Source organism: Notolabrus celidotus, chromosome 1, assembly GCF_009762535.1.
Source record: "Notolabrus celidotus isolate fNotCel1 chromosome 1, fNotCel1.pri, whole genome shotgun sequence".
In the NCBI taxonomy this organism is placed as follows: domain Eukaryota; kingdom Metazoa; phylum Chordata; class Actinopteri; order Labriformes; family Labridae; genus Notolabrus; species Notolabrus celidotus.
Window position 1 is genome coordinate 13720729 of NC_048272.1, and position 288358 is coordinate 14009086.

Here is a 288358-nt window from a genome sequence, read left to right on the forward strand (position 1 = left end):
TGAATGTCTTTAGAGACATGGTGGCTGGAAATATTATATCTCAATCTAAAGGTTGGTGGTTTGACCCCAGCTCCTGCAGTCATGTGGAAGTGTCCTTGGTTATAGGGACCTCAATATCATCCAAACAACCAAAACAAATGTGTGTAAAATGTTGATATATCTTATGTTATATACAGCTAAAACAGCCTGGGGTCAAATTGACCCCAGGGAACACTGATACGTAAAACATTTTTTACAGGAAATTGGAACATATCAACATTTTAATTTTACGTCTTCCCAGTTGTCCCCATTAAATTAGGAAAAGTCATGAAATATGAAGCCTAAAAATTATGTTTGTCATTAATTTAGAGACTTTAAACATTGAATGGGGTCCAATTGACCCCAAGGATAATAGGAGGGTTAAAGGAAGTTTGTCCCTGCCATTAAGGTCCATCACTACTGTCTCCACTTTAAAACAAAACTGGAAACATATTTATTTTTCAAAGTGTATGAAGGATAGAATGACTGTTGTGACTGGCTGCATGTGCAGCAACACTTGCCGTTTGTTTGATTGCTGTATGCTGTGTTTGACGTATGTTGGATGTAATTATTGTTTTTCTATGTTTTTATTGTTTTTTTTAAATGTTTTATGTTTTTAATTCTCCATGTAAAGCACATTGAGCTTTCTTGTAATGAAATGTGCTTTATAAATACAATTGCTATTGCAATTCTTGTCATAGTGTTTGTTTATTCAATAATGTGATTTTTTTTTTGCAAAATAATTCAAGTACAGCCAATACAGTAAAATAGTTCACAGAATTTTCTGTTTTTAAACAAACACACACATCTGCCCTCCTAACAACCCACTCCCTCAAACCCCAACCCAAGTTACTATTGCTAGTGTTACTCTCTAAACGCTTCCAAAGGGGCTCAGACAAGATGAATTGGGTCTTAATAATAGAACAAAAAGTATGCTCTAGATTTTTTTTAAGATTATTACCTGTCTTCATATGTTCCTGCTCATGCTTTTCATGCTTTTATTTATTTATTTGATAATTTTACAAAATTTGCTCTTCACATGGGACATATATTTAGGTAGAAACCTTTGTGAAAATGTATATCATAATAAATTATTATTTAAAAACCAGCAAGAGAAATGATTTGCTTGTTCATGAGTAAGAGCCCATGTCTGAACACCTTTTAGTAGCTGTGGGTCTGAATGCATTACAATGCAGCCCATCCTTTGTACACTGTGTCATTATGTGAACCGAGTGCTTGTCAGCAGCTGCTTAATGCAGTACCGCTTCCTGCTGCTAGTCTGCAGTGTTGCCTCGAGCCTTCTTGTCTCAAAGTCAATCATCCTCTCTCTCCGTCTGTGGACTCCAGACACCATCACACACACACACACACACACACACACACACACACACACACACACACTTCTCCTTCACTCTCCCTCACCGCTCAGCATCCCAATTATTGTGACCATGGCAACTATCTTGGAAATATTGCCTGTGAATACATTCACCATTACCAGGTCACTGCCTTCCAGCCTATCTGTCCCCCTCCTGACACACACACACACACACACACTCCCAGGCTCTTTCTAGCCGCTGTCGGCTCTAATCATCGGCCTCAGAGGAGGCACAAAGCTTAAAAAAGAGAAGAAAAAAATAACCATGGCAACAAATTTGAGCCAATTTCAGTAATAATATGAATTAGACGTCAGCTGAATAACATTGAGCACAGAAGAAGAAAAAGCTCTCAGGTCTGCTTCTAAAGAGGCAGGAGTAAGAAATACTCCTGAGCTCCTGTTTGTGTTTGAAGCTTATTAGACTTATTTGATTCTGAAGACGACACTGTCTCTGTTTTTTAAAGTCTGAAGATGACACTGTCTCTGTTTTTTAAAGTCTGGACTCTACATCACTCTGGCCAAAACAAGACACACACACTCGTGGTCACTCACACAAAACAAATGTCTGAGCGTAAGTGGCAGCTGGCAAAACAGGTCCATCCGAGCATGAAAATCAACATGAATTCCCACTCGGCTGAAGCTTGATGCCCTGATGCCGCTCCGCCTGTGACCTGGGTCCTCGTCCCCAGACAGCCCTTCACCCAGAGGAGAGCTGTGAAGCAGCTATATGAGGCGGAAATAATCTCAGAGAGAACAGGACGGTTCAGATGATCTGCAGAGCAGGACTGTGGTGAACCAGATACACTGAGATCATCTCAGGTGCCACTGTACACTTAGTCCTACCTGAGCATCCTTTTCTATTTCTCTAACAATACTGGAGAGGTGGCTCCAGACTTTTCCCACAAGAACTGAGCTCTTTCATTTGCTTTACTTGAAACTCTTTCAGTTATGTCCTTCACTTTCATATGGACACAATCCAAAACTCAGTCAAAACACACCTTTTAAGAAATGTCACCCATATAGTTAAAATGTGTAAATAAGATCAACCTGCCCTCTTAATGGATAGCATGTCATATAACGCATTCACATTTCCTTTCCCTCTGTTGCTGATTGATGCAGGTGAGAAAATGTGTCCTTTCAAATACTCTCAGGAGTTACAGAAATCAAAGAGATTTAAAAAAATCTCTTCCTATTTCATGTCCACAGAAAATGACAACAAGTCAGTGCAGGTTATAGCCTGGATCAGTTTTGTCCCTCTCTCTCTAGTTTGGGCCAAAGCAAAGTGTTTTTGTTCCCTCTGCCAGAGTGCCATTTACACAGAGCGCTGTAAACCACTGCTCCCCCTGTGCCATTTAAATCATGCTGTGGGATGCCTTGAGGACAAAATTGTCCTTTTTGTAATTGAAAGAGCAAACGGTTCTTTTTTTAATAACACCTCTCCTCCATCAGCCTCTATGAAACCGGCCTCCGTAGGCAGCAGTGTCTGTATGTAGACAAATGTCTTAAGGTAGTTTTATGTTAAAGATCAGAAAAAGTTATCCCCTAAAATCCATTTTAAGTCCAAATAGTGATATGAAAGTTAAACAATTAAAAAGGGAGAGTTCTCTATTATTAAACCTGCAGCATCACTAACGCAATCTTCTCTTACCAAACCAGCTGATATCTTACAGCTGCTGCTCAAAATGGTGCATTCAAATGGAGCTGGGTCTTTTCAGCCTTTAGGGATCACCAGCTGTAGGAGACAGCTTTGACAGAAAACTGGAGGAAAAGAGAAAAAGAGAAAAAGAGAGAGAGAGAGAGAGAGAGAGAGAGAGAGAGAGAGAGAGAGAGAGAGAGAGAGGGGGGGAGCTGCTATTAATCTCCCCCCTTCATTCAGGATTCTACAATGAATTGCAGCTGTGGCTGCAGATTAAAACTGAGCTTTTATTTTTCTTCTTTCTTCTCGGGCGATTATCTGCAGTCAGGTGCCCGGGTGGAGGTATGATCACAACAGAGCAGAGTGGGAAAAGGACACAGCCAGGAAGGGAGAGAAGAGCAGGGGAGAGAGAGAGGAAGATGAGGAGGAAGATGAGAGAACTGGAGAAGAAGTGTGAGCATTTAAAAAGAAGGACAATGAAAGAAGGGGAAAAGAATAGATAGTTGGGAGGAAAAGGGAGGTATGAAGGACACAAGAGTAAAAAGGCAAGGGCACGTGAGGTAGATTTGTAAATGACTGGAGGTAATAGTAAAGAAACAAGAGAAGCATCAAATTATTGAAAGGAAAAGGGGATCAGTGAATACTGAATTTCTGAATATTTCTAAAATTATTATTATTATTTTTTTTAACCTTTATTTAACCAGGTAAAACCCATTGAGATCAGGATCTCTTTCACAAGGGTGACCTGGCCAAGAGGTCAGTAGCACATGTCACAAAACAGTCACACGAAAATGACAGCACAAATTAAAACATACACTTTATAAATACATAGTGTTTTACAGTATGAATAAGAGGAGTGGAAGCTGTAACAAAACAACAAACAATAATTTAAGGTTTAAAACACAGGCACTGTTCAGTGCTCTCACGCTGTCTGTCCCTCAGGATAGAAAGGAAGGCTCCAAGAGTCATAAGTTCAGAGAGTTTCAATGAAGTCTGTAGAGCGTTCCATGCCATAGGGGCAGCAAAGCTGAAAGCTCTTTTTCCGAATTCAGTCCTTACCCGAGGAACAGATAAAACAAGAGTAGTGTTGGAACGCAGGGTATAGGAACTGATTTTTCTCTGCACTAAAGCGCACAAATATTGAGGAATCAAGCCTAAAAGCCTTAAAAAACTAAACAATGTATCCATCCTCAGATAATGCCCCATGGCTTCAAACAAAGCTAGAACCTGGCGACCCCTGTAAACACACACTGAGAAACTACACTAAGGGTTGCTGGGTTATACCACCACACAGAGACAAGGGGGGACGGGGGTTTATAGGAGAGTACAGAGAGCTGTGAGATTGAAATGCAATAATGCACCAGAGAGTGAGAAGTGGATTGTGTAAGGAGAGAGGAGGTGCAGATACAGAGGTGTTTAATATTGTTTATCTCAGCTAAACACAAGCGCACAATAGAGATGTTATCTGGCTCTCCAAAGGGAGAGGAACATTTCAGATCAGGGTGGAGAGGTGATAAGCTACATTCAAGATTGAATTAGAGGGAGGTGTAATCTGATAGCTTGACTTCTGTTACTGCAGATATGACCAACAAATTATTTATGTGCATCTGCTGGAATTCCTCAACATGGACTTAGAGCTATGTTTTTCTGAATTAGACAGTAACAGGTTTTTTAAAATCAAAGTCTGAACGTATACACAAAGGAGAGTGACAGACACACTGAGTTGTGACTGCTGCTTATTCTGTAATGGGACTGTGAATAGAGTCCTAAAACTGGGACCGATATTAAGAAACACCAAATCAATGCACTTTGTAACAGGTAGCCACTTATTTGAGTTTTTCAGTAACACTTCTAAATATTCAATATCTTTATGACGTGTTATATAGAAGAGGAAATTTTCCTCTTATAACATTTTTCCCTCAATATACACGGATGTTTGCAATTCTTTGTCTGTGCATTTAAGTTCCAACAGTAAACTCATACACACAAGACTTGGGAATTATTGGTCAAAATCTGCTTAAATAAACATATTTACTAACTAACTAACAAACAAACAAGAACAAAAATAAGGAAACAAATAATAACTATATCATTTTAGGGAGTTTATTTTTAAGACGTGGGATTAAAGGATTTTAGTTCTGGAGATATTTTCAAATTTCAAACACTTTGGTTGCAGCATCATGATGAGATGGTGTAAAGAATTGAGTATACTATGGATATATTACATTAAAATATTAGATATTATCCTCAATTTTCAACATTTTTTATACTAATAAACCTATATTGGTATCACCCAAAACCAATGGCAATCTGAATTTTAAAAAATAGTTTGCTATTGGTTAACATGTCACAGTTGTTTAGTATAAGTGTGTTAACTCTGTTGTTAATTATTGTGTTAATGGGCTAAAATCTGCACACCCACTTGGATGGTCCTTTATATTTTGTCAAATTCAGCCCTGGACTCGCATATTTAAACAAAACCATGTTTCCTTCAACACCACTTTCAAGGGGAAATATTGGTGCATGCAGCTTTGTTTAATATAAGTGTTCACTGGAGACCATAAACAAGTGTCTGTGGTCAGACAGGACCTGATTTGTGTTGCTGTCAAAACAGAAACAGATAATGGAGGAGAAGAAAAATGAGTCTGGAAATGGAGATGTCCTGCTTTGCATATTGCTGCTTGCAGTTATTTTGAGCCTTTGATTTAAAGTTACATCCAGCATATTTCTCTGCGTGTTAACATATCCTGACATCACTGCATTGTTTTCAGTTCAGCTGGGTGTGGCTGCCGTACTTTATATTACATATTCAGAGAGGTGAACATAGAAAACTTTGCTATAATAATCTACTGAACATAAAGGGTTCTTTATATAGCCAGTAAAGCTAAATTTACCCCAAAATATTAATTAATTTCATAAAGGCTGAATCATGCATGTAGTCTGTTCTTGCCTAATTTGCATTAAAAGTTTCATTAAAGCACACAAAAGTCATCAATCAGCATTGTCTGCAAAACTGATATTTCAATAGCAATCATAAATATGCAAAGTTAAAAATTCAAAGGACCTTTCTGTGATGTAAAAAGCCCCAGAATACTGCTGTGTTTCCTGTGTGTCCATCTCGCCCTCTGCAGCATCCGTGCACGTGTTCCTCAGTGTTCTGCTTAAACCGTACAAGAGGGAGATCGGAAAGCAATCAGAGCTGAGATGTAGAAACACACAGGGAGACAGCCCGAGGGCCGCTGTCCAGACGAGTGAGAGAAGTTGAGTTTATTGACAGGTTGGTATGAGATGTGTTACAGAGGTCCCCCTCAGGGACACAGCTCACTGTGGCACAAGTCAGGCAGAAAACAGGAGGCTGGATTAGCCTCCAGTCTGTCAGTGAAACTGAATGAAAGAAGTGTTTGAGGGAATGATAAAGACATACAGTACACTGCAAAAACTGAAATCTTACTGAGTGTATTTGTCTCATTACAAATCAAATTATCTCATTACACTTAAAATAAGCTGCATTTGCCTGACAAATCCAGCTAAATCTCATTTATATCTCAAATATCTATCTCTTTTTCAAATATTATAATCTAAAAATGACTTGGTTGAGTGTAATGAGTTACAATGACTGCCGATGAAGCAAGCAACATTTTCTTGATAAGTTCCTTGAAATAAGTATTAATCTGGTTTCAAGATTAATCTAGAACATTTTGCTGGCTACCTTGGCAGCCATTTTTACTCATTACAATCAATTAAATATTTATTTTTGGCTTGTCATCATGAAACAGAATTTATATCCGGACTTGCTAGGTATAGGTGGCTTATATTAAGTGTAATGAGATATTTTAGTTGATGCTGAGACTAATGCACTCAGTGAGATTTGAGGTTTTTGCAGTGCTAGTACAGTATAGCCTAGCAATATTACAACAAAGGCCTTGAAATCCAAATTATTGTGTGTTTGTTTCTGATATGTGAATCTAAGTAGTTTGTTGTCACTGAAATGTAATGAAACTGAACCCAAACTGTCCTAATGGAGCAGAGCAACTAAGTGTAGACTGAATATTTACATGGCTATTTAGTAATTACATTGAATGTTTCCATTTATTTGAAGCTTGGAACCAAGAATTCACAGATTTTAAAAACATGTGCTTTTTTTTTCAATTTCCATGAATGTTTTATTGTCCCCAGAGATTCTATACTCTACTTTTTTCAGGTTGAATGTATAATAAATGTGTATCATGCACAAGTCAAGAAGAATATTTATTGTACCGTTGTGGTACCATCTGTGAGAGTGGGACAGTTTGTGGTTACTGTCAACAAATCCAACAAATTCTAAGACACAGACAATTCATCAATACTTTCTCCATTACCCATTCCCAAGTCCATTGCTTCCCAGGTAAAGGTTGCAATTATCTACATTCAATTTACTAAAAGGGCTCAGTGATCTTTTAAAACAGCAGGTTACTGAAGGCCTTAGCTAACTTTATTCAAACTGGAGTAAGTATCGTATTTGTTGGGGACTATTTTCGGCTGCAGAATGAATCCAGTTGACACATAACTAGGGTTTAAATAATCTTTAGAAATGATACATTGATTGAAAGTCAAAATAAGTGACAATTGTTCCTTGAAATAAGTGTAAATGTACAAGTACAATGATTCAATGAGGGAATTTTCAATATTTTCAGGGGAACCACTACAGCCTATGGCTGAAAAAGAGGACTTAGGATGTATCTGTAAGGATTGATTCATTGATTGTTATTTTCCTTTAATTAATTTTGTTGAGAGCTGTTTTTCTAAGAGGGATTAAAGGTGTTCAAATATATTGAATTGTCAAATATTGGCATATTTTCATCGCCATCTGAGGGAGTGGGCTCTACAAGAGGTCTTTAAGGTAAGAGTGGATCAGAACAATCTGAAGATCAAAATGATGCCTGATTGTTCAGTAGGTGTATTGAACTGCAGTCTAAATATAGGGGAAGTCATCAGCCTGGTGTTGCCGAACAAATATAGCTCTTGAAAGACAAAAACACCTTTTGTTTCCAGGCTTCTGTATTTGTGCAGTCTCGCACATCAGCACAGAAATCAATGGTCACAACCATACTCCTGGTGTGCATGTCCCTGATGTGTGTGTGTGTGTGTGTGTGTGTGTGTGTGTGTGTGTGTGTGTGTGTGTGTGTGTGTGTGTGTGTGTGTGTGTGTGTGTGTGTGTGTGTGTGTGTGTGTCTGAGCTCATGATAAGTGCTAGAGTATTTTTTTCCTGCTCTTGATTGTACAGCTGACAATAGCAGTTAATGACAGCCCAGAGTGGCTGCACCACACGGTTGGACTGTGGTGGGGGATGGGCAGACGCAGAGGGGAAAAACCCATTTTCAAAAGCACACATGGTTTTTATTCACAAACCTGTATGCGACATGGCCAGCAGTTGGCTTTATTAAGCTCCGAGCACTCTCAATGAGCGCTGCGAGTTTCAATTAAATCAAAGCCGTTTGAAGGCCTGCCGACATCACAGGGCCTGAACAAAAAGCTTTCAGCAGGTTGTGAATGTAGTCAATTGCAAACAAGATGTGAATTTCAATGAATCATTCAGAGTGGATGGGGAGAGGAAATGGATGGGTTATACTAATAAAAACACAGGGATGCTTTAGAATAAACAAAGCAGCAATGCTAATTTCAAAAAAGGGATTCCCGGTGTCTCCTGTCTTTATTTGTTTCATCTCAGCTTTTGATCCAGCATCCAGGAAGAAAGAAAACAATTAATGCTCCTACAGGAAATGTGTTAATAAGTGCAATGTATTTGCTAAAACACATTAAGGGATTGAACGCAACTTCAGGATATTAAGTATGGGCTTTTGAAAGATATGAAAATAATTAATTCTTCAGTCAGCCTGCTGCTATTTTTTCTGTCTATGTCTCTTAATACCTCAAGAGGTACAGTTTCAACAGACTCAAACTCTTACAGATTCTATATAAAAAATGGAGAAACCGTACAAAGCAGGTGTTGTCTTAGATGAGAGATGCTCCGGTTTCCCTCTAGCGTGTTTGTGTAAGCAGTACTGACCAATCCTGTATCATCAGGAAAGACAGTTTGTATGGACATCAAAAGCAGGTGGGACCCCAATGTCATAATGACACTGCAGCTCCCTTTTGCATTAGCTTGACAATGATTTATTTAGATCTAAATCATAAATCAACATGAGCTACAAATCTGCTTGTCGCTGGGTCCAGAAAGGTAATCAGTGTTAAGATTTCCAAATTTCCTGGAATGCAACTGAGGTGATTTATTTCACCTTCATTTTTCTTTTGACATGAACACAGCCACCTCACAAGTTGCAAATTTGACTGTAAACGATTCAGTGCAGGGAAACTGAAGTCTTGGCTGGAAGTTGTTTGTGGAAAATTGCTGACAACACTCAGAAGTTGGCCATCGTTTGATTCCTGAAGCACATATTATCATCATATCAGACCTGTTCATTTTGAAAATACACTTTGCTGTTTTCTTCCTTTAGATGATAAGGTGGATACCAATCACTTGTATATGTGTGTTCTACACAAAATTATGCAGCAGCCGGATAGCTAAGCTTATCTTAAAGACTGAAAGCAAGGGGAAACCGCAAACTGTGTTGGTCCAAGCCTAAGGCCTGACTAAGTTAAATAGGGTAAGGTTGTTCCTTTTTTAAGAATTCCATATCCAACATTCAATCTTACATCTGTGCCTCAGGAAAGAGTGACTTTATTTCAACGCCTTGTGTATCTTTTTGGGTGCTGCAGTGTTGAATACCTTTCAAGGTGGACATTTTTTAAAAAAGGTCAGTATTTTTCTCAAGCATGCATTAAAAAAAAAGTCAAGTAGCAATACTTTCAACTTGTTTTTGAACCCATTGCTTGTGTAAACTTAGAGCCTACTTCTCTAAGCTTTTCATCTTCTTATTGATACTTATCAATACTGTCTGTAGAGTGAATGTTAGAATAATCCACTTCCATTCTGCAGCATTATAAAACACTGAACTTATCAGGCAGGTTTGTCCTGGTGGTAAACTACTTGTCACTGTGTGTGCTGAGTGTGTTGTGACTGTGTGAAGTGCTGCTGCAGGATGAAACACTGTGAACCTTTCAGCTCTGAGTCAAAGTGTCAGAGTGATTCAAACGTGAGGAATCCCTGTGAGAGCCAACAACATGTCGCTGCTCTCAAGACATCAAACTTTAATGAGAACAAAACTATTACACATCAGTTAACCACACGCTGAGCTCTGCTCTTTATTGACTGGGTGACAAGACCACACACAGAGAGCATAGTCACACATCAGTCATTTGCACTTGGACACATGTACACACTGTTCCAGGTGAAAAAAACACATCTGCAATTAAACATGCATTTGCACTTTTGCACACATACATCAATACAACCAATGGAAAGAGATCTTACTGTAAAATGGAGTGGATTAGGTGCGATACATATTGATTATTGTTAATCACTTTTAGTCCTGATCAATACAGTAGACATGCTCCATGTCTTTCAAAATAAAAGCAGCAGAGAAAAAAAGTGTTGTAGCTCATAAGAAGGTAATTTAAAACAATAATGAACCCGCTTATTCCATAATTTATGATATTCGCCCTAAGGCAGGTGTCAGATGTGCAGCATATCCTATACATCATCAACATACAAAACACACATGTCCAGGTCCTTGTTTGTTGATGTCTCAGATTTATTTTTTACTGATATTTTCACTGTCAGCAATGTGTGAGCGTGAAAAATCGATGGCATAGCTTTGTGCCAGCTCTAGCCTCCGGGCCGTGCAGGTCCCCGCGGACTGGCTCAGTTTATTGTGCTCAAAAAAAGGCAATTACAATGTTAATGTGTCGCAGCAGGAGAGGAGACCCGACCTGCACCAGGAAACAGCACGTCGAAGGTTTGATGGAGAGAGCGGAGTCACCGGAGGTTAACTGCAAAACAGCGTCTGGGGAGCTTTTGATATCAAACACACACGGAGGAGACGGAGAAATCCACATAAAGATGCAGTTTTGGACCCTTCCGAAGAATAAAATAGTCCCACACGTAGTGCTGTTTTAGAGATAGAAGTAGATAGCAACTTGGTTGGTTGGATGGATGGATGGATAGATAGATAGATAGATAGATAGATAGATAGATAGATAGATAGATAGATAGATAGATAGATAGATAGATAGATAGATAGATAGATAGTCTCGCGCTATAATCTGTCACTGTTGTTGACGGGCGGACGCCATCATGCAGGACTAATACAAACCCCTCTCAGAGGGAGTCTCTGGGGAGCCCATAATAAGCCATTAAACAGGCGCATTAGGAGTAATGAAAAGGCTCTTAGTGGTTTACCACTGTGGGCCACCTGGATTTTCTGTCTTCTGTGGAAGTGGGCGGTGGCTCCTGCAGCCCCACGGTTGATGTGGACATAATAAAAAAACTGTGCAGATCAATGTTTTGGTGTTTGTTTGCATGATGGCATGCCATGAAAAGGTCTGATCCACAAACATGATGCTCTTTTTTGTACATGGACAATGAGAGTCTGTGTATTGTTCTGTTAGTCTCTGTGTTTGTTCAACTTAAAAGCACTGTCGTCTGGTATAAACAGTTTAATATGGGATGAATTTGCTTGGACAGAAACATGTGACAAAGAAAATGTAAAAACTGTGTATGCTGTTTGCTTCTCGTTAGGGAACGCCACTTATTCCCTCGCCTGTCAGGTGATAACATCCTTTATATCATGTGGTTGAATATTTTATTGTGGTCCTTTAAAATGTGTTTATCAGCTAGTGTTAGTAAATACTCTAGTTGATTACGCCTTTTTGTATTTCAGCATAATGTCCCTTTTTCTTCTCGCTTTGATCGCCATGTCATCTTCCTGGGTCCATGAACGCCTCATGCTCCACCAGGTGTTGGCAATCTTGGATGTATCAAGTTACATTCAGGATGGGGGAGGCTGTACTGGTATTTCATTTTGAATTATTGTAAAACCAGTCAAGTAGGGTGGTTAGGGACCTCCTATTGAGTGAGTTTTCTTATGTTTTGTAATGTGCCATTTTTGAAATGCTAAATTAGAGCATCTAAGAGAAGCTTCTGGACTTCAGTGTTTTCCTTTTCTTCCTCCAAATCTAACTGAGCTGTTGGTTAACATCAGCAGGGTTAAAGGCATATTCTAACTCTTCTATGGAGTATCATTCAGTCTTACTATGCTATTAATGTGCCCCCTCCATTTAATTGTATCAAAGTTGAAAACTTAAAGGTCTCATTGTGCTGGATAAGTTAAACCTTTAATTGTGAGGTTTTTAAGAGATATGTGGTTGCTTGTTGTTTCATTGTGTGTGTTTTCATTGATCAGTGAAAACATTACGAGTTATTTTCAGGTGTTTTTGTTAACTTCAAATATTTCCTGGTTTCAGAGAATTCCAAATGTTATTGCTGTGATAAAGCAGGCTTAGCTCTAAAGCTTAATTTTGAAGCAGTATGTAGTAAAGACGAAAAACATGGAAAAACTTGGAAAAGGATTAGGTGACAAATGCATCATCTAAAAATAAATCTTAAAATCCTTATCAAGAAACACAAAATATAAACATAGAAGAGGTTTACGGGTTTTAACTTCCAGATTCACACACTTTGATTCACATATCCACAACATTCAGTTTAAAATCTCAAAAAGCATTGGCTCAAGTCGGTCTACTTTATTTGTTCTGTTATTTTAATTATTTACATTTTCATCTTTATTGACCTGAAAATCAGTCGCATCAAAGAAATTAATTAAGTTAAAAACATTGTGTAGGATTATGTTTTGATTTTCTATCAAACTAATGAGTCCAATGTTAATAGATCACGAAATAATACTTAGAACAAAACCACCAACATAAAAGCTTCCATGTGTGAATGTTTCCTTTTAAGACCCTGCATAAAACCAAACTCTGTCCGTGGTGCTGAAATCTGAACCGCATCACAAGAAGCCTGAGAATTCTCTCTCTGCTTTTTAAACCTATTTGCACAGACCTGCTCCACGCAGACGACACATAATCTAGTCGATAACACGGACAGCGTGCTACCTGTGATTGTGATGCAAATGTTAATGGACTCTGAGGTCCTCTGATTAGCCTGATGTGGGCTAATTTCCCCTCCTCTCAGTCCCTGGAGAGCCCAGAGAGCCTTTTCACTGTCTCTTATTAAGCGAGGAGTGTTAGTGGTGTTTTTCTGCCTCACTGGGCACACAGACGCAGCAGAAGCCGAACAATGAAGGGTTAAATGATAGATAACCTTGCAAAGGATGAACGCTTAGATATGAGGAAAGAAATATTTATCTGAATTCATTCTCTCTTACTCAGATACTCTCTTTCATCTCGGCTCAATCTGGGTCGTGCGTCAAACGAGTCTTGTAACACACTCCTATTTCCTTCCTTCTCTCTCTCTCTCTCTCTCTCTCTCTCTCTCTCTCTCTCTCTCTCTCTCTCTTCTCTCTCTCTCTCTCTCTCTCTCTCTCTCTCTCTCTCTCTCTCACACACACACACACACACGCGCACGCACGCACGCACGCACGCACACACACACACATACATACATGCATACATACATACACACACACACACACACACACACACACACACACACACACACACTACACAATCGTCATTACCTTGTCTCTAAAACATTTAATGGCTGAGGTAATGATAGCCTACAATGAAAGTCATTGTAGACCTACATAATTGCAGCCAGCGCCATGGAAACCTAAAACCCAGTTTGCCCTGCCTGGCACAGTTTGATGCCAACAAAAGACACATTGCAGGAGCCTCTAAATCATCAAAAAGCTTACTGTACGTGCAAGACAGGTCTTGTAGTAAATACTATGTTTATTATTTTTACCTGTTGTTTTTGTTTCCTAAAAAACAAAAACAAAATCAGGTTTGGATCAAGTTTTCACATTTCTTTGTTCCTTCAATGAGAGAAAATTTCCTCAATTATCGCGAATTGGGCTTTTATTTGTATGATTCAAGGAAAAAAAATATGGGGGTTGGGTGGGTGTCGGTAGAGAAGTGGGTAGGGGGGGGTTCAAGGAGCGTGTGCCAGCTCACCCATGTGTGTAATGTGAAAAAGGAGAGCCGGGGGTGAAATAGTGAAGAGTGAGAGGAGGAGGTGGAGGGAGTACGTGTGCATGGGGGGGTGGGTATACAATGGAAGAATGGAGGAAATGAATCTGAGGACACTGTGAGATCACAACGACCCTTTTGGATTTGACTTTCAATCACCAGGAGAATCAAAACAGAAAGAGCTTCGTGCAGGTTGAAGATAAGTGCAGTGATGCCGCACAAAGATAAAGAGCTCTGATTGGTCAAATCTGTATCGACAGACAGCAGGACCCCCCATGGGACGTGGCACCCTGACCCCCTGATGACTCTCATGATGGGTGATAAACTGAGAAAATCATTTTAAGGATAAATGATAACTACGCAGTTCCCAGAACATGGGTGGATGAATAGAGGACAAGGCCTATGAAGAACTTCACACTGTTTTGTGTATGTTTGTGCTTGAAAATATTTTGATTCCATCAGTTTGAGGCTCTTATTTTACTTACTATACTTAACTATATCAAATGTTGATTTTACACGGTGTGTCTCGGGGCCCTAAATAGATATGATTCGGTATAAAAACCTACAATCTTACTGTAACATCTGTTCAAATACATTCCTGACAAGCTGAGTTTGTCCTTTTATTATTGTTATTGTCATGTGTACAGCAGGTCGTGAGAGGGTCTGCAGTCTGCCGGTGTCACGGCTGCTCTTTTCATCCTGCAGCAGCCTCCATCAGACAGCACAGAGAGCAGATCAGAGCAGGGCTGCAGCGCGCTGATAACAGCCTCTGTCATTAACTCTTTCATTCAGGGCTGAAGGGGAGGGCATCCATTTTTTGTTCCCATAATTAAAATAAAAGGCGCACACAGAAAGTAGGAGCGCTTCAGAGTTAGTGATTTATGTGCCTCGTATTTAAGGCTTAAAATCCTGTAGTTTGAAGCAGGGTGCAAATGTGGCAGAGATACACAGGCCTGATACAGCTAGGCCTCCATCTGAGATGGGAATCATGTCGTGACGCTGCTTGGTTTCATAATTTGGATCAGTAAATTATAAAGAAAGCGGATTTTTACACATTTCTCTGTCTGGATTGAAGGACACATATCTTAGGGACAACAGGAGCAGAGGGGTTAATTATTCTCCTTTGAGAGTCCAGTGTTTATTTTTTTATATAAAGGATTTTATTTGGCTGTTCTTCTCCTTTAAATTACTGATAATAGAAATTAAAATAATAGAATTGTGATAGTTGATTCTTTCTAGCTGCTCTGATCAGGTTGCAGCTCAGTGAAAACACCGGATTCAGAGCCATGTTATTATTTTATCCTCAAGTTCAGAGCAAATAGCCGGGATGTTTGCAGCAGAGCAGGTCATAATACACTGTTGGTGTTGTAGTTCAGACTGTGATTGTAGGCCGCGGCTTTGGATCACATGATCCTGCAGTCTGCAGCCTGAGGAAACAGTGCACACGCTGGACACAAAGTACTACTGACAGGACAATGTCAACAAACTGTTTGGAGCGCGCTTAGGCTTACATTAATGGAAAACGAAATTACTGATATCACAGCCGTGCATGCCTATTTAGAAGGCAAAGAAAATAAAACAGAAACGTGCGTATAGAGAAAAGCAAGAGGCAACGTGTTCAGCAAATTTTTGAATTTATTTTTCAATCAGGATGGATTTTTGAAAGTGTTTTCTATTTTTACTTTTCAGACAGAAACTCTTGTTGCATATGTTACCTAAAAAAACAAGCGGAAATAGGCCCACTCTGGACTTCCAAATAATTAAAACAAAAGAAGTGCACATTATCACTCCAGACTACACAATGTCGTTTCACACATCACGGGTTGCTGACGTTTTTAATTACAAATGTCGTAGCATGCACATTTTTCTGAACGGAAACAGCGCCATGTCTCAGAAAGCATCTTCACACACACAGTCCGAGTCACTGAATGACTAAATGGATGAATGAGCGTCCTGAATGAAGACTCAACCAAAAACAGAGCCGGAGGAATAAAAAGCGAGCAAATTTTATGCTCCAGTTTGTGACAAAATTTTCATCACCTACTACTTATTACACTGAGAAAAAAAGTTAGTTTTTTATTATTTTTGTCTCAAGTTCAATATCTTACCATCATTTAGCAAAGACAAAATGCAGGAAAATGTTTTCCCTCAACAACAAACGCAACGCGGATTTTATGCTCGATCCCTGTAATCCCAGAGAAAACTTGGTTTACTATTTTGATGCTCCGCGTCCTCTCCTTTAATATAAATTCTTTAAAAAAAATAGTTTGGCATGTTATTTTTATTTGGTCCATAGAGTTTGGGTTTTCTTCGAATTCCAGCCTCCCTTTATACGCGTAAAGTTATGCAAGATTTGAGGCCCCCGGAATGTCATTGGATGTTAGGATGAGGTATTATAGATTATGGGTTGGGGAAGGGGTGGTGGGGGTACTACAAGCACCTCCCCTAGAAATGCAGCAAATCTCTCCCGTTTTCTCCTGGTGGGGCACTGGGAGGGCTGGAGACGTGCTTTGCATTGGCAGGCTGATGAGGACACGTGTCTCCTCCCTGCCTCCCCCCCCGGGCTCCACGGTACCGCATTGGCATCAGTTAAGGCACCTGAATGCCGACAACCGACTTCTAGAAACGCTGCCTGCCACCTTATAACCCGAAAGAAAGCGATCTTATAGGCCCTGTAGGAACCTGTGGCTCGCCTTTTTGTCGTGCGTAAAGCTTTTGCGCACACCGCCAAGCTGCCTCAGAGACTGAATAGGTGCGCTACTCGACGAGCATCAGAGCGCAGAGTCAAGATGCAGAAACGGAGCAGCGACGTCTGAAGGTGACATGAACCTCGGGATAATCAAGAGCAGCAGGCGTTCGCTAAGCAAGAAGTGGAGATAGCAACTGAAAACCGTCGGTGTCTTGAAACTAAACTAGTGCATTTTTCCTGCGTGACTTTATCTAATGCAGAGTACCAAGCTCTGCCACCCAAAGTAGCCTCGCGTTTTTACTGTCTAGAGGAGAAAAACACTAATTAACCTGCGGACAGACCCAACAGAGGAGCGAAAATGGCGACGTTAATCAAAAGCAAGCTTTCTAATAAACTGTCAAATGCAGCAACCGCTGTCAGCAACAAATCCCAGGCGAAGGTGAGCGGCATGTTTGCCAGGATGGGCTTCCAGGCCGCCACCGATGAGGAGGGTCTGGGCTTCGCCGCCTGCGATGACCTGGACTACGATCACCGGCAGGGAATGCAGATGGACATAATGACAAGCGAGGAGATGGGAGGAGAGGGCGCAGGAGACGGAGAAGGGCTGGATGGAGACAGCCACTACCAGAGGGACGGCACCGGTCCGCCGCACTCAACTTCAAAGGATGGTAGTGCAACGAGCGAGCTGTCAGAAGTCAAACCAAAAATCACCGCTTGGGAGGCGGGCTGGAACGTGACGAATGCGATCCAGGTAAAAGACGCACTTCACGGGCTGAGAACGGGCGGGTCCGGTGCGGGGTGCTAATTGGCTGTGCGCTTCAAGAAAAGCTGTGAAATTCGAGATAAACGCAAACCCAAGCTCAAATTAACTCTACAAATATTCTTCACAAAAACCACAAGGTTTATCCCTCAAAAACCTTCAAATTGCTTTTTTAAGAAATATTGAAATATGGATAACTCTTTTAAACACCTAACTGATTTTTATTCAAACAATTTCTCTTGAATGTAAAGATTTCAGAACAACTATAGGCAATGCAATGCGCTGAAATAGGGAGGTAGTTGATGCCCTGTGCCCCCTCCTCTTTTCCTCCTCCTCTTCTTCATCACACACAGTCTTTGTCTGCAGGTGTAAGTCCAATGTCATCGATGACCGTGCCAGATAACAGCTCAACTAAAATATGCATGGCAGTGAACAAATGACTAAAGAAAAACATCACGAAGTCACAGATTTTGAGTGTAGACAGAGTAAAAGCTTGCCAATTATTTTGGCACACTTTACGCGTATTTAGTCAAGTGATTAATTGTTAAAAGTGGACATGTGGACCTCAAATTTTCACGCAGCACCTTATTACATGAACTGATGTACCTAATACCTTTTACTCAAATGCTTCCGCAGAGAGAAATAGGTAACTGCAAAGATTTTTAGGCATTCAAAAATTAGGCACAGGAAGCCAAACTGAGCTCATTGATTTGGTCCAGAGTTGGTTATTTGCTGTAGTAAAAAACAAACAAAAAAAAACTAAAACTGAAAAAACAAACAAACATCGTTTTAAGTGCGAGGGTTTACTCGAGAGTGGAGTCCCTGGTGTGTGTAGGCTATGCGACAAAAATCCCCAGACGCAATCCTTTTCATGCCTTATCACGGCTGTGGTCACGGCAGTCACAGTGACGTAATAGTGTGTCTTCTCCAGCTTGTAGTGACGTCAGAGGCGGGCGGATGCGCTCAAAGCAAAGTGGAAAACCCACAACATGAAAACGGGAGTGACATCCTACTGAAGAGTCGAATCCAAACTTATATTATGATTACTATTTAAACTTACTTTTGGAATTTATTCATCAGATTAATTCATAACCACACTTACATTCTAACTCATTCATAATGTGTTTTAACCTCTTTTTAATGTTTTTAGGGGATGTTCGTTCTTGGATTGCCCTACGCCATCCTGCATGGAGGATATCTCGGACTCTTTCTCATTATTTTTGCCGCCGTGGTGTGCTGCTACACGGGAAAAATCCTCATTTCCTGCCTGTACGAGGAGGACGAAGACGGGCAGCTGGTCCGTGTGAGGGACTCCTATGTGGATATTGCCAACGCCTGCTGCCAGCCCAGGTTCCCGACTTTAGGTGGCCATATCGTGAATGTAGCCCAAATCATAGAGCTTGTGATGACTTGCATCCTGTATGTGGTGGTCAGTGGAAACCTCATGTACAACAGCTTCCCCAACATGCCCATCTCCCAGAAATCCTGGGCCATCATCGCCACCGCCGCTCTGCTCCCCTGCGCCTTCCTGAAGAACCTGAAAGCCGTCTCCAAGTTCAGTTTGCTGTGCACGATGGCCCACTTTGTCATCAACGTCCTAGTGATCGCGTACTGCCTCTCCAGAGCGCGGGACTGGGCCTGGGACAAGGTTAAGTTTTACATCGATGTCAAGAAGTTTCCCATCTCCATAGGAATTATCGTTTTCAGCTACACCTCGCAGATCTTCCTGCCGTCTCTGGAGGGGAACATGAATAAGCCGAGCGAGTTCCACTGCATGATGAACTGGACTCACATCGCTGCCTGCATCCTCAAAGGCCTGTTCGCCCTCGTGGCCTACCTGACCTGGGCTGACGAAACCAAGGAGGTCATCACAGACAACCTGCCCCCCGGTATCCGAGCCGTCGTCAACCTCTTCCTTGTGGCCAAAGCTTTACTGTCATATCCGCTCCCATTTTTCGCTGCCGTAGAGGTATTAGAGAAATCGTTTTTCTCGGAAGGGGGAAGCACACCCTTCCCAGACTGCTACGGAGTCGATGGACGTCTAAAATCCTGGGGACTCACTCTCCGTTGTACCCTTGTTGTGTTCACCTTGCTCATGGCTATCTATGTGCCACATTTCGCCCTCCTCATGGGTCTCACCGGCAGCTTGACTGGTGCAGGCCTGTGCTTTCTGCTTCCCAGTCTCTTCCACCTTAAGCTTCTATGGAGAAAGCTGCAATGGCACCAGGTTTTCTTTGATGTGTCCATCTTTGTAATAGGAGGTATATGCAGCATATCCGGTTTTATCCACTCCATGGAGGGGCTCATAGAGGCTTTCAGATATAACATAGAAGAGTAGATTCAAGCCATTGCCGGAAATAGATGTTAACTGCAACCCCATTTAGTGAAGAAAAAAAAGATAAATAAATAAAACTCACGACTTTGCAGCAATGCTGCCCCCCTTCTGCTTAATCCATGCGTAAAAGCGCACACAGACCACATCTACGCATACATACAGTCTGGCATCGGTTAAGAATAAACGCGCGCGTGCGCACACACCTACACACATACTTACACAGAAGAATAGAGACGTTGACAGCGAGGGAATCCAATGCATCCACAACACACTATATGGACAGTTCATGTTGTATAAATATGCGAACAGACGTACATAAACATATTTTCCAGTGGAGTGAACGTTTACAATATCAACCTTAAACTAAATTTGCAAGGACAGTTTGTCTTTTCGTCGCTCTTGTGGTGCTTCCCACATGAGACTTCACTTAATGTAACGCTTGAGCTTATAGGGTGGACGGATATTCGACGATATAACGTGATTTAATGAAGATGAAGGTTTATTTAAAATGAAAAAATAAAAACATTACGAAGCGCCACTCTCTTCTACTTTAGGTTATTTGCAACATGATTATGGCAGTGAATGTGGTGTTAAATCCAGACAAGAGTGGGAATAACACAATGGCAATAACCAGCAGTGAAAAAACATGAATGCATCTTGACATGTTCTAAAGGAAAGCGGAGATTTGTTAGAAATAAGGAATTTGGACCTTCCCCGAGCAGTTTAAAATACTGTTAATGCAAAATATCAAAGTACACAGCAGCTATACAAACTATGCATTGAATGTATGATGTTTCAGACACATTACGCAGCTTAAAACTGGGAAGTAGAAATACAGAAATCTTAATCATCTCGATTCTTCTGCGTGAAAGTGATACTTTGATATATTTTTTAGACATTTAAAAATCAATCTATTGAGCTCTTAAATCTGCAATAATGAAAGTCACTACCCCAAAACTCAGCCCCAACATCTTGGCCCAAATTATAGCCTTAGACGGGGACCCCAAATTGAGATCCTGTACACTCAATTCGTTATGCTTTTCTTCATATTAATGAAAACCTGGCCTGTTCTGAAATTAATTTGAGAGACTCAAGTGTCGCAAATTCGGTGTCTGAAAATCTGAAAAAAGAGATCATTTAAGAGGAAAATGTGCATACAGACATTTTTCATTCTGTGCAATGCAATGGGTCCTGTGGAAATGTTATAAAACCGTTTGTGTAGTGTGTTATTGTGGTTTCAAAAAGATGGAATGTATATCTCAAAGTCGTTATCATATATCGTGAAATTAATATTAAAGAATAAAGACATAAGTGAAATTATATTGTAAAAATGTGTGTGGTTTTATGTAAAACGACGAACGGTCAGAACATGTATTTTTTTTCTCTCTATAATAAAAGACAGAAAATGTTGGAGAAAATAGTGGTATTCACATTTATTTTTTAAAGTTGGAATCAAGTTAATCGATTCCCTGTAAATGCCTGGTGGCTTAATGGATAAAGATCATACCGTGTGTGTGTGTGTGTGTGTGTGTGTGTGTGTGTGTGCTTGGTGTCTGTGAGAAAGTGGTGGGGGCCGATACAGGCCTGTTGTCTCATCATAATCCCATTACAAATCCTACTCTATTTCTCTGCAACATATCTTTGCGTCTTGTTTATAGAGAATTTGAAAGCATGCATGTTCACAGTGGGGCCTTGTGTGTCAACATGCTCATATAAAGAGCATTTGGACAGATTTTCCGCTGCAGGCGTCAGGCCTTATGCTCGACCTGTTCATCCACTGTGTTGATTTTTTTCCTGCGCAACATCTGGGCGAACCATTTATTCTCGGGGTGGGTTCAACCTGCAGCTGTTAAAACGCCAATCTCTACCTGGTACACACGGATTGAGCAGACAGTACGGAGGTAAATTAGCAAAATCCCAAATGCCCCGAAAAAAGATTTAATATATTTCCAAGCGATCAAAGAATGAACAGGTAAAACGCCCAAACAGAAAATCGCAAAGCACGTGTGGATCTTCGATAGTGTGGTTGCAGAACCACCCACTTCAAAGCTTTGTTAAAAAGCTCATCTGAAATCATACCGGCATTTCACTGCTCTCATCTAAGAGTATTCAACCCACAAAGGCTCATCTTTATAGACAAAAACCGAGTACAAACAAAAAAGAAAATCTCTTTGAAAATATTTATGTGCTCATTGCAGGTGTTCTTCCATCGTTAAACATGTAAAAGACAAATTTCCTACAATCATCTCCATGACATTTTTACTATACATTATCATTCCTGGAGAGTCCCCTAGCGGACAGGAGAGCTACTGCAAAGAAACAGGAAAAAAAGAGCAATTTACCTACCTGCACTATGCAGTCAAAAAATCAACTAGTTTTCACTTTTTTCACCAAAGCATGTCAAACTTATGTTTTTCTTCATCGTTTCTAGCCTCGTAGGAAGCTCGAAACTCAGTGTTATCATCTCATACACTGATATTGTATAGCAGTTGTCGTTAGAACTGTGCAAATGTTAACATCAATCATTAATTGTGGTGAGAAAAGGTACCTTGTTTAAAGTATTACTTGAAATGCTACATATATCCAAACACGATCACAATAACTTTTAATAACTTATCTTGGTGAGTCCATTCCTTGGTCTGGTCGGAGTTTAAACTCAGTTGTTTTACTCACTTTCTTTAAGGCAAGTTCAGTGACTATTTCTTCTGGTACACCTGTGTAACTAATCCCACATTTCAACCTGTTATCCCTGTTAGCCTTGGGGTCAATTTGAGCCCTATTCAATGTTTTAAAAAATATGGTTAACATATTTGTTTTGCTTCATATTTCATGACTTTTCCTAATTCAAAGGGGATAACTGGGTAAACAGAAAAAGTAATATGATATGTTCCAATTTCCTCCACACATCTTATACACATCCGTGTTCCTTGGGGTCAATTTGACCCGTGGCTGTTTTAGCTGTTTAAAGCATAGGAAATATTTACTTTTTACACATATTTGTTTTGTTTTGGATGATACTGAGGTCCCTATAACATGCAATTGTATCATCTAGAAAAACCTCCCTCTGATTTAAGGCCCTAACCTGACATCACCATACCTGTTGTACTGTGAGAACTTCTGATAGGTCAAACAACATGGCACAGGGGGGAAGCTCTGTCCCATGAGAACATTGATATTTGCTGTACTGTGGGGTGGGAAATATTGTCCTGTGAAGACTTGTGGAGCTGACATAGAAGGATGCACAGCTCATTAAAATTTGAGGATAACAAGAGTATTAAAGGTTATGGGTACATTTTTTTTCTCAATAGTTTTAAGATTTAAGAGGCTATTTCTACTTTTTAGGCCTGTTATTGAGCAAGTGATGGGAGTTGGTGTCGTGCATTATAATGAAATCTGTTTCAAATATTTTGTCCCACTCATGTTCGTGACAGACTAAATATCAGGAGTATCTAAATTGAATGCTACCCCGTCAATCACCAACAGGAACTAAAACTTCATTAAAAAAGTTTATAAATTAGTAAAAGCTGATACCTTTGCAGCACAGCATTAGATCATACTAGAATTACATGTGTGCCTAATAATGAATGGTCAGAGAGTGTATACACATTTCACTTCAATTTCAATTCACTTGCTGTCAGGCAACATATTTACTTTCTATTTTTTATTGCAGCAGAAATTCAAACTCATGATATTGAACATAATTATAAACACAGGCAGCAGATATGATACTCCCTAAATTTTGTAACACTCAGTTCAGCTCCAGTGGTACTTTAGCTCCCTCTGCTGGCCACACAACACAGGAAGCACTCATGAAACAGTCATTATCTCACTCATTGGGCTTTAGTGCAAAGTCTTGAACACCAAGAAGTTGAGCGAATAAACCAAGAGCTTAAAATCTGCACACAATTCAGCATTAAATTATACATTAATATGACAGACACAAACTGTTTGTTTCCAAAGTGACAAACTCCATGAAAGATAATTTACTTTTTATTTCAAGTAATGGAATTTTTGAAAAGCTTGATAAAACTTTCAGAATTATATAAAAATAGTGACATATTTACAGGCAATAGTTGCAGATGGTAATGAGAGGAAATTCACAAAAAGACTGAACATAAAGAGAAAACCAAGTGGCTCAGGATACCCACAGAGAAGGACATCCTCATAAACATAGGTTATAGTCAGCAGAGTGTTATAAGCAGATACTGATAGCTTAGCTGCTCACTGATGTTATTTTTCAACGCCTTTGTGCAGCTATTGTTATTGTGCACAACTCCCCATGAAAGCTCTCTGATGATGCGTTGAGGGGAACAAGAGGGCTCATTGGCTGGGTTCATCATTGTTAACAGTAGTGGGCTTTTTGGTGGAGGTCTCTACCACCCAGGGGTGTGACAGGACCCCCTCAATGGGCAGTCTTTGCATGGGGTTGTGCTTCAGAAGCCTGGCAACCAAGTCTTTCGCTCCAGTGCTGATATTGAATTGTGCAGGGTAAGTGTACTCCACCTGTACGAAAAACAGAAAAATCAGTACAAGGTTCAGCTGGAGCGCAGACATTAGTGTGGAGTGAAGCAAAACAATAATTTCAGTCCGCGTTAAATAATGATAATAAATACACATTTATTTTTATATGCAGTTTGATGAGGTGGGTCGTAAACTTCTACCTACCCTTGATATCCTACGATAAGTCTCCTCGTGAGTTTTAGCCTCAAATGGAGGTTTTCCAACCAGGAACTCGTAGCAAAGGACACCCAGACTCCAAAGGTCCACCTTTTCATCATGAGTTTTCCCCTCAATCATCTCTGGAGGCAAGTAGTCGAGAGTTCCACACAATGTGGATCTCCTGAACCAAAAAAAGAAAAGAGAATGGATGAAATAACAAGACTATAGCGATGTAGAGAAGAAATAGAGGAGTGTGGAAAAGATTCACACAAGTAAAAAAATAATTCAGCGTCATTTATGATCGAGTGCAAACATCTAAACACAAAACCAGAGTTGCTAAAAGGCTCCACAGATACAGAACTTGATCAAATGAAAAATGAAGAATATCACATGTGCATACCTGGAGGATGGTGTGTGAACAGACCAGCCAAAATCTGCAATCTTCAGCTCGCCATTAGACCCCAATAAGAGGTTCTCTGGTTTGATGTCTCTGTGGATCACGTTCTTAGAGTGGCAGTAGTTGAGGGCATCTGCCAGCTCCATGATGTACTAGGAAAGAAAATGAAACTGTCAAGACAACATTCATCACATTTTGGTCAAGAGCATTCTCTTATATTCCTAAAACTCAAGAACAAACTCTTAGCATGGATTTGGGATTAGAATGTAGCCTACATGGACTCACATAATTACTTAAATACACATGTTATTAAGGGGACACAAAAAGTACATTTTAGAAAAGGTACATTAATTAGTAGACTTACTGTTGCACTCCTTTCCTCAGAAAAACTTCCACAGCGCTGCAGCTCACCGTACAGTTCACCCTTGGGCGCAAACTCAAGGATGAGATACACACGAGATGCATCATGGAAGTAGCCGTAGAGGCGGAGGATATTGGGGTGCCTGCAGGTTGCCAATGCAAAGATGTGGTCTGAGAAATGTTGTTCAAATCTCCGATACTTTAAACAAAACACTGGAAGCTAAATGAACACCGGCAGACAGTCAACAGACATGAATGGAGGAGGTTCATGCAGAGTACTGAGATAGTGTTTCAAACTTCAATCAGTTTCAAACAAAGACTGACATGAGCCAGTCAGATTTTAAACAAAGAGGAGAGGTGAAACCATTGAATGCTCAGTTTTGCATGATTGTAGTCATCCATGAATTGCTTGGTTTAACCAGTTACCATGAAAAATGGTTCTCCAGGCTTTACTACTGCACAATATGTGACACTTAAGCACTGCTTGATGGAGCTTAACTAGTGTTCACACTTGATTGTGAAAGGTTGTACACTTAAATCCCCTCTGTATTTCAGGTAGCTTGCATTAAATGCAGTTCAACCAGTGCTGCAGCAAACTGAGGAACCCATGTTTTTATTATTGTTCTTATCCAGAGTCTTTAGTGTAAAATTGAGTTTCAGTTTGACTTTTTTTTTTTTTTAGACAAAAACAAATGCCACCTGCTAAAGTGCTGTACTACAAACAGCACAAACATATCTCCCCCCTCTGTAGCCTTAACCTGACCGTCCATTTGAGCGTCTGTTATGTCTCAGTCAAACTAAGCAACCGTAACTTAGTATCTGCCTATAAAAATTATGAAGTCTTGTCATACAGTTAATATTTAGTGAAGATTTGGCAACAACTGATCCCGTCAGGACTTGTATTTGGTGCTGTGTATTTATAAACTGTTACCTTAAGTGAGACTGGATCTCCACTTCTCTTCTCAGCTGGTGCTCCACCCCAGCCTTCTCCAGCTGCTTCTTGAAGAGCACCTTCAGGGCCAAGATGAACTTACTCTGTCGCTCCCTGGCCAGGTACACGTTGCCAAATTTACCCTTCCCCAAAGGGCGGCCGATGTCAAAGTTTTCCAAGCTCCATCGTTTGCTGCGTGAGCAGAAACGTGTGTTGTTACAAACAACTTTAACATGCAAAATAAATGCATTACAATATAATGATATACAATCGTTAGACATACCTTGATGAAGATGATTTTACAGAATCAATCTTGGCAGTTTCGTCTGAAAAAGAGAACAGAATTAAGCCCCTGAAAACACAAACACACAGTGGATCTGTCTGCGGACTTTCTACTATGCTTACTCTGAGGCTTTTCCTGCTTTGCTGGTTCCGATGGTGATTTTGCTGGCTCTGGGTTCACCTTGGGCACATTTGTCTTTGGCTGGTTTGGCTGGGGACCATGTTTGGGCTGTGGCGTTGGATGTCCCTTCTGATTAGCAGGTTTCACATTCTGACTGGCAGGGTTGGATGGCTTGGAAATAACAGGGACATGAGAGGCTGGTTTCTGGTGGCTAGCAAGCCTTTGAATGCGCTGAGGTCCATTTGATACGCCTAGGACACGGTGTTGTGCAGTTGGTGTAACAACTGCCATCTTAGTCATCTGGGACTGTTGGGACACAGGAACTCGCTTTGGGCCATCAGTATTAGGCTGCAGTACAAGGAAAACAAACTCATCAATGACTTGGCTTTAACTTGGTTTACTTATAATCCTAGTAGGCCTGCACAATTAGAGATACAAGGTGCATTAGCATTTCTCTGTATTGTGATATAGACATGAACACTTTGCACATGTAATTGTTACATAAGGTATCTTTGGTTTTATTTTTATTCCAAAGGAGGGTTCTGTATGGATGCAAAAGTAATGTAAACAGCTTCTTACTGAGCTTTTGATTGTTAAGCAGACTAGAGTTTGGGATTGAGGCACTTATTTAAAATGAAGGGACGGTCAAATTGAAGATAGTTTAGTCAATTATACAATTAAATCTGGCTTGTTCAAAGATAGCGTAGCTAAGGCCTGAATGACATTAACAATTTCCATTGCAGTTGGTAATATAGAATGATTTGATGGATGGATTTGGGGGAATTAGTGAATAAGAAACAGAATCAACCCTGATTTTCTCAATCGATGCATCCCTAAACTTAAGGTCTCCCTGCATCTGCGCAACGATCACAAACCCTGGGGACAACAGTTGCCAAGAGACTCATTCTGAGAGAACAGCAGGCCTCCCTCCCCCCTTGCATTTACTTACCACTTTTTCTTTCCAATCTTTCTCTTACACTTAGCCTTTGGTTATTCATTTTTAATACCCATCTTTTTTCTGTCCTTGTTGTTTTATGTGTATAACGTTGCAAAAACTATTAGCAAAGTAAAAACAATCATTTGTGTTGACAGGGAAATATTGTACCTTGATGTCAGTCCTCAGAGGTTTTAGGTCTTTTGTCAGCTTGAGCCGGGCAGCAGAGTCCATATTCTGAAAGACAGGGGAAGGGGAAGCTGTCAGTTCATTTTTAATCAAAACTATAATATAGAATAAATGTGGAGTGTGGACAAAATTATCCTCAAGTCAGCAGTATATGCCACCATAGTAAGGCATCATGGCAATATTGTTTTATCGTTTATTGAGCTGAGAATTACGCCCTGTAAAGTGTTGTAATTTGCTATTGACGCCCCCTACTACTTTTAAAAAACCTTAATATAAAAAAGGTATTATTCCTCCATTAACACACAGCTAGCCTTCATAAAAGACGTCGTGTAGCTAACGTAAGAACGGTGAGTTCCGGGTTAACGTTAGCTCTTTGGTGTCCACGGCGGATAAAGATAATTAAAACAAGTATTTTCAGATTCTGTAACTTACCTTTGTATGTTAGCTTCGTTGCACAATCACCGAAAAGAAACCACTGAGCGACACTTCTCTAGAATACAAATCCACAACAGCTCTGAAGCAGGTAGCTAACGTTAGCTAGCAGCTACGTCGGTCAGTTGATATTTGTGTCTTACTCCATGAATATCCGTTTTACGTCGCAGCAAGACAATGCTATCGAAATATAACTCTTTTTGAATGTCGATCCGATGCTATGAAGAGATAACCACGGGTAAATATCAGACCAGATAGTTTAATCGTGATAATTCGACCTCAATGATAGCTGGCTCACACTTCCACTCGCTGCTTGTTTAATTTCAAACGTCCCTCCGTTTAAAACCTTTAAATACATCGAAGGCTCCCATTGGCTGAGGGAATGCTCGAGCTCACTCGCCATTGGATGTCGTAGGACCATGTGACCTCAGGGAAAATCCTCCGAAACAGCAGGGGGCAGTGTCAAGGCTGACTTATCTCAAAGATAAGATAAGGTAAGATATTTATTGATTTTTATTGATGTTATTGATCCCGGGGGGGATTTAGTTTTTGCAGCAACCCAGACACAAGTACAATCAAGAAATAGTTCCAATTAGTAAAATAAAATAAGTAAAAATAAAAATAGGTAAGTAAAGATAAAATACAATTCAGATATATACAGAAAATGGAATTTAGATTACAAATGATAAAAATTGATTAAATAGTGGTAATTACAGGCAGTATTAAAAATGTTTCAGTAGTAACAGGTTGACATGATGTGATTATGGTTGGTGACGACAGATTAAGCAATATAATAAATAAATATGGGTATATAATATGACTGTAAGTTCTAATAACAAAATAACAATGTAATATAACATAATATAATATAGCAAGATAATTATATAATATAATGTAATATGCATAATAATGTCATCAGTAATCAAAGAGTCAGTGCGAGATGAGGGAGTGTGACAGACAATGCAGGGATGGTATGGATCTGTTCATGGGGGGTGTCAGTGGTCAGCGGGGTGCAGTCTGTTGCCTCCGTTACTGTTTAACAGTCTGATGGCGTTGGGCACAAAGGAGTGCCTGAAGCGTTCAGTCTTGCACTGTGATGGAATGATGAGTTGACTGAACGAGCTCCCCATCAGTCACAGCTCATCATGGAGAGGGTGAGAGGGGTTGTCCAGGATGGCTCGCAGTTTGTCCATCAACCTCCTCTCATCCACTAAAAGATGAAATACAGAGATGCAATAACCAAACCAAGTAAACTAAACAATGTACTCATTCCATCCTGAATATATCCATCTTAGAATAATGGATACAGATAAGAGATATATTTTGTGCGTTGTAGTGCATACAGCAGATACAATATTTCAACTGAGTTGAGAAGTTTTCTTACAGTTTCAGGAAACAAGAACATGCTTGCACTGAAGGTTGGTGCTTTGCCCATCTCAAGTGTGCATGGAAAGTGTTATACCTCCATGGCTACAGTGTTTGTGTAGACTCCAAGGCTACAGTGTTATCCCTTCCTGGGTATGGACGTGAAACAGGGACATTAAATGAACTAGACATGACAGATTGAACAGATTTATGCAGACAGATAGTGTCCCAATTTTATCTTCCACATAGCTACAAAACCATGTTGGATTTATACACACACCCATTTATGCAAGTATTTGTCTTCTAATTATTTGATGAGTAGTGAAGCTTTTGTTTGTTTGTGAAACATCTTCAATCATTCTATTTTATGAAAAGCCAGTATTTTTTTAACTGTAGGTGAGCAAGAGTAAAGACAGGAAACAGGCAGAGGCACACTTGATTAAATGCACTTAATCTCAAGAGAGAAAAAAAATCAAATAACTTTAACGAAGATAATGTCCATACATTCTCTTCACACTTTTTTTGCAGACTATAATTTATGAACAGCATCAGTAATTTAATCCTTGCTAGAAACTTTAAACAAAAGGTGAGATTTGATCTTTTTTTAAAAACAGAATGATGTTTGTTGAACTCTTTAACCATCAATCCTTTTAGACAAAATCGCAGGCCAAGCATTTGGCCACAGTGTGGCAGCCTATGGCCCTGGTATTTAAACATTCATAATTTTTACTTTACAGACAGTAAGAATGCAGTTCAACAGGCCCACACCTTTTAAGAGAGGTGGAAGAAGTTCTCAGATACACAAGTAAAAGTAGCATAATGTCTCCATAATAAGTTAAAATATGACATTCAAGATGTTTTAGAAAAAAGTTACTAAAACAAAAGAATGACATTTTATTACAGTAGGAAGGAGGCAGAAATTCAGAGTTGTGTTTATCACCCTGATAATACAAGTGATGCAATCCAGTGTAAGATCTACTTTTATGTCTCGTATAAAAGAAGTCAATCTCATCTACTCTTCCTTAACTGATAGATAGCTTGATACAAAGTAATACATTGTAGTGAATAAACATTATGTCTATGTGAATAAATGTTAAAATCAACAGTGTAAATTGATGATATAATGGAGAAGAAGGAAACAGGAAGTGAGTTAAAATGTATAGGGAGTTTAAGAATAAAGAAACATAAAACTGAAATAGATCTGAACTTTAGTGAAGTTTAGAAGTTAATTTCAGCACCTGTGTTTTAACGTACAAGCTCCGACAATGTAAAGTCCCAGAGCTACCTTAGTGTCCTCTGGCTAGTTGAGACTTTTGCTAAGTGTTTATTTAACCAATATTTCAAACAAAGTTAGGGAAGCTATTACCATATTTTAGACAAATTATTTGTACTGGAGGTGTCCAATTTACATACAGGTTGTGTTGCTATTAAATCTAATAATTTGCATGAATATCCATGTTGCATGTTTCAACAGGAACCAAAAATAACAAATAATATAAATATATATTTTATATATAAATATAAAAATAATTTTAAATTTAATTCTGGTAGCAAACTCTTGAAGGTTTTGTGCCCGGCAGATTTTTTAGGCTTCCTGTAGTTGGCTATAGATTCTCTGACATATAAGTAATTGTGTTTTGAGCAGATTAAATATTCATATCCCTTTAAAAAAAGGTGACCAGCAGCGTTCAGTAAGGCAGGGAACTCTGTATGGTGACTGATGTGGACTGCAGCCTTCTATGTCAGTATCCTCTGATTCAGAAAGACAACACTCCCCTCCTCCTCTTCTGACTTTTCTATCCAATTGCAGCTGATTGGAGTACTATGAACACTTTAATTCTGACATGGCAAATCGAAAAATAATTGTCATGGACAAGGCTGCAGCAAGCAACCAAACTAGCTGGCAGAGCTTGGTGTTAATACTTTAAGTACAATAATGAAAGAGATCTTTTAGAAGTAGTTTAAAATACACAACTTTATTATCACATTCTGCAGTTAGTGAGACTTTTTTTAACATAGGCACAAAATTCACAAAATCACATTTATCAACTAAGCATCACATTTCTAAGTTGGTCAACCGAAGTCATAGCTTGACATTTCAAAACAAACAGTTTCTCTGAATAAATATTGCTGGTACACGTAAAAAAATAAATTAAAGAAACTAAACTTTCACCGTCACCACACTGTCGACTGTCACATGAAGACAGACCTTCTCAAATGCTCATTGTAACCACGTTTTAAACACTCAAACAGTATTATCAAAATATTCATATTGGCAACCTCAGCCAGTGTAGCAGCTTTTTTTTCGTTAGTTTAAAAATCTGTAAGTGCAAATAAAAAAAGTCAGCCTTTTCACAGAGAGGCTGAGAGGTCTTTGTTAGAACTGAGGATCTGTAGTCTTGTGTGTTTTGATAAAACTGTTTGAGTTTAGCGAACATGTTCAGGTACAGTTTCTAACTGACAGTTTTAGCTGGTTCAGTGTCAACACTTAGGATTGGTTCAAGGTAACAGCATTTGAGATGATCTGCTTCAGCAACAAACATGTTACATACCTTGATCCCTTCGTTTCACTTAAATACCTCAAAAGCATTATTATTATCACATTATTACAAAATACAGTGTACATTCAGGCTTCCACACTTCACCTGGTACAGAGTGTCTTGTTATTACTGAGGTCCCACAGGAGAACTCTGCTGAGGAGACGGCTCTCTAAAGTTACAGTGAAACATTTCATTAACTTGTCAGTGTCATTGGCTGTGCTAACCCAAGCTTATACTCTCTGTCACCCGACACCGCTTCCATGTGCCCTTCACACGCCTGACCCCTGTCTCAACAAAGCATTGTTGTTGTTACAAAAGGAGTGTTCCTCTCGCCACACCTGTTCCCCTTATAACTCTGCTGTTGTTGTCAGCACAGATTTAAAGCCAGATGAGACTTAGAGGTGTTCCCATGAGAACACGGCTGGCAAAGGTGCTTGAGAGGCGAGACAGAAAGGGGCGTGTCTGCTTTGGCACATTGTTTTGTTTTCAGTTCACCCAGTGCCTCTGCTGCCTTTTTGGCAATGCTACATGTTTCCAAACACACCGTTAACAGTGGTGTTAAAACTTGACCCTGAGCTTGCTACTTAAGTTTCTTCCCCCAAAGTCTCTTTATCGCTGCTGTCCTGCTGGGCAGCATCAACTGAGAACACTCCCCCAGAATCCTTTTATGTTACAGTCTGTCGTTGAAAAATATCTAATGTAGATAGTAAAGTATGAGATGAATGATTTATCCTCAATAATACAAACTCTCCAGAGCACCACAGCAGCATCACAAAGGATGCTGGATGTACTGGCATGCAGTTTCTCTCAGGCTCTGTTGGAAAAGAGAGGCAGGTGTCATTTCTCTGTGACTGCAGCAGCAGCCATGGGGGTGCGTATGGTCGTGCGTGCTGTGGCCGCAAGCTCCTCGATTTCTTCATTCAGTCGCCGGATCACCCACTCCATAGCTTCACGGCCCTGATTAAAAAAAAATACAATCAGCATGAGTCCAAAAGAAGGAATACACAAAGAGTTACATTCAGTTTCATACGATGGCAGGACTATAGTGTTCTAAGCTGCTGTTCCCGTGTTTGGAATCAGAACATTTCAGGGTACAGACAGTAGTTTGAGGAAATGATCAGGGGGTCAGTACACTTCAAACATAGTGTATGAAACTCCATCCCTCTCACAGCTTGTTAATGTCAGATTGATGACAGCCAAGTAGGAAAGACTCTCCAAAATTAGATCTGACCAGGACACCCACTTCATGCAGTGATTGTGCATGTGTGGAGCCACGAGAAACAGTCCAGTGAAGCCTCTCAACTACTTTTGTCAAGTTTTCGTACATGAAATCTGCTGCAACACGACAAACCCTTTTGAGATTTTTTTTATTCTTACGGTCTGTTCTATTGGTGACAACATAACACAGTTTAGATGCTAGCAAACCGAGGTCCAGAGAAAAGAACGTTGGGGGGATGGCTCTGACTGACACACAATCAGACAATCTTTTAGATTCTTTACGTGTGGTAGCCCATCTCAATAGTTATGTCTAATAATGTCTCAACCCCTTCTATACAGAGACATCCTAAAAGACTGCTTCAAAGTCTTTCATATTATATTTAAAAACATTTAATGACACCAGCTCCTTGAGTTTCAAGTTATCTGCAATAAATTCCAGGCTGAGGGTGCAGAATACTGAAAAGCCCTTCTCCCAATTTCTGTTTTAGGATATTGGGAATGTGGCTTTTGTCTATCAGCCTGGAATTTATTGCAGAATAAATTGAAACTCAAGGAGCTGGTGTCATTTAATGTTTTTGAATATAAAATGAAATACTTTGAAGCAGAATCTTTAGGATGAGGCTGTTTTTAGTGTACCTTGTTGAACAACTGCCTCCTAGATAATTTCTCTTTCATTGACAAATGCCGTGCTTGTAAAATTGTACTTGGGTTCTTTGTGTGTCTATGTCTGTAACTCTGTTTTTTTGCTGCTGACTGTCTTGGCCAGGTCTCCCTTGAAAAAGAGATTTCTTATCACAGTGGGACCAACTCTCCTTTCTTTTCTTTTTTTTGCCTTTTTCTTTCTTTTTCTTCTTTTAGATGGTACACCTGAGAAAGAGTCAGGAAGGGACGAGGGTCAAACTTGTTGCACAAACAGTGCAACAAGGACTAGTCCTTGTTCATGGGGCACCTGCTCTACCAACTGAGCCAAACCAGCAACCCAACTAACCAGTTTGTAACACTCAAACCTGAACTAAAATATGAATTATTTAAATAACAAAAAACATGTTTTTTTACTTTTTTTCTTTCTTTCTTTCTTTCTCTCTCTTTCACTTCCTTGCCGATTAAAACATTTTTTGAAAAAAGGATAATTAGCTCTTTGACTGGCGGAGCTCCTCACAACTAACACCAACATTAAAGGAGCACAAGTAGGTTTTTGTGAGAGATCACCAACGAAAAAAGTTAGGTTAAGAAAATAAAATTTGTAATTTTACTTTAATTTTGTATAGTAATCCGTTTCCATTTGCAGGACCCAAATGTTTAGATTAGCAATGACATCCTAAGTGACCTCTTACCTTTCCAGCGTTAGCAGAGATAGTGCTCGCCATAACTCCCTCCAGATAGCTGCTGAGACTGACTCCTTTCACCGAGATGATAGCTTCCTGAGTCAGTACTGTCCTAAAGATGAGGAGGTTTAAAAACATTCAGTGTCAACGTCAGCTTCAGAGAATAATGATTCAGTAAATCAAATATCCTCGATATGTAAACACTTACTTGTCTTTATCTTCAGGGTGCGGTTTGTATGTTAGCTTTTCATCCACCGACACCATGTTTGTGAAAGTGATCTATAGATGAAGACAGAAGACAAGAATGAGTTCATGTTAAGAGAAAGTCACAGTGAAAGTATGAAAACACAGCTGTATGAGTGTTCATTGTTTAACTGTGAGTGATGGACCTGTGGAACAAGAAAGACTTCATTCCAGAGATAGTTTAGCACACTGAGCTGTGTGTGTGTGTGTGTGGATACCGTAATACTTGATTTAGGTTGACACAAAATTTGATTTGTTTTGGGAACAGATTAAACGGTTTAATAAGATGTGTGCTGTGAGAAAAAAGTCAAAACTTGCGTGTTATGTCATAAGTACTCACATTTGTTGACTGAAGTTCAAAACTCTTCTCTTTGGGATCCACAACTGAATGTTCCTGAACGTATGTGTACGTCCGTGAGTTACCGATGATCTGAAGACAGAGACAGAAATTCACATTACTACAAAGTGAAATGAACGGCTGAACTTTTCACCTCTTTTTACATTGTAAAATCATTGGTGTATATTGTCCTTTCTGTGTTTTATCTACACCCAAAAAGTAATCAAAGGAAAAAGCTTCACAAAATGAACAAATCCCCTGATGTTAGCTTCATGTCCTGGTTTAAAACAAAGTATATTTATCAGGGTTTTAAGTGGAAACAGCACTATCAGCGGATGTTACAATGTGATAATGTGGAATAATCCTGATCTTGTTTTTTTGTTTATAATACAACCCCAACCCCAACTCAGTCGAGGCAGATGGCTGTCTAACATGAGTCTGGTTCTGCTGGAGGTTTCTGCCTGTTAAAAGGAAGTTTTTCCTCGCCACTGTAACTAGCTAAATACTGCAAGATGCAATGCTCATGGTGGATTAAGATGAGATAAGACTGAGTCTTATCCTGTCTTGGTATTGGGTCTCTGTTAATAATATCACAGAGTACGGTCTAGACCTGCTATGTTTGTAAAGGGTCTCGAGAAATTGTTGTTGTCATTTGGCGCTATACAAATAAAGATTGATTGATAATGAGCTCCTAGTTTTCCACGTTTGTATAATTTATTCATGGAAATAAAAAGGTAAACCCAAATACCTTTTTTACCCAATGTATTCAGAGAAATAACAACAGGAAGACAGCTTCATTATACATCCAGTTAATACTCATTCACCCAGAGCTCAGGATTGATTTCATTAGACACAATCTGATTAGCCGTTGACTTAATATGCTATCAGTTACTGGGGCATTCTGGGTCATAGACTGCCCTTGGAATTAAAGGGGCTATTCATAGGTGCTGCCACTGAGTGCAACCTCATACTTACTCTAAGCTAAGGTCAGTGTTAAAGAAGAGCTGCTGATTGGCTGGTGTGTACACAGGTTTAAAATATGACTGAGAAGCTGCAGGCATTCAGAAGCAAAGCAAGTCACCGCATGCATTCTGGTGACCTCTAGTTTAAACTCGAGACGACCACAATGCAAAGTTACATCACTTGCTGTCAGGGGTTACATCCCAGGTATGACAGAAATGGCACTACGGTGTCCCGTACAACACGAGCCGTGGAACAGGGCCATTAACTGACCCGAGCTCCAGTCAGCAAGCTGGTCTGCTGCCCGTCCCCCAGACAGAAATAGTCCTGCAGAGTTATGGGTATTGCTTAAGGGCTGGAAAGCATTAACCCTGTGTTTGGCGCATGACCGACTCAGGCTATAACTGGATTCGGGTATGACATTCATAGTAATGAGAACATGAGAAGTTCAGTTGGTTGTGTTCCGGTGCTTCTTGTGACAAGGGTCATACTACGCTCATCAAACAGTGTCAAAGGGAAGCACCCGGACAACAAACACAAACTTCCTGCTGCAGGTCATGGCTTTCTCTATCCAGTTGTGAGCATTTTCTGTGTTTTTAAACTGCAAGGTGACCACAGCGAAATATTTCACTAGCGTGAAGGACTGAAAGTTGGTATGGTTTGAAACTTACAGATTTGACTATTGATGGAAGACCCCACTCTGTGCTGAGCAGTCTTTTACTGTGGAGGCGTCCCTGTTTGTCAATGCCTCTGTCCAACACATCCACTCCAATCACACTGGGGTTCATGGGGTTGGGATATTTCTGCATAGCAGCTTTGGTCACCGTCTCCCAAGGATGGCTGTGGAAAGAAAGGTATAATTATATATATTTAACTTGTATTATGACACTGATTGACTATCTGATAGGGAGGTTACCTGTTTTCAAACTATATGTCCTCAGGTATTATATACAATTTTGATTAAAAACAAACAAAACTGTTTTGTTTGTTAACAGCACTGCATTGTATTTGTGTGATTTTACAACATATTAGCCCCTTCTAGTAAGCCATAGCAATTACCCTCCTATTATCCTTGGGGTCAATTGGACCCCATTCAACGTTTAGCGTCTCTAAATGAATGACTAACATAATTGTTTTTACTTCATATTTCATGACTTTTCCTAATATAATGGGGAAAACTGGGAAAACATAAAATTAAAATCTTGATATGTTCCAACGGTGTTCCTTGGGGTCAATTTGACCCCAGGCTGTTTTAGCTATATATAACATAAGATATATCAACATTTTACACACATTTGATTTGGTTGTTCTGGATGATATTGATGTCACTATAACCAAGGATGGACACTTCCGCATGTGACTGCAGTAGCTAGGATCAAACTGCCAACCTTTAGATTGAGATATAATATTTCCAGCCATCATGTCTCTAAAGACATTCAATGATGTGCCCTGTTTCATATGTTTTGATAACATAGAAACAAGGCAGGGCCGACGAGAGCATGACAAACTTGCAGCAGTTTGATGTTATTTTTTAAAAATAAAGTCCTTCTCAATGCTTTAAGTTGTGTTTATGCTTGCAATATATTTTATTTATAGGGCTATGTAGATAGTCAACAAAGAAACATAAAGTGCCTAACACATAAGCCTGGGTAACAATCAGTTTCTGGAGGTTTAAATTGCTGGGGTCAAATTGGCCTCAAGGATATAAGATGTTAGTAACAGGAGGGTTAAGCTGGAGCTGTTTTTATATTGAAAAAGGGCAAATTCAACAGAAAGCCATTCAATTTAGTCACTGTGGTGGTGAATTAATGTCAGTTCTTCATCAGGTTGACTTTCTGTAAGCTTCGAACTAAATGTAAAAATAAGTCTCTTTAATATCAGGGCATGTGAAACACTGAATGTAAAAGATACAGGTCTGTTTTTGGTTAAAAATGTTAAAATGCGTGTTGGTTGAACGTAGCGCCATCTTTGTTCTGTGACGTAAGCAGACACGGCGGCAAAATGTAGGGGAAAGGTCGCGTGCTGGGGGCTGGCCCTTTACCGGCGTATTATGCAATATGACCAATAAGACAGCTTTTTATCTGCAGCGAGATACTGAAGGTCTTTTATTCACCTTTGACACATTTAACGATTCATTTAATAAACTACAGACCTTAGTGATATTCCGTGTGTCTTTGTTCCGATGGGGTAATCATTAAAAAAAATGCAACATCTGACTTTCGTTGTACGTCTTGCAGTAAAAATATAGGCAACTAGCCAACAACGCACTTTATATAATTATACAAACAGACGCTCAATTTTGTTCATTTTTAGTCTTAAACTATCCTCACAATCAGCAGATTAAATACAAAGCCAGCTGGCGTTACTTAACAGCCCCTGACAGTGAACCTGCGGCAGGCGGCCCGTCCCTGAACATATCACGGGAGTAAAATTAAAACATGCATCAGACAAACTTACTTGAATACGTGCTCTGACGTCCAGATCTTCATGGTTAAAGTTGTTGGTTAACAGCTGTTGGTGATGCCGGGGGAGTCGAGGAGTGGATCAGCAGGTAGGCAGCCGCAGTCACACTGAATGAAATCTGTGAACCACGTTCAAAGACACCCTTCAGCCTCCTCCCACCGTACAGAGCAGGGGAGTCACATGAGGAGTATTAGTGACGCACTTCCGTATGTCAGTGAATGCCGCATGAGTCCCACTGGCAAAGAGCAGCACAGCAAAATATATTTTATTCATTGATTTACTGCATATAGACAATCTAAATATAATACCACATATAACCTAAGCATATAGAATACAGGGTAATTCATATAAAACTTTTAAACCCATTCAGAGATATTTCAATGTAACCTTCAATGTTACACAATTCAGCCCAGTGAAGGTTGACAGCTCTCTGCAACCTTGGCAGACTGAGAGAGAAAACCTAAGAGTAACATTTCAGTAACTGCAATTCTCGGTCCATATTGCACCAAAATTCCTGTTTCTATTTGACAGGCTTCTTTTTATTTATATCTATGCTATTAAAACGTGACAGTGGAGAGTATTATATTTATATGACATGTTACATAATCAAACCTGGATGACTTTCAAATGTGGTCAACTACAAGGAAGTTTGTGGATCTGAAAAGTTTTAAGATGTGTCCTGAAACAACAACATGTTTTAGTTGAAGAACAAATCATTTTATCTTTATATTTCTTTTAGTAATATCTTCTGTTTTACTGCATGGAAGTTAGAACTACTTCTGTACTCTTCATTAAAATATAATGTGAATTTTAACCCTGCACGCCCACCCCCCAAAGTTAAACTGTGTCAAGGTGTTGCAAGTAAAAAATGCTTAATTTGTAGGTTAACTTTTGTAACTACTGGCCCACTGTAATCTGCATGTTGAGTGAGTGCTTACCTCTTTACATCATATCAACCTTTGGAACTTGAAGCACATTGCCCTTTGTGAGGCAGTAGGCTACACCATACGCATATGTGTTACATGCATTATCTTCTCCATTTTCTCTGTTTATGAGTGTCTTCAACTTCACTGGAACAGTGCAGCTGAGGCAATGCCACGTCGGGTGCTTATCTCGGGGGGGCAGACACTGTGGCCGAGTTGTGTGTAATCTCTATGTCCCAGATACTTAAGAAGAGAAGGAAACTGTGACAGCCTTCAACTGTGTCACTGCCACTTTGCTGTCAGAGGCCTGTCCATCACTTCAGCTAAGTTTAGTTTTATTCCTGTGTAATTTTATGATAAAACTAGATGGAAAGGGAAATATTTAAAGGTGCAGTCAGTAGAATTTAGTGGCATTTAGCAGAACACATAATTTGTAGAAATGGAATATAGTATTCATAAGTATATTCAAATTAGTGTGAAATCACCTGAATTTAAAAGTCATTTTTGTTAACTTGGAATGAGCTTTTTGTACCTACATAGGAGTGGCTCCACTTCCACAGAGGCTGCCATCTTGCACCACCATGTTTTTACAGTAGCACAGAATTTATATACGCCATGCACATTTTTTAATTCAGACGATTGTAAGAGTAAGAAGAAGAAGAAGAAGAAGGGAGTGTTTATTGTGCTCCAAAAAACGTTGTATTGATACACCCCAAATGTTAAATCGCTTCGCCAAAAGGAAGGGTGAGCAAAATCGTTAAATATTCCCATTTCTACACACTGTACCTTTAAGTAATTCTTCTATTGTGATTTTATGCTCATTCTCATTCTTTTAGAGATTTCACTCTAAGGTTTAATGGTTCAATCATAATGAAACAGACAATGTGACATTTACTATACAAAATTAGATATCAGACAAAAAGTTTTATGATCAAAGTTTAATATCTATGGTTTTGAAATACATATAGTTTGTGCAACAGGACAGTCTTTTTATTTACATACATTCTTCAAATTCATATTAGAAAACACAAAATTTAAACCCTTCAGACAAATTTCAGGCCTACACATGGAAAAATACATACAAATAAAAATAAAAATAAAAAGCACCTTGGTTAATTGTAACATTACCTTCTTTTTAAGCTAAAGCTATCTATATCAAGTGATGGCATTTACTAAACAAGAAAAAAAACAGCATTCTACTTCAGACCGACAATGCCACATGCTTTCAGTATCCTTCAAAGACGTCTCAAACCTCCACATCACACCATACGCTGTCTTATTAATCTACAGTTTCTTTGCTTGTTTCGACCACTGTCTCTAATTTGACTTCCACCTGCGTTTTGGTTGTCGTTGTTGACGATGGTCCCTCCACTTCCTCATCCTCTGCATCCCAGTCTTGCTCAACTGTGGCGTCTTGGTACTGCTGGTACTCTGACACCAGGTCGTTGAGGTTGCTCTCAGCTTCAGTGAACTCCATTTCATCCATACCCTCCCCTGTGTACCAGTGGAGAAAAGCTTTGCGTCTGAACATCATTGCGAACTGCTCCCCTACACGACGGAATATCTCCTGAATGGCTGTGTTGTTGCCGATGAAGGTGGAGGCCATTTTCAGGCCTCGTGGTGGGATGTCACACACGGCAACCTTCACGTTATGAGGGATCCAGTCGACAAAGTGGTTGGTGTTTTTCTGCTGGATTGCGAGCATCTGTTCGTCCACCTCTTTGGTGGACATCCGGCCACGGAAGATGCCAGCTACAGTGAGGTAGCGCCCCCGCCTCGGGTCACACGCCGTCATCATGTTACGGGCATCAAACATCTGCTGGGTGAGCTCAGGCACTGTGAGGGATCTGTACTGTGAGCTTCCACGAGCCGTCAGGGGGGCAAAGCCTGGCATGAAGAAGTGGAGGCGAGGGAAAGGCACCATGTTGACCGCCAGTTTCCTTAGATCTGCGTTGAGCTGCCCGGGGAATCTCAGAGAGGTGGTGACCCCACTCATGGTCATGGAGACCAAGTGGTTGAGGTCCCCGTAAGTTGGCGTGGTCAGTTTGAGTGTGCGGAAACAGATGTCGTAGAGAGCCTCGTTATCAATACAGAAGGTCTCATCTGTGTTCTCCAGGAGCTGGTGGACTGACAGGGTGGCGTTGTACGGCTCTACCACAGTGTCAGAGACTTTAGGGGAGGGCATGATGCTGAAGGTGTTCATGATGCGGTCGGGGTACTCCTCCCTAATCTTGTTAATGAGGAGAGTTCCCATGCCTGAGCCGGTGCCACCCCCCAAGGAGTGAACAAGCTGGAAGCCCTGCAAGCAGTCACAGCTTTCACTCTCGTGCCTGACTCGGTCAATGACCTGCTCCACCAGCTCTGCTCCCTCTGTGTAGTGGCCCTTTGCCCAATTATTACCAGCACCCGAGTTTCCTGTAACACCCAAATAAAGGTTTGTAGGTTAATCCTGTTCTATCACTTGTCAGTTGAATTAGTGGAGCAGGGCATATAATCATGTTGTAGGGACAACATAAAGCACTTAAGTTCAGCCACTTCCTAATAAATGGAACAGCGGATTACATTAAGATTCTCTAATCTATGTGGCTGAATATGGATATTTTTACAAATATTTTTTGTTGAATATTTACAACTATGAATTAGATGATGTTTTAACATTTGTATACATTCAATTATTATCACTTGTCGCAGATCAATGAGATGGACAATATGTTTGTTTTTCTGTTGGAACTTTTTATACAAACTAATTTGTCCCTACCATTGAAATGTTTCAACTCCAATGAGAGATTCATTCCCACAGCTGTTGGACGCATTAGCATCCTAAGCAGCCGATATGTAGCCTTAAGACTAGACAAGACTGGAGCTCTTGTTTAAGTCTTACCAATCAAGTCTGGCTAATCACAACTGTTTTTCCAACATTGGACCTGTTTAAATGATGAATCTGTATCAGAATATTCTGAACAATGTGGGTGTAAACAAACAGGTAAATGGTAAGTATAAGCTACAAAATAATTCCATGTTTACGTCATCGTGTTAGGTTGAACTATAAGCCAGATGATTTGCATGTTAGAGCCAGTAACCTACAGCTTCATGTCTAGTTTCATTTCCTGATTGATTTAAGATGAATCTAAATGCTTCACAAGGTGTTTGGGTCTGCAGCTGTTGATAATGCCCTTTGGGAACTGAACCAAAGCAAAAGGTTCAACGCTTCTTTGCATTTTTGACTCGGTCTGGCGAACTTGGCTACAGCAGTACCAGGAATGTATACAGTTTAGAAGTGCCTTTCCTTTCTGCATACTAACATAAATGGCATTAAGCACACAGAAGCAGGAAAATCTTTACAATTATTTTTCAATCAGACTTTTATTATAACTGTCTCACCATGGATGAAGTTGTCCGGCCTGAAAAGGGCCCCAATGCGGCTTCCTCTCACGCTGTCCATGGTACCAGGCTCCAGGTCAACAAGCAGGGCCCTGGGGACATATTTCCCACCTGCACACAGAAAATGTACACACCATTGCTGCAATTAAAATGTCATCACTTTTTGGTGAGAGGTTTAAAAGAGTAATAATGATACAGAATTATTGCATAAAAATGAATTAGTAATTGAGCAGTTTGCAGTCTGTGTATCACCATGGGCCTCATTGAAGTAGACGTTGACCCTCTCCAGTTGAAGGTTGCAGTCTCCTTCATAGTTTCCTGTTGCATTGAGCCCATGTTCTTCAGAGATCACTTCCCAAAACTATAAAAAAAGAAAACATAAAGGCATGAATGAGATTGAAGCTGTATATTGAAAGACATGTTAGTCATAGTAAAAATGTTTAAAGTAAAGCTTTTTATAGTGGTATGAGAAATTGGAAATTCTGGATCATTCCCAGGTGTCAATATGTAATACCGAACCATTAATATTTAACTCGTCCTAACCAGGTTGTGAGTCAGGATCTTGTTCTGACCAGATTACAAATCTCTGCTTCTGAAGATAAACTGATAAAGCTTAATAACAGAGTAGTTATATAACTGCTTGGTTCTTTGACTGACATGTTCTCCAATTTCAAGAAGCAATATTTGGCTCTATTATCTTGAAGTTCCTGTCACTTTTTTGTGGTTGCCATGATAAAAAAGTCCCACCCATGCCAGTCTCGCGTTCAGCCCTTATCTTTTCTCTGAATACTTAACAGGGAACACCCTGTGTCACTCAAAACTGTCAGTGGCAAATAAACAGAATGGGCCAAACCTTGCATCATAAGTTAAAAAATAATGTTTCATAAGGGAGATTTATTTAAGTCAAAATTATGTCACTTAAATATATTAGTTTGAACATTTCTTCATTGAATGTCAGTGAGTGGGACAATTAATTTATAACAACAACCAGTCATTCAACAAAAATGCAGCCAGTTAATCATATTTCTATGAAGTCTCAAAAATACACTGTTGAGGCGATGCAGATAGACAAAACATTATATCACATAACTAATATTTTTTATAAACTTAGGTCCAAACACATTATAAAAGTATATGGTACAGAGGGATTACATTTTATTACCTTTGAGCCGATCTGGTTGCCACATTGTCCAATTTGCAGATGCACAATTTCACGCATGATGATCAGGCTACAGTACACAGAGCAGCTGGGGATCTCTGATAGGCTTTGGTGTCTCCCATGTCTTTTATACAGTACGGGAAATGATATCATCAGTGATGTCAGGAAGTCACACTAGGCCATGATGTACAGTACGAGGGGCCTAATGCACAATGAAAACTTGTAACAGAGCACAACAAAATATTACTTCACTTAGGGCTACTTTCTAAGTATGGTAAGAATACTTTGAAGACCATGTACTATGCTATGTACTTGTCCATGCAAATAACACGAGCAGTGTTTAACTGCTTTGAAAAGGAATGGTTAATAATGAAAAATTCAGGTAACAATCTGTTTTGTTCACCTCGGCAAACTTGGTGGAAGAGCAAATAGCAATATTTCATAAAATCTCCTTAAAATATTCAAATTAATCAAGTATACGGTTGAAGGAAACAGTTGGTGCAACAAGGTATTGCTGAGCGGCATTACCAATTCGCCCCACATCTTTGAGCTGAACTACCAACCAAAAACAGGAAAGGAAGTGAACGGAAGAATGGCAGAAAAAAGTATCTGTAGTGATAGATAACACATTGAATACCAAACATGTTACTGTGCCTGACGGGAAACATAAGATTCAGCTGCTAAAATTGCAGTTAAATTTATTTGAAAAGTTGTTATATAACAAAACATGATCAGATTTTAATTATCTTTTCTATACAACACAGAAGTTACAAAATACATTTTCTATTTACAGACACTTAGTCACTGTATCTGTGATAATAATAGTCATGTGCGCCAGTAGCAGGACTGCATGAGTGATGCTACCATCTAGAGGGCTCTCGTAGCTATAACAAGATACCACTGGAGAGGTTAGTCTTTATAGATCAGCAAGTTGATTAGACTTGTACAAAAATAATTATTCATCAGGCCTCATCTAGACATGTTTTTTCATAAAAACATTTTTTATGCCAACAAATCTGGCACTTAACGGAATAAAGCTTGAACATAAACAACAAAGTCAATGAAGGCTGAGTTCCAAAAGCTGCTACCTTACACCTTCTTAGTACTGCTTATATCAATAAGTTTAACTATGACAAAGTTTTCAATTAGTCTGATGACCTCAGAGAAAACCCAAATAGACCAAGGATCTCTAAAATTACATTTTGCATTTAAACACACAGTTGATTTGATCCACAAACTAGATAAATAATGATTGACTTTTTGGCTTAGCTGGAATGTGTTTTTGCCAAACACGTTCCTCTAGTGTGTGTGTGATGTGTAGTCAACTGTTCAATATCAGATTAATTTACAAGGACACCAGTCAAAGCCAGAGACTGACAATAACATAAAATGTACTGAGTGTATTTGTCTTACTTCTAGTAAAAATATCTCATTACACCTAATGTCAACCAAGTTTCTTGAAATAGGCATTACATCTTCAATATCAGAAAACCTTCCTGGAACATTTTGCTCACTGTATTGGCAGACATTTTAACACACTACAAGAAATCAAGTCCTTATTTGTTGTGTGTTATATCGTGAAATAAGATTTATATCTATACTTGTCAGGTCAGAGTAGGGAATTTTCAGTGTAATTAGATATTTTGACTCAAATCACATGGATGAATACACTTGGTAAGATTATTTTTTGAAGTGCAACACATTGTTGTTGACTCTATACAGACCTTTTGAAACATAAGAAAATCAGGATCTTATAAAAAAGATGATAAGAAATTTCAATACTACAATTTAAACATACTCTATAACATATAAAAGCTGTGCGTATCAGATCCCCATTTAGAGTCTCATCCAAATAGTTTTACTCTATCATTAACTGTAGAGATCCTCCCTCCTGCCTTATTTTCTTTATGTGCTGTGTTTGTGACGCTTCTTGGTTTTCAGGTTCGTAGCTTCAACCAATAACAGTGTAAAGACATGAAGGCATCTATAATAACATAGTGACCAATTAGAATGCCTTCTGTAATGGCAGCAAGGTTTGAAGCAAATTGTGTCTGACTTGACATACTGGCAGAACTTTGTAATTACAACTTCCTGGTCCGTCACCATCGGACTCACATCTGTAAATCAGCTAATAGCTCACTTTAACCCCTGGCCTGTTGCTATTTTCCTTCATGGTCATGTTCAGGGTGGGAAATGTGTTGGTATAAACAATGTTACAATTGTATTGCTTCTTTGCTGTTCAGCACTTGAAAAAAAAGTGATTGGTCATATTTGTTCATACAAGGTCAAATTTGTCTCATAACAGTTAGTGTCAAAATCCATCTAATTTCTGGCTAGCACTAGTATTAGTTAGCTAACATTTCTGTTAACATTACCAGTAGTTTGGGATTTTCCTTTCCTTTTGTGTTGTGGAATACTGTTAAAGAGGTAATTTTAACTTGGAAAGGCCACATGCTCATGTTAGCAGAATGTTAGGGGTAAAAGAAAAGTTATTTTATGATGCAACAATATTTGGAGTAGAAATATTTATTTTGTGGAACTTAAACTCTTTGGTAACAGGTCTCAACTATTTGGGATTATTGGAGGTCAATACTTTATCAGAGACAAATCTTTATTTTTAATTTAATAAAGGTAAAGATATTATTATATCTCAAATATTAAAATAAAAATAAATGGCCGCTGACAAATTAAAGACAGAAATTTAGGATACTTGGCTTTGAACTGTAATGAACCAGGGTACAAGAGGTAGTGTCTCAATATTTTATAATAACATACTCTAACATCCATCCACTAATCCATAATTGTATGCCAGGGTTACTGATTTGTCAAAAAGTATTGTCTTTAGAAAGAATTTGAACTTCTTTGTCTTATTCATAGACTATCGTCCTATTTAGAGAACAAACAGGATAGAGGAAGATTGCATAGTTATCTAAGGATATAGATATCATATACATTTAGATATTACCTTTAATTTTTTTCTTGTATTTAAGTCATTAAGTCATTGCTTCTTCTACTCCCTCAGTTGTCTGTTTGGGTTCATTAGAGAGTCACAGTAGCATTTAGTTGTCGTTGATGACCTTTATGTGTTTTGCCCTGAGCTTCTTCCCCCTGCCTTTTGACGTACTTGTGGAGGGAGGTATTTTCTTGTGTGTGTTGCGTGTGCATTGTTGTGTGCATGATTTTTCATGCAGTGTGTCTGTGCAGGCATGTAGCCAAAGGGGTAAAAACGCGGGGAGCTGTTTAAAAATTCAGATAACCATTAGGTGAGTCAAGCTTACAGAACATCAGGGTGGCATTGTAAACGTTTCTCAAACTGTATCCATCAATTTTAACACATCAGCAGCTCCTTGTTACCTGTATCATCAACATTTGTTGTGTGTAGTTCATTTCCCTCTTATTATTTGGTCTATCTCCCTAAATATACAATGTGTAACTAGTTTCTTTGTTGTCTGTTTCCCATATAATTCTAAAATAACTAAAGATACTACAGATTACATTTTTTCCACCCAAGCCACAGAGGTGTGACCCCAGTCAGACTCAAGTTATAATGTAGACTCACATCCCTCAGTCAACGTAATGATGATAAACAAATAAAATTCACTTAATTGAACCCAATTGAAATAAATAATTATTTACATTTAAATAAATTAAATACATTTGTAAAATGAGGCAAAGAGTGAACAATACACTACTTTAGGCTACTGGACTTGAAACACAAAGTTTAGGTCTTGACTTGGGACCTGTTGTCAGTCCTGATCTACGACAAAACAATGACTTTGTCCCACCTGTGTCTTGCCCTCATGACCTGCATGGAGCAACATGACCGAAGAGGTTCAGTGAACAAGGTATCCTTCACTTTTTAATGTCACTACTTGTGATTGTGTTAGTATCATTGCTACTAAATGAATGTCCATGTAGTGCTTTTACTGATGGTTAGTAAGTACCTTCATTTAGGTTTTAATCACTATTATTGATTCATACCTTTTCTGAAGATAGGTTGATAATCATTTCGCTTCAAAGAGGGCGCCTCTCCCCTTCTGTACCTCTGCTTCATGACGCTCCGGGCAATCATGTGATCTGAGCCTGCTTCAGCCCAGATTCGTCAAGCTACAACAAGGAGGAAACCGGAAGTATTGTGATTTTCACTTCAAAATAAAATCGCAGCATTCCTCCAGTGTTTCAAGTGGGAAGACTTTTGATTAATCTGATTCTTATGGATATTTGTAGATTCATACCTTGTTTATTTGATATTTGAAAATTCACACCATATTCAAATTATAAAAATATCTTGAACATAAGAGGTTATGCGCTTTATTACTCAAGAATTTATAAGACATTTAGTGAATTGGTATGTGTAATAATGTAATGTTCAGCATGGACTTCAATTAAAGAGGAAAAAAAGAGATAAATAGTACATATATCTAATTTTAGATAAATATTTTCTTTTGAAATATTCCATGAATTATATAAATTTGAATGACAATTAATAATGTATTATTATTATTATTATTATTATTATTATTATTATTATTATTATTATTATCAATGCACAATTTATCCAGAGGCCTACATGAATTTGTACAAATAAAATGACCCGCAGTTGGTTAGTTAAAAAAAAATAAAAAAATCAAACTTTAGTTAAAAGGAGAAGTACATTTTGAGGTATCCCTATAAAGTACTAACTTGTTAACTTCCAACGTTTACTAGTTACCAACACTTAATTCTGTTAGTTGATGGTAAACCAGTGGTTTATAATGTTTTAACATGTAACCCCTGAAAAGGAGCGATTTTAAATTAGGGCCCCTCGTCAGATCTTTGATTGTTAGTGTTGTTAGCAGATTCTCAAAGGGACATGTCCTATAAAATCACAGAGCTACAGCTACTTATAAGCAGGGTACAAAAATGCAACAACTGTAAATAAAGCTGAGGTGCCTTCTATGAGTGACTCCAGTTCATCTGTGTTCCTAGTTTTGTTTGTTCATAACCTTGTCAGGTTGTATATGAGTCTCCTATGAGTCGATTAGAAGTACATTTTTAGCATTGTTGCACAGTATCAACTAAATGTTAACAGGGGCATCCATGGGGAATCTAGGCCGCACCACTTATACAGCAAATGTCCTAACCCCCCACACTCCATTAGCTCATCCTGTACTGACTCTCTGGCTGACGATATACTATAACGCATATGACGTTATATAATATAATTATTATTATTATATTATACTATGTCATATTACATAATTATTGTTTACTTCAGCTGACAAAGGCACTATTATAAAGTACTTTTTACTATTCTCTTTATCTTCATAAAGTCATATTACATACCCATATTTATGTATTTATATTGCTTAATCTGTCGTAACCCAATAATCACACCATGTCAACCTGTCACTACCAAGTGGCAACCTCCGGTCTAAAAGTCGTCCCCCATCTGTTTCTGGCGAGCTGTTTTGAGGCCAATCGTCGGCTGCAGCCATATTGCTGCTGTCAAAAGGGATTGTGACGTACAGAGGAGGGCTTTGAGCCTCTTAGCCAAGTGGCAACCTCCGGTCTGAAAATATTGTCCATTGCGGAAGTGCTAAAAATTGCAGTTCATCGTGGATCCGCTTGAGGCTGGCTCCAAAAGTACCAGAAACCACATACACACTAATTAAAAGAAGCCGATCTTTACAGCAGAAATAAACATGTTTACAGCCTGGTACAAAAGACGAGTGTAGTCTGGATAGCTCCTTTCTCAATCGGCACACACTGTACGGGGCTGAATTTTTTTCCAATGCGGCAATTTTCGAAGATATTGAGATTACGAGTCTTCCAATGAGTGACACAGCTGACTTGATTGACAGGCAGTAACACTGTAGCTGTTGGCTAGGAGACTCAAAGCCCGCCTCTGTACGTCACAATCGCTCTCGACAGCAGCAATATGGCTGCGACCGACAATATGATACTACGTCCATATTTTATACAATCTATGGTAGTGACCATGGACTGTATAAAACATGGACGTAGTATCTGTGACGTCACCCATCTGTTTCTGATGAGCTGTTTTGAGACCAATCGTCAGCGGCAGCCATATTGCTTCTGTCAAGCCAGTGTGACGTAATGAGGTGGCCTTGAGCCTCCTAGCCAACAGCTGCAGTGTTCCTGCAGGCAGCTGTGCCTCTCATTGGAAAACTCGTAGTCTCAATATCTCCGAAAATGGCCGCGTTAGAAAAAAATTCACCCCCCTCACAGTGAGAGCACATCGAAAAATGAGCTATCCAGACTACACTCGTCTTTTGTACCAGGCTGTAAACATGTTTATTTCTGCTGTAAAGATCGTCTTTTTCCCATTCATGCGTATGTGACTTCCAGTACTTCCGGAGCCAGCCTCAAGCGGATCCTCGATGAACTGCAGCTTTTAACACTTCTGCATTGGACAATATTTTCAGACCGGAGGTTGCCACTTGGCTAGGAGGCTCAAAGCCCTCCTCTGTATGTCACAATCCCTTTTGACAGCAGCAATATGGCTGCAGCCGACGATTGGCCTCAAAACAGCTCGCCAGAAACAGATGGGGGACGTCACGGATACTACGTTCATATTTTATACAGTCTATGGTCACTACTGCATTTTTAAAAAAAATACTACTATTTACACCATTTGGGGCGGCAGTAGCTCAGTCCATAGGGACTTAACTTGGGAACCGAAGAGTCGCCGGCTCGAGTCCCAGTATGGACGAAGTTTGGCAAGTGGACTGGTGGCTGGAGAGGTGCTGGTTCACTTGCCTGGGCACTGCCGAGGTGCCCTTGAGCACCCCCAACTGCTTGGGGTGCGCTGGTTGATGGCAGCATCCTCACTCTGACATCTCTTCCTAAGTGCATGTCCACTGCAGTTGTGTGCATGATTGTATGTATATACCAAAAACTGTGCGTGTAGCATGACCGAAAAATAACACGAGTGAAAAAATTTAATTTCCCCGTGGGGAATAATAAAGTACGTTCTTCTTCTTCTTCTTCTCCTTCTTCTTCTTCTTCTTCTTCATTTGTAACATTTCTATATATATATCTTAAATTTTGATTCTATCTTTATTTATCTATTTTTATTTTTACTTATTTTACTTATTTAAACGTATTCTCGGTTGTACTTATGTCTGGGTTGCTGCAACAACCGAATTTCCCCCCAGGGATCAATGAAGTAATATCTTACCTTATTGTATGAAAGGCGCTTTATAAAGTCTGATTGATTGATTGATTGATTGATTGATTGATTGATTGATTGCTTGATTGCTTGATTAGGTTTTATTGTGAAAGTTCTAACCGGAAACTGGAAAATTCCGTCCCGTGGAGCTTGACCACCGTTCTTTCTCAGGGTTCCGTGAGAGCCGTTTGCCCCACCCCACCTCTTCAACGCTATCTATCTCAATGTACAATCCAGAGAGAAAAACGGGGGCACAAATAATTCAGAGTAACACCGCAAAGGAACGATTCTCATCCCCTCCGCCGGTCCTCCGGAGCTGACCCGGCCTGTCGGCGGCCACAAACAAAACGTCTCACCGCGGGATCAGTGACTGAAAACACCGCGGTATGTTCATGTATCATGCACATGTAACCATAATCTACGGATTCAAAGGGAATACAACAAACTGAGGGACTTGACAGCAGTCTGTAACGTTACCTGCACCAAAACCAGGGTGGAAATCACGGAGGAATTTCCACCCGTATCACCGGGATATCGCGTTTTATTCAAGGACATCAGACTGCCAAACACCAAGAGAAGCTTCCCGATGTGAGGAGAAATACAAATTAACGTAACACAGAGAAAAAGGACGGAGAAGGGGCCTTTCTTTGGGTCTGGACAAACCCTCTGAAAAAAGCAAAGAGCAGCATCTGTTGACGGGGAGAGGAAATAAAAACTGACATCGGTTTAAAGGAGGATATTAGTGATAACGACGACAACCCCTCCTTCCTTAAAAAACGGTGTATAATGAGACAGAGAGAAAGCCTGGTGATTCACATGCCGTCATTTTAAGAGGAGATATTTATTTTTTATTTTTCTCCACCTCTTTCTTCACGCTGGAAAGATTGCTAACAACCCCTTGAAGATTAACCCAAAATATAAATTCAAAGGTGGAGAGGAAAGAGAGGAAAACAGGGCTTTGGTTGTGAGTGGAAATGAATTGAAAGGCAGGGTGAGATATCTGCCGAACATGGGCTCCAGAGGAGACACTTGCTGAGAAATATTAGGCATAAAAGAGTGGAAATATATAGATTTTTTAAAAAGCAGTCGTGTAGATTGTAACACCAGGACCACTGACGGTGCTTTCACGTTCAATGCAAAGCTGGAAATCTCACATCCACTCTCATATCATTGATGACTTCATTGCGGATTTACAGTGAAAAACCACAAGAATCAAGCATCTGAGAGGGCGGCATCGGTGCTCTGAGGGATCCCTGGTTGATCAATCGCCAGTAAATAGCCACATCCATTTTACACATACGTTCCCAAAGCCTGGTGGAGCCTGACATCTTTTTTTGTACGACAGTTTCATCTGCATCTGGTGATGTAAATGACGCCCATTTTGAGCCGGGTGTTCCTGTGCAGGGCCAGTCTAGGAATTTTGGATTGATTGATTTTTCTTCTGATCAACACCCTCCCCTCCTTCCTCCTCCCTCCCTCCTTACACCCAGCCACCAAACATCCACCCACCTATAACTACCCCTGCCTGTCTGCCTGCCTGCTTGCCTGCCTCCCCCCTTGAACCTATCAGTGGGGTTTTGGGAAAAGATGGGCTGTCTTGGCAATAGTAAGACGGAAGACCAACGAAATGAGGAGAAGGCACAGAGGGAGGCCAACAAAAAGATAGAGAAGCAGCTCCAAAAAGACAAACAGATATACCGGGCCACTCACCGACTACTACTATTAGGTAGGTTTTCTTCAATCCACCCTTAACTTGTGTGACTGTGACATCCAAAACATTCATTTAGTGCTGATTTATCACACAAATTCAAACAGCACAAGTGTATTTTGAGCTAAGTCTGCTAATTGAGATACTGGATAAAGAAGCATAGTGTGATGTCACCATGCTACCAGGTTTTAAACAGGCCTGTCCCTGCTCTCATGGGTCATTATGGAGCATGACGACAGAACATGAGAGAGACACTGGGCAGACAGAAGGACCCTGTTTGTGTGAATTTTGGAGGCCATCAACTGGCTTTTTTTCTTGTTTTGTTTGCATGCTTGTTTCTTTACTCCACACATATGACAAAAAAAAATCTGGGACGTGTTCTGTGTTTGTCAAGATCTCAGGTGTTGCCTCCAGTTTTGTTTGATAAAGTAATTTCTAGCTTCATCACCCAGGCCTCCATGTCACGATCCAGTCTGAACGTCAAGGCCAGGGCTACTATCCTGCTAAGCCTCTTGGAGTACTGAGAGCAAATTAGGATTACTATTAGGATTACTAGCTAGCTTCCCTTGAATCACTGTCCCGTTCATTCTAATCTGAAATTGATCCTAGATTTGAACACTTACACTCGGGCGCTAAATAGCAGGCCTGTAGCATAGCTCCTTGTCTCCAGGTGAGGAGATACTATGGCCTGGTTTGTTTCATCAGACACATACAGGCACAGAATTATGGAGGATTAAATTCCCATGACTCTTAAATGTATTTATTAAGGCCTTTGTCTATGTGTCGTGAATGAAATTTACTTTAAAAATGCTAAAGCAATTTTCTGCACTGATCTTGACAAACACTTCCTGTGCTCCTCCATGATGCTGGGAGCTCTCTACACATCTGGCAGCTGGAGTAGAAGTAGATCATTTTTGGGACCCTGAAAACAGTTTAAAAACACCCCCTATATTCAGCCTCTCACCTTAGTAAGAGTGCAGACATGGTGTCTTATAAACATTATAAGGCACTGAAGCAAAGATACTCATTTTGCATACAATCTTGCTTATTGGATGAGATTGCCTGTTTTAATTTTAATTTTTTGGTCATTTTTCTTTTATTTTTTGAAAAATAACACATAATTTGACCTCTTCAGACGTCAAATAATTATTTTAAGGGAACCATGTGTTTGAATCTCTTTCTGATGGATCTTCTTACCACTAATAGACATCTTAAACATGTCACACATACTACCTTTTCTGTGAAGGATCCAGCTACAAGGGTTGGAAATTAAGATTTAGATCATCAAACTGCCTTTTAATTTGCAAAAATTAACTTTAGCCACAACTATAAATATGCCATGTTAATGTGAAACTTTCCTCTCTACTAAAAAAGAGTGGAACTTTTAAAGTAGAATAAAATGGAAATAATGATGTGAAGGTTAAACATGGACAAAATATACTCTGCGTATTTGAGAGGATCAGCTTTGCTACTCCCTAACACTGCAAACAACAAGCCAGATGGTAGCAGACTCACCTGGACCGTTTTGATCAGCACTTTTTTGTCCTGACATCTTGCTTGGTCCTCTATTTTCATGAAATATGGTATTATGTTGGAATGACAGGGGCAGTGCAGAGAAACAAAACCCAGAAGTTTGTGGAAATCAGTCGTCAATACTTCTTTCACCAAGACCATGAACACCCTTAAAGAAATAGTGCCACCCAAATCCCATATAATGAGCTTATAACCATTCTGCACCAGTCTCATGTGGATATCCATTCATGATATATGGATGTGGTAGTGGTGAAGCAGTTTTTCATCCTTATTGTCTGACTTCTTCTCTTTCTGTTTCAGGGGCCGGTGAATCCGGGAAAAGCACGATAGTGAAGCAGATGCGAATATTGCACGTAAATGGCTTCAACGCAGAGTAAGTGTTTGTTTCCTCCATGTTTAAATCTCTGTATCAGCTGTTACTCACACACCTATACAGCACATTTTATTAGTGAACCACCAAATTTTGATGCCTAGATTTGGTGTTTCTGATGGGATCAGATATCAAAATAATTGTTGACCTAATACCTGTATGACATGATGTTTTGGAGGAGATTACTGGAGCATTCATGAGACACAAATGGGAAAAATGACCTGAGTGGCTCTAATGTCATGCAGGTAGAAGGTTGCCGGACCATTTCACTCAGATGCAACAGCGGATGAGGCGATTGAGCGTTTATCTTGAACATTTTCTGGTTTTGTATCTTGCTTTTTTGGTGTTATTGTCATGATTATTGTTTTTAAATGTTGCCTGGGATTTTTTTATTATGTAAATTGCATGTGGATTGTAGAAATTTGCATGAGTGGACTCCAGAAAGAATAGTTGCTACCTTGGTAGTAGCTAAAGGGGATCCAAATAAATCAATACATTTAGGAAAATTATGAGAATATTAATAGGTGAATACAGCAAGACTTTTAAAGGGCAGTAATAAATAGAAATATGAGCAAAATAAGCTGGAATTAATATTTAATGTTTCAAAATCTGCAGGGAAAAGGCTAAACATGGAATTACTTCCAATAGTAATCAGTTTAAAAAGTGTTGTTCGGTTGAGGCAGATGGCTGTCCAGCATGAGTCTGGTTCTGCTTGAGGTTTCTGTCTGTTAAAAGGAAGCTGTAACTTGTTAAATACTGCAAGGTGCTCTGTTCATGGTGGATTAAGATGAGATCAGACTGAGTCCTGGCAGTAAGAGGGGACTGGATTGTATCGTGTCTTGATGTTGGGTCTCTGTTAATAATTTAACATAGAGTACTGTCTAAATCTGCTATGTTTGTAAAAGCATCTTGAGATCACGTTTGGTGTGATTTAGCGCAATATATATATAGTGATTGATTGATTGATTGATTGATTGATTGTCAATGGAGTGGAGATAAAGCTCAAATTATCAGTCATTTCTGAAGCAGAAATTCTATTTTTTTCTAGTTTCAGCTTCTGAAATGTCAAGATCTTCCATTTTTTGGGTGTTTTTAATCACGTTTGATTCAAGTGATTTCACAGTAAATTAAGCAGCATAGCTTTTGGAGTTTGAGAAAACAAGATGCTTGAGGAACCGCTGAAATTATTTTTTTCGTTGACCAAATGGTCTGATCCATGCATCCACAAAAGTATGACAAAGGTTGTCATGAGTGATGTTTAGCCTAAGCTCTAAACTATAATCAAATAATTGGCAGTGTTCTAGCTGTGTCTTTACAAATGATTTTGTCCATGAATGTAAAAAAAATCGGACTGTTCTTTTAGCTCAAAAATAAAGTGTGTGTAATTGCTCAATACATGTGTTCAATCTGTGGATGTTAGTATAACAAAGCAGAATATGAGCTCCTCTGTAGAAGAAGACTTTTCATGACTTTCTTGACATGAAGGGATCTGAACCGGTTGACAATGATTGCCTGGCTTGCATACATTCGTTCCCTTTTCATTGGTATGGAGCGTTCAACTCGTCATTGTAAAGTAAGACTATTGAAGCTTATCTTGTGAAGAAAATCTAGTGAAAGGTTTTGTGCATATTTGTTAAATCTCTTGGAGTAAATACTTTAAAGTCAGTGTGACACCAGAAGAAAGCTTGCATCTGTTTCAGGTCTTTCATGGAAACTTTGCCCTGGGTGTTTAGAAGCCACCCCGTCTTGTGAATGTCATAAAATTCAATCCCAAATTGATGCAATGGAAACTAAAGTCACATTTTTCTATTCTTAATCATGGGTTTCCTAGAAGAGGGATGTTGGGGTAGGAGTATCATCATGTGCTTATTTTTGGGTCAGGTCGAACAGATGCTCCTCACAGACACAGACGCTCTGCTGTCAGAACAAACAGACAGCCCACCGCCGAGTTGTGTTTGGATCTGAGAGCTTGTGTCTCTCTCTTTGGAGCAAAGGGATTCACCTCGCCGGGTCTCTCCTTGGGGTGCAGGGCAGTGTCAGTCAGTGCAGGGTGCTGGGGGGGAGAGGCGGTAAAATTGGAGGGGTCGAAAGGCAGATTGGGTGAGGAGAGATTGAAGTAGAAGTTTGTTGTAAAATAGATGCTTGTTTTGTTGTCTATCTTTTTGTGTTGTATCTATCGTTACTGTGCATCAAAGAAAGATTAAGAGTTGAAGGAAGCTCTCTGTAGCTCTTGAAAAGTAATCAGGTTGATGTGATTTGTCTCTTTCTTTCCCTGATATTTAGAGAAATCTAAGTTTCAGAAGTGGTAGCTCAAGTTTGAGATGTTTTTTTGGTAAAGTTAGTTTAAATGAAATTCCAAAAATGGTGACCCCAACCAAATAATAAACAGACTTTCTGTTCTTCTAGGAAAAATAAGATTTACTGTATCAATACACACACTAGCTTTTTAAAATAATAATCTATTGGTATGAAAAAATGTCAAAAAGCATTTAGTAATGTCCATCAGAGGTACCCGTAGTTTATTTTGACATCTTTAGACGACTCGTTCTGTCCAACCAGCAGCACCGTATCCAATACGCATTCACACTGATGTTAGAAACCAGAATATTTAAAGATTTAGACTTTAAAGATTACATCAATTTAAAAAAAAAATAAAGAAGATAATCTGTGCCTTTTTTAATTTTTGGTTACTTTTTAAAAACAGAACTTCTTGAATTACTACAAAAATCCACAATAGTAGTAATTTAGTTTTAACGCTGTATAAAATGACAGAAAAATTAACATTTTGTTCCCGCATCCTCACATTTATTGAACATTTCTGGACATTTTGATCAAGCGTTCATCGTTTTCCACATTTTTACATCATCTACTTTGAGGTTTTATGTTTAAGTATTGTGAAGGTCCACATTTAGACTATCAAGCCATAATAACAGACATTTAAAAAGTTAAGCAGAATTATTTTTAAGAAATATAAGTACCATTTTTAATGCAGCTGTTTTATTACACATCCTCAATCTCAGTTAATATTCTTTTACAGCAGCATGCAGGACGAGATGAAGCATTTTTATCAACAAGTTAACTTAAAAAAGAACACATTCCCTACCAAAAATACAAACATATGTGCTATACATTTCAAATACTCATCGTCTCATGAGTGCATGTCTTGATGTCATTGCATAATGTTTTATTTTTGTCTTTTTGGTGAATATCAATAGAAAAACAAAGTCTTATCATGTAAATAATGTATAAATATGAGAATGGATAAACCTCGAGTGCAGGGGTGGATCCAAGTGGTAGCCAGGGGGTGGCCTCTGCCCCCCTCAAAATCTGATTGGCAGGCTGCTAGTAGCTTTCTGAACATTCAGTGTAGCTCATTTCTGTTGGTTGGTTCTATAAATGAAAACTTTGGACAAAAATCTCCTTTAGGTTCTGACAGAAATGAGAAGATTGAACACTTCTGTCGTGATACTTTAAAGAGTTTAAATGTTGCACAGGAACGTCTTTTAGATGCTTGCATTTAAGGACTCAGAGTAGATATGAAGGGTTAATAAATGCTTTTCATTGGTGTGTGTGGGTTGACATCCTTACCCGAGGTGGGCCACCCCAGTGAAAAATGTGGACACGCCCCTCTTCTGGTGTAATTGGGACCTCTGCTGCTCTAACGTTAACTGAATATAGTACACAGTGCACTCAAACACGAAGCATGTGACTCCTCTAATAGCATTGTTCTGATACACAAAGATATTTTTCCACTGCTCATTCAGAAGAAATCACATGTGCAGGTTTCTGATTGTGTAAGCGGCTCTCAGGTTGATTCATTTGGGGAATTTCAGTATCAAATCTGACATTTGTTGAACTTTTGAATGAAGTTCATTCCTGCTTTAGGAGAGCTGCTTTCTGAAAGAGCTGTGACGTTGAGACTTTACTACTGGTATCAGTGACTCCTCCGGACTGAACAAACTGAGGGTTATGCTGAAATTTAATTCTGTACTCTGTTCTGTAGTAATTTTGGATTCTATTTTTTGTTAATGAAAGGGTTTGTTTTGAATTAAAGATAAAATACGCCTTTCAAAATGTACTGAAGATACCGTTTGTTTGGTTCTTTGTTTTCAATTACTTCATACGCCAAAATTAAGATGTTAGGCTGCGCTGTTTTCACTTTCTTTCACATAGTGAACAAACAGAGATTTCACACAGCTGTCTCATACCAAGACTTTCACACACTATACCAAGAAGCTAAACAGTGTTTGAACCCTTATTTTGAAATTTCTCCTATTTATTCAGTTCATCTTTTTAATTGCTCAGAAAATAAAATCTTTAACCAGCACAGCAACGTTTTCTAAATTTGAATCGAGCTTTTCTCGATTCCCCATTTAGCTCTGTTCTGGAAGTAAAGTTTTAAATTAGCATCTAAGCAGGGTTCATTTTCAAACTGTGTTACTGAAGTTGATCATGCTTTATTTTTGTGAAATATTTCTCTTATGTGTGGAAAAACTAACATGGACCCTCTTTTCTTCCTCACAGGGAGAAGAAACAGAAAATTCATGATATTAAAAACAACATTAAAGAAGCTATAGAGGTAAGAAGTTAACCTTTTTAATCTACTTTGATCCAAGTTAAGACCTGGGATGCTCAAACTAAATTGTTTTGTCACTATATTGCGAGCTCTCTTAAAAGTTTTACTATATTTTCTAAATCTGGTCAAAATGGAACTACAAAGTATTTCATGAAAGTCAAAGTCATAATAAATGATGTTATAGGCAATAAAAGATCTGAGGTTAACATCCTGCAGTAGCTTCCTTGTACTGAGGAAATAAACTCAAATCAACATTTTTTCCTTCATAATAATATTTAATTTCATGGATCTCACATTAACCCCTTTGTGCTTTCAGTAACGATCATTTCTTCTTCTGCTGTGTTCATTCAGACGATTGTTTCTGCCATGTCAACGCTTACACCACCATGCAAGTTAGCCAGTCCTGCAAACCAGTGCCGAATCGATTACGTCATGAACCAAATAAACCAGAAGGACTTTGAGTTTCCTCTGGTAAGTTTTGATTCACCTCAAAAAGTTTGTCCTCTTCTGTCAGCCATTTTTAAACCAGTGACCTCCAGTCTGATATCGGCTGTGGGTCATGTTTTTCTACAAGAGGCTTGTGAATGATGTAAAAGGAGTATATGCATGTACAAACAGTCAGCAGATAACTTATGCAGTTTAGATGCTAAAGAAAGGGGAGTCAGTGTGTGAAACTCTTTGTGCTTCTACGACATGGAGGTCACATTTTTTGTGTTTCTATCCATTTATCTGATCGTGTAACTTGTTACAAAAACATCTTGGTGACAACTTTTGCCATAACTCAAGTATTCCTACGCTAGGTATGAGGCAGCTTCACAAAAACTGTAATAAAAAGATGAAGTGATGTCATTTTTACCCCCAAAAAATCAAAGGTCAACTTCACTTTGACTCCATGGTGCCCTGGAAAATGTCCTTGCTGTCTAATATTCCGTCCCATTCTTTTGAAAGTGATACCTCAGGAACCTGTCGGGGAAATATCCTCAAATTTAGCAAAGACTTCAACTTGGGAGGACAAGACGACTAGATTTTGGTTGTCATAGCTGAAGTTTACTGTGACATAGCATCTGCTCCCTCCTGGTGAATGCAACACCTCAGCAGTGTCTAAAGGGACTTGTATTTGATCTGGATCAGTAACATGTTTTTGGTCAGAGAGAGGACGATACTTTCTGGGATCAATTAGTGGACAATCTTTTCTAGCTCAACGCTTCACGTAGCTGTTGGTTTGTCGGGCCAGTGTCCTCTTCAAATAATGCTGTAGCATCGTGTTAGCTTGTGATATACGATTATATTCTCTGTCAGAGCCACAGTTACAGAGTCACTCTATAGAAGCACTGAAGGATGGACGCTCCAGTTTTTCAAGTCAGCAGCGAGGCAGTAATACTAGTTTCATTCACCTCTATGAGAGCTAAAACATTCAGCTGATTAATTTAGAAGTTGAAAAACCTGAAAGCATTGAACAAATGTGCTGGTTTTCTTCTTTTATGGTGTTTTCATTTGCAGACGATCAGCTGATCGAACAAAACAAGACATTTAAACATGTTAACCTTCACTCTGAAGAACTGTGATCTGTATTTCCAACACTTAAGCGTTCATTACACATCCACAAACGAACAACGAGTGAAACAATTTGAATTATTTCTGAACGTCATAAAGGATCAGCTGTAGCGGCTGAACCCTGTAGATTCCCCGGTTAGGCGTGCTGGAGGTGAGTCAGACTCCTCACGCGGCAGCTCGCTGCGCTCGCTCGGTGATTGAGTAATTAGCAGGTGTGCTTCCGCTTGGGAGGCTGTGAATTGAATGAGCGTCTCACCTGAGAGATCCACACCACCTATTAGCGCTGATTGTCTGTAATAACCCTAAATGTGCCTGGAGGGACCGGTCCTCCACAAACACACACAGACTCTGGGGGGTTCCTACCTGAGCTGTAGTCTGATCCTGCCGGCCTGGTAGAGACTCACTGCAGGTCTCACTGCTCTAACAAATATGTATCTACTTCCACCTGTCCTCTGGATGTCTTTTTAAAATTTAAATCTACACACTAGTTTATCAGAACAAGCTTCTTTTATATTTTAAACTGCTACCCAGATGACATACAGTATACTTTTCATTCTGAACAGCCTTTTTTAAAGTTTATCTTTGAAATGTATGGAGAATTGCTTGCTGTTTTGTCTGTCCAGTTAAAACATATGAGATCCAGTTTAATAAACAGCAATAAAAATCAGGGTGTATGAGCGAGCACATACAGAGAAGATTCCAGATTCAAGAAAGCTTTATTGCCATGTGATGTCGCACACAAAAGGAATTTGACATGGTGAATGGAACACTGGTACTTAACAACAAGACAGTAAGGACACAACAAGACAGTAAGGACAATAAATATATAAACATAAACACAAATCCAAAAATTCTAAATAAAAATAAAAATACTATCTGTCCAAAGAAAGGTATAGAAGTACTTTTAAAGACATGAAATACGTTAACTTAGCCTAAGCCAGAGTGCACATTTAGCAGATGAATATAATAATAAAATATGTTATGGGATAAATTATAATATTGCACATGGTTATTGAGGTATTGCATCAGAAATCAAAGTAAAGTTAAAGCTTTTCTCGTGTACAACATTCATTCTGCATCCATTGTCAGAAATGTTCAAAGGCTTAGTCACATCTTATTGTAACAACGATATCAGTGTTCTATTTATCACAAAACTCTATTATTGTGTTGAAAAATATAGTTATTCAGGGACAAAAATAATATCATCATGTTGATAATTACTTCAGTAATTTTTTAAGTTAGTTTGATAAAGGTTCCTGCTCCTGGTTTCTTAAAAATGAATATAAGATATCAGTAAATTGAATATTTTGGAGCATTTTCACCACTGAAATGAGAGATATACACATATCAGTCTTAGTGTTATGACCACCAGTTGAATCTAATGCAGCATATCTTCTGTGAGGTCGACTCTCTGCTCAGAAATGGGATCATTTCACTGAGTTTTTATTCCTGAAGTCTTAGTGGGTGGTGGTGGTGGTAGCTGACTGGAGTGCACTATATTGAAATGTATTCCTAAAATTTGTCCTCTACATTAACTTACATGAGGAGAGCAAAATATAGGAACACCTTTCAGAGTAGTGCATCCAGCACACCACCACCCACTGTTACTGTAGTGATAAATACATGAGATACAGCTAAATTAAATATAATATTGTCAACTTAAGCTCATAAAATGTAAACAAGCAATTAGATGTTTATTTTTTTAATATTCTACTTTTTACTTTTTACTCAGTGATGGTCCAAAAGAAGATTTAAATGTTTTAAGAACTTGAACATTGATGAGTAGCTTTAATCTTGGAACAGAACAAACATTTAAAGGAAGTTGTCAAACTAAAATAAATGATTAAAGCTACAAAATCAAGAAGAAAACAAAGAAGCTGTCGTATGAATCAGCTGGTTAGATAGTGTTTGAGCTCTTCTCTAATAATGGAAAGGTTTCATGTTGAGAAAGAAGAACATCATGTCTTCCCTGTGTGTGTTTTTTTTGTTTTGTTTCCCAGCAGGATAGCTTCAGTGTTTATACTGGCTGTTTCCAGTGACGAGTGTGTGTATTTGTGTGTAAGCAAAAAGAAGTCTCCTGATAATGTCTCTGTTACTTCACGGCAAATGTATCATGCGGGCCGGTCTTGAGCTGACCCGTCCCTCGGGGTGTCGGTCAGTCTGGAGACTTCCACTGAAGACCTGCCGGGTCTCCACGGAGGATACTGATTAGTCTAATAGAGCATGAATGTAGGTTTAATACGTTCAAAGTCTTTAAAGCACATTTTTACTTTAAAAAGTGATTGAATTAAGTGTAAGACGATTCTTTATCTTGAATCAGACCGGTGTTTCTTCAGGAAGCAGAATACAGTTGAAAAGTATCTGAAGCTCGGCCTCTCCTCCACCTCCTCCTCCTCCTCCTCAGCTCACCCCCGCTCTGCTGCCCTCAGGGCCCACTGGAAACCAGTCGGACTGGTTGACTCTGCCTTTAGCAGAGGGGAAAGAGAGAGAGAGAGAGAGAGAGAGAGAGAGAGAGAGAGAGAGAGAGAGAGAGAGAGAGAGAGAGAGAGAGAGAGAGAGAGAGAGAGAGAGAGAGAGAGAGAGAGAGAGAGAGAGAGAGAGAGAGAGAGAGAGAGAGAGAGAGAGAGAGAGAGAGAGAGAGAGAGAGAGAGAGAGAGAGAGAGAGAGAGAGAGAGAGAGAGAGAATAAGCACAAGGCCTGAATTAAACCTCCTCAGCTTCATTCGCTTCTGATCAATAATCCTCGTAGTTATCTTTTGGATAAGCACAAATATTCTTCTCCAGTTTTATTCATGAAACGGACGATTTCTTCATGTGGCGTTTAATATTGTTACACAAGCTTTTAATTAATTTGCCCTACGCTGACACCTGTCCTGAGCCCCTTTGCTCCCAGCATGCAACAGTGCAGAGAGGAGTCATGGCAGTCAGGTTGGTTGAGTCAGTTTTATTTACTGTAAATATCTCAATCACAAATATGCCTCACAGCGCTTTAGGTTCTGACAACAAAAACAAAAACAGATTTTTGGAAATTTCCCTTTTAAAAAGCAGAAACTACAGATAAGTCTGTCAAAAAAAGAGAAGGCAAGGAAGAAGAGATTTATTTTGTTGGTTTTTTTTATCTCTTAAAGCACATTTTATTGAAGTTTTTAAAGTTTTGAGCAGTCAGTGGACTGTAGTGCGTTTAAGGGACATCCCTTAATCCACTTACACGTCCTGAAATGATAAATTCAGTTAAAATTGTTTAAAACCAGAGGAAAAAAAGTAATTTATTTTGAATTTCAACATCTAATAATAATAATATGATATTGTGCTTCTGACATGTCGCCTGGCTGATTTCTTAGTGTACCTTCTCCTTACTCCGATTTCATCAATGTACTTCAGCTCAAAGTTAGTCCATAATTCTGCCACATGTCTGTGGAGTGATGTCTCACAGTAGTTTTGAACTCACAGTTGTTCCTATTCTTAAACTTTCACTGAGCTGCTCGACCACAGCAAGAGGCATCATAAAGCAGCTTTCTCTTCTTCTTCTGTCAAACTTTCTGAATTATACAGCCGGCCACGAATAAACTTTGTGATGGAAAACGTTTCCTCTTTAATTGTAAAACTTTCAAAGAGACACAGATGGTAAAGAACTTGTTGACCTCATGATTCGGCTTCACTGACGGTATGTTTTTTCTGTTGTTGAGGAATTTATCTATTGGTCCAATGATATATTTGACGAGAGGATGGAAAAAAACAAGTCTGCAGGATGGTTACAGACCATTTTAAAGCAATGTAAAAAATTTAAACCCCTCACTTATTGGCTAACAAACCTGACTGCCATGTGTCCGATTACACATTTCTCATATTTTGTAGATTTAGATTTGACAGAAAGTTTATTTTAATGCTCCTCTCACATCTCTAGCTCATTTCTACTCTAAGAACATTTTTATTAGTCATCTTAGACAGTCCAAAACTGAAGAAACTGATTGAAATAAGCTCAGAAGATTTTTCCTTAGCTTTGTTGTTAATAGTTTAAAAAAAAAAGATACAACTAGAGCTGAAACAAAAATATCACTCAATCAATAAAATGTCAATCTCATGAATCATTCAAACATTTCAGCTCTAAATTTAACTAAAACTAAGAATGAGCATGTTTTATTTGTTCTGAGTGATCTGTAGCTTGGCAGGAACTGAAATCATTGACCGCTTTCAGCTTCAGTTGAGTTGATTTGCTGCTTTTTGTGCTTGAAGTGAAGCCTTCATAAGACTGTGGTCGGACAAAGAAAGCTTAAGGAAAGGCAGCTGGTGGGCCTTTTCCAATTTTTGGACACTTTGAGACAAAGTGATTTATGAATTGAAGAAAGAAATACGTTTTTTTTTTATTTATTATGGGGGGGATTGTGTGGGAATGACAGCAAAGGAATTGAAACCAGCCTCTGTTCATGCTGTGCACAATTTAACTGCTAAGTCAAACCAGTGCCCTAAATATCATAAAATAAATGTAAAGTTAAAATAATCATTGGTTGTAGCTCTACCTCAGGTCATGACTGTTTTAGCCATTTACTACCATACTACTAAAGTTTGGTTCAATTATGGTAATTTTTAATGACATCTTCTCTAATGCGAAAAACTCCGGTCTTGAAAAATTATTGAATGCGGAAGTGCTAAAAACTGAAATTCCTTGAGTGTCCACTTGGGGCTGGCTCCAAAAGCACAAGAAACCACATACACACCCATTCTAAAAAGCCGACCTTTACAGCAAAGATAAACACGTTTACAGCCTGGTTAAAAAAACTAGGAATGCACCGAAAATGGCCCAGAAGTGCATTTTCGGTTTTCGGCTGAAACACTTTTTTTCACCGAAACAACACAACCGAAACAGAATGTTGTGATGACGCAAGCAAAAATTGCTTTGTGCAAAAGCGAGTCCTGCAGCGCAGATCAAGAGTTTCCCCCGACATTTACTTTACACCAGTGGGTCTTAAAAGAGAACACTCCCTCTCTTCTTGCCCCCATTAAGCAGCTAACTAAAGACGTTATTCCTTTAATTGCAGCACTAAAGCGTCTTCTCAGCAAAGAGGTTGAGACGGACCACGGAGTGAAAACAATGAAAAGTACACTCTTAGAGTCTGTCAGCACACGTTTCACAGAGATCTATTCGGATCCTCTGCACTTCATTGCGACTGTACTTGATCCACGTTATAAAGATCATTACTTGGATGTGGGAATAAAGCAGCGCTCGAGAAATGATCGAGGCCGCGATGGATGCGGAGAACTCGCTTGGATATGGAGAAGAGCACAGCGCAGGAGAAGGAGAACAGGGCGGCCTAGGGGCAGGGGCGTGTCCAGAGCTTTTTGACCAGGGTGGCCCAACTGAGGCTCTCACATAGGCAGGGGTGGCCAGTGCATTTACAAATAAATAACATTTACCCTTTCTGTCTTCACAACCTACTTTCATTAAAGTATTAAAAAGTTGCTAATTCCTTTTGACTTAACAAATAAAAACATGACAAAGTGGCATACATCTTCTAAGCTTAATTCTTTAAGGACTTACATAAGATGTTTTTTCAAAGTCACATTTGAGGATAAAGAGCCTAGAAAATGCCTGTGGAACACAAACAGAAAATGCATGGCTTAATCTCAAATCCAAGGAGTGATATGTTAAAACTGTTCCTGGTCTCCCTACTAATAACTGGCATAATAATTTATTTCGGTGTTTCGGTTTTCGATCTTGGTTTCCTCATTTTCAGTTTTCGGTTTCGGCCAAGAATTTTCATTTCAGTGCATCCCTACAAAAAACGATTTGGTCTGAATAGATAATTTCTCTATTGGCACACACTCATTAAGTTTATGAGTTTTGCTTGATTAGGGGCACGGCAGACTTGACTAACCAGAGGGAACCCTGTAGCTGTTGGCATGGACGCTAAAGGCCCACCTCAACTCCACTACTTGCCTCTTGTTAGGTAGACCTAAAGTTAGCTTGAGTCAGCATTTCCAACATGGCGTCTGCCATTGATATGCTTCAAAACTCTGCCTCAGAAACCAATGGGTGACGTCACAGAGACTACATCAATGTATTATACAGTCTATGGTTTTTCCTATAGGCACTGTTTGAGGCAGTCCAGTTTGAGCTCAAAGCCAACGTAACTCTCATTTATCAGAGAAATGCTCAACAAATGACAACAGACAAACTCACAGATCAGCCTGCTTTACCATTACTTGTATGTCACTTATATGAGCTGCTTAAAGACAAGTCAAAGTCTTCTTCTCTATTTTATTCCTCATCAGTCTTGAGGTTTCTCTGGTCTCAAAAGACACTAACAGTAGGAAAAAAATACAAATGAATGTAATTCGCATTGCCTGTATTAATGAGGGATGGCCCCAGTACGAGTAGTATGAAAATATCAGACAATGCCAGATCTGAAGTGTCACCTTACCCACTGAATCCACAGCTTCTGAACGTCTGCCTCTGCTCACTCTTAATTCTTAAAGTGACATATTTGTAATTTTGCAGCGCTCTCCTCGGCTCATAAAGGCTTATTTGTGTTGACCATTGTGTATGTCACCAACTGAAGATCGTACTGAGGAGATAGGCCCCTGTGTGGTGACAGCCAGGCCTTGTGTCAGTACAAAGCTGTCCATTTCTTCATGAACTCTGTGAACTGCTCTCTTTCCGGCTTCACTCAGAGTCCTCTCATCTGCTGCTCCTGTGCAAGCTGGCCTTATTCTGCAAACTACAAACTACAGGCTGGAGAGTCCTCCTGCCTCCCCACCATCTGTCCTCCAACGTTTTCACAACTAGATGAGAAATCTGGTTTTTAAAGCAGGACACAGATTTCTTCAGACCTAAACTATCTCACTGAATTATCCATTAAATTGTGAACTCCATCTTTAGTTAAGAGCTTCATTCAGTAGCTTATGTCTAATCAGGAACAACTATAAATCAATTTATCTTCAGAGCTGCAACTCATCCTTACTTTTTTTGTTTTAATCTCCTTATTATTTTCCATGACTTATCTGTTTGTCCATAAAACAATATCTTTCATAAGTTCCCACAGCCGAAGATGAAGTCCCTAATTATTTTTTTTGGCCTAGTCGACGGTAAAATAGCAGATAAGATTCAGTTAACTATCAGAAAAGACGAATAAAAGCAACATATGCTAACATTTGAGAGGGTAAAACCAGAAAATATGTGGCACTTTTGCTGACCGAAAAACATGATTATTGAGTTTTCAGATTGGTTGCTGGTTAGTTTTCCCCCTTTGGACTATTTCATCAAACCCTCTGTAAAAGTCATTCCTCAATTTGGAGCCTCACTCGATGGTACGCTAGAGCCTCCTTGAAAAGCTTAGAAATTCCAACCCTAAAGATCGGCACATCATCCACATCATCATTCAGACAAATGCAATTTTTTATCGGAGGGTGGGTGGGAGGGATGTTGAGAGTCGATAGCAGGAAGGACATACAACAAAGGGTCGTCGTCACGTGTCGAACTAGTAACCACCGCGACAAGAACTGTAGCCTCTGTACAAAGAGTGTGCCCAAACCACTGGGACAACCCGTGCCCCTGACAAATGGATTTAAATATTACATTTATTACTTAATAGTTACACTACCAGTCAAACGTTTGGACACACCTTCTCATTCAATGGTTATTATTGATTCTTATTATTTTCAACATTGTAGATTAATACCGAAGACATCAAAACTATGTAATAATCTGGTTTTGCCATAATGTGGATTACAACAGTAGTCAAATAGGGATATCCATTGTGTACTAACTCTACCTCTGAACAACACAACTGATGGTCTCAAACACATTAAGAAGGCAAGTCATTCTACAAATGAACTCTTGACAAGGCTCATGTTAATTAGAAACCATTCCAGGAGACCACTTCATGAAGCAGACTGAGAGAATACCAAGAGTGTGCAAAGCTGTCATGAAGGAAAAAGGGGTCTTCTTTACAGAATCTAAAATATAAAACATATTCTGGTTTGTTTCACACTTTTTTGTTAATTGGATAATTTCATATGTGTTCTTTCATAGTTTTGATTTGGTATTAGTCAAATACCATGTATGTTTCAAATAATTAAAATAAATACAAACCCTTGAATGAGAAGGTGTTTCCAAACTTTTGACTGGTAGTTTATGTGAAAATGAACCTTCAGTATTTGAAAAGTAGTTTGCACCTGTGCTTAACGGAATACCATTGATGTGACATCAGTTCCAACAAGGGATGAGTCGTGATTTTCAAATATTTGGATAGTCTTTAATTTAGAAAAAACTTAAAAGTTCAAATGACTGTTTTCTCATCCTCAGAATGCATTTTAAAATTATTTTTACCCGGGGCTGGTTGTTATGCGGTACACATGGGGACCATAGCCCTTCTGAAAGCTGTTTGCAAACTGCCAATTTATAACAAAAGAAGAAGAAGAAAGCACTAATGCTAGGTAGCGGTGAAAAAAGTGTGGTTCTATGAGATTTGAGACCAGAGAAAGTGGCAAAGATTTTGTCAGTCATCAAAAAGTTCTGCGAATAACTTATTTTAAAAGATAAACACAAGTGAAGTCAAGTGCAAACTTTGCTTTGGTAGGGGGGTGACTATTAGATTGATCTGTGAATATTGTTTTTACGTGAAATGTCTATCCCTAGTTCCAACAAAATAGGAAGAAGGAAAAGAAGTGGAATAAATTAGCAAAAATAAAACAAAAGGTCAAAAAATTCAAGTCAAGTGGCAAGAAACAACATCGGCCCTGGCAAGCCAACAACATCAAGCCTCACATTGTGAGACTCGCATAAATAGCCTATATTAAATGGTATGATCATTGTATTAATATTATCATAATGAAAGGTAAGCTGGTCTTTTAAAGTTTTTTCTTGTTTATTTTTTATATTGTTGCGAAGTGCAGTGGGAGGTGGAGCCTGGGAAATGTAGTTCCTGTATGAGGTTGTAAATTGAAGCCTCTGTTCTGGATGTTAGCTTCTTTATAATTGTTACAGCAGCTTTTAAAACAGCCTTTAGCTAGCTGCTCTTCAGCAATCATCATATATTTCTGCTATTTGTAATTTTCAGATGATTTTCTTGAGATTTTGTCAAATTTGCCTCTGCCAGTTTGATTATAATTTAAAGCTTGCAGACTGGGGAAAAAAACATGTGGATCCCAAAAAATGAACTCATTTCATCCCAAGTTTCATAAAGTTGAACATTTCTCGAACACTACAAATCTTGTGTATCATAAAGAGCAAATAGAGGTGAAGTCTTGTTTTGTTCGTTGCTGTAACAGCTCTATTTTCTTCCTTTTATCTTCTCTGGAGAACTCAGACAACCATGAAAGATTAAAAGTGACATTGTTTTCAGGATGTCATTTTAGACTATGTCTGCTGTTTCCTGGAAAGATTCTTGTTTCACTCACACATCCACTTTTCCTCTGGCTCTGTTTGGGATATCATATCTGTATTTCAGGGAACCATAAACAGGAGTCTGACTTGCAGTTATTTCTAGTGGAGGTATGTTGTTAATCCAGACCCCTCTTTCTCTTTCCAGGAGTTTTACGACCATTCAAAGACCCTCTGGCAGGACGATGGCGTACGGGCCTGCTGGGAAAGATCCAACGAATATCAACTCATCGACTGCGCACAGTAGTAAGAATCTTTTTCATTTACATACACCTGCAACTAGATCTACAAACCTGTCATAAACACCATTCAGCCTCCACTCTGTGGGGTGTTAGAGTTTCTGGGTGTGTGGTTTATAGGTATTGAGGTCCATGAATTTACAGTGATGTTGTGCTTTTTTTTCTAACTAGTACACATGGGTAGATGGATGGTGGGATGTTGTTCTGATTGGAGCTTATCAGAATCCTCTTTTTCATCATTAGTTTACCAAATATCAGAAATAGCTGAAGCAACTGGAGTGGCTTTTTAGAGGATGATTTAGGTTTTGTCGATGTCAATGGATCCCAAGAAAACATGGCTACCAATGATGCTCTTTTTCGTTTCAGTGCTTGCTTTGCTCTCGTCTTCCTTCTGATGTGAATCTTTAAAAGAATCTTTGGTTTTCTTTGCTTTATCATATTTAACTTGGATTTAGTTCTTGTTGAAGCTTAAAGCTCTACTCTACCAGGTAGCAGCATCACAGAGCCACTAGCATGGCTCCAGACTCACAGATATGTTGGTTGCTCAAAGTAATCAGGCTTTTGGGCTATACTGCAACAGTTGGGAGGATACATTTATTGTTGTGTTTTTCTTTTGTTTTTGAGGGATTTGTTGATAACAGAAAAATTATAGACTTTATGGTGCTTGGATGTGGACTGCTCTGCTATTTAAGATTTAGCCTCAGTGTTGGCAGATGCTTAGACTTCAGTGCTATGTTGTTAGTTTGATGGTATGGTGTGTATTTATGTGAGAGTGTGTATGTCCATCAGTAGTTTGTGAATGTGACCAATATTGTGTCATTTTTCAAGAGTCATCATACCGTGAGATTCTGATGGTATGCTAACCTTAAGCAAGCATATCATGCTTTCACGATATTGCAGTATTACGATTACAGTTCTAAAATGGGTTATTTTGAATTGTCTGGGTAAAAAAACTAAAAACCTTTATCCCCTTTAAAACAATGTATCTAATTATAAAGCAACACATTGAATATCTGGAACACAAGTTAACCTGTATGCTAACTTAAATAATAAAACAAATAACAGAATAATGGATTAGATTAGTAATTATTACAATTTATAGGTTTAAAGCTGACTTTTACAAACTGCTACTTACTTTGAAACTGGTAAACGACCCATTCCAAACCAAAAGTATCAACAATACACTATCATCATCTCTCTCTATCTCACCCCGATTTACTTCTCCGGCATCCTCCCTTGAGTCTCTCTCTCTCTCTCTCTCTCTCTCTCTCTCTCTCTCTCTCTCTCTCTCTCTCTCTCTCTCTCTCTCTCTCTCTCTCTCTCTCTCTCTCTCTCTCTCTCTCTCTCTCTCTCTCTCTCTCTCTATACAGTATATATGTATATCTTCATCTCCTCTACCCCTCTTTCCAATCCCAACTCGGTTGAGGCAGATGGCTGTCTAACATGAGTCTGGTTCTGCTCAAGGTTTCTGTCTGTTAAAAGGACTTTTTTCTTTGCTGCTGTAACTTGCCAAATACTGCAAAGTGCTCTGCTCATGGTAGATTAAGACGAGATCATACAGAGTCCTATCTGTAAGATGGGACCGGATGTTAGCCTATATATTACCTCTGTGTGTAATATAAAAAAACTTTTTATTTTAAAACCATTTATTGTCAGTCACATAAAGCTGATAGAGCTGGCTGAGGTAGTTCAAACTACTGAAGATAAAGTTGTCAAGTAAAATCCAGTGGTTTCAAACAGCGGGCTCAAGTCTCTCAGAAGGGTTAAATAATTCAGGATGGTCTTGATCCTTGATCAGTTTACCCCATCCCCATGTTCAAAAAAATATACAGTAATCACTGAAGCATCAATCATTTTTATAAATTAATATTTTTTTTAACATTTTGAGTCCTGAACAAATAATTCAAATAAGCAGATACAATTTTACCACAAGAGTTCATCTTTAGTGAACCTGCCAACTCCTGCAAGGCATCTGGAATGACTTATAGCTTCTTTGTGACAAGTTTAAAGTCAACACATTTTTAAGAAATGTAGGTTAATCTCTAAAATATACAGAATTTGATTGTTTTACTGTTTTGTTCTAATGTCAAATATTAAGCTAATGACTAACTTGTGGCAACAGCTGGAAAATGAATGAACAGGAATACATCCTTTGAGAAATAGTAGAGTTGTAGTATGAAGTGTGAGAAAATATAGCACTTGTAAAGGTATTCATTTCTTGTACATGTGTTACTGGGGCTGTACATCTGGCCACAGGTGTTGTGTTGCCTTGATGCAGGTTACTCTATTATTATTTGTTCTGTCTTATTGTGGAAAGCAGAGTTCTGGAGATAATTTTTCGGTAGGATAATAAAATAATTAGTCTTTGAGCGAGCTGTGATTGTAGAAGTTGCAAACTAGCACAGAGACGGAAGGATTGAAAAAGAGAAAGGATTGAAGATACAGATGGAAATAGAGAAGAAGAGGGCTTCCCTGCATTGCGGGACCTCTCTTCTCCTCCTCCACTCCCTCTCCTCTCCTCTCCTCTCCTCTCCTCTCCTCTCCTCTCCTCTCCTCTCCTCTCCTCTCCTCTCCTCTCCTCTCCTCTCCTCTCCTCTCCTCTCCTCTCCTCTCCTCTCCTCTCCTCTCCTCCACCTCCTCCTTCTTCTCTCCTCCTCCTCCTCCTCTCTCCCACACCCAGCAGCTCCAGTGTTATGGATCAGATGCTGGGCCGGGTGGCCAGACCGGAAGTGCTCCCCTCCCCCCTCTATGTGCTTATGTAAACGGAGAAGCAGAGAAAGAGAGAGGGGAGAGCTATTTTTAACTCAGGCGGGCTGCAGAAGGAGAAAGAATGAGCGAGTGTGTTAGCAGAGAGACAACTTCAGCATTATTGATGAAGGTTGTTAGCATTAAATGAAAATGTCAGGCCTGGATCAGCGCGGGAAAAGTCAGGGCCACCCCACACATTCCCGCCTCTCCCTTTTCGTAGAACACCAATTATATCATCTGAATCGTGTCGTGCAAAAAATAAAGAAAGAGAAGAACAAGTTGACGGGGCGGTGATGCTTCTCTGTCTCCGTCTGATGAAGAGGAAGTCATTGGAGCTTCCCTTGCTGTGTTTATGCTCTGTCATGCTCTTCTGTGATGTGTTTGTTGTCGTTGTTTATTTATTAACCCTTCCTGGCTCCTTATATGGTCGTACACTTTATTTGTAGGGATGTTGTGGTTGCTGATTGAGTCAAGTTTGAAAGGCATCGGGTTAGTTATTTTGTATTTATGGTGCGACTGTGTCTCCTAACAGGACCGAGGTGAAGTGTTTGGTTGTGTCTCTGTATCTTCATCCACACAGACACACCTGAAATATGTGTGCACACTCTCCTGATTGGAAATCACACGCAGGAAAGATGTGGTTTCTATTAAAGGTGGCATTCATAATCTATGTGGAAATGAGTTGTAAAACATTAAAGCTGCAGTAAGGAATTTTTATCTGGTTATGAAACAGACTGAAATGAATACTGATGCCTCTGTACGACCTACAGAAGCAACCATCAGTGACACAGTTATTTCAGATTTAGTCTTTATCTTTAGATAAAAATGCATATTAATTTAAGTCTCAGTTCTGTCTTTTTTGCAATAATTGACAAAAAATTCTAGTCTAGTTTAAGTCAGTAAAATGTCATTGTCAGATCTGTAGAGCAACATTACACTCTCTTAACACTTTAACTTGCATAATATTCAGATTATTTTCCTTAGTTGGATATTTAGCTGAAACTCTTCCACAGACATGAAAGGGCTGTATTGCACTTTTGCAACGGTCCCTAACTGTTGACATATACCCACTCTATAAATTGAGATTGTAAGGAGGAGCTGTGGAAGGTAACGGTGGCAAAATGAGTCAACGTCAAATATATAAAATTACATCATGGTTGCTTCTTCTTTGACATGCATTGGGAAAAATGAGGGAGATGCGTGGAGGCAGAAGGAATTTTTACTCTTGTTGTAGATAAGTGACGGAGTTAATACTACACCCTTCAATTAATTTAGCCTGCCACAGGAATGCGTTGCTGTGTTTCGACAGCTAGATTGGATGCACAGTGAAGAAAAAATACTGTCAGACTGTCCAGCACTAACATTTCTCTCTACTCTCGTCTCGTTAACGAAAAACCAACATGTATTAGTTAGAGTTTTTATCATCAATGATGTATTTTTATTGTTAGTGTTTCGTCTTCATCGTGGAAAAACAGGTGGTTGACAAATGTTATCGACATCATTTTGGTTATCAAAATGAACACTGCAGTGACACGATTGATTATTATTCCATTGCAATTTCTTAATGCCAGTAACAGCTGCGGTGAGGTATTTGTCAGACGAAGTGAGCGACAGCATGCCACCAAAACAGCCTTTTTATTTTCCAACGTTTTCCACAGCAAAGATTTTCAAAAGATTGATATATCGGATTTTTAAATATCAGCAGGATGAGATTTTTTCCCAAAAAACGTATATGTTAAACCTACTTATGCATATACAGGTCAAAATCATAGACTGTATGAATAATAGATGTAGTATCCGTGACATCACCCATCTGTTTCTGAAGCGCTGTTTTGAGGCGATTCGGCGGCAGCAGCCATATTGCTGCTGTTGAGCGAGTGTGACGTAAGGAGGTGGGCTTTGAGCCTCCTAGCCAACAGCTACAGTGTTCCCGCCTGTCAACAAAGTCAGCTGTGCCTCTCATTGGAAGACTCGTAATTTCAATATCTTCGAAATTGCCGCCTTATGAAAAAATCCACCCCCCGTACAGTGTGTGCCGATTGAGAAATGAGCTGTTCAGACTACACTCATCTGTTGTAACATGTAAATAAACATGTTTATTTCTGCTGTAAAGATCGGCTTTTTGAATTGGTGTGTACGGGTTTTCCGCTACTTCCGGAGCCAGCCTCAAGCAGATCCTCAATGAACTGCAGTTTTTAGCACTTCCTCATTGGACTCATATTTTTAGACCAGAGGTTTCCGCTTTTTCAAAATCCGCAAAGAAATACATCTTTAATTCAGCTAAGCAGCATACATGAAGAGAGATGAACAATATAATGACTTATAGTAGAGTTCTTGCAAAATGAGTCATTAGTTGTCAGTAATTTGGGTAATATTTCTCTGTGATTGTGTGTTCCTACACACTGACTTTGTTACTGATAAACATGGTGCTCAGTTTAAGTTGGCTCACTGCTGACATGCTCTGACCTGTCAACTTAAGAGTTGCGGTGACATGGTGACCTCAAAGAAGGGTCGATAGATACTAGGGATGGGTATTTCAAGCAAAGACACCATTGGATAGCCACTGGGAATTATTTTCTGATTTATTGGATAGTCGTCCCCTCTCTTCGGCTGGGTGCCTGACTTATGGTTTTCTAATTTGACTCGGCAAAGTTGGCACTTTATGTCAGTTTTTTTTTTCCTCACAGAAGATTTTGACGGCTGTCTAAGGGCCCACTCACAATAGGCACAGTTACCCCGTATGCTGCTGAAGCACGAAACACTTTCCTTTAATTTATGTTTCGCAGGAAAATACAGAAATCAAAGCACATAGAAAAATATGAAAGGAGAAATGTGTTAGTGGCTTGTATAAAACCCCGCCCCAGAAGACACCCAAAAACCATCTGAAAGCTAATACGAAACTACGACAACAAGCTGTCTTAGCTATTAACTGTTGATTCTCTGAAGTCTTGTCACAGCGAGAATGTGCTGTCATGTGCCAGAGTCACCCCGATTTACTTCTCCGGCATCCTCCCTTGAGTTTCTCTCTCTCTTTCTCCCTCCTTTTTCCCTCTCTCTCTCTCTCTCTCTCTCTCTCTCTCTCTCTCTCTCGTATATATATATCAGTAGTGGTGTTTCTGCAGGGACAGAAAATGGCTCAGATTGAGACTCTGACTCATTGCAGATAGAGAGAGAGAGGGAAAGAGGGGGGAGAGAGTAAAAGACAAACTGATTTTTTGGGGGGAGGGGGTGTTTGTTTCATGTTAATAGTTTGAAGTGAGTCTGAATATGTTTAGATGTTGAATGTGCTCGCCATGCTGATAGCGCGACTCAGGTCCATTTGAAAGTTGCAGACGGCGCACAGAGACTGTAATCTGAGTGTATTGTGATTTTCTGAATGCTGTGTGTGTGTTCAGTGATTGTGTTGTTCTCAGTGTTCAGCTACTGAGAAACAGACCAGTTCTCCCAGTACGAGCTTCACTCCTCCTCTCCTACTCTTTTATCTTTCTTTAACTTTTTAATATTTATTTTATTTCTTCCAAAGATTAGTTCATTATTAATTACCTTTTGGTTTTTGTGTTTTTTAAGTTCCTTGTATTCTTTTTTTTTTCTTTATCTTTTGTTGAGTTTTCCTCCCATATTTTTTGTTCTTTTTCTTTTAAAATGTTAAGGCAATTTTAACTTTCAACTTTTGTATCTATTCAATTACTTTAAAACATTTTTTTTCTCTTTCATGTTGCTTTGTCTCTTTTTTGAATTTTCACAAATTTAATATAATTCAAAAACAATTCTTGACACCTCCATCACTCTTTTTGTTGTTCTTTTTCCCGTGGCTTTGCCTCTTTTCTTTTTATATAATTTAATTTTCTGTTCAGCCCTTTTTGTTTTTCTTTTATGTTTTTCTTTTTTGTGTATCTCTTTTTTGTCACTTTTTAATTAGGATTTTTTAATTTTTTAAAATGTTAATCTCTCTATCTCCTCCATCTTTTTGTGTTTTTAAAATTTCACATTTTTCTTGTTTTGTTTTCTCATTCATTTGTTTTCTCTGACTCTTCTTTTAATACCTTTTACTTTATGTTTTCCCTCTTGCGCTCTCATCTCTTCTCCACCCTTCTCTGATTCTTCTTTTGCTCTTCATTTCCTCCTCTTCATTTTTTTTTTCACATTTTCATTCTCTCTTGGACTCTTTCCTCTTCTTTCTCTCATTCCCACTTCATTCCCTGCATTTCTTCCTCTCTGTATCTCTTTGTTCTCTCTCTCTCTCTCTCTCTCTCTCTCTCTCTCTCTCTCTCTCTCTCTCTCTCTCTCTCTCTCTCTCTCAATCCTTCTTCCTATTTTTCTCTTCTGTCTGTCGCTCGTTCTTCCTTTCTTTCTCTCTCTCTTTTATTTTTTTTCTTCCCTCTCTCTCTCTCTGTCTGTCTGTCTCTCCCTCTTTCTGGCCTCACTCCAGTCGCACAAGATTTGGAGCCGATTGTCTATTTATAGTGCCTGTGGTTCTGTCGCCATGACAACCAAGCTGGAGGCCAGGGCGCCGGGGAGCTATTTTTGGAGCGGCGCTGTAATGTCAGACACACACAGCCTCCTCTCTCTTTTCTTTCCTCCTCTCTCTCTTCCTCTCTCTCTCTCTATATCTCTCATTTTGTGTGTGTGTGTGTGTGTGTGTGTGTGTGTGTGTGTGTGCGTGTGCGTGTGCGTGTGCATGCGTGCGCGCGTGTCTGTGTATGTGAGTTTTATTAAAGGGTCAGTGGGTGTAACTTTAGATTTGATCGGCTTGCAGAGTGAAAGTAAAAAGAAGCAGTAAAGCCTCGTCAATCGTCCCGTACGCAATCTTTCCCCTTTAAAGAAGGAAACAGAGATTGTTTTCTGACTCCTTGTTTTTTCGGCGATTGTAGCTTCACTTTTAGCATTGATAAATAAAGAAAATCTGGTTTGTCTCTCAATTTTGCGTGATTTGCTTTGAAGTTGGTCATGCAATTTTGTGCAAATGCCACGATTAGAAGTTCAGCTCAATGGTAAATAATGAACATGTTACTGAGAAGTTTCTACATCTAATTTGACACATAACAGTGACACAAATCTTTATTGCGCGTATTTTATGCAGAATTTTGTAAAAAAATATTACAAAATCTATTTTTTACATTTGACAAAAATCCACTTCAACACTCATTGAAAGGCAACAAAAGTTGTCTGAAATGATGTGCAATCAAACATAAGAAGGACAACAGGACAATACATAAGTGAAGGAAAATTCAAACACTGAAAGGCTTCTCATTTTCATACAAACATTTTTATTTTAGACTCCATAGGTCTTGTTTTTGATTTGCACATAAAGCCTTGTTACATTTTTTATCTGAACAGACTTCTCGCTAACAACCCTGACTTTAATTTTAAGAAAGAAAAAATCATGTTTTTTTATTTCTGGGGGCTTTATGTGACTTTTCCCCCTATTTTTGTCACATTGATAAAAGTCTTAAAAGGGTAAGAGCCTTATGAATTATCTGTATTATGCTCTCAGGTTTTACCTCCGTATTAAGAAGGTCCTAGCAACATGAGTAAACTATTTTTGATTAAGCGGTGAGTCATCACAGATTTATGTTGGAGATCCTCTTTTTAACCCTCCTACCTGTTGCCTGGTTTTATTTATGTAACACCAACAACTGCTGTGTTTCATTCAGAGCTTTCATTCTTCTGCCCTCCCTCTTTGAAAGAAATGTAAAATTAGTCTTCTTTCTGAATGAGAAAGACTTTTTTGGAAATAATTTTCATGCTCTTTTCAAAAGTAGATTAAGTAAACATGAAAATGAAAAGCTTGTTGAAGATCTGAAGGACGTACGAGGACTTTGGTAGATGCGTCAAGAGGCACTTTTTGACGTAACCCTGTGTGTTTGTGTGTGTGTGTGTGTGTGTGTGTGTGTGTGTGTGTGTGTGTGTGTGTGTGTGTGTGTGTGTGTGTGTGTGTGTGTGTGTGTGTGTGTGTGTGTGTGTGTGTGTGTGTGTGTGTGTGTCTGTGTCTGTGTCTGTGTGTCTGTGTCACTGCAGCAATCAGCAGAGTCGCTCAGATTCAGGGCAAAGGTCCCCAGATGTTGTTTGAGCATGTTTGATGTTTAAAACTTCTTCTCTGTTTAGATTTTTATTTTTCAACCTGAGTGAACAAAAACATCAATCGCTGTTCGTTTCCTTTAAACGGATGAAAGAATTTTAAGCATTTCCAACAGTTTTAAACATGTTTATTAATATCAAATCATGACACAAACGTTTAAAAATGAATCAAGTAAATGTAAATAAGGTCATTTTAAAATTTGTTGTAAACTCATTTTATGTAATTTAGTATGTTTCGACTCAAATAAATGGAGCTCATAATAATCTGTAATCCAGCTGTACTTGTGCTGATCAGACCAGACAAGTCCCAGCCCTTTGCAGCTCACAGTGACCTAATCCAATGTAGAGCTGAAGATGCACACAGTGCCAGATCCTAATCTGGGTAATCCTTTGTCTTTAATGCGGCCACTTTAGCAAGATGAATGCATTATGGGAGTGTCGACAGATTTAAATAGTCCAGATGTTAGTGCTGCTGCGGCATGTCGGCATGGAAAGAGCTCAGAACGATGGATAAATTTGGGGAAATGTTGCGAAGAAAACCTCATATTTTAAAATTGTTTGTGGGAGTACTAAGAATATTTTCACATCTGTTTATTTGAGGAAGAAGCTCTGGATTTGACTGGGAAAGAAAAATATGCAAAGCAGATTTGATAGCCTCAACTATTTTGAGGAGTTGTTAAATCAAAGTTTGAGATAGTTTTATTTTTTCTTTAGTGTGTATTTATGTAAAAATGTCCCAAAATGTTTTATATCTTTTAGTAGGAAAAAAAGAAGGAATTTCCCTTAAATTGTTTAAAATCTCACATTAAATTAATGACATTTTTTTGTTCGTCTTACATTGAACCAATCCACAGTTGTTGTATTTGCCGCCCAGCTAAAAAGATCCAAAATCAGACAAAAAAAATATGTTAAAAGTTAAAAATACACTTCATCTTTTCTTGTAAATACTGGGTTATTTTCACTCACCAGACAAGAGCTGTGTGTGTATTTCCAGAGTTGAAGTCAGCGTGTCTGCAGCCCCAGAATAACCCTGACAGGTTAAACATAACACGCAGCCCTCTCTGTTACTGGGGCAGCCACTATTATTTAGTTCAACTTACTCTGCAAGGTTATTATTGGCACTTCTCCTATTAATAGGGAGAACTGCTAAAAATTGAGCCGTGTGTTTGTCCTGGGCGTGTCGTCGCCTCAAACCAGCACTGAAGATAAACAAGAATTTGGCCTCGGCAGATGTCGGTGGCGGCCATGTTAACTCTGTCACTGTAGAGCTGCAGGTTTAGATTCTGTCACTTCAGGTTATTTATGAGGTCGGAGGCTCAGTGTGGGGATGATGTGAGACAATCATAGAGGGTCTGAGCTGTGGGTAGGGGGGCTGTACTTTTTGGCTGCTTAATTACCTCAGTGTGTGTGTGTTTTGTCAGATATGCACGTGGGCATCTCTTTGTTCCCCAAACTTTTCCCCTCTTTTAGTCTCACTTTCTCTCTCCTCTGACTCAGAGCCTTTTCTCTGTTAATTTCCCCGTCTGTCCGTCCAGTTATGTAGCTCCCACAGTCCCAGCCCACTGTTCCTCACTCTGTCTGTGTGTCTGTGTGTCTGTGTGCGTGTGTGCGTGTGTGCGTGTGTGCGTGTGTGCGTGTGTGTGTGTGTGTGTGTGTGTGTGTGTGTGTGTTACCTGCAGCCCTCTTGTCACATTTCACCCCTGCCTGCCAAATTCCTGGTTATCTCACAGGGGGTTACATACCTCTGCCCTGAGAAGTAGCTACCAGCAGGCATATTCTCTTTCTGCTTGTGAGTGTGGCGGGCAGACGATCAGTAATAACACACGGATATGCAGGGATCAAACAGGTGGTGGGGATCAGTACCAGGTCCACTTTAGCAGCTAACCTGTATCCCCAAAAAATGAGGGTTAAAAACCTGTTTTAAAATTATAAAATCAAATCACTTCACTCTCTAATACATGTATTTTTTCCCTTCAAATTACTGCTGTTGAACACTTCTGTTTAGCGCCCCTGAATCTGAATATTATATTACTATTATATATTTATTTTGTATTTTATTATCTGATATAAGAAGAAATTTTATTTTATTCCAGGTAATCTCCACTGTCACTGCTGATATGAATCGGCATTCATGATAACTCTTGCATGTTTACAATTTTTACACCAGTGTTTATAAATGGGATCAGTCCCTAAATGAACAGATAGATATATAGATCAATAATAAAAATGTGGCAAACATCACCTTTTCAGTAAAGCAATCCTTACATCTCTCTTCTTATTGGCTGCTTATATCTGCCTGTTGTTCCAGTGTGCGATAAAGAAAGTTTTATTGTTGGGAGAAAATATTTGACAATCTAGTATTTCACAGCACATAAGAGGCTTTTCTAAAAAACAAAGCATACATCATAGTGACACTTAAATGAGCTTTTTAAAATCATTTTCTGTTATGTTAGTCATGTTGAAACCACAAAGGACTTTGGAGTGATTTGTTTCAAAGGGAGCTGTTCTCTATTATTAGACTGATGAATCAATCAAAAAAAACTCAGATGAATGAGTACAAGAACAAAATCCACCCTGACCACCACCCTACTCTCGTGTACCGTCATTTAATTTTCTGTTAAATTGACTTAAGATTGAACTTCTGACCATGTTGGAATATAAAATAAAGTCTGTAGTAGTTTGCTCATTAATAACACCTGATTGTTTTTTTTGACCTCTTTATGTCCTGTGTCTTATTTTGTATTTATAAAAGTGTCCATCAACTCAAATCAAGGGAATCTTTTCAGAAAGGCTTCATACGAAATTTACTGCTGATGTGTTGTTGCTTCACCATGTTAGCAGATCGGTGAAACACTGTAGGTTTCACTGTGTGTTTGTGTGTTTGTGTGTGTGTGTGTGTGTGTGTGTGTGTGTGTGTGTGTGTGTGTGTGTGTGTGTGTGTGTGTGTGTGTGTGTGTGTGTGTGTGTGTGTGTGTGTGTGTGTGTGTGTGTGTGTGTGATCAATGCAGGCCACTAAAACACCAAATCTCCTTTTCCTCTCAGATTTAGAGAGCAGCATGAAGCACAGCCCAAACCTCTTTCCACTGTCAGAGCAGAACAGCTCCTGTTTCCTTTTCTACATAGAGTTTCATCTGTACATCAGAGAGTGCTGTGAGGATTCAGAGACGTTTAAAACTCCTGTAACATTGTCCGTGCCTGTCTGAGTCTGTGCACTCATCATATGAAATCAAGACCAGTGATTTTTCACTTTAATATATCTTTGATATGTGTCTGAAGTCTTTCTAGAAGCGTGACGTGAGTCCTGATTTGTTCCAGTACACACCTCCAGCAGGTGACCCTCGCACAGTCATCCTGAAAACATCAGAGCGGCTCACACACCTTAAAAAAAGCAGCAACAATGTAGGCCACCTCCTGGAACAATTAACATGCATTCAGGCCGGCGCCGTGCAAATCTGAACTCACTGTAGGCCTGCATACCCGCCCACGCATGCACACACACACACACACACACACACACACACACACACACACACACACACACACACACACACACACACACACACACACACACACACACACACACACACACACACACACACACACACTTCTCTTGTGCACAGTACTACTACAGCAGCTCCATTGACGAGGCTCCTCCGGTCTGACAGAGCAAACGACTGCTGGTGACTCAGACCGGCTGCCTCTGATCTCTCTGTGAAATAAAACACACGCCCCCTGGTGGATTACCAGAGAGCGACATCCTCCATCTTTACCCTGCTACCACTACTGAACTAGGATGTACCTGGAGTGAGTGAGTGAGTGAGTGAGTGAGTGAGTGAGTGAGTGAGTGAGTGAGTGAGTGAGTGAGTGAGTGAGTGCGTGAGTGCGTGAGTGCGTGAGTGCGTGTGTGCGTGTGTGTGAGGGGGGCTAGAACCACATATTATTTATCAGTACATTAGCCCAGTGTGAAAGTTTTGACAGTTTGGTGGGGTTGAGTGAAGTGACATTTGTTGAGTTGATCACGGGAGGTAGTCAGCAGAATGCTGACATGTATTATAAAATAAATATTTGTATATTGTTTTATATCGTGTTGCTTTTTTATTATTATTATGTAATTAAAATCTAACTTCTTGTATTTTGTGTTCTTTCTGCAGCTTCTTAGACAGGATCGAAACCGTCCGGCAGCACGACTACACACCCTCTGATCAGGTCAGTTTGAAAAAATCCCTCTGTTATATTGAAGCACTCTATCTGCAGCTATGCTAACACAATGATCCATTTTTTAACTTGGCCTAATGGTTAAGTTGCGCGCCCATGTAGCAAGTGGCTGGGGCTCGAATCCAGCCTGCTGCCTCCTTCCCGCATGTCATTTCCCCCACTCTCTCCCAGCTTCCTACACTATCCACTGTCCTCTCCTTTATGAAATAAATGTGTAAAAGCCCAAAAAACATAACTTTCATATATTAGATAAGTCATTTATTCTAAATGATGAATATTGTTTAGAATTGGTTAACCTTTTGTTTCATCAATCGAATCAATAGAAAATGCCCATCATATGTCTTTTTAATACATTTCACGACATACCAACCACAGTTACAAATCATTCATCCCCATCAAATCATTCCTGCAGTCAGAAAACTTTGAAAATGGTATCCTCTTATTGTTTCATCATTTTATTGCTGTATGGATTTATTTGCTGATTATTTAATTTAATTTTCAGTATTATAACTCCTTTTCCAGAAAAAGGTCTCACGCTGTATTAAATGTGAAGAGAAACAGTAAATGATGTTTGCAAAACATTGACACCACATTTCAATGAAAATAACACAAAGACAACATATCTATTGTTGAAACTGAAAGATGGAAAATTACACGTTTGTTTGAATATTTTCTGTTTCCAGTTAAGATATTTGAAAAGTCGTTTTATTTTGAATCCTACAAATGTTCCAAACTATTTTGTAGTTATAGAGCTCATTCCATATTTTGGCTCTTAAGTACAATTCAAGTGTTTAAATATGTTTTTTAGTTGTTTCTTTTTAAGTTATATTTTTGGGCTTTTGCACCTTTAAGTATAGAAGAGAGGAAAGTGGCTAGGGTAGGAAAAGGGAAGAGAGTTGGGGAATGACATGCAGGAAAAAGGGCTGCTGGCTGGAATCGAACCTGGGCCACCCGCTAGGGGCGCACAATTTAACCATAAGGCTAAATCTGTTGCTCCATTTCATGTTTTTGTCTACACACTGGCCACTTGTGGTTTTTTTAATTGAATAATTATGTTTAATAAAAATATAAAATAAGGCTGAATTGCATTTAGCTTATGTTTTTAAGGTTGTGGTGCAGCCTTTCTGGATGAAGTGGAGTCATTTTTTAAGTTTCCAATAACTCTGCTTTGGCCCAATATAACAAGGAAAAAAGCAACATATCTTTGTATTTTGAACATGTGATGCAAAACATTATGGGATTAAAAGGAAAATAGGAGCATCCATGCATGTACAATAGTTATTCTTAAAACATAACCTGTTTCTCTGTATTGTTTAAGTTAATTTTTCCACCCTATTAAGTTCACAATCCCATCCTTTATACATTGTCTTCTTCCTTTTTTAAGTTCTTCTGTCATCTTATTCCATCTCTTATTCTCTTTACATCTAACATGTCTGTATCCTTTTTGTTCCTGTTTCCTTTAAAGTTGTGGTTCATTGTCTGTTTTCAGGACCTGTTGAGATGCAGAGTACTGACGTCTGGGATCTTCGAGACAAGATTTCAAATAGACAAAGTCAATTTCCAGTGAGTAACCCTGTAGTATATTTAGTTCAGTGTCAGGTGTGAAGTAATCCGCAGATTAAGTAGTAAAAGACCTGAATGTTTCCGCCACATTTGCAAAATGGATAATAAATAGAAGTATAAAAAAGTTTTAAAGATAAATGAGCAGTTTGAGTTCCCTGGATTACATGTGTATTTGATATTCCATGATTGAAATAATAAATCCATCTGTTTTTGCCCTAATTGTGAAGTTAAATGTTTAACTGTCTTTGTGTCCCAGTATGTTTGATGTTGGAGGTCAGAGGGATGAACGTCGGAAATGGATCCAGTGTTTTAACGGTACGTGTTCAGCTCTGACTGCTGTGTTTTAAGACCACATTACTCACTGCTGATTATTTGAGTCCAGACATTTAGTCTTTAGTTTAGCCAGATGCATGTTTACAGTCAGTGTTTATTTTAATGATGAAGGTGAATTAGAGTGCACAAGTGTTTGGTAGCTTTTTCCATCACTGGTTTGTTAATCCTTGTCTCTGATGTGTGCATGTGTCTGTGTCACAGATGTTACAGCTATCATCTTTGTGGTGGCGAGTAGCAGCTACAACATGGTGATCAGAGAAGACAATCAGACCAACAGACTACAGGAAGCCCTCAACCTTTTCAAGAACATCTGGAACAACAGGTCACACAGTCACTCTACAGCAACAGAACAGCACCTGAAGGAAAGTCTGGAGAAGTCCAGTTCTGAACTTGTTCTTGATTTCTCCCTCACAGGTGGCTACGGACCATTTCGGTAATCCTCTTCCTGAACAAACAGGACCTGCTCGCTGAGAAGGTTTTGGCAGGAAAATCTAAAATTGAGGACTACTTCCCGGAGTTTGCTCGCTACACTACACCAGATGATGGTAGGAACCCCACACTGATATCCACTTATGTACTGAGATCATCCAATCAAATCACTCCTTGTCCTTGTTCTTTATGAGATGCTTTAAAAAATCTGTCAGACCTTTTCTTTGTATGATACTGTTGTGTTTATAAATGCTGGCCTTTCCTTTGGTGAATGCAGTGTCATTATGATAATATATTTCACTATGGTCAAATCTATGAAAGCTAACATCAAGACTATAACAACCAAGATAATTAGCTCTGACACCGACTTAAGACAAAAATAAACAAACAAATAGCTAACTAAGCTTGCTAACTAACTAAGCTAACTAACCAACTAGCGTACCAAGCTAGCTTACTAACTACCTATCTTACTATCTAACTAACTAAGCTAGCCAACTTACTAAGCTAGCTAACTAACTAACTAACTAACTAACTATCTTACTATCTAATTAACTTACTAAGCTAGCCAATTTACTCACTCACTCACTCACTCACTCACTCACTCACCCACTCACCCACTCACTCACTCACTCACTCACTCACTCACTCACTCACTCACTCAACCAATTGATAGATAGATAGGTTAAAAAATATACATAAATAACTGTTAAATTAAATTAAATGTTAAATTTAATTTTACTTTTATATACTAATCTAGACTTATTCTTAATAATGCCAACACTTGCTGTAACACCATTGTTTTCTTCTCCAACAGCAATACCGGAGCCAGGCGAGGATCCCCGCGTCACAAGGGCAAAGTACTTTATCAGAGATGAGTTTCTGGTACGTTCAAAGCTCAGTTTTTACTTATTTGTGTTCGACTGTATATGCCTTTTTACTTTCTTATTGATAAACTTCAGTATGATAAACAAAGACAGTTCCCTTCAGGGTTTGAAGTATTTCATCCTCATAGGGCTGTTCAACAGCTGATGAACATCTGGTTACACCGTCACACACTAAAAGAGTGACATACATTATATCAGCAGTTGGCAGTCAGTGAAATGTTACATTTGATCAACATTAGTAAACCTTTATGAAACGTGTGTGCAACAAATCTGTTTCAATCTCTTGATCATTATGGATGAGTCACATGCGAATGTCATCTTCAGTTGACCAAATCAAAGAAGAAATCTCAAAAAGTTTTCCTAATAGTTTGATAGATTGTCATATAACTAGATTTACATTTTTCTAACTGTAGCCAATAGATTATAATTTGTTTAGATGTGAATCATGTATGTCTAAATCTCCAGAAGCATCAGCAACAGTTAACAGAATTCCAAAGTAAAGACATCACACTTACATCCAAACTGTGTGACTGGCAAATGCTTTTCTTGGACGTTCTGTTCAAAACCTCACAAGTGACAGTTTAGCGCTGAGGATGTCACCCAGATCTAACTAAATCTTGCAGATGGTCACTTTTTTGTTTAGCTCAGTGTCTGTGTGATTAGGGTATTCCCTACAACATTTACTCTGTAGTCTCAGTATGTCCTATGTTCTTTGTTCCCACACATATTTACTTCCTACTGATTGGTATCTATGGATTAACTTTTAACACTTGCTGCTTAGGATAGATTGAAGCGGTTGATGCAGGCAGCTCGATGAATAGTTAGGCAAGATAGATGGATCAGATTGTTAGCCAAGAGCAGTGAAGAAAAGGTGAAATAGTAAACTAAACGTTTTAGATAAACGGTTGAATTACTAAGCAGAAGTTATGAATAAGTTGTATAATTAATACTACTTAAATGAGGGGTATAAATGAAAGCTTAAAATTATGTTAAGTTGGTTGAAAGGACAGCTTAAGTATTTGAGAATCATCCAAGAGTTACTTCAGAGTAACACATTTTTCTTTTATAGTTGAAATACTGAGTTTAAAGCTATGAATGAATGCAAAAGCATGTTTTTGTGTGTGTTTGAAGTAGTTAACTTAAAAATATTTATTATTTTAACGGTTGCAGTAGGAAAAAGGGATGAGTTATAACAGCAGTTAACAAAGAGAAGTAGTGGAAATAGTTAGCTTAAAGGTACAGTGTGTTGTAATTAGCCGCTTTAGGCAGAACAGACTTGGTGGAAATCAAATATACAGTAAAATTTACAAGTATGTTTAAGTTAGTGTATAATCACCCGAAAATATAAGTTTTGTTGAAAAAATTGTGTCTAATGGTTGAAATACCCAGCTTTGAGGAATGTATAAATTCATAATAGTGAGGTAAAAGTAATCAGCACATGTTTAAAACAGGGAGCCTAATGCTGCAGGTCAGTTATTGAATTGATCAGCCTTAGACACTAACTGTAATGTTCTTTTGGGGGGAATAAATCATTGAAATGAATCAGTGAAATCATTCATAGTGTTGGATTTGATATGGATCATAATGTTAGATGTTGATCAGGGGAAATAGTTACAGAGGTTGTGAATACGTACCACTAACTCATCTGTATTACTCTTCCTCTTTCAGAGGATCAGCACGGCCAGCGGGGACGGACGGCACTACTGTTACCCCCACTTCACCTGCGCAGTCGATACAGAAAACATCCGCCGCGTCTTCAACGACTGTCGGGACATCATACAGAGGATGCACCTACGGCAGTACGAGCTCTTGTGATGGGCAGCGTCGTCCAGCCTGCATATCTACCTACCAACCTACCTATCTACGACCCCACGACCAGTTAGCCAAACTACCCCTCCACTTCAACCCACCAAACACACTGACGGAGCGCCTGCCCTTCCCTGTCTAACCGATGAAACTCCTACATCTCCCAGTGTCACGATTTGAAAGAGATCTTTCTGTTTTTTAAAGGAGACCGTTAAGAATACAACATCATCGACTTTTAGCCTGGACTAACTGCTGTACTCGGCTACACTTCAACCCAGGAAAGACGGTCAGGACTGAAATCTCTCAGTGCAGGCTTTCCCACCTTTAAGAGATCTTTCTCTCTCAGATTTATGAACACAAACACACACTCCCAGGTACACACACACTACAAAATAAGACATTAAGAACCATTTTCAAGGTTTTATGTCTCATATCAAAGCCACACATACACACAGAGAGACACTTTTAGAAACCAAGTCCTGCTTCAAACAGAAGGCAGAGGCTGAATGAAATAATGCATTCTGAGAGAGAGGAGTTTATTCACCGCGTGCTGAAGATGGAGCCGAAGGAGGAGGAGGAAACGATGGACACGTAGGGCAGCAAACTGAAACAAAGGAGGGCTGTGAGCCTTTTTGTGCCCAAACAGACAAACCAATTGACTAACGGCTGCTTGTGGACGTGAGCGTGACTCGAACATTAGACCACACGGCTCACATGACCTGCTCGTCAAGAAACCAACCGAGTAGGAACGGCAGAAACCAACTTAAAAAAAAAAGAGGAAAAAAAACGAAGAAAAATATCATACAATGCATAAATTCATGCATACCAGTGAACTTCATGCAGTGCAAAAAAATCCAAGCTATATATATAGATATTTATATATGTGTGTATATAAATATGTATATATATATATAAATATAAATATTATATATTCCTGTAATAACACAATTCAACTTTTAAGTTTTTGTTAGTTTTTACCCCATGTTGTGTGTTGGTGTACACTGTGTGCGATCTGCCTTTGTGCACCATTTAAACCCTCCTATCTACAAACACAAACACACGCACATATCTATACACTCACACACACACACACACACACACACACACACACACACACACACTCACACCCACGCATACATTCTTGCCCCCCGCCCCTGCTGCTATTTGAAAACTATTCAACATATGAAAATTAAAGGAGAGGTTTTATTTAATGAGGAAAAAATACACAAAAGGAAAGCATGAAGTGAAAGAAATGACATAATCAAGACTGGACGCAACTTTTTTTTACCTGGGAACACACACACTCACACACACATGCACACACACACACAAGCTCAAGCCCTAATCTGTCCCCAACGTCCTTCCCATCCATATCTTTCGTCTTACTCTCACCTCTCCCAGTCCCACGGTCCTCCCCTCCTCCCGGCTTTAAGTACGTCTGTCTTTATTTTACTGCTGGACTATTATTCTTGTACAGACTGTAAAATGTATTATTTTGTACAACTTTATTGAAGAAAAAAAATAACTTGTAGAAGATCCCTGTGCCTTGATCACGACTGTACGTGTAAAAATGAGCTAATATGTAAGTTATGTTTCACTGCGCTGTACAGCTGGACGGGTCTGTCCCACCTCGTCCGTGCTAGCTCGCCCCCCCCACGCTGGAGGCTTCGGGGGGAGGGCATCGGATCGGGGCGGGGGCCTTTCGTCTGTTGCTTAGTTCCCGCCCCACCCCACATTTGTTTGTTCATTGATTCATTTGTTTTGCTTTGACTCTCCTCTTGTTTATATAACAGGATTTGGAAAAAATGAAGAAAAAAAAGATAATCAGACACACCACCTTAATGCTGTGTAGTAAAAGATACTGAACCCTAACACAATTTAATATATATAAAATATATTTCAGATTTTATATTTTATATATATGTACTGTACACTTATATCTATGTCCCTTTGTGAGCTGTCTCCCAGGTTTCCTTTGCTTTCTGTCAGTAACATCAGCGTACATTTCAGAAAGGTGGTGATTCTGGGATTGATGGGATGGGTATTCATTTCTTTCTTTTTTATTTTTAGCTTTAACTCTTTTTGAAGGAGAGGGAAATATCCAGTTGCAAAACATTGCTTGTTTCTACATAAACCAAATTCTTTTTGCTTAAAGAAGAAGAAACAGTTGTTCAAGTGTTTGGTTCATTCTTAGAATCCTCTGGTCTGAGGTCTACATGACGTGCTCTCAGTTCATCCGGTACACCTGTCATACAGTAATGCAGTCCTCTACAGCAGGGGTTCCCAAACTTTTCAGCCCGTGACCCCAAAAATATAGGTGCCAAAGACTTGCGACGCCCACTGTCCCTCAAAGTGATTAAATGTGGCTTCATTAAGCTAGTCTGCAGAAAATGACCCTACCAAATTGAGCATGTGGCTGTGTTTCAGGTGCTGTTCTGAATTAACCTGCTGCTAATGATGCTTTTGATAAGTAATTGTTCACTAACCCTAAACTTAGGAGTCATCTGGCAAAAAGAAAGGCAGAATACTCATTACATTTTCTATTTTCAAGGTTTTATTTCAAGTATAGCTTCTGTTTGTGTCAATATTTTTTTTTAAAGTAAAAAAATTATATATAATACAAAACCAACAAAGAAAAGAAAAAATAAATAAATACAAAAAATACAATAATAATAATAAACATTACAAACAAAAAGGAAGATAAACATAAGAAAACATGGTAAATAAACTAATAATAATAATAATAATAATAATTAGTATCTTTAGATAAGTTAAAAAAAAAAATTCTGGAAGACTTTCACGACCCCCGATTTGTGTCTAGAGACCCCCCAGGGGGTCCCAACCCACACTTTGGGAACCCCTGCTCTACAGTATACTGCCTTTCATCCTTCATGGAGGTTTTGATGTTGTGTGACTTGTTTTCTTACCCACATCCTTCATATAAGTAGGCTAAATATGAGACACACCCTGCAATACATTATATTACTATTGATAACAAGCAAGTGTGTAAAACTCATCTAAAACAACATTTTAAGCATTAAAATAAAGAGATCACATACACAACACAGGAAAAAATGATTTTAAAATGTACATCAAGTCTAGGAAACGTATAGAAAAAATCATGGTAGACGCACACATGCATATAATACATCTATGAGGCCTTTGAATTCACTTAAAGGAGTGATTTTAAACACAATATTATTAATCGAGACCACAAACTACAGCCTCTAAAATGACATTTGATTCAAAATCACATCTAAATCAAATTTTTGAACATCATTCTCATCATTCAAGAACAATTTATCTCAGTCTGGTTGTTAATCTACTAGTATTAACCGTATTAACTGGCAACTGAGTGAAACTTTAACATATTTCTGACATAAACTAGTCTGAAATCTTGATATCACATTTTTCTATGAGGAATTTTTGCCAGGGTCACATCCTGCCAACATGTGGTTTTAATTTTCTTGGATTGTGATGAAGTATAGGGGCAGACATTGATACATTTTCTATTGAATTCTGTTGATGCTGCTCCTATGTCAAAGATACAAATATGGGCTCCATTGTGGTCCTGCAGATGGATTTTACACTTGTAACTTAGTGTTCCTTACAGTCCGGGAGACAAATGATACTAATACAGTAAAAACAACAGTCAAGAAGTGAGGTCACAGAGTACTCATGAGATTGTAGGCCAGCTTTGTAAACAGCACAGGGCATCCAAAAGCCTACTAATAGATTTCTTGAATTTAACATCATAATATTCAGGTATCATTTTTTCATTATTTTATTTGACTCATTTAAGAGTAATTCAACCCCCAGATTTGCTTCTTCAGTTTAATCTCTCAGATGAGCAGCAGTAATAAAGTGAGAGGTGGAAATACATCCACACCCCCTCACCTTAAATATCAGAAACACCACACAGGCTGCAGTCATATGTTTGTTTCATTTTAGCTCCTAAAGGAGAAACCCTATCTAAAGTCTCTTTTTGAATCAGGTGTTTCAGTATTAGTTGTATGAATGTATATTTTGGTCCATAAAATTATATGAAAGGGTCAACCTGGTTGATAATTATCATGTAGCATTGAAAAAAAACAACCCTGAGACACCTAGGTGCATAAATAGGTCACAGGTTTATTGGGTACAGTGGGACTTAAAATACTTAAAGTATTATTGACTGAGGCTCATAAACTGGAAGATGGATTCAGAGTAAAGAAATAAAGTGTTGCATGTTTCTCATGCTGAAATTCCACACACTTCCTTGTTGGAGCAACACCACTATGAAGTGGAGCTGGTTAGTTCGGATAGATGGATAGTTTCAGTGCCAGCAGACTTGTGGCCTCAAATAACGTCAATTGTTTCACCTCACAGCGGTTTATTGTTGCTCTCAGAAAGAATGGAGAAGTTGGATTAAAGATGAAGATCAGTTGGGACTACACGTTAACAGATGATGCAGGGAGGATGAACTGTCTGTTGCAGCTGACAGTTAAACTAGTCAAGTATAACATACAGTCAAATGTATAAGTTCAAGCTGTTAGGTTTGCATTGTACCAGTTACTTCAACAAACTGAGTGATGCTTATTTGTCAAATTTCTTGATATGATGAAATGGAAATCCTTTGATATATATTTGTTTAAGGTTTTTAGAATAAGATGACAACTTTTAATCAAACTTGAAATGGTTTGTTCCACATAGGGTGAAAATGTAATCCAGTTTGCTCCTATTTTATATCAACTATATCAGGTAGGCCCAAGGAAGCCAGTAGTATCCGTGAGGATTATAATCTGAAAAATTGCGTAATGGCACTGACATGTTGGAGTTTGTCAGTTCTAAATTGTGCAATTAAAAATGGATATATGTTTATATACATCACAAGCTGCATTTACACTGTTCTAAAGAGTTTATAATTGAAAAACAAGGACTTAGATGTATCCCCCCCAAAAGTCCCTGCGCTTGAAGTGGTACTTTTTGAAAACACAGGGACTTTGGGGGTGGGCCTTGCAGCCCTGAACATTAAATGAAGAGTTCATTTGCAAAAACAGATATCTCTGTTTTTATAATTTTTCAAAAAACGTATTTCCTTTTAATATACATTTTTAATAAAGTTATATTTTTAAGATACATCTAAATAGTAATGTCATTTTGACTTAGTAAAAGCCACCCAACTTCAATTGATTGAAAATACCTAAAGCTAGTAATAGAAAAAATACGTTTTTGAAACAATTTTTACATTTTTTAAAAGTGAATTATCTGTTTTTGCAAATTAACTGTTTCTAATTTATCAAGCTCTCGCAGTATTCTGAAGACCAGCAGAGCAGGTCGTTTTTTTTAAGACAATCAGGATATATTGCTGAACCATGCATGAATATTGACAGGTCTCAAGCATCTGTAACATCCGACTAATCTTTATGGTGTTTGGATCAACTGCAGCTTGAAATGCAGACATCCATAATAATAATAATAATAATAATAATAATAATAATGATTATAATAATAATAATAAATTTTATTTATAAAAGGGCTTAAAAAGTTTCTCAGACACTTTACACACAAAATAATTTATACAACTGATAAGCAAAGGAAAGCAAAGGAAAAAAAGAAAAAATCAATCAATGATATGTTCAAAGCCTTTGTAAATAGGTGGGTTTTGAGTCAGGATTTGAATGTGGTGAGTGAGGGAGAGAGTCTGGGGAGAGAGTTCCAGAGGCTGGGGGCAGCGACAGAGAAGGCCCTGTCCCCCCAGGTTTGGTGATTGGGTTTGGTGAGAGGGGTGAGGAGGTTGGCATTGGTGTAACGGAGGTTGTGGGTGGGATTGTAAGGCTGCAGAAGGCTCCAATAGACAGGAGGAACCTTTTGGTCTATATGAGGAACTGCATACGGTGCCAGAAAGTTCTTGGTGCTTAGGTGGAAAAGCGTCCATACTGTGGTGTATATGGGTAAATTACACACAGGGATTAAAGGTCTCATTTCCCCCGCTCCACAAGAGGGAGACAGAGTCTAAAAACCAAAAACATAGAATGAAAAAACACGTGGGCAGGAACCGGACGACAAACTGTGCTTCCTCTCGGGAAACCCCGCCTCCACGTTTCCATGCATTGGCGCGCATCGCCTCTGCTCGCTGTGGATCTCTGCTCCTCCCCGGTTGGTGGTCGCTGGTGCTGGACTGAATCATTATCGGGCTGTGGGGTGCAAACACATCAGGCATGAGTGCGGCGGGTAGTGCTCGGTCCGGTTCGGCCGCCGGTCCGGTCCAGCAGGGACTAAAGGAGGCTCTGATCGAGACGCTGACGGCCATCCTTTCCCCGGTTCAAGAAGTGCGCACCGCTGCGGAGGAGCAGATCAAAGTGCTGGAAGTGACAGAGGGTAAGCCCGGTTTTTGAGTTTCAGGGGGTCCAGCTGCCCGGCCGGTGTACTCTCTTAACAAAACACGAGCCTCTGAGTGGACGAGCTGCATGTGGACAGCTGTCTGTTTCTCTTATCAGGGCTAATGTTGGCTGGAGAAGGAGCTAACTGTGTAAAGGTTAGCAGAATAAATGTCTTGGCTACCTGGAGCTAGCTTAAGGCCATCTTTCCAGAAGTTAGTGATAACCAGTTTAGATTAAAAGCTGCTGAAAACGTGCTTTCTGACCTCAGGGGGATGGGAGGATTTTCCTGGATTGTCAGTCTGGTGTGACAGGAGGACTCATCGATGCTAACTATGTCTGAACTAGAACCACTAACGCTAGCAAGTCTGCCCATGTGGACTATTCGGACCCCGGAGCACAGCAACAGGGTGGACACTGGGGTATCATTCTGTCTTTTTAAAAACGTGCAAAAACATCACGTTTAATTGTATTGAAGGTTATGAACGATAAGCTAGCTAACATTATGTTTTGAGGTAACAGGAGGTCTCACAGAGCCAGGACCCGGACCCTCTGCTGTTTAATGTGTATTTCCATGAGAAGCTGCGGCATGTAAAGAGTAAAGAGACTTTCTAAAGGGAGAAACTACCTCTACTTAACTTATTCACATCATTTTATTACTCTGTTGCTCTGTTAACAACAGAACCCACAGTGACAGACTTTCCCGCGAAGTTGTCTCCGAGGGGGCTTCTCCTCCCGCAGAGCCCGCCTCACATGAGTGATTCTATAATTAAGGGTACATTTCAGACCAACCAAAAAGTGAAAAAATCAGTATGCTTTTTGACTTGATATTCTATTTGTTTCCACAGTATACCCCTAGATTGTGCTAAATCCATTCATTGGCAAGCTTAAGCTCTAATGATTTCTTAAATATTCAAATCAAAATAAACACCAGGTTCATTATTTGCACAAAAGTTGTGTCGTGGAAGACATGAATGAGACATGAATGAGACATGAATGAGACATGAATGAGACATGAATGAGACATGAATGGGACATGAATGGGACATGAATGGGACATGAATGGGACATGTATGGGACATGTATGGGACATGAATGGGACATGTATGGGACATGTATGGGACATGTATGGGACATGTATGGGACATGAATGAAGTACTACGCATTTGATAAAACAATTGTCAACATCTTGGGTCTATTCATCCATGGTTATGTTGTTGTTTGTCTAACTGCTTTGAAAATAAGATTTTTGAGCTGACAATTGATATTCTGTGGGATATAACACAGTTGACAACAAAATAACAGTTGACAGGAGTAACACAGTTGACAGGACACTTTAGGAAAATAAGAGAGAAACCTTTCTTTGCAACAAAAAAAAAAAAAGATTTTTTATTTTCAATACATAATATATATATATGTATATACTATAACAACTGAATTTCCCCCCGGGGGATCAATAAAGTAATATCTTATCTTATCTTATTTTAATTATATTTATTTTTTGATGGGTAACACAGTTGACATGTAACACAGTTGACATTTCCTCCATTTTGGCCTTTGTGCTAGCTACAGACATTGAAGATGTCACCACATGACCATGATCAACTCATATTTCTGTGTGCTTTCTTTACATTTTTGTCATTAAAACATTAAATAACAACAACTCTAAATATTACCCTTTGTTTGTTTTAGTGCAAATAAGTACAAGTATATTATGACATTTTTTACATTTAATGAACCATCTTTTTAGAAATACAGCCATGATGAGTCTCATAGTGGGCTGAATATTTTACTCAATAAGCCCTGAAACCTGCTGCAAACACACCAAACACACAGGTTACCCATTCACCTGACACAGAGTGTAATGTTTACTGCAAAAGAACAGAGATTATAATAATGAAGAAGGTAAAGTTGACTAAATGGACCCCTCAGCTCAAGCATGAACAGTTTGCTTGCTGGACAGTATAAAAAGTCCCAGAGCGCGGTTCAGGTTTGCTCCGTCAGCAATATGATTGTATTTGACCCCCAGAGGGCAAATTTGAAATGGTGGTTACTTTTATTGAAAAGTTGCAGTAAATGTCTTTTCTGTAATTTTTTCACTTTGCAAAGTCGTTCCGTGGGCCTGATTGGAACCTCTGGCGGGCTGGTTTTGGCCCACAGGCTGCATGTTTGACACCCCTGATTTAGAGGATTGATTTGCTTAATTTTTCTTATCGCACTTTTTGTTTGGAGTAAAAAAAAAAAACAATTAAAAAAGCCATAAAAGAAAGCAAATCAACAGTTGAACAACACGTTTTCTTTCTTATATTCAGCAACAGATGTATTTTTAATCTAAGTTTAACCTTAGACGAAAACATGACACTATACTTAAAGCTGCTGTTGGTAGGAATGGTGTCAAATACGTTCCTTTATTTCTGCTGGGTTTAGAGAAAAGGTCATAATACCAATCGGTACTCATCGGTAAGTGGAGTAATTTGAGACTATTGCGAAATCTCTGCGTTTTCCAATGCCTTTGTATCAAACAATTTTATTATTCCCCTCATTCCTGTTATGATGGACCAATCATAGCTAATCTCCAATCCTCCGTCCTGATTGGTCGAGTGGCGGCCCCACTACATCGCCCTGATTCGCTGGGAAGCCACTACTTCCTCATAGAACGCGCACAACAATCTTTTGTGGGCGGGTTTAAGGGAGCAGATGGGAGGGATAGCGTTAACATTCGAAATCTCTCAGAACTGATGTTTATATCACGACTACCAACAGCAGCTTTAATATGCAATTTATATTCCTAATCAATTAATGTGATTGGATGACAAACATGCCATGCTAATTTCATGATAACTGATAAATAGTACAACACTATATATAGACCTTTAACCATATGTATCACTCCACTTCTGCTGACCTAAATACTGCTAATTGACATTATAATGTAAACATCACATGTCGACTGATATTGGTTTTTCAGGGCCGATACCAGTACCGATTGTTTTCTAGTTCATGAGACTGATAACTGATATGCACTTACAGTAAACATGCAAATATTTCCATTAAAATTGAGACCTTGAACATGTCATTCATAAAACTGTGCTACTTCATTACTAAATTATATGGATGAATGTGTGTTTGTGTATGTATTAACCAGTAGTGTAAGAAGCAGAAGTTGTAGGTGAGATAGGGTGGCGAGTAAACACAGATGTAGAGGGAAAGACACACCAGAAGGGGAGATAAAGTAGCCCATTCCAATCAGTAAAATGAAATACAGATGCAGATAATAGGCTATATGTAGAATATCTACCTATGATAATTGGTTACACTGATAATCAGTCATCCTCTAGTAAAAATTAGAGTAAACGGCTGTTTTCAACTTATTAGGAAACGTTACACTTCAAATAAGGGCACATGTCCCAAAATATTATTTGGATTAAGCTATTAATCTTGACAGAGTAGAGGAAGAGTGAGGAAAAGTTTGTGCTACTTAAGAACGGTTTAGTGCCTGTCAGATTGGAGAACTAGCTGTATTGATGAAGCCAAAAAGCATTGATCTGTAGTTGCTTCTTACGTTGCTCTGCTATATTAAGGTAGTAGATCTGTTTTGTGAAAGCGGTATCAAACTGGAGGTTGTGATGTTATATTGATTTTCAGCTCAGAGTTGATTATTTTCAGCACTCTGAATCTGAATCACAGCTGTGTTTTTAATAAGTATGACATCACTTTTGAAATAGTTTCATTATAATAGTTCATAGTTGAGATTATTTCCCCACCAAGCCCCCACGTTTGATTTCAATGTACAACTCAAAGGTAAAGACGGATACAGTCCACCGAGGATTAGCTGACTATCCGTCAGTCTTTCTATTGTCTGTTGCGCTGCGATCGTTTCACTCTGGTGAAAGGCTATTTGTGCAGGCGTGCCGTCCACTGTACTGCAGCGGCGCAGAGAGGCTGACCCTTTCCGCTGGCCCCCTCTGCCTCTCTGTAAGGCAGCCACTTTGTAGGATTGTCAGCACTAACATTGTCTTCTGGCGCCTGATGTCACCCTTAGTAAAACCCAGTGAGAGAGGGCTGGTTCAGAGCTGAGGCTGATCCTGAACTGTGTGTTAATCTCTGCATGCCTGTCGAGCCAGGTTCAAACCCCGCTCATTGAAACGTCTATATTGTTGTTTTTTATTTTACACAGTAGCTCCCTGATAGATCAGTAGTGATGGTATCATGCAGTCCCTTCTTTCAAGGTTGCTGCTGTATTTAGAAAGTTGTAGAGATTTGATACAAACAACAAACACCTGTTTATCGGTGTATAAAAGTAGTCGCTCATACCCAAAGTAATCTTGTTTTGAAATAAAAACATGCAACATTCGTATCAATCTTACTTCAATCAATCTTTATTTGTATAGCGCCAAATCACAACAAACATTATCTCAAGACCTTTTTACAAACAGAGCCGGTCTAGACCATACTCTATGTTAAATTATTAACAAAGACCCAACATCAAGACAGGGTAAAACTTAGTCTGATCTCATCTTAATCCACCATGAGCTGAGCACTTTGCAGGATTAAGCAAGTTACAGCAGCAAGGACAGACTTCCTGTAACAGGCAGAAACCTCAAGCAGAACCAGACTCATGTTAAACTGCCATCTGCCTCGACCAAGTTGGGGTTGGAAAGAGAGGTAGAAGGAGATAAAGAGAGAGAGATGATAGTTGTGAGATGGATTGTAGTAGTTGTAGCAGCTGGAGTCTGGAACATCCACAGCAGCAAGTGACTCAGAGGAACCTACGGGACAAGGGAGCTCAGGGACTCCAGAGAAGTCTATGGTTAGTAACTTTAATGGGACAGGGAGAGTAAAAGTAAGTGAAAGGCAGAGAGAGGAGAAAGATAGAGGATCCAAGTGTGTCAGTTCCCCAGGCAGTCTATAAGCCTATAGCAGCATAGTTAAGAGCTGGTACAAGCCTGAGCCAGCTCTAAATATAAGCTTATTTTTCAACTAGTAACCTGATGTGAGTATTTGCTTCAGCATCCTCATCCTGCTGTCGTTGATTGATGTAAATTCTGTGATCTGATTGGTCTGTTTGTTTCTCATGTTTTAGAGTTTGGTGTCCACCTGGCTGAACTCACAGTTGATCCCCAGGGAGCACTCGCAATCCGTCAGGTGAGCGTAAAGAAAAAAAAACACTAAAAGTAGAGTGGACATTTGTCAAGCAGTGAGCATGTTGTGTTATTCCCACACATTATTGATCATGATCCTGTCATGTGTTTGCAGTTAGCGTCTGTCATCCTGAAGCAGTATGTGGAGACTCACTGGTGTTCCCAGTCAGAGAAGTTCAGACCTCCTGAAACATCCGATCAGGTAACTCATTCTTCACATTCTTCTTGTATCCTCTATGTATTCGCTGAAATGTTTCCGAAGTATCCATGCAAAGCTTTATTCAAACTTTGCAGCTAAACTCTTGTTGTTCTCCTCCAGGCTAAAGCAGCCATCAGGGAGCTGCTGCCGAACGGTCTGCGGGAGGCGATCAGCAAAGTGCGCTCCAGTGTTGCGTACGCCGTGTCGGCCATCGCTCACTGGGACTGGCCCGAGGCTTGGCCGCAGCTTTTCACACTCTTGATGGAGATGCTGGTCAGCGGAGATGTTAATGCTGTACACGGGGCCATGAGGGTCCTCACAGGTACACACAAACAATGATGGACATCTCTTTAAATTCATACCAAGACACAAAAAGTGACCTAGATTTTAGTACAGGAGAACTTTAGTTATTTCCTGCTGGACAGCTCTGAGTTTTCATAGTTTGATTGTTTGTTTTGAAGTTGCATTTCTTTTACTTTGGTTAATCTAAAAACTATAATTTATGTTCAAACTACATTCTCCTGTATTCATTATTCACACACCTCTTGTCTGATGTAATTCCGACTGGTTTATACTACTGTGCAGCAGTGTTCTATGCGGACGTGAGCACTACATACTTGTGCCGATGTGTCAGTGTCGCGCAGCAATACTCGAGGCATAGATACATTTTGGAGGAGGTGCACGAGGGTTACGTGCATAGGCCTCTGCGTAGCTACAGAGTGCTATGCCGTCGATTCAACGCAGATGTATAACTCAAACTAAAGCTGCCTTTATAAACGTTGGTTATTTATTCTCCTGTTACAGTGAAGTGACTTGTTATTTATGATGCGCTGCACAAAGAAAAATGATCCATCAGTTCCACATTATCAACTTCTTACACTGAAGAGCGAAAAGGAACTATAGTGTTTGTTCCATTCTGACTTTTAGTGCACTCTTAGTATTGATCGCATTTATCTTTACACCTGTTCCTGTCCTGGGCTAGGGTTAGTTAAACACACAGAGCTGACAAGGAAATCTTTGTATTTCTCTCTTCTCACTTTTTGCATATTATGTAAAACTTAAGGAAACACTTGAGGTCGAGATATTTCCCTCTGAAGAACAAAAACCATTCATGTTTTAAATGTGATTTTCTTTATCTAACTTTATGTTGTCTGTCGTTTGCAGAGTTTACTCGAGAGGTGACAGATACTCAGATGCCGCTGGTGGCTCCTGTCATCCTGCCTGAGATGTACAAAATCTTCACCATGGCTGAGGTAATGAAAACACTCCTGAAATTATAATGAAAAACAAGGGCCTTTGAGACACAAAGAGGATTACATTTTCTCTATATTAGCATTGTTTTTTTTTATTGTGCACTGTATTGTGCAATGTTATCCTTCATCACTGGTTTGTCTGGTATGAATCTTGAGCTGCACTTTCTCTTCCTCGTTGCAGGTTTACAGTATTCGTACCCGATCTAGAGCAGTGGAGATTTTCACAACTTGTGCCAACCTCATCTGTGCAATCGAAGAGCTTGAAAAGGTAAGAGAGTCACCACAAGACGTTCAACTGATTGCATTAAGGAGTGTTGTGACCATGAAAACAGTTTCATTCTGTACTTCTGTGTCGTGTTTGTTCAGGGTGCAGCCAAAGCGTTGATCTTCCCCGTGGTGCAGCAGTTCACAGAGGCGTTTGTGCAGGCTCTGCAGATGCCTGATGGACCCTCGTCCGACAGTGGACTCAAGATGGAGGTCCTCAAGGTGAGAGAGACTCTGGAGACAGGAATAGTCGCTTCATGTCACCCTAAACTGTCCATGAATTGTACACTATATATATTTAAGTTTGAGTAGAAGACAAGAAAACGTGTGCAGACCTAGTCAGTTTGCAGACACGAGCTCCTTCTTTGTTACTGTTTGTGTATTGAATCAAGAAAAGACCTGATTTGAATTACTTGTATAGTATGTACAGGATTTAATATCGTATTTCTTTATCCCCATGTTCTCTCAGGCAGTCACAGCGTTGGTGAAGAACTTCCCCAAACCCATGGTGTCCTCTATGCAGCAGATTTTACCCATTGTTTGGAATACACTGACTGAAAGTGCAGCTTTATATCCTTTTCAAATTCCAACCGTGTGCGTAAGCTCATTTGTCCCTGGGAAACCCCAGCCCTGTGTGTTTTAACAGGAATGAGTAACTAAGTCTATGAAGGTCATGTCTATAGGTATCAAGACACGTTCAGTAGTATTTTTTAAACTGTTAATTAGTGTTTATGTTTTTGAATGAAGGTAAACAAGAAGGTTTTAAGGTTGGTAACCTCTAGGCTGAATTGATTACTGCATTTGAAAGGGGAATCTGGGTTACGTTGCAGATTTGAACTACCATCTTAGAGACCTGCTTCAATGCGTAATAAATGTTTTTAACTTGTCAGGGTTTAAAAGTCTATAATGTCTGACAAGTAAGGGATAGAGAGTGTGTGATATAGCGCAGAGCTGCTGACCAGAGGAGTTTGTAAATCGCACTTTTACCAAATCCTGTCAGCAGCACAGCAAACACATCTTTCGTACGAATGAACACTGGAAGTGCATTTGTTTGCTCGTGTTTTAATGAAAATACATCATTCAGTATGTTTAAACTCACACAATTTAACTGACCTCCCTGCTGCGGTTTTCATGTGACGTCATCTTATAGAACCCGCCCCAATTCTTAATAAAGGACTCCGATTAGTAAATCTGGGAAATTGTTTAGAGGGACAGCGGTTAAAGGCCTACTTGACAGTGATAGGTCCAGGCTAATGATATTATATAACATAATATGAAACAAATTGTTGACTTGATAATGATTATTTGGTTTTAAAATGGATCCTTGAATAAAAATTAGTCTGTTGAACTCTACAGTCAGAACTGTGTGGGTATCCATGGTTATCATCAGTCAATCAATCAATCAATCTTTATTTGTATAGCGCCCAATCACAACAAACATTATTTCAAGACGCTTTTACAAACAGAGCAGGACTAGACCATACTCCGAGTTAAATTGTTAACAAAGACCCAACATCAAGACAGGATAAGATCCAGTCCCATCTTACAGGTAGGACTCAGTCTGATCTTATCTTAATCCACCATGAGCAGAGCACTTTGCTGTATTTAGTACGTTACAGCGGCATGGAAAGACTTCCTTTTACAGACAGAAACCTCAAGCAGAACCAGACTCATGTTAAACCGCCATCTGCCTCGACCAAGTTGGAGTTGGAAAGGGGATAGAAGAGCCTAAGAGAGAAAAAGAGATGAATGAGTATAATAAACAACAACATTCCATTAAAGAATGACTTAATGAAACAAGTGACAACACTAACCTAGCATCAGAATCTTGCTTCAGTGTGTCACACATTATCAACATTGACATTTGAACCTGTTTTATAGAGCACTATGAATGCATTATAATCTCACCAATGTGCTTATGACACATTACAGACTTCAGCAACTCATGATGTTTGTCATGCTGTGGAAGGAAAAAACGTATAAGGTAGAGGATTTAAAATGCATTTCAATTCAAGTCTTGAGATTTTTTTTGTCTGGCTTCGTGGAAAAAATGAGAAGAACAATATGTTGCAAAATGTCTGTGGTGATACTCCTATGATAAGAAGAAGTAATAGATGATATCAAAACTGAACACTGAAGATTCGGGGGATTTTCTCTTAAGTCAGCATTCCTTGACTGAATGTTCACTTATGTGCGAACAGAGGTCAACTACACAGAGGAAGTGGATGACCCTGTAGACTCAGACGGTGAGCAGAGTTCACTGAATCCTTCCTTCTGTCATCTCTACATGTTACATTCATGTACAAGTTAGAACTATTGACTCTTTCTTTCTCTAATCTCCTGTATTGTTGTTTTTGAAGGTGAGGTTCTGGGCTTTGAGAATCTGGTGTTCAGCATCTTTGAGTTTGTCCACACACTACTGGAGAACAACAAGTTTAAGAGCACCGTGAAGAAAGCTCTGCCCGAGCTCATCTACTACATCATCCTGTACATGCAGATCACTGAGGACCAGGTGAGGATGAAGTATGATGATGATGATGATGATGATGATGATGATGATGATGATGATGATGATGATGATGAAATGGCTGCAAAGACATAAACAACTAAGTTGCAGAAAGTTGTATGTACAGCACAATTCATTAAGCTGGTTAGGAGACCTCATTGTTGTGCCTCTCGTTTCTTCAGATCAAAGTTTGGACGGCGAATCCTCAGCAGTTTGTAGAGGACGAGGATGACGACACCTTCTCGTACTCAGTCAGGATCTCAGCACAGGACCTGCTGCTGGTGAGAGGAAAACATAGTTCAAACACTGAAACCATCTGTTAAACCTTGTCAACTTGATTCTAAAAGCAAGCATCTTCTTTAAGTTAAACCAAAATGCTGTACGGAGCAGTCTTGTTTGAAATCGGGGTCAGAAACATCTAATGTTTACAACTCACACTGGTTCCATTTCAGGTCATTGCTCATCACCAGCTACTTTTGCAGCCTCTAGTCCTCCGTGAGTGTGTGAGTGTGTGAGTGTGTGAGTGTGTGAGTGTGTGAGTGTGTGAGTGTGTGAGTGTGTGAGTGTGTGAGTGTGTGAGTGTGTGTAATGACCTTTGACCTCTGCTTACAGGCTGTAGCTGCAGAGTTTCAGAACGAGAGCGCAGCAGCTCTGGCAGCAGCAGCGACCAGACACCTCCAGGAGGCAGAGCAGGCCAAGAACAGCGGCAATGAGCACTGGTGAGCTGAGACTAGACACGGGGGGGGGCGTACTCACACAATCTGTACCGTACCATTCAGCTTGTTTGACTCAGTGCAAATTTGAGCCAAGTTCCTCTTATAATCCAGGACAGTTGATTATTGAACAAAGATCCTCCAAATGTGTGCATGACAGAGTAAGACAGTGTTATATGTGCAACTGCTGCACTGCTTAAGTGTTGACCAAGGCTGTTCTTTCTTGTCAGAAAAGTAATTTTTGTTTTCAACAGGTGGAAGATCCATGAGGCCTGCATGTTAGCGCTGGGCTCTGTCAAAACCATCATCACAGAGAACGTGAAGAACGGACGGATCCAGTTTGACATGCACGGGTTTCTGGCCAGCGTGATTCTTGCTGATCTTAACCTGGCAGGTGAGGACTTGACTAATCTTTTAGGTTTGAATGCATTCAAGGAAATTGGCATAAGAGTATCTTTTAATTTCTTGTTCTGCAAGCAAGTATCCTCCTGTGTAAGGAAAACTTCTCACACTTTTATTATGGCGTTAAAATGACACTCATTGTCAGAAAAGTCAATGTTTTTCCCTTCTCTCTCTTGTTTACTTATGCAGTTCTCCTCACAGCTTCTCTTTTTTTTCTCTCTCTTGACCAGCGGCGTCTCCGTTCCTGCTCGGCCGAGCTCTGTGGGCGGCCAGTCGCTTCACGGCAGCCATGTCACCTGAGCTCATCCAGCAGTTCCTCCAGGCCACTGTCAGCGGCCTCCACGACAGCCAGGCGCCCTCCGTCCGCATCTCCGCAGTCCGGGCCATCTGGGGGTGAGAGAGATGTTTCTGTAACAGTTTTTTAAACAGAGCTGCAAACCAGACACAGAGTTGTTATGTAAAACATTTTTAAAACACAGGTAGCAAAAAAAACAACAACAAATGCATCTACAGAGAGCTCAAGGGGACCTGGACCTGCTTAGTGCTCATGCTGGAAATATTAAAGAGTGCCTCAAACTCAGACTTTTTAAAAATCTGGTTCCACTCCTTCCTCCATTTTTATGAAAAATGAAGCATCTTGAAACCCAATGTAACTAAACAGAGTCTGATGAGACTGAATAATGTGATCAAATTTTAGTTTTCTATAGACTGATATCTTGTGTCTTTGTGCACAAATTCACAGCGTGAAGGGATCATTTTACATTTTGAGGAGTAAACATCTTTCCGCTTTTAGCTGGCAGAAACATAACAAAGCAGATGGCTGTCTAACATGAGTCTGGTTCTGCTCGAGGTTTCTGCCTGTTAAAGGAAGTTTGTCCTCGCCGCCATAACTTGCTAAACGCTGCCAAGTGCTCTGCTCATGGTGGATTAAGATGAGATCATACTGAAAGAAAAGAGTCTTTCTGATTTGGAGCTATATAGATAAAGATAGATTGATAACACGTCTAAAGCTAAAAATTAACTCCTTGTGTCTTGTTTGTATTTCTTGGCATGGTTCAGCTACTTCCTGGAGTCTGGGCTGCCAACCGAGAAATGACTGTCTGGCTTAGAAACAGTCAAACATGTTATCCTGTGAAGTTCTGAGCTCTAGAAGTTATTAGAGAAGGATTGTTTACATTTAGACATTTGATAAGCTAGATCTTTTAAGACTTTTAAGCAAAGCAGACCATTTGAAGGCTTTGAGCATCCACTCTGAATTCAAGGTGGTTTTGATTGTCTAATCTTTTCCTGGAAACTTTTTGGGTGTCAAGAAGTATTCGTCTTCAAAACAAAATAGAAGTCTAAGCCTCTAGTGGACGTTTGAATTAATCCATTTATGACCATACAGACATAAAAAGTTCTCTGTGCTGTACTGTCTATTTATTTATTGCCTCTTGTTGTCTGTGTAATTCCCCAGCTACTGTGATCAGCTCAAACTGTCAGAGAGCACCCACGTCCTCCAGCCTTTCCTCCCCAGCATCTTAGAGGGACTGGTTCAACTCGCCGCCCAGTTCAGCTCTGAGGTGCTCACCCTCGTTATGGAGACCCTGTGCATCGTGTGCACTGTCGACCCTGCCTTCACCACCAGCGCCGAGAATAAGATCTGCCCCCTCACCATCGCTATTTTCCTTAAATATAACAATGGTATGGGAGCTTTTCACAGACACATAATCTGGATAAATTGTGCAAATGCAGCACTTTCTGGAGCTAAAATCTTAGGATTAATACTCAACTATGTCAGGTAAATCTAATCCGTCTTCTGTCTCCTCCTCAGACCCCGTTGTGGCGTCCCTGGCTCAGGACATTTTTAAGGAACTGGCACAGATTGAAGGCTGCCAGGTTCCCATGCAGATGCGTCTCATCCCCACGCTGGTCAGCATCATGCAAGCTCCCCCTGACAAGATCCCCACTGGACTCTGTGCTGTAAGTAAAAGGCAAAAATACGACTATAGAGGGTACAATAACAGTTCCATGGATATCCTCTCACTCACTCAATTTAAATTGTCTTTATATTTTATATTTCCACCTTTCACTCTGTACCACAGACATCCATAGACATCCTGACCACAGTGGTCCGAAACACTAAACCTCCTCTGTCAGAGATTGCTGGTGTGTCAGGCTTTTCCTGTGGTGGCTCAGTGCACCTTACGCACCGACGACAACACAATAATGCAGGTAAGTGTTACTTTAAATTTAACAAATTTAATGAGCCTGAACTCCCTGATTTTAATCTTTGTTTTCTGTAAGGTTTTCTGATTCCATGAGCTTTTAGTAAACACGGGATCAGTGCTGATTATATGCTTCATTATACGGCCTCTGGTTTATGAACTTTGTAAAGCCTCTTCAAAAGTCTCCTCATTTTTTCTCCAGAACGGTGGCGAGTGTCTGCGTGCGTACGTCTCCGTCGCCCTCGAGCAGATCGCCCAGTGGAGGGACGAGCAGGAAACAGTGGCGTGTGGTACGTCATGCAGGTGGTCAACCAGCTCCTGGACCCCCGGACTTCAGAGTTCACGGCCGCCTTCGTCGGCAGGTTGGTCTCCACTCTGATCTCTCGAGCTGGAACGCAGCTGGGCGAAACAGCTGGACCAGATCCTCCGAGCCATTCTGAGCAAGATGCAGCAAGCGGAGACCCTGAGTGTGATGCAGGTAGATGCAGAGTTCATGAGTGGCTGAATCATTTCACCTGGGGTTCTGTTGATTGTGCAATAAGCTTCAACACTCCATTTCTCCTTCTGTATCCTCTCTCTGTAGTCTCTGATCATGGTGTTCGCTCACCTGGTTCACTCCCAGCTGGAGCCTCTGTTGGAGTTCTTGTGCAGTCTGCCCGGCCCGACAGGGAAGCCTGCTCTGGAGTTCGTCATGACAGAGTGGATGAGCAGGCAGCACCTCTTTTACGGACAGTACGAGGGTAAAGTCAGGTCAGAACACATTTTGTGTTTAAATCTAGGTGTTAAAAACGTCTGCCCTGCTCTCCATCACAGATGTCAACCTGCGTTACGGAGAGTCACAGAAAGCTACATAAGCTGTTGCAATTTTAGTATATTTGTATAAGCTTTGGTCATCACCACTGTTTCCATAATGTGACACTCTGAACATTATCTGGACAGCAGACCACACACAAGTCAATATTGCAGCAGCCAGTAGATGGCAACATGCACACGTCTGTGTTTGCTGCTGGTTCATGCCTGTCTCTGCGCTTCATGTAACGTTCACTCCCAGTGTTGTGAGAGAAAAAGTGCATAGGCTGTCTTTCTTTTTAGACACTCTACTCTATCAAGTAATGCAATCACCTGTGCTCTTAAAAACACAATCTGAAGTCCCCGATATTGATAGTACGTCTGCCTGACTGAAAGTGATGACCCTAACTCAGCCAGTGAATGATATGGACCAGATCTAGTTTGAAGTACAGTGTGTCAGTACATCTGTCTTTTCCCGCTCGCCACACATCTCAAAGTCTTTTACTTGTTTCTTGCGCCTGCAGCACCGTGCTCTCTGTAAGCTGCTGCAGCATGGCCTCAACACAGACGACAACGCCTCCAAGACATCGTTGTGAAGGGAGAGGAGATCTACAGCCCGGAAGACGGCATCCGTACTTCGCTCCAAATCTGCAAAGAGTAAGACACCAAGAGAGAATGTAATCTGTAAATGTTTGATCATAGAGCTCCAAGGGAAACATTGATTTAACTGGGGTGTGAAGTTACAGCCATCACATGACATCCGTGTACCAGTGCCTGCTGTTAACATTACTGCCTTTCTCCTCCACAGATCCGGAGCGGTGGACCAACATTCCTTTAGTAGTCAAGATCTTTAAGTTGATCATCAATGAGCTGTCGACGGTCGTAGAGGCAAATGCCAGCAGAGCAAACCCAGCAGACTGGAGCCAAGGTGAAGAACAGTTCAAACTGACGCTGTAGTGAAGCTCTTTGAGGGGAACCTTCACTTGAGGGTTGGGCAGTGTTTCACTTTGGACGTGAACACTTGAGTTTGTTGTACAAGTTGTGATTTCAGCAATGATCAAGGCCTGAAACAGTTAATCAGACTGAGTATCAACTTCTATTCTGGAAGACTTTGTTTGCTTTTGGTGGAGTTCTCAGGATAGTTAGGTGTTACCTCCAGCTGAATGTAAACTGGAGATGCTTATTCATATCCATTCATGGCTTAATGCTAAGGACTCAACTTTTTTTGTTCCTTTAAGAGATATCTTTGGGCTGGAATTGAACCTGCTATAACGTCGCACAACTTAACCATTAGGCTAAATCTTCACCCAGGTCCAAACTTTTAATATCAGTAGTACTTTGGATGACTTTCAGTCTAAGTTAGAATGTTACACAAAGTACAATGTCATTTAGCAGACGCTTTCGTCCAAAGCGACTTACAAACGAGAATAAGAACACAAGCAAAGAAATAGACAAGAGGAAACAAGATCAGTAGAGTAACTAGGTGCTTCAAGTCAATTTTTGGTTCCAAACCATGTCAGTAAGCTTTGTCATATTTGCAGTAGAAACCTTCGACTGGCTGAAAGATTATCACACATTTGCACCATTTGTCTGTTCAGTTTCTGAGTCTGCAGACTCAGGAACAGGACAGCAGACATCTCAGTGACCAGCTGTGTTTGTCTCAGATTCGAGTGGTATGTGGGAGGACAATGCAGAGGAAGGGGGGGAGGATGAAGACGACGAGGATGAAGGGCTCGCAGGGCAGCTGCTTTCTGATCTCATCGCCTCCAACAAATACGGTACGAGCTTCTCCCTCGGTATCTCAGGACACGTCCGCTCTCGGTCCTAAACTTTTTATTGAATCTGTCACCTTAAGTGTGCAGCTAGTTTCCATGACTATGTGGTGTCTTCTTCTGTTGTAGATGATGATTATTATGAAGATGATGAAGAGGATGAGCCAGATGCCTTGAAAGACCCCATTTATCTAATTGATCTACAGGTACACTGATTCTTCACTTTATGAACTCATCTGGTTTAAATGTTTCCATTAGCTCAGATCTCTGTGTGAACACCTGCACATATCCCCTAATGATCTCTACCTTTGTTAAATTATTATTATTTTATTTATTGTATTTATTGTCATAATTATTACTATTATTACTATTATTTATTTATGTATTGCAAACACATCATTCAGGGACTTTTGATGGCGGGAGCAACATAAACTTTAGGACATTTTTGGCGTGAGACTTGTCTTTATAGAGGTGCCTCACTATTTAGATATAAGGAGTCACAGCAGCTGCAATCACAGACAAGACATCATGTCTACACTGAACATAAAAACATGTCACTGCTTAAAACCAGGCATAAAAACACAAACAAAATAATTATTCCACAGAGGCCTTGTAAACTCAGAAATATTAAAGTGATAGTTTCAGATAAAGCCTTACTGCTGAAAGTCTCTTATAGTAGTAAAGTGTTGGTTGTGAAATTGATTGACCTCATTTCTATAGATCTGCTCGAGGTGTTAAATGACACGCCAACACTGTGCATTTAACAGAATATGGCTGTGGTCAGTGAATGTGACATATGCTCAAGTTTGTTGGCTAGAGAACCTGACTTTTTCAGCTGCATGGCATAAAAACAGACGGAAACGTCATGGTTTGCAGATATATTGTGCCCTAGTTCACGAGAAAGCATTAAAAACTTATGTATTACTGTAGAAACTTGAACATCTTGAAGGCTGAGTCGCTCTAAATACTTTCAAATTGGAGCCATATGCTCCAAAGAGGCTGCAGCCAGCGTCACCAGTATGTGAGTGTTTTCTGTCAAATCAGATCAGGAGATGCTCTCATTATAACGAGGCTTTCGGGTGAAATGGTGCCAGCCTAGTTGGATTAGTCTTTAGGAAGAAGCACGCACACGATTTTTCAATTACCACTACTGATGATTAACTTCATGGTGGCAGCTTTTTTTCTCCTGGACCTTTTGGACTTAAACCTCTTGAACTGTGAAACTGTGTTTTTGTAGCTTAAGATGCTTCTGATCAAAAGAAAGAATCAAGGAATCTACAAAGGAAAGGCTAACGGAGAAACCAGGGCACATAGGTTAAAAGGCTTACATCAGTTCAGACACTCATGAGGGTTTCAGCTGTTACATTTGGCTCTGATCACTCGAGAGATAAACACTGTCAATATATTGGTGATGACAAACAAACAAAATCTTGAATATATGGAAATAAAAATTGGATGAGAGGAAACTAAATAAGGAAATATGTTAAAACAGAAACCCTGAAATAGTTTCTATATTTGAATCATGGAGCTGAGCTGGGAGGGATTAGGAGAAAATTTAACTCTTGGGGTACATCAAGATGATATATCTGTATCAACTTCATTATGCACATTTACAAAATATACATACAGCATACAATTGATGGATGTATTAACTAATAAGCCTCCAACTCTACTTCAGTGATACATTTTAGCAGATGAAGCGGAAACTAACAGTTTGTGCTTTTTGTGTCGTAAAAGCTGAAACCTGTGTAAGCCTGTTAGCTAGCAGGAAGAGAGACTGAAACTGTCATTATACTCATTTTCTTATTGAGAGGACAGCATTGTCAACACACTTTTTTTGTTAGTCCGTTTCTCTCAATGTAGCAGTTAGCAAGAAGGAGCTAATGGCCGGTAACCTACAAACTGTATTGGGTGTGCATGTAGTGCAACTTAAAGGCCTGTGTCCTGTAACAGCTTTTTAATGCTGACGGGTGCACATGACCTCAATTTCAGAGTGCTTCTCAGCAGCGCTTACTAGGTCTCAGCACTTCTACTTCCCCTCAGAATTGACTGTTACGTTTGTTTATTGGTCTGTGTGCTTAATATTTGGTTTATTCAAGGAGATTATACAAAGAAAATGTTAAAATAATGAAAAGGAGTTAGTCTTTGTTGCCAGCAGCAGCTCTTGCCTTGAAAATGTTCCCTCGAATAGATGACTCTGGTTCTTCTCTGCCTTTATGCTGGCAAAGTTGGTATCAGAAGTCCCGCCCCTGCTCCATTTTGATTGACCAGTGAGGAAGAAGTGACAATTCAACTTCAGGAGCATGTTCGTGAATGTTTTAATGAAAGCGCTGAGAGCACAAGAACAAAAACAGCTGATTTGTGTTGGTTTTGGAGGGGGATACCCTTCTTGAATTGTTAATACCAAAAAAATAATATGATATAAATCAAATTTATTCCAAACCCTAAGTAACGGATTGTCTTGGGTCCTAACATTATTGGTAGAATTGCCCCTTTGAATTAGTTCCAGCTCCATCCTGGTTGCACTACAGCTCTCTCTCTCTCTGCCCTCAGCCACCTCCCCTGTTATCAGTTCATCTCTTTGTATACAATCAGATCACATTAATTCTCTTTCTTATCAGTCTTAGTTTTGTATGCTAATTTTGGAACAATCTTTCCTCCAGGATTAATTATTTACAACTTTCCTGAACTCACTTGTGCTGTATGATGATGTGTGTTTCTCCAGGCTTACCTGACAGACTTCCTGACACAGTTCGCCCAGCAGCCATGTTACAGCATGTTCTCAGGCCACCTCAACAGCGCGGAGAGACAAACGCTGCAGTCTATAGGCCTCTAGCCCCGCCCTCCGCTGCTCCAACAGCTCTTTCTCCATCTACAATGCCCTAAAACTCTCTTCTGTCACCCCTTCACTTGTGCTGTCATGATGAATTTACACCTTAACAAAGAAAAAGGAGGAAGAACTGGTGATGATGACGATGACGGATGTGGCAGAAGAAAAGAACGGGGTTGAAAGAGTTGGACAAGCACTTAACAAATAACTCCTGTCTCTGTGATGGGATGAAGGACTTTGCAGATTAAAGTGATGAAGAGTTGAGAGACTGAAGAAGGTCAGAGGACTCATCATTTTAGACAAGAGGACGAGAGGGTCGAGTACAAATGTTGCGGCTCCACAGCGGGACAGGTGAACCATGAAATATGAACGGACTATTTTGCCATGTCCTATTTGTAACTTAGCCCGTTATTTTTGTGTTTCTGTATAAAAGATGCAACGTGGAAATCACTTCCACAAGACTTTACAGTCAACAAAGGAAGGTCAAGAAATAGAGAAAAAAAATATCCTGATCTTTGAACAGGGAGGGAAATATATGGCGGCCTTATATTCCAGGAAAACATCGACTGTTCCTGACAGGAAATGAAAAGCTCTCTGACTATCATGTCTCAGGGTACGGTGGGTATTTGGGAATTCACACAGTTTCCATGGTGATACACAGCCTTGTCATTTCCTTTTACCTGATAAATTTGGGATGGAAAAATTTCTAAATAAAAAGTCCTCGAAGGACATAATTTCCAGATTGATCTCCAGATTCTTCTCTTGTGTCCTCAAACTGGGAATAAGGTAAAAAATGTCTCTGTTTTATGAACAATGTGAATAATTTTGGCATCACTTGAGTGATCTGCTTCAGCCTCAGGGTCTGGGTGGTGTTTAGTTCAATCAATCAATAATTATTTATTTATATAGCACCTTTCATACGAAATCGGATGCAATTCAAAGTGCTTTACACGATTTAAAAACCAGAAAGAAGAAATAAAATAATGGCAAGATGTCTTAAAAACAAAAATGGGTTTTAAATAGATACCAACACCAATAAAATGTGTAATTAAAAAAGTTAAAACATCAATTAATCGTAAGAATAAAAATAGTGAAAATAAATAAATAAAAGTAGGGTAGGATAAGAGTTTGAGATAAAATAAAGGCTAAAAATATAAATAAAATTGAATAGATAATGAAAAAAAAACAAATAGTTAAAATGAATGAAATAATAAAACAGCATTAAAATCAATATAAATATTAAAGTCATCTAAAACATTCATGGTTAACTGGCACCCCTGAATAAACAGATATTGTTTTATATAGGAGAAACACTTTAACTTACAACAACAACAAAGTAACGGTACATGTGGCATATTAGAAAACACCGTGTTGGTATTTTTCCTTTTTTTAAATTATGGATTATCAATTTTTTTTTTTTTCTATATTTTTTCCTCAATCTTCGGGTCAACTCATTAATTCAAAATACACCAACTTTAAGAAAATTTGTCTGTAGGGGACGCTGTTTGCTAGATGCTTTTAATGTTATTCATTATTCCTAATCCTATAGAGAAACTGATTTTAGCAACACTCCCTTGTAGCCTGAGCAGACTTTTAATGTAAAATATATTTTTTAAGTCAAACAGATAAGTAAGGACTCTGGTGCTCAGTGATACAGAGTATGTTTACCATAACAAACATTTGTTTGTTTGTTTTTTAATCAAATTTTAATCTACCATCACTTCAGTCTTCACTACTCCACCACTGTAACTGCAGTAAGGGCTGTTTGCTCTGTCAGGTGGATGGTTAGATGCAGACTGTGACAGGTCTCCCTCTCTCCATCTGGGCGGGTCTTTACGGGGAGGGAGGGGGCCGCTCTGACCTCCTACGGTGCGTTCACGGAGACTCGTAAATATGGTAAATGTAAAGGCTGAGCTAGAGCGCGACAATAAAGAGGCAAATAACTATTTCAACTTCAGTTATACTCTATTTTAGTGATTGGATTTTTGTGGATGATTTAATTGGATTGACCTTATGGTTAGTTGTGTGTTTCCTGGGAATATAGTATTATGGTAATTTTCTTAAATGTCGCAGTACTCTTGAACTAATAAAAGTAAAGGATTTTAAGACCTTAATTAGAAGCATATACAACCAAATATGTTGAATAAGTTCTTATGTGAAAATGGCCTATTTAAAGGTGTCAACTATCCCTGATTTTGTTAGCAGCTTTTTGTTTAACAGGATTTTTTTTAATTGAAGAAAAATTGAAGCATGTGTGAACAGAGATAACAACACCAAATTTTGCCTGGTAATTTAAATATTTCAACCTGAAGGTATAAAAAAAAATGGGAAATTGTTTGCCTCTTTAGTGACTACAAAATAAGTTCAAGTCACCAGATTCACTATAATTCCAGAGTGAATGATAACTTGCATCAAAATAGGTTGTAGTATTACTTTTCCATCTTTTTTACCTGTATAATATGAAATAATACATATGATATGAGGAAACTGACCCCGCTTTAAAAGCTATGTGTTGCTTTAAGGAAGACTGTGCAACATGTAACTTTTAAATGTTTGTGTGTACGGTGGCCCTGAAGTGCAAATCACAGAGGCATATCAGAAGACACAACGGCAAATCAGAAAACACTATGGCAAATCAGACAACACTACGGCAAATCAGAAAACACTACGGCAAATCAGAAACACAATGGCAAATCAGAAAACACAATGGCAAATCAGAAAACACTATGGCAAATCAGAAGACACAATGGCAAATCAGAAAACACTACGGCAAATCAGAAAACACTACGGCAATCAGAAAACACTGGCAAATCAGAAAACACTATGGCAAATCAGAAGACACAATGGCAAATCAGAAAACACAATGGCAAATCAGAAAACACAATGGCAAATCAGAAAACACTATGGCAAATCAGAAGACACAATGGCAAATCAGAAAACACTATGGCAAATCAGATACAACAAACAGCAAACACAATACGGCAAATCAAAAACACTACGGCAAATCAGAAAACACTACGGCAAATCAGAAGACACAATGGCAAATCAGAAAACACAATGGCAAATCAGAAAACACAATGGCAAATCAGAAAACACAATTGCAAATCAGAAAACAACGGCAAATCAGAAAATACAATGGCAAATCAGAAAACACAACGGCAATTGTGTTCTCTGATTTTCTGTAGTGCTTTGCACTTCAGGGCCACCGTAATAATGAGGTGAAACACTGATGACACACAGTGTAGTTAATTCAGAGCTGTATTTCGTAAAAGATTACATGTAATGAACACTAAAACAAATGTAAGACTACTGAAATATAACCGATTTACATATTTCCCGCGGTTTCAGGAGGTACGTGAAGGCACCGCCGTCCGGGTTCAGCGGCGTCACACGAGATGTGTCATTTCAAGGGATAAATTACCGAGCGTCAAAGCCGTGCTGTCCTGCGCTGTACCCGAGCCTGGATCATGGCTGATAGCGACCGTTAGCCTGTTTTTTTCTTCACCGATGAAAACAGCTCCTCTGTGAATCACCTCGCTCGGTTTGTTTTGGGGATGGGGCTGATTGGTTTTCCAGCGGGCAACATGTCCCTCCTCGCGCTGACTTTGGCGCTGCTCACCGTCGTCCTCTGCACCTCTCAGGGTAAGATTACAGCTCGCGAGCCAGGCCGCGCGACGCTAGCTGACGGTTTTACGTATTTCTGCCCGCAGCAGCAGCGTGCCCGTTAGAACCGTTATAATGTCCAGCATCGTCCCGCACCACCAGAGCCCGCAGCCAATATGTAACCTCAGTGGTCTCTCAGGCTGGATACCCATCATTAAACCGTTTACCGACAGAGTACGGCGCTCATTTGTCCAGCTGGTCCTCGAGGGTTCTTTAAATTGTGTTTTTTTACTTTATTGAAATAATTAAAGAGGTAACGTTGCTGTTAATGTAGTTTACAATAGGGAAAACACTGTAAAAACTATCAGTTTCTGGTTAAAAGTCTTTATTTTCGACAAAACACTGTTACAAAAATGTATTTATTTTGCTTTAACTGCTTAAGTAGTTTAAATAATTGAATCACTTCATTATCTTTATGCCCTATCTTTACTATATTTTTGGTGTTTAAATATACATTTAATATTGATAGATCACTTTTAAAAATATTTTATTCATCTTTATTGAGTCTATTTTAACTTTTACAATGACCTCTTGGTTTGGTAACCTCAGCACTTTTAACAAAAACAGGCAGGGTTATTTTGTCAAAGTCTGCCGAAAGATCACCGAAAAGCACTATAGTTAATGATCTTGGCCATCTTTATCAAGTTAGAGCCACTCAGAAGGCAAAGGCCATCCTTGAAGACCCTCACCCCCCTTTATTCAGAGTTTAGACTCTTGCCAACAGGGAGGAGGTTCACATATACTAGGAGGGCCAGATCAAACCGACATCTAAGATAATTTGTGCCCTCAGCTGTTTCTAAACAAACTGTAGGACCTTGCCACTCTACATCAGATTGTGGAACCTTTGGTCTAATGTGCAGGAAAGATGATGTCATCCACAGGAGTTGTATGGACATGTATTTAAATTAATGTGTGAACTTGTGTTTGTTATTATGTGCATTTCTTGTGTGTAGGACTGCTGCTGCGAACCGAATTGGAGACAATAAAGATTTTCTAATCTAATCTAAATTTGTCTGATAAGCACAGATAGACAATATCCTCTAACTCAACAGTAACCACTTAGTTAAGTGCACCCAAAATAGAAATAATAGATAATCAGGACTATATTTAAGTGTAATGCTACATAAATGACATAATAGCACATCCAAACTCAAATTAAAGACTGTAATATGAACAACATAATATCACTATTTCACTTTTCAGTCTATTTTTATCACTTTTGTGTCTCTGTGGTTGCTTTCACATCATTAGCACAGACTCTTGTGGTTTTGGTGATGTCTGATTTCACAGCTCTGTCAATCTGTCTTCATAGTTGTGTTTATATCAGCGTATTGTACTGGTTGAATAAGACTTTGGATGCCTAAATTCCCCTCATGCTAACCTACTTATTGATTAGAGTTGAAGGCTTGACAGAGACTGTCATATATGTCAAAAAGGCACAACAGAATGACATAATACCAATCAATACAATACAATTTGGACTATTTGAAGAAAAACCTGTGTTTAAGTCTAGGGTTCAAAGGACATCATCCAAAATTAGTCGCAGCAGTTTCCTAAGCCAAGTCTATATAGATCTTGGCTTGATGCTGTGCTCTTAATAGAGTTTCCAGAGGTTTAATTTACTTTAAACTCCTTTGTTCTGCAGTGACAGGCAGCTCTTGGAGGATAAGTGTGTTGTGTAACTCAAACGTATGCACTGAAATTGTATTGGTAAATATGCTGTGGAGGGTTTTCTCAAAGCCTGACACATATGGGTTTTGTGATTAGGTTGTAATTCACTTTGCATTAATTTCTGAGCTTTTATGAAGAGATTGGTTAATTGATTAGTCAGAGAAGTTGATTTTACAGCTCTCTTTTAATCAAATTGTCCTTAATTTCATCCCTAGAATAAATAAATTGATTCCTTTTTGACTCTTTGTCCCTTTTGACATACAATCCCCTAAATCTCCTGGGCACCTCATTGACGTCCTGATCTGTTTTCCACTTCTGCCACTCTGAATAATGCATCATGACTGTGTTTGGTCTGGAATAAGAAATATGTCGAGGTGCATGTTCAACATAAATACATTTCTCCTGAAGGCTGAACAAAGCAGTGTCTGAGAAGAATAGTTGAGAGTTTTCTCAGCTTGAAAAAGTGTGATGAAACAGTTGTATGTAAAAATATCCTCAAGGGGAGAGCAAATTTTTCAGACAATAAACTAAAAGTCTGACCTTCTTTCTCTCCATTCTTCCTCCTCCTCTTTGCCTGTATGATCATCTTCCCTGCAGTGTCATCCAGCCTAACACTCTTTAATGCCTTTGTTTTGCAGTCAGTGGGAACGAGGACTGTCTGTGGTACGTGGATAAAAACGGCACCTGGCACAACGGCTTCGACTGCCCTCTCATCACGTTCTGCTGTGGAAACTGCCACCGGCGCTACTGCTGCCTGGACGCCTTCAAGATGATCACAGAGAGGGAACAGAAACGCTGTATGCTGTTCCAGTTCAGGTGGGGACAGCAGGATTTTTTATTGAGCTACTTCATTATTCATCTACTCGACACCGAGAGTCAGTGTTTGTGCTCTCAATTGAACAGTATCTCTGCAGGATTAACGATCCTCCTATTGAAAAATACTAAAACATCCTGCCAGAGGACACATGCTGCCACAAATATCTATGAAGATCTGGTAAATGGTGATGTATCATACAAAGTACAAAGTTTGCAGACAAACTAACAAGTGAATATATGCTTCTTCTTCCTTATATACAATTTTAATAGCAATACCACTGAGTTTTGGACTTTTGGTCGAAAAAAATTGACATTATGGCAAACTCTTTTTTATTTCATGGACTTAAAGCTTATTTGAAAGATGAAAAAAGTTGTCCGAAAACTGATGCATACATTTCGGATGAAAACGATTGACGATCGACAGATTAGACGCATAATACATGCTGCTGCTGGGCTTTCAGCTGGCACCCGCAAGCGAGAGCACATAACCCCCATCCTCACCTCCCTCCACTGGCTCCCTGTTCATTTTAGGATTCATTTAAAGATTTTATGTTTGTTTTTAAATCTTTAAATGGAATCACATCACCGACCTCCCACAAAACTACACTCCGGCAATGTTTTTGAGGTCTACAGGACAGCAGCTTCTTGTGGTCCCTAAGACCAGGCTGAAAACCAGGGGTGGCCCTGCCTTCTCAGTGTAGTCTGAATAGTTCATTTCTCAATTGGCACGTACTGTACGGGGGGTGAATGTTTTTCTAATGCGGCAATTTCGAAGATATTGAGATTATGAGTCTTCCAATGAGAGGCACAGCTGACTTGATTGACAGGCGGGAACAGTGTAGCTGTTGGCTAGGAGGCTCAAAGCCCTCCTCTTTACGTCACAATCGCTCGACAGCAGTAATATGGCTGCCGCCGACGATTGGCCTCAAAACAGCGCTTCAGAAACAGATGGATGACGTCACGGACACTACGTCCATTATTTATACAGTCTATGTGTGAGAGATATTTGAAAGGAACTGAGGAAAAGTCAGAAAATTGACCGATACATTTAAATTATTTTGCCACGCATGCTCCTTTGTTTAAGTTAAACACCTTTGTTCCAAAAATAACACGATACATTCACTGAACTGCGAGATCACTGATTTAGATCCATACAGATTATGTTTTATTACTGGATCATATCCATAAAATATAATGATAATAACAATAATAATACTTTTATCTGAACTTTTCAATACAAGTAACAAAGTGCTTCACAAAAACAATAAAAGTAGAGAGGCAATAAGAGCAAACAGACAGTAAAAGCACACGTAAAATGTTAAAAATTTGAATACATTCACAAATTAAAAGCTTTACTATAAAAGTGTGTCTTGAGTAGTGAAACAAAATTAGAGACTGACTCTGCAAGTCTGATTTCCTCCGGCAGACTCAGTTCCACAGTCGCAGTGAACCAAATAATCAAACACTTTCACATAGTAACCTGAGATAAGACAAACTTTATTAAACCAGTGCTGGGAAATAGACCTAAGAAGTTACGACTAACAAGAATAGAAGTAAACCATAAGTAAACCATGCAAACTGCTTCAGTGGTAACAAGATGTATTCCCATTCATTCTAAAATTGGGTGGTGTGTTGAAGTGTAATGTGTATACAGTATTTAGCGATTTTGAATGCTAATGGAAAACACAGTTTTTGCCACAGTGTCAACAGGTAGAGCTGAAAATTCAATTTGAGGATTGATTTGATATCATTTGTGGGAACAGGTTGTCCCTGGCATCACTTTTGCTGTTGAGAATGAATCACTGTTGTGCAGTTTTGATAATGACCCATAACAGTAGTAATGCTGTGGCTACATTAGGATTCAAGTTTGCAGAAAAATGACTGAAGAACCATTTTTTTTCATTCATTCATACCATGCTCAAAGTCTGTCCTGTTTTCAGGCCTCATTTGGTTGCAGTTGACTTAATGACTCGACTTTGGTCCCCACTGTGTAATATGTTCTCATTAGTTGTTGTATTACATCAGCTATCTGTACTCTCAGTGGTGCTTAAAACCAGGGTCCCCTGTGAGGGATCCTGATAGTGCACGACTAAGCAAGCTTGTACCTAGGAGACTGCAGCATGGCAGTTTTCCTGGAAAGCATCCATCACTATCCAGCATCAAGCAGACAACCTGCAGCTTATTAAGCCCAAAGGGAGATCAAATCAGTGGGTGGCGGGGGCTGAGCTGAAACAGAGGGCTTTGTTGATGCTACGAGGTGAAGGAATCTGGTAGAGAAACAGAGAGATGCAGGGAAGTACATTTTTAACTCTTTTATGATTTCAGTGTCAGTGTGTTGTGAACAGTTTGTCTGAATGAAAAGCTTTCATCACAGGTACCTCTGCTGAAAGCCTCCAGTGAGCCCTAACTAGTAAGGTTAGGGTGAAAAAACATCCCCTTTATGCAGCGCAATATTGCGATGATACACAGATCGATACAAGTAGGCCACAAGGATTCATCTTTTATTTCACACACCAATTCCCCAAAAATTGGGATGTTGTGTATAATGTTGATAAAGGGATTTAGCAAATAATTTAAGCACTGTATTTCATTGAAAATGATGCAAATAAAATATTAAATGTTGAAACCGAAAATGTTGTTTCACAAAAAATAATATGCTATTTTAAAATTTGATTCCAGCAACACTTTTCAAAAAAAGTTGGGACAGGGAAATATTAACCATTATGTTGCATCACATTGTATTTTAACAACTCTGTGAATGTTTTGGAAACAAGGAGACCAGTTTCTGGAGTTTTGAAAGTGGCATGTTGTCCCATTCTTGCCTGATACAGGATTTCAGCTCCTCAACACACCTCCTTGGGGTCTTCTTTGTCGTATTTTTGTTTCATGACGAGCCAAAGTTTCAGTAAGTGATAAAGTCAGGACTGCAGGAGCCAGGCTGTTGTAATGAGTGCAGGATGTGGTTTAGCGTTGTCTTGCTGAAATATGCAAGGTTTACCCAGAACAGGTACTGCCTGGGTGGCAGCATATGTTGCTCTGAAATCTGTATTGTTCAACATTAATAGGGCTTCCCAGATGATGCATGACCCATGCCATGAGTACTTACGCATCCCCATAAAAAGCTGGGTTCTCCCTCTTCTCTTTAGAGCGGATGCAGCAAAGGATGTCAAATTTTCACAAGATAGCATTCCACTTCTCCTCAGTCCATCTTAAATGGGTTCAGGCCCAAAAGAAATCCCTGCCGTATCTGGATCATGTTTACATACGGTTTCCTCTTTCCATGGTACAGTTTTAAACTGCTGTTGTGGAGCAGCAAAACAGAAACAAACTGTGCTATAGTACAACAGTTTAAGGAAGTTATTTTGAGCCCATGCAGTGATTTCCACTTCAGAGTCATGTCTGTTTTTAATGCAGTGCTGCCTCAGGGCCAGAAGATCATGGTCAGTGTCAGTTTTTTGGCCTTATTCTTTTTGTACAGAGTATGGCTGCCACAAACGATTATTTTGATAATCGACTAGTCACGGATTATTTTTGTGATTAGTCGACTAATCGGATCATACGTAAATTGCAGCTTATCGCACCAGCATGCAGCTGCTCTTATATAACCATTATTTGTTTCCAGCTTGAAGTGTTCAAGGTATGTGCTAACTGAAAATAAAGACAATCAAGATGATAGTTCAGAGGCCCTCAATAGGCGGCCCACCGGCCACCTATTTTTGGCCCCCCAAACTGTTATTACTTCACTCTGTGTCTTGGTCGGGTCACCGCGTGTTTACCGGGACTTGTCTCCATGTCAACAATGCACAGACAGGCTGTTACTGGGTCACTTAGAGTCCAATGCTTTGAGTACAATTTTTAATGTTCACTTTCGTTTTTGGAGCAGTTCGCATATTGGCACTTTTGCATTCACTCACCCTCCAACCACCACAAGACCCATGTGCTTAATATGCCAGGAGACTATAGCTGTGATGAAGATTTCCAATTTGAATATTACAGTATTATTGCATATGGTCTGACCGACCTCATTAAAAGGACCTTTGGTTAATTGAAAAAAATATTTGTGGCCCTTTAAGATTTGTATTTGAGTACCCCTGTGATAGTTCGTACAACTTTTAATGAACTTTGCGGCTTGTAGCAGCATTTCTGACATTTTTTAATGTGATAGTGCAAAATAAAATGAAGGCGCCAGCTAACTAGCCAATTGGCTTACCGAGACAACTGTCCCTCTTCGTCAGAAATTGAATCAGCCACAACGTGCTTCCTTTTCAGATGCTCGTGCATCGCCGTCGTACTGCCATGGAAGGCAAGTTCTGCCTTGCAGATTTTGCATTGCACGTTCTTCTCTTTTATTTTGGAAAAATGCTCCCAAACTTTCGAGCTCCTTAGCCGGCTAGCCATGATACTGTTTGGGCATAACTTTTCTGGTGACATCACGGCTGACCCCGATTACCACTACTGCGCATGTGCGTCAAGGACAGAAAGGCGGACAAGACAGCGGAAGGTACAGTGGCAGTTTCGAGAGAAAAACAAAGCTTAAAAAAATAAACAATGACATCGATTATTAAATAAGTTGCCGATGTCATCGTGACTAGTCGACTAATCTTGGCAGCCCTAGTACAGAGTAAGGATGCACATCTAAAGTATTTTCCGTGATCGATCTTTGGAAATGTTAACAATCAATTATCGTTTAATCATTAAAATAAATGTAAACGTTTTCAATGTTTAAAACAATGCCAAATGCGTTTTCCCCTGAATCTAATATTCCTTCATGACACAATGTATGTAACTGATACTTAATAGCTACGGATCGTATTGAGGTGTTCATAAGATTAAACACGCTGAATATCAACATGTGGAGCAGGCTCATAATCTCTTCGGACATACAGTCACATAAAGTGAAGGCTCAGACTTCAACATGTGGATTTACTGCAACAAGGGAACTGAACAGTAACATATTTTAGACCCGCAGCGTCCAGTTTTCTGTCTACTCGTTCTTATTGAGAAAATAAGCATGATTATGTGGTGAGGTGTCAGTCAGGAACGCAACCGGATTATAATCAGTCCGGCAGTGGAGGAAAAAAAGCGCTCCTGAAGAACTGTCACTCATCTGCTCATCGATAGTCGACTAATTGTGAACATCCCTAGTACAGAGATTTCTCCAGATGGTCTGAATCTTGTAATGAATTAATGTGTCATAGATTATGATATCCCAAAACTCTCAGCAGTTTCAAGCGGAGGAACATCATTCTGAAATTGTTGAACCATTTGCTCGCGCAGTCTATCACAGAGAGGTGAACCAGTTCTGTTTTCTTTTTTTTTTGTTATATTCTTACGGGGCTTTTGCACCTTTTATCAGAGAGGGGAGGACAGTGGGTAGAGCTTGAAACAGGGGGAGAGAGTGGGGGAATGACATGCGGGAAAGAGGCTGCAGGCTGAAATCGGTTTAGCCATTAGGCTAAATCTGCGCCCTCTTCCTGATGTTACCTCTGAGAGACTCAGCCTTTCTGAAATGCCCTTTTTATACCCAGTCATATTACTAACCTGTTCTAATTAACCGAAATAGCTGGAACATGTCCCTCCAAGTGTATTTTTTTAGCATTGCACACATTTTTCAGTGTTGTTGTACCTGTCCAAACTTTTATGAAACATGTAGCTAGCTTCAAATTTGAAGTGAGGATATATTTTTATGTTAATGTTATCTTTGCACTGTTTTCAGTCAAATAGAATGTGGTGTGAATGGATGAATGTCACGTTTAATGTGAAAGCACTTTGACTGGTCAGAAGACTAGAGAGGTGCTATACAAACACAGTCGATTTACCATAACACAGTCAATTTATATGGGGGGAGATTGAGAAGAGTCAAAATGTCATATTATTACAGGAAAACAGAAGTCTGTATATATTTTTTTGTATTTGGGGACATAGTCTGTAGTTAAAAAAGATAATGACTTGAAAAAATGTGTGAAATTTCACTCATGTTGTTTTTGTGACTTGTCAAGCCTCTGGTGATTCCCAACCCTACTTATTACTAAAAAACAAGGGGAGCAAAAACTGGAGGATGCAGGATCACAGTTTTAAAAAAAAGAGAGGTTTTATGACTCATCTCCTTTCTCTCCTGTCAGTCCCACCACTTTAGCCGGCATCGCCTCCTCCATCCTCCTGTTTGTGGCCATCATAGCCACCATGGTCTGCTGCTTTATGTGCTCCTGCTGTTACCTCTACCAGAGACGGCAGCAGAGAGGCCGGACACCTTATGATGGTGAGACCCTCGACTCTCTGTATCCCTGTATTCAAATCATTCAAATGTTACAGGTTGCTTTTATAACAGTCCGTACATCTTGGCCTACAGTCCAACAGATCCCCATGGCCAGCTATCCAGTAGAGCCAATGTATGACGCTTATGGAAAACCATTAGGACCCTCTGAGTATGCACATCCAGGTTACCCAATGGCCCCGCAGTACCCTGGTATGCCCCCACATTACCCGATGATGCAGCCTGGACATTACCCACCACACATGATGGATCCTGCATACAGCCAGGGTAAGAGTAGTACAAGATAATATGTCTGCATCGATGATTACAATGCTCAGAGACATTTACTCAATACTTTGTTACCGTCACTGTTAATACTCTCTTTATGTGGTACAGAACTGTGGCTCCAACATCAGTTAAGCAGGTCAAATAATCAAGTTAGGAAGATAAAATCAAATTAATTTTGGTTAATTGAATGCCTCTATTTTCTTCTGTTCCAGCCCCTCCACCCTACTCTCCACCTCAGTATCCCGGTCATTGATGGGCTGGTCTACAAACACACACACACACGCACACACACGCACACACACACACACACAGTGGCGAGAACATCAGCTGAGGGAAATGACTGTTTCAAACGAAGAAGGCCGCGACACTCTCTCAAACACACACACTCAAATAAAAACTACCGCTTGACTGGCAGTGGTTCACCTGTCAAAGAGGACAGGAGGCACTTTTTATTTGTTTTCTGTTTATTTTCTTCACAATGTTGTACTTCTTCTCCAGAGTAAATGCGTATAATTCTGTTCTGCAACTTGATGCTTGGTTACGCCCATTTTGTTTCACAGAGAGCATCGCACTGTCCCAAGAATGAGGAGGTATCCTGTTGGCATTCCAGTTCTGTGTCGCTTTGACCCACTCACTTCAATGACCAGGTGTTTCTTAAAGGCAGGTGTGATCTAACAGAAAGAAAGGGTCTCGAGGGATTTACAAAATAAGAATGCACTCTCTTTTTATTCTGTAAAGGGAACAATGCAAACAATTTAGTTTTCAAAAATTCCAATAACTGCCTGAGGCTACATTCCAGATCATCTTGGTCATTGATCTGCTCTCTCCAAATATCACTATGTTCTTATTCCTAATTGGGTTTTTTATTTCCTTTTATTGTAATTGAGGCTTCAGCGAAAAACAAATCGCATGTTCAGTTACAAAGGTGAAATATACAGCTCAAAGGCAGTGCTTAACTGTCTCAATTCTCCTCAGACGGCCCAAAGGATTTCACAGTCCTCCTTTTTTAGTCTCTCGTTAGTTTACACTTTGACTTCTTTTTCTGTATCTGACTCCACTACTTTACGGTTGTATAATAGCTGCACCATTGTAATGTAACATTTCAATGTCAGCATGCTCCTCCCTGTCAAAGTAAGGTGTCCTCTCATGCTTCTTTTCAGGTTTTAAATGAATCAGAAATCAATCTTTATATTACTTCCATACTGCCAGGTAGGATGTTCTATGGTGAAATTTATGTTCAGTGTTTATTTGTTGTAACATATCAGGTTATGAAAGCTGCAGGTGAAGCGGCTTGATTATTACAAGTGTCCCGCCTTACAATAAATAACCATGAGGTGAAAAAGAGATTAACTATTTAAATACATATTTTGTAAATCTGTTTTTTCAACTAAATATTTTATGATATTGTAACAAGTTATGTTCAATGTATTGTTATTGTAACATAAGATATGAGGTTTAGCATATTGACATTGTTTCATTAATGTATTTATTAATATACTGTACATATTGAGGGTACCTTTAACTATGAACTTGTTTTGAACTTCTGGACAAGCTACAAAGCCAAAAATCTCTCATTTGGGAAGATCGATACCTGGCTAATAGCTGTATGAGAAACATGAAACTAAGCTAGGTGTTAGCTGGAGGAAGCAGCCAGTTAGCTTACTTTAACAACCAGCTAAAGGGAAATAAAGTATGTTAACTGTAAGCACTATATGGGTCTGTTATGAGCCATTTAAAGCTGCTGTTGGTAGGAATGGTGGGGAAAAAAAGTACTTTTTTCTGCTGGGTTTAGAGAAAAGGCCATAATACCAATCGATACTCATCTGTAAGTGAAGTAATTTGAGATTATGGCCAAATCTCTGCGTTTACCAATGCCTTTGTATCAAGCAATGTTATTATTCCCCTTGTTTCTGTTATCACGTACCAATCAGAGCTACTCCCCAACCCTCTGTACTAATGGATCGAGTGGCGCCCCACTACATCGCCCTGATTGGCTGGGAAGCCACTTCTTCCTCATAGAACGCGCACAACGATCTTTTGCGGGCGAGGTTACGACAGCAGAGGGGAGGGGATAGTGTTGACATTTGAAATCTCTCTCAGAACTGTGTATATCCCGACTACCAACAGCAGCTTTAATGTGTTGAATTTTCACGTAATATTTTGTTTGTTTCATCGATGTTTGTCACAAAAGTAGAAAAGAGAAATTACTTAGTGACTGGAATTTAATTGAAGGCTAATTGACGTTAGTGACGAGAGCTAGCAAAGTCCCTCTCTTAAACGTTTTTAATATTTAAGTAAATGTGCTACTGAAGTCATCTTTTTGTGGTTATGTTAGAAAGAGCCAGACTTGCCCTTTCCCTTCGTTTACAGTTGTTGCTAATCTAAGCTAACTGGTTGCAGCAGGAACAGTTCATTAAGTTCATCAGTACAGGATCTTGTTATCTAGCTAACTAGCTTAGCCTGATAAGATAGCATACAAACCCAGCTGTACAGTATATTTTCCAATTTGATGAAGTACTCTTAAATATAAATTGAACAGCAACGAATTAGGGCTCAAAACATTTATGATCTGTAATGTTGCCCCTTTTAAAAGCATGAACTGTAATACAAGTTGCTCGAGCATTAATTTTGCTATTTCCCTCCAGCCTGACGAAAAACAGGTGATAGCTGGGTTATTTCATTCAGGTGTGATTTATCTCAAACTTTCAGTCTAATGAGACACATTGAAAAATACTACGATAATGCTGATAAAGAAAGCCTGGTCAAACTTTACCTTGACGCTTACTGCTGTATGTAATCTTACTAAACCATGCAATGAAAAAGTCAAATCTATTGTAGGCAGGCTACAGTCAACAGATTTAATTGCGTCTGATGGCGAGGTCCATGTGTACAGATTTCTAGAGCCTTTGTAAAGCACAATGACAACACTGGACTTTTCTTTGTAAGTTGCTTTTATTTGTAGTTTCAAAACATTTGCTATGATGTTCCTGTTTATTTGTGCTTCTAAACCAACTCCATGAGTGTGTTAAAGAAACTGACCTGATCTGTTGGCAAAATAATTTCCTTGGTAATGGCTGTTTTGTCTTGTCATATGGATTGTATGACATTGTAATATAAATTGGGTGAAAAGTTTTTTTTTATTTCTATTGACATAAAATTTAACTTTGGAATGTAAAATAAAACTGTCTGCTATATCTTTTGTTTCCCAGGAATTTAATTTAATGTACTTTAGAAAATTGGTCAGTGTCAACATAACTTTGGCCACTAGATGTCCACATTAACCTCCAAACAGTGTTTTAAATGTTCAGCTGTTTGGCAGAACTGATTTAAATACTGTCATCAGATAGACTGTGGCATGACATTTACATTTTTTTGGAAACTGAAAAATGACACCCTATACAGAGGCACAACATGACATGAATAAGAGTTACACTAATGATAACAGCACAATAGAAAATACAACAGAAACTTGCCAAGCGATAAAGCTGTAGGCTTAAACCAATGTGACTCTACCGTTTTAAACACGCCTTTTAATTGTTCTCAAATAGTTTTTTTCAACAAGCATAACTATCAGCAACACACTTGTAAACAAATTTCAGGAACTGGTTTTAATATGATCTTTAATTGTGTAATAGGAAGTCTGTGTAACTCTGCTCTGGCATCTCTGTAAACTTCAGCCCTTCCCATTGCCTTTAAAGGAGTGTGTACCCTGAACTAAATATGGACATGCACTTTCAGAGGATTTCAAAGAATGTCCCAGCCTCACAGTCCACTTTGATGATGCGATGCTCTTGCAGTTCATCACTGGTACCCCCCTCTTCACAGGACTGTTAGTCCAGCCTCTTTGCAACAGGATTGATGCCTCTGGTGGCTTTTTGGTGAGTGGAGCATGACAGGACAGCAGGACTCCAGCTTTGACCTATGGGAATATTCAACTTCTAATCATAAGAAAAGAGCCACAGAACAATAAGATTCAAAAATAAAGGTTAGTACTCTGCTAACATCAACAGCACCTCAAAAGAAGCTGCTTTACTGCTATTCACACTAGATTCTTTTGAAGCAACCATGTCCAGGAGAAAGGTGAGAGGCCTGACCCGCACGGGACGTCAAGTCAGTGAGGACCCAGACCTGGATAACCTGCTGTCCACCCTCTCCCCTGAGGAGGTGGAGGAGCTGGAGAAGGACATGATGAAAGTGCCAGACCTTAATCCAGAGGACGGTAAAATCGTGGACCAAGGGGAGAGACAGCATTCACAGCCATCCATGACCAACAACGCCCGGGATGCTAAACTGGACGGCAAAGGGGCGAGTGATCCCAAAAAGAGGCTCAGTCAGAGGGAACAGTCATTTGAGGTTTGTGCAGGCTTTGACTTACTTCTTTATCCTGTTGAGTGCACTTTGACTAAAGAGACACACCCGTGTATTTTAAGACCAAGTTTTTCTTTAAACATTTGAGCAGTTTTGACGATAATTACCTCTAGAATGGTGATGATGTGAAGAAAAATGTATTGATTACAGAATTTTGTGACATCCACTGTCCAAGTGATATTCTAATTATAACTTTTAATTTAGCCTGATGCAAGCCACCAACTGGACTTAACAGACCCTGGGTCTATCAGCTCATAAAAAGTGTAAAGTTGGCTTTTGTGCTAGGACGTATATGGTTTTCTCTATCAGCTTTCCTTACATCCTCGTCCACTCGTGCTATTCTTCACAGTAGCAGAGAAGCAAAACAAGTCTTTTGAATATGTTCTCGTGACATTGTGGAACAGATCGGTCAGGGAGCTAGATTTCTTGCAGTGTGTGTTTAAAGGAGAGACACTTGAGTCCATGAAGCGGCGGCCCTGCAGAGCTTCTTAATCCCGGCCTGATGGAATTCCTTGGTTGATTGCTCCTACGCTCACTGCCTTTTAAGGATGCATCTGCCAGGGCCGCGGCCTCGCTCAGCAAAACAGATGGAGACTCACAAATCAAACACTTTGCAAAGGCTGCTCCGTGCAAATGTATCCCTGCTCTGTAAAGAAACAAAAAAGGTTCCTTGTGCTTTAGCTGAGTGTAAACACATGCATGCCTTATAGTGACAGGGAGGGTGTGTGTGTGTTTACAGTGATGAGATGGGCGAGGGACTGTTTGACAGGAAGGGAACACAAAATTTGAATGTGTGCTGTTATATGACTTTACATACAATACATATGTATAAATTCAGTGCTGTATATATATAACTACAACTGTACTGTGCAACCAATGAAATATTTTAATTATAAGACATTACAGACCTATATTTCTGCAGAATGACAGCCTTGTTTTGTATCTGCAGTGACACATCTTTGTTTAGGACACTACAGTCTTTGAATCTCTCTAGTTCAAGGAATCCTAAAATGTTTTAATGTATTTTCACAAAACAATACTACTTAAGTGTATTGCCCCTTTGTAATTATATCATAATTATATCATATTCTTTTTCTCCAGGGGGAGCCAAAGAAGGAGAGCCGGAAGCAGGAATATCTGAGAAAGATGGGCCTGAGCCAGGAGGGGAACGATGACGTGAAAGTAGGGTTACGACAACAAGGTAGTGTCTCCAGTGAAAGAGATGCAAAGGTAGAAGACAGGAACAGCAGAGGTCTTGAAAGTTCCAAAGTGGAGCAAAGTCGACTTTCAGGGAGATACAGAAAGCAGGATGGCAAGGAGAGCGATGCAAAAGAGGAGACCAAAGAGAAACTTGAGGACAATAAGGTAAGAGACAGGAGAGAAAACAGAGAGAGTGGAGGTAGCAAAATGAAGGATATGATCTCTAAGTTACAGGAGAAGAAGGAGGATGGTAAAGAGAAGGAGAAGAGAGACGACTACAGGAGAAAAGATGACAGCAAAACCAAAGATATTATCTCAAAGCTGCGAGAAAAACAAGAAAAGGAGTCAGGCAAGGAAAAGGAGAGGAAACCAGAGAATGTCAGAACACAAGGGTTAGTTTCTAAGATGTTGGAGAAGCAGAGCAAAGTGCAAGAAACTCCAGCTCCAGAGAGCAAATCAGAGGAGAGGAAGCCCAAAGCAGAGGAGAAAAAAGCAGAAGAGAAAACTAACACTGATGTCAAACTTGAGCGACAAGCGTCAGAGAGAGGTGAAGTGCAGGTGAAGAATGACAGGGCAGAGAAAAGGACAGATCAAGAAGAGCTGGTTAACCACAGCGACCATGTGAAAGAGAAAGAGAAGAAAGAAGAGGAGAAGAAAGACAAAGAGGATCGTAAAGGAAAGGCTGCAGAAACTGAGAAACTTGGCAACTGTGTGGCCAAAAACAGCCCGAACAGCAAGGCCAAAGAGGAAGAAGAGGAGGATGAAGACTCAAGCATGTTTGATGAGCTGATGGAGCAAGTTCGGAGCAATGACCCCTCCCTCACTGAGCTCAACGTCAACAACTCTGAGGTCATCAAGACGAAGACCCTCATCGAGTTTGCAGAGGCTTTGCACAAAAACACTCACATCAAGCAGTTTGCTTTGGCTAACTGCCGCGCGGATGACCATGTAGCGTACGCCATCGCAGGAACTCTACGCGCCAACAAGACCATCACTAGCATCAACGTCGACTCCAACCACCTCACTGGCAAGGGCATCCTGGCTATAATCCAGGCACTGCAGCGCAACTCAACACTGACCGAGCTTCGCTTCCAAAACCAGCGGCACATCTGTGGGGGGAAGACCGAGATGGAGATGACAAAGATCCTGAAGGACAACACCACCATGCTCAAACTGGGCTACCACTTTGAGTTAGCAGGACCCAGGATGACCATGACAAACATCCTGAGTCGAAACATGGACCGGCAGAGGCAGAAGCGCCTGCAGGAGCAGAAGCAGGCCCAGGCCAATGGGGAAAAGAAGGCAGGGACACTGGATGTACCCAAAACAGGCGGTGGCAGTGGTGGAGGATCTCTGAGAAACTCGCCAAAAGCTTCCCCCAAACCTTCGCCAATGCCTTCCCCTATGCCATCTCCAAAGCTGACTCCTAAACGAGGAGCTGGAGGTTCAGGACCACCACCACCACCTCCACCTCCTCCTGGGGTTGGACCGCCACCTCCGCCTCCTCTTATGCTAGAGGTAGACTCTCTGAGGAATTCTCTGACTCCGGTGTCGCAGAGGAAGCTGGATGGGAAAAGTCCAGGGGGTAGTAAGAACTCAAGGGACCAATTGCTCGCCTCCATCAGAGGAAGCGACCATACAGCACTCAAGAAGGTTTGTAAGGTTTGTGTGTACATATTTAACTCTGCTTTACGTTCTAACTTACTAACATTGTATTTTCTCTCCACAGGTGCCGGTGCCAAAGTGGTTGCAGTAATATTTCCCGTCGGAATGAAAAGTGAAACAAAATGAGAGGGAGAACAGACATCTCACCTAAGGTTTTCAAGGACATAAACTCTACATTCCCCCAAATTCAGAAGAACTGAACTGTGGGACAGATGCAAGCAAAACATGAGATGTCCATCGGGTGGATGACTAGCCCTCACTATGAGTTCTCCCTGAAACACTGGACCAAAAAGACTATGTGGAGAAGGAGTGACGCAGGGCTCTCTCTATTAGCTGTCTGCAGTGATTGTTTGTCTTAAGACCATATTGACGCTTTGCTGGTTATTTGCACTAGATAATATGGAGCCAATCATATAACTGGCTTGTGTATGCATCTGAATGTGAGCGAGGCGGGAGTGTGCGATGAGCTTAATAAGAGGTTCATATAACTCTATAAAATTCTAATATAAAAAGTCTATCATGAATTTGACCATTTATTTATTGGTGGCGAAGAAATCCGCCTTAGTCGTAAACTTCTCAAACTGGGAATTCTGAAATGGCGGAAATATCAGGGAATTAACAAACATGGCGGCCTGACTGAAGAAATCTGTGTTTAAAAAAAAAGGAAAGGTCAAGGTGGTCTTTGAAAGTGTGTCTAATTGCCAAATCTCAAACATCTCAGGCAGGGTTTAAAGGATTGGACAGCAGCCCAGTGGAATCCTGGAGCATGACGACAGAGTCTTAGCATGGAAATAATGACATAATGTGCTTTCAAACCAGGAAGTGCAAACGGCTGCCAATCAAGATGAAGATTAATTCTGTACAGGATCATTCTAGCCTGCTTGTTTGAATACCTTACATAACTTGTAATGTAACACATCCACATATCTTAACCTTAAGGGGATGTGAAAAAGACATTAATGGCTTATATCAACCCTCCTGTTTATGTGAATGTCATTTCTAAAGAGTTTAATGTGATAAAACTAAGAAGAAAAATCAGAGTGGCACTCACATGTGTATTGTGTAATGAAAGATTCGCTGTCATATCTGATTACACATGCCTTTCTTACAGAGCCTGTATGTCTTCAATAAAGATGCTGGTATGTTTGCAACAAGTCACAAGTGTAATGTTATGACCGGCTATATCATTAAGCAGAATGTGTACAGTAAATGTCAAAGTAATTACAAAAGTATTTTTGAAATATAAATGAATGTATTTATGTATCAATACTGGTTGAGCTGTCTTTTATCACATACAAATGTACACTGTTAGTAATAATTCCCAACTTCAGGTTGAGCTGTTGCTGGGGAGTTACAAACAATATCTAGAGACAAATATTGATGTGTATGCATAACCTGCATCATAAATAATGTCTTTAACTTCATTTAAAGCTTTTTACTAATACCACCCATGAACCCATGAGCTTCTGCAACCAATAATCAAGAGCATTGTGATATCTGTAACTCTATATATTACATGTTTAAAGATCCTGTCAACAGCAGAAGTCATCTATCGTATACCCACCTTCATCCTCCTGTGTGTTCACCAGAGAAAGAAGAACAGCAGGCCAGTTTATATCTCCATCTCCCTGCCTCAGCCTCTGCATCCATGAAATGCCTATATTTGGGCATTTCTCAATGAAAGCTAGCTCTGCAATTCATTCCTTTCTTGTTCCTAATAACGGGCTGTAGGCCAGTGGTCTGTCTCTCAGCTGAAGCTACAGCCCTGACCAATAGAACTGGTCTCAGATGGAGGAAAAAGAGGAGGGAAGGAATGAAAATGTTGAGATTATAGGGTGTTTGTTGCCAAAAAGGGTCATAAAGGGAACATGTTAAGCATTTATATGAAGAAAGTTACTCAATACTTTTACGTTTCCATTTTTTTTGTGATATTAACATCAAGTAATCAGGAATACAGTTGTGTCCTCTTCTTTAGGTAATGGCTGTTTTAACATTTTAGGAAGCCCATGGGGCAAAAATGAGCAATGCCTCCCCACCTTGCCACCCTTTCACTGGACCATTCAGTTGACACGATTTGCTGTACAGCAATCGGATTCAAAATAAGTTTATCTAGGAAAATCCAACATAAAAGCAGCATATCAGCTCATTTAATAAAAGTAATGATATAGCTAAAACTCTCAATGTGCAGGACATTGGAGCTGAACTGTTGTCAGTGTTTTTAATTCACAATCACATGATGTATCAAAACATGACGAACAACTGGATCCCAATTTTTTTTTTAATGTCTTCTGTCTAAAATTGATTTGATCTAATATGAGTTATGTCATGCTCTTGTGAAACAAAATGTATAACCAGTCACTTCCTGTGTTGCACCAAATGGGTTTCTAGATTAATCTTTGTTCCCCATATCTTTCCAAGTTGCAGGAATAAGCATATTCTTTTGCCTTTATTATCATCATTTCTTGAGCTCTGTAATGGTGTAGTTGCTGCCTCTGCACATCACTGTCTCGTGCTGGGGCTCTAATTGGTTAAATTAGATTCACTGCCCAAGCACAAAGGTTGCATCGGGACAAGAATCAAACCAATAGTTCACATAGCAGTACAATTATGGGGACTAGAATCTGTAGCATCTTTTAAATCCGTCCTTAAAACTCACTTTTATAGACTTGTTTTTATGTGATGACGTCTTCTTACTGCCTTTGTCATCACTTTGATTTTTATCTCATCTTATTTTCCTTTAATTGTTTTACTCTCTTAATATCTCATTTACTGCCTTTATGGCTTTTATTCATCTTGATTTATTTATTTTACTGCTTTTGTCTCTTTTTATGTCTTTACCTTTTGTTATTGTCTTTTAGCTTCTTAGCTTTCATCTATTCTATTTACATTTATTTCATCCCATTTATCCTTAAATGCTTTATCTATATTGATGATTTTATCCCTGTATTGCTTTTATTTCACCTTATTGCTTTGACCCCTCTTTTAGTGCTTTATTCCTTTTTACTGCTTGTCGCCCCTTTTTATTATTTCTCTCCTTTTATAATTGTCTTACTTTCTTGGTCCCTCTGGTCTCAGTACATAAAATGAATATGTTTTTAGTTTTGTGTTAAAAGTAGAGACAGTTGTGATGGACCTTAGGTGGGGCTGTTGTGTCTACATTTGGTTAAACACTAAAACACCACAAGAGCTGCTTGTTTGCATCAAACAGTGTTTTTTTCTGAATTCAAATGTGCTGTATAACTATAGTCTGTCTCTTTAGTTACCTTTCTTTCTTCCTCTCTTTTCTCTTCTTGTAAATTGGGCTACTCTTTAAGTTCTGTTTAGATATGTGCTTGTTTGGTAAATAAACATGCAACAGTGTAAACTTCATTGCCACTTGTTTGAATGCACCTCTAGGCAGGGGCGTCGTAGTGGGAGGAAAAGTGGGACTGACTACTTAGGGCCCAAGTGGGGAGGGGGGCCCTTAATGGGCCTGAAATAAAATGTGTTTTCTACCACGCTTTTCTTTTGTTTTTTTATAACTGCAATAAATTAACCAAAACTATCTGAATAAATAAACAAACATTCAGAATTCCTTTCTGGAATTTCTTACCGGCTCCGTGAGATGGCGTCTCATGCCTAAAGTGGGGAATTGTCACATTTTCATCGCAGCTAGTGTGCCTGAATCTGAGTGAAAGTAAACTGCAGGTTTTTTCAGAGTTTTATTTTACTTCATGAGGTTAGATTATACCAAATAATGCACCCTTGTTGTTATTCAACAAGTCACTTGGCTTCAAATAATCTTGTTTACAGTTTACAGTCTGAAGGTCAATATTGTGCAGTTACATTTGGAGAATTTGTAAAAAAAAAAAAAAAGAAAAAAAAAGATTGATATGCAGCTTAGATTTGAGTCAGTTAACCAGGATAGTTTTAAATATATAATTTTGAATAATGCAAATAAACCAGTATTATAGCAGCAATGTTATATTTTGTAGGGTTAGCTGTGGTGATGGGGCCCACTCATAGACTGTATAAAATAGGGCCCACTGAGATATCTTTTCAGGGGGTGGCAGCATTCCCGGCGACACCCCTGCCTCTAGGGGAGATTGATAATGGTCAGCATGATCAACTGTCAACAGACAGAGCAGTGGCTGAGTACGGAGTCCCAGAAGTCTCAAAAATATTTATAAAACGCGAAAACATACAGTTCAACAGAACAACGTGTGAAGAAGAAATAATTTATGCAGCCTTGTTTACCAGAATAACAATTTATTACCATATCTTTTGCTATACTATTATCTCTTTCACTGAAGCCCTACCCCCCCCCCCCCCCCCTGTCTTTAAAAACACATGGCACGCGCTTCAGGAGGATGTCACGTTGTGTCGTCAGGTTGTCGATAGTCGTTGCGTCAGAGGGAACAGTATTAGAACAAAATGGAGGAATATGCCAGAGAACCATGGTGAGTCTTTCTACTAATAACTTATATTTTAAACCCGTGTTGAGCTAAGCCCTTTCGGTAACTACGTTTACATACCCCACTGCCACAACCGTGTATAAGTATTTAAGTGTTTCAACATGTGACATAACCTGAAATATCCAAAACCCGGCTGGTTACCTTGCGTTAGCTTACATGCTAACGTTACATGGAGTAGTAACGGCATTTTGCACTAGCATCGAACCATCTCTGCTACATCACGTTGCTAGTGACCTTGTCGGTTTACTTCCTCACATGTCTTGACATCTACTTCACTTTCTCATATAATTGAGTCTGTACATGTTATTAGATGATCTCAGGTGAAAGAGTAGCGCATCTCTTACAGTTAGTTGGAGGTTAGTTCAGTAAATCATGTTTTCTTTAGCCTGTTGGTATGCTAGCCAAGTTAGCAACCTGTCTGCTAGCGTTATCTGTTGGGGGGCAGCCGGATGATTGCACAATATCCGATATACCTCCACAGAGATGAGCCTATTTTATTAGAAAACTGACTCTAATTTACATTTACGACGACGAATATAGGATGTGTGTGTAGTATGTATCACACATGTATCCTTCGTCTGGTGTCATGTAATGTGACTGTCAGAAACATGTTTGTTTAGCAGATCAGCGGGTACATAGTGTAATAGTACATCATGAATTTAGTATATAGAGATACACTTAATCAATCAATCAATCAAGCTTTATTTGTATAGCACCTTTCATACAAATCAAATGCAACACAAAGTGCGTTACAGCGATAGAAAAACAAGAAAGAAGCAGAAATAAAACAATGGGAAGACATATTAGGGGAAAGTAATAGTAATAATAACAATACAAAATAAAATGAAGATAATGTAAAATAAAATAGAGACCAATGCACACCAACAATAAAATGTGTGTAATTAAAATAAGTTAAAGTATCAAAATTAAGAATATAAATAGTTAAAATAAATGGATTATATACATTTATTTATTTATTTTTCTATATATATTTTTGTTGGAATTTTTGCACTGTACACCTTCTTGTTTGCTGCTGTAACTGTGAATTTCCCCGTTGTGGGATGAATAAAAGAGTATCTTATCTTAGATTTAAAAAGGGTAAGGATAAGAGTTTAAAATAAAACTAAGGCTATAAATATCAATAAAACTGAGCAGATAAATTAAAATAAGTAAATGAAAATAGAATAAGATAACAGTTACAATTACTAAAATAATAAAGCAATATTTAAATCAATATTATACAGTAAAAGGTGAGTAATACAATTGTTAATACCTACCTAAAAGCCAGACTGAATAAATACGTTTTTAGTTTATGTTTAAAAGTCTCAATATCTCTGTCAGCTCCTCTCAGATCCTCCGGCAGGCTGTTCCATAGTTTTAGGAGCGTAGTGGCTGAAAGCAGCGTCACTAAATGTTTTTGTTCTGCTCTTAGGAACAGTTAAAAGAGAGGGGCCTGAGGATCTGAGAGGCCTTCCTGGTTTATACACTAAAAGCATCTCTGATATGTAGTCTGGTGCAAGGCCATGCAGTGCCGTATAAACTAGTAAAATAATTTTAAAATCAATATGAAAAGCAACAAGCAGCCAATGTAAAGATTTTAAAATAGGTGTAATGTGCGTAATACATTTGCTGAGAGTTTTGCTGTAATAAATATCTTTTTGAAATAAATCATTCTCATTAATTAAATTTTCCACTTGAATATCTGTGTAAAGAGTTGAAGTCTTCAGACAAGTATGCAAGGTCATACTGACTCTTGTTGATTTTATGTATGCCAAAGTTCCTCTTATGTTATGATAGCCTTCAAAAAAGTTGACAGATCAGTCATGTACGTGCTTTTATCACATAACATCTCCCTAAACCTCTACCTGTGGCTCCACTCCGCACTAATGATCCATTCCCTGGCACATATAAATTCTACCAATATGTATATGATGATGACCATGTCAAATTTAACTATGGGATTATATTTTCAGCCCCTGGAGGATTGTGGACGATTGTGGGGGAGCCTTCACCATGGGAGCGATTGGTGGAGGGATATTCCAGGCAGTGAAAGGCTTCAGAAATGCACCCTCAGTAAGTTCAGTCATGTGGGATAACACTACTTCTAGCTGTATTTCTTTACTTAAATAAAAATAATTGACACATTCTTGACACATTTTTTGATGTCGTTTGGCAGCCAAAGGGTTTTTGAACCTCCAACTTACTTCCACATGATAATAAACAAAATCAGTTGAGCAGAATTTTATTGGATACATTGTAATACCTTAAAAAAAGGGCAGTTTTTCTTTCTGATAAACAATAAAAAGTTCTACTATAGGCAAGGTGCTTCGATTCCCATTTGTCATAATGTCCATGTTTCACATCCAGTAATATTTTATGTTATACTGCAAAAGTCAAAGCATATTGTGTTATTTGGAGTATTAAAGAGAATAAACAAAAATGGCTTTTTTATGTTTAAAGATAATTTGGGGGTCTTTTGGCCTTAATTGAATAGGACAGTTTGAGAGAGATACAGAATGTGAAGAAAAATAAGGGTGCAACAAGGGTTATAGCCTCTGTACGGCTTTCAATATTATCTAAGTGTTGTTTTTTAAAGTCTCATAATAACGTGTATCGCACCAGCACATGGACAACCTTTTCTGTAGTTACTGTTCGTCTTTGACAAGAAAAAAGGCATATAAATATAAATAGCATACAAAAGATACAGTAAAGCACACTCAAAAAACTCTGCTGTTTTATTTCAGTGACACAGGAACTAAGTTTTATGTCTTAAATTGTCATAATCTGTCATTTTGACTTTATAAAAATATAGATATTCTAAGTGGAAAAGGAGGTCCATTGATTTGTGTTTCTTTCCCTGTGTCTTGTAGGGAATGAGCCATAGAATGAAAGGTAGCATGACTGCCATCAAGACCAGAGCCCCACAGCTTGGAGGTAAGCCATGACAAACTTTTATTATTTATTTTTTTAGGTTGCATTGTTGTATGGAGAGCTATGCAGGAGCTTCAGCACATGGAATATAATCTGAAAATGATAATAAACCACATAAATAGTTGATAAAAGCAGTAAGGGGCGATGGAAACCGAGGTCAGCATAATGCTAGACAGCATGCGGCAGGGTTAGTATGACCTCAGTTTGTCAGCCCTCCAGAAAACCTCTGCTCCAGAGACTCTGAATGATGCTGGCTCAACTTTATCCTGAGACCTCCAGTATTTGGACAGATTTGGTATCAGCATTATAACAGAGTCTGTTTAGGCAACCCTTAGGAGATTCCTTTGGAAATGTATCAGAAACAACAAACACAGCCACTGTTAAGCTCTACAGCTGTATTTAATACTGAAGAAATACACTCTGAGTCAAGAATAATCTACAGTGAGGGAAAAGTAAAATTCAAAGAATGTCGTAACTCTTTCTTGTTGAACTTATGTGGATCTTTTTGGGTTTGCAGGGAGCTTTGCAGTATGGGGAGGCCTCTTCTCCATGATTGACTGTGGTTTAGTAAAAGTACGAGGGAAGGAGGATCCTTGGAACTCGATCACCAGCGGGGCCATGACAGGAGCTATCCTCGCTGCGAGAAGTGAGTAAGCCCTAAAGAAGCTGGCAGTAAACAAACACATGCCTCATACAAAAGGGAAACAGAGATATCACTGTTGTTAATGGAAGATAAGTTTTAGAATGAAGTCTATTGCATTATCAGAATTACAGAGTGAGCTTGAAGGCATCATTAGACCATACTGAACCCTTTACATGCAGGACTAAACTGAAAACCTAAATAATGCACAATATTCCTTCTGAACTATTGGGTTCTATTATTGGTTTATTCCCTTAAACTAAGTTAGAATTATATTATCCATACTCATCAGTCCACACAGGCTTTATTACTGATGCCAATGTTATTACCTCTGTTCTGCTCATTTTGTTACATTTTAACTTTATCTACACATATAGGTGCATTTTTTTATTGGTCATATTGCCTCCTTAGAAAAAAGAAACTCTGTCATTGTTCTTTTCTTTGGTGCTGGCAACATTAAAACACAAACCAAATAGCTACAAATAATGTATTTATACATTTATAATTATCTTTATTTAAACTCGAAAATCATTGAGAGCAAAGCCCTCATTTACAATGACGTCGAGCATATACACGAAACATTAAAATGCATGACAAGCAAATAAAAGATAAAACCTTAAAAGAATGATTGTCAATTAAAAACAGACAACAATTAAAAAGTAATGTCAGAGGTTAGAAAGTTTAAAACTAATGATTTAAAAGGACTAAAAGAAAACCAGTACATTCATTTTTTAAAGTGCTTTGAAGGGAGTTCCACGCAGATGGTGCAAAAAGGCCAAAAGCAGATCTTCCCAGCTCAAAATGAACTCTAGGAAAACTGCTGGAGAGTGAGCCAATTAGTGGATCTTGTGTGTTGTGCTCCAGAGGACCAAACTAGCATGGATGATAAATATGAGGGTAGCATCCCAACAAGCGCTTTATAAATAAAGAGGTATGAGTGCAAATCACGCCTCTCAATCAGAGAAGTCCATCCCACCTTATTGTAAACGATGCAGTAATGAGTATTGTAACTATCACCGGTAATAAATCTCAGTGTATAGTGAAAAACAGTATCAAGTGGTTTTAACGTGAAAGCTGAAGCATGCCTGTACAAAATGTCGCCATGGTCAAACACTGATCGAAAAGTTGCCTCAACTAGGGTTTTCTTACAGGGCAGAGGAAAGCAGGATTTGTTCCTATAGAAAAAGCCAATCTTTTGTCGAAGTTTACAGTACAAATTTGCAATATGACCTTTAAAAGAAACTTTCTCGTCAATCCAGATGCTGAAATATTTACAAACCTTTACTCATTCTAAATTGGTGCATGCATTTGCAGTGCAGACCAGATGTAAACAAACTCATACCCCATTGTTTACCCTTCTTGATGCATGGTGAACTCTCTTTACACAAAGCAACAATGTGTATACAAAAACTGAAGTAACAACATCATTATTTAAAAAGCACTCTGTTTTGCACATCCACACAGATACTCAGAAACTGGTGTTTTGAAAACTCTCCTGCCTTCAGGGTATTTAAAAAAAAAAAAAAAAAAAAACTAGTTTAAGGGGCCTCAAATTCTGTTAGCTGGTGGGCTAGAAACCAAAATAAAGGGGATTAGACTTGTTTCAGATGAATCCTTGGACATATACACAAGTCACGTTCTGTCAGTAGATGGACTCCCCCTAACTTAAACCTGGACTTGTGGAAGTTCACGTTGTGCAATCTTCACAAAGGAAAAAAACTAATAACTGAAGTTTTGCATTTTCGACAAACAAAGTGATGCAAAGAGCAGATGTCCTTCTCGGTGTGTATTGCTAAGCTGATGTCATGTGTGTAATGTCCTGTCCCTCTGCAGATGGACCAGTAGCCATGGTAGGCTCTGCAGCCATGGGAGGTATCCTGCTGGCGTTGATAGAGGGCGCTGGTATCTTGCTCACTAGGTTCGCCTCTTCACAGTTTCCAACTGGTGAGTAATACAGTTTAGATTGGAAGTTTGTGTCATTAAAGAGTGCCTCATTTATGTGCCAATTTATTCCTTTAAAAAAAAAAATAGCTTTAAAACTTTTTTTTTTAAAGAATATGGAAGCTGATTAATTCTTGATGTTTTAATTTTGTTGTCATTTTAATTCCAACTTTTTTACCATATTTTTTCTCTATTTTGTATTTATACCAGCTTTTCATTATTGTATTACAATCTAAATACTATGTATAACCATTCTTTCTTACCTATTTTAACTGAATCGACTTTTCTCTCCCTCCAGGGCCTCAGTTCGCAGAGGAACCAGCCCCTGCTTCCATGCCCTCCCCCTCATTCGGAGACTACAGACAATATCAGTGAGAGAGGAGACTCCACGCTTCTCGTTCACTAGGCCTTTTTTTTTTAATTCCTTGCTGAAGTTCTAAAGAAGAAATGGAGATGTCAAATGCCACACATCAAACAATAACGACTGCACCAAACGTCATGGACTGAGTCAGAGAAGCAAAGGACAAAAACTACATCTTCATTTCCCTTCTTTCAGGAGCCATGTACAGATCTGCCTTTTTGCCATTCTCAGCCTTGTCATGTGCAGCTGTTTCACCTAACACTAGTTGAATACAGACCTATGCTGAGATTTGTTTGATGTGTAAGAGTTTGTTGGAATGAGGTGTGTTTATATAAATATTTTCTGCTACTGCTTGTAGCCTGAATAAGAGGGAGTTGAAGACTGACAGTATCTGAATAGTGATGAATTTAGCAAAAACATGTCACATATGGGACGTCATGACTTATATATACTTATATATAAGTATAAAATACGTGTACATACAGTAAAGATTTTTTCATGTGTCCTCTTAGTCTTTATTCACCTTGTATACATCTCCTGCTTGGGCTGGTCGTTGACAGTGTGCTGGCCTGTTTCTTTTCTTGATTTTGTTCAGAGTAATGAAGGCAAACACCAATCAGAATCAATGCTATTCTTAGGAGATTAGTCTGTTTTAAAGTGATTTATTTATTTTAGGTTATAAATAGTTTGTTCTATTTTATGTGACAGTGTTTTTACATTCAACACACAGATGGAATGGACTGTTGATGGCATAGGCAGGACGAATAAATGGAGAAACTCAAGCAAGGGATTGATGCATACTGTGTTAAATCTGTTTGACAGATTGTACTATGATTAAATAAAGAGATAAATTGTAAAGTGTGTCTAAGGAAGTCAAGTTGTACATCATGTAAATTGTGAGGAGTTTTCTACCTTACCCATCATCCCTGACAGCTGGGTAGGATTGCTCATTCCCCACTAGAGGGTACTCCTCGCCCACTTATCCAGACCAGCGCAGCTCTTTTAAGTTTGGCCAAATATGTCAAACTGTCATTGTAAGGATGTGTTTACATAAGACACATAAGGGAACACTTTTCTCTCACATTCTTGTATGTTTGTGTCACACACCTGTTATCTGCTTGAAGCCTGCTGTGTGTAGTTACAGGTGAAGGACACGGCTGGAAAAAATTGAAGCAAGGAGACGTTAGTGTAACCTCCAGCATCATCGGTTTGATATGCGGGGTCAGGAACGTACATTTCACGGCCAAGATTTTTCATAAAAATAAGAGAAAAGCGAGACCTGACTCCTGAAGATGAGATAAAAATCATTCAGTGTTCATGCATCATTCTAACTCAATAGAGCTACATGATTAGTTTTTAGGTCAATAACTGCACCTGATGATTATGGAGGCTAACTAATCTGTCAGAATTGGATATAGAGGGTCAGAATATTTTGAAATCACAGTTGGCAAATTGACAATTTATAAATACCCAGAATATTAAGTATTCCATTAAAAGAAGGAAAAGGACCACCAAATGTCTCCATCTGAAAAGTAAAAACCATTGATTTTTTCTTAACACGATCAATGGATGATCAAAATAGTTGTAAAGTACTTTCTATGGCTGGGCTTGTATATTGATCAACCAATATTTTCAGCTGTAAGTGTGTACATATTCTGTACTGAACTGAAATGCTTGGTCAATGATATGACTGGAATTTATTTGCTGAGTACTGGAAATTGCTCAAGAAGACTGGAAACTTCACTAAAAGTTTCTCCATTGACCTAAAACTTGAACTTTAACCAAAGAATTTAACACATTTCCTTGGGATTGTAATCTGAATGGCGATTACAAGGTGCAGTGTTGCATAGCAGCAGTTGCAATACTCATTAGGAGGAATGGGAGGGTGCGTTAATAAAGAGATAACAAATGATTGATTGGGTGTAAATATGAGGCCTTAACAATTCCAAAATAGGCCTAACAAGTAGCTAAAAGTTATAACTCACACATATTAATATACCTGTTCAATTTCAAATCTGTATTACAGGTACATGTACAGAATAAATAAATGTATCATGTTCATGATTATTTCCATTCTATAGGAGTATATGACACATTAATGCTCATTGGACACTGCTACTATATCATCAGCTATAGATGCATTAACATTTTGAATTGGCCATACAATCTTTCATTAAGAGACTACTTTTTTCAACTCTACCTAGAATTAAATTAGCAGCGTAAAATGAACTAAAGAATAAGTAAAGCCATGAAAAAAAGTTGTATGGCACATTTTATCCAAGATTAACTTCCTAAGTGCTTTACATATATCAGAAAAAGATGAACATCAAGTAAAAATCAAGATTTAAACATGTAGTAATGTAAAAAATGCAGCAAACAAACATCTTTGCACATATATGGCTATTGTCATTAATTTTAAAGTTGTCTACATTTGGGCTTTCTCTTACGATACTTGGCACCTACTCAGAGAAGTCCAGGAGACTTGATTTTAACATTCACACATAATGAAATGCAGAGTGTAGAGTCCAAGCATGGATTTTGTAACCTTAGATATATATAGTAATGACATAATGATGAGCATTGCTTCTAATCCAGATAAACTATTTTGTCTAATACTTTGTCACATTTTGTCACTCCCTTGCATCTTAGCTCATCCTTCAAGAATGTGAAATGTTTAGAAATAATTCCTGGAAACGTGTCCCTGAAAAGACACATATAACTCACATTGACTTTAAGAGGGATGTGTAATATTGTGTATTTGTATAGACACTCATTCTCTCTGTGCAGCCCGTTCTCATGGACATGATGCGGGTCGAGTGGCCGGTGTGTCATGTCCTTTTAATCTTCCTCTTGTGTTAGGGTTGGCACAAACCCGTTTTAGTTTTTAAATGCGTAAAAGAACCACATAAATTAGTTTTATTGCATAAAAGCTTTTTGACTTTGTCAGGAAACTCTATTTCAACAAAATAAAACAAACTTTTTTTTTCCCCTTACATCATAAAATTCTCTGTTTGAAATTATAACCTTTGTGTTGTTAGGGTCGGTTTCAACCCAGTTATGAAAATAAGATTAAAAAGCAATAATCAGAGCCAAAACTGAAATCATAACTGCACTGTCAGCCAACACACTGACAGCCAGCACATTTCCCAATCATGTGAGCTTCAGGGGATTCTCATTTTGCGTTGTTTTCCAGAATACCTGCACAAAAACAAAACAAATAAAGACAAAGACATTTGAGTTGTCATTTTGGGGAGCTTGTGTATGTTTCCACATTAAGGCATCTACAAGCTCTGCTTCAGCCAAAAACCTTTTTGGTCAGCCTATTTTATTGTTTTTGTCATGATTGAGATTGTGACGATTTCGGCTGCTACTGATCGAAACAAAATAACTCATCCATTAATTCATTCATTAGAAAGTGCTTGCAAACATCTTGTGGGAGGATAGGGTCTAGTCCCCGGTGTGTCAGGCCCTTTTAAGAAAAATGAGAAATAGTCTGAGTGACGTCAGCTGCGCACACAGGCCGGAGGCAAACTGACACTTGCGGAGCGGCGAGAGACAGCGAGCGAGAAACGGTGAGTAGAAACGCCAAACTTTACTACATGCTAAACGCGGTCAAATAACTCGTGTACATAGAAGTAATCCGCGCCGACACATGCGGGATTAAAAGCAGACACAGCGGAGCGCATCGCGTTGATCAGAGAGGGGAGACAAATAAGAAGAATTGTCCGGAGCGAGCGAGCACTCCCATTTTAGTCAAGGCCAGGCGGAAGGGCAGGTAACGCTTAGCAATCTGCTGTGTCTTTCTCAGGCTGAATTAACCGTGAATGCATTTTCATATGTATCCTGTCAGGCGTGGTTGGCGTTTTGGATGTGTAACGCGATTCATTGCATTGTGTTTCTGATAACATAGCTGTGTTTTGATTGAGGAATGTGTCGGCTAGCTAGCTTGGCGTGCTAACGAGTGTCGGCGGCCTGATGTTGCGCTCCAGTCGAAAGCGAACTGACGCGGTGAAGACGGCGCTAATGGTTGTGTGTTGCAAGCGTCGGATTCTCTGCTTCAAAGCACGCTGGGATTCCTAGCGACGCGGCGCCACTTTTTCATAGCTTTTCTCTTTTACTGTGTCGTAATCATACATTTCAAGACAGCGGTGCTATAGTAGCATGTGGACAGCTGAGTGGGAGGCAGTTTGGATTGAAAAGACTCTCTAGTTTAACACAACAAGTGACAAACGAGGCAGGGCGGACGCGAGGCTGGGCGAAGTTGTCGCGTACCGCACCGTGACGCAGGCGGTTAAAGCTAGCTAGTTAGCTTGATAACGGGATTTAGCCTTGTTTCTGGTGTGAAGCTAGATTGTTTACGGACAGACTCGGGTCTCAGTTGGCCGGATTACAGATGATGGTATTTCAAGGGATTTATCAGTAAGCGGGTTTATGATTTGAACGGAATTTGATTAATGTTGCGGGAGCTAACGTGCCACTAATCATACATGGACGCAGCGTTAGTTCCAGCTCTGCGGTGCAGCCACAGAAACACAGATTGCACAGACTTAGCATGACCTGGAGTGATAAGCATATGCTGCCGCCGTAAGCAAATTAGGTAGATCCACTGTGAGATAACCCAGGAGCTGGGAGGACTTTCTCTCGTCCGGGTTCAAGCCTTTGTGCCAGCTGGTTGTAAAGTAATTTGTACTGCAGGGGAGAGTGTTGTGAAACAGGAAAGGTGTGTACTCCATTCTCATACTATCAACACACAGCAGGTCGAATTTACAAACATATACATATATATACTATATTGTTTATAATGTTTCTGCACAGAGCACACATTTTTAAAAGCAAACTCAAGACCTACCTTTTTAGTCTCGCTTTTATGAGTTTCATGCTTATAACAGTTTTATTTATTCATTTATTTATTTATAATCTAGTTCAAATTTTAGTCACTTTTATTCTATTTTATTTATTTATTTTATTTATTTTAAGTATGGCATCTTATTTTCTTCTAATGGTTTAATATTGAGTTTTAACTAGGGATGCACCAAAATGAAAATTGAGGAAACAAAGGAAGAAAACCAAAAAAAACGAAATAAATTATTATGCTAACTATTAGTAGGGAGACTGGGGACAGTTATAACATTTAACTCTTTGGATTTTAGATTAAGCCATGCATTTTCTGTTTGTCTTGCACAGACATTTTCTAGGCCATTTATTAGCAGACACTTGAGGCTAGTTTGTATAACAGTTTGTACACACTGGGTTAAAAGAGCTCAAAGATATAGACAGAAATGTCAAAAATGTTACAACTCTCCCCGGTCTCTCCTTCCATTGCATTTATGGCTATGACTGTGTACTAACCTCACTAAAATCAAGGATCACATTGACATATCAGACAACCAAGCAGCAACCTCCGGTCTAAAAATATGAGTCCAATGCGGAAGTGTTATAAACTGCAATTCAGCAAGAAATCCTCTTGAGGCTGGCTGCAGAAACACCAGAAACCACATACACACCAATTCAAAAAAGACAATCTTTGCAGTATCAATACACATGTTTACAGCCTGGTTAAAAAAAAAACAGCTCGGCTCTACGTAGCTAACTGTACGGGGGTGATTTTTTTTCTAACACGACGGTTCAGAAGATATTAAGATTACGAGTTTTTGCCCAAATAAGGACATGACTGACATGACTCCCAGAAGGGAACACATAGCTCTTGGCTGGGAGGCTCAAACTCCGCCTTTTCAATATGGCTGCCGCCGTTGATTAGCTTGAAAACATTAAGATATCATGAGTGTTTCCTCAGTTTGTTCAACAACTTCATCTTTCTTTTTTTTTTTATTACTACTGTTTCATATATTGTGTTCTTAACCTTAGGATTGCGGGGTGGGTTTGGAGTTGGGATCTTTTTCTTAATTCATTCTATTTTCGGTTGTATTTACAATGTCATTGTATGAGAAGCGCTTTATAAATAAATTTATAATTTAATGAATTATTTTTTCCACTTAAGTTAAATAGACCTTAATGAAATGCCACTAAATTGTCCTGGATCCCCTTATATCCAGGTGTGGTTTTTGTTCACACCTCTTCCCCTCTTATCCCCCTCTGTAAGCAACCTGGCAGTCTGTAGTCTTGAACAGGAACAGAGACTGGAAGAGACTATTTTAGTAAGGTAGCTACTCCTTTTCCATCCTATCAGCATGAGGCCGTCTTGCGCTTTGGAAAGAGGATGTGGTTACAGCAGGTCATGGCCCCAGCACAGATGCATGGGGCTGATGGTGTTTGTCAGTTACAGATCTTTGCCATAATTAAGTCATAGTGGCGGGCTGCAGTTTGGTTCTGACTCACAGGGGCATTTAAGGTTGAAGTCGAGAGATGTAAAACGATGCAACTTAATAAGGAGCCCCCTAAAATCCTGTAAGACATTAAGTCTCTCTTAGGTTGAATTTTGACAGAGAAAATGATGCTGTTTGTCTTCAGAGAGATAAAAAGAAAACTCTCTCGACGTCATATCTTTTCCTTGAACTAATGATACTATAAATTATTGCTCACAAGTCTTGATTTGATTGATTGACTTGATGCAGTTTTACTCATCACACATGAAGATCACCTCTTAAAAAAAATACCCAGCCAAAGCTGCTACCGTTAAAAAGTGCTGGTGGTTAACAGTTTATTTTACAGGCTTGTAAATTCTTCATTTCCTTAGATGTTTCCCTTTCAAGTACCTCGTAATTTGGCACTAATTACAGGTTGATGTAGAGACAGGATGGAATTGGTATACTTCCAATTAATTTTGATGAACTCAACTGCTTGCTAGCCTTTGTGAGGGCACTGTATGTCAGCTGAACATGCGTAAATATTAAACTTCAATCATTCAATTAAACATATGAAGAAGAACATTTCCAGTCGTAGAAATAGAAGTGTTATGTGAATCTTAGAAGTCAGTCGTATGGAAATCTTCAAGTGCAACAACTAAATGAAGTATACGCCAAGCTGAGGTATCATCTCAGCCGGGCTTTCACTTCCAAGTTAGAGTACTTTACAGACTGAAGAAATTTGTTACAGCTAGGAAACCCTAAATTACCCTCCCTGTATGGACAGAAATCAAATAGCCTCACACTACATCATGAACGTGGCCAATTGGTATCATAGAGAGTTATAATGAATAACTCACCATTCAGGAAAAGTTGTGTTTGTAAGCCGGGTCCAAGTTTATTTAGGAACAAGCAATAAAATGTGGAAAAATGATTTTTGTTGTTGAGTTGGATCAGTCTAATTTGAAACAAACAGAAGTTTCTCTAGTTTTTCTGAGAAGGATAAGCGCTCAGTGGAGAAACCCATCCCATCATGCCTTCATACCAGTATTCTCTATGGGTTAGTTGGCTCCTAATGTCCCTCACTACCCAAGATAGATGGAGGCAGATGGGCACTGAACACCAGTATATCGTGCAGCTACATTCATCTGTGTTTTGCTAAGTAAGGCTCACGACACCTCGGGGAAGCTCCGGCATCCCAGATCCATCACCCATCATATCCACAAAGCAGAACCTTTTCATATTACGACGCAACTAGGGCTGAACGATTTTGGAAAATAATCTAAATGCGATTATTTTCCTTAATATTGCGATTGCGATTTAATGTGATTATTTTTTCAAGGTCCTCTTCTCATGTATTTTTCAACAAACACAAGCAATAAATCAATCTGTATTATAATAAACAATATTACATTTATTAGACACAAATTGTTCTTTCTCATAGGGGGGGCTTATGTTAAGATAAAGGCAAATGAAGCATGAATTAATATGAAAGCCAGTTTATTTATCTACTTGAATTACAGTTGTAAACTTTCTAAATACTTTGACTTGCAGTCCTGTAAGCGTTCACCACAACTAATTAACACAATTCTGCTTAACAAGTGATTTAAGTTTAAAGCATGTTTCGATGTGAATCAGCTGACTGAAGGTGGAGACAGGCCTCTCTTTTTTTCTCCGATGCCGTACTGATTCTGACCCGGTTGCGCTCTTGGCTGACACCTGACCATGTAAACATGCTATTTTTTCTCAATAAGAACCAGTAGACAGAAAACTGGACACTGAGTCTGAAATATGATTCTGTTCAGTTGTCTTGTTGCAGTAAATCCACATGTTGTCTGGGTCTTCACTGACTCTGCGTCTACGGAGATTATTTATAAGCCTGCTCCACATGTCGATATTCAGCGTGTTGATTATTTTGTACGCCTCAATATAATTGATTCTTCTGCTGAGGCCATTTTAAAGATGTCAACAACAAAACAACAAATCAAAACTTAGCGTGGCTGAAGTTGTTTTCTTCATCCCCCGCTCGCATGCGTCTCGTTCTTCGGAGATTTTTGGCTTCTGGTTTCAATTCTTACACAACTATCTGTCTGTCTGTCTGTCTGTCTGTCTGTCTGTCTGTCTGTCTGTCTATCTATCTATCTATCTATCTATCTATCTATCTATCTATCTATCTATCTATCTATCTATCTATCTATCTATCTATCTATCTATCTATCTATCTATCTATCTATCTATCTATCTATCTATCTATCTATCTACCAAGTACTAACATCGTCAACATTTCACTCTTTTAACACTTTTGCTTTTGTAATATCTTATGTTAAATAATCTAGCCTGCAAAGAAAGTCAAAAGAAAACATTCTTCATGTGACCACTATATCTGATTCTCTTGATTCAAATAAAAATGCCATGAACGCAAAATATAGGTCTGCATTGCACTATTACGACGGTCCCTGAATGCACCTGCAGTAACAGGCGCTCTGGACCTCTGGACAGACAGACAGTCAGCTCACGGCACTCTTTGATGACAAGGAGTTGATCAAACTTACTAAATGTGTCTGATGTATCACCAAACTGGATTAAATCAAGCTCTAGATGCAGAGCTTTTTACGGTGAGAGCGGCAAAGACGTCAAATATTAAACAGACGTCCCCCGGTTGTGTTTTTGTCACTAACGCACACCGGGGGGTAAAAATCCTCAATGAAGATGAGGAGACTGGTTCACACAGCACACCTGCTGCAGGTAGAGACCAAGCTAACACTGCGCCCCCCCAATAATAACTCAGCCAGTCGCAGGAATGCATAGCTTTAATTTCTTAAGATTAGACGCACAGCGGGGAAAATATGAACTCTTAATGTCCGACGGTCCTTCTTAAGTTTTCATCTGAGTTTGTATTATCAGTGATGCACTTAAGCTCGTCATAGTCTCCTTTTCGTCTTGAAAAACCGAGTTGTTGATAAACATTTATCGTATCGTTGTGCTGTGATGTGTGTATGTGAGCGCACGTGTTTGTGTGTCTGTGTGCGCATGGAGCGGAACGCTGCCATGCAATACAGAGAGCAGATGAGCATAATGACATCCTGTCATGTAAATAAGATCAATAACATAAGGATATTTAGTCTGTTTAATAAAAGAACAAGTTTAAGACCTGATCTATAAGAGAAGTAACCCTGAATACTTCTGCTGTGATCTGGCGATATGTAGAAAATAAAATTTACTGAACTTCCAAGGGGGGCGGGGGCCGCTGTTGAGGGGGCGCCCCGCCCCCCCTGTATAATGGTAGGGGAAACACTGACGATAAATACAACGTGGGGGAGGAGAGGAGGAGGATAAATGTTGATTCAGTGATAACAGAAGGAAAACCTTGGTCACATGACTCCAGCTGTCCGGCGGTCCTGCGTGCTGCGCTCTGGAAACATAACCGGTAGGTGTTGACGGACAAGAGAGCACGGAGTTGGACCGTAGCTTATCGGATACGGGCCGGACACGGACCTGGTGGAAGTCCCGTGTTAGGACAAGAATTCTGTTTGGGCAAGAGAACCTGCCGGGCTCTGCTGTATGCTTTTCCTCCCACATTCCCCCACCCTAATGACAGATGCGAGGACAGGAGGGAGAGAAAAAAGAAAAGTAGAGTTTATGTATTCTTTCTTGGCCCTTGCCTCAACCTTCCACCCAATTTTTATGAAAATCTGGCACCTAGTGTCAACAAACTAACAAAAGGCACCAAAACATAACCTCCCTGTTGGAGGTGGTGAATTCATCAGTTAATTTGAATATGAAAGAAATAAAAGCATTAGATTACGCAATATTTCTGTAGCTGTCCCTAAATGCAACATAACTAACTGATCTAGTCTCTGAATTCCCCCTTCAACAGGCTCCAGACAGAGCGCTTGTTTCAGAAGATTTGGAACAAATTAGCTGTAAAAGAAAAAATGAGTAAAAGTGTCACTACACTTCTTGTCTTCTACCCTAAAGCAGTTTCCCTGACAGGTCTTCTGCTGGCGGTAGTTTCTGGGTTTCCCCCCTGAAGTTAGTGGTTATCTTGCTTTGATCAGTCTGAAGAAGTGATGTGAGCTTGCGGTCGTAGTGGAGGAGGTAATGAGTAACAAGGAGCCTAAAAAACAACTACTATCTCACCCTAAACCTCGACTGTAAGCCTTTTTCTTATCACTCTACCTCCAGTACGTGTCATGAAGGTCAGCGAGCATGCACATGAGAAGAAAATGACACGGGTGTGTAACGCGCTACCAGCTTTACCAGCGGATGTGTGCAAGTTTTCAACATCCGCAATAGATGGGAGATGCATAGGGCAGCTGTCAATCACACCGCCCTGCTGAGTCAGGCGTTTTGACAGCTTCACTGTCAGATTAGCCTCACTAGACGAGGAAGTAGTCCATTCTGTGCGCTGGAGTTCAGCTGCTCTCTAATTTCAGTGTCCTCTAGTGTGGGACGCTTACTCCATCCAGACACTTTGCTGCAAATTCCTGCAACCAACCAACGCCGCGTCCAACTACCAGCCCTAGATGGATACATACCTTTGGCTGTAGAGGGTGAGTGATGCGGTGATGTCATGGTGTTTTCTGTGGCATGTGGCGTTCCCTCGCTCCTTATTTGCTGGGGTTACTACGAGCGCGGAGTAACAGCAGTGGAGTGTTTGTTTTGTTGGGAGTGACAGTGTGTTGTGGATGGAAGTGGAAACAGAGACAGAGGTTTGGTTTTAAACACAGATATCCTTAAATGGCCCTGCATATGTGTGTGTGTGTGTTTGTGTGTAAGTGTGTAGGCAGGCAGGAGAAGTGCTGTGTGTTTTCAAAAAAGTTTAGTAGATTAAATGTCAGAACACGAGCATGCTTCTCAGGTTCATTGAAAAGGTTACACTCTTTTTGTGGAAAATGAGATAACAAAGGAGATCAAAGCAGAGAGATGTTGTTCACTGATTTGAATATTGAGCAGAATTAGTTGAGCTTTCATCAGTGAGGTCACTTGAGCTGATGAGGGTTGTGTTTGTGTTCTGGGAGGCATCAAGCACAACTCTGTCTTCTTAGAATAATGAATTTACACAGAGAAGCTCGGAAACATTGTTCTTAAACTCCCTACCCGGACACCCTATAATCCTGTATCTTTAACTGTTTTAATGTTCAGTCATGCAGTTTAACTACTGACTGACATTGTATGAAAATATTGACATGCCTCAGTGTGGAGAAATGATTTTGAATAGGGATGCAACGAAATGAAAATTCTTGGCCAAAACCGAAAATGAGGAAACCAAGGCCGAAAACCGAAACACTGTAAGAAATGATTATGCCATTTATTAGTACTATTGCATTTATGGCTATGACTGTGTTTACTAACCTCACTAAAATCAAGGATCTCACGGAACATATCAGACAACGAGGGTGCATGCCCCTCATCTGGTTCAGAGAGACAAATCCTTTTTTCTGCACTCTGTTCTCCGGCTCCAAGCAGGTTCTCTGCATCCATTGAGGCCCGGATCATGTACAGTAGCGATGAAGTGCAGAGGATCCCAATAGATCTCAGTGAAACGTGTGTTGACAGACTCTAAGAGTGTACTTTTCATTGTTTTCAGTCCATCTCAACCTCTTTGCTTCGAAGACGCTTTAGTGCTACAATTAAAGGAATAATGGATGCAGACATGTTGGACCTTATCCAGACAAGCGTGTACTGGCCGCGGTTTTTGCCTGCGTCATCACAACATTCATGTTTCGGCCGTGTTGTTTCTGTGGTAAAAATCTTTATAAATTAAAAAGAACATTTTCAATGGCCAAGTTTTCGGTGCATCCCGAATTTTGAAGCTATAAAGCTAACCCGGGACTTCCACCAGATCCGTCTCCGATCCACTGCGGTCCGGCTCTCTCATCCGTCAACATCTATCGGTTGTGTTTTCAGAACGCAGCATGGAGCAGGACTGCAGGACAGCTGGAGTCATGTGACCGAGGTTTTCCCGCTGTAATCACCGAATCAATGATCATCCTCCTCCTCTCCTCATCCATGTTGTCTTTATCGTCCTCTGAAGGCCTCTGACCTGTCCACTCCAGGCCTGGCCCCGCTCATTATGACAGTTTTTTGTTGTAGTTAAGTGAAATACGATCTGGTGATAACAGAGTCTTTTTCATTCTGAAAATTAACCGGATGTTTTAAGTCCTGCGTATCTGATCCGAAGGGCTCCAACCTGCCGTATCAGAGACACATCCGGGACGCAACGGAGCAGATCCAGTGGAAGTTAACACATTGACTAGAATAGAAACCTATCAGATTCGGTACAGTGATGTATCAGAGACGGACCGGACATGGATCTGGTGGAATTTGGCTGTAAGAGGGTTTGACAGTGGTTGATTTCTTATGTTATCTAACTTCAGCTGTTTGACTTCTCCACATAAACTAAGACAGGTGTTTCAAACAGGCAGAGTCACAAAGCACCCAATTTATAACCTTCCTTACAATATTTAGCAGTATATTGAATCTAAAACCAGACCTCTAAATGTATCAACATATTATTGCCCATACACAGCCTCAGTCTGTATCTGATGGCTTAAGTTGAGCTTCATTGTGGGTTTTGCAAATGGTCTGCCAATCTAAATGCACATGGATCACACACAGGAGGGGACATGGAGGAAAACAGAAAAACGACTAACATCGAAGAAAGCAAATCATTGTCAAGTCCCGACGTTGATGATTTATGTAAAAGTTGTACTCTGTGTAAACGTTCATTAGCCAAATGAGTATTTCCCTGGTTTTACTGAGCATCCGGAGAGGGAAGCTCATCAGTTCATGTGATAAATGTGTTTGCTGCTTAGGTGGCTGTCGCCCATATTTCTGTTTTATGCTGCCTGGTAGCTTGATGCTAGACTTTTGGAAACATAGAGAAAGTCCAATCCCAGGACTGAACAAAGGCTGAGGCACAAACACAAAGGGTATTAATATGACTCTTGTTGGCTTTGTTTACTGAAAATAGTGTGTAGCTATTGTAAAAAGGTAACTATACAAATGTAGGTGAGAAATATGCAAATCTGTCAATATACTCTGCTTTAGTTTAGGTATTCTTCAGTTTTACCTTATAACAGGAAACCAAACTCAATCAATTATTATGTATATAGTGCCAAATCACAATCTCAATCTCAAGAGGCTTTTACAAACAGAGAAGACTGTACTTTATGTTAAATTATTTACAGAGACCCAACATCAAGACAGGATAAGATCCAGTCCCCTTTTATAGACAGGACTTGATCTTATCTCATCTTAATCCACCATGAGCATTGCATCTTGCAGTACTCAGCAAGTTACAGCAGCGATGACAAACTTCCTTTAACAGGCAGAAACCTCGAGTAGAACCAGACTCGTGTTAGACAGCCATCTGCCTTGACTAAGTTGAGGTTGGAAAGAGGGATACAGGAGAATAAGAGAGAGAGTGATGATAGTGATGAGTGAAACTACTTTTTGATTGGAGGAAATCTGCTCTTTCTTTACAGTTTACTGCTTACTAAAATGAGAGCTGAATTTTCTTCAACTGATCCAGTGTGTTAGAAAATAAACAAGGCACACTGTCGTCTAGTTAAGAAGGCTCACACATAGATTGGAAACTGGCCTTCTTGTAGAAAACGTTTGATGCAACCTTTAAGATTTTTAAGGGTGGAAAAACTGAAGGAATTTGACTTCACGTCCTCCATGAAAACCCCGGAAGCTGTCACATGATAATAATCAAACTGTCACAAAGCATTTCTGACATTATCTGTCTTAGCAGGGGTCAGCCCACCACGTTCATACGAGAACCATGACGTGTGGATAGCTGACAAGTGAGGCCTTGCCTAAATCTAAGTGTGACATTGCCTCTCTGACATCTTACATGTGACACCGTGCATGCACTTGACTTTTCACTCGAATGTTTACGTGAGAGCGGCATCGGGGACTGTTTGCGAACCCTCGTGCAGCTCGGTTCTTTTATTTTCCCTCCCATCGGACTCCTCCCTAATCTTGCTTGGAGGACTTGTGTGTAGAGGATTAGTGAGTATGAATTATTCACACTCCAGGCTTCATGTCCCACATGGTCACTGCTTGTTTTTGAAGTTGGAGGTCCTTAGTCCAGTCTGCCCCCCCTGAGTATTTAGATGGCGTGTACTGTAAAAAGAACAGTGTAGGAGGGGAGCATTTGCTTCCTTGGATGGCAGTGAATTGACTTTTAATGGTTGTTAAAAGGACTGAGCTATAGCATCTTCCTCAAGACTTTATCACCACATAAGACACTTTTTCACTCAGATTTGATGCCAAGTAGTGCCCCTTTCATCCCATGACTCCAAAGTTGGATCCTCTGACATTGACTTCATTTCTTAAAGCTGGAGGTTGCCACTTTGGTTGGCATAAAAGTAGCAAAAATTATGAGTTTGACACGAGCAGCAACCTCTGGTCTCAAAACATAAAGCCCTTGCAGAAGTGTTAATAAACTTCAGTTCATCATAGATCTTTGGAAATGTTAGCAATCAATTATCAATGAATCTTTACAGAAAACCTATACTGAATGCGTTTTTTCTACAGCAACACATTGTATTGAAGAGCTCCGGATCTTATAAATGTGTACAAAATGTTAAACCTGCTGAATTTCAACGTTTGGAGAGAGCTCATAAAAATAATCTCCGCTAACATCATATCAAGTGAAGGCTCGGACTGCAACAAGTGGACTTTCTGCAACAAGGGAACTGATCAGAAAGATATTTCAGACTCTGTGTCCAGTTCTCTGCCTCCTCGTTCTTATTGAGAAAAATAAGCATGTGTACCTGATCAGATGCCAGCCGGGAGCGCAACCGGGTCAGGGCATTAGAAAATACGCTCAGATGGCTGTGATGTAACCACAGTATAAAATATGGACGTAGTATCCGTGGCGTCACCCGTCTGTTTCTGAAGCCCTATTTTGAGGCCAATCGGTGGCAGCAGCCATATTGCTGCTGTCGAGCGATTGTGACTTAAAGAGGCGGGCTTTGAGCCTCCTAGCCAACAGCTACAGTGTTCCCGCCTGTCAATCAAGTCAGCTGTGTCTCTCATTGGAAGACTCGTAATCTCAATATCTACGAAATTGCCGCGGTTAAAGACACAGTTAACCCCATCTTTGGATACAAAGATGGGGTTAACTGTGTTAAGTTTCCAACCTTTATGTCCGTGAAGAGAAAGGTTGGAAACACTCCTGGAGACCGGACGCACAGCTGCAGCTCCCAGCTCCCAGCTCCCAGCATTTCCGCTGTGCGCAACACCTTCAGTCATCTGATTCACATTGAAACATGCTATAAATGTAAAACTTCAAAATTGAAAACAAAATTGCAGGTTTGGAGTAAGTTCTTAACAATCAATTAATCGATACATGATTAATGGTTAACATCCCTAGTTTTAAAATATAAACGTGTGTATGTAGCCTCAGGAAGCCAGATAATTGAACAGTAGAAGAGCTGGAATTTGAGTTCTTTGGTGTTTTAAAGCAAACAGATATCATTATTGTTGTCTAGTTATTTTGGTCTTAACAATAAATTAGCAAATCTATGCACCTCTAAACTGAAGGCTTCAATGTCCCTGTACATGCTCAGATTATAATTCTTCTCTTGGTACTTGTTACGCTCCTGACTTTTGATGATTTTCACAAGAAAGCCAACCATTAGACACTTTCCGTTAAAAACTCTGTTTGATTTGAAGCAGGAAACCAGAGAACCAGAAATCCCTCCCCTCACCCCGCCACAGCTAAACCTCCGTGTAGCCGTCTCATCAGCCCTGTAGCCCAACTTGTAGTGACCCAGTTGGCTAACCCAACCGACTTTACGGCACATTGTGTGCCAGTGCTTCGAAGCCTCTTCGTCCCTTAAAGGGATATTCCAGTGATTTCACAATACCCCCCCTCCATCGCAGTTTCCACTTCCCTCAGCTGTTTTCTGTTATCAGCTGAAAAAGACTGACTCCATTTCTCTGTTTTACAACAGCAGTAATGAGTGAGCGTCTCAAACATCTGACAGCAGGGTGTGTTTTGGTGTGTGAAGGCCAGATGATTGTGTCACTAGGAGGAATATCTGCCAACTCCACGTATCCTCTCCCCTTCAGTTCCCCCCACATTCACACTCACACACCACAGCTGGTTTGTGTTAGAGAGGGGTCACATACTCTTCACCTCCTCCACCCTGAAGCAGCTCCTCTTATGGGTGTTCCCTCCATTGTTGTGCTTCTTCTTGTCCATAACCTCCAGGAATGACTAGAATCCTTCCTTTCTGGAGTGGAAAATCTCAGAGAGCAGTCTGGGAAACTACCTTTTGTTTGGCTCTGGAAAAAAAAAGTTAGATCTTGTTCGTTTTTCTTGACTTTGATTTTTTAAACTTTTCTCATTTTGTCTGTCTTATTTTGCTTCTCCTCATTTGTCCAGTGCAGATTGTTGGGCTGTCCGGTGAAGCAAACCCGCCATGCGTGAATACAAGCTAGTGGTGTTAGGCTCTGGAGGTGTGGGCAAGTCCGCTCTGGTGAGTATCCCCTCCTGAACTCCTTCCTGCCCCCACCCCAACTGCTAACTCTTTAACACCTCCGCCGTGTGTTTCCTCCAGACTCTGTTGGACATTTAAAGAGCAAGAAGCTCAGTTTGCTCCAAAGTCTTTGAAGTAAAAAAATGAAACTGTTCTTTTAACCATTTTAACTGCAGCATCTTTTTTTTCTTTTTCTTTGTGTGTTTAAAGACATCATGCTATTATTTTTCAGGAAATTAGGAGCAGGCCTGTTTGTCTTGAGTTACTATTTATTTGCATGCCATTGCTTCTTGATGTGGGAATCACCTAAACATACAAAAAGTCATTGCACTGATTGAAAACTTCAGCCCATGTTCTCCTTTTTTTGTTGATTGATGAGAAACAGAAGAAGAAGAAGAAACACTTCTCCATGTGCTGTTTTGATAATCCAGTGTTTTCACGGGGTCATAAACGTCTATGGGATGTTACGTGCCCGCTAAGCTAATTTCTGCCAGGTGTCGAAGTCAGGTTAATCCCTCAAACTGGCATGCTGACATGTTTACACCTTTAAGATATAATCAGTTGAACTCCTCTAACCCTAATGTAAACCTACCATTTAGCATGCTCCTCAAAATAGCTTTGTCCTAACTTAGACTCGTTATTTCCTTTTTCATGTGACCTTAAAAAACAATCAGTCTGCATCCTGACTGGCATCCTAAATAACCTTCACGTCCTACAGAGCTGTTGTGGTAACACATCAAGGAAACATGGCACTTCGGCCATATTTGCCACTCAGGATGTTTTTGTTCTTGTGGCACGGAGGTCACATTGAGCTGACGTGCGCTTGCTGTGTGTCTCTTCTCTTGCAGACAGTTCAGTTTGTACAGGGAATCTTTGTGGAAAAATATGACCCTACAATAGAAGACTCGTACAGAAAGGTGAGTGTCCCTCGAGGGGGGAGAGGGAGAGACTGAGTGGGGGAGAGGAATGAGCTGATTGTTAGCAGCTGCTCTGCAGGTTCACGTCATGATATTGTGCTCTTGTTTTTTCTCCTCTCCCTCTTTTTCTGTTGTTTTTCTCTTTATCCTCCATTTTCTCTCTCTACATATATTCTCCTCTTCTTCCCTCTGTGTTTTTTATTTCTCCTGACTCTTATTGTCTGCACTATTAGAAACATTATGTACCGGCTCTACACTATCTAACCTGTTGCCCTTTTCTTTCTCTTACAGCAAGTGGAGGTAGATGGGCAGCAATGTATGCTTGAAATTCTCGACACAGCAGGCACAGTAAGTGAACTCCACACCACTGAAATCTCTGTTGAGGCCCTGTTTTGCTGTTTATAAGGACCCCTGAGTCGCTGTATTGAACACTGACATTTAGGTTGTAATGCTGCATGGTCAGGCAGGTCAGTCCCCCCCTTTGGTCCAGACCGAAAAGTCTTGGCACATATTTCCCCCTTGGGGTTGACATTTGTGCCTTTTGAATGAAACGTCTAGACAACTCTTAGATTGATTGCTCCGATATGTGGTGCAAATATTCCTGCTCTTGTTAAATGATCAATTCATAATGTAAGTGATCCCTTGACACTTGATCTTGTGTCATCATCAGTTAAAACCAAAACCTGCTCAATATATCGTTCAGCAGATATCATCAGGCCTGTATGGGCTTTTCACGAACAGTGTGACATGCAGCATTATTATGATTGTTTGCAGAACATTAATGCTGGAAACAATGTTCCAGGGGGATTCAAATGGTGTCAACACATACTTGTTGCAAAATGTACGCACAAACCAGGTTGAACAGGTGTGATTACACTCTAGTTGACTATTACAACATTGGCGGCCACATTAGAATCTGTACATTTCTAGGATGCTGTTAAAGCCTATTGGTTACAGCGTGCACCCATGTACACAGTCATATGCTGGTTTTGAAACCGCCTACTGTACTAGTAGTACGAACTGATTTGGACAAAATTCAGTATGTAGCATGTGAACAAGAGCAAAATCTTTAGTATGCCACCCGGATGTCGTACTGATACTGAAAAAAATCTCAGACCAGTCTCACTCACGTACTTTTTCCCACAATGCAAAGCGCTAATGTGATGCTTCTTCTTTTGTATTCTTTTGACGGGGGCACTCAGTTTTTAGGTTCTGTAAAAATCATTGAATTGGATATAAACCACTTCTTAACTTTTGAAATCATATATGGACGCTAAAGAAGCAGTTTCATGATAAGCTTGGCCGTTGTTTACTTCCGCTTTCCGAAACCGGAAATCCAGCGACACCTGACCCACTATCCTGCAGAACAGATCCAACAGAACAGTCATACTACAGACTACCTTCAAATGCAGTATGCAGTATGCAGTAACTACTGCCTACTACATCCTACATAGTAGGTACTATGTAGCAGGCGGTTTTGAAAACAGTCTGCTACAGGCTCGATGGCAGTCACTGGTTCGACTCCCAAGTATGTCCCTGTTATACTGCATACTATCCTCACGTTCTGTCTCTCTTCAAGTGTCCTATTCAATAAAGGCAAAATGACACAAAAATGTTAAAAATAAAATGAATCTGTAGATTTTTCCTGCCAAAATTCTGAATCCATGTCAGCCTAAAGATTCTAACTTGAGTCAGTCTCTGGTTGGAATTTAAAAGTCTGGTGAAAACTTGTCTTTGATATGATATTTCAGCTATATAGTGTTAAGTAATATTATACCTACTAAACACCAGCATGTTGGCACACGGCTCCAGACCCTGCATAGTCTCAGCATGGTCGGCTGCAGACTTTGAGTCTGCTTGGTGCTCCAGGAATAGCTTTCGTTTAGTTTCTGAAACAAGCATACCATAGTGTGTTTGGACTGGATGCATGCTGATGGTGCACAAGCAACATTCATGCTCACACGTGTTTCTAGTGCGAAAAATCAAAGGGTGCTGACAGTCCTCCCACACGGCTCAGGGGTGTGAGTACTGTTGATAACTGCTTTTCCACTGTGCTTTATTTACATGTGTGGATACAAAACGCTTTGACTTGATAAGGATGTTTTAATATTACTCTATAACTATTAATCAAACTTCAGAGAGCATATACAGAGCCTTTTCTTCTTCTTTCTTCCCGCTGTGTAGGAGCAGTTCACAGCAATGAGGGACTTGTACATGAAGAATGGCCAAGGCTTCGCCCTGGTATACTCCATCACAGCACAGTCCACCTTTAACGACCTGCAGGACCTGAGAGAACAGATTCTACGAGTAAAGGACACAGAGGATGTGAGTAAACCGTCGGCACACTCAAGTTTCATACTTCTTTTCTTCTTCATGGGGTTGAATGGGTTGTTAGAGACACACTCAGTTGAAAGTAGTACAGATAGGTTATAACCGCCTGGTGTTCTCAGCCGCCTACATTGTTCAGAACCAGATTGCACTGTTGCTATGGATACCATTCAACACTGTATTCACTGGATCTTATACCACAAATGATTATTACCTCGACATAACGCAGATGGTGTCACGCTGTTATTCTTGTGTTGTCCGTAGAATAAAAACAATGAGTGAGCACTCGGAGAGACTTGTTTACTCTTCGTAACCTAGCATTAGCTGTCATTAGCGTCGAGCAGGTCCCCGCGGTTTGATTACTTCATCTGTGTTTATCACGGACACAGAGCCACAGCCCAAACTGAAGAGTCTAGTAAAACCAAGAGGAATTTCTTTGTCCGTCAGATTTTCAACGCTTATTCTTGCTTCCTGTTCATCCAGTGTGGTTTTCCCCTCGTGCACTGCCCTTCAGCTTGGATCAGTGACAGCACAAATAAATATCGGATGTGTCATCTTGTTAGCTCGCTGTTTGTCAAAAGCACATTTCCATATTTCTGTATCTCTGGTCAGACTGTGAGGCTGTCGAGTGAGTAAGCCCTCCATCCCCTCTCTGGTTGGGGCAGATAGTACGTCAGCAGGATCCAAGATGCCCTTTTTTGGTGATCTCTGGAGGGAATGAATGTTACCATAACCCTCTCTCTCTGTCTCTCTCCCTCTTTCATTCTCTCTCTTTCTGTTCCCTGTCAACCATCTAATGATCCCCTCTGCAGCCTGGCATGGAAGCGTTTTGTACCCATCTCTCTCTTGCCCCCCTCTTCTGTCTTTTATCTGTGCCAGTATTCTCCTGTGCTTTTTGTTTTGACTGGCCTTTTCATCGCCTGTTGCCTCCTCTCTTCCATGGCTGGCCCTGCGGTCTTGCTGTGGTCTGGCACTCCGTGTGGGTGATTGGACTGTCAGGGATGATGTGTAAAGAAAGCCTCAGCTCATCAAAAGCACACAGGATTTTGAGGCTGTGGTACTTCATTAGAGCCTCTGCGGCGAGGGAGCTGAGGTTAGCCTCAGGCTATCAGATGGATCGGTGGCTCCTTTAACGTGCTAGAAAAACACTTACTGCCCTTTTCCTCTCAAAATGTGTTCCCTCTCACCGACTTTACGTTCACCACTATCTGGCCATTACCCCTTCTCCGTCAGCTATCAGTCTTTTAGTGATTCAAGCCTTTACCTCTGATGGTCGTGACATCTGTTTATCTTCCTTAGCCTCATGCAGGAATGCTCAACCAAAGGAAATGCTTAAAATGTCCTTTTTTTTTCATGCACGAGGACTTATTTCTTATTCCGAGAAAGCCTTCTCTAAGCGATTGCAAACATTGTAGTTGCAGCTACAGCTGTTCTCATTCTCAGCTCTTCCACGCACCATTTGCTGCAAAGCTGGCAGAATGTACAGACCTACTTACAATTGCCAAGCTCATTAAGACTATGTATTGAGCACAGTAGGGCCAAAATTCCACAGCCCTTAAAAAAAGTGGTTAAGAGTGAAGCATAAAGTAAGTGAGCAGTCAATGGTGTATTAAAAGCTCACTTCCCGTACTTCCTTCCACATTTCTTATGTAAGAGAGGTCTTATGACTTTTCTGGGCTGTCTACGTCTCTGATTGTGTGACTTGGATGTTACTAACAACTGACTCCATGTTTGTGACTCACTGCTCCATTTGCAGCGCCTGGCTCCATTCATTTACTCTATACTCCCCCTGTTCTGTGCTCCCAACAATCCAGTCTCCAGCATGCCAGTGTGGGCGGGACAGGACCTGTCTGTAGCATGTTAACAGAGTCTGAACAGATTCTCTGTGGGCTGCATGGATTCTACAAGTAGGCTAATGCTGCCTTGTGTGCTGCTGACACTGGACATTTTTCTTTCCCTTGCATACCTCCCATCCTGCCATCGTTCCCCCTCTATCTCTCTCTCCCTCTCCCCATCCTTTTTATCCCAGCATGGCTCAAAGTTTGTGTTGGGAGGGCATACCACCGGTTCTCCCAGGACCCCATGGGAGAAATGTCGTTCAGCAGTCCAGAGCGAGGGCTTGTTTGGATATCAAACATCAAGCAGCAACCTCCATGGGGTTAATCTAAACATCGCAGCTTCCTGTCGTCTGCCCCTCAGCCCAGAGAAAGAGAAAGAGAGAGAGAGAGAGAGAGAGAGAGAGAGAAAGAGAAAAGGAAAAAGGAGCCAGGAATATTCACTCTAGGCCTTCAAACATTGAACTACTTCTGGGGCGATTTCTGACAGCCATGCTGCTGTCAAAAAACAACCTTTGAACAGAAGTTGTGTGGGTGGGAGAGGCTAGTTTGAAGCAAGTTAGTGCATGTCAGGGTTCTTGCATATTGCTTACAAATACCCAGTTTTGCCAGATCCACAAGACATGTCTTGGGGCTGTTTTCTGGACAAGAAGGATGCAGGGAAAGCAGGATTTCCCATGCATTGATTTATTACTTTGCAGGCCCACCACAAATAGATTTCTCCTTTCAGATATATTATTAAAGCCTGTTGTGCTGCCTGCACAATGTTCCACTACTTGATTATGTATCCTGCTTACTAAGCTAAACCAAAAACACAAATACCCTGTAAACCTCTCCAAAGCTGTGAAAAACACATAATACCTCTTCAAACCTGAACCTTTCTCTGTTGTCGATACTTTTGAAATGTGGGTGGTATAGTAAAGCTAAGCTGAGATGTGAAATTATACTGCGCGCTGAGTGAAGGCAAGCACCCACAAACAGACACACACAAACAAACAGTCTCACACTATCATGTAATTCCAGAGAGCAGCCGGAGCGTGGAATCCAGCTGAAATGTTCGAAAACATTCAGGAAGGAAAGAGATGTTATCCCAGCTGGGCGGGGCTGCCATTACTTCCTCCGGGTCCAGCGTGCTCCCTAGATAGCCGGTCAGGAAACAGCAGGCAGGATGAGACGCATCCTGACACCCTGGCTGCCCCGTCTTTGCCCACTGTGACAGTTAGAGCAGAAGTTTTTGCCCAGAATATTCTTTCTTCCTCTGAGGGTTTTTGTGTTTTTTGACCTTGGCAGCTGAAACGTCTAACTAGGGGCACGAAAAGCAGAAGTGTTGGCTATTCGGGAGATTCCGAACTCATCTGCACTTCTTGTCAGTGTTTGTCCTCTCTGCGGTTTTCTTTTAAGTTCTGGTTAAAAAAGGATTTCCTTTTCCAAAAAGTAAAACCAAAAACTGCCTTCGTTGCTAGTTTGTATTGATTCTTAAACCTCCTCTGTCACTGTTGTGTAACCAAAATGACTTTTCCTTCTTTCCCATTGGGATGGATTAATTTCATTGATTGTCTTTGCAACAATCGAATCCAGCCTCCAAAATAACAACTAATAGACTATTAGCTGTTATTCATTATCTGTCCACTCTGGTATATGCACATGAGTTAAGCGTTTTATTGAAAATATTGCCCTTCTCTTACGCTCTCTACCTCCCTGTTCAAATGTCCACCCTTGGTGCTGAACCACATTAGACTGTAATGTCACCAGTGAGTCCAGTAAGAATGAGTCTACAGGCTTACACTTGTTGTTTTATTTTAAACAGAAAACAGCAAACTAAACAAATAAATACATTCCTCAGACATTTATTTTTAATTTTACGATTGGACTTTGACCATCCATTAAATTCACAGAAAATCAATGGCAACAAGATGCTTTCAAGGCTTTGTTCATTCAAGTACAGCTGCTAATGCTGTCTGTGGGTTAAAATCTATATATACTAAACATTTTGAATCCAAACCAAGTATTAGAGTTTTAGCATCATCTAAACGTCAGTATTCTTTGAATCACTACTCTTATTTTAATATACATCTTTAAATGCACATTGAAAAGATTAATGCAAACATGCAAAATTACATCATAGATCATATAGAGCAAATATATTCTTTTAAATTATAATCCCTAATTTGTATGATTCTGAGCAAGTTAACAGGAGTGCTCTTTCTTTCTTTTTTGCTCTCCTTCTTACCCTCTTTCTTTTTTCCCTCCTGTCCTCCTTTCTTTCTCTCCTACTCTCCTTTCTTTCTTTATTTTGTGCTTTCTTCCTTGCAGTCTTTATTTCCTGCTCCTTCTGTTGTCCTTTCTTTCTTCCTTTCCTGCTTTCTCTTTCTTCCTTGCTTTCTTTATTTCTTGATTTTTTTCTTGCTCTCCCTCTTACCTTCTCTCTTTTTTTTCTCTTCTTCTCTACTCCTTTCTTTCTATCCTTCTCTCCTTCCTTCCTTCCTTCCTTCCTTCCTGACTCACTGTATTTTCTCCTCATTATTACTTCAGGCTCACTTATGTACCACTTTCTCACCACTTAAAATAAATGTTGCACATGTTTTATTGGAATTTAATTTCTCATTCCCTAGAATACATTGTATTCCCTCCCCTGTGTTAACAAGTTCTGTATTAATTGATGCATTTATTTAAATTCCTACAACTTTAACATTATTCAACTTCATTATTTTCCCCGAAGGAAATCTGAACCGCAGCAGACATCAAGACACAAATACCGACTGCTAGATGCTATAAGAGTAGCACTCCTCCTGCTCACTCTCTTTCTCTTCTTCCTCAGGTGCCAATGATCCTGGTGGGGAACAAGTGCGACTTGGAGGATGAGCGTGTTGTGGGGAAGGAGCAGGGCCAGAACTTGGCCAGACAGTGGAACCACTGTGCCTTTTTAGAGTCCTCTGCAAAGTCAAAGATCAACGTCCTCGATGTGAGTATGCTCAGACACAAACCACCATATTATGAATTTCTGCTCCTAAGTAGCGACACAGTATTATATTTCTATGCTGATACAGTTACCTCACCAGAGTTTTGTTTTGGGTAAACAGGAGATTCTAAGATGCTGGTAGTAAAACTCAGTGGATTCAACTTACCTTTGAAATGCTTCATTCACATTCATTCACATTCACAGCATTCATTCACATTCATTCACATTCACTCACAATCATTCACATTCACAGCTGCATGAACGAATCAATAGCTCCACCTCTGACAAAGATAAATCTTTGTTTTTCTCTGTTGTGTCTTCCTCAGATCTTCTATGACCTGGTCAGACAGATAAATAGGAAAACGCCAGTGGAAAAGAAGAAGGCAAAAAAGAAATCCAACTGTGTCCTGCTTTAAAGACCCCCCTCCAGCCCCTGCAGCAGCTCTGAGCCAGGTGTGTGTGTGAGTCTAACATTTCATAACACCTAGTGTTAGTCACAGAGGCCCGGTGGCTGACATATTTCTCTTGTCACTATGCATACTCTGGCCGTAAGGTTGATTAGTGTTACGCAATCGTGTTGATCTTTTTATGTCACCTTAGATAAAGCTGCTTACATTTGTCAAAGTTTGTTAAGAGTTTGTTAGCCTGCGGCGACATCGTTAGATTTATCTACATAGCTTTACAAGACCACAGTTTTGGTGTTGTCTTAAGCCCTGGAAGAAGAACTTAAGCACCGAAAGACAAAATGTCAAACCTTTGAAGGCATAATCTGGAGACAGATCCTCTCCTCCAGGTAGGTCGTGGTTCGACAGATACTATGAGAAGAAAAAGTTGTGAAAAAGATCTACTCAGTGGAACAGGGTCTGTTTATTCTGAGGGATTTGACCTCATGTTAACACAGGATCTTACCTGGATGGATCTAACTGCACCAAGTTCATGTGAAGGGTTTTTTGTTTGTGTATTGTTTCTATAGAACATGTTGGCGTTCAGAGCAGAGTGATGTGTCTGTGTCTTGGGTTAAAAATATAGTTTTATTCCGATAAGGAAGTTCTCCATGTGACAACCAGTCAGTCAAACAGTTTCTCGTCAGCTCCATGTGTGGGACTTCATGTCTTGTCACTCTATAAAAAAAAATTTAGTTGTCATCCTGAATGCCTTTTTTTTTTCTTTTTTTTTTAAAGCTGTTTACTTCCAGAACCAGTCAACGTTTCTGGACGAGTTTGCATCCCTTGAGTCAGCCTGTGACAGTGTGAAGGGCTTCCATTAGTGTTTTTTATAATCTTCATGCTGTTAAATAAATAAATGAATGAGTCAGTATATGATGGCTGGATATAGATTCATACCTCAGCAGGCTGCAGCAGCTGGTCACGTCTGAGGAAATCCTAATTGCTCATCAGGTTGTTTCCCAGAGAATTAGAATCACTTCTTCTTTTTCATTTCTGTTCGCAGCATTTTTTTTACAGTTTCAGCGGATACTAGTGATGAGGAAGTATGAAAAAAGACACGAAAACCAAGCCAATATTTACTGTCATTTCTGCTAAACAGAGGATCAAGGCTTTTAATATAAATCTCCCTTTACTGAAACTTACCATAAATTATGTAATAGTCAATTATCATGGATGATAGTTTACAGCTCGACAGTGAACATTTTGGTAGAGGCAGTTTTTTAACCTCACTTTGTAATAATTCAGTAGTCATAAAGCTTCTTTGCACAAAGAGTCTCAGAAACTTTTTGAATCGTGATATTTTCTTAGAATTTTCCCAAAAAGTTGAGACTAGATTTTTGTAAAGATAAAAGGTATTCACAAAGCATCGTAGTCCTTAAAAGAGCTCCTAAGGTGAAAAACTGTTAGGAGTAACGAGGAGGACTTTCAAGAAGCTTAAGAGTTTCTCAAGCTGAGGAGGAAATAGTGAGAATGTGAAATAGGAGGAATATACCCCAAACAATGAATGACAGTGAGTTCATAAAATGTTAAGATTAAGCATTAATTCTGTTTGTGCTCACATGGAAAAGCCAACGCAACAACACAACAACGTATTATCGTCACAATGGAAAGTGATTGCAATATATTCAGCAACTGGAAAAATGCAGCAATTTCCCTCTTGACTTTGCTCTCCCGATAACTGAGCCTTGCGTAGGGATGCACATTTTAAGTATTTTCCATGATCAATTTTTGGAAATTTAAACGATCAATTATTGATTAATCAATAAAAAAAACAACATTATTATTCTTATGTAAAAAAGATGGCCAAACATGTTTTGTCCCCCTAAATTATATTTTCTACAGCAACAAAATGCATATAACATACGGTATTGAATACAGGTACAACATGTTTAATTCACTGATTATCAACGATCAGGCTCATAAAAATATTCTCCACGGACATAGTCTTATAAAGTGAAGGCTCATAATACTAACAGAAAAGTCCCTTAGACTCACAGTGTCCAGTTTTCTGCCTACTCGTTCTTTTTGAGAAAAATAAACATGTATTCGAACAGGTGTCAGCCGGGACCGCAACCGGGCCATAATCATTCCAGGTTCATATTTAACATGGAACATCAAACTACATTCAATGCGTTTTAGGAGAGACAGAAAAACTGACATATCTGTCTCGTGTACAGAGGACTGCTGAGTGAGGGCAGATCACACATTAGTTCATTGTCATAGATGCTGTGTATTGCGTGTGTGGTGAAAATAGTGCGTATATGGTTCGCCTGCAGGTTTATTAGACCTATGTTTTAATGTTTTAATGTAAAGCACATTGAGTTGCCCTCGTGTATGAAATGCGCTATACAAATAAAGCTGCCTTGCCTTGCCTTATGTGTGGGAAACACTGATTTAACTATCAGCATGTGAAGAGGCTTCATCATGTGTTTTAAAGCATTTTGTAAGCTTGATACTTTTAAAGTGTAGCTTTCAATTTATTTAACAGAAATAATGATTACATTAAAAACAATTGAAAAACAATCTGGTCAGATTCTTTGCCCGTTATCGCTGAGATGGCATTTTTTTGTGACATATTTTTGGGCATTTTTGCCTTTATTTGATGGGACAGCTGAAGAGAGATAGGAGATATGGGGAGTAGAGAGTGGGGAAGGACATGCAGTAAATGGTAGAGGCTGGAATTGAACCTGTGACCTCTGCGACGAGGGTTATAGCCTCTGTATATTGGGTGGCGCTTAGACCGCTAGACCAACGGTGCCCCTGAGAAGGCATTTTTTAAACACTTTTAAAAACAGTTTTGTGGATCAACCAGCTTTTGAACGATGTGTCACAACCAAGCGGCAACCTCCGGTCTAAAAATATGAGTCCAATGCGGAAGTGCTAAAAACTGCAGTTCATCGAGGATCCGCTTGAGGCTGGTTCCGGAAGTACCTGAAACCAATTTTGCAATTTTGAAGATATTGAGATTACGAGTCTTCCAATGAGAGGCACAGCTGATTTCATTGACAGGTGGGAACACTGTAGCTTTTGGCTAGAAGGCTCAAAGCCCGTCTCTTTACGTCACAATCGCTCGACAGCAGCAATATGGCTCCCGCCGACGATTGGCCTCAAAACAGCACTTCAGAAACAGATGGGTGACGTCATGGATACTACGTCCATATTTTATACAGTCTATGGTCACAAATAGCAATGAGATAAACCATGCCTCTTCCCTAAGATAAGTGTCTGCCCCCTCCTTGCTCAGAAGTGCCATAAGAGTGTTAGAACATTCCTATGCTAGGACTCCCTGCTCAAAGTTTTTAATTCATAGATAAATCATGACTATTTCATGTTTATTTACTACTAACAACAACTGTAACAGCAAAGTCTCTGCAGGGAGACAGAAATCTCACAGTATACACCCCCTCTTCTAATTTTAGCATCTCATCACTTTGACATAAAACCCACCATAGGTTGGAGGTCAGTATGAGCTCCTGAGATTTAACCCCAGTCAACCCCTCCCTCACCAACTTAGAACGTCACAGTCCCAATGTTTCCAGCCCGGTATGGAAAGTTTCCCTCTGAAAGATGAGTTCAGGTTCAGTCAGTTGAGTAAATCTTGTGAGATCTTATGATGTGTTTTCAGCCTCACATGGGAGCACTAAGTCTGGCCTCAGTGTTTCCAAACATTACAGTTTTTTATTTTTCCATGAAAAGTGAAGCTTCTTGGCTGAATTACCCAAAGATTTGTCTTGCCCATATCTTTGTTTAAGTTTTAGACGAAAACCCTTAAACCCAGAGAGGGAAAAGGCCTGAAAGTGTCGCCTGAAGGTATCTTGGCTTTTGCACTCATTCAAAATGAAGCATGTAGTCATTTAAATTTTTTTCAATTTTATTTACACACATACACAAATAATTTAGGCAGAACGAGGATACTCTGTAATTATATGAGAATGTGAAGGAGGATTGCCTCAAAACCCACCAGGGGGTTGTTGATGCTGACTTGTTGTATTTTTCAGGCAGAATATCAAAAAGGAATAGTCACAGCAGTGAATGCATTATTTACACACAATATTTAAGGCAAACAAAACAAGACACATCAGCATAGTACTTGGAGCAAGGCACTCTGAAATACCTGTGTAGTGTATGAGCTTACAGAGTCATGTTCATTAGTGGAATCTGAATCCAAAAGATGCATCTTTTAGAGGCTGTACAGAGCAATCACTGAAACTATCACTCTCCAAACATTAAAACATGATATAGATTACACCTTAATGACAATCTCTAGGTTTAAGCTAGCTCATATAGGAAGTCCTGGACTGGCTAACCAACCTATAGAAGTGTTAGAAATGTAAAAAGGAAGATTGAAAGACAGGTTTGAGCCGCTCCTCTGACTTGTTTGATTTTGAGTTTTTCAAAAGGTCATAACCAAGGTTTCCTGTGTTTGCGGCTCATGCAGGATGTTCAGCACACACTGTACCTGTCTGAAGGTTAAGAAAACAGCATATGACCATCATGCATGAGCAACAGGATTCTCAAAACAAGCAGTGACACTTTGTCCTTAAACTAGAGGATTTTTGATTGAACTGTCATTTCCAAAGGTGTCGACATTGCTGAAATATCATTCAACGACACGCTAACTGTGTAGCATGTTCAGCAGTCTGTCATTTAACTAACCTTATCTTATTTTTCTATGATATAGTGAAGAAAATGTGTTGATTTCTTGCAGTTTGACATCACATCGTCATAAATGCATGATGATGCTTTAAGTTTAGAGTTAGCATTTCTTCCTTTATTGTCTCAGAATCAGTTTGTGCAGCATGACAGAAACTATTACTCACTTGTTGTTTGCATTTCTATCTATATCAGGACACTTAACATCAAATCAGATGTTTTGAAGCTTCCTGATTGGATCGTTTGATATGTGAGAAGTCTGCCTCCATGAGAGAATAAATGGCGTGGGAGATAAAACTCATTAGAACCTTTTGCATGTAGGAATAAAAGCATACAAAGTGTAGCACACTGCATATTTGTGCTGTCGTGTGAAAATGTGCTGATGTAATGTTAGCATTCTGAAGCAGCGGTGTATCATAAAATGTGTGGGCCTGGTGTCTCTTGAGGGCCTCTTTGTTGTTAAAAACTTGAAATGGGTGTAACTGAACAACCCGCACTTCACTAGAGATTTTCCACAGTTTTGTTCAGTCCCTCTGAAGTCTCTACAGTCACTGCTGACACACTTTGAGAAGTGTTGGAAAACCAGCACAGCTTACCAAGCAGCACAGATCTTACTTCTACCTCCTTCACTCACTTTTATCTGGCATTGCAGGGGAAATAAAACTGTGATATTACCGATAACACTGGATTAGTGTAACAGACAGAACCATTGTGCTGGCCCAGACACCAGGGCCGCTGAACCTCCCACTGCGTTCCTCGTCGGAATCCATCTGTGTTGGTCAGTTACTGGTCTGGTGTGTGTGTGTGAGAGAGTGGGGCCTCTGTCAGCAGGCCCCGGGCGTTGTCTACTCCCTCAAGCACCCCCACATTCACACGCTGGCCAGCCCAATGAACCAACACTAATGGGATTACAGCGCCACTGTTCCACTGCCCCCAACACACTGGATCATACACTGCAGAGAGAGAGAGAGGGGAGGGGGGGGGGGGTTACAGTGCCAGCCTCGGACAGCACAGAGAGAGGGAGTTAATGGGACAGTTCACTTTACACAACATGGCTATTTTCTGGTTTGCTGACCTACTGAGTCATTGGTTTTCACTCTCACTGTGTTCACTGGGTCAGGCAGCAGCTCAGCCCTGATACCTGTTAGGAGGGTATACTTCTTTCAATGTGCAGACTTTTATTATTCAGGTGTCCTATTTCCACATCAGTGTTTTAACTCTACGTGATGTTTAGATATGTTTTATTGAGATTTTCTTCATTCAAACTTTAAATCCAGAAGTTAACCAGGACATTAACTAGGACTGTGTTAAAGAGTTGTCTGTAACTCTGCTTTAGAAGAGGTTTAGTTTGAAGTCTAATGCAGTCATTTTGACTTGTTATAACACTAAAAGCACAGGTATAGCCAATGATACCTCAATTTCAGAAAAGTAAAATGTATCTTAAACAAGACCTCTCCTTCACTGCACTAAAATCATCTCCCTGGACCTTGAACATGTAACGTAATGAATTATAGTCCTGGGACGTAATTCTTCCGCATTAATCCATAATATCAGATTTTCCACCCTGCAGAAGTGACCCACATGGTTCATGGATATTCAAAAAACCTGCATTTTCAGAGGAGGGCGATGAGTCCAAAGGGAAATAATGAGACTTTCAGAACATTCACTAGGTAAACTGTGAACTTTGTGATTGATCTCCAAATAACTGTCCAGGATAAACATTCAGCATAAAAGCTTTCTGTAAAAAATAAGGGGAAGTCACTAAACAGAAAAAAACTGATTCAGCTGTTATTCTGAAAAGCTTAAAGGAAGTGTAACTGTACTTGATATTTTATGCCTGGGGAATTTTCTTTGCTGGTAGACGCAAATATTTTTTATAGAGGTCAGTAAACTGTCTATTTTGAGCCCTCTTTTCTCAACATTCTCCTCAGCAGTCTGATATGAAAATCAAGCCTTCACTGTGGGTGTGACATCAATAAGCCCCGCCCTCTGTAGGAACACCAAAGCAGAGCAGAGACATTGCTTGGTGCAGTAAAATTCATAGACAATGCGCATGCTGAAGAAATAAAACATGTGTACATGAGTTACATGAATCCATAAATTAAGAACTTCCTTTTGTTTTGAGCTTGAACTCAACCTGTCGCTCTAAATTGACAGCGGTGAGTCTTCTGCCATCATACAACCATCATGGTTGTTGTGAAATCCTCAGAACGGTTATCATGGGAAACTCTTTCATCCCCACCAACCATCTTATATGAGCAGCATGAGCACAGTAAAAAAAAAACACAACAATGAGACACAGCTGGTGGATTTTTTTATTTTTTTAGATAGGGGGTAGTGGAAGCTGAAGCCCACAAAAGAAGCAGACTGATATCTTCCTCTTTTACACCTGTGGTCTCTGTAAGAATCCCCAGGAGGACTTCAACGGACTGACTCGCATAGCTCAGAGGGAGGATCAGTGGACTGCATGAACCCTGGCAGCTGCTCAGATGCTAAGAACAGAATAGTAGAAAGGATCCCTTGCAGAGCTATCTTGAACTTTCTTTAGCCTGGTACACCTTTAAATCACCAGGGAGAGGAGGGAAGGTGTAAGCGGACATGGCCCCTTTATCATCGTTGGCTTCTTCCCTCCCTGCAGGCCTCAGCACCTGCTCTCAGACTCGACGGTAAAAGACAGGTGATGTGTAGAAACAGGGATCCAGCACAGAGATGAAGCAGTAAAAAAAAGTAATGTAAAGTACACTGAAAAGAAAATCTGTGTATCTTTATTTAGGAGTTAGTGTGTTTTTCTTTTGACCTGGTCTGCAGCAGTCCATAGCTTAGGTTACTAATGAGTTGAGTAAATTCATTTGTCGGCAAACAAATCTACCTGTCCCAGGAACTAGGGGTGAAGGTGGTCTGTGCTACAATTTTTAAGCTTTCTATGTCACCAGCAATGTAGACTAAATTACTACCGTGTCTGGTGGGAAGCTGCTGACAGTCTGATGTTGAGTTCACACCAGACGTGATTTAAATAACTTTATATTGTTGATTTTTTAACTCTTGCTAACAAGCAAATGAAGTAGAGCATTGAACACGTCACATATTCTTATATATTCCTATATAACATGCTCCATTCACGCAGTACGTACCAACGTATTCACTTCATTTGTTTCCCCCGACAAGGACTTTCATCTACTCGCACAACATTATCATGCATGTCCTTTTTGTGTGACCCGGACGTCTAGAATAGCACATGCTGTGTGTGACGCATTCAGGTAGTGAAGGTAATTTGACTATCTACCAAAGTGGTTCTGTGTGTTCTTTCCTATTGCATGATGAAGTGCGTGCCTCACCAAGAGTGGTTGGGGTCAAATGCTGGTAAATGGAGGTGTATGCCTCTGTATGTACTCAGTTGTCTGTGGGCTGGATAGGACAGTCAATAAGACACCAGGATTTATGCTGTTGTGAGTTTAATTATTTTCGGTCCCTTGTATTAATGTGCTGTTGCTGCACTAGTAAATAAGTATCCACTGATAGGACCTCAAGTTAAGTCTCCTGAGTCTGCTTCCTACTGACCATTAACCTGCTGGCCACACTGTCTCACACCGTATATAAGTAGGACTGATATTTTAAAAGTGATGCTTGAGTGACAACCCACATTTTCTTCCTTATGTGCTGTATACTGGCCTAAATTTGTTTTCCCCTTACACGTGTAATGCCATCAACCTGCCACTAGAGAGCACTGACTGCATGTACTGTTGTGAAAACTGTATTGAAGACATGAATCTAGAACTCATAACCGCTGTGTTGTTTTGCAGAAATGCTGTAATGAAGAACTGTTGCCCTGATTGGAACGTGCCAGCATTCCAACAGCCCCCCACCCCCACCCTCAAACCTCCATCAGCCATAAACGGTGAATCAGCTGACTGAACTGCTCCTATCAAAGACGAGGACGCGACCTACACGAAAGAGAGAGAGATGGAGAGAGTATAGAGTGAGAGAAAGACAGTAAGCGAGAGAGACAACTCTCGCCTCTGAGGACCTTCCTCTGTGTCTCAGTTTCAGTGTGAACCCTGAATGGACAGTCTCCATTTCTGCAAACAACACAAACTTATGATGATGATGATAAAAGCCTCTGAAAGTTTAGAAAACACGTGTCCACGAGCCGCCTAAATGGCCACAGAGCAGCCCCCCTGTACTTTCATTTTTTGACAGTTAAAGAAAAAGAAAAATTAACAGCGTTTAAAGAAGGAAAAACAGAGTTAGAACTTCAGTATTTTTCATCTTTTTTTTTCAATATCAATATCGTATTTGAACGACATGGAAGTTGACCTCTTTAGTTGTATGATTATAAATATTCTTCAAAAACGAGCATGAAAAAATGCATCAGTTATTAAGTGTAGATGTTTTCAAGTGAAATCAAGTGGAAAAGTGAGAAATTTTTTATAGCCATACACCTATTCTCCATGCCTGTCATGTCAGTGATGATAGATCAAGGTCTATAATATGTATTATTATTTTATTATATATATTTTTTCTTTGTTCGCCCTGTTGTTCATGGACTTCTCTTCAGCGAATATCACTCTCTGATGTGACTTAATTTTATACTCAGTCACTGGGATTTCATAGCTCCCATAATATATTCTAATGCCATTTTTGCATAATAATGCTTCAGAAAAAAAATGGGTCTTTTATAGAAGAAATATGGGGAAAAATAAGGATTGATTTCTATGTCTCTTGAAGCTGAAATATATTATACTAAACCAACTCTAATAATGCTTCTTGTGTTTTTCTGTCAATGATGTTCCAGCTTTTATGGATTATTAAAGTACATTTTAGTACATTTTCATTATATTGGTCAATGTATTTTTGTGAATTAAACTTTTATTCAAACTGATTTGACTTATTTGAGAAGAATGAAAAAAAATGTGTTTTTTAAGAGATGGAGACTAAATGGAAAAACATTAGGGATTGCATTTTGTTAGCTGTAGTTGATTAAGTATTGATTCTATACAGTGAAACCAGCCTGTTCATGAATCAATAGAAGGCATACAGAGGACCGCTTGTATTGCAGTATATGCACTGTTCAACTAGCTCATCTAAATGTATTATCCTCTCTACACATTATATTGTGCAATACTCTTAAGTGACCACTATGTGTCAGTATGTGAACATAAATTGTTCCCACACTCAATGGGAAGCAGTCAAGGTAGCTGATTTAAATCCTCAACACTATATTATATAACAGGGTTTAGTAGGACAACCAATAACGCTGAAATTAGCGCATCCTTTTATCCGTCTTTCTGCGCAGAATTTGCTCCAGATCTTTGGCGAAGGGAGGATTTTGCTGAGTTTTTCTAATGTCTTGTACTTTGAGCCCCTGAAGCCTGGATTTAATTCAGTCCCCTTACCTGAAAGACGGGATGTTTTCTAATCTGCTCTCACTGATTCCCTGTGCAAAGGAAGGAAGGACGGATATAGGAATCAGAAAAGGAGAGGGGCTGAAGGCTTAATACAACACATTAAACATGTTTTTAAGGTGAAAAGGCACAATTATGTAACTTATTAAAAATGAATGGAGATGTGTTTTCGTAATAAGCAGTAAATAATGAATAACCAGGTGTTAGTGAAACAGCTTAGCTTTTCCCAGGAGTTTGTGGCAATAAGTCATGCACAGTGCTGTGTGACTGACTGAAATGGTTGGGTTTGAATGAGCCAAACTTGAATTTCTTAATAACTTATTAGATGTTGCCATGATGATATTAAGTTGGGGTTAATGAATAGTGAGCGGGTGGTTATGCAACATGGGATACCAGCAGGGTGAGTAGGACCCTGATGCAAAGCAGGCTACAGCTGCCACGTCCGTGAAGGACAAAGCGGGGCCTCACCACCCTTACTCTGGGAACTCCATCATCATAGACCCTCCCATGCACCCTCCAGCGGCTCCCCAACAACAGTGGGTGGCCACCAAGCCTACCCCAGCCCTGCTGGGTGATACAAGCGATGAGGAGGCCATCAACCTGTCCAAGGTGAAGCGGGGCATTGGCTCAGCCAGGTACAAGGCACTGCTGGACTCGCTGAAGAAGCAGAACGGCAAGATCAAGTATTATATTGATCTTAACAGATCTTAACATTATATTAACAGGCTGCCAACTAAAGCTCTGAACAAGTTGACAAAATATTAAAGATGATGATGTTTAACCAAGTGGCAACCTCCGGTCTAAAAATATGAGTCTAATGTGGAAGTGCTAAAAACTGCAATCCATCTAGGATCCACTTAGGCCAGCTCTGGAAGTACTGGAAACCACATACACACCAATTCAAAAAAGCTGATCTTTACAGCAGAAATAAACATGTTTACAGCCTGGTATACAGATGAGTGTAGTCTGGATAGCTAATTTCTCGATCGGCACACACTGTACCGGGGGGGGGGGGGGGGGGGGGGGGTTTGTCTAACACGGCAATATCGAAGTTATTGAGATTTTGAGTCTTCCAATGAGAGGCACAGCTGACTTGAATGACACAGTTTAACATGATTACATTGCTTTAAAGGCTTGTTCAAAAAGTCTCACAAGAATTCAGAGAGATCATCATGAGATTTGCTTAAAACGTGATGTTATTAGTGGTTAAAATAGGTAATTTGTCATTTAAAAAAAAGAAGCACAACTTTGTTGCATCGCAACAATGAAGGAGGCTTCCAGAATGCCAGGTTCATGCTTGACGTCTGTCTCTTTAAGAGACAGAGATGTAGGGTTTCAAAGACACCAGTCTGAGAAATAATTGAAGTAAATCATTTTTTTCAAAGTAATTCATGTTAAGCAACTACAAAGCTATCAGAGGGACAATACAAAGCCTAATGATATGTTTAATAATATTGTTTTTAATCTGTTTGGAACACGGTTTTGTGACATCTCATGTGTGTTTATCATTATGTGTATTAGATCTAAAACTCATGATAAAACTGTATGCACAACACAAGAGAGCAACGGGGAGCAGTGGGTTGTAAAAGTGTTCAGAAGGGCAGCAGCTAAAGATATTAACCATCTTGTATTAAGGTGGTTAAGTCCTCTGGCTAACTTGAGTTATGACTTGTGATAATGTAGCATCCTGTTAAATATTGACAGGTAGCTCAGACCTGCGTGTATCTTACCAAAGTGAGTGAGTGGGCTGACAATTTTACAACCAAAATATCAAAGCTAAAAGGTAGCTAGACACTAAATTCTAAATAACTTCTCATGATGTGGAGGACAATCTATCCACTCGGGAAATCCAGAGATTTCAAAATGCTATAGGTTGGTTGTTTTTGTTGAGGAAACGGATAACAGATACGTTTTTCAGTGGTGAGAAAAGGACCCCTAAAAGCTTGATCCTAAAATCTCTCTTGGTAAGCCGACAACAATTCCCAAGTCTGCCCACATTTTAGTATCACAGTCCTCAGTATCAAAGGAAAGCTACCTCAGTCCGAATTATACGGCTATCTTCATTTGGTTATTATTGTTACATCAACCCTGTCTTCTTCTGTAAGAGTCAGTGTTTTCTCAGGATTCAAAACAAATCAGAAGGCCATGACTGCAAGCGCTACCTCGAGTTTCTGAAACATGAAAAGAAAATATGCTGTATCATCTAAGCTCCTTACGTCTCCGAGGCGGACATGTCGAGCAGAGGAGGATGCTTAAGTGTCTGCTGCTGAGAGCGCTGCAGAGGGGATTAGAGCGTGTGACTCACTTCTTCTTCTTGTTTTTGACTCTTATCACCTACATTGCAGCCTTGATCGGGCCCTTAATCCCTTTAGAGGTTGAGAAGCGGAGTAATACCAAAACACTTCTGCATCTATCATCCTTCTCTGAGAAATAATGCCTGCTGTCGTACTGCAGACTCCCCCGGTCTGAGGTTTTTGCAGCTCCTCCAGGTCCCCTCAGAGACAGAGAGAGAGTGGGAGGACTGTTTGGCACCAGGTGGGCCTCAGTCACATCAAAGCGCTCTCTATCTAGGTCTTATAGAATGTGATTCATACAAGCATAAACATGAAACTACAAGCTTAATATTTTGCCTTTTAACAGTAACAGTACCATGAGAAAGTGGATAGCCTTGTCACACCCTGGGTTTGGTTTGTAGGTATTTTTCCCAATTGTGGAAATTGTGTTGCTGAAGTTAATAATATGATGAAATAGTTTAGGTGCAGAGTGACCTTAATGTAACCGCATAGTTGTTGTTACAATTAAGAGTTTTAGTTTCATTTTGAAGCCATGATTAGAGTAGGTAGTATCATTTGATACACGATGGGTAGCAGCATTGACTGAACATACAAAGCTCTTAATGGTCAGACACCTTCATATCTTAAAGAGCTCATGGTGCCATATTACCCCTTTAGATCACTACACTCCCAGCATGCAGGCCTGCTCATCGTACCTAAAGTCTCTTGAAGTAGTATGGGAGGTAGAGCCTTCAGTTATCAGGCACCTCTCCTTTGGAGTCATAGCAGTCAGGGTCTGGGGGGCAGACACCCTCTCTTACTTTCAGGAGTAGGCTTAAAACTTTCCTTTATGATAAAGCTTATAGGTAGAGCTGGCTCATGTTTAGACCAGCTCTTAGTTATGCTTCTATAGACTTAGACTGCCGGGGGATCTGACACTGAGATCTTATCTCAAACCTCTCTCTGCCCATCACTTACTTTAACTCTCCTTGTCCCATCCAAGTTACTAACCATAGACATTTCTAGAGTCCCTGAGCTCACTTGTCTCATAGGTTCCTCTGAGTCCATGACAGCCTGCTGCTCTGGACGTGCCAGACTCCAGCAGCAACAACTACTACTACTCATCACTATCATCTCTCTCAATTCAATTCAATTCAATTCAATTCAATTCAATTCAAAGACATGTTGTTGCCAAAGCACATAAAATTCATACACATACATTACATTTATATCCATCACATATTATATTCATTACCAGAGGTGGGTAGAGTAAACCAAAACAGTACTCAAGTAAAAGTACTGTTACTTTACAATGATGTTTCTCAAGTAGAAGTAAGAGTAGTCGTAAAAATAAGTACTTGAGTAAGAGTAAATAAGTACCTAAAAAAAAAACTACTCAAGTAGTGAGTAACTTGTGAGTAGTATCATATATAAAATTGGATTGTATTGGAAATGCTAATACCTATGTGAAGAGCATGCTGCCTTTAATAAAGTGACATAACCAGGAAAAGGCCAAAAGGAATGCTGTTAGGCATGGTTTACTTTCAAACATTAAAGTAAGAGGAGCTGCACTGTGCACTAACTAATGTACCCGCTTTCATTTTTTAAAACAAGCTGAAACTTCAAACTGTGTCTGAGATGTCATCAGAACTCCAGAACATCAATACTTCAACATTACAATAAAACATAAATCTATGCCTTCCAAGCTTTATTTTTTAACCTTTACCTTATTTTCAGTACATCTTACTGAAAACATAACTTGACTTGAATACTAAAACATTGAACACTAAAGTGTTCTCAGAAGAATCTCTCTGAGGTGACTCCATTTCTAACATGCTTTTAATATTTAATATTAACCAGTACTATCCTTAGCTTACGTAACTGATAACTCACCATGACATGCTTTTTAAGATTTAATATTAACCAGTATGATCCTAGCTTACCTAACTGATAATTAACTATAACATGCTTTTTAAGATTTAATATTAACTAGTATGATCCTAGCTTACCTAACTGATAACTCACCATGACATGCTTTTTTAGATTTAATTGTTCTATTTTGAAGCTCAAGATTTCCACCTTTTAGAACAGAGTAAGCAGTGCATAATGTGACTGTTTCTCCTTCTTGTCATTTGGAAGTTATGAGAGAGTCTGGATGTTGGGTACAGGGTAAACATGTTCCTCCAAAGGGGACGCAGGTATTATGCAGCCTCTCTCCCCAGCTGTTGGTGGAGGAGGGGGCGGAGCTACTCCTCCATTCAGTGTTGAGGTTATGTATAGCTTTGGATCAGAAGGTGCTGCATTAGAGATGGCTGAGTATAAAAACAAATAAAATGAAAAAAAAAAAAGAACGGTAAAAGTAGTGACTGAACAGCCCAATGTAACGAAGTAAAAGTACATCTTTTTTAACACAAATGTACTTGAGTAGGAGTAAAAAGTACTCTGCAAAACAAATACTCTCAGAAGTACAATTTTTTGAAAAAACTACTCAAGTACATGTAAAGGAGTAAATGTAACTCGTTACTACCCACCTCTGTTCATTACATATATATTCATTACATATTATATATATTACATATTTTATACTCATAAATGAACGATGGTGTCACCCATACAGCATATCTCAATGTCCTCACTTCATGCGGTATGCTCATAAAACCTTCAGCCAAAATCAGATATTATGGGATGGTGCGTCCCTCAGGCTGTGACAGGCAGACACATATTTATTTATTATATATTTTTTCTCTCTCTCTCTCTCTCTCTCTTAATCTCCTCCATCCCTCTTTCCATCCCAAACTTGTTCAAGGCAGATGGCTGTCTAACATGTTGGGTCTTTGTTTATAATTTAACATAGGGTATGGTCTAGACCTGCTATGTTTGTAAAATCATTCTCAGATAAAGTTTTTTGTGATTTGGCACTATACAAATAAAGATTGCTTGATTAATTGACAGAATGGACATGGCGCCTTTATTTCCACCCATTGTTCAGAGACTCTTGTTTTAGTGTTTATGTTTTCTCTCACTGTTTCTCCTCTGCTCTTCTCATCAGGTACAGAATGATGCATTTGTCAACAGAGCAGTCAATCATGACATAACATCCCCTCTTTTTAAAATGAAATAACCAAAACTTGGGCAACGTTGACCTAGCGGTTTGAGCGCGTGCCCCATATATTTTACTGCCCTATCTAGTACAGGCAAAACTACCCAAATGGAAACTTAAAGCTGCTGTGAGGAACTTTTAGCTTGTATCGATTCTGGCGCCCCCTTGTGGACAAAGTGATACCTCTTATCTCTTGTCCTGTACACGCAAAATAATTGTCTTCAGGCAATAACCTCATCCTGTTGTCTTTTAACATTTAAACTTATCTTACAATGTGATTATTTGCAATGAAAACAGCCAAAAAAGGGTGACACCTACCCCCTCAGAGCAGTTTTAGACATTAAAATGACAACAGAGAAAGTATCAGTGTTGTTGTAGTTGGTCTTGTTTGCTTTTGAGGGTCATAAAGAGGCATCAGTATCAGTTTCAGCCTGTTTCTCAGCCAGTTAAAAACTCCTCACAGGGCCTTTAAAAATGAATAACTAAATCAGTATTTATGTATTTTGATTTTATAGTTTGATCCTTGTTCCATCTGTTCCAAAGGAGTTTATGGCCTATACTGCAGCCAGTCAGCAGGGGGAGCTCCAAACTTCTTGGCTTCATAGTTATTGAACAAAGCCCTTAGTGGTTAAGATACTAAAAGGAAAAAAATGATTCACCACACAGTAACTCAACCATAGACTGTGTAAAGAACAGACAGAATAGCAGCTAGCAATAATGAAGCAATGACTTTCAGAGCCCCCTCTTGTGACTGACAACAGTACAGGTCTTAACGCCCACCTGGAATGTGGGTCAAACTCACAGGAGCTTGATAAAGTGATGTTCTCTTCGTACGCAGAGAGTTAACACCTTTTTTCGAGGTTCAGTACAGGTCTTAAAGCTGTATCCTACCAACAGCTGCAGCACAGTTTGAGATCAAACTTATGATAACAGTGTAATGGTATAAAATTCTCTCAAATACTGCCAACAAAAAAGGGGGGCGGATGAATTCTTTAATAGCCTCTCCAAACAACAGCAAGCTTTCATCTGCTCAAGGTCTCTGAACCCATTATAAAAGATTATATATTTCTTCAGTAATGTCATCGCTCAATCTCTTTTTCTCTCTCACACACACACTCACACACACACGCACACATATACCACTTTCTCCCCTTCCCCTCACCAGATCAATTAACAGATTAGTGGTTGTGTGTGGTGGATTGAAGGGCCGGGCTCAGGATATCATCTGTGTCTAATGCATTTTCTGGAGGGGGGTGAACATGAGCTTCACTGTCGGGGGCTATTGACAGTTTGGAGTGCAAGGTTACGTTCTCCCTCCAAGGATCCATCATCTGCCATTTCCTGTCTGTAATTTATTTATTTTGATGACGTGCGCGGCTGCTGTATTGATTCTCATAAAATATTTTGTGAATTTTAACACCAGGTTTCCCCTTTGTTGGCTGAACGATCTTCTTCATACTATATTTATGTTTCCCAGTAATGCACATGGAGAATGATTCACAGTATATTTAATATCCCCTTCACATTGCTGCTTTTTTGCCAACCATTTTTAACATTTGTTTGTTTGTGTACATACTTCAAATATTACTTTCTGTGCTTTAAAGAAATTGCATTGTTTATTTTCAGAATTTGTCCAGTTCGATGAAAAATATTTTCCTTTGCAAAGATCGGTCTTTTCCAATACTATAGTTACATTTTTTCAGTACCACATTTTCATAATCAAGCATACTGTTTATTCCACACATCTTTACACAGAATATCCTCTCTCCTTATTTAAAAAAGCTTTCACATCTTTCCTCTCCTCCACACTCTTTTCAATGTATAATTTTTCTATTAACATGGGTAGTCTGCTCTGCCTGCCTGTGATTGCAATCACACTGTTTTGTAATTAAAATGAAGGTCTTCACTTCTCATTAGCCGTGGCACTTAATTGAAAATGGATGATGTCTTTCCCCTCTGGTACTCCATTCTGTTTGAATAAGGAGTAAGAGGCAATTTGTCCACAGCAAATTCCTCCAGTATTTACACAGGCAGCCGTGCAGAGCAGACTGTGTCTTTGTTTACTCTTACATATAGCTGCACAGGTTTGTGGCTTTGCTGTTTACACAGCAGTCAAACAGACAGCTAACCTAAAGGCCAGAGTAGTGTATATTTGAATCATTGTAGTTCATCCACAATCTAACTGGTGTGCTTAATGGCTTTCAACACCTGCAGAATCAAGAGGTTTTGTGCTGCTATCTTTGTTGACTGCTCAAATTAATTTAACAGGATCAATCAGTCAGTTCTTTTAAACATTATTTTGTTCTTAATTATATATCCTTCAGTTATTTCTGAGCCTATCCAATTTCAGAACCCATCCTCTATCATTAGATGATATGCAATTCTGCAGACGTCCAACTTTGCGGGTATTTCAGGTGTTGTTCATCTGTTTCTGGTGAGTCTCAGTTTCACTGTAAATAGCAAGGTACAAAGAGACTTCACTCTGGCTTACTTGAGTGTTATGAACCCAAAACAGTAACTAATTTTCTTCAGATATGTTTACAATGAATGGGTTATACATTTGCTGAAATACCAACATGCTTTGTCAGGCCTTAATGGGAGGAGAAAACTTTTTAAATGCTTGTATTTAAATCAACATTGGATGGATCCTGTCTGAAGCATTCCAGGAAGTCGGGATATCTAAAATTGTCTAAAATCTGTCTGTTGTGACACTGCTTCATCAGAACTGTTGTTATTTTTAAATGTAGAACGGATTGTTTGCCGTACTTGCACTTATGTTAAATAAATAAGTAAATTGTTGATTGGTGCTAATTGCAGATTAGCACCAAGTGACGACAGGACATCACTACAGCTGATTGCTTTTGTTCACTATATGAATTGTTTTTCTTGCATACACCAAAGCCTGATGAAACATGATTTGTAAATTTTATTTAGACTACAAACATACTACAAATGGAAACCAGACCCCTGAGATAGGGTTCCATTTTCTGTAAGTAAAATCTGTAAATAGAGATTAAAGCTTATAATAGCTTATGGGGGGCTGATCATGCTGATTTAAGCTATATTGCTGTAAACAGTGGGGTTCTGCAAGGGGTCTATTCTTGGTCCATTGCAATTTGTATTATCATAAATAATATATCCCTTCTTATCAAGTACTTTGAAGTCAACTTGTAAACAGAAAATACCATTTCATGGAGCTCCTGCTCTGACCATTCTTCAGTTGAAGTATCATAAACATACTATATGTAACAACTTAGATTAAATATTTGCTGGTTATGTCAATAACAGCCTGTGCACTAATGACTAAATGAAGAATCAATAAAGGATGATTTTGCCGGGGAAAACCAAAGGACTGATGTGTGCCTTATAGCGTCAACAGCCCACAGAATAAGTTTAGAAATGCAGTGAGCTGACAACAACAACTACGCAACAAACAAAAAATGTTTTATCTAATGAAGCCTTTTTTTGAAAAACAACAATGTGACTGACATCGGGAGGAATAATAGGGTCAACATCCTGAGGGCAGTGTGTTTATGGAAGGACAAAAACAGCCTTAGTCTAACTCCAGCAATAGTGTATTTTTACTTATTTCATCTGTATGATCAAGCTAAGACGTGAATGTCAAGCATCACTTTTTACAACAAATAGGGTCATAATTATAAAGCTTTTATAAATTATTACTCAGACTATCTTTAATCAAAGATAAAGTTAGTTCACAGTGTCCTCCACAGCTATCTGTGTCTTCAATGAACATCCAGCTGTAACGACTTTGAATAGTACTGTACACAACCTTCTCTTTCTTAGTCACAAATATTTAAAGCTCCAGTGAGGAATTTTGAACCAGTTATTGATCAGGCTGGAATTAATACTGATGCATCTTTTGACCTAATAAAGCAAACAAGACCATAAGACAGAACTGACCATTTCCATGTTATATTTTCTTCTGCTGGTTTTACATTTTCCAAAGCAAAGATGACACTTTTAAAAGATGCTTGCAATGCATGCAATTAATTTGAACCCATTTTTCTGCAAATAACTAAATGTTTGCCCTTTAAAAACCCTAAAACAACTGTTCTTTAATGTCTCTACTTTTATTATTTCTTAAACTATCCAGTCCTGATTAGGCGCCCTGCTCTTTTTGTTCTCACCTGAGTCTCGTTAGTCACACCTGCATTTGATTACTCCATCTGCATCTCTGTGATTCTTCCCTCCCATACCAGTTCAGTTCATTTTATTAATCTCTTCAACCCTTTGTTCCCAGTGCGACTCTTCCTGTGTTTTCACCTGTTGTATTGACATTTTAATGAGACATTGGTTGGATATTAAATTTTATGGACAATTTACAATAGGCCCTTTTGTTTTGGCTTTTTGTCTGGTGTAATGCTTCCCCACAGTCTGCTTCTGTGTCTGCTCATTTTGTAAATATACTAAACATAACGATACAAGCTTTCTATTACAATACAGTCTTTCATTTTAAATTGAAGGAAATGCAAACTACCCTTATCCTCTCTAATGCCCATCAAAATGTATGGTTGATACTTACTTTCCATTCTTTTTTGTGACTCTTTTAAAAAATATAAATAGTCATTGTTCTTGGTTCTATCTAAAAATCATGTTCTGTCAGCATCTCATGTTTTTAAAATGCTGAACATTCCTTTAATTATTTGAAGCACCATTTAGTATTTCACACATCATTGTTCTGTAAAGGAGTCTTTGTCCAGTACAGCCTCCTGATTCATGGCCTGTACAGCTGTGATGACAGGAGAACACAGAAAAATCAATGGTAATGTATTTAAGAGCCAAATTGGCAGCCATTCTTCAGGGACCCTCCTGGCACGAGCCCTAGTCAATTAGTCTCTGAAATGTGTCTCAGCAACACTGCCGTTCTGTCTGTCTGTCTGCCCGTCTGTCTGTCTATCTGTCTGTCTGTCTGTCTGTCTGTCTGTCTGTCTGTCTGTCTGTCTGTCTGTTTGTCTGTCTGTCTGCCCTTCTGTCTGTCTGTCTGCCCTTCTGTCTGTCTGTCTGTCTGCCTGCCTGCCTGCCTGCCTGCCTGCCTGTCCGGAGCTTGAGCTGCTGCATCTCAGCCTCTGGCATTAAGTGAAAAATGGCTCCCATCATTTCACCTTTAAGACAAGGTTTCATCTTGTCATCAATTGAAGAGCTGTAGCTATTGTTTAGACGAAAGATATTTTAAAAAAGGGCACATGAATGCTGAGATGAATCCTCTGAACCTTTTGACAACCAGGAAAAGAAAGCCAAGAACACAGAATATCAGCTGTTCAATCATAATATATTGGCTATGTACTGTTGCATTCCTAATCTTAAAGAGGTTTTATGCCTTTTTCATATTTTAATAACAAGTATTTAGCTAAAATGTTGGATGCCAATACTAAACATGGCCAAAGTTTCACATTGGTAAGAGATACTCAAGCTGCAGTGGCTTGTTCACAAGCTCTCACAAGATTTCAGAGAGATCACGGTGAGATTGGCACAAATCGTGACATTACTAGTCAGTTAAAAATGGCAATTTTTCATTACAAAAACAGAAACATAACTTTGTTGGATGGAAACAGAGGAGGAGGTTTCCAGAATGCTGGGTTCTAAGATGCCGGGGTTGGGACAGGGGGGCTTTGAAGAGACAGAGGCTGAAAAGTGGGGTTTCAAAGACACCCATCTGAGATAAGTAAATATTCTTTTTTAAAAGTACATTATGTGAAGCTACTACAAAACTATCAGAGGGACCATACAAAACCTAAAAAATGAGCATGATACTTTTAATTCATATCTGTTATCTGTGAACACATAGTAGACAAACATGCTGAGCTTGATTTGTGAGGTTTCCTGTGTGTTTATCATTCTTATGTATATTAGACAGACATTGTCAATTAAGGCAATGGCTAGGATTGCTTTGTCAAACTTTTCTGAAGGCTAATGTAATAAATGTTCAATATTACCCACAAAAACAAGCAAAATATGAAATTACAACATCAGCCAGAGACAAAACAAACCACAAATGTCTGTGGTTGTGACTGCACGCTGAACTCATGACAAGACTAAAACAGCCCACAGCTATGCTACCATCTCTGAAAGGCCGTCATTTGGTACAACAGGGCCTTTAGATGAATGTATGCTTAAATGTCATTGCAATCTTTCGGATAGTTGTTAAGATACTTAATTCCTGTATGGACTAAATCACAGACAGACCAACATAGCTAACGTAAGATTCATCATGCTAGCATAGCGACCGACTACGAAACCACAAAAACATACAGTACAGTGTAGTATATTCCGGACACAACATGTGATACTCAAAAAAAACTCATCAGCCTAAGCAGGAGAGACTCATCAGATCATCAGATCAAACAGTGTTTTGTAATATTGTTCAAGACATGATGCTGCTTGTACTTCTGAATCGAATGAATGGTCTGCATGAGAATTCACATTTCTCACATGTTTTGTAACATTGTGATTCACATCACATCCTGCACATGCAAACACCACGTGGTCAACCTTTCCTTCTTTGTTATGCTTGATTTAGTTATTGATCAATGGCTCATTGAATTCAAGCAATCTGATCTTCTGCTTTTGTCTTCCTCTCTGATCTTTCATAACATCTCATCTCCACTAGCTGTCCATCACATCCCAGATTCTTTTGTTAGGTTAAACATAAGGGTTTTTTTCCCTTCTGCATTTTTATGCAAATGTTTGAATCATAATTTAATTTTTCTCCAGACAAATGAGAGACTGATTTCTTTTAATCCAGCCTGTTAGCCTGTCTCCTCTGACATCACCTCCAAAAATGTCAATAGCTCATTAGCAGAGGTCTCCTCTCTTGTTGTCTCTGCTGAGGGCTTTTTTTTCATCAGTACTTCATTCTCCCTCCTGGTTAGCAGCTCCCACATGCCTGTCACACACCACAATGAGTGTATGTGGTGTGTGTGTGTGTGTGTGCGTGTGTGTGTGTGTGTGTGTGTCATTAGAGAGGCGCTGATGGCTGCAGCTGCATTAGTGATGTTTCAATATCACTTCTCTCGCAGGCCTGACTCTGCTGCTCGCCTCTGTAATGTAATGTCCTCACTGTGATACAGCAGCAGGTCATCGGCCTGCACAGTTATTCATTAAGGAGGACGGGTAGAACATGAGGAGACTCAATTAACTCTCTGACAACACATTTATGTAGGGATTAAGTCAGCACCCCTTTTCCTTCTCACTTTCAATGTTGTGAAAGTATTTTTATAAGCCAATGGCTCTGCTCTGTTTCATGAACTCTTTCATTGGGTGTCGTGTAAATTCCTCTCTTTTGTGTAACCTCCCTAAAATAACTAATGTGGGGGTTAGGCAGTTATGGTAGAGTAATTTTAATCAGGGACACAATTGATATTTAGGTATCCTCTTCCAGCATCTGTACAGTGTGTGTGTTTAGCTGTTATAAAAATGTATTAATTGATTGAAAAGTGATATTAAGGTAGTGTGTGTCCTTGGCCTAAACGCAAATTCTTACCCAGCAGGCTGATGGGTAATTTTTTTTTTTTCTTCAAAACGCAGTATATTTCCTTATTTTTACAGCTAACAACACATCAGTTATTGGGATTGAAAAGTGATCCTGTTGAGGATCGAGATGAGGACTATAGATTCTGTATAAGGGGCACATACTTGAATCGCTTCGCTATCGCTGTCCCTAATTTTTTTTTTATGATGTCTTATGCGCCTAAATAATTAAAAAAATATCATAGTCTGAGTTTGAAGTTTGTTATGACTAGATTACATAATTTAGTTATTAACAAAGCAGGCTACCTAAAAAATGCTTCTATGAAAATATTGAAATCTCATTCCAGTGGACTCTGTTTTAGGACCTGTGTCCACTTATAGCATTTTTTTTGTGCTGGCAGTGGCTTTTTTCCATACAATTCCATGTAGTTCAGGTTTCTCAGAATTCAGCTTTCTAAGCACAAAAACACTTGAAACATCGCCAGTTGAAAATATTTCAAATAATGTAACACTTCCATGCTCATCAGTGTCACTCTTCCATCACAGACCAATTAAAATCAACAACAATGGCAAAAGCAAAACTAACTACTCTTTTTTAGGGTAACTTTTCCAGGTCTAGAACTGCTGCTAATGCTACAAGTTAATATCTTTTATTATTTTTTTTTAGATTTTGTCAGTAAAAAGCCATGGTCGTGGGTACTGCCAGCACAAAAAATGCTATTAGTGGACATAGGCCCTTAATTGGCTCTATTTAATGTAGCAAATACGACATAAATGTATTAAAGAAGTGATCTCGGGTTAAACCCAAAGACTGTAGAAAATATGGACGTAGTATCCGTGACGTCACCCATCTCTTTCTGAAGAGCTGTTTTGAGACCGATTGTCGGCGGCAGCCATATTGCTTCTGTCGAGCCAGTGTGACGTAAAGAGGCGGAGTTTGAGCCTCCTAGCCAACAGCTGTAGTGTTCCCACAGGCAGCTGTGCCTCTCATTGGAAGACTAGTAATCTCAATATCTTCGAAATTGCCGAGTTAGAAAAAAATTCACCCCCCTCACAGTGAAAGCACATCGAGAAATGAGCTATCCAGAATACACTCGTCTTTTGTACCAGGCTTTAAATATGTTGATTTCTGCTGTAAAGATAATCCTATTCCCATTCATGTGTATGTGACTTCTGGTAATTCCGGAGCCAGCCTCAAGCGGATCCTTAATGAACTGCAGCTTTTAACACTTCCGCATTGGACTCATATTTTTAGACCGGAGGTTGCCGCTTGGTTACACCACACAACAATGGAATGTGTGAGGTATGGATAAACAATGCTGTGTTTTGAACAGTAAATCAATATAATCCTCTGTCACAGTCACCATGTTAATGCTTACCAAAGAACAATACATGATTAGGTTTGCTTCTCAACGCTGTAGTCAATGTTTCTGTATTTTGTCTTGCAATTGCATGTGTGAGGAGCCAGGTGAGCTTTAAGTTGAACTTCAGAGAGAGAAACAGTCTTTATGAAGCAGCTGCTGACATCCAGCCCTCTGTGGAGTAAGAGACTGAGCACAGCCTACATTTCATTTCAAATTTCACCTGCTTTCCTCTGATTGATCAGTCATACATGAAAATCTCAGTCTTTAAACCTTCATTCAATATAAACAAATCAGGAGGAAAATACGCTCATATGAATAAAGCTTAACAGAGTATGTTGTAGAGAAATTTGTGGACAGAGGACTGCATTTGTTGAATCGCTGTACCATTATTCACATTGGCATGGAGTCAGGTCTGCAGTGCCCTCTACCACTAATTTAAACCTGAACAAAGAACCAGAGGGGAGCTCGTGGTATTGCTCTGCTTCATCTCATGGAGATACAGGAGCATTTTCCTCATGGATGGACCCACATTAATATGGAATAGAGCTCATGCCTTGTGATGAAATCCTGTTCCTCTCCTGTTGGCGGCTCATTGAGGAGAGGTGATTGTGATGGCCACTTTCTGCATGCAGTCACGTTTGTGGGCCGACAATGGAAAAACAAGAGTGGGGGTTGGGGTGGATTTGTTTCTGCGATGGGGGAAAATAAAGCTTGGAGCATGAAATCAGAGCCACTGGAGATGGCTGCTCTCTGGTTCTGCTGACTTTGGAGGTTTGTGGCTGTAATGAATCTCTTGCCGGGGATTGTGGTGGCTTCCCCAGGCTGATCGGTATTCAGCCACAGCTCAACACAAGGTAGACTCTGTGACTCTACGGGTGGATGGTTGCATTTTTTTTCCTTCATTTCTCCAGCTCTACTTTTTGATGAAATTCATTGCTTGGGTAATAGGGGGGTTTATTGTGCGCTGGCTGGGTTTTGTAATCCGCTCTCAGTGCACACTGGAGATAAATCAGCCCCCAGAAAATCATTGTGAGGTATAATTGCTCACACATCCAGTCCTCACCTGGGGTTTGCCATTTAGCCACACCATGCCCTTTGGTGAAATGAGAACAAGAACAGCAGCAAATGTGAACCACAATGGAAAAAATGAACTCCTTGCACTAATGGAAATTCTTCTGCAGGGTGTTTGCCCTTCATAATGAAAAGAATAAACTCAAATTAAAATGATATCTTTTTTAACAGAAAATCTGTTTTTAGGTTCAATTTATCTTTATTTTTTCCTTACAAAAGATACATTTTACTTATTAACATAGGCTACTCTGATTATTTATGGCTACTGCTCCTGCTTTTTGCCACTAAGATACACCATAGACTCCTCTTGTTATAATGCTAATGTCATTAAACTGGCCAACAGACAGTTTGCTTTAACTCATAAAACTAGCTTGAATACTATTAATATTGAAGTTACAAATATCCTCCACTTTTGTAGTGGGGGGGGGGGGGGGGGGTGTAGCCCTTCTCTGGATGTCTCTGCTGTATAGAATCCGATAGCTCATGTTACACAAATCCATTTCCTGCCCGGGACCTGTTAGCTCTAGCCTCAGTTGTAAGCACGGTATAATTTTCTTTCATCTATAGGGGTTGAGTATTTGGGTTTAATTCATCATTTGATGAGAAAAGGATGTGGTGTCATAAACATGCTACACACACAGGTTGAAATACTCATGCATGAATAGGACCCTAGGACAGTCGCTCAGATATCAGAGTATGTGTGCCTTGCTAAAAGGCAGCTCCAACGTGCCAAGGAAGTAAACTTGCACCTCTCAAGCTACCAAACTGTGACAAAAATTTCAGCTCAAATTCAGCTGACAATAGAACAATAAAACCCAGAAACGTCATTGTTGTTCTGTTTCTCAGAGAGCAGACAGAGGAAATCCGTTTACATGAAATCCATCACTGGACTCTCATGTCTCGGGTGTTTATCTGAGGGTGGGAGGAGGAAGAGGAAGGTTTCAGCCAACTGGCTTCTCATCACAGAGCTCAGCCTTCATCGCCACTCCTCCTCTTCACACACAAACATGCTGCACACACACACTCTCAATAACAAGAAAATCATCTCCTTGTCCCCCATGAGGTTCTCTACACAACCCCAGATGACTGAACTGAACCCTGAGCTGCTTATTGGAGCATGATTACACAGCAAAGGACCCACAGCTAAATATCCCCCAGATGAGCAGCCATTTCCCCAACAATAACTAATTGAACACATTGTGCTACCTCTCAAAGGGTGCGTTAGCTCCTATTGACATGTTGCAGGTTGATATTTCTTTCCAAAGAGACTCTTAAAGTCTGAATATCACAGCTGCTGTCTGAGTTAGGTGGTCTGAGCGACCCTGATTTTCCTGCAGAGTAACAAAGACTGAATAAAAAGCTGCTGGATAGTCGCTTTGGAGCGGTTACGTGGGTGTGATTTTGAAAGATGATCCTGCAGAGTCAGATCATCGGGATGCACAATATTGTAAGCAATTTTAAGATATGGGTCAAACGCATTTGGTTGTTTTCCCCAACTTTGTTTGGCACCAGTGAACTCACCATGAACAAATGTAAGGTCACATTGTTAGAGAGGTTAATACACCTTCCAATAGAATTAAACCAATCATAAGCCCTGACTTAGAGGAGATAATATACCATGATACAAATAATACTGCATGATTTTTTTTTTTGAGTGTGTGTGTGTGTGTGTGTGTACTTGTGTGTATATATGATGGTGTTGTGATTACCACATTAACTTGTAAAAAATAATCTGTCAGTAGCAGCCTTGTCTCCAGATTGGTGTTCGAAGACAGACATGTAATGTTGAAAAATGAATACAACCTTATTTTCAACTTATTATTGCGCTTTCGGGCTAATCACCTGGCTGTGTTAAATACTTGATTCTGACTGAACAACCTGATCAAACAACATATTAAATCATTCCGCATAAAGGGGTTCACTTCTGCCTGTTGACACTGTGGCAAAAACGTTAGTTCCTGTTAGCATTCTGCATCAATAGGCACAAAAAACACAACACTGAAGGTAAGGCATTTTTCGACAATAGCTTGCGGTCAAAACGCAGACAACAATGGGGGCACAGGAACCTTTTAGATCCAGGGAAAGTAGTTCTGGGGGCTAAAAGACCCCGGAACTCTTGGTCGAAATGCACCTATATTTTCAAAAGAACATCCTGACCTGAAATTCAGGCAGTATTAACAGAGCTGATGAGTGTATCTACTAATATCTGAGATCACTGTTAAATAGCTCAAACCATAAGGGGCAGAGGTATAAAATAATAGCACTAGAGTTAAAGTTGTGACATTTGCCTCATTTCTGTTTAAAGGTGTCAAATGCAAAGCTTCGAGAAGAAGGAGGGCTGAAGAGAGGAGAGTGTTGCTATGAAAGTGTTACCAGCAATGGAACCCGAGGAACTATTATTTTAAAGCAGTATAAATACATTATTTTTTTAATTCAATAAAATCATCATATCATCAATATTTTGTGTTGAGTTGTTCATGTATTTAAATATTAGTGGGGTAATGGATAGTAAGCTGGTAGTTATTCTAGAAAACCCCTTCTGCCTGCTGACCCTGTTTGGATAGTATTTGCATCACCCCCTGCTCACTATACATTATTCCTTACATAAATAATGATTAGATTAAAACATAGACTGAGGCAGCTGATTACTTGAGGCCACCTGATCAATCCTAGAAAAAACTGCCTCCACTTGGACATATAATTAAATCATATTTTTTTTCTAAATATGAATCCTTTAACAGTAAAGGGCAAACCCCCCTCCACACAAAAAGAGAGACATTTCATTTTACGATTCATGAAGCCCAGTAACTGAGCCATTAACAAAGAGGTTTAACCACATCACTGGGCAATTAAGGAGCATATATGCGTATACTAGAGAGAGATAAATTAGACAATGACAAATTAAATGAAATCATTAAATCATGAAGTATGCTAATATCCATAATAAAAAGATAGCTGAGGGATAGTTCAGACTAATTTTGCTTCAGTGAGACCTTATCAGCCAGACTGGAAACAAGCTAAATCTGAGAGCTCCTGTTTATTTGCTCTTTTCCCCTCCTGTCCAGAAAGATCTGTCCTGATACAGCGCAGGAAAATCAAGACTGTTTATCTTACATAAGGCTGGTCCATATGCCATTAAGGTTTGCCATCTTACAGCATTGTAAACAGACTAAATGTCTGTGATATGGGACTTTCTCAACCCTCTGTCTCTTCTTTGTCAATGCTCCTGAGCTCATTTTGCTGGGGAAACTGACACACTGGGATTCTTTTTCTCACCTCTCTCTGCCTATCACTTACTTTAACTCTCCCTGTTCCATTAAAGTTACTAACCATAGACCTTTCTGGAGTCCCTGAGCTCCCTTGTCTCGTAGGTTCCTCTGAGTCACTGCCGCTGTGGACATTCCTGACTCCAGCCGCTAAAACTACTACGATGCATCTCGCCACTATCATCTAACTCACTTCATCTCTTCTATCCCTCCTTCCAACCCCAACTCGGTCGAGGCAGATGGCTGTCTCACACGAAACTGGTTCTGCTTGAGGTTTCTGCCTGTTAAAGGGAAGTTTGTCCTTGCCACTGTGACTATCTAAATGCGGCAGGGTGCCCTACTCATGGTGGATCGAGATGAGATCAGAGGCCTGGTTGTGGGATGGGACTGGATCTTAAAGGGATATTTCAGTTTTTTTGAAGTGGGGTCATATGAGTTACAGTACACTATTGCTCCTGCTAGTCACAATGCGTGTCGGTGAGCTCTTCCCCTTTAATTAGAAAATTCACAGAGAACCAGCCAGCAAAGCTAGGCTACAATTCGCTGCGGGCGGGGCCTCCTATTTCGCGTAATTTCGCCAAAGTTAAGAAAATATGGTCCAGGCACTCATCACGATGCAAATGCATGAACCAGTAGAAAAAAATTGGAGCTATTCAGTTTGCCGTCAGAAACCCGCTTTGTTTTGGCACTATTTTTGGACGCAGCTCGCAGACCGCAGTTGTTCCGCTGTATGATCAAGGATACATGCCGATCAGCTGTTTGGATCAACAAGCACGTAGCAGGATCAAGTAGCGGTATCGGTCTTTAGAGTGAACTCACTTTCCTGCAAGTTTAAAAGATGGGATGTACTTGTCTTTATCCCAGCTGTTCAAACAAGCAAACCTTCTGTAAGACAGGGAACTCTGGATGATGGGTGATGCAGACTGGAGCTGTATGTGAGCCGCTGGTTTCCTCTGATTCAGAAAGGTCCTGAAGTATTGTTAACATGGTAACATGGGATCTCTCCTGCTCACTCGTAAGCACAGAACTTTCTCCCTTCTTTTCTTCTGTACATTGAGTCTGCATCTGGAGTTCTTCCTCTGTAAACTCTGGTTTATAGAGAAATCCTCTTGTGTCCACAGTAAACAGTCATCGTTGCTGTCAGAATCATTAATTTTTGCAGTTTGTAGTTTTTGTTCCTAAAAGTGTCTGCTAAAAATGCTACGTGCTTGTTGATCCACACCGCTGATCGGCGTGTATCCTTGCTCATGCAGCTGAAGAACACCGGTCTGTGAGGTGCGTCCGAAAATAGTGCCAAAACAAAGGCAAACTGAATAGCTCCAATTTTTTTCTACTGGTTCATTTATTTGCACCGTGATGAGTTCCTGGACCATATTTTCTCAACTTTAGCGAAATTATGTGAAATAGGAGGCCCAGAATATAGCCTAGCTTGCTGGCCAGTCCTCTGGGAATTTTCTCATTAAAAGGGAAGAGCTCACCGGCCTGCATTGTGGCTAGCAGGAGCAATAGTGTACTGTTACTCAAACGACCCCACTTCAAAATAACTGAAATATCCCTGTAACCTGTCTTGATGTTGGGTCTTTGTTAATAATATGACATAGAGTGCGGTCTAGTCCTGGTATTTTTGTAAAAGCATCTTTAGATAACATTTGTTGTGCTATACAAATAAAGATTGATTGATTGACATTTCAGTTTGTGTCAATTTTGGCTCGTCCCATGGACAACGCAGATCATCCTATTTCTTTATTACCTGCTGATTTTTTGTGGTTAACAAAAACATCTCATCCTGCTGCCTCTTCACAGTCAAACATATCGCTCACTGAGAATTCTTGCAATTAAATTAAAAACAAAAACAAAAGCTGTGTCTGATAAACACTTACCCCACCAGTAGTTTGAGACTGCAAAAATAAGTGTATAGACATAGTCAGTCTTTATGTTGGTGGTCTCGTCCTGCTGGTCTCTTGTTGGTTATAAAGAGGGATTATTTTATTGTCAATCTGTTTCAAAAGTCCTCACAGGAGCTTTAAACAAACTGGGGGGTGGGTTGTGATATGTTAAAAATGGAAACTGTAGCAAACGTGTGTTTTTTGTTGAACTGCAGACATATGAATAGGAGTTTTACTGCCACATCACATAATTTGTTGTTGTGATTTGTATGCTTGTAGCAGTAAGAGGCATTTTAGTCTGTGCTATCAAAAAGCCTCTTTAGAATTGAAGAGGGCTCATTTGTTTCTAGTATTTTCTCTTATAAGCTGGTAGAAATTTGGATCATCCTATGTTACTGTAGGAGCTTCCGGAGTCTATGATGTTGCACAACGTAAAAAACAGACAGTTTAGAGCATGTTTTAAACAGCTTATAATGCATGAAAGACTCAGTGCTGCAATGAGAAATATAAAACTGAAGGATTCTTCTACAGAGTGGGCGGAAATCTCAATCTCTAGTCTGAGTCACTGCGCCGATCAACAAAACCTCAAATCATGCTCATGAGGAGGTCTTTTTTGTTTACAAGGCCGTGTGTTTCTGCAGGTTTAATGAAAAAGAGATAATGTTTTTTTATCAGTTGCATGTTAAGGATACCAAAATAGAAGGAACACCTCTCCAATGCAACAAGGCAATCACTGATGTAGAAATCTCCACAGAGAGGAATCCACTCCTCTGACAAAAAAACACTCATGACAAACTTGTCAGCTGAACAACATATTGCACTGATGTTGCGCTGGATTGCGTAATGCTCGCACTTGTGTTGTTTGTTATTGTGTTTGGTTGTCCTCCTGTAGCTCTCACTTACTTACGGAGGCTGCTCTTTGATATCAGAGCCCAGCGTGTCGTCTGAATGTTTGGACTGATCGCATTAAAGTGAAGAAAATCTGTTTCCACTGGAGCTAACCTGCCAACATTAGACCCCCTCTGTGGGTGTGTAATAACTCTGGAGATCCCTGCTGTTCATTGTGTATGTGTGTGTTTGTGTGTCTGTACAATAGCAGAAATGTTGTAGTATGCGCTCATGCAGATAGATAGATAGATAGATAGATAGATAGATAGATAGATAGATAGATAGATAGATAGATAGATAGATAGATAGATAGATAGATAGATAGATAGATAGATAGATAGATAGATAGATAGATAGATAGATAGTTGGTTCAGGTGAGTGCTGTGGTTTAAAGGCCCATACAGTCTAATTTGAGCCTCCAGAGCCTCCTGTCAGTGTGTCCTCTCCCATCACATCCTCATCTCTCTAATGATGAGCTGAAGGTACTCTGATGGATTCACTCACTCACTCTGACTGGCAGACGTGGATACACAATCATACACACACCTGCACTCACATTTGTGTGTGTGTGTGTGTGTGTGTGTGTGTGTGTGTGTGTGTGTGTGTGTGTGTGTGTGTGTGTATACCATGGTTGCGGTGGGATATTTGTGGAGATCCACTCTCAGTCGTAGTTGAAAATACCCGTGGCATAGATCTGAAACACAAAGTTTGACATGCACTGTACTTCTGAAAATGTCCTAGCACTATTTGTGTGGGCTGCATGGGCCAGGGTAAATGATCCATTTACACTTGTTCCTGCCACTAAGTAAGGGTGAGCTGATATATAATCCTAGCAGGTAATAGCAATGCTTTAAGTGGATCAAAATATGCACCAGTACTCCCCTTGTTCGCTTGTAGGTGTGTGTATCATAGGGCCAGTTTCAGTAAATCATTACTATAACATTCTTAATTTCTAAAGTCAATAAAAGATACCAGAAGGGGCACCATTGGCCAATTGGGTTAAGCCCCATGTACAGAGGCTTTAGTCCTTGTCACAGTGGTCGCAGGCTCGATGCCCAGCCTCTACCATTTGCTGCATGTCTTCCCCCACTCTCTACTCCCCATGTTTCCTGTCTCTCTCCAGCTTTCCCATCCACTAAAAGAAAAAATGCCAAAAACATATAAATTAAATAAAAGATCCAAAAGATCCAAAAGATAATGATTTTCACAACATACATCAATTGAATAACCGACTTCAGTGTGTCCTAAAAAAGGATCTCTGCATCTCTGCAGCACCACGCTCTTGTCCGATTATCTGCCAGGCTATGTAAATTGTTCTCTTTTGGTTACAGTGGCTCACACTTTGGTGAAAACATACAAGTGAGTGTCACTTGTGTACCGGCCCGCTTGAAGCACTTGGTAATTGTTTGGGACCTTTAGAGCGAGCTATTGTGCAGTAAGATAGCCCTTTATGTATTGCGAGTCTACAACAGCACTGTAATGAAGCTCTACTGTCACCACGCCTTTGTACTTTGGGGCTGCCTTCAAGAGAACCTCAGCAGTGACCAGGAAGTGAACTCACACCTCTCAAGCTACAAGCCCAATTTCCATACTTTGGTCCATAAACCAGTGACCCAGTTCCCAAGCCAGGTCTCTGAGTCACTGCTGTTCCAAAAAAATGTGACCAATAACATAAACAAAAGACAGTCAAGATCACAGAAGACTTCTCCTCCTGCATGTCCTACCCTGCTGCCCCCTGGGGCAGTTCTTGAATAATGAGGGCCTGAATATCCAGAAATAACTAGAAAATGTCAGGAGTTCATGTGTGAAGAGATTTAATTCAAGTTTCCTGAAGAAGTCACTTCAAACTGTACAAAGCCTTGGTTATGGACATAAGAGGGTGTTATATATACTGCATTTCCCATGAGCACCACCACCCACTGTTGCAAAGATGTGGCTTTTTCCAAACCGTGACTTTGTTGTAGAAGCAAATTAATGAAATACAGATCTTCTTTGTAATACTTTTCTTAGCTGAGGACAACTTTTTACAGGATGCAGCGTGATGAGGTAATGTTTTGATTTGGAGCTGTGTAAAATTGTTAACTGTCACGTAACCTCGACTAAACTTTGTTAACTCAACACGTAGCTTACAGAACGTTACCTGTCCAAGCCCCAGTGTCATGTTGTGAGCTCCAGTGTCCCAATAAAGGTCCAATAACATAAATATGCATACAGTTGAACTCTTTTGTCTTCTGGAGCAGTGAAGCATTAAACCCAGATTATAGTCATTTGGCTCTTTTACCTAACAAAGCTCCAATTGTAGAGTTTTTAAATCTAAAACAATACTTCAACAGAAAGCGTTCGTCTTTTTGCTAATCCTACTCTTTTATCAGCCATGATTAAAAAACTTTGATTTGAAGAAAATTATCAAAAGGAAAAAAAACTGCTTTCACTATGTAGGTTATGAAGAGGCGTCAGTTATCAGACTACTTTGGCATCAGTTAAAAACTCCTCAAAGCACCTTTAAGCTGAAAGTTGGACTTACTTGAAAATTAAAACTTTGCTGCTCTACAGCATTCATTAGTTAGATTTAGTGAGCACAGTGGACATGCTGAGGGTGATTTTAAGAGGAATCTGACATTTGCTGGGTCAGATATTTCTGTCATAAGCAAAAATCATGTTGAGGCATAAAGCAACTCAGGCCACGCTCAGGGAAACTCTTGATTAGCCTCTGTGCTCTCTGCTTTCACGAAATTGGCCACAATGGCCATGATAGAAGAAACATGATTATTTGGGGGTGTATTGGCCCACATATGCATAGGAATGCCTCTGAGTGTGTACGTGTGTGTCTGCTTAAGATGCACTGATGTTTAAAACTGTGTCATCTGCTGGAATCATCAGAGCACAGAGAAACGCTGCAGGGACCATCACCAACCACAAATTCACTGCTTGAAAGGAGAGCAACACACCATCCAGATTCTCGTTAAAAACAACAGAGTCTTTGCCCGAGTTACCACCTCTGTTTGGTATTTTCCCCGTTAAATAAGAATAGAAGAGCTTGAAAGAGGTTTGGATGAAAAACAAAGAGGACCCGACGTCATTTTCTCTGAGCCTCTGGGGTTTTGAGTTTATGGCCCGGGTTTCTGCTTTGTAAATAAACACCAAACAGCCGCCGCTCTGCTCTTTTTTCACCAGAGGGAACATCTCAGCGTGCGTGTTTAATGAATGTGAATCAGCACTTGTATATGAGCATGCACAAGGAGTTTGGGACAGTTTTATTTTGTGGGTCTAATTAATTTTTTAGTTGACGTATGTGTTTATTAGCGTGTCTGTGTGCATGCAAGCCTTAGGTTTGCTTTTCATGTGTGTGGGTGCGATTTTCTTGTAACATAATGCAATTATTTTCAGAGACTGGCCCAAAAATACTCCAGTCACTTCTCATGTTTAACAAAACAAGGAATGTTCATCGCAGCTATTAAATTTGTCCCTGTGCTGCTATTATTAACGTCTACGCTAATTTGTTTTGTCTGAAAATGTCAGAATGTCAAAACATTTTTGCACAAAAGGGAGCCCTCAGTGTGAGGTACAATGTGTGCGTCTGTCCCTCATTTTACGGCGTTACAGCTCAGATACAGCTGTGAGGAAGAAGACAGGCTCCATTTAATTGAGACAGAAAGGCTGAAGGAGCTCAGAGGGGGGAGGGGAGCTGCCGCAGGGTCTTTACACACTGTCACATGTCTTCTCTACACCATCGTCTCTCCCTTACTCCTCGAGCGTCGCTGGTGACATGATGTGCACTGAGAGCAGCCCGTCTGCCACCTCATCCAAAATATGACACATGAATGGTATCAGACAGCTTTATCAATGATGGATCAAGTACGCAAAAGTACACTGCAAGCTGTGAGGATGGGGGACAAACAAAAGCAGCAACAGTCATTCATCAGGGTCGCTTTGTTTGAAGCATTCAGGTGTCTTAATTAGTGGATATTAAATTATATAGCAGTAGGGGAGCAGTGGAAACTCAGCAGTGTTTTTTTGTCTTATTTAAGAGCTAAAAAGTGCAATACGTGCCTTTGCATTTAAATGGATTTTTTAAAAGTATACTATTTCTTTTGTACTTAAAAAAGCACATTTTGCATTACTGACAATATTATAATAAAAATCACTTTATTTGTACCATGACCTCAACATGAAGCATCCTCAAAATGCAAGTGATCTAGCTTAACAACAGTCTTGGGCTGACACTTAGGAATATTTACATTTTCAATCAGGATCAGAAATCCTCTTTGAATCCATTGGGGGGAATTCAAATATCGCAATTGCCCTTGCACAGAGTGTAAGAATAAAATATGAGATATTTACAGATATGAGCACAAATAGGATACATTGCTGAGAACAGGAATCTGTAAGGTAATTTAAATATTGATAGCAGGATTGTATAAATACGATCAAATAAGAATATCATTGTAAAACAGTGCTGAAAAGAAAATGTTAGTTGAATGAACAGTTTAATGCATGGAGAATTTCACAGTTGGATGAATTTAGAATATTACCCAGCAGTCTTAATAATTACTGGGCATTGTTAAACTCAACTCAATTCTGATTGGTTAAATCACCATAACAACAATGGTTATTAATTCCAAATAGCAAGAGCAATGTCAGAGGCAACCAGATCACACACGTCACATCAAATCAATCCATGGAAAGGAGTCAAGCTTATTTATAATGTTCACGTTTCACCTCTTCCTGTTGACGATGTGGCAAAAATGTTAATATGAGTAAACAACATGGAGGATAGTTTTAATGTTATTCTCAATTCATTTTGATAGCACAAAACTTTGGTTTGGTGGTGAGAGGCGACCAGTTACCAGCAGAGAAAAGAATACAACAGAAACAGTGAGGGATGTTAAAACACACAAGGAGCTGCAGAGTGAAAGAGACATCTGCCAAATTGAAGAAAACAAACAAGGAGCAACCACAAACTGCAACACAGTGCTTTCGTCCTCTTGTGCTTTATCATTGGGTGGGTGGGAGAATCTGTCTTAGATGATATGTAACCTGGACACCATCCTCCTCTCTCTGACACCACTATGAGAGAGTCCAGCTCCTCTTCAAACCCACGTCACTGACCTTACTGATCAGTTTATTGAGTTTCTTTGCGTCAGCTACCCTCAGCCTACTGCCCAAACACACGATAGCAAACAGGATAGCACTGGTCACTAGAGACTTGTAGAACATGCTCAACATCATTCGGCAGATGTTAAAGGACCTCGGCCTCCTCAGGCTCTTAGACAAAATGATCTTCTAGGCTCAGTCCATTTAGTTTTCAGTACAGAAATCAACTGTTTCAAAATTGCTCTTCACTATATGCCACTGAGCAAGCTGTCAAGCCAAAAGTTTAGCTTAGATGAGGTAATTAATGCAGTACAATAGATGACAGTCAGCCCAGCCCGTCAGAAGAAGCCAGCTGCAGTATCAACACTAAAGCTAAGTCATGTACCTGTTTAGACAGGGATTATAGCAAATTACATTTCAAGTCCACTAAAAGACTGTTTACAACAAAAGGATGTAAATTTAAGTTTATGATTTATTTAGAATATTGTCACTTATTAATATTGAGGGTGAGATGGACCTAACCTTGGAGCTGCATTCACTCTGATGTAGAACCTGCATATTCTAAGCATGCAGCAAAATGCGTCACACGTTGCTGACCATATATTGTTGGCAACAATGACTTTTTATAAGCACCCATGCAACCTTTATACAACACAACACTTCAACATATCCACACTACTCTCTTCAATTTAAGTCATATAGGAGAGAATGGCAGAAAATTCTTCATTTAAAAAGACGGGATCAGGGCCTTAGATACAGTAAATGCTTCTGTCCACTACTGGAGGTTGACAAAGGAAGCAGCCAAGATCAAGACACAAGTTTGTGTCTAATATTGAAAGCATAAAAACAAGAAAATATACAATATTATATAAGTGTATATAAGTATATCAGTATATAATATAAGTGTTGATTCTTGGGACAATGATTTGAAGTGATGTTACCCCTGAGAGCCGGACATCAGCGACACTGTGACGATCTGTCTGCTGGAAACAAGCTGATCTGTGTTCTCATGAGGCCCAGAGGAGCAACTGGTTAATGGAACCACCAGGATGGTCTGTAACACTACGAGTCCCTTGAGGACATGCTGACTCCACTCACACACACGGATAGTACATGCACACACAGGCATGCAGTGGACACACACTCAAACACTAACTCACACAAATGGCCGTGTACTTGCACATTCGTAAGGTCACACAGCCAGGGGGGGAATGCAGGCGAGCATGGGGGTAAAGCTCTCTCTCCCGCTCTCTCTCTGTCTCTCTTTCTCATACAAGCAAATACAAACACACGCAGCAGCTTGGAGCATCTGAGGCCAGGTGAAGCTTAAATATTTCTCCTTTAGCTCACATAGGAACACAAATAAAACCCTGCTTGAAGAGAGTTATAGAGAAAATGACATTTGCAAGGGATTTTAACTTGAAAACTAACATGTTTGACTTCTCTCAGGCTCCCTCCAGCTCCTGAGACACAAAGTTGCCCGCTAGGTGTTCTCATCCCATAATACAAGCACTTCATGTTAGCCTGATGCTTCTATTTTTAGCACCTTAAGAGTCTCAGTGCAGCACACACATTTCTCCCAAAAAACAGTGGTTACTTCAACAAATCTGATATAAAAACTATCCGGAATAAGATTTTTTTCTAACGTCATTAGCAGCATTATGATACTGTACTTCTCTGTGAGGTGGGTTAGCTAAACGCTAGTGTGCTAAAAGTCTCAGAACAGACAGGTTTCCAACCAGATGTAGCTTAAATTTCAACTGAGTTTCAAAAAAGTACTAGGCAACAGAAAAACTCATCATGTATAGGTTACTGTGATGTGATAATCAGGAGTTATTTGAGAAAAATAGTGTATGTTTTAATGTAGACTATATTTACTTTCTCTATTTCTATTGTGCTCTGTCACATTCTGATTTTATCTTCACAATAACCTGTCAACTCCAGCAAAGTGTAAAAAAGGTAAACTCTATATCGACTGATTTTTGGAACTACCATTGAGATGGTTATGCAAAACGGTGGACCAAAACTCACCTCTGTACAAAGCTGGCATGCTAATGTTTACAGTGTGTAACTAGGGTTGCCACCTTGGATTTGTGAGAAAAAGGGACACTCGAGCAATTGTTTAGGGCGGAGGGCTCGTCACTATTACCAGTACAGACTGGCCAGATGAACATAAAATTCGGACATAGGACACTGGTAAGCTCTGCCGCTGCAATCTTGTCTTCTTCTGGTGAACCTTTTTTGGTCATAAAAGTTGCAACGGCGTCCTGTTTTTGTTTGTTTGAAACCACAGCTTGATGCTTTTTTGTTTTTGCGTGGATTTCCAATGTGTTTTTCCTTTCATATTCTATGGAGTTTTTCGCCGACATCAAACACGTGGCGGAAAAATTGTCTCCCTGGATCGGCCATACCCATTCAAACTCTGACAGTGTCTCCCAGTCAGGATTGTAACTAGTATATTGTTTTTTTCATGCTGGTGGCTTGCATGAATTTGCTCCATCTCCTTCCTCATCAGTTGTCTCTCCTCCCATTTCAAATGGATACGCCAAAAGTTGGTGAAAAGAAGACCTCAGCGCGGAGTACGCCGGTCAATTTAGCTTGCTGTCTCTCTTCGGTCAAGTTTCCCTCCCTGCTTGAGACGCTTTGAATGCTACGCATAGACAGGAAGAAAACAGAGACAATTTTGAATAGCCGCAAAAGCGCGGGGGACCTTTCTAGACTGCAGAACGAAGCAAATCAAACAAGGTTTTTTTTCCCCCACCGGGAGAGATTTTTATTTTCCTGGGATAGCTGGTGGAAAAAGAGAACAGTTCTGGGAAAAACGGGATGGGTGGCAACTCATATGTGTAACACCCACCGAGGGTAGGTTACATGGTGTAACACATTAGCGTGCTAACACCAGCTTATTGGCTTTTCTGTAACCACAGCTCACAGCTAAGGCTGATGGAAATGTCAGAATTTAGCATCTGATTTTATTTAAATTAACTAAAGTTATTAAAAAAATGACCTGAGATGGCTCTATATAAAAAGCTAAACGTTTTCTAAAGCTACGAAAGATACAGCTTAAATTTTGTTATTGTGAGTTCATTAAGCCTACTAGTGACATTAAACAGTGAGCGCGCCGTCATGGGGCTTTTTGCTGGTGGCAGCAAAACACACAGCATTTTACATTTGATATATTTAATTAAATTCCGCCACAAGCAAGAACAGAAAATTCCTGACTCTTTATTTTGTGCAAATAGGGCAACATGAGCCTACAGGTTAGACAGATTTATTTGCCAACTGGCAGAAACTGAAAGACTGTATGAATGAGTAATGGTCCCTCAATGGGAATATTGCTGCAGTGCCTTTGAGCAAGTCACACATCAATGACGCACTATAATGTTACTGGGCAGATCCCACTGGCAGCTCCCTTAATTTGTCCTGAGGTTTCATTTGATTTCTGTGTCATTGGATTTTAAATATCATGGGCACAATGATGCTAATTCATCTCCTGATGGCTGTTATGGTTTATTATGGATTCACTGTTTTGTTTGAAAAGTGCAGTTGCCTAAATATTGATCGCGACACTCCTTGGTACTGTTCACATATTGACAGATTTTTCCACACCATTCAGTGTATGCTTTTCACAATGTCAGGAGTCAAACATACATCACAAATCAATGGACTGTACTCAAGCATGAACTCAATGATTTGTGGGCTCATGACTTAAGAGACTGCAAAGTCAGTGGTTCTGTTAATCTATATTGGCACTCTAAAATATCTTAGCATACAACTCATAAATTGCCAAAGGATTTTACCCAGATTTGTGTAGAGATTTAAAGTTTTAAAAAGAAGACTGTGGAGAACTTCAAGCCTTCTGCTGGCCCCCACCATGAAATGTGAATTACTGAATGGTTTACAGTGACATTTGGACTAACATTGCTGCTTCCCTCAGGGTCAACTGTAATAACTTTGGTGATCCTTTGAGGATAATTCTGCCCAGTTTGAATCATTGTGGATAGTCAAAAGGCTAGTAGATGCCCAGGGTTTTTCTGTCAAAGAAAATTTCTGCTCACGAAGCCATGCAGGAAGTGAACTACATGTACCCAAATCACTGGAATATTTCACATGTACCAGCACCTGGCTCAGCTGCATGTGTTTGATACTAGGGCTGCCAAGATTAGTCCACTAGTCGACTAGTTGTCGACCACTTATTTAATAATCAACGTCATCGTTTACTTTTTGAAGCTTTGCTTTTCTCTCGAAACTGCCACTGTACCCTCCGCTGTCTTGTCTGCCTTTCTGTCCTTGACGCACATGCGCAGTAGTGGTAATCGGGGTCAGCCGGGATGTCACCAGAAAAGTTATGCCCAAACAGTATCATGGCTAGCCGGCTAAGGAGCTCGAAAGTTTGCGAGCATTTTTCCAAAATAAAAGAGAACAACGTGCAATGCAAAGAGCTTGCCTTCCATGGTAGTATGTCGGCGATGCACGAGCATCTGAAAAGGAAGCGTGTCATGGCTGATTCAATTTCTGACTAAGAGGGACAGTCATCTCGGTAAGCTAATGGGCTAGTTAGCTGCTAACATTAACGTCAACAGTGAGCTATTTACTTAACAGCGATGTCATGTTTGAATAGGAAATGTGATGACGCTAATATTTTATAACGCTACGTTACAGTGCTAAAAAAACCACACTCCTCTTCAATGGACAACTTTGTTATCATTGTGCCTCAATTTTACATTACATTAAAAAATGTCAGAAATGCTGCTACAAGCTGCAAATTTCATCAAAAGTTGAATGAACTATCATCTTAATTGCCTTTATTTTCAGTTAGCACATACCTTAAACACCTCAAGCTGGAAACAAATGATGGTTATATAAGAGCAGCTGCATGCTGGTGCGATAAGCTGCGATTAAGTATGATCCGATGAGTCGACTAATCACAAAAATAATCGGTGACTAGTCAATTATCAAAATAATCGTTTGTGGCAGCCCTATTTGATACCATATCCAAAGAATTTATATTATAAATATTGGTCTCAGATAACTGCAGTTGAATATACAAGTAAAACCTGAGCAACAACCTCTGTTCTTGAATGATGAAGCAAATGTGGAGGTGCAAAAAACTGCAGTTCTTCAAGTGTCCACTTGAGGCAGGCCGCAGAAGCCAAATAGTCCCTGCTAGGTCCCATTTTAAAATGCTCCTTTTCTACCACAAAATTAAACATACTTGCAAAATGTTTTTTGGTTTGTAGCTCATTTATTGGTACTGATTGAGGGTGGGGGGGACCAATGAGGGACGTCACTGAGGCTACGTTCATGTTTTATACAGTCTATGGTCACAGGATTATAAAAAGTGTACTCTTCATAAATCCTCTAGCATGCTAAACTATCAGAGTTCACTTGGAAACATGGCTTACTTACTGCCTTCATTGTCATGTAGATTTTTCTTGTGTTGCAGATGTTAGCTTTCAGCTCAATAAACCTCTGTGTTGCCGACAGCTGCTAGCAGATTCCAGATTCTTGAGTCTTGCTCATGTTTACAGCACTGCTGGTAAAAGAAAATTCAAAAGATATATCCAAACTGAGGGAACATTAAGTAAATAGTAAGTGAAGTATTTGTTTTGATGTGTTTATCTTGAAAAACAGTTTGTCTTGTGAGATTGTTTTCTCTAATCCTTGTCAAAAAAATTATGAGCTACTTTGGAGCCGCAACATCACTGTGAAAGAAGAAGATATGTAACGTTTACAGACTTCAAGTCGCTGTAGCTCATTGTTAAGTTCTACCGCAGTGACAGACCTCAACATCTGAGGACCCCAGTCAAAGATTCTCCCATCTAGGGAGCAACCACCCGCATTTCAGCTGTGATGACACAGAAAGGAAGCCATGACACAGATTAAAACACACAGAGATTGTAGCCTAATGGGTTAGTGTTCCAGTAGTGTGTCTTTCTGCACCAGGAGATGATGTGATGTAAGGCTACACAACAGCGGCTTTCAGCCAGCAGTGTAGCCGTGCCCTGGTCTGCCTTCAAATCTCTCATGCGCTGACAGAGTCTCCTTGCATATTCATGTGCCGAGGGAAAAGGATTTTGTTGCTCTGAGGAACTAGGAAAAGTCAGCCATTAAATGTTTAATGGAGGCTGCTGTGTGCTGAACTTTTAGGATGAAGGATGAAAAGATGAAAGGATGGACGAGGGGCTGGATTTAAGAAGCTGAAGAGGAGACTTGATAGAAGATTTGCAAGAAGACAGCCAAAATGTTCCCTGCCTGATACTCCCAAGTTTAACAAAGTTAGAAAATGAGGCTAGTAATAGGGAAGTTAATCTTAGACATAACAAGTCCCCAAAGTTGTCTGAATTTTGAATCTTCTCTGCCCGTAGGAGGAGGGCATATTTACAGAAAACAACATAATGGTAACCTTTAAACATTGGCCTATTTGGCAACGTACTACCAAGCAGCAGCCTCCGCTGGTAAAAATGAAGCCAATGTGGAAATGCTGAAGAGTGCCTGCTTGAGGCTGGCTCCAAAAGCCAAGAAATCCATTAACACTGATGTTAAAATGCTAATTCATACAGCAGAAATGTTTACATCCAACTGAATAGCTTATTTTTCTACACACTACATTGGCTGTGAATTTTTGTATAAATAAATTGTATTGAAGATATTTAGGTCAGAAGTTTTACATAATTAGGCATAATTGGCCGAGTTGCAGGGGAGCATAATGTAGCTAATAGCCAGGGGGCTAAAGGCCTGTTTCTTTGCCTGTTGTAAGCCTGACCAAAGGTTACGTTTAATCAGCATTTCCAATACGTCGGCCGCCATTGTTGGGCTTCAAAACTCTTCTTCGGTTGGTGACATCACTGAGATTTGGTCCACGTTTTAAGCAGTCTTGCTTAAAGCTAGCATTACTGTCTTGCCGTGTTACACAATACAATAAGAAAGCCATTTTCCCTTGCTAGCGTACCTTAGGCTAAGAAGTGGTTAAATGCTAGTGCTTGCTGTTGTCTTAAAGGAGCAAATTGGTTATCAAATATGTTCTTTTAACTTTAACTATGTCCCAGTGTCACCCTGGGTTTTTATTGTCTTCTCATAATTGAGAAGCAGTCAAATGACATTTCTCAGATATTGGCCTTTAAAGAATCAGCAGATCACAAACAAGCGGCAACCTCTGGTCTAAAAATAAGAGTCCAATGCGAAAGTGCTAAAAACTGCAGTTCATCGATGATCTGCTTGAGGCTGGCTCTGGAAGTACCGGAAGTCACATACACATGAATGGGAAAAAGATGATTTTCACAGCAGAAATAAACATGTTTACAGCCTGGTACAAAAGATGAGTGTAGTCTGGATAGCTAATTTCTCGATCGGCTCACACTGTGAGGGGGCTGAATTTTTTTCTAATGCAGCAATTTCGAAGATATTGAGATTACTAGTCGTCCAATGAGAGGCACAGCTGACTGCGGGAACACTGTAGCTGTTGGCTAGGAGGCTTCAAACTCCGCCTCTTTACGTCACACTGGCTCGACAGAAGCAATATGGCTGCTGCCGACGAATGGCCTCAAACAGCTCATCAGAAAGAGACCGGTGACGTCACAGATTCTACGTCCATATTTTATACAGTCTATGGTCACTAACAATAACCCAAGTATTCACCCTGCCAAGCTCTCTGAAGGTTTGTGCTCATTTTGATGCTACGTGGTTTCTGTGTTGTTGATTGTACTAAGACTAAAGAATGCAGAGCTGAGAAGACTTTGTGATTTTAGACAATATGAATAAACTTGACATTAACAACATCAGAAAAATCTTACCTGGGGAGCTGAATAGTGAAGATATGAATTTTTGTGATTCAGAAACCTGCACAGTTGGATGACAGTCGGTTGTTTTACATCTAACCATGCAGCTAAATTAAAAATACATTGCCCCTAAGATGTCATCATGTTTTAAGCATTAAGCTGAAGCTTTTTTCAACTTCCAGCTAGCAGCCTGGCTTTTACTTTGACGGTATGTAGTCCTTTGAGTCAACACAGGCTGGCAGTTATGGAGACTGAATCAGGACTGTCTCAGATTTGAGGATGAAAAAGCTGACTGAAAATAAAGACTCATTCAAAATCCTGAATAAGTCTGCTGAATGACCTTTTATATACAGATAAAATACTGATTATTCACTTCAATATTGTTTATCTGGTATTAACTTTCTGACTGATTCACCAGTAACTGCGTTTTAATTCACAAGCTAAATTGAGCATGGAGAATATATACGGAAGGAATTTCTTTAAAACTCATTAGTTTTAAAGAAATTAAAATTTTGATAAGTTTTGCATAATGAAAGGTATGGCTGACTTGACTGACAGGCAGGCAGATTGTAGCTGCTAAAAGCCCGCCTAAACTCCACCTCTTTGGTCATCCAAAAGTCAGTTTGAATCAGCATTTCAATATGGTGACTGCAGACCATAGGCTTTAAAACTCAGCTTAAAAAAAATGATGGGTGACGTCACAGAGACTATATACAGTCTATGGTTATTCTTCAAAATATGTGGGCGCTTTTTACTATTTTTTGTGAGTTATTGACTTGGGGTCGTAATCGCTAATAAATATAGGGTAAACCAGCCAACTTGGAAATCCAAAATATAAAACCATGAGCCCATAAATGCATCAAAGTTATGGTTCCCAAACCTCTAAACATATAAAATGTCAGAAATATCATATCCCTTTTCAAACCATGATCCATTTGGTTTTCCATCCTGCTGAAGTTCGTCAAATCAGGGAAACCTCACTTCACTTTATTGGGTAACAGCAACATTTCATCCATCAAGAAGAAAATGTGACACAATAATGGAAAGAAGCTTTTGCATCCAAGAAAATGTATTCAATCTCTTCCATTCCATTACTCTTTCTTTTTTCAGGAGGTTTTGTCTTCTGGCACTTAATTCAATGAAACACAATTTGATCACAACTCTTCTTCAAACAGCACAGACTCCACTCTCCTCATTGTGAAGGAGTTCCCCTCAGCAGGGTTAGTCACCATGGGTGTAGAGTGATATTTTTGGGGGTCTTTGTGCAGCTGTATCTGTCTCTTACGTTATTCTCAGCCTCACCACGCTGGGTTTGTCCTGGATCATATCGAAGTGCCCTCTAATCGCCAAGCCGCAACAGCTGCACTGACTGTGGGCGGGGCCATGCCGTGCTGAACCACTCCATGGGGGTTAAAGTAGAAACCCACATCTCTCATTTGGGTTATATCAGGGGCACATAATCACAGAGCTGAGAGAGGTTGAGGTAAACTCTTGGTCATTCATTACCCTGCTCTATACACAAACACACAAACACACAAAAATACTAACTCAAACACACACACATGCACACAAACACACAAAAATACAAACTCAAACACTGTACTGTTTGTGCATGTTTTGCACACACGTTTGGACTACTTTTTTGTGGAATAACATGCCTGCTCACTTGCACGTCCACATGTCGAATGTTTTATTTGCACAAATCTAATTGGTGCGCCCAACGTAACATTTCATACTCATAATATGACACACACAGTTTCAAGCTCTGGCCTCCTCTTCTCATCAGGCTTCCCCATGCTACTGTTCCTCAGGGGCACTCATGAATGTCTCATCTCATCCCATCACTCTCCTCCTGCTGCTTCTCTCCCTCCTCATTTTCAGACTAAAATAAAGGGCGGGGAGTCTTCTCTCCCTTTTCTCCCTCTCCTCTTCACCTTTACGTCTGCCTGCACTCTTGCTAAAAAATCTACAACAGGCTGGAGGGAATAATTTAAAAAAAAGGGTTACTTAAAAACACTAAAAAACGCCAGAGTTGTGTCCAAAGTTCACAACATTATTGCGAACGATTTCTCACCTTCTGAACTGATGCAACACAAAGGTTTTGATGGCAATACTTCAGTCACACCCAAACTGTCTGCACACAGTGATCATTAGAGTTTTGGTTTCTTCGGAAAAAAGTAAAAGCTAAGAAGTCATTCAAAGGGTTTTTGGTTTATTCTAACAATCACACACTGACACTGAATTGAAGTTCCATGAGTTACTAGTTCCTTTTACTGCTATTCTTGGTTTGAATCAGCCGATAAGATGTCTCAGTTACATGGAAACAATTAAACATTTGATTGATTACCTTGCTGGGTCAAACACTTGATTCTGATTGGTGGAAACCCTAAAACAATGGGGATTATTTCTCAACAACAAAAGCGACGCCAGGGGCAAACTGATCACACACAAAATATCAAATAAATCAATGTAAAGGAGTCAGGCATGCTTCACCTCTGCCTGTTGACACTTTGGCAAAACGTCGGTTCACGTTATGGAAATGATGACAGTTACCGGGCACAGTTAGGTGATGTTACTGAGACAGTCTATGGTACTTGCTTTTATAAGGATCACTGCTGACTGAGGTAGAATAAGGTCATATGGATCTGGCACTGATGTGACAGCTGAAAGCAGCAGGAAGCAACATTACGCAGCCCATGTCTGACTTCATCCTGCTCCTATACCTTAAAACGTTAACTTATCCAATAAGTTCCAGAATACTTTTCCCTGCAGACATCTAAGATATCAGTTTTATCTCCAAAAGTCCTGTTTTTTCCTTCCACAGTGTGGTGATTTAGCTGTTTGGACTCAAAATTTGAACATGTTTGAAGTTAAATTCACTTGGTTCTCCTTGATTGTGATAAAAAAAAAGAGTGGCTTTGAGCTCTTTAGCTAAGCCTTGCTGATGTTGATTCTCAGGTTACAGATCTCCGGTTATATTGTCTGAATATTCAAAGTTAATCCACAAATCTCAGCTATTCACAAAAAAAATGTCAGTGCCCAAAACCAGTTATTGCAGATGATGACCAAGTATTTCCCAAAGAAAGTTTTTCAGATTTTCAATCTGCTTTTCAAACTTTGTGTCTAGAATAAAGGAAGCATTTCTGAAAGCCTTTAAAACCCTTTGTCTAGACTATATTGTACCACATCGTCTCAGTGCAAAGTCAACCTTCCCCCCTATAAAATCAATGAAACCTCATAATGCAAGTTCCCTGGGCTGAAATCCACAGTTAAGACACATGGATGCTGGTTTTAGTTCAGGCCTATGATGCGGTGTACTGGCACCACACAACCACAAGTAAAAATGTTAACTTTTTAATGGAAAAATACCAGAAATTTAAATGAGTAGATAATTTTCCATTACCAGCACAGTGGTAAGTGGGTTCCTAAGTTGCTCTCCTGATAGACAACATTAGCGACTTTCTATTTAAATGCACTAATGTGTGTTCATCACCATTTCAGACAAAGGCTTCTTCAGTATGAAGCATGTGAGAGTACTTTTCAGGGATATAAAGACATTTTTATCACACTCTGCAGTTCTCACTAAGCTGTTCTAATTTCATACATCATCTTAAAACTTGAATTTGAACAGAGCCAGAACTTGACACGGTAATCGTTGCTCTTCACCATGCAGCAGAGGCTTCATACTTGAAGCTTGAATTTCCTCTCTCTTCAAGTGTGGAGGAAAAAGATGTGCAGAGAGTTAGCATCAGGCTCTCTGTGACACTTCATCTGTGACTATCAGTGATCATCAGACTGCTGCGGAGACGCTCTGCGTGCATTGTTTTGACTCGAGGTGAAAGTTTTACAGAGCACAATGGTCTGTCACTGAAAAGAAGAGGGGTAGATATTGGAGGTAAAGGGGAGAGGAGAAATATGGGGGACAAAAAAAGATTGAGGATGACAGAGAGATGTTTTTAGGTGGGTCAGCTGCAGGGCTAACAGCAGGGGTAGGTGGATACTTTTTTCACCTATTTTCTATTTTTTAAGATTTGACAACTTATAAATTATTAAGATTGTAAAATAAGATTCAGGCTTCTTTTATGAATAATTAACCCCACATTAGGCTCTGAACTAGAGGGCAGAGAGCATGAAAAAGTGGATTCAAAAGGTTATCTGGGTCACCAATCACACTGTTGTGCTGAGTCATAACAATAGCAAAAGAAAATTTCAGATTTCTTACTCAGAAATATTTAGCTTCATCGATGCAATTCTTTCCATGAACACACTAAATGTTAATATTGCATAAACACTGGATCCCATATTGTTTGTTCCCAGTGTTAAACATTTCTATTCAGCAACCTTCATTATCTGTTGTGTATAAAAAATACATTTCTTCATCCAAACATATTTGGATATTTTTGGATACCTGAAATCGCCCCAAAAAAGTCAACCTTGAGCCTCCTCTCACTCTCTTTCTTCTCTGTCCCTCCTCCTCTTCCTCTCTGAGGATGTTTAGTGAAGCAGAAACATTTTTCCAGTGCATGCACGATGAGGAAGACTTTGGGTTTGTGGGCCATGCATCTGGGATGTGGTTGTGGTACGACACAGAAACAAGGCCATGGTGAGTAAGTCCTTCCCTTGAGGTCAGAAGTGGAAAAGCAGTTAGAAGAAGAAGGAGAGGGCGTTTTTTTTTATCTAAGCTCTTTCAAACTGGAATTTTACAGAGCAAAAAAAAGCACAGTAAAATTTTGAAGCAGAATTGAGTACCAGTGCTTAGTTGGTTCACTTTCAGGACAGAATGCAGGGGGGAGGTCAGGCAGGTTGATAGACATAATATGACTTCGGTTTTTTAAAATGTTGATTAATTTTCTGCAAGTGGAAGTGTTAAAACTGCAATTCCTCGAGTGTCCACTTGAGGCTGGCTGCAAAATCCACCAGAGGCCACATACATAGCCATTAAAAAAATCATCTCTACAGCTACAATAAATATGTTTACAGCCTGGTACCAATAACAGTTTTGGTCTCTTCATTATAATTGGTTCATTTGAAGAAATTATTATATATTTCTGATTTTTGATTGTTTTAATCTTTAATCTTTTGTTGTTTTTATTCTTCCAACATTGTTTTATTTCCTTTTATTTTTCTTCCTCACATTTCTCTTTTATTGTCTTTTAGTTTCTTTCATATTTTCTAAAGCACCCTGTTTTGAAAAGTGCTATATAAATACAGATCATTATTATTATTACTTATTTATTTATTTATGATTATTATTTTTTAAATAATTATTACTTAGGTTATGAGTTTTGCATGGCTGTCCTGACTGATAGGCGGGCACATTGTAGCTGTTAGCCAGGAGGTGAAAGCCCCTCCTCAACTCCACCTCTTTGTCTCATGCTAGTTTTTACCAAAAGGTAGGCGGAGTCAGCATTTCCAATATGGAGACTACCATCGATAAGCTTCAAAACCCTGCTTCAGAAACCAATGAGTGACGTGGCTGAGACTATGTCTATATTTTACCCAGTCTATGGTCATGCAGCAAAGCACACAGCATACATTTCTGTGAGCAGTCTTTTGCTAAATCAGTCATATTACTATAACTGAAAGCTGCTAAAAGTCTGTGTATTGCTGAAACCTCTGACACAAACCTGTTAAAGCATATTTTAAACATATTAACATAATTACAGGGATTCACACAAGGAGACGTCACTTCTTTTTCCTCTGCAAAGCTTCATTACAGCCTGAAAATTCATCAACTTGAGGACTATTCACCCACAATATACATCCCTGTCTTCGAAAAATCTCCCCTGGCGTTGAGACGAACGTAGAGGAAAATGTGGGGAGACAGCATGGACGCTCTGGTTATTTTGGTTTGGAGACGATGTTTCAAATGTCAGAAAGCAGAGATCAACTTCAGGCCAAATAGCTGAAAAGACCAGACTTCATATTGTGGAAAAAAACCCTACTTTTCAAAAAGGGCTCTGACATACAAAATGTGCGTAAACGGTGACTTTGGTTGAGTAACAGGATGGAGTGTTAAATAAACGTTGGTGGGTGTGAGTCAGAACTGGAGATTTGTGTTTAATCTGGATTAATGATGACGAAGAGCCCCCATTGGCCTGCAGTTTATGATTTAATGAAAGAAAGGGAGAGGCAGACCCCCTGCGGCAATGTGCGTGTGAGTGTGTGTGTGTGTGTGTAGGAATGACAGAAATAGAGGAAGAAATTAATAGAGCAAAGGGTGGAGGGAGTGTTGATGTGTGTGTGTGTGTGTGGTGTTTAGCCAGCCACTTCATGAGAGCAACACCCTGCAGAGATAAGAACAGCTCAGTACAAGGCTCAATTATTTACTGTTTGAAGGCTTTAGGAGAGTTGAAGAGGATTGGAAAGGCCTCATGAAAATTGATGCTTTTGTTGTGCAGGGGGAGGTGAAGTTTAAACCATGGCCACTGAGCCATTAGCGGGGGTCACCTCTGATCTGAGTGTGTGTTGGTCACATCGGTGTCAGCGACCACGACCGGCAGGAGGAAACCGGTTCCTGTTTAATGATGACGAAGGATCTGGCAGCCTTGAAGAGAAGGGAAAAGAGCGGCTGCATGCTGTGGCTCTGCAGGCGCTCTGATCTGAAGCCGCAGAGATGAGATGATCTCCTAAATTATCGCTGGATGGGAACAGCTCTTAATGATATGTTGTGATGTTGTCAGTGTGGCAAGCAGCAGGCTTCATGCTGCCTGTGGTGACAGAAATATAATAAACAGACACAAATCAGTTGAAGTCTTTTCCCATATTGTTTCTGCATCTGTTGTAGAAGTCAGATGGTTTTTTTCTTCTTCATAGAGCTGCTACTAATGGTTAATTTTTATTGGCTGTCCTCTTTTTTAAGTTGGCTGATTCAAATCAACATATTTAACCCACCAGCTGGCTAAAATCAAAGACAACCCTCACCACATAAACCTCTAAGATGCACAGATTTTATTCGTTAACATAGAAGATGAATAAAATCTGTGTGTTTGAGAGGCTTCATGTGGTTAGGGTTCTTTAGTTGGGTGTTGGTCATGTGGTGCAGACCTTATTCACATGAGCACGCTCATAAAAACCTGGCTTTACTTACCCAACTTGTAACTGGTAACCAGTGTCATGTGACTACTGAGTGCAGGTGCTTTTGTCATGGTTAATGAGGATACCCTGAATAGTAGGCCTGCATGTTATAAGAAAAGTATGCTATGTGTGATTATAATTTCTTCCATGTAGCTTCATCTACAGGTCTGTGGTGAGTCTCACTCTCCAAAAGAGTGCTCCGCTTGAGGTACTTCTGGGATGTTACACATGTTTGATACAAAGTGCATACTACTTTTGACTTGTCATCTGAGTTTGTCAAAGTTTGTCAAAGTGCAATGTGAAATGTGCCATTCAAAAGTGCATTGGAGTTGTTGTCATGACTTGCTTTTGCTTCCTCCTTGTTTGGTGTCCTATCTTTGGTATCTAGTCTATTGTTTTCTGTGCCATGTCTTGTGTTCTAGTATTCCTTGTGTGTGTTTCCTGTTTTATTTTGTAGTTCTGGTCCTGATTTAGTTTTACTTCCCTTCTGTGCTTCCCTCCTGCTTGATTACTCTAATTAGTTTCACCTGTGTCTTGGTCACACCTGTGTTGATTACCCTGTGTGTATTTAGTTTCTCTGTTTCCCCTCACCTTTTGTCAGTTCATTGAGTCTTACCTGAGTTTCTTCCACTGTGTTCACCCGTGTGTTTTTACTTGTGACTCTTGTGCTTTTTCTGTGTGGATTTTGTTGGACTTTAGACTTTAATGTAAGTAAGTTTTTGTTTATCTCTTGACTTTATTGAAGTCTGCATTTTGGGCCCTACAGCTTTGTTTTTTTTTAACATATCATGACAGTAGTTATTACGGTGGCAGCAGAAAGCATGAGAAAAAGTAGGAGCTAAGTGTAACTCCCCCCAGTCAAGACACTGACACAAGGCGTTCCTTTTCTTACAGGCATTTATTTCGCACAATCTGTGCCTTTGAGCATGCCGTGAGAACTGTAATAAAAATCATAATATCAGCTTGATAAAGCTTATACACAAATTACATAAACACATAACACACTACTTATCAAATAAAATCAATATACATAGAACTTTATGCTGTTTAACTTATAATCACATCAAAGAAAAGGATTCGGCCACCCAAACACACTTTAACACACACTTCATTGGCCCCATGAACTGTAAGGGAGTAAAAACGAATATCTGGCTTCCCAGGTCTTTCAATGTGCAGCAGCTTCCTCCTCTATGCATTAACCTTGCTGCATGGCAAGCATGAGGTGCATCTTGCTAAGCCCCGCCCCCTTGCTCAATTTCTGGAAGCTTTCACTTTCTATTGGGAACAAATTCTTATAAACTTATATTAAACAGCTAAATATTTTAACCTTAAATTATTCTTACCTTTAACGTTAATTATTATATGAATTGAATGAATTAAATCTAGAAACTTAAATCACTGGCAGCTACACTAAGGCAGCATAACTATTGTGTGCTGCAAGTGACAAAATAGCTCATGATTATTAAAAAAAGTTTCAAACCTTAATCTAATTAAGAAAGCGTTAACTCTGAAAGCTAAAACAGAAACAAATGTAAGTGTACATATCAGTCATAGCTTATACATAGTTAAGGACTTATGTGTTTTTATATCTACTGTCATCTTTCACATGATACCTGTGTTTTCATCAACTCTCCTGAATCCAAAGCCTATTTTTTATATTTAACTTTCATACTTAATTATTTTTTCCACCTCTTAATTGTTATCAATTAGGTTTAGGGTGGTAGCTGCACTTAACATGATACCCAGGTCTCCATCCAACAAATAAAATGTTGAGTGAAAGGGCATTGCTTCTTCACATAAAGTATTGTATTAATTATTACAATAAATTCAGACTTTTTTGATGTGTTTTTGCCCTGCAGTATTTATATGACTTGATCATAGGACAGGCTTCTAGATTAGGGTCTTAGTCTGAATAATCAGGAGAAACAGCTGATCAATCACTTAATGAGTAATATATAGCAGAATTCCTCAGCAGGTTAAGAGGACTTACTATTGAATCTTTGTTTCAATCTTATGCAAAGTTTTTTGAATAAGCAAAGTCTGACTGGACTTGAAGCAGTTTGTGGCACTTACTCACGTTGTTCACTCCTGTTTAGATCCTTATTTCTCCTGCACTTACTCTGAGATAATCATTGCTTTGGACAAACGAGTCTACTAAATTAAACTGTAAATCGTAAATTGCATCCTTAAAACATAAACGGCAAGATTAGCAAGACCGTCATTTATTAAATGCAAAGAAGAATGGTGAACAAGGCATGATGGATTGTAGCTACAATATTGTGTACCAAGCATTTTCACTTTTCATAACCTGACAGTTATGCCATCAGATTGCTCATTTTGACTGACCAACAGTCCGAAGTGCAGATATTCAATCTACACTGACAGACAACAGAAGATGGTAAAAGAAACATTTCACAAGCTGGTATCTGTAACTGTTATTGTATATTAATGTATAACTTGCATGATCAGTAAGTTGAATCTCTGTCAAGTTAATTCACTGTTTATAGACTAGAGAAAAAAAACGACACCAACTGTTTCCGCTCTGGAGTAAATCCTGACTGCAGACTCAGCACCAGGATCAAACCATCACTGTGTCTGATTCCAACCCCCCACGAAGATCACACAGCAGGAGTCAGAGAGCAGACGGCACCCTGAAACAACAGGAACAACAGCACCTACAGCTCTTCTGCTCGTCTGCTGGAGGAGCTGCAGAAACGTCAGACTACATTTGAACAAATACAAGTAAAATTCCTCAGATTCACAAAACACTGGCAGGCAGAGAGAAGATCAAAGCGTGGAAACATTCTTGTGTGTTAGGTTCACCTGTTGGAGCACCCAAAGACATCAATCACAGCTTCAGAGGAGGGTGGTCCGCAGGGAGCTTCACATTGCAGGCTGAACAATAAAAAGTCGCTGCTGCTCTGTCAGGTTAATATATTCAGCATTGAGGGGATTCATCTTCAAACTTCAGCTTCAGAGGTGTATGCAGAAAAAGCAATCCGTATGGAGAGCAAAAGCAGGTGGAACACAGTCTGCCATGATGACATACTGTTTCCTTACTAAATGTTTAATTGTCATTACCCACAGTACCAGAATTATTAGTTGGTTAATGTAAGTCTGAAATGCTGGTCATATGTTGTTTCTAAGTTGTAGCGCAGCCACCTGTCTCTAGTTGGGGCTGTAGCTCGAATTAAGGGCTACTGCCATAAAGCTATAATGCTGTACTATCCATATGTAAGCAAGCACAGATGGCAGATGGCATGAGCAGCACTATTTGGCAGTATTTTGATTTAGAAAAATGGAGATACATTGTATTTAGACTGTGTCTTGTTAAACTGGCGTATAACACTCAACCAGAGCAATGCTTACCAGCATAGGCATGTGGAAGTTATCCTGCAAGGACAACCATTGGCTGGGGATGCTAGCCCTGCCACTGTTAGGAACACTTGGCAAATCAATTTGACATAGTTTACCCACAGACCCTTTGTTTAGCTGTGGATGTTAAATTGACTGTTTCCTCACATAACTCTAGTTGGTTAGTCTAAGGAAATAGTCGCCTGGATCATCTCTATTGTAAACAGATATGTACATGCAACATGCAGATAACAATTAGGTCAAGTGTTTGACTGATTCCCCCTTATAGTGTACATGCGGCATTTGTCATTTGCAGTGCTTTGGGGCTTTGGGCAGTGAATGTAAACAGCATTGAATGTAAACAGCAGTGAATGTAAAGATAAAATATATCTGGGCTAAAAGTTATTATTTCTGGAGCCAGAGTTGTTAATAGTTTGACAAGCATCTTTAAACTGGGGGAATAGATTTGGTGTTAAAGGACTAGGTCCATGGCTAATGTCTATAGCTAGATAGCTGCATATAAAAAAGCTCATCAGGCTCCAGCTGTTGGTGACCTAATTACTGTTTCATGTGCCTTTAACACCTCAACTAGTGAAGAAAGCGTACTGAGGACTTTCAAATTCACTGAAGGTTCTTTTCAGCATATTTATTGTGGTATCTTTAGTTGTAAATCCTCTTTAAATTACAAATTATCTATTTAGTTTGTCTAATGCAAATACTTCACTGCTAAGCTTAAATTCCTACATGCATTTTACAACTCCACATGCAAAGAAGAAATATGAGCATATGCTAATGCAGTGAACCTTGTCTAAAATGTTATTAGTGGATTTTTTTGTGTAAAGCCTTTCACCTCACACAGCCCTGGTAAATAATGTTTAATGCAACATCGTTTGATGTCAGTGAATTTCCACTTTGCATGCATTAGTACAAGTGGAGAGTGTGAGACTTATCTTGTACGATAAGCATTGCACTGTAAAGCAGCCAGATGTTAAATCCCAAATAATTCGCCCTAGATTTAACTCTTGCATTTATCTCTCTGCCAAATCTGGCTCTGCTTTGTGGCTTTAAGATGTAGTCTCTAATTTCAAAAAAGTGGTGGTGTTTAAGTGCTACTACAAATGACCTATGGTTTTGCTAGCTTTAGCATGTGTGAGAGTGTCTCGTGTTTCTTGTGGGAACCCCTCGCAGAAAGCTGCACTGAGCGACGATTCTGGACTTTTAGATGCTGACGATTATAAAAAGTGAAACGTGAGCGCATTCCTGAGGGCCGAGGTGGTGCGGAGTGGCTCCACAGCTGAGGGCTTATTGCAAGATGAGCGTTAGCAGGAAATTAGCCTACAGTAGGATCCAGAGGTGTCACTGAAACATACATGCACACACAGAAAGACACACACTACATTTATCTTTTCAGCTCACCCATTAATGATAATCCATTTTTTATATGGCCATAACATGCATCCTCTCATTATGCTCATGCAATGAATCACATTTGACTGCTGAATCGAAACATGACCCGCTCTTTGTGTGCGAGCTTCAACGCTGCAGACTCTCTTGGGCTGTAAAGTTGTGCAACTCTGCAGCACCCGTGCATTGTGTGCCCCAGATTTGGGGACGGGAGTAGAGTTGTGAGGGTTATGAGAGAGCGACAGCTGACTAGCAGGGACCAGAGTGGAGGGGAGGAGGGGGGATTGAGGCAGAGGGGGAGGAAGTGGTGGTGGGACAGTCAGCGTCCACTGTTGTGGTCTCGGGGGAAACTGAGCCAGAAGAGACGGGAGTACAGTTGCAGCTGTTGTTGCACGCACACACATACACGCACACACACACAGATTATTCTTAGCCCCTCTAAATGAACCCGCTGTCGTTTTTAATCTGGAATGCTCACTGACCCGTTGGCTCAGTGTTATGTAAAGTTTTAATGTGTTCCTGTGAGATGGCGTTTAAACTGAGAGAATATTGATCAAAGCACATTTGGCAGCTCTTTAATTATAAATCACTGTTAGGAAAATATTACGTCGAACCTATTTAGGTTACAAAATGTGACGCATTAACAAAAGTTTTTTTCTTTTTATTCTTAAACTTGGGCTGGAGCCAACAAACATGTCCAGTGTATCATTCTGTGATATTTTTCTGAAAACAATGGATGATTTATGTGCAAAATAATCAAAAACAAAAGTCCTGAAAGCCAAGAACCCTGAAGGGTGTCTTCTTACTTCTTGTTTTGTCCAAAATTCAAAGTCAGGGTAAAAAAATGTACGATTGTTGTATGATGTTCCCATTGCAACATTTCCTTCAGATGCTGCAAACTGTAATAAGGAAGCTGTTTGTTGAATGTTTGGTCAGCCAGCTTAATTCAAGCATTCCATTTATTTTTGTACCTGTTTGGCTGAGTGTGTCTCAGATGACTTTACACAGGACAGCAAATCCTTTTTGTTTCTGACAAACAATTACAGGATAAAATGATGTCATGCATTATGATATAACACACAACACAAAAATATACAACATTCTCGGTCTGCAGCAAAGGTATATTTGGATTTTTGAATACTCTGCTGAGCTTTTTTGGAAGTCTACGATGATGTATCCAGAAAACTTTTGTCAAACTAACAGCCCAAACCCAAAGAAATTATGTTTACAATGGTATGAAACAATACATGTCTGTCACATTTGATATAGCAAAACATAACTCAACTGATCTATTAATTATTACTGAAACCCTTTGCACACATACATCTATACATCGTATTTACTTTGTAGCACCTTTTAAAAAGAGACATTTCCAGTCGTTTTCTGGATATTATCTGGACGTATTTATCTTGATAATTTGGGAAAGCAAAACTATTTTTCCAACTTTAACGGATTACCTTCTCTTATCTTAGGATAACAAAGATTTTTTCTGGTGAGAGCAGGACCATTTCATGGAGATCTAGAAAACAACAGGCTGGTCAGTGAATGGCTGGACCACAACATGCCGTGCTGCTGCTGCCCACACCAGTGAGGTTGGTTTAGACTATTTCGTCATTTGTTTGGTGCTTTTGCAACTCTGAGGGTATGACTTATGATCATCTGACAACAAGTCAACATCTTGAGGGAACAACTGCAACAACTCATCACTTTTTTTCTCCTTATCGTAGTATAAAAAAGCTACTGCATTTTGTTTGACTGATCATTTTGTATATTAAGGCTAGATAGGTTTTTTTTGCAGCAGATCTTATAGGAGCTCTGACCAGACGGGTGCAGCAGGTATAACTTACTCCTCATGGTCAGAGTGCTTGGGGACAGAGAGTGGAGCTGATTGATGTGGTTGGATGAGTATCTCATAAAAAGCATCTCAGGGACTGAGTGTCATGAGGAGCCTGTGCTGAACTGTGCAGGGCTTCAGTTTGTGTTTCTTTGTTTATTTATTGAAGACACTGATGGAGTTGTTGTCCAGATTTATAATCAATTTTGTGCAGAGCTGATGCAGAGGCAGAGAGTGACCTGTTACTGATGCAGCAGCACTTAACTGCGGTGAGGCAGCAGAGTGGAGCGGAAACAAATCTCTCTGAGTGCTTAAGCTGAGAGCAGACGCTGGCTGCTAAAGTCTGATACTTTCCTTTACATCTTGGAAACATCATAGTTTTCTACATTGGATTGTAAATATAAGAGTCATTTTGTTTAATGTAAAATTAGCCTCATAAATGAAAGTAGTACTGCATACAGGCATTACCGTATTGACTGGAATATAGGACGCCCCTGATTGTACCCCTTTTACTCCACTCATTCTTAGAAAAAGACTTTGTGGAGACCAAATACTTTCTTTTATAAAGAAAACAATCTCAAATGGCAACATGATGAAATTCACACATTTAAACCAAATAAAATATGGGGTCATCGGTCTTAAGGAAGCACTTATGTTATCAGCATTATAACGCTATAATTAGTAAAATAACCTGCAGTTTATCGGATGGATGGCGGTTCAGCGAATGTGCATATCTTCCATCCATTTTTCAGGAACAAACTCGCAAGCTGATTTTAAACAATGTTTCCAGGCGTGCTATTTTGGGCATTGCACTCTGTGACCCCATATTTCTTGGCTGTTGGACAGTTTATTAATGTCTCTGTTGCATTGACCAGTTTTCTTAAAATCATTCATAAATCTGCCTCAGTTTTTGACTAACTCGTCCTACTACTGAGCAACATGTCTCTTCTTTCATCCCCCTGGCTCTGAAACGGTGAGTGACTTGCCTGGAGGGTACTCTTGCTTTTCAGATAAGTGGTGCCATCTGTTGTAACGAATATTGACATTTAATTACTAAACACCAAGTTTAAGACAATCCCACTTTTGTCAGATGTATTTCAAGGAAAAAATAACCTAAAATCTTACATTTGGGTCAGTACGGGAATAGTCTCACCCTTGTAGAGTCAGATAAGAGGGTAAATCTAACACTTTTATCTAATATCAAGCTACACCCGGGAACCAGTTAGCTTAGCATATGCTTAGTATGGCTGTTTTCAGGAATTCTGCACCCTAAATACCCTTTTAATGTCACCTGTTTATTCAGCAAACATGGCCAAAACTGTCCTGCCATTAATCCTGTCCTGCCATTAATCCTACCGTCTTATAGGTCTTGATGTAGAACTTTCAGGAAGGTGATTCAACTTTAAGGTCTTTTTTTTTTACTGTATAGTGAATTTTGCGTATTATGCTTGCAGGACACTCTCAGCTGTTCCACACACCAACAACATAGAAGATTCACCTTTGACAAACGGGACTGCAGTGACGACACAAAGAAAAATGTTTCTCTGAAAACAGATTTAATTTACAAAGATTCAGTGACAGTGTTACAGCTCACATGACTCAAAATCACTACTGAAGGTTCGCAGAACCCTGATGAAAAATATCAACAACAGCGCTGAAAATAACACTTAGACAACTGTAAATAGGAAGAAACAAATGTTACATTTACTTACACATATTGTGTGATATGACATCTCAGACTGTGCATCACAGCACAACCATCTCTGTAAAAACTGTGTGTCTGTGTCTGTGTGTGTGTGTTGGACCCTTTGAATGTGTGGTATGTATTGACCTGAATACTGAGACAACACCATATGGATCGACTGGCCAAGACACTCAAAAGACCTAAGGCCTAATCCCTGCTGGCTGAGTTGATTGGTCTGGGATCCCTTTGAAAACTGAATGAAATCAACAGTTTCTTAATAACAATGAAAAGTCTGTGTGTTAGATTGTCTTTGCATATCAGTGGTCCTCTTTAAACTCAAAGTGTTTGGACTCAGAGCTGGCAGTTTTGTTTGTAATCCTGAGGGAATTATTATATTTACGTGAACTTTTGAAGAAAGCTGTAGTTTTGTGTCAAACTATCCTGATGCTGCTTGAAATGAAAACACTGAAGTTGTACGTTATGAAACGAGAGAAAAGACACTAAGTGAGACGCTGACTCATCAGTTTGTGGTTTATATTAAGTGAAGCATCTTCATCATGTCATGGCAAAAACTGCAATAGTACTGTGACATTTTCATCTGTGAAGAATAATGAAACCATGCAATGGGAGATTATAGTAAATGTTTGTTATTGCTGCTGTTACGTTCATGACAAATATGTACAATGATCTGTACATGAAACTTGATCCTGTCTGTTTGAAATTACCTCCACTAGCCTGCCTCTTCACTGCCACAGCTCTGTAATGTATTCACCTGGTGTCTATATACAGTATGTAACGCCATCATCATAATCCACAGAGCTGTGGGATTAAACCAGACATTTTTGCATCTTTTTCAAAATCGGTGGCGACCGAGCTTTACATAACGACTGTGTACCAGATGGCAGTCAGTCAGTCACCATTGGCTGTGCCATCTATACCCCCTCCTCTTTCTGCGAAACAAGCCAGGAGGACTGACAGTTGACTCAACATGTGCCATGGTTGCATGGCAGAGAAGAAAAATGAGTATTTCTAGCAGGACAGCAAGCAAAATGAGGGATAAATCTCAAACTTTAATGTGCAATCTCTGAACTCGTCATGCACTGTATTGCTGCTAAGATAAGATGAGGCAAATCTTTGAACTCTTAAAAACCCAGTTAAATGTGGAGCTATCTCATAATTTACTCCTGTTACACCTTCATACCCTGAGAAAGGTGAATGAGACTGATGGATTTAGTTGAACCTGAGTTTCCAAGACGTCTAAGCCTGTTGGAAACAAAAGGGGGAAACTTATCGCTGTGTTCAGTGGCAGTGCGTTCAGTAACAGCTGTTTGTAGGATCACTTATAACCTCATGCAATCCAACAGTTGGTGTTCCCATTCATAGATGCAAAGAAGTGATAAACACAAGTGTGCGTACGTCCTGCAGCCTGGGAGTGAAAAAGTCTGGGGTTGTTTTCTTAAAGATCTGGTGGTGGTAGTGACATTCTGAAAAACATTTCAAAGTACCGTCTTAGAGACATCCAGAGAACCAGTCACACATGCACACACACATAGGAAGTATTTTGAATACAAAACTTGCAGCATAGGTCCTCAAAATGAAACGCTTCAGTCTCAAACACTCTTCAGCATGCACTCACACTACCAGACACACACAGCAAACGAGGTTCAGGTTTTAGGATTGTCTGACAAAATGATGCCCTGATAACTTTGTCGGGGTGTGAAGTTCATTGGTTCTTTTTTTGGAAGATAACTGAGTCTGAGCCTCTCATACAGTTCAGTCATTCATTCGTACTCCCCTCCAGCACAGCCAAAATCCCCTTGCACCTGTCACTCACTCAGCCTGGCATCACTGGCAGTCTGTTGGACCCGCTGTCAGACCCACACAGCTGTGTTGTAATCAAACAAGGGCTGCATTTTCTCCAGACCAGTCTCTGGCTGTCTCCGGTCTAAATAAATCCCAGCAAACGGCTGTTGGTGGACTTGGGGGAAGTTGTGTTGGTGGTGGTTCCTCTCTGCCTCAGCTAGATGTGGACACATCTTGCCTTTGCTTTGCTGTCCGTTTGCCCAGAACGGCAAGTAGAAGCTGCCTTTTGAACTCTTTGGAACAAGTTTCTTCGGCCTCTTGACAAGATCGCCCTCAGACATCTCAGGAGCCATCCAGCCGGGCCTCTCCTTCAGCAGCTTGTCCCTGTCAGGCCGGACGCTGCGCAGGAACTTCTTGAAGATATTTGTTGTTAAGGAGAACTTCCTGCAGATCTCCTGTGAGCGACTGTTTCGAAGAGGGTGAGCTGGCGTGTCCGGTCTCTCTGCCCCTCCGTCCATTGTCCTATCATCTCCCTTTTTCCTCTTCTCCTCCGACACGTCTTCCCTCTCCACCTCAGGCAAGTCAAGCCAGTTGCCCACAAGGTCTGCGAAGACGTTGTCGCCCAGCACCAAGGGCTGACGGTTGCGACTGCCGCTCATCAGTGAAGATGTCCAGTCGCTCCCGTCATCTGTGCTTTCTTGGGAGTAGTCGCTGTCAAATGAAGGGCCCTCTCTGGAGAGGCTGTACAGGATCCCAGGAAGGTCCACTGCCTGAGCCCGACAGGTCACCTTTGGCTGAGAGAAGAGCTCTGGTGGAGGGTTCCCCACTGTTGGTCCATAAAAATCCACCTGTGGGGCCATATACCCAGACCATCTTTTAGGTATAGACTCAAGGTTGTTGTCACTTCTTTCACTTGTCTCGCTCCCACTCTCAAAACTGGATGCAGAGGACGACGAGGTGCCCATGCTGCTTCTGTTTCGTGACATATTCCTGTCATCTATACTGAATGTGTTTCTGCTCTCCACTGATGGTCGTGGACTCTGCATTGGACTCGGGCTGGGCACCTCTGGCATGGTTTGGCCAAAGCAGGACCCGTGATCCTTGCCTGAGTTTAGAACTGCTGGAGCTGATGCTTCAGGAGGAGCTGGATGTGGGATTCCTCTGTTGATGGGTCGACCGGAAATGTCAAGGTTCTCTAGCGCCGTTTGAACTTGAAGGAGCTTGAGTTCCTGAAGGGCTCCCATCATCGAATTCATCTGAGCATGGAGGCCATCGCCAGCTTCTTTCATAGACACCTGTGAGGAGACAGAGACAAAAAAATGGTTATGATGGATCCATCAAAGACTTATTTCCTCACTGTCCACTTTTTGGATCATCAATACTCTTTATAAAGACACAAATCAAATCAAACCTCCTCTACTGGTATCTAAAGCATTACCTACAAGTATTTTAGAGTAAAAATCCCACTAACAGTCCAGCTCTTTGTCAGTTACACTCCTCTCTTGTGTGCTTCAAGCTGCTTTCTAGCACCTAGTTTAATTATGGGTCATGTGACCCAGTTTTGGATGACAGGCCAGGGTCCCATATGGCCAGCGTACAAGACAGGATCCAACAAATGACAGCTGTAAAACAGACAAGCTCTCCTATTTTATCTCAGTCTTTTACTCTCTCTTTCAGTTTTTCTTTACCCTCCATGCAGCCGTAATCTTCCTCATCGCGCACTTTGTCTCCACTCTCACTTCTCTCTGTGCGGCAGTAATCACACACCCGGCTTTTATCTCCCTCTGTCTCCTCCTCTCTCATCTTTTTAAGAGCCTGTGTCATGTGATCTGGACTCACGTCTTCTCCTGAAGCCAGACAGAGAGCCCAGGGGTGGTATCGTGACCTGTGTCTTAACTTGTAGGCCTGATTAATTTCACACCTTGACCCAGACTTTGAATCATTCACCGTATTTAACAACAGGTTAAGGCTCGTCTGAGCGCACGCTCACGTTGGTAAAGGGAAACTCTGATCGATGAGTCAACCTCCCTCCCTTGAATAAACGTCTGTGGGAAGACAAGATAAAGCATGCAAGGAATTTTGAAAAACGTGCCAGTGTGAGCAGCCCAGTTGGCATGAAACTCTGAAAGCACACCTCCAGTACACTGATCAACAAGTAGAATATAAAACAGGCCTCTATGTTGACAACAGTCGGGTATCTTCAGCAAAATATCCCAGTAAAAGTGATGAAAGAATTTAACAGCACTTGCAGCTCATTCTATAAAAACCTTAGAAATCATAACCTGCACCTTACCTTCTATAAACTTCCACAAAGCAGGAGGTTCAGATATCACAGCCTGTCTCTCTAGTGTTGTTACTCTGCACCTCCACCAGCCTGTCACTGTCTCTCACCTTTCAAACGGTTCAGTCTGACAGCCCCTATATGTATATCTCCCAATGGGGGTGCACCGCTGGGTGTGAAAGCCAATCAGCGCTTCCCGTCTAGACTAGAACCCCCAAACAACAGAGGGGAGGAGGGTGGGGTAACTCAGGCGGAAACGGACTGACAATGAGAGGAGCCGGGGGGGTGGGAGCGAGTGAGAGGGGTGAAGAGAGTCAGCCGGATGATCAGGGGACAGATCCCTCGCCATATGTTAAGATGTCCAAGAGAAAACTGTTGATGGATTTAATTATAGATGACACCATCAGTACACATGAGGGTGGCTATAGATGGGAGGAGGAGGGGGTGTAGTTAGAGGTGTATTACACCAGGCTGTGATACTTAATCTTGAGGGAGCAGTGATTGTGTTGTGGGAAAAGTAGCTGTGCAAGGCAACTGGCAGCATCATAAACAAAACAACCTCTAAGCACCGTGAGAGGCAGAACTGTTGCAGAATGTGTGTTTCCTGAGAAAGCACACAAATGTTGTATTAACAATTCATCTATCCTTCAATTACATTTAAAGATGGATCAAAGAGAAAACAGGCACATGTAGAAATCTATTTAACGTTGAGTTAAATTTAGGATTCATTTGAAAGTTTTCGTTTTCGTGTATAGAGCTCTGCATGGTCAGGCTCCTGAATACATTGCTGACCTGCTCCACCCCTACCTTACCAGTAGGTCACTCAGGTCTTCTGACCAGGGCTTGCTGGTTGTCCCTCGAGCTCGTTTAAGAACAAAAGGTGACCGTGCTTTTGAAGTTGTGGCACCGACATTGTGGAACGCTCTTCCTGTTAATGTTCGTTCAGCTTTATCTGTTGTCGCCTTTAAAAAACTTGTGAAGACACATTTATTTAAACAGGCCTTCGACTCACTGTGTTCAGACTAATGTTCTATTTATGCTATGGTCTGTTTCTTTTAATGTGTTGGATATTTTCCTGTGAAGCACTTTGTGATTTTATTCTGTGAAAGGTGCTATACTAAATAAAATGTACTTACTTACTTACTTACTTACCTACAAAAACCAGCAAAACCATCAGTGACAACATAGACAATTTTGCCAATTGTCATTTTTAATGCTCAAAACTGCTGCAAGGGGGTAGGTGTCAGACCGAATGATTGAAGCAGCTTTTCTTTACATGTTCAACTGCAAATATTTACAGAGTAACAGATTTTACCTTTAAAAGAACCCTTTAAGCACCTCCATGAGGTTTACAGTTCAATAAAACATCTCACCAATATTGTATGAACTGCTGTGTTGAATATCTTAAACAGACATTCATGGTACCAAGAGGATACTTTTTCTGGGGTATCAGGTCAAACTTTTATTTAATCTAATATGTGGGTTTGTATCCAACTAATTGAAGCCTCAGATGTACTTTCAGTGCTAATTAGCAAATGTTAGCATGCCAACACAATGACCTGGAATGCTAAATACAGGGGGGGAAATGATACCTGCTTAAAGTCAGAATGCTAACCTGGGCAACACAGTAAATTGCAAATTTAACAATATTGCGAAATGAGCATTTTTAATAAGCACATCGCATAAATTGTTATCAAATGTACTTAAATTAGAAGATTACTTAATATAAACAATCAATGTTTTCTTGCTCAGCATTTACAATCAACCTGTTGGATGGAGGCCTGGGTATGAATGGCCATGCTTTATACCACTGTGATGCAGAAAAATGAATTGTTAGTCAGCTGTTAGCTAACCTCAGATTAATTGGTGACAATCTAATGATGAAAGAAATTTTTGGAAGTACTATCTTGGATTCGAGAGAAACACGTGCTGTCTGAAACATGAATAAGAGCAGTTAGCAGGGCTGAGCTATTTTGGCTTACATGTACTCTTGCACAATTGTCGCTCAATGCCAACATTTGTATGAAATCATTCTTATGATAACAGGGCTTAAACTTGTATTTGATATGTGTGCTATGTGTGCCTGTTTCTTATTTCATGAGTAGGTTGCAAAACTGAATTGCCCTTCTGGGATGAATCCAGTTGTTTGAATCTTTAATCGAAATTACATTTTATAATACTTTGAGTAAATTGTGGAATCTCTGTGATGTCTGCAAATGCTGTCTCTAATTCTATCGGAGACAAAAGTTCGATATTTTAATTTGAGAAGTTGGTACTAGACAATGGATTAATCATTGTATAGAGGTTGTTTATTCATTTTCTGTTTACTGGCCAGTCAATTAAGGAATATACTGAATAAGCACAGTCCATTTCACATGGTCTGTATCTTGACACTTTTCCAATACTCTGCGCCATTAACATTTAACCTCTGAGCTACACTTTGCTCGTCTCTAACATATGGCTAGGTAGGTGTAGGAGGGAGTGAATATCCCCTAAGATCAGATAATAAGTCTATCAATGCACATGCTGGGAACAAAAGCCTCTGAGCCTCCCGTTGGCACGCTAAATTAGTCAGTGAAGGTTCGAGTAATTAGCACAATCAGGTTGTCTCTTGACTTTTGTGCCTTCCACATATGGCTGGCTTCATTAGCCATAAGTCCCGTGTCCCGGCAGCGGCTGGGAAAGAGCGCATAATTACGGTTTACTCTCCTCTACATCAAAGGTCAACAAGTCTGAAGACAAGATGACGTGTAGATTCTGGTATTGTTACGTCTTCAGAGGCAGACATGTGGCTTTAGAAAGTTTATGCAGGGATCAGCTGAGGGATTACCACACGCCGCTGAAACCTGGACCACTCACAGACATTAAATCTGTTTTCTGAAATATTATATCCAAAGCAGACTATTCTCAGGCAGTCTGAAAGGGCCACACCTGTTTGCACATGCTAACCAAAAACATCTTAATTCAACACTCACATGCAACTTTTCCATTATCCCCAAAATATACAGGCTTTCCCACAGCTTATTTGAAACACACTGTGTTGTTTGCTGGTGTTTCTATTCTAGGGATACATAAATAATTCATATTGTGCCCTCAGGAACAAACAGAGGAACAGAAGTAAACTCAACCCCATTATTCCACCTTTACCATGCCAACTAACTCCAGGCGCTACACCATTGCCATTTTAAGCTGAACTTTGTGGCCCAAATATGTCAGCCTTTTCAGCTTTCATTCAGGATGCTGAAAGTGACTTCACAGTCATAACCTGCAGCATTTGCAGCTTCAAACATAGAGATTATTCATCCTAAGATGTCTTACTTTAACAATGTGTGAATCAGCTACAGGCCCATTAGGGCAAAGACATATAGGATACTGTCCTTAACCAACCTACCCAAGTACCTTGAGGTCTTACCCCTAAAATAAAAAGAAGATGAAGAAAAAGATCTGTCTAATCTTATTTAATAAAAGAACTGAGATGAAATTGGGGCTGCAGGGAATTGCCGTACTGCCCAGAAACACTGGCATCATTAACCCAGTCTTGTGAAGTTTAGTTAAATCTTCTTTTTGATTTAAAGCCCCCCAAGACTATTTCATCCATTTAATCCATCAGGCGTGCATTTCTATAAAAAGATCACTTTAAAGAAGCAAGCCAAGTGAAAATCTGCTGAATGAATGAAAGAAAGACAAACAGGGACTGTCCAGATTCTCCCCCTTTCATCCCCCTCTCCTCTTCTTCGTCTTCTTCTTCTGTGGCTGCAGAAATGCCAGCCAACCAGACATAATTGCCAATTAAAGACTGAATGCTTCAAAGTTTAAGAACAATGGCTGGCTCTCTTGAATTAATGTTGAATAGAGGCTTATTAAAAAGTGCCAGGCAATTGATTGGTGATTCTCACATCGAAATCCATCCACAGCTACGAAACATTAAGAAACCATTCAATATGCATGCTAGTGAATGAAATACCACCAAGTGTAAATAAATCAGAGTGCCTCCCTACCTTCATGGCAGCAGTGATATTACCTCCTTCAGTTATGGAGGGAAAATAAATCACAGTGCAAACACACTGCTGCGCACACACATGTCCAGACATGCCTCGCATGAATGAAGTCAGTGTCTTATTTACAGCATATGCTTGCGCTTGCATGTTGTCTCCACTGACATACATTCAATTCATTATTAGGTGAGAACGAAACACATACATAGAAACCGAAAACAAACCAATGGGCTCTTCTGGCTCTGAAATACGGCCTTTTCACTGTTGTTGTTTATTCGTTATTGGCTGCATGCAGAGGAAACAGTGAGGCCAAGGTTATCAGACCCAAAAGGTCTTCCTGTTTAGAAGGAGCGGGCCAGCAGCAGTTTGTGTACTCCACCCTCCCTTCACCTCCACCCCTAATTAAAAATGAATGGTGGGCTGTGTGGGTCAAGGACAGGAATAGGGGCTCTGTCAGGGGGGATACAGAGGGGGTCTCTGTGAGTGAACTGCTGGACACGCCACAGAGCTCTATGGTCAGCCCCGAGGTCAAAACCAAGAGGGCAATAAAGCTCACTGAAATAAATAAATGACTGTGCACACTGCAATGAATGCTTCTTTGACCAACAAGGTTATATAGTGACATGTTTGGTACCAGTGCCTTCAGGGTCACGTTCAGTGGAGGAAGAAGTGTGAAAAATGTCCAACAAAAGAGTGTTGGACTCAAATGCCTCTTCTGTGATGTCATGACAAATTCCTTGTTGACTACAGACATCCACAATTTTCCACTTGTCACCGTCATCGTGTTTGTAAGTTATTATTTGTGTCATAGTGGGAAACCTCACGTAAGGTAGGGATTTAAAAGCCTGGGTTTTCCAATTTACAAATATTCTCTCAGCCACTGCACTGCCAGTAAAAAGCTTGGCAGATATTTTTGTTTCAGTTCCAAGCAGCAACCTTCAGTGATGAAAAATTAAAGCAGGTGCAGAAGTAGTACTTGAGGCTAACTCTAAAGGCCAAGGAAACCTTTCTAGAGCCCATATTCAAATACCCACATTTACAGAAGAATTCAACATGTTGACAGCCTGGTAAGAAAGCATAGATTTGCCCTCTTGGGGACACATTTTTAAATAACTCATCTGTTTTTATTATATTAAGGCTAAGAAATATGTATAATTAGGATAATTTAAAAGGCAGGTGGCCGTGTACATCTCCCGCCAGCGAGCATTTCCAAACTGGTGACCACAATCTTTAGGCCTCATAACGCCTCTTCTGAAACCAATGAATGATGTCACTGAGACTATGTCCATGTTTAATACAGTCTATGATTTATTCCCAAGGGTTTGTAGATATTTTTCTTGCAGATTTTTGCCTTCATGCCAGTACCATTCCAAAATTTCTGGTTATGTCGTGCAAATGTCTACATCAAATTTAAAAAGTCTCTTACTAGCTGGCTCATTGTATGACCACATAGTTTTAGACTGGGATAATAGGGGCTGGATATGCCCAATAGAGCTTCACTGATACTGTAGTATATTTAATTTTAGTGATATATGTTGTGACATGAAATAAAACGTGATAAAAAGATATACCACCTGAATGCATTTAAGTGTGTATTTTGTGTACAAACATGACCTACATAATATGAGAAAAAAACTCTGTTCAATATTGCTGTAACTATAAGAATTGTGGTGAAACAGTAACAGTAGGGAGTGCATTTTTGCCGTTACTCATAGTTTTTAAGTCTGATTGCAACATGTCACTTCTGAATCCAAAATACATCTAAAGGCAGATTAATTACCACGTAATTGACACCAGTTAACCCGAGGACAGCTAGCTAGCTAGAGCTTCATCTGAATGCACCAAAACAGTTTAAAAGTACTGACTTTATAATCAAACCTCCATCCAACAGTTAGAATGGTAGCTTTCTGAGGGCGAAAGCTTAGTTTTTTTCATCTAAATACAGTTTTTCAATATATTGCGATTCATTTTGACTTTTGCAGTGTATTCATTGGCAACGCTAATATTTTCCTAATGACACAACTGTAATTTATCATGCAGCCCTACTTCCCATAATCCCATAATTTATATCCTAAATCTTAACTCATCCCTTATTGTAAGTTAGCAAAGAGATTTATTAATTAAGTATGTTTTAAAAGCACCCTTATAAACCTACCAGGGTTAAAGTGCAATGTTTAACAAGCATGGCCTACATATGACCCAGTATTAAGGGGTTAAGAAGTCCCGAGTCATTTCAGTCACAGTGATTTGTAACAGTATTTGGAGAACTGACAAACAATGTGACATCCTGCCAGAAGGGGCTTCCCATCACAGAATGATTATGTAGGTCATTTTAAAAAAGCAAGATGTGTTTTGTCATTAATTTTGGAGGACTCTTTGAATAATGGAACGCCCTTACTGAGAACACCTCGCATTGGTTCTACTTTCTGCTCAAAAAATAGTTCCTGTGAAAGAGTTTTGTGGGTTAGCCCGAGCAACAGGAACCCTGTTTCTGGAAAGAGGGGATGCTCATGCATCTTTTAAAACACTTCAATGCTGCCAGTTCCACAAAAGACATCATATTTACCTCAGTTTTATTCTCAGATCTCAGAGGCAGATAGCTCAAAATGCTCTCCAAAGAAAATACAAACTACAAGAGCATGTAAGTGGGACTGGAGAACTGGGGGAACTGTTTGCTTCTTTGACCCAATGTCCATCAAAGTCCATGACAGCCCTTTCAGAGATGGGAGTTAGTTTAATGGCTTGTTTCCTGTAAAGCTGCTAAGAGGGCACAGAATGATGAGGATCCATGTCATCATCTTTGGCAGATGATGATTTGGAGCCAATCTGCTGTCTCCCTGACTAAAAAAAAAATCTTCACTGGAAGCAATCACCGTCAGCTAGATGCTTGATAGCGCTGCTGTTGACGTCAGCACTTTATGTGTGTGGGCAGTGAGAGTGCATGTCCAATTCTTCAGCCCACAGTGGTGACATCAAGTCAGGCGATAATTTAGCAGAGACTCAAGATCCCTCCCCACTCTAAGTCTCTTATCAAATGCTGTGTGGATGTGGAGGAGCATTTCCTGATGAAAATGGATGTGTCAGTATAGTAAGCGTTCATGATAAATGGCTTGGTTGAGCAGCGTTAAGAGCATTTGGCCACTCATTTAGTTCAGTGATTTATTAAAAATAAATGGGCCTCTATGTGCTTCAATGCATGTCATCTCAACTTGCTTATATATAGCTGTCAAGTGTGGAATAAGGAGTGTTTTGAAATTGGTAATGTTCACTCTATGCAGGAGCTGGGCTCTAAATAAAATGGGAGTTAGTGGACTCTCAAATACTTTAAAGCTGCTATCATTAGTATGTTCATTGAAACATTGGATCAAATGACCATAGCGTGAAAGGGGGTTCCTCATAACTGACAAACCTGAAGAAAGTTATCACTGTTAACTCTAGTTTTCTTTAGCTTTACTAGGTATTTTGGCTACTTTCAGCTCCTTGTTTTTGTTTTACAGCCCACAGTGCTACTGTTTGGGTTTACTCAATTGTTTCCAGCTGTGGCAGTCAGCTGATTTTGGAAAAAGAAGTACCAAATGGCTAACGTAAGGTTTCAGCAAGTTGAGCAGTCAGCAGTTAAAAGGACAACATTTTCATATTGGACAAATTTCCATTTTCCATTTTTTTGTGTCTGGATGTGTAAAAGACAGCTGCATGGTCAAGCTTTCTGCACAACAGACTTGTATAGGGTTAAAATGTGTGACTGCTCTGTTTACACTTTGTTCCACTGCCCCCAGGTGCCAAGAAAAATCAATTATTTCTGCTCTAATGCATTACACAACACAACTTTCATTTTAGTAGCCGAACAATCCAAAAATTCAATAGCTTTTAGCCCGAGATAGCCATTTGAAGGCATTTAAGACACAGCAACAAGCAAAATATCGAACTAAACATCAGTGGTGGCAATACCCATGAGAAGTAATCAACATGTTTGCCAAACAGAGGCAAACAGAGGAGGGGTCTTAGATCAGCAGAGTCATGTGTGTGTGCTTGCAGCAGCTTTAGTTTAATCATGTGTCCCCATCAATGTCCCTTGAAACATAATCCTAACTGTCTTCAGCAATTATTGTAGATTATATAGCAAAGCAAGTAACTGTATGTACTGTATGTGCTCCCCCACAATGATAAACAGGTTTTATAAAGGTTAGTGGCTGCATCTCCAACACAATGATCATCCATGCAAAACCCCACAGCTGCCACCAAGAGCAGGGCCAAATTTAGCCGAGGGGAAGGAAGGGCCGGTTAGAGAATAGGAGCCGTGAGGGAGACACAAAACAAACGAGGCTTACAGTTGAACCATGGTACACTGCTTTGTGTTTTTCTGATCCCACACCCTAAAGGTAACAAAGAACACGCAACCAAAAAGGCACTTAAGCTTACTGTAGATTTGGCACTTGTGCAAACCCCCCCCCCCCTCAGATTTCATGATCTCACATTCTCCGGCTTTGGTGTTGAATTCCAAGATGACAGTCTTGTTTGAAATGTGCCTCAGGTGTGAAAGGGATAAAGGAGCATGGTGCATATAAAATAAGCCTCAATAGAGATGACATCAAAGGGTTTGACTTATGCTTTAGTGACTGAAACGCCAGTGTTAAGCAGGTGTGAGCCCAACATTTAGACACTGTGACTCAAAGGCACGTCACCTTTTGAAACTCAGACTTCAAGTAAGCAGTGAGGGCTTACATTTGTCTTTTTCATGACTTTGTCTGTCGTATGTTTTGTGAGTCATGCCAGAACTTCAAAACATGTCACTTCATCTATGGAGCCTTGCCAAGGAACAAATTGAAGTTTGTTTACAGCAACACAAGTGAAAAGTTCCTGACTTGAAGGAATGAAACCTATCTGCCATCTCAGGTTTGAGTTTTAGTGTCACTTGTGTGTTGGAAGCGGTCAGTAGTCAGGAGAAATAGCCCCAGACCTCGTTAGGTCAAGGGTCAACTGTTCAAGCGTGACCTGGCACTACCCCACACAGACTGACCCCCCCTGACTCCTGACACAGTGTTCACACTTTTGTATGACACTTGTCTGCTTTTAGAGTTCACAGAGCATTACGTTTCAGGGGTCTTCTGAGGCGCATTAAGTTCACAGTTGTAAATCACATAACTTGACTCTCTGCTTTTTGGCTCTGAATGTAATATTCCCATAATGCTACAGGCAAAACTAAACAATGCTGTAAATTTTGGTCTTGGGATGTCTTTTATACATCAGATATAATGCGGCATGATACAATCTTATATGATATGGCAATACGACGATACAGCGATGCAGGGATGCGGCGATGCAGCGATGCAGCGATGCGGCGATGCAGCGATGCAGTACGATATGAGATAATGCACTTAATTATGCCATTAGGAGGAGTTGTCTTAATACCGTGGAGACAGCTAAATGTATGCAGCACACAAGTCTACTAATAAAAACCAGTACAAACAAACAATAAATAACCTATATTACCACAGAGAAGCACATATAAGGGCAACCAAAAACAACATATATTGCACATTATTCATACTGCATGTTCGCAATAATTCATAACAATTTTTTGAGGTAGGCAAATATGAACGGTGAGATTGTGAGATGGGTGAGACTACCCTCTACCATTTCAGACAATCATTAGTGTCAAGCTTTTTCCAGACCTTTGAGACTGTGTTGTGCCAAGTGATGGCTGTCATCTTTGTACAAGAGTTTCAGGATAACAACACCAGCTGCTGAAATAAAGATTCAGGAAACTGACAAAACAGGTGAGACCTGTGCTGATTTTCAGTGATGGCAACCTTCAATCCCATGATTCTGGGATTGTAAACTCTGCCTACACGCCACTTCTGTACTTTGATAACATAACAGAGAAAAGTTATACCATGCTACCTTATCACATAAAAATGACATCAGCAGGACAGATATCTGAATAATAGAATCAAACTCACATATGTTGTTGGATCATAACACTGAACATCTGTTTTAATGATCGTTGTTACATTTCTGTGACATGGGTAATGTAGTGGATCTAATGAATCTGTAATTATGCTGCATTATTGTTATATAATAGTAACCTTGACTTAATTAATTAGTTGAAACTTGATATTGATTGTGATTTATTACACAACTGATGCAAATCTCAACAGACCGCAGTCTGACTTTGTAACAGAACAGATGGTTGGAAACCAATGGCATCTTGCTAAAGAAATAAAATGCTTGAATTTCTTCAATTGCCAAATGGTTATCTGCGATAGCACTCATTGGATCTGCAGTAAACGGTTTAAAACATGCTGGCACATTTGTTTTAGAACTACACCACAGTATTTACAGTGGAGCCACAAGTGATTTTGAAGAACGACTCCACGCGACATCACAGCTGTAAATCGGTTATTAGATGTTTGTGATCTCTGTTGCAGATGGAGCAGGTTTAACACTCTCGAGTGAGCATTGGATAAAAATCTGTCACAGTGCAAAGAAAAGTGACAACCTTGGCATTCAAGCCTCTTGTTTTCTGAACAACAGATTGCATCCCACATGGTCTCGTACAGGGGGAGACTGCCTCGGCTTTTTAACCGGCATCTGCTCCCTGTTTCTCTTGTTTGATCCCCTGCATGGCACAACACTTTTTCTATTATGTTACCAAACAGCGCCATGGCAGCTTTAACACAAAATATCCTCCTGGCATCCAAGTCTACTAACCCCCTGAAAATCTCAAGTGCCACTTCACAGACGTGTGGCTAGTTTTGAGAAGCCAATCGAGAAGTCACAGAGCAGATCACGGTACAGAACCATACAGGCCATGCAAGACTTTTCTTGTGGGCCAATGCCCTGATAGAAAGAAAAAATGTGACTGCTTTGAAGATGATTCCAAATGAAATCTGTGCCAGTTAAGGCTCCTTTGAAAATGGGTCCACAGTGTGCGAGTGCCAAATGATTCGAGTGTGAGGGTGCAGAGCTTTTGTTTTTACATTTCAAAGATGAGGGTAAGAGATAGCTCTCTGAAACTGCCACCATCAAACACATGTGTTTGTAGAAGGAGACAAGGGGTAAACACATTGATGAGGAGAGACAGATTAATTCAGGGTGTAATGATGTGATGAAACTCACTGTGGCTGCCAATTTCACCCCCTCCTCTGTGACAGCAAAACCCCACAGCAGGCTATAATATGGATGCAACTACTGGATATTACCTGATTGATAAATCTGATGTTTTATCTCCAGATAGATCTTTTATTTTTCAGAGCCTTGACTGTCTTGTTTTTGAGTGACCAGAGATCTCGAGTCAAAGATACTAATTTTAGATTAGCAAACATAGAAAAGCGGTGGACATGCACATGGAGCTGGAATCTACTGACTCTTAATCGGCCCTGGTCTATTGCAAACTCAGTTTCAATGTATTACCCTAGATCAGATGGTGTCAATCAAACTCTTTAACCATCCAACTACGTGCAGATCTCTTAAGGAAATGAAAAAGAACTGTCTTGAGCCCATTGAGCTTTACAACATCTGTCCCAGATGTGTGGACAGAGCGGATATGTACACATGCTTCTAGTGTGCACAGAGCTTTAAGCCTACACTCGTTAATGCGATTTTCAAAATACACATGCAGCCCCCTGCTGAAGCTGGATACTAGAATATAAGCGAGGTCTGCTGAGGCATTCAATATGCGAGGAGAGCCATACATCTGGCGTTATACTGAAGAATTTTCAACGAAATTAATGTAAATCCGTGAGCCTGTTTGCACATCTAAAATCTACATTTTTTTAATTGATAAGAAGTAGAAGTAGATAAAACAAAACATACCAGCTCTAGCTTCAGTCGCCTCAGACACGCATCCATGTTTTTGCACTCCGGTTTGGAGAGCTGTTGTTCCATTTTTTGAATCTCAGATGAGACGCTCCGCCGGTAGTCGCTCGTGCATGACTCTGAAAGCTCGTCTCGCGGGCAGTTAAATTAAAACATCGCTCTCGTGGAGAGCAGAGAAAACAATCAGCGTTTGGAGATGCGCAAATCCTGCTGAGGAATGCGCGCACGGCGCGTAGTGACGCAAATCCTTTGATTAAAATAAACAAGTCCTGATGACGAAAATGCGTTTACTCCAAGAAATGCTAATGAGCTCCTTCTTGTGTCTGCATCAGAAGACCACTCTGGGTGTAAGCGCTCCTCAGATACTGTCAGCCTGCTGTGTGTGCCTTTTTCCCCCTCTGCTGTTTCCCCAGTCAAGAGGGGCGCTTACGTTGTCCATCCAATTTCCTCCAATGAGTGAGCTTCTCAGGCAACCCAGGACAGACGAAACCTCATTCAAACTGGGATCAAACTGGGATTCACCCTTTATTACATACGAGTCCATTTGTCCTCAACAGCTTGTAATCATTTCTCAGAGATCTGAAGAGAGAAAGGAAAACATCTGGAAATATTTGAATCCATGCTTAAGGATCAGATGGGTTGTGCTCCAGAAAGAGCGTAAAGAATAAAAGTACATATCTCTATTTCATAATACTGACAGTCCAGTATGGATCCTGCTGCCACTAGTGGACCGAAGAAGGAAGTTTATTGAGGATGTGTCTAAAAGAAACCATATGTGTCATAAAGCAGCCATAGGGGCAGCTTCCTGACCACCTTTCGGGGAGGAAACACCTGAGCTACACACTTTTGTTGCTTAACTCGGATGTAATACTTGATAAGAGAAGGGAGGAAGAGGTGCAAATACCCAATCTCTCCTTCCACCACAATATTGATTTGACATTTCTGCACACATGTTGCACATGCAGAACACTCAACACATCTCCAATCTGAAGATGTGGTTAAACTTTGAGGGGACTGTTATTTGAATTTATTCTGTAGCTAAGAGGAATATGAAGGAGGAACATCAGGGGGAAACCGCTCAGATAAACCAAACCCGACAGTGTTTACATAGAGGAAAATGTAATCTTCAGTTCTCCATACATGCAAAGCCAAAAAGCCCAACACTCAAACCTGCTGTTTCTATAGCACAGCTGTGTATTATATATTTAGTACTGCTGCTTGCATTGACCCATATCATAAGATTTATAATGCAAAAAATACATGATGGGTGAGGTAGACTATGATGTACAGCCCATGGGTTAACAAATGCGTTAGATACATGATAAAACCAAGTCCAGGTCTGTTTTTTGCTGCCTGTCCTTCCCATTTCCTCAGACATGCCTCTGTCATCTGGAGGTTTTATCATCAGGCCTAAAGCTGGTGATGAGTCCCAGATGGACGGACAGACAGAAAATGAGTGAGAAAGAGGAGCAATGAGATGTTACTTGTATCTTCAAAGATCTTTTATTCTCTTATTTAAGATCCCAACACTTTGAATATTTAAGGAGTCCTCTCTTTGTTCAGACTGAAGGTTTATGAATGTTTCTGTTTGTTGAGTGTCAGCAGCTTTAAAACATTGTTATTGAATGATTGGTTATAATTATGATGACGTGATATCTTAAGGGATTCTTTGCACCTTTAAGATTTTATACACAAGTGCCACAAAGAATATTTACAGCTTGTCTTCCTTGCCAAGTGCATTAAGAATATTGAATGTTCATACCCATTCAATTATTTCAACATCTAGCCTGGCTTCTCTTTAATTTTAATGGCGTCCTACATTATGCTGTTTGATGACTCTGTGTTTGTGCCTCATTCACTCTTGTATTGTCAGTTGTCTATTGTTTTACACAAACAATTCAGTTATCATTACAATAATCTTGTATTTGCTTATGCTTATTTTCTTCTTAGTTGTTATTCACACACAAGAAGTAGAGTTTTTTATTTTAGTGAAATATCAGAAAAAATGCCATCACAAATCTTCAGACTGCTTGTTTTGTTAAAGCAACAATCTGAAACTCTGAGATGATCATTTTCTAAGGTAAGCAAGCCATCAGATTCTCATATTTAAGAGGCTAGGACCAAAAATAGACTTACAGTCTGCTTTAAATTAGTGACAAGTTAAGTGTCTATTAAAAAGTGACTGACTAAAGTGATCAATTGTTTCTGTTGTTTTGTGCAGATCTTGTGGAATATGGGTTGAGTGCAAAATATGTTCTTTCTGGTTTCCTCTGGTATGTGTTTCTTTGTTTGCATGTAGACTGTTGTTGGATGTTCAGTGTTCAGTGTTTTTATTTATTGGTACTATTGAGGAGACACTGTGGAGTACTTAAATCAAAGATACATTCCTACCAGAGGACGTATTGTATTGCGACATATCGTATCGGGACGAATCGTATCGTATCGTATTGTAATGTATCGCAATGTATCGCATCGTAAGTTGGATGGCACTCTAGGATAAGGTTTGCAGGTTATTTGTTCACAACTCAGAAAAAACCTGCAGAAATTAAACATATACTTTTTTTTTAGACATTGTTTGACTCATACACATAGAAATTTAACACAATCCACTGTAAACCCATTAAATTATTCAGATCTCATATTTCTCCATTAGTTAGAAATGTAGGCGATGACATGTGGATCTGTTAAGCATGCTTATTTCAAACAATTTCATCTCAAACGTGACCCCGACCTGCAGCTGCTACTCCTGCATGTGTCCACTTCCTCCCAGCTGTCAGCATGAATACACACTGGATCAGGAAATATCTCCTCATAGCGCTCTGTACTGAAACACATGCAGCACATGTAACAGCAGCAACTGTTATACTATACATCACTGCAGACAGGGCGAATCAACCTCTGGGTGTTATGACTTGTTTGGTACTTCCATGTTCTTGTGTTCACGACAAAAGGAATCAAACCACAAAGAAAAACAAAAGAGCATCATTGCATTGAAACCACCCTGTTTATTCTATTATAACTTGGGCTGTGTTTTTGTCTGAAGTATCATTCCAGTGCACGAGCCGCAATGTTTTTGTTGTAAACACAAACTGCTTAACATCTCTGCTGTCTTGGAGAAATAACAGAAAATCAAAACTATTGTGCTGAAATGACCTGCAAGTCTGCTTTTGGTTTGTTTCACTCCATTTCATCTTTATGAAGTTTGGTTAACAATGTTGTTTTTTGTTGTATTTGCTCTCTAAATAAAGAAAATATACTCTATTATAGATCTTCCCAGATGGTACAATTGGTTTGGAAAACTAAAGAATGATTGTACTTTGCCACGACGTGTAGGGCATTTGGATCCTGTTGCACCAATTTGCATCATGTAGCTGTGGTTTGTAATTCAAGCGAGTTCATGAGAGCCCTGAGGATTCCTACATTTATCTGCAATTTACTGCAACAATTATAGTGAAACATGATGCTGCTGCAATCCTCAGTCAATGCAGTAGGCAGCGCTTATTTGTTGTATAGAAAGTGGCCCTTGATTGTGAAAAATACTAGTCTTATTTGCTATGTTCTTATCATAACCCTTTTTAATCATACCAGTGGCTGTTATATGAACTGCAGTTAGCACACCTTTTTGCCCAACTCCTTGGACAAGTATTTCATTTTTGTGGCCAAGCATCCTGGACATCTTACTATCAGTTGAGCAACAATCACACAACTTTGAGCAGGCCTTGTCTGCCATCAAGTCAGTCTCAAATTAGCAACAGCTAAAATATGAAGCTCTACAAAGTTATTCCAGCACCTCAAACTGATGTCGGCCAAATGCACATAAGCATGAATTGTATTTTTAGATCTAACATCTGGCACTTTTGTTGGTTAAGACAAATTCTTATTTTAATCTAAGTGTCATTAATCTTGTTGCTTGGTGAAGTGAGCGGGCAGGCTAGCAAGCTATCATGGTTTATTTACAGAGATAACATTTAGCTGGTTGTGACATTGTAAAAAAAAAAGTTGTGAGGTTAGCCAGATGGCTGTAGCTTGTCTAAGCTGTGAGGATCTGACCTCGGCCGTTTTGCAGATGGAAAGCCAGCAAGTATTCCAGCTAAATAGGCCCAAGACATTTGGATGTATACAGTAGGCTGGCATTTTTCACTCGAGAAAAGGTATTCTGCTGAGTTTGCTAGCTAGAAAATTCTACCACATTTTGAGTGCACAAAGTTTGGCAAATGATTCATGTTGATGTTGAACTCGAATACATAAAAGGATTTTATACAAAACTTTCCTTCCCAACTGTCCTCAATGAGTAATGCCAATCCACTTTTGCAAGCAGTAACATTGACTGCAAGGGGGGGTTCGATCAGCCAGCTAACTATACCTATGCTTTTTAACTAGGTCTCATGGTGGCTTTCTAATGTAAGCAGGTAAAGTCATTTGCAAAACGAAAGTTAGCCAATTTACAGACTAGAATAGCTCTAGCAGTTTAGATGCATTAGCTCTTATTATCCAGCTTTGACAGTACTTAGCTGTGTTTGTTAGCAAGTTAATTCTCCCACATTGGTGTGCAAGTTAACATTAGCTAATAGAAAGCTCCCCCTTTATTGAATGTCTTACACATTCAAACTTTTTTCTTAACAACAATATAAAACTTTTTTGTGCTTTTGTTCTTTTTGGGTCTTTTGTTGACGTTAGCATGTGTTGCCACCAAGCGGCAACCTCCGGTCTAAAAACAAGAGTCCAATGCGGAAGTGCTAGAAACTGCAGTTCATCGAGGATCCGCTTGAAGCTGGCTCCGGAAGTACCGGAAACCACATACACACCAATTCAAAAAAGGTAATATTTACAGCAGAAATAAACATGTTTACAGCCTGGTACAAAAGACGAGTGTAGTCTGGATAGCTCATTTCTTGATCAGCACACACTGTATGGGGTGTGATTTTTTTTTCTAACGCGGCAATTTTGAAGATATTGAGACTACGATTCTTCCAGTGAGAGGCACAGCTGACTTGATTGACAGGCGGGAACATTGTAGCTGTTGGCTAGGCGGCTCAAAGCCCGCCTCTCTCCGACACAATCCCTCGACAGCAGCAATATGACTGCCAACGACGATTGGCCTCAAAACAGCGCTTCAGAAACAAATGGGTGACGTCACGGATACTACATCCATATTTTATACAGTCTATGATTGCCACACTGTAGTAAAGGTTCCTTTATCTAAGTTACTCTTTAGCAATAAAAAGCAATGAATACATGTGAACGTAATATATTTCATTGATTAAATTGATTGTGGTTAAGTCTTTCCAGACATAGAGTTATAAAAAAATGATGTGTGATTTCATTTGGCAGAGATTACCTGCTTTCTATTTTAAATGTAACTAAAGAAGCTTTATCTGCTTTTCAGTGTTGTTACTGCTGTCATTTTCTAAGTAGTATGTCATGAAACCACATCAGAGCTGTCAGATAACATCTTTATATTATCCTGTTACATAAACAGGCAATTATTGCTTCACACAAGTAGAATGACAGAAGATAAAATGAGGTAATACAATGATCAAATAACGAGACACGCATGTATCCACAACAAACCTGTTACTCAGTGTTTGGCATGACATCACCAAGCAGACCCATTAGCCTCCTTTAATATGGTGATTGTTCAGTGATGAGGTGTGTGTAAGCAGCAGGTTGGTAAAGTTTTATTTACATCATTCAAAGATACAAGGAGAGAAATATGAAGGACAGAGATGATGGAACGGAGGACATTTATGTTAAGACTGTTAAGGGAAATATACTAAAATGATTAATCTCCAGATGAAATAGGTCATTATTTTTGCTCCTATATTTATCTCCGCCTGTTCTTCTTTATTCACAGATAAAGCATTGATGAAGTTAGTAATTACATAATGAATGTAGTCAATGGATTCAATCATTACATAACTATTTGCTCCAAGCTGCAGCATGTCCTGTTCTGTACCTAGTCAATCTTAATACAAAGTGTAATGTGTGTGCAGTACTAATTGATAATTGACCTATGAAGCAAACTTAACCATTTTTTCTTGCAGCCTGCCCTTTTCCAGTAGATTTAATTGTCTCTGTAAACCAAAAATGTTAGTGCACTGCCACCTAGAGGATGGAATTTGTCAGTCACTACAGATTTTGCTTTTGACTAGTTTTAAAAGTGTCTTTTTCTGGTGTCCTGAAGGTTTCAGGGGCTGCTCATGCTTGGACATAGGTCATATGGTCAGAGACTTTCTTGCCCTGCATCTTTTCCTTATAGCTATACCATCAAGTCTCAAATAAAGGCATAAAAAAGTTGTTTTCGAAATCCACTGTTACACAGTTTCACAGTGGTTTTGTTATCACTTTTAAACATTTTGAAAAAAGATTGACAGAGAGACATTTTTGTGCCAAACATCACAAATCAGTCTCAACATACAGTAAGTATGTCTTCCTCATCAGTGTATCTAAGCTGAAGAGTTTACAGTAAATATAAATTTTACATGATTATTGCAAATAAAAACAAATAAATCCCACTCACATTTGAGAAAACTTAAAATACTCTGGATGTTTCTTATCTTCGCTGCTCTACTTGGAAACAAAATCTTCATGAAGCCGATTTGTGAAGCAGTTGTGTTTTGTTTTTTAATCTTCAAAGTGAGTTAGTCATACTGTGTTTGAGTCATCTTGTCCCTGCGTGTGATGACATCACCCAGACAAACACTAATGATGGGTAATAAATTGTGACAGACTGTCAGACTTACTTATGTTATCGAGAGTGAGCTGGCAGTGAAACACCTGGTTAGATACATGAAAGCAGAGGTAGAGGTGTGTCAGAAACATGACTTCTCTTTCCCTTTGTAGGTCATATTATGTCACAGTATTTAGAGGTGACTTATTATTTAGTGAGCTCTGTATTTTAGCATTTTGCTATGTTCTCTATCATAAAACTCATTGAATCATATAGCTTTATGTTTTGGCTACAGTTAGGATTATATTTCATACATTTATATTTACTGTGTTGCTGGGCTGCAATAAATCATTATTTTCTTTTTAATATTGAGCTTTCATTTATTCTCTCAATAAATCATTAATTGATTGGTAAAATGTCCAACAATCTTGAAAGTCTGGGCATTGAGAGGATATATAATGAGGATATCTAAGTATATGCGACAGTGACCCCTCAACAGAAGGTCCTGACATGATCATGTTTTTGAAGACAAATAATATTCTGGGTTTTTTTTTCCTCTCTGACAAAGTTTCATGTTACAGTTTCACAGAGTGACACCAAAGTGTGTTTGTATCAGCAGTTATCTTGAAACAGGAGCATTCAAATGTTTTATGGTGATTAAGATGGTGTTGCTAACTTCTGTGTAGGATACCGGAACTCTTTTCTGAGGATTCATTCTTTTTTTTTTTATTTTAAGAACTGTATTTTCAGTTTTTGGTTATATAACAAGACAAGAAAACAGACAGACAAGCCATAATAAAAAGGAAAAAGAAATAGGCACGCACATCATTATGGAAAGCTATCAAAAGACAAAAAAGACAAAAAAAAAGAACAAACAAGAGAGAAAAAATACAAAATACCTAACAGAAAAAACAAAGAAAATATACATACATACATACATGCCCACACTGCCATTTTAACAGTAAGGTGAGATATTAAATCAGTCAGACCAAAATAAAGAAAGTAAATAATGGATGACACTCCACTGTTTAAAAGTACAAGGGTAAATTAAAGATCCAGTTGCAGAGTCCATATGTTCACTCTAAGGCGTAGCATCCGAGGATTGATTTGACATGACGTGATCTGTTTGCCTCTAGTGTTGCTCATGTTAGTGGAAGTTAATAACCATTGTCAAGGGTTTGTCAAGGGGTTTTGACCAATCTTACAAAGCTGGAAGATCAGTAAGAAAGCCGGGTAACAAAAGTGAATAACTCCCCAACAAGCTTTCTGTTTGTATCAATTTTGGCTCTTTGAATGGGTTACAAGCCTCAGAATCACATTATAGAAATTGTTAGTCTTGTTTCTGATCATCAAGTTTGCTTGTGTAATTCATACAAAGCATAATGCTTTAAGTCTTTAAATTCAGCTGTGGAATTTTTAAAACTCATATAAAAGTGAAGGGACTGCATAGTGGTGCAGTAGTTAGCACTGTTGCTTCACAGCTGGAAGGTTCAAATTTCCGGTCGGGCAGGTACCTTTCTGACTGAAGTTTGCATATTCTCCCTGTGCATGCGTAGGTTCTCTCTGGGTTCTTTGGCCTCCTTCCACATTCCAAACACATGCTCACCAAATTGATTGGTCACTCTATATTGCTCGTAGGGGTGAGTGTATGCATAAATGGTGGTCTGTCTCTACATGTTAGCACTATGATAGGCTAGCAACCTGTCCAGGGTGTACCCTACCTTGAGCCCAATGACTGCTTGGATAGGCTCCAGCCCCCCGCGACCCTAACAGGATAAGCGTTTCAAAATAATGGATGGATATAAAGGTGTGTGTGGGGTGTGAGGCCTGGACACTCAGCCAGAGATGACTTGTGTATTATGCTGCCATCTAGTGAGGCCTGTGTTCATGTTTTGAGAGACACATACAGTATATGTATGACTATTGGTGTAACTTGGCTGATTCCTGTGTGGTGATTACGCTGTATGCATGAATAAAAAAATAAGTAATAGATAATTAGACATGATAATAATACTAACAATGTGTAATGGAGATTACTGTCTATACTTGTTACTGTCTGTACTGAAACTCAGGCAAAACTGAAACCCCTGGAATAGCAGCTGCTGCGTTAGTGGAAGCTACTGGGGATCTGAATAAAGGAAAGGTCTGATCTGTGTTTGACTACATTTAGCACGTCTCAGACCTGAGCTGGGTTTTTTAAACTGTGGTCCAAACACAAAGTCATGTCAGTAAGAAAAGACGAGAAGCAACTCAACACTTGATTGTTGTGGCAGAATTTAATTTTCTGACACTTGTCATAACAAACAAACTGACAGAATAAACACAGCAAACAGACAGAAAAGCTCCGTTCAAAAGGATCAAAAGATAAGAAACAACACAAACAGCAATGCCAAGACTTTTAAAAAAGTGACCCCCACAATGCCTTTTAGGTCAAGTCCATCATGTAATAACAGCAAGTGATCATTGTGTAGTATTCACACTGGTGTGAGGGGAGTGCTTTGTGTTTTAAATGCATGAAGGTGGTCTATGATACTGCAAAAAGCCCTAATATGTAGATACTGCATTAGTGGTAACCAATATCCAAAACATGAACAGCACAATCAAGAGGACATTCATTATTTTCAATGCTAACAGTGGAAAGTAAAGTTATCTAAAGGGCTCATAGTTTTTTATATAGCAGCATAAAGAACATGGAAAAATACAGAAATGCTAAAGTTTACCAATACAGCAAAAAAAAAAAAAAAAAAAAAAAAATCACTTTGTACCTCATGATCGATAAAACACCAAATGTCAAACTAGGGTCCACTTCAGGGAAACCAACAAACCAAAAGACAAATAAACACACCATTTCTTACAGATAAACAATTACTCACTGGGCAAGTAATCACACACGATCCAAAACACCACCTTCAAATGAGCAACAATGTGCAGCAGGCAGGTACATCAGTGACAGTACTGCAGGAGCAAGGCTTAAAGAACAGTCGTTTATATCCATTCATCTGATATCTCTTTGCTGCCATATGGTGACCATCTTTGACTTGATTCAGTGGAGAATTTCATGACTGAGTTGCCCATTGTACCACAGATAGTTCAAACCCAGTGATCTGATTGGACAAAAGGTATCCCATGAGTGCTAATATACAGTACAACAGCAATAGGGCTTTGAACTGTGTACATCATCACCTTGTTGTTTTGAATATGGTTAATTGACATTTCAACAAACCTTTTTAACTTTCATGATCCATAGTAGATGGTCTGCTTTATTGTGTTAGTTTAAAAGACCATATACTAAAATTGACGCCAGTCACTGACTGAAGCCAAAAGATTCAGAGCTCCCCCTGCTGACTGGCTGCTGTATAGGTCATAAACTCCACTCCCTATGTCAACAGATGGAATATGGGACAAACTATAAAAACTTAAATACACCTCAAACTTATTTTTCTTTAAAGTGGTTTCTGTCATTATGGTTAGTTATTATTATGCTGATTTAAGTCCAAGTGTTAATTTTTTCAGAGAATTTTAGTTTGAATTACTTATTTTATTTCAAAATTAAGGGATATAACATCATGGCAGCTCTGTTGACAAATGCAGAGTTTCCTGCGGCGATCTTCTGGATTAGCAGAGTAGAGGAGGAATGATGAGAGAAAACATAAAAAAATAACACAAGAGTCATGAACTTTCTAATACCATGAGTGTCTGCTTCAAACCAAGACATTAATCTGTTCTGCTTTGGATTGTACTGACTTGAGTGATCTTCAATGTTTTATCAGTAAGTTTAATGCAGGTTTTGGTTAGCAGTGAGAGTGTGCCGTCAGTCCTACAGCCGGGTCACTCCTATGCATGCCTTGGCAGCACCCAGGGAGACGGTCTTTTGGCTTCATATCTCACGATAGGCAGTGGCAAAGTTATGTCTGTTCGATATAGACTAAATGGCTGATGCACACACAAAGTATCAAGAAAAATCAGGAAATGATCGAACAGCAAAGTCCCAGTCAAGATTTGGAACTAGTAAACAGAGTAAGCCAAATGAATAATGAAACAAATTAACAAAAGATAATCATCAATTGTTCTCTTTCATTTTTCTATTAAATTCTGCTTTTATAGCTCATGTGTAATACTCTAGGATGTGATGTTATACTGAATATCAGCACTGATTGTTTTTGGCCTCATGCCTGTGACTGAATGTCAGCAGTGCTGATATTCAATACAGCATCTCTGCCTACTGCGTAATACCAGTCTAATTATATAATAATTAGATCTGACCCAATAATCTGATTGGACAAGCGACTTTCCATGAGTGCTGATATAGAGTTTAATATCACTGGGACTTGTAATTATGTGCATCACCTCACCTCACCATCTACAGCAACACTCTTTGTCCAGATTGAAAAAACCTGTATCTTATGAATCACACAGGTCACCAAAAGCAACTAATGCATGATGCATGAAGACATACAGACAAATGCAAATAATACAAAGCAGCTGTACATTTTGGAACTAGTTGTGTTAATGAAACCAAATGAATGATTAAGTAAAAAACGTATCTGATGATGATGAATACATTCTAATACTGTATGCTTCTTGTAGAAGTGTGTAATAAAGGTAATATCACACTCAAGGTCATGCTGTTATTCTGAATATCAGCCCATCTGATCTTATATATCATGAAATCACAGCCTAATATTCAGGACAACATCACTCCCTCCTGTTGTTTAAAAGTTGTTTATTGATGTGGAATATAGTACGGGAGAACAATCCCACTTTATGTTTCACTGAAAACCATTTTGTTCTTGCATATCTTACCCTTAAGACAATGGTGACATAACGCCTAATGAATGTGCACATGAGTATTTCTCTGTTAATTTCCATCTCAGCCTACAACACTCAGTGAGTGGAGGCTACATTTGATGTTTGAAGTTCACAGACTGTTTCTATAAAACACATTTATAGAAACAGGATCTGATATGATTAAAACAATGTATGTTAGTAATATGTAGCAAAAATATTTTATAGTGTTCTTAATTTTTCAACAAATCCAATGAAAATAAATAAATTATCGTTCTTATTCTCCTCGTACAGATCTCCTTTAAAAAATATTTCAAAGAGCTACAAAAGTGCTCTGAGCGTGAATTAGCCTGATGCTGCCATCTACTGCACTTTCTAAAAGTTTGTCCATCCGCAGCGCAAAATAGTCCCAAACAACTGCACTATTTGCTCCTGTCTGCGTCACATTTTCTATAAACTACATCACTCAGGTGGTTGCGGCTGTCACTGAGCGTATTTTAGAAAAGAGTAACTTTGTTAGGCGTTTTGAAATTTGGATCTTCAGCAGGAACAAAGTGCTTGAAGTCAGCTTTGACACATCACTGCCTTGTCTCACATCAGTATGAAAACAGATAATGTTGTGATAGAGTGTCAGGTGGATGTCTTATCAGAATTTTAAAAATGAAGCAACTAAAATGCACAGTTTGTTTGAGTCTTTGACATGATGGACAAATACAGCATCACAACAAAAAATCATAAAATTGAACACTAAAGTTCCAAACATCAAGTTCTGACATTTGCAGCATCAGGTGCCCTGACAGATCAAATGATGCTGTAAAGAAAACTGTATCATATTTTTTTAAACTTCATCAAAATACTTCAGACAAACAACACGTAACACAAACAAGACCAAACAAATTCAAGTAAAAACAGCCAACACTTTGCTCATCTTACTTCAAACACATTTCAAGTCGACAAAATATCCTTTCTACTATTTCACTGTGAGTTCGCTTTAAATGGATTTGTGCTGTGTGGACTAATAGCACATTGTCTTTCAATCTCTTCTGCAGTGCTGGCTGTAAAACATCTTTACTGCTGTTAGGAACTATTAGATGCAACATTTCTGTTTGTATCTACAGTGCAAACACAACATGACGAGTGTGTGATTCCTGGTTCTCATATCTACAGTCCTCTACCCCTGCAAAGTCTCCACATCTTCCATCTTCTCAAAACACCTCCTGGTGACTCCTCAAGGGATCGTCCCTCCTCCTGTCGACCCTGCGAGACGGGACAGGGTGCTGCCATAAAGGTAGTGCGACCTCTTTTTCCTTTTCTTCTTCTTCTCCCTCTCTCCGCTCCTCCTGCTGAGTTGAGTTACATGTGGCACACAGGAAGTCACAGAGCAGACACTTTGACGATGTTAACACCAGCAGAGCTTGTTGTGGTTTGGATGCTGGGTGCTGAAGGGAGAGCTGGGGGTGGAGGCGGCCTCCTCTGCGGGGGCCCGTGGAGGCCGTCACCATCAGGGGTCAAAGCTGGGGGTGTCGGGAGGCTGATTATTGCAGTGGTGATCCTGCCGCCGCCTTTGCAGTTGATCCTGCTGATGTTATCAGTTTTCAGGTTGAGGTTCGAACGACTAAAGGAAGGAGAAAAAAAGAAAAGAGTGACTACGGGTAATTTTATGTTGTAGACGACAACTTCTAAGAATATGTGCGGAGTCGGGATAACAGCAGTTGTTCAAAAAAAATCTCAACCTGAGAAGTAGACTTTACAAAGAGGGATGTTTGAGGTAAACTTTTACAGAAAGAATGCATCAATCACTAGAAATCCACTCTTGTATTATTGAAGTGAGCTACTTTGCTTAATGTTTTCATCTGTTGCTTTTATTTAAAGCTTTTTTTAACATATAAACTGTTATAATGATCATGTAGATATATCTATTTCCCTTTTTTCAAAGTTAAATCTCTTAATTAATAGTTTGTAGCAGCCACAGGCAACATATCATGTAGTATTAAACCTGATTTAGCTTGAAATTGTATAGAAATGGAAAGTTCACATCAAAATAATGAGAGATTACATTGTACAATGTTCCGACACCGCCATCTAACGGCTCTTTGGGGTACTGCACTCTTTATTTTAATTTTTTACACAGACTAATTTTGTTTAAAAACAGGCTTTGCATCACAAATGGCCTCTCCAGTCAAGCCAATCACAGATGTCATGTGATGATATAACTGTTCTGTGTAACACCTCTGTTTTTTTTTCCTGCTCTTAATTGTTGTGTCGTTTCATTCCTGGTCATGGCTGTGGAGGCTTTTTTATTGCACACAAAATATTAAGCTTTTAGGTGCAAGAAAATGAAATCCTTTAGCAAGCCAAAACTACAAAGATAATGGGATAAATGATAAGCAGTGCAGACTGAGGCTTTCAACAGGTATTATAATATGTAAAGCTTTGGTATTATATCTGCATGGTAGGAGAAGTTATTCTATTTGTGTATATCACTAAATAACAGCATATTATGTTCCTCAAAAACCACATCCTGTTTATTGTAGACTTGCACATACTTTAGGCTCATTGTTGAAGAAAATACAAATTTTCTGACTGCATCAACAATTTGGAGTCAAAAGATACATGCACACACTGGGAAAACGGAGCACTCTAAGTGTCTCAAGTTAACATTGTTATGAATTAGCGCTATATATCTATTGATATCTATCTATGTATATATATAGTGTATATGTATATTTAGGGCTGCCGCAATAACCGCTATTGACGAGAAATGACTTGTAAAAAACTTAAATGTGGATATTGTGCTAAAAATGAGCATACAGTAATACTGTGTCACTAATTGGTTCAGAGTAGGGGGCAGTAGTTGTATCTTTATGCAAGTTGCCGCCTGCTGTAAAATGGAGGACAGACAGAAGAAGCAGCAGGAGCAACAGAAGAAGAAGACTCAGTTGTCAGCTAGCCAGCTAGCCTTTACAGCCGTGTGTGTGGCTTCTACTGCAACGCAAATCATGTCGGAGGAGATGACAGATGAAAGTGAGGTACTCTACCTGCACCCAAAAAAAGTTTGCTTGCTACTTTGTGAGTTGTGGGGATTTTGTAAAAAAATTGACTGGGTGTTTGAGGACACTCCTGTCTGCAGGAAATTAGGAAAAACAGCGACTGCAAAAGTCACTAGAAGCAAAAGTCATTAGAACTGGAAAGAGAAAAAACTAAAGACATGATCAGTGGACATTAAGCCAAAGATATCATATCTCTTCACCTCCCCATGCTCATGTTTAGAGTATATTGCAAAAAAGAGATGATTAGTAAAGTTGAGTTAATCTGACTGATAATGACTGATCCTCCATGTTTTCAATAAATATCACCACAATATGCTTATTGTGATATTTTTTGGGCCACAATAACTATGAGGTGAATTACTGATGTCGTGACAGCCCTAATATATATATATACTGTATTTATATATGTATATACAACCTGCCTCAAACCTGGATCAGGTCTCTGTCTCCTCTATTCTGTGGTTTTACCTGGGGATGTGTGACGGTGGGTCTCCACACTGTATGTGCAGGGCACTGAGTTCCTGCAGGGGGCTCTGGTGTGTTGGGTGGGTGGAGGGCAGGCTGGCGTTAGGCAGAGGAGAGTTTCTCTTTACTCTGCGGCCACAGCAGGTCCCTTCAGAGCTGTCGTGGCTAGATATAGAGGGGCTGTGTGATGTGTATGTTTGTAAGGCTGTTTCTAAACAGTTCAGCTCGTACATCTGCTCATCCACAAACTCGTGAGCCTGCAGTCAAGAAACAGAAAGATGATGTAAATACATGAGGAGGGATTGGTGAGGAGAGAGCAAAGCAGAATTTGGAGTGAATAAAGACAGACCTACTGGAGGAGAGGCCTTGAGTGATATTTGATTTTCAATTTTATGAATAAATAAACCAAGATAGATTTTCAGTGCTGGTAAAAACTTGTTTTGAAAACTGTCATTCACAAACTCCCACGAGTGGACCATGTTGTCTGTTTGCTGTGAGAGAAACAGGTCCAATGTCATTCTCTTATGTTTTTTATTATCAAAACTTTTTGCAAGTCAGTAGTTTGTCATATTTAAAAGAGGGAAACACAATTGTACTATCCGACAGCAACCAGCCCCCTGGATGTTTAAATACACATGTACACTGTGTAATGACTAAGGGGAAACCTCTGATGTTGGTAAAAAAGGCCAATGTGAAAACACAAAATAACTGCAGTTCTTCAAGTGTCCGCTTGAGGCTGGCTCCAAAAGTAAAGAAATCCAATTTAACCCCCATGTAAACACCCACTCATTTCACAGCAGCTGAATAGCTCATATCTTCATTTACACTGGACGTGGAATGAATGTACTGACTCTTAAGGCTGATTTATCCTTCTGCGTTGAATCAACGGTGTACCCTATGCCGGGGGTCCGTGTAGCTCCCGTACCTACGCAGAGGCCTACGCACGTAGCTGACGTGCACCTTCTCCAAAATGTAACTCCCCGTAGGTCCGCTCGGCGGCATTGTCTTTCCCACATTCACAGCACTTCCGGGATCCCGGACATCGGCCACACATCTGCCGTGTATTTAATCTCCTCCTCTCTATTCTTCATGTAATCATTTCTGTATGATAAACAGCAACATGTATCAGCTGTAGATTAACATAACACGCTCTGAGTCGCTGTGGAAAAGTAAACAGAGATTGTAGCGGGGCCGGAAGCAAGGGACCGGCTATCAGAGTGACCACACTGCCCTCAAGCGTTTCGGCGGAGAATTGCTGCGCGACACGGACACATCGACGCACAAGTATGTGGTGCTCATGTCCGCGTCAGCCCCTGCTGTGTAGGGGAGATGCAGAAGTATAAATCAGCCTCTAATGTTTTAAGAGTCGGCGTAATTGGGGGTGTGGCTGACTTGAGTGACAGGTGGCTTTGGGCCATTTCAGCTCCATCTCTTTGGTATCTACTTGACTGTTAGGTAAGTTAGGCTGGCCACACACTCGTTGATTTAGAGCTCAATGTGCTACCCCAAATGATCGGGGGTGGTGGCCTTATTCAAGGCTTGCCGCAACTGATTCATTCTCCAAATAATTGTCAAGCATGTGGTGTCTATACTGCTCCCCAACCAGGGATCATAAACAAACAAACAAACAAACAAACAAACAAACAAACAAACAAACAAACAAACAAACAAACAAACAAATCTGATAGTTACGAGTCCAGATTGGTCTGTTTCTGACAGAATACCCAATGAGAGAGAACTAGAGCAGATCCTGTGTCTGTGTGATCTGCACTGTGATGTTGTTACCACAAATATTAAAGTGTGGTCTGGCAGCCTTTTGGAATCGTCTTGTGTGTTCAGAGGATTGTAATGTTAAAAATCAGTTGGAACTGTCTTCATGTGTGTTGTCTCCAATGGTTTTAAGATCTAGAAGTCATCTAGTGTGTGGCCAGCCTTAGGTCAGCATATCCAATATGGTGACTGCAATCTTTGGACTTCATAATGCCTCTTCAGAAACCAACGGATGACATCACTGAGACTATGTCTATGTTTTAAACAGTCTATGATAATGACTATCAACGTCATATGGGCGAGTAAAATGAGCTTTTCTATCACAGAAAACACATATAGGTTTAAAAATACAGAGAAAGGAGCTTCTTGGATTCACAAGGAATATTTTGAGGTCCTCTGCTGGATCAAGATACGCATGGTCATAACTTTGAGCAAAACTTCAAAGCAGCCTGAAAGAAATCACCATTATTTCATGTCATAGTCATGTACACCTTAGAACAAACGTTTGGGAGTTTAAGCATGAAGTTGACTCCTTGGCTTTTTTCTTGTTGAAAACTTCCTTGGAGTTTGTTTGAGTCACGAACAATAATGATGTATCATGAAGATATCTATAAAAAACAATGTTTACAGTGAATTTAAGCAATAAAAACAGAGAAAAGTTGGCTTAATAAGAAATTTTTTTCTGCTCTGAGATTACTGTGACAACAAACACGTATCATGTCTGCCAGCACCTCCAGCCCTGAAGTGCATGCTGTTTTTAGTGCTGGCGCAAAATTTCATCATCAGGACAATATTCTTAATTGACAATAAACAACCTTTTTTTCACGTATCCTCAAAGCCACAAGAGTTGAGACTAAAGAATAAAATGTGTTTAAGTGTACTCACTGTGGTTGACTCCAGACAGTGCAGTAGGTGGTGGTGTTGGATCTCAATCACAGAGGTGGGCTTTTTTTGCTCATCCTGGTCTTTATCCTTATGAGAAAAACACACACACACACAGACATGAAGGAAACATTCAAACACACACAGAAGATATAAAAGTTGATGAATGACATTGTTTACATATCCTCTTCACTCATTACAGTCTTAAAGTGTGCTACTGGAATGTGTCTTAGAATTGAAACTTTGTCATATTGCATAAAATCCTTGATTATGCTTCATATCAAACTTGGAACTGAAATGTTTTTGTTTGCGCCTGCTGTTTCTTTTGAAATAACTATTTTTAGCCGTTTAGATACACAGTGGATTATATTTCTGCTGGTTCTGTACTGACCCTGCAGCTTTGGGCCAGCTTTGGCAGCGATTTGTTCATAATTAATTTTCTGTATTATGCATCTTTGTGCTTTTTATTCTGTCAGTGCCTTTGTTTTGTTTCCTTGAGTAAGAAGGCTGATAAAAACATTACCTTTTCACTTTATCCAACTAATGAAATATGCATTTTAAGGCTGTTTTTGCCAGCTCTTATATTTAATTATCTAAGTAGGCAAGGCAAGGCAAGGCAGCTTTATTTGTATAGCGCATTTCATACACGAGGGCAACTCAATGTGCTTTACATTAACACATTAAAAGCATTAGGTAACACTGAGCATTATGTGAAGCTCCAGGCAGTAGAACCGTTATTGATGCATGGAGCTTCAGAAAAAAGGAGAAATACTGAAGAGTTCAGAAAAACAGAGACAGAAACTTATACAGCCATTTTTTTTTTCTGGGTTTTTCTCCAAGCGGGACTTAGTTTCAAAGCTCAGGCTCCAATATAGCTTAGTCTCAAAGTAGTCACAAGTGCCAAAAAACATGAAAAAGTGAAAACAAATTAATTCTCTCCCCACAGCGCACATTGTTACTCAGAGGATTTGGGTGGGTGGCGATCCAGCCCAAGGACTCTCATTCAGATTCCAGACACATGAACAATACAGCTACGTGGGCATGACAACACCACGCCTCCTGATGTCTCTATGTGTGGATTTGCTCAGAGAGAAAGGTCTTGACAGAGACATTGTACAACTACAAGCACATATCTCAAGGTTCAATGTTCTAGTCATGGAAAGATAAAAGCTGTTTTTGAAGCAGTTGGTCTAAAATGTAACCTTCATAACATTTTCAGTCCTTAATCACTCTTGTATTTGTGCAAATGCTGTGTATAGCAGTGGGTGATATGGATCATTTTCAGTACGGCAATTTGAAAAAAATGATATATAAATGGAACAAAGACACATTAAAAATTGCAGATTCATACTGTGGACTTAATCACCAGATGGGACTGTCTGTCTCTGGCTCCACCAGTGAATAAAATACCTGACAATCACTTCAAATAAGCTGTGTCTAGGGCGTATGACAATCTATCTCTTGATATTTCTACCACGGATCATCATCTCTGATTTAAATAGAAGAGAAATGTCTTCATCTTCATAAAAACTGCCCAAATTATTTATTTTTCATCTTTAGGTAGATTTTAATTCTATCCATCACTGAATTGTTTTCTGATAAAAAAAGGTGAGAAAATAATAAAACAGAACTGCTGTTTCAATCATCCATTGATTTTAATTGTCCTATCAAACTCAAGAGCTGGCATTTCTGTGAATCACTCTTGATTGGACTGTTTTTGCTAATATTGTATTTTCATATGACTGTAGGATTTTCTGCATCAATGGGATGGATGACTAGCAGAATAACTTTCACCTGGATACTTCATTCATTAAACGCTTCTCAATTTACTGTGCAGAAAGTTAACTTCTTAACAGTAGATGTATCAAAAGTATAAGGCAACAAACAAATGTACTCTGTATTGTACATTGCTAAAAGAGGCAATATCAAAGTGGGCAGTGCAATCAGTCATCGTGAGGTCTGGATCCAGGCTGAGAAAAAGTTGTGGAAAATGGACCTACTCAAGTCTTCTGACCACTCAAAGCGCTTTCACATTACATGTCCAATTCACCCTTTCATACCAGATTCATATACTGATGTCTAGGGATGGGTACCGATTTCGGTACTTTTATAGGTACCGACCGAATTCCGTCGGTACTACCGAGTACCGATTCATGTAAAATCAAACGTTACCATGTTTCGGTACCTAGACGAATCCTTGTGACTGTGAGGGAGTTGAAGAATAGGCGATTTTTTTGATACTTTCGCCCTGTAATAAAGTCAGAGGCTGATCGGGTGGACGTCTCTGCTCTCTGCATCTGCGCGGGAGCGCGCCAAACGGAGCCTGCAGCTGACGGGCGCGCGCACTCACCGCGAGGCAGAACTGCAGGTGGATTAAAGTTTAGTTTTTATTTACAGTCTATGGTTGAGACGGACTCTCTTGCTCCGACTACCTGCCCTGTTTATAACTGTTCTTGTGTGCGTGAATGCCCAACATGTAAGTCGTGTGTCATGTTATTATAAAGAGATGGAGAACTGACTTTTTCCTTTCTGCAGGCGTTCACGTGTTCATTGATAAACTCCCGAAAGAGCAATTAGACGCCACGAGCACGTGTCAGCTAATATATCTAATCACCTATATAATCATGTTTCTGTTAATTTCATGTTAAATGAAATAAATATGTTAAATAAAAATATGTTTGAGATTTTATTATTAAACAAATTAACATTTATTACCACATAAACACACGCAAAAGTACCGAAAATTGGTACCGTTGAGTACCGATTCCCAGGTATCGGGTATCGGTACCGTATCGGTTCAAATGTGAAAGGTACCCATCCCTACTGATGGCAGAGGCTGCCATGCAAAGCGGCCATCTGTAAAAACTAATCCTTTCACAGCCACTGGGGGCAGTTTGGGGTTAGGCCCTTGCCTAAGAACACTTTGGTATGTGGACAGCAGGACAGGATTGAACCCTTAACCTTCTGATTCAGAGACAATCAATTCTACCACTGAACCCCAGCCACCACCATGACGCCAAATCATAATAAATCCTGTCACCCATAAGGTGAAGATGAAAATGAAGTAAATGACATCCAAAAGGTTGAAACTGTAAGGTTTCATAATAAAATGTGATGGGATAATCAATAAATGGCACCTGACCTGAGTTACTAATAAAAAGAAGTCAAAAATGAGAAAGAGCCTTCAGGGAGAACTGTATACGACCAGCAGAGCAGAACTTTTAATCTAACCACAGGCTGCGAGAGAACCAGACATTTTATCATTTCTCCTCTCCCTCTCTTTAACCCTCAGACTCATACCGCCATACTGACTGACTGACAGCACTGACACCGCTGTAATTTGATGCGGCAGGACTCTGGCAGCCTCATCACACACACGCACAGGGATCGGGGTCGCTCAGCGCTCACAGATGGCATTTATATGATAATTCTAACCACTTCCAGACACCCATGAGCCTTCACACTGGACTCGATTAGATCCAAATGGATTTTAGTAACTATCCACAAGGAAGGGAGTGTGTCGCTGAGCACAGGAGTGATGTGCTGGACAGCAAGGATGTGGACAGCAAGGATGTGGGCAATTTGCTCAAGCATCACCAAACACGTTTTTCCACGGTGGTGACAAATTTGAATAATGAGATGAGTAAACGAGAATCACGGTGGTGGACGGGCGCTTTGGATGTGTGTTTGCTTACTTGCCAAGAGTTAGTTGAGAGGATCAATACCTCATCTCTGTTTATAAAGTACAGTGAATAGAGCCAGCAGGTAATTAGCTTAGCTTGGCATAACAAAGTGAAAGTAGAGAAAAGTCTAGCTCTTCTCTGTTAATCTCTTGGGAATAACGCTGTTTCAAAGGCCCAGAGCAAATTTTGGTGTAATTCTGGTTATTTTCTAATGACTCCTCCGCCTTGGTCATCTTACTGAAAAGTCCCTGGTGATTTAAATGAGTAAAAGATTTGGTGTTTCCTTCAATTATGAGGCTGTTGCATTTACTTTTAAATTAACCTTTGAAAATTTTTTTTTGATATAACTTAAACATATTGAGTCAAATCTGCTACTAACTTAAAATGTTGGAATATTACTTTCATTGGATGCTCAATTTCGCCAGGGCCTGAATTTTGGGGGGAGTTTGGTGAGCTTTGGGGCATGTTAAAGGCTCCAAATGTGCAACTCATTTGGGTGAATAACCAAGAATAATAATAATTCCTAGGGTTCCAATAGGGCCTCGCCGCCACTGCGTTTCGGTGCTCAGGCCCGGGTTATTCTTATAAGATTAGTGGACTACACTAACATTAAAATGTGAAGTTCATCTTGAGCACTTAACAGCTAACAGAAACAGTAACTAGCTGCAGAAAAAAGTGGAGTTCTCAGGGGTTCGTATTGACCAAATAAATAGCTGAATGGAAAGTTATTGCTACACCTAAATCTTGCAAGGGAACTTAAATTGTGATAGATTGTGGGGTACATCTTCAACTTGAGCCTGAAACTAGGGAAGGGACCAGAGCTGTGGAAGACATCCTGCTTGGTACCGGTGCCAAAGACCCCTCACCGAAAAGACTTCAACAGCTACAGGCCGGTGGCGCTGACATCGCAGCTTATGAAGACCCTAGAGAGACTGGTCCTTGGTCACCTGAGACCCCTGGTAAAACCATCGATATACCAGCTGCAGTTCGCCTGCCAACCTGGCACCGGGGGGATAACACTGTCATCTACCTTCTTCAGAGAGCCCTCTCTCACCTGGACAAGGCTGGGGCCACTGTGGGGATCATGTTTTTTGATTTCTCAAGTGCCTTCAACACCATTCGGCCGTTGCTTCTGAGGGACAAGTTGGATCACTCTGGAGTGGATCCCCTCCTCACAGCCTGGATTCTGAACTACCTCACTGATCGTCCGCAGTATGTGAGGGCCCAGAGGTGTCAGTCCAACACCATCGTCTGCAGCACAGGGGCCCCCCAGGGAACGTTCCAGTTCACCCTCTACACTGCAGACTTCACCCACAACACATCGAGCTGCTACCTGCAAATGTTCTCTGACGACTCTGCCATTGTTGGCCTAATCACCAATGGGGACGACAGGGAGTACAGAGAGCTGACGCAGGATTTTGCAGTTTGGTGCCAGAGGAACCACCTCCAGCTCAATGCAGGAAAGACCAAAGAGCTGGTGGTGGATTTCAGAAGACGCAAGTCCCCTCCTCCCATACCAGTGAACATCCAGGGAACGGACATTGAGATTGTGAAATCTTACAAGTACCTGGGTGTTCACCTGAACAATAAACTGGACTGGTCAGACAACTGAAATGCGTTGTACAAGAAGGGACAAAGCAGACTCTTTCTGCTCAGGAGACTCAGGTATTTTGGTGTAAAGGGGGCTCTTCTGAAGTCCTTGTTTGACTCTGTAGTGGCATCAGCCATCTTCTTTGGAGTGGTCTGCTGGGGAAGTAGCATCCCTGCTGCTGACAGGAAGAAGCTGAACAGACTGGTGAAGAAGGCCAGCTCTGTCCTGGGCTGCCCACTGGACCCTGTGGAGGTGGTGGCTGACAGGAGGATGATAGCAAAGCTGATGGACAACACGTCACACCCCCTCCAGGAGACCATAACAACACTGGGTAGCTCGTTCAGGGACAGATTTCTTCACCCACGGTGTCTCACGGAGAGATATTGCAGGTCTTTTGTTCCTGCAGTGGTCAGACTCTATAACCAATAATAATATATATATATTTGTGATTTTAAGATATGCTTATTTTTTACCTGTTTAATTTTAATTGCTAATAACTTTTTAATAATTGTAAATTTATAGGCTCTTGTTTGCTTTATATATTTCTTTTGCACTGTCCACTCTGTTACTGTAACACTTGAATTTCCCCTTTGTGGGATGAGTAAAGGAATCTCTCTCTCTCTCTCTCTCTCTCTCTCTCTCTCTCTCTCTCTCTCTCTCTCTCTCTCTCTCTCAATGTTACAAGAATAAATGTTGCTGGGGCACTAGTGGCCTAGCGGTCTAAGCGCCCCACATACAGAGGCTGCAGTCCCCGTCACAGGGGTCGCCAGTTCGGTTCCCGGCCGGTCAACCACTACCTGCATGTCTCCCCCCGCTCTCTACTCCCCACATTTCCTGTCTCTCTTCAGCTTTCCTATACAATAAAGGCAAAAAAGGCCAAAAATATATCTTAAAAAAAACCCAATAAATGTTGCTTTATGTCATGTACTAAACATGCTAACTAGCTAACTTGAATAATTTCACGTCTGTGTTTTGATTACCACTTGTTTGAGCAGATAGGATGCAACACAAGGTCAATTATTACAGGTTTAAGTTATGTAGATGATGAAAATAAGAACACTGTTGTCTATACTTAGAAAAAGGAGGAATGAAGAAATGTTTAATACTTTCCGGAAAGAGTCAGAGAGATTTTGGATTTAAGTGTCCTCTACTGAAACATTGTGCAGTTTTGAAGTTTGCTCTGAAGTTCTCCTTTTTATGTACTAAACATCTAATTATCACCAAGAAGCAAGTAAAGGAAAAACAACCTCTCTTGTCTGACTTTGCCAGTTTTGCAGAGAAGGATTAAATCAAGTTTAAGGCTGAAAGACGACTAAGAAAAGTACTTAGTGTGATTATAGTGATAATGCCCTCATGGAGGATTATTGTCATAACTCCTCTGCTATCACCCCTGAACTGTAAACCCACAAGACTGCAATGAATCCAACTTCTGCTGCACTTTCACAGCCTCCAAATGACTTCCAAATTGTCCTTTGCTTAATTATGTCTGTAATTGTTTGTCATTTTGTGTGTGTGAGTGTGTGAGTGTGTGAGTGTGTGAGTGTGTGAGTGAGTGTGTGAGTGTGTGTGTGTGTGTGTGTGTGTGTGTGTGTGTGTGTGTGTGTGTGTGCGTGCGTGCGTGCGTGCGTGTGTGTGTGTGTGTGTGTGTGTGCGTGCACGCACGCATACAGTGGGTGTGAAGTTGCTTCTTCTGAGCTATTGAGTTGCAGTGAGCTGAAATAATTAGTAGCACGGTGTTTGACAGGGAACAATATGATTAATCTCTCACTGAAATACAATCTGCTGGCATTTTTAATGAACACATTTAAAAAAATGACTTCCCAGCAATCATCTCGCCCACTTTGCTGTCAGTGGGTCTTAGTGTTCAGGGGGGTCAGAGGTCGTTCTCACCGTCAGCTCCAGCAGCTCGTTGAGCATTCCGTTGCGTTTGCTCTGCATGAAGGCGTTGGCGCTGCCGGACTTGGATATTCTTATCCTGGCTAGTCTGGCTTTCTGGATGTGGGAGGAAGAAGAGGTCAGAGCGTCAGACAGGGTGGGTGGGAGGTCAGTGAAGATGAATAATGCTGTCTTTAATGGTGAGTGTCTGCCAACTCATCTTCTAAACTGCATACTTACTATCACAGCTACAACTGAACTACTGCTGCACACACATTCAGATGTTTGTGTCCAAGTGTTTGAACAAAATGAAGCTTAATCTGTCTGAAATGTGACGACCAAAAATATTTGAACACCCAGACATTACACATGTATGTTTGGAAAACAGCTGATTCTAAAATCCTAAGCATTAATCTGTCACCTCCAGTCTGTGTGACTCTTAGAAGGATTTGTTTGGCCAGGAAATGGACACCATTTGTACACAAGAGCAGCAGTGATGTTGCATTTGTACCTCGCACTTGAACCATAACAAATGGACAGAGGGTTAGACTGTGTGCAGATATGTCAAGTCATTCCATACCAAACTGGGAACAACTTTATTTTCTGTGTTTTTCGTGGCAGGAGATTGGTCATGTTAGAAAAAAGGTTTGAAGCACATTTTGTCGCCTATTGCCAGACATTCCAAAATATGTTGTTAGACCTAGATTGTATGAAAAAAGCCATGAATTGCAAGATATTAGCAGAAAGGTCAATCAACGTGGAGCGCTGGTGGCCTAGCGGTCTAAGCACCCCACATACATAGGCTACAGTCCTCGTCGCAGGGGTCGCCGGTTCGATTCCCGGCCGGTTGACCATTTCCTGCATGTCTTCCCCCGCTCTCTACTCCCCACATTTCCTATCAATCTTCAGCTGTCCTATCCAATAAAGGCAAAAAAGCCAAAAAAATATAACTTTAGAAAGGTCAATCAAGAAAAAACCAACAACAACTGATTTGATTAGTGATGAAAACTTTGAGTTATTTTAAAGAAACTATACACGCATGTTTATGACTTGTTCATTTAATCACATTGAAAACCACATTGAAAGTTATCTCAGGGCACTCGACGCAAGAGCTGGTCTAGTCTGTATATTTCTCTATTTACTATCTGTTAAGGCTGATTTATCCTTCTGCGTTGAATCAACGGTGTACCCTATGCCGGGGGTCCGTGTAGCTCCCATACCTACGCCAAGGCCTACGCACGTAGCTGACGTGCACCTCCTCCAAAATGTAACTCCCCGTAGAGCTGACGCGGACCGCAAGCTCTGTGATTGGTCTGCTCAGTGGCTTTGTCTTTCCCGCATTTACAGCACTTCCGGGATCCCGGACATCGACCGCACATCGGCCGTGTATTTCATGTCCTCCTCTCTATTCTTCATGTAATCATGTCTGTATGATAAACAGCAACATGTATCAGCTGTAGATTAACATAACACGCTCTGAATCTCTGTGGAAAAGTAAACAGAGATCGTAGTGGGACCGGAAGCAGGCGGCCGGCTATCAGAGAGACCGCACTGCCCTCAGGCGTTTCGGCTGAGAATTGCTGCGCGACACGGACACATCGACGCACAAGTATGTGGTGCTTGTGTCTGCGTCAGCCCCTGCTGCATAGGGGAGACGCAGAAGTATAAATCAGCCTTTAGTGTCCCTTTCTTCTTTCTCTTTTCTTTAGGTGTATATGACCCTGTCCTCTGTTTTTTTACTACCCTATGTACACTGCCATATGGTGCAGGGGTGGGGGTGGGGGTGGGACAATGACTTGGCTTAACCATCACTTATGCTATGTTTAGCAATGTCAAAGCCACTGTAAAATAACCAATAAAAAACAAACAACAAAACCCCCTAACAAAAACGTGCTAAATCAAAACTCAAACTTGAGCAACAGATCTTCCCACAGCTGTTCTGCAGTAACCCATTAGCAATTACATTCCCCAAACTCCATTGAATGTATCAGAAGTTATCAATCCTGACCTCCGTTAAACAAACATTGTCAAGGTTGTTTCCTTCTATTCTTAAAGATGGACCTAACAAAATGTGCATTTCACTTTTATCACTTTTAGCACACATCTTTATCAAAATGTTGTTAATTCGTCAAACTTAAGACTTGGAAATTGAAAGTAAATGTCAAGAAAATCTCTTTCTTTTTCTGGTTGATCCTGCTGAAGTAAGCCAGAGTTAAACCTCTGTGTCATGTTCTGTCTACTGTTGAACTGAGGCCTACATGATACAGATGAAGGTGCAATTCTCTGTGGGCTGTAATAGACCAAAAAGACAGTGGCAACGTTGCAGATGTAAACACCATATGGAATGGATTAAGTCTTGGCTGGAAGTTGTTGAATGCTAACTGCTGGCTACACCTGAATCACTGAAAAGCTGGCATGTGTACTCAGAGACATACATCTCATAGCGTTGTCAGGGGATGATTGGTTACGAGATTGATTTATGACATATACAGAGACTATTGATTGATGTAAAATTAGAAGTCATTTCGCAGTAGTGGAAAAACTTTACTTTAACAGGCAGAGACCTCAAGCAGAACCAGACTCATTGGCAAATAGTCCTCTTTCACGGGTATATAGGTTGAGAAATAGAAAACAGATTGAGTTTTTCAGTGTGATAGACAGAGTATTTCTCCCTTTTTTGTAGACACTTGACATTAGCAAACAAAAACAATCTGGCCAGGAGCTTAGAAACAGCTAGAAATGCAGTGGGCTGCCAACAAAAATAATTGGATGACCTTTAAAGTACATCTGTACTGAATTATTTGTCTATCATTAATGACACGCAACACTCCACCATGCTGTGTTTGAGTTGCTTTCCTCAGGGCAATGCTACAGAGTATTTCTAAACTTCCAAATAAACTGCGAGGGATATATTAGTCCTAGTTAAATACGTTCAGAGAAAAAACAAAACATATCTCCCCCCGTGTTAAATGTGAGCTTGGCACTGTGAGATGTGTACTTAATGTTTTACCATTTTGCTGTTTTGATATATTGGAAGTTTATTGTATCTTGTAAGGCACAAGATGATTTTATGGTCTACGGGTTGGGCTTTAAAGCTGTGATATAAATCTGTATTTCAATGTGAGGATTTTCTGTTTATTTTTTATGTCGGCGGGAAATGAGAATCTGTAGGTGTTTAATTGTTTGTTCCACAAAAAATTATGTTTTAAGACACCCATGACAGACTTTCCAAACCATTTTCTGAATAAAGAAAGCAACAAACCCAATAAAGACAAAAGTAATAAAGAAAAACATAATCAAACATTCTTGACAAGATGTGTCAAAATACCGTTGTCAGTAAATAGTATCAAACTGATTTACAGTAGATTTTTCTTCAAATATTCAAGCACATGAATCCCATATGTGTAATAACCTGAAATATTTATCTTGTTAATTTGAGATATCTTTAGTTTAAATCATGTTTTAATATTTTCACTGAATGATTTAGGCTTGTTTACCCTCTTAGCTGTACAATGATTTTTGGGTTGTCTGAAAAACGTGCTTATTTTGTATTTGATAATAGCAACATGTTTTAGAAAAGTTAGGACAGGGGCATGTTTACCATTGGGTTGCATCACCTCTGCTTTTAACAACACTCTAGGAGACCAGTTTCTGTAGCCTCCAGGTAATGAGGCGTCCATTATTTCTAAAAAGAATGTCAAATTTTGATTTGTCAGACCACCGGACAGTTTTTAACTTTGCCTCAGTCCATCTTAAATTGGCTTGTGTATAAAATTCACCCGAATTTCTACATCATGATGTAGTTTCCTCTTTGTTGCAGTTGTAAACCGCAAAAACAGTGATTTTTGGGGGTAATTTTTTAGCCCACTACAGAGTCATGTCTGCTTTTAATTCAGCCTGAGGGCCTGAAGATCACAGCCATCCTGCATCACTTTTTTTGGCCTTTCTCCAAATTCTCTGAATCTTATAATGATATTATATATCATAGATGATGATTTCCTCAAATGTTTAGTAATTTAACACTGAGGAACATTATTCTTGAATTGGAACCATTTCCTCAAATACTCTCTCACAGAGTAGTAAACCTCTTCCCAGCTTTACTTCTGACAGACTCGACCAGACTGGAGTGCCAGTATCATGTTACTAACCTGTTGCAAATGATTGTAATAAGTAATGAGATGTTCCTTCAGGTGTTATTTTTTAAGAATAACAAAATATTTTGTGTTTTGTTGTCCCTGTACAAACTGTTTGGAAACCTAAAACCTTAAAATGAGCATATATTTTGCATTAAAGTATAACATTTTTCAGTTCAAAACTTGATATGTTGTCTTTGCATTATTTTCAATCAAATATAGTCTTTAAATGATTTGTAAACCATCCACTTCTGTTGTAATCAACATTTTACGCAGCATCCCGACTCTCATGGAATTGGGTTTGTACTTCAAGGAGGCTAATTAGCATACAAACAACAAAGAACAACAATTTCATCCTCCTTGGTACAAGAATAACAGAAAAAACAGTGTTGTGTTAAACTTTTTACACCTTCTCTTTATCTCTTTGTCACACCTCGTCATTCAATCTATCTCTGATGAGGTGTGGCAGTGAGACAAATGTGATAACTCCATTGATGGATAAATGTGATAACAGAACAGAGCGAGGGCACGACAGAAAGGAAATGAGAGAGAGATTGTTTTGGAAATTTCTTCAAATGAAAAGCTTATTAGGATGGCTCCTCACGATACACAGCTGCTTTAAGTGCTTCTGGACTCGTAAGCTGAGAGATTTCTTTAACCTTGTCCTTTTGCTCTCTCTCCCTGATAAACGCATCAGAGAAACAGCAGAGAGGCAGAGCAATAACTGCTTCCCAGACGTGAATCAAAAATAATGGAATTAGTTTTGATGCTTCCGAAATTGTCCATCAGAAGGCAGAAACCTGTGAAGGTGTGAAGAATGCTGAAGACTAAGATGTAATAATGAACGTGTGTGTACATGCACAGTGTATCGAATGAAGAGAAAGAAGAAGAAAGACACATTGACTACTTCTTTGTTCGTAGCTTCAGTTAAAGAGTGAATTAATTTGAAAGAGGAAGCGCTGTCGAGCAGCAGCTGCTTTTCTTATTGATCAAAAGCTCGACTTGACACAAGAAAAGAAAAAATATGAAAGAATATCTTAGTCTGATCCTTCTTTGAGTGCAAGAGCGCTGCAATTGGTTGCACTGGTGTGTTGATGAGTATTTTATCTTTGTGATGGCCCGTTGAGCCCAAATAGTTTGTCTGAGGAAGCTTTACGCCAAACTGATGAAATCCTGAGGCCAGAGGCGGGAGTAAGGATTGGTCAAGTCTTGAGACACAAATTTGAAAGTCTAATAGAGAGTCAAGTCTGGGTCAATTTCCTCATCAAATCCAGTGAATTCAGAGGCCGTGTTTATTCTATATATTTCCATTTGTTGAAAGCCACATAAAAAAAAGCAACAAATACTTTGTTGTTTTGCAAAAATCAATTCATTCCTAGAAAATAGATTTCTGTCTTGAAGGAATATTTTTATGGTTATGTATCACATTTTCACAAAGTCTTCACAAAGACAAATTGAAAACAAACTGATGAAGATGAGTACAGCAGAAACTAAAATAGAACAACTTCATCAGGAAGTAAAACATGCAGCTCTAGTGAAAGTTCAGACAGAAAGACTAAAGATTCACAGCAGTAGTTTAACTCTCCTCTCCCTCACTCATTAGCTCACCCTCTTCCAGCTGTATGCTTCAGGGCTGTCATTGGCGGTAGCACTCATAGTCTGTCTTCACAATAGCACAGTGGCATGCCCTTATTGTCAGCATATCACTTTGCTTCTGTCTTCTTAAATAGGATTCTTTCTCTCCAGTTAGTTTCTTCTAACTGTTGATTTGTGCGCACCCCTTCACCTCTCAATCTCCACCTGGTTTCCGCAAAGTCTTCAGTTTTCATCTGGTCCTAGAAAGTCATCAGCCACCACCACCCGTGTCTGGACTCCATGGGGGCTTCTGCTGCCAAGATCAGACATCCTACGCTCACAAAATATCCCCACAGTCCTTACGCCAAAGATCTTTTGTCAAGTTACATTATTCATTAAGTAGTAATAAATAACATTTCATTCTTTATATCTTGTCTCTCCTGATTAAAAAGTTGTTGTAGTCTGACTGACTTGCATAACTGTTCAAAGACAGGCAACATTTGTCTGGTCTGAAGATATCACTATTGGAAGAACACCTCAAGCATACACTTGTTTGAGTCAAGGCTGATTTATACTTGTGCGTCGCCCCTACGCAGCAGGGGCTGACGCGGACACGAGCACCACATACTTGTGCGTCGATGTGTCCGTGTCGCGCAGCAATTCTCCTCCGAAACGCTTGAGGGCAGTGTGGTCTCTCTGATACCCGGTCGCCTGCTTCCGTTCCTGCTACGATCTCTGTTTACTTTTCCACAGAGATTCAGAGCGTGTTATGTTAATCTACAGCTGATACATGTTGCTGTTTATCATACAGACATGATTACATGAAGAATAGAGAGGAGGAGATGAAATACACGGCCGATGTGTGGCCGATGTCCGGGATCCCGGAAGTGCTGTGAATGCGGGAAAGACAAAGCCGTCGAGCGGACCAATCACAGAGCTTGCGGTCCGCATCGGCTCTACGCTTAGTTACATTTTGGAGGAGGTGCACGTCAGCTACGTGCGTAGGCCTCTGCGTAGGTACGGGAGCTACGCGGACCTACGGCGTAGGCTACGCCGTCGATTCGACGCAGAAGTATAAATCAGCCTTCAGGGTGCACTCATACTTTAATCCTTTGCCAACTTCTTCCCCCCAGCGTAGATTAAGTCCATAGGGTTTGCAGACAATATCAACCACAATATTCCCCACAATGAAACCAGAATTTGTAAAAATAGGATGGGTTGGATTGGCAGCACTCTCCCTAATTACTCATACAATCTTACACCCGGTCTCAATGTTTTATAAAGACCCCTTCCTCACATTCTGAGTATTTTTATTGGCAACACACTTACTGCCTAAAGGTTGACAAAAGCAGCAACCTCGGAGTTAAAAATTGAGCCAATCTGGGGTCGTAATAAAAACTGCAGTTCCTCAAGAGGCCACTTGAGGCTGACTTCAAAAATGAGCAAATCCACAACAACCCTCAAATGACAACACAAAACTTAACACCAACCTCAAAGATATTTACAGTGTGTTACAAAACTGCTTGTAGTCTTTATAGCTTGTTTCTTTTCACCACAAGTCTAGGGAGGTGAACTTTAATCTAACTAAAAAGTACAAATTATATCAAGGCTCCAGTTATGCGTAAAAAGAGGCATGTTAGCTTTGAGTGACAGCTGGAAGCTGCTAGCTATCATAACATCAGCTCAGCTGGTCACTAAATTTAACCTCTGGCTTGTCATTACGGGCATTTTTCATATTAGCAGGTATCAGTGTCTGCATTCAGACCTGACTTATTAGTATGTTATGCATGTTTCATACATTAATTGTTAATAAGGTGAAGATGTCAGTGCATGACAGGATTTTTTTTTTTTTTTACCAGAGAGGCTGGTTTATGTCGTTCCACCTCTGCTAACTCCCCCACCAAACATGTGAGGCGTGAGGCTTGAGTTAGCCATATTCCACAAACCTATCCATCTTCTTAAGTCACTCTATCTCATTCTGTGAGATACTTGATGGTTAACCAGCTCATTTGCAAGCTAATGAGTTAACCACTGGTGCTGCTGTACAGCTTTGATAACTTGGCGATCACTCACCCCTTGCTCCTCTCAGTTTCTACCCTGTGCCAAAATATGGTCACTTCTGGCTCCAAGAAACGAATGGAGATGGCTAAAACTCAAAACGCTTTGTGGATAACTGATTTGTGATACCAGGGTGGCTAAATCTGTTACTTTAAACACCCCACGATAAATGTCCCAAACACAGCAAAATAAGACACAAACAGGCACAGGACATAATCTCTGATGCAGCCAGTGGCTCTCACTTCACTTCAGGACATGGGTGATAATTGAGATTTTTTGAGTTCATATATAGTTATATTTGGAAAGTCCCTCTCATTATTCCTTTCTTTTTACACGTCCTGCCTGGTAACTGTTCTCATCTAAAACAGCGGATGTCTCCATGCAGGCTTGTGATAACAAATATGAAGCCCTCATGCACAAACCTTGTGAAACACTTTGAGTCACTCTCTCAGACTTTAGAAGAATGCCAGAATACCAAAAGTTATTTAAATGAGATGAAGAAGTATTTCAAGGCTGGAGAAAAACTCCCTTAAAAGGTAAATTACTGTCTGTTCATTGAGTCCTAATAGGCTTCTTTGAGAGTCTGTCGATGATAAGTTCAAGTGATCTGAGTTTCTTTCTAACTGTGGTCTTGGTTGACGGAGCAAATCAAGCCTGCATGCTGCAACATAACCACCCACAGTCAGAGTCAGACTGCAGCTCTTTACAGGGAGAAAGGAATGAAAGTTTCACCAGTGAGTCTAGTGAACCCTGAAACTACTACACCCAGAGACTTTTCCTCTTTTTCTTCCTTCCTTTAGTTGTCAACCTCCGTTTTCCTACTTTCTTCTTTCTCTGTCACTCTCGTCTGAATTCTCTTTCTGTCGTTCCTTTCTTGGCCGACCTCCTCCTTTCTTTCCACTCTAGCTCCCCTCGTCTTGTTTTGCCCTCACGTCTCCAGACTTGGGTTCCTTTTTTTTTCTCCTCTACAACCTGCCATCTCTAAGTGTGGCTGCACTTGACTTTGCCGTCCCATTACTGGTACGACCCCGGTCCATTTACAGCCTTGACACTTTGACGGCGACTATGCTGCACCTCTGGGTTGTACAGGGATAAAAAAGAAATCTGTCTTCTTCTTCTGGGGAAGTTTTCCTTTTGACCTATCAGGGAATGAGCCACATTAGTACAGGGGTTGTTTCGAGCCCTCTGTGGGTGACTGAACATGAAGAGGAGAGACTTAAATCTGCACGGAGGCCCACACACTCACCACATTAGTTAGCAGGGAATGACTATCATTAAATCCAATTTAGATTCTCCACTTTCTATTTTCTGACTGTGGAGCTACAACGGGCATATGAGAAGACCTTTTTGTAGAGTCAAATCCCCAGATGACTGCATAATTGTAATGGGAGCCGGGAGCAGCCTGTTGTTAGAGAAGAATGAAGACAAATGAGAGCTAAAGAGGAAGAGGACGGGAAAGTGAGGGGATGCAGAGTAATAGAAAGAGGGAGACCATGAACAATGTGAATTTAAAACCCAGCTCCTTGTTTCCCTCTTTTCTACATTTCTTCCTGCTTTTACTCTTTTGTGACTTATGCTACATGGAAAACAACGAGTAAAGGGTTTTTCTGTGCATCTGTTTCTCAGAGCTGCACAATAAATGCATTGTTAACTCAGTAACCTTTTAAAGGTGTAGGCATTTAACAGATAAAACCAAGGACAGCAAGAACAGAACATTACAGAGAGAATGTCCATCACAATGCATGGTACTTTCTGTTCTTTATTACTGTGTGAGAGAATGAGAGCTGTTAAAATCTGTAACTTGTCAATGTAAAAAAGATGTACCTTTCTGTCCATTTAACTCATGATGTATCCTAAATGTACCTTTGATCCAAAGTTGAACCAATAGGTGAAGTTTTCTAAAAAAATTAATAAAATAGAAGTATTCATTTAAATTATCTCAATGGCATTACAGTAATACTCAAAAAATCACGCAAGTGTTGACAGTCAAAGTTAATTTTCAACTTTGGAAAAAGCAGCAGAGAAGACAAAAGCAACAAGGACCAATCTGTTTTGTTCCTTTAGATTAATGCTGGTTAAATTTCAATTATTTTTCTGATCTCATTAAAAAACTTCTGGTCCATATTGCCTCTAAAGCTGTTTATCTACACAGGGTGAAGAAAAAAACTCAGCAAATTAAGCAGCTGTTATTCATACCAAAGTTAATGAAACATGGTTCTCCAAAAGCACACCTGGTAGTTACATAATGTTTTATTTAGTGATTGTGGGTTTCTCCTGTCTTACATTGAATATAACATGTTTTATATCAGCCTTTCCATATAACTTTGTTAAACTTTCAATTACCTGTTCCTCTAAATCTAAAGTTACTGTGTGATGGGAAAAGCAGGCACCTGCAGAGAAAAACGTGTCACCATAATCTGCAGTTATCATGTTTTTCAGCTCTTATTAATGCTGTTTTTCAACATTAATAGGCATCTTTTTGGGGAAAATATAAACAAGTAAACAAACAAATACAAGAGAAAAAACATCACTGCTCTACCTTGCCAGCACCCAGCTGCAGACTAAAAAAGTAAGCCACTACCCAGTGAATACAGTGGTGGAGACCAAAATAGAGCTACAAGTTGTTAGGCTAAGCACAAGAAAGCAACCAGAACTATCAGAACCAACCAATCAGTATGTCATAATACGCTGTTTTCCCTACTATTAGCCATAAAAAAACTAAAAAGTAATAATATTGGGGCTTTATTGCTGGGTTTGGCTGACTGTTACAGATTTTTGGACAGAAATCTATAACTGTAGGTGAAAGTTAACAAAGAGGAAAAGTCCTTTAGGTTTCTGAAGAAAATCAGCACCCGCACTTTAAAGTAACAGAAAAATCTGCTGGCAAAAAATCACAGGCTAAAATATAAATCTCCTTATTAAAGTATAATATGACTAATCTTATGAATGCTCCACTCCCTGCTTCATCTATTTAAATAACCAATTAAAACAACAATAAAAGAGAACTGTGTAAGTCTCTTATATAATAAACAAATTAGGCCAGTGTTGCTCTCAAAATACTTGTAAAATATCTTTTATTTTCAGTCCCCCATGACTGCAGCAAAAAAATCATGCTCTAAAATGTAATTTATTTTGATTTTAATGTAACAGCTCAATAATGGTCTCTGAAATTAATTCCTCATTGAAAATGGGGTTAGGTATCCCACAGTTTCTCCTCTAATTAAGAGAATGGTTTGCAGAAGAGAGGAGCTGCTAACTCAACGGTAACTTCATTAGTGGGAGTTTTACTGAAGAGTTTAACTGTCCCACTGTGGTTTAAAATGTCAGCTCACATCGAGGAAATAAGCATTTTCCTTTCAGGGGAAACCTGTTGGCTGTGTAGAATGGACAACTTGACTTAACTTTCACCCACTGTGAGATGTTAAGGGGCGGCTGTGGCTCAGTGGGTAGAGTCGGTCGTCTATCAATCGGAAAGTTGGCAGTTCGATCCCAGCTCCGGCAGTCACATGCCGAAATGTCCTTGAGCAAGACACTGAACCCCGAATTGCTCCCTCTGTTGTTCAGAGGTGTGTGAGTGTGTACGAATGAGATTAGCTAACACTGATGGTCCCTTACTGTAGCAGCCTCTACCATCAGTGAATGGGTATGAATGGGTGAATGTGACGAGTAGTGTAAAAGCGCTTTGAGTGGTCAGAAAGACTAGAAAAGCGCTATATAAGTACAAGTCCATTTACCATTTACCAAGCCATCAGACTGCCTAGATAGGCGCTGGTACAAGGCTGGCATGTGCAGAAATGACCTGGCCGCAGGACTTCTGTCGCATCCTTTCTGCTAACCAAAACCTGCTTCAAACTTCTCTACTCTGCTAATCCAGTACAGAACATTGCAGGTAACCACATCGGTCAACAGAGCTGTCAATCAGTCATTTTTCAAAAATACAACAACTAATCAAAACTGACTGTCTTAGAACTCAAAATGATAATAACTAATTATAATGACAGAGACCATGAATTAGAAAAATGTACTTGACATGTAGTTTAATTTTATAGCTTGACCCACGTTCCATCTGATAATGTGGAGGAGACAGGGTTTATGACCTATACTGCAGCCAGTCAGCAGAGGGAGCTCTAAATCTTTTGGCTTCACAATCAGTGATCTCTTACGGCCTCTATTTCAATATTCAGTCTATGGGGAAACCTCAGTATCTTAAAAGTCAAACATTTTACAACAACTGCGATAAAGTTAACTGTTATTGAAATGATCCAAGAGTAACATCAAGCAGTCCTCGGTGAGGTTGTTGACATGTTTTTGTGGTCTGAATTAAGGCTCTTTATGTTATACCTGTTGAATGTCAGAGTCTTTGTGACAGCTGTAGCCAGTCAGCAATTCAATAATGCTTTTGTAACACAGACATTTTTTGACAAAGGATGATTCACCAAAAAACAACAGCCTCCACAGATATTATTCAGAAGGTTATACATGATGGATCTACAGCTGGTGAAATTAAGTCACATGAGAGCTTAGTTACTTATTAAGTCCTGTAGTCTAACTTTCTGGTGGCTCCATTTCAATTTTAATGTCTCTCTTGTACTAAATCTACATTTTTAAGAATTCTTATTACAACATTAATCCTCATCTAAACTAAACTCATTTAAAATCTACACATATTGGTCATGAAAATATGAATGAATATGAAATGTAAACTTCTTTTTACTTTTTGCACATATGAAAAAACAAGGAATGGGAAATGGTGGCTTATCTTTTTTTTTATCGATCATCTAAACTTTTTCTTCCCTGCTTTTCTACGCTTATCTTCACCGAAAAGATTGGGCATGTTATTTGTTTTGCTTGTTTACAGTAAATGACAATTCAGGCCTATCCAAATCTGATCTTGCTAAGTTAATTCACAAAAAGTTATCAATATAATAAATACAGGATAATGTGTAGTGAGTGGGGGATTATGCGATACAGAATCCTAAAAGGGTGAGCAGCAAGACCCTGACATGGAGAGGAGAGGTTTGTCCACCCTAAAAGATTTAAATGTGTCAAAAACCAAAGGAAGACTTTATTTCTTCCCCTTGTTTTAATTATGGCCAGAACGTTGAGGTTGTGAAACAGTTTAAATATCTGTGATGATGACAGTCTCACTTTTGATGCCAACATTGATGCTGTATGTGAACAGGCACATAATTTCTAATGCCAACTGAGGAGTTTTAATGTTGACCCTGTTCTTATGAAAATGTTCTTTACTTGTTTCATTGATTCAGTTTTAACCTTCTTTTTAATCTGCCTGTTGGGGTCTCTTTGTAAAATAAAAAGGAGGTTGGAACATATTGTAAGAATGTGCAGCGAAATCGCTGGCAGAGGTTTTTTGAGGATCCAACTCCTTTATTCAGAGTCAGCTTCAAAGAAAGTTCAAGCTCTTCTAGCTGACTTTACTCACCCCCTATATGTAGAGTACAAGTTGCTGCCATCTTATCACAGACATATTCTGTCTAGATGCAGGACTAACAGATTCAAGAATTAATTTGTCTTTGGTACCAATGGCTTCTTACATAGCATCATGTGACTCTTGTCACCCTGATATGAATATTTCAGCCTCCGTTGTGTGTATTTCTGTGCTCATTGTGTGAATACGACTAAGTTCTTTTTCTTGCTTCATTCACTGCTGGCTGTAAAACCAATTGCCCCACTGGGCTGATAAAGTTTATCTTTACCCTTGAAGGGATTCTGTTTCATAAAAACCCACTCACTTCACACTGTCCCACGTATTACCCAGCAGCTAACTAAACACAAAGTTGACACTAAGTATTGATTTAAAGATTGCATTTTCATTCATGCTTAAGTCCTCACATTATCCTGCTTTACTGTTATACATCACATCATCGTTTATCTATCGGCATTCTCAACAGATGCAGAAAATAACAGCAGTATCTGTATAAGGTCTTCTTCCCAGTAACTTTTGTGTTGGTATTTCCCTCTCACTTAACCAATTCTGTTACTCTGCCAACCCCATACTGTGTCGCAGTTTGTGGTTACTCGGCGTCTGTTTTCTTCGATTTGTTAGACGTCTCTTTCAGCTATGTGTGTGTTTTAACATCCCTCACTAGGTTCTGTTCTTCTCTTATTTCCTCTGATGGTGACTGGTCAGCCATTCACCACCAATCTGAAGTTTTGTGCTCTCCATATTAATGAGAGTAATATTAAAAATATCCTCCATGTTGCTAACATTTTTGCCAACTTGGCAACAGAGTTGAAATCTTAAAGTTTGTATATGAGCTAGGATCCTTTCCGTGGATTGATTTCATATGACGTGAAGGATGTGGTTGTCCCCCGTGTCTGGTGTAGCTCTAGCTAATCAAAATCAATTATCGTTGTTAAGGGGTTTTGACCAATCAGAATCAAGTATTTTACACAGCTGGGTAATAACAGTATTTAATGTTAAATGACAAAGTTTATAAATACATTTTTTGAAGTACACTAAATCTTAAAAAAAATACAATTCTTCAAATCTTGGTATGATGACCAAAAAAAGGAAATCATTTTAATTTAAGGCTACTTCACTGATGGAAAACTTTACCAAGAAGAGTTTAGAGTTATTAGTTTTAACGTATCAGCCATCTATTCCAATTCATCATATACAGTGTTGTTGTTGTATGTGAATATCCTTCTCTTCTTATTCTTTTAAAATACTGTTTACATTTTTCCAGTGAGTGTAGGATGTGTCGAGGTTCATCATGGTACAAATCATTCTCATTCACTCATCACACATTTAAAAAAGAATCCTTAACTTCTTTAACTACACGATCCGAAGGAATTTTCAAGGAATTCAAATTTATTGAAGAGAAACCAACCACCTAGGGTCGTACTTTATAAAGGATTAAAATCACACCTTTCCCTCTTTAATTAGCTATCAGCAGCTGCTCACTAACTCAATAGCTCTCATATCTAACCCACTGAAAGGTCGAGCCCATTGGGTGAGTGTCGTTATAGCTTACACTTGGATTTTAAGTGTGTGTGTGTGAGAGTAAGAGAGATTGGGAGTGTGTGTCTATGTGTCAAAAGAGGATGAATAACGCCGGTCTGAAGGGCATCAATTGTGTGTGTGTGTGTGTGTGTGTGTGTGTGTGTGTGTGTGTGTGTGTGTGTGTGTGTGTGCGTGCGTGTGTGCGTGTGTGTGTGTGTGTGTGTGTGTGTGTGTGTGTGTGTGTGTGTGTGTGTGTGTGGTGTGTGTTGAAAAATGTGCAATGATGTAGGTTGAAGGACAGGGACTAGTAACACTCAAAGAATCAATAATTGGGGTCAATTCTTTTCACCATTACCTTTTCTTAAGTCTATAAAATGGGTCTTTTGTCCTTCATTTGAAAAAAGCATTTGTCACCAAGATTTCTTTGTCTGCGTCATTTATGAAATGAGGAGCGACCTTCAAAAGGTTTCTCATGCTGAGCCATTAGTACCCTTGCACACTGTAAATTAACTCAACACTCATTCTTGTTAATTCGATAATAATTAATAATCCTGTAGTACTGTGGTCTTCAAAATAAAGGGCATGAAAATCAGGTAATTATTATGTGCACACACTCTGTACATAAACATGCACACTGAACATGCAAGACCTAAATGACAGGATGAGTAGATGGTGAATGACTCTAAAATCAAAATAAATTGGTGATTAACAAATTGTTTTGTATTTCATTAAACAATTGGTAAATTTGTGGAATGATTGCATTGGGATAGAAGTGGCACCTAATTAGTTTGTATAAAAAGCATATTTGTAATAAACATTATTAAAAATGGATCTGTTTTACTCTTGAAACCGGAAAGTAGCCATTTGGATTTTCAAGCCCGGGGTTACTGAAGTTCCTCAGAGTTCGAGTCAAAAAAACGACTTCAGTGGGCATTCTCCTGTGAGTAAGTTTTGTTTGTGTAGATTTTGTCGCCCCCTGTGGACAAATCATTAACTCTAGTCTTTTCACTGATATGTGCATTCATAGGTAGTGTTTTCTACTGCAGAATTGCATCCTGCTTTCTTTTAACAGTGAAACACATCACTCACTGTGAATATCCTCCTGTGTTGTCTTTGTAACTCTTTATATTATTTTACCTGACTTACCCTTTTCTCTTGTTATAATTGCTTCAGCTTCGAGAGTGTCTAACAATAAATGTAATTAAAAGCGCATTACATGGAAAGGTATGACCATATTATCTGTGAATGTCCTGTACTTTTACCTTCTGAGCACGGCGTTTGTCTGCTCTCTGGTTCTGGTGGTAGATGCGGCTGAAGTTGGAGACGATAACGGGGACGGGCAAAGCAATTACCAGCACACCGCTCAGAGAGCAGATGGAGCCAAAGATCTTTCCAGCAATCGTCTTTGGCACCATGTCACCGTACCTAAAGAATGAGACATATGAGAACAGGTTAGATATTGTAGAGAATTAGATACACAGAGAAGGACGCATTAACAACATTTCCATCTGTTTTCCATCATTTGTTATACCAAGCTCCAATTTCTGCATGAAACAAAACCCAAGGGGGGAATACCAGAAAAAAATAATATTGCAAAAATGTCTTTGAAATTTGATGAGGCAGAAAAGACGGCATATTAGAAAAGTGAGAACAGAGTTTTTTTGTAATGAACCTTGAAATTATTGGGTCTTCTTCTGCGACTGCAGACAAAGTATTCATTTCCAAACTGATAACATCCAACAAAGTAGAACAGCTGCAACTGCGGCTACTTGATTTCCATCATGTATCAGAACATCAAGGCTACTTTTGCAGTTTGTTTGAAGGTATTTTAAAGACTCTGTGACAACTGAGCCAAAATTCAGACAATCACGTCAAACACAACATGTTGTAAGTTTAATGAAAACTTGAGTGGCTCAACATGAGCAAACACAACACCCAAGGTCACCCAAGTCCAGCAGGTCAGCATTCAAAATTCCTTTGTCTTTGTCTCATTTGAATAATTGTAACAAACTGTGTCAAAGATCAGTGCACTGCATTTAGAAGATCCAACAAAGTTAATTTGAACTGAGGGCTAATCACTGAGTTTGACCCCATTAACTGATTTTTTGGCACAGTAGGGCAGTGTAAACAAGCTTTGAGAGCAGACGTGCAGACATCTCTGTGGACGTACTGGACTCATTTTGGACTTATTTACACATCCAGCAGAGTGAAAAAGGTTTTAATTGGAATTAAGTATTTGACCATCATTTACTCATTTTTACTCTATCTCTCTGTTCACCAACTAAATTCTCTTCTTTGTTTGCCAGGATTGTCACAGTAACCGAATTTCAGACTTTGACACAATCAAAAATCAAATATCAATGCCTGTTTTGATGCAAGAGCAACAAAAGATGAATTCCTGGACACCGAAGTTGGTTACTTTTCTTGCTTTAATTTCCAATGTGTGCACAATGTTGGAATAGAAAAAGTAACTAAATACAAATCAACATCTGAAAAACTGTGAAAGGCAAAATCAAAAGGATTTTCCCATTATGTTTGGACTGATATCACAAAATACCTCTTAGTAAACACATATAACCCAGTTTATTAATCTGTCTATTTATATAGGATCCCTATCAATTATTACCACAGTAACAACTGTGCTTTCTGGGGTCCAAACAAAAAGACAAGACGAAACATTCAAGTTTCAAACACGATTATAGCCTGATCCAGCAAAGTACATTGTAAACCCGAACAGTACTTCTAACTCAAAGCCATTAAGGGTACAGTTCTCAAAACCAGCTACTTAATTGAACCAACAATTAATTATTGAGTTATCCAAACGATTAATGTTGTTTTAATTATATGTACATACATTTTATTGAGTTAATATCCATGTCCAAATAACAACTTTTGAGTGTACAGAGGGACGCTGCGTATGACGTCATCAACGGCAACAACGTAAGTCTTCCCACACTTAAAAAACCACAATAGCTGTGCTTCGCGAAGCGGCAAGTAACAAGGGAAGACAATGCCAAACCGCTGTACCGGAACAGGGAAGACGAACAATGATCCAAAACAAGACAGGGGAAACAGAGGAACTAAATACACAGAGTAATCAACACAGGTGGGGAACATAGGACACAGGTGAAACTAATGAGGGTAATCACAAAAGGAGGGAAACACACAAGGGCATGACGTAAAACTAAACTGGAGGCACAGAACTACAAAATAAAACAGTAAACACAAGACTATACTTAGATAACACAACAAGAGACATGGATCACTAAACACTCAAGGGTAACTAAGGATAACTAATACAGAATAAACACAGGGAGGAACCAAGACATGAAACACAAGGAAAAAACTAAACTAACCAAACCAAACCATGACATGTTCTCAGTTTCATCTAGTATGTATGAATTAAAAATATATATTAAAAAAATGTAACTAATAAATTTGAGTTGGGGAAACTTGGAAATTAAAAAAAAGAAAGAAAACAATCGAGTAAACTGAAATCGTATTTTCAAAAATTGTATTTCTGCTACTTAAAAACTCTTCTGTAATCAGTTACGACAAACATTTTGAGTAATTTCAACTTGTTCGGGTTAACAGTGTGGGGTGACAATCATTTTATCCTGTGTAGTTGGTCATAGTGAGCGACTATCAAAGTCAAATCTGGGACACCTCATGACTTCCTGAAAGAAAGTCTAGCATGTTTGATTTCTCTCTGCCTTCTACGATGTGTTCATGTCAGAGGCATTGACCAATGAGAGCACAGAACACTCTCTGCAGTTGCAAAAGTCGGTAGGGTAGAAAAACAAAACAGCAATGAAACAATCAGATTATAACTTATTTCTCTGTTTTGCTGCTGTGTATGCATTAGCGACGGCCCTCAGCCACTGCTGCTCTGGGTTGAAAAAATGGTTGTATTTCTGTAGTTTTCTTAAAAGCTTAATTTTACTTTTTTAGGTTAGTATGTGACAAAAAGTATCAGAGTATCAGAACTTTCCACAATGATGTTGAGAAGCTGGTGTATGATGTATTACAGACAGTTTTTATCTGGTACAGAAAACGGTTTCATAATGCATATTTTAAAGGAAGCATTAAGAATGGGATTAAGCGATACCATTTTGAGCTGTACAACCAAAACAGTGTGCTAAGTAGTAGAACTGAGTGACACAAGTCTTGTCAAGTAATTATTTTCTAGTTCCATATACTTAAATTGAAACTATTTATAGCAGCTTTTCCCACAACGTCTCAATGTATGGGTATAAATAGTGAATGAATACAAGTGTGAATGAGTGCCTTCAGATTTCAATGCTTCCCTTTTCTTTATTTCTCATTTTAAATCCTGTTGTTCTCTGCTCTCCTTGGGCTTTGGCTAATTCGATTACACAGGTGAATGGTTGCAGTAACAGGTGGACAGAGGGAGAGAGATAGCACCACTGCTATCTATAAGGCTCAGACAGCATAACAAAGCCATGCCAGTGGGATCCAGGGACAGGAAGAAGCCAAGGTTGAGGCCATGGCCAAAGCTGTGGGGTATAGTGCCGTGTAGTGGAACAAATTGATTTTAAAACACAGACTTCTTGGACAAGCTCTTAAGCGGATGAGAAAAGACAGAAATAGTTTCCTAGAGAGGCTGCTGACATGTTCAAGTGATGTTTATGAAGCGAGAG

At 39.7% G+C, this 288358-nt stretch overlaps 12 protein-coding genes and 1 long non-coding RNA gene across 21 annotated transcripts; 8 read left to right on the forward strand and 5 right to left on the reverse strand.

The window, feature by feature from the left end:
- Nucleotides 1–17011: 17011 nt before the first annotated feature.
- On the forward strand, nucleotides 17012–21218 carry slc32a1 (solute carrier family 32 member 1). The gene is made up of 2 exons (XM_034674541.1): nucleotides 17012–17554; nucleotides 18714–21218. Exons 1-2 carry the CDS (start codon nucleotides 17162–17164, stop codon nucleotides 19899–19901), a joined length of 1581 nt encoding a protein of 526 aa, XP_034530432.1. The 5' UTR covers nucleotides 17012–17161; the 3' UTR covers nucleotides 19902–21218.
- Nucleotides 21219–23544: 2326 nt separating this feature from the next.
- aurka (aurora kinase A) lies at nucleotides 23545–28542 on the reverse strand. Its single transcript, XM_034683254.1, has 9 exons — nucleotides 28204–28542; nucleotides 27754–27819; nucleotides 26651–26996; nucleotides 26529–26571; nucleotides 26246–26437; nucleotides 25319–25457; nucleotides 24958–25106; nucleotides 24564–24738; nucleotides 23545–24401 (listed from the first exon to the last, which is right to left on the reverse strand). Exons 2-9 carry the CDS (start codon nucleotides 27814–27816, stop codon nucleotides 24219–24221), a joined length of 1290 nt encoding a protein of 429 aa, XP_034539145.1. The 5' UTR covers nucleotides 27817–27819; nucleotides 28204–28542; the 3' UTR covers nucleotides 23545–24218.
- Nucleotides 28543–31525: 2983 nt separating this feature from the next.
- On the reverse strand, nucleotides 31526–38833 carry prelid3b (PRELI domain containing 3). Its single transcript, XM_034681081.1, has 6 exons — nucleotides 38649–38833; nucleotides 36863–37031; nucleotides 35235–35324; nucleotides 34860–34930; nucleotides 34661–34763; nucleotides 31526–33065 (listed from the first exon to the last, which is right to left on the reverse strand). The coding sequence occupies exons 1-6, from the start codon at nucleotides 38678–38680 to the stop codon at nucleotides 32946–32948; spliced, it is 585 nt and encodes a 194-aa protein (XP_034536972.1). The 5' UTR covers nucleotides 38681–38833; the 3' UTR covers nucleotides 31526–32945.
- Nucleotides 38834–40531: 1698 nt separating this feature from the next.
- tubb1 (tubulin, beta 1 class VI) lies at nucleotides 40532–48193 on the reverse strand. 2 transcript variants are annotated; one of them, XM_034681061.1, is made up of 5 exons: nucleotides 48099–48193; nucleotides 44121–44241; nucleotides 43211–43319; nucleotides 42959–43069; nucleotides 40532–41992 (listed from the first exon to the last, which is right to left on the reverse strand). In XM_034681061.1, the coding sequence occupies exons 2-5, from the start codon at nucleotides 44175–44177 to the stop codon at nucleotides 40857–40859; spliced, it is 1413 nt and encodes a 470-aa protein (XP_034536952.1). In that variant the 5' UTR covers nucleotides 44178–44241; nucleotides 48099–48193; the 3' UTR covers nucleotides 40532–40856. The 2 variants fall into 2 exon arrangements, with proteins under 2 accessions (XP_034536952.1, XP_034536960.1); XM_034681069.1 differs by lacking the exon at nucleotides 44121–44241.
- Nucleotides 48194–51406: 3213 nt separating this feature from the next.
- LOC117818521 (guanine nucleotide-binding protein G(s) subunit alpha-like) lies at nucleotides 51407–90874 on the forward strand. Its single transcript, XM_034691461.1, has 12 exons — nucleotides 51407–53017; nucleotides 54833–54905; nucleotides 59427–59481; nucleotides 59830–59949; nucleotides 70559–70656; nucleotides 83627–83681; nucleotides 85180–85253; nucleotides 85510–85568; nucleotides 85788–85908; nucleotides 86001–86131; nucleotides 86830–86897; nucleotides 88568–90874. The coding sequence occupies exons 1-12, from the start codon at nucleotides 52879–52881 to the stop codon at nucleotides 88712–88714; spliced, it is 1140 nt and encodes a 379-aa protein (XP_034547352.1). The 5' UTR covers nucleotides 51407–52878; the 3' UTR covers nucleotides 88715–90874.
- A 3876-nt stretch (nucleotides 90875–94750) lies between these two features.
- ipo9 (importin 9) lies at nucleotides 94751–110315 on the forward strand. Its single transcript, XM_034682423.1, is given in 25 exon segments — nucleotides 94751–95065; nucleotides 100148–100209; nucleotides 100321–100407; nucleotides 100525–100726; nucleotides 101569–101657; nucleotides 101839–101925; nucleotides 102024–102143; nucleotides 102391–102491; nucleotides 104109–104167; nucleotides 104282–104433; nucleotides 104610–104708; nucleotides 105040–105146; nucleotides 105395–105534; nucleotides 105773–105935; nucleotides 106999–107225; nucleotides 107356–107504; nucleotides 107627–107683; nucleotides 107685–107756; nucleotides 107952–108018; nucleotides 108021–108157; nucleotides 108159–108227; nucleotides 108333–108499; nucleotides 109063–109195; nucleotides 109347–109466; nucleotides 110203–110315. Coding segments are annotated over 24 exon segments (2736 nt in total). The 5' UTR covers nucleotides 94751–94905; the 3' UTR covers nucleotides 109377–109466; nucleotides 110203–110315.
- A 6013-nt stretch (nucleotides 110316–116328) lies between these two features.
- On the forward strand, nucleotides 116329–127536 carry shisa4 (shisa family member 4). Its single transcript, XM_034684359.1, has 5 exons — nucleotides 116329–116782; nucleotides 119113–119290; nucleotides 125413–125549; nucleotides 125640–125831; nucleotides 126044–127536. Exons 1-5 carry the CDS (start codon nucleotides 116695–116697, stop codon nucleotides 126082–126084), a joined length of 636 nt encoding a protein of 211 aa, XP_034540250.1. The 5' UTR covers nucleotides 116329–116694; the 3' UTR covers nucleotides 126085–127536.
- A 2072-nt stretch (nucleotides 127537–129608) lies between these two features.
- lmod1b (leiomodin 1b (smooth muscle)) lies at nucleotides 129609–134222 on the forward strand. The gene is made up of 4 exons (XM_034684350.1): nucleotides 129609–129816; nucleotides 129892–130184; nucleotides 131301–133052; nucleotides 133129–134222. Exons 2-4 carry the CDS (start codon nucleotides 129897–129899, stop codon nucleotides 133153–133155), a joined length of 2067 nt encoding a protein of 688 aa, XP_034540241.1. The 5' UTR covers nucleotides 129609–129816; nucleotides 129892–129896; the 3' UTR covers nucleotides 133156–134222.
- Nucleotides 134223–137371: 3149 nt separating this feature from the next.
- Nucleotides 137372–144249, forward strand: timm17a (translocase of inner mitochondrial membrane 17 homolog A (yeast)). The gene is made up of 6 exons (XM_034691472.1): nucleotides 137372–137503; nucleotides 139492–139591; nucleotides 140389–140452; nucleotides 140967–141095; nucleotides 142923–143033; nucleotides 143329–144249. The coding sequence occupies exons 1-6, from the start codon at nucleotides 137478–137480 to the stop codon at nucleotides 143403–143405; spliced, it is 507 nt and encodes a 168-aa protein (XP_034547363.1). The 5' UTR covers nucleotides 137372–137477; the 3' UTR covers nucleotides 143406–144249.
- A 2586-nt stretch (nucleotides 144250–146835) lies between these two features.
- On the forward strand, nucleotides 146836–178164 carry LOC117816393 (ras-related protein Rap-1A-like). Of its 7 annotated transcripts, none has more exons than XM_034688662.1 (8): nucleotides 146836–146963; nucleotides 160107–160195; nucleotides 161044–161112; nucleotides 161404–161460; nucleotides 163297–163437; nucleotides 168094–168237; nucleotides 168561–168695; nucleotides 177134–178164. In XM_034688662.1, the coding sequence occupies exons 2-7, from the start codon at nucleotides 160139–160141 to the stop codon at nucleotides 168648–168650; spliced, it is 558 nt and encodes a 185-aa protein (XP_034544553.1). In that variant the 5' UTR covers nucleotides 146836–146963; nucleotides 160107–160138; the 3' UTR covers nucleotides 168651–168695; nucleotides 177134–178164. The 7 variants fall into 7 exon arrangements, with proteins under 7 accessions (XP_034544553.1, XP_034544522.1, XP_034544570.1 ...); XM_034688631.1 differs by having other exon boundaries at nucleotides 168561–168687; XM_034688679.1 differs by lacking the exon at nucleotides 177134–178164 and adding an exon at nucleotides 169416–169551.
- A 42460-nt stretch (nucleotides 178165–220624) lies between these two features.
- Nucleotides 220625–229155, forward strand: LOC117820287. Its single transcript, XR_004632730.1, has 3 exons — nucleotides 220625–220727; nucleotides 226251–226370; nucleotides 228067–229155. It is a non-coding gene; the product is annotated as an uncharacterized LOC117820287 (long non-coding RNA).
- Nucleotides 228152–244594, reverse strand: inka2 (inka box actin regulator 2). 2 transcript variants are annotated; one of them, XM_034693867.1, is made up of 2 exons: nucleotides 244191–244594; nucleotides 228152–231394 (listed from the first exon to the last, which is right to left on the reverse strand). In XM_034693867.1, exons 1-2 carry the CDS (start codon nucleotides 244260–244262, stop codon nucleotides 230168–230170), a joined length of 1299 nt encoding a protein of 432 aa, XP_034549758.1. In that variant the 5' UTR covers nucleotides 244263–244594; the 3' UTR covers nucleotides 228152–230167. The 2 variants fall into 2 exon arrangements, with proteins under 2 accessions (XP_034549758.1, XP_034549831.1); XM_034693940.1 differs by lacking the exon at nucleotides 244191–244594 and adding an exon at nucleotides 236379–236460.
- Nucleotides 244595–253120: 8526 nt separating this feature from the next.
- Nucleotides 253121–286690, reverse strand: LOC117820315 (potassium voltage-gated channel subfamily D member 3-like). The gene is made up of 6 exons (XM_034694045.1): nucleotides 286552–286690; nucleotides 284960–285122; nucleotides 268980–269081; nucleotides 261819–261905; nucleotides 259167–259420; nucleotides 253121–257263 (listed from the first exon to the last, which is right to left on the reverse strand). Coding segments are annotated over exons 1-6 (849 nt in total). The 5' UTR covers nucleotides 286554–286690; the 3' UTR covers nucleotides 253121–257022.
- Between the last annotated feature and the right edge of the window lie 1668 nt (nucleotides 286691–288358).

Bases quoted from the DNA above. Each gene is read 5' to 3' on its own strand.
- inka2 (XM_034693867.1), bottom strand. From the start codon at position 244,262: ATGGAACAACAGCTCTCCAAACCGGAGTGCAAAAACATGGATGCGTGT. The intron at 231,395-244,190 runs GTATGTTTTGTT...GTCTCCTCACAG, and splicing joins GGCGACTGAAGCTAGAGCTG to GTGTCTATGAAAGAAGCTGG.
- LOC117816393 (XM_034688662.1), top strand. From the start codon at position 160,139: ATGCGTGAATACAAGCTAGTGGTGTTAGGCTCTGGAGGTGTGGGCAAG. The intron at 160,196-161,043 runs GTGAGTATCCCC...CTTCTCTTGCAG, and splicing joins GTGTGGGCAAGTCCGCTCTG to ACAGTTCAGTTTGTACAGGG. The intron at 168,238-168,560 runs GTGAGTATGCTC...TGTCTTCCTCAG, and splicing joins CAAAGATCAACGTCCTCGAT to ATCTTCTATGACCTGGTCAG.
- aurka (XM_034683254.1), bottom strand. From the start codon at position 27,816: ATGGACTCTGCTGCCCGGCTCAAGCTGACAAAAGACCTAAAACCTCTG. The intron at 26,572-26,650 runs GTAAGCATAGTA...TCTCTTTTTCAG, and splicing joins AAAGCAGGAAAAGCCTCAGA to ACGAAACTGCCAAGATTGAT. The intron at 25,107-25,318 runs GTAAGTCTACTA...TTTCTTTCCTAG, and splicing joins CTGAGGAAAGGAGTGCAACA to TACATCATGGAGCTGGCAGA.
- LOC117820315 (XM_034694045.1), bottom strand. The intron at 269,082-284,959 runs GTAAAAGTACAG...TCCCACATCCAG, and splicing joins ACAAACGCCGTGCTCAGAAG to AAAGCCAGACTAGCCAGGAT. The intron at 261,906-268,979 runs GTGAGAACGACC...TTTTCTCATAAG, and splicing joins ACGAGCTGCTGGAGCTGACG to GATAAAGACCAGGATGAGCA.
- slc32a1 (XM_034674541.1), top strand. From the start codon at position 17,162: ATGGCGACGTTAATCAAAAGCAAGCTTTCTAATAAACTGTCAAATGCA. The intron at 17,555-18,713 runs GTAAAAGACGCA...TAATGTTTTTAG, and splicing joins ACGTGACGAATGCGATCCAG to GGGATGTTCGTTCTTGGATT.
- prelid3b (XM_034681081.1), bottom strand. From the start codon at position 38,680: ATGAAGATCTGGACGTCAGAGCACGTATTCAA. The intron at 37,032-38,648 runs GTAAGTTTGTCT...TTCTTTCCACAG, and splicing joins ACGTCAGAGCACGTATTCAA to CCATCCTTGGGAGACGGTGA. The intron at 34,931-35,234 runs GTGAGTACTTAT...CTTCATCTATAG, and splicing joins TTGAACTTCAGTCAACAAAT to ATCACTTTCACAAACATGGT.
- shisa4 (XM_034684359.1), top strand. From the start codon at position 116,695: ATGGGGCTGATTGGTTTTCCAGCGGGCAACATGTCCCTCCTCGCGCTG. The intron at 119,291-125,412 runs GTGGGGACAGCA...CTCTCCTGTCAG, and splicing joins TGTATGCTGTTCCAGTTCAG to TCCCACCACTTTAGCCGGCA. The intron at 125,550-125,639 runs GTGAGACCCTCG...CTTGGCCTACAG, and splicing joins AGGCCGGACACCTTATGATG to TCCAACAGATCCCCATGGCC.
- tubb1 (XM_034681061.1), bottom strand. From the start codon at position 44,177: ATGCGTGAAATTGTGCATCTGCAAATTGGACAATGTGGCAACCAGATC. The intron at 43,320-44,120 runs GTAATAAAATGT...CTTTTTTTATAG, and splicing joins GCAACCAGATCGGCTCAAAG to TTTTGGGAAGTGATCTCTGA. The intron at 41,993-42,958 runs GTGAGACAGTTA...TGGGTGTTACAG, and splicing joins GCCGGACAACTTCATCCATG to GAAACTCGGGTGCTGGTAAT.
- timm17a (XM_034691472.1), top strand. From the start codon at position 137,478: ATGGAGGAATATGCCAGAGAACCATG. The intron at 137,504-139,491 runs GTGAGTCTTTCT...TTATATTTTCAG, and splicing joins GAATATGCCAGAGAACCATG to CCCCTGGAGGATTGTGGACG. The intron at 143,034-143,328 runs GTGAGTAATACA...CTCTCCCTCCAG, and splicing joins CTCTTCACAGTTTCCAACTG to GGCCTCAGTTCGCAGAGGAA.
- lmod1b (XM_034684350.1), top strand. From the start codon at position 129,897: ATGTCCAGGAGAAAGGTGAGAGGCCTGACCCGCACGGGACGTCAAGTC. The intron at 130,185-131,300 runs GTTTGTGCAGGC...CTTTTTCTCCAG, and splicing joins AGAGGGAACAGTCATTTGAG to GGGGAGCCAAAGAAGGAGAG. The intron at 133,053-133,128 runs GTTTGTAAGGTT...TTCTCTCCACAG, and splicing joins ACCATACAGCACTCAAGAAG to GTGCCGGTGCCAAAGTGGTT.
- LOC117818521 (XM_034691461.1), top strand. From the start codon at position 52,879: ATGGGCTGTCTTGGCAATAGTAAGACGGAAGACCAACGAAATGAGGAG. The intron at 59,482-59,829 runs GTAAGAAGTTAA...GTGTTCATTCAG, and splicing joins ACATTAAAGAAGCTATAGAG to ACGATTGTTTCTGCCATGTC. The intron at 85,909-86,000 runs GTCACACAGTCA...TCTCCCTCACAG, and splicing joins AAGAACATCTGGAACAACAG to GTGGCTACGGACCATTTCGG.